The sequence below is a fragment of the Oncorhynchus tshawytscha genome, linkage group LG19 (assembly GCF_018296145.1).
Source record: "Oncorhynchus tshawytscha isolate Ot180627B linkage group LG19, Otsh_v2.0, whole genome shotgun sequence".
NCBI classification, from domain to species: domain Eukaryota; kingdom Metazoa; phylum Chordata; class Actinopteri; order Salmoniformes; family Salmonidae; genus Oncorhynchus; species Oncorhynchus tshawytscha.
In genome coordinates, this window is record NC_056447.1 from 13,426,891 (window position 1) to 13,683,731 (window position 256,841).

At 43.6% G+C, this 256,841-nt stretch overlaps 1 protein-coding gene across 3 annotated transcripts; it reads left to right on the plus strand.

The window, feature by feature from the left end:
* Nucleotides 1–13,055: 13,055 nt before the first annotated feature.
* On the plus strand, nucleotides 13,056–138,791 carry mrpl23 (mitochondrial ribosomal protein L23). 3 transcript variants are annotated; one of them, XM_042301365.1, is made up of 6 exons: nucleotides 13,056–13,175; nucleotides 33,358–33,480; nucleotides 49,981–50,063; nucleotides 55,619–55,692; nucleotides 67,799–67,867; nucleotides 68,213–68,249. In XM_042301365.1, the coding sequence occupies exons 1-6, from the start codon at nucleotides 13,159–13,161 to the stop codon at nucleotides 68,234–68,236; spliced, it is 390 nt and encodes a 129-aa protein (XP_042157299.1). In that variant the 5' UTR covers nucleotides 13,056–13,158; the 3' UTR covers nucleotides 68,237–68,249. The 3 variants fall into 3 exon arrangements, with proteins under 3 accessions (XP_042157299.1, XP_042157297.1, XP_042157298.1); XM_042301363.1 differs by lacking the exons at nucleotides 67,799–67,867; nucleotides 68,213–68,249 and adding an exon at nucleotides 137,949–138,791; XM_042301364.1 differs by lacking the exons at nucleotides 67,799–67,867; nucleotides 68,213–68,249 and adding an exon at nucleotides 65,329–65,513.
* The last annotated feature ends 118,050 nt before the right edge of the window (nucleotides 138,792–256,841 follow it).

Consider the following 256,841-nt stretch of genomic DNA (forward strand, 5'->3'; position numbering starts at 1 on the left):
GCACTGTTTTGTCGTCCTGAACGCAACCCTGTTCAGTTCAACGTTTGCTACGTTGCGTGACGGCTTGTTTTGAATGATACGCCCCCTATATGGAGGACTAAAGCTGACATTATTTTAAATAAATACACACAAGTTGATGAATTAATAAATACATCCATGCATAATTAAATAAATGAGCATGGAAATACAAAAATACTGACTAAAATTGATAAATGTTCTCTACATATCTGTATCTATTTCGTTATCTACAGTACCAGTCAAAAGTTTGGACACACCTACTCATTCAAGGGTTTTTCTTTATTTTTACTATTTTCTACATTGTAGAATAATAGTGAATGCATCAAAATGATGAAATAACACATGAAATCATGTAGTAACCAAAAATGTGTTACACAAATCAAAACATATTTTTGATTCTTCAAAGTAGCCACCCTTCGACTTGATTGTATCTTTGCACACGCTTGGCATTCTCTCAGCCAGCTTCATGAGGTAGTCACCTGGAATGCATTTCAATTAACGGGTGTGCCGCCTTAAAAGTTTATTTGTGGAATTTCTTTCCTTCTTCATTAAGGATCCGCCCCTTTTTTCCATTTTTGCCGAAAATGACATACCCAAATCTAACTGCCTGTAGCTCAGGACCTGAAGCAAAGAATTACATATTCTTCATACCATTTGAAAGGAACAACTTTGAAGTTTGTGGAAATGTGAAATTAATGTCGAAGAATACAACACATTAGATATGGTAAAAGATAACGTACCATCATCTTTGAAATGCAAGAGAAAGGCCACAATGTATTATTCCAGCCCAGGTGCAACTTAGATTTGCCACTAGATGGCAGCAGTGTATGTGCAAAGTTTTAGACTGATCCAATGAACTATTGCAATTCTGTTAAATTTTGTATCAAGACTGCCCAAATTGGTTGCCTAATTGGTTTATTAATACATTTTCAAGTTCTTAACTGTGCACGCACCTCAAACAATAGCATGGTCTTCTTACACTGTAATAGCTACTGGAAATTGGACAGTGCAGTTAAGTTAACAATAATTTAAGATTTCTGCCAATATCAGATATGTCTATGTCCTGGGAAATGTACTTGTACTTACAACCTCATGCTAATCACATTTGCCTATGTTAGCTCAACCGTCCTGTGGGGGACCGACAGATCCTGAAGAGGTTCGTTTGAGCCAATCAGTTGTGTTGTGACAAGTAGGGGTGGTATGCAGAAGATAGCCCTATTTGGTAAAAGACCAAGCCAATATTATGGCAAGAACAGCTCAAATAAGCAAAGAAAAATGACAGTCCATCATTACTTTAAGATATGAAGATCAGTCAATGTGAAACCTTTCAAGAACTTTGAACGTTTCTTCAAGTGCAGTGTTCAAAAACATCAAGGGCTATGATGAAACTGGCTCTCATGAGGACCGCCACAGGTAAGGACAACCCAGAGTTACTTCTGCTGCAGAGGTTAAGTTCATTAGAGTTACCAGCCTCAGAAATTGCAGCCCAAATAAATGCTTCACGGAGTTCAAGGAACAGACACCACAACGTCAACTGTTCAGAGGAGACTGCAGGAATCAGGCTTTCATTGTCGAATTGCTGCAAAGAAACCACTACAGAAGGACACCAATAATATAAGCCTTGCTTGGGCCAAGAAACACGGGCAATGGACATTAGACCGTTGGAAATATGTCCTTTGGTCTGATTTGAAAGATTTTTGGTTCCAGTTGCTGTGTCTTTGTGAGACACAGGGTAAGTGAACAGATGATTTCCGCATGTGTGGTTCCCACCGTGTAGCATGGAGGAGGAGGTGTGATGGTGTGTGATTGCTTTGCTGGTGTCACTGATTTATTTAGAATTCGGTAGGCTGACCAATGTTACAGTGCATTGTTAGATAGAGTACCACAGTATGAGTCATAATACCCATGAAATCATCAAATCTAGCGGTTAAACATGGAAATGGTTCACCTTGTCCTAGAGAGATGTACAGTTGAAGTCAGAAGTTTACATACTCTTAGGTTGGAGTCAATAAAACTCGTTGTTCAAACACTACAAATTTCTTAATAACAAACTATAGTTTTGGAAATTCTGTTATGACATCTACTTTGTGCGTGACAAGTAATTTTTCCAACCACTGTTTACAGACAGATTATTTCACTGTATCACAATTCCAGTGGGTCAGTAGTTTACATACACTAAGTTGACTGTGCTTTCAACAGCTTGGAAAATTCCAGAAAATTATGGCTTTAGAAGCTTCTGATAGGCTAATTGACATCTTTTGAGTCAATTGGAGGTGTACCTGTGGATGTATTTCATGGCCTACCTTAAAACTCAGTGCCTCTTTGCTTGACATCAGCCAAGAATCAGAAAAAAAATTGTAGACCTCCATAAGTTTGGTTCATCCTTGGGAGCAATTTCCAAACACCTGCAATGCTACCAAATTTAATGTATGTCAACTATTGACCCACTGGGAATGTGATGAAAGAAATACAATCTGAAATAAATCATTCTCTCTACTTGTATTCTGACATTTCACATTCTTAAAATAAAGTGTTGATCCTATCTGACCTAAAACAGGGAATTTTTTCTTGGATTAAATGTCAGGAATTGTGAAGAACTGAGTTGAAATGTATTTGGCTACGGTGTATGTAAATAACGTATCTATTTTTTGTAAAAATTGAAAAACCTGTTTTTGCTTTGTCATTTTATTGGGTATTGTGTGTAGATTGCTGTGGAATTTTCATTGTTTAATCCGTTGTAGAATAAGGCTGTAAATAACAAAACATAGAAAAAGTCAAGGGGTCTGAATACTGTCCAACGGCACTGTATGTACATAAATATGTATTTTTTTTTAAAGATTTCAACCCTAGACATGAATTTATATCTCTGTTAAAGTTTTAGAAACAGAAAAGTATATGTACTATACAGTGTTAGTTTCTTATTTTTCAGAGTAAATAACTCACTCAGTCAAAAGTTCTTCTGCGGCGACGGGGGCCTGGGATTAAAATAAATACAATATAAATAGGACAAAACACACATCACAACAAGAGAGACAACACAACACTACATAAAGAGAGACCTAAGACAACAACATAGCAAGGCAGCAACACATAACAACAACATGGTAGCAACGCAACATGGTAGCAGCACAAGTCATGGTACAAACATTATTGGGCACAGACAACAGCAAGAAGGTCAAGAAGGTAAAGACAACAATACATCATGCAAAGCATCCACAACTGTCAGTAAGAGTGTCCATGATGGAGTTTTGAATAAAGAGATAAAACTGTCCAGTCTGAGTGTTTGTTGCAGCTCATTCCAGTCGCTGGCTGCAACGAACTGAAAAGAGGAGCGACCCAGGGATGTGTGTGCTTTGGGGACCTTTAACAGAACGTGACTGGCAGAACAAGTGTTGTATGTGGAGGATGAGGGCTACAGTAGATATCTCAGATAGGGGGGAGTGAGGCCTAAGAGGGCTTTATAAACAAGCATCAACCAGTGGGTCTTGTGAAGGGTATACAGAGATGACCAGTTTACAGAGAAGTATAGAATGCTGTCCTAAATCTGATGGCCGAATGGTAAAGAACATCTAGTCACTCGAGTGCACCCTTACCTGCCGATCTATAAATTATGTCTCTATAATCTTGAATAGGTAGGATGGTCATCTGAATCAGAGTTAGTTTGGCAGCTGGGGAGAAAGAGGAGTGATTTTGACAGACGAAACCAAGTCTAGATTTAACTTTAGCCTGCAGCTTTGATATGTGCTGAGAGAAGGACAGTGCACCGTCTAGCCAATCTCCCAAGTACTTGTATGAGGTGACTACCTCAAGCGCTAAACCCTCAGAGGTAGTAATAACACCTGTGGGAAGAGGGGCATTCTTCTTACAAAACCACGAGCTTTGTTTTGTAGGTGTTCAGAACAAGGTTAAGGTTACAGAAAGCTTGTTGGACACTTGTGGGATTGGTGATAATCTGAGAAAGATTTAGGGAGTCCCATTGCTTTAGGACTTGGTCAGGTGGTTTAAGCATGTCCCAGTTTAGGTCACCTAGCAGGACAAATTCAGACTTAGTGTAAGGGGCCAGGTGAGAGCTTAAGGCAGGTAGGGTACAGGCCTGTGCTGATGGAGGACGATAACACCCAGCAACAGTTAATAAAGAGCTATTTGAAAGGTTAATGCTTAAAACCAGCAAATCAAATTGTTTGGGGACAGACTTGGTGGAGACAATCGAGCACTGAAGGTGATCCTTGGTAAAGATTGCCACTCCCTCACCTTTGGAAGATCTGTCTTGCCGAAAAAGGTTATAACCAGAAAGGTTAACATCAGTATTCAAAACACTCTTTCTTTACCACATCTCAGTAATGACCAACACATCTGGATTGGAGCTGTGAACCCACACTTTGAATTGATCCATTTTAGTTAATAAGCTTCTAGCGTTAACGTGCAGAAAACCCAGGCTTTTACGAGAGCAGAAATCAGTGAAGCAGATATCAGAGCACAAGTCAGAATTGGGGCTAGCAACAGTAGATGGGCCAGGATGTACATGCACATTTCCAGATATCATCAACAGTAAAACAATCAAGGCACAGCAGAGGACAGGGAGAGCTCTGCAGTGCTGATTTATGACATCTGAATGTCCATCAGATGGTAACATCATATTGCACAGCAATTTCATCAGGTAACATGAATACAAAGCCGGCAAAAGTTGTTAGAATAGGATGGGAGGCCAAAAATCTGTGTAACCAATAGAGAGTCAGAGTCCCGAGTGTGGGAACAAACATAGTCTGTCCCACGGATGGGTAAAGAAAGTTTGTAGTCAACAAAGTATGTAGGAGTCATGAGGCAAATAGCAAAATGCACAAGAAAACAGTAACATATATAATGACTTGAGACTAGCCATTGAAAGTTCAGTCCCTAGTCCCAACAGTTCATGAGTGCTGGAGGCGAGCGAAAGCTCGGGAGAGAGGGGGGAGTGTGGTGGAGGTACCTGTACCACACAGGAGGAGACAGGCCAGGGCAGACAGTGAAGAGATCGCCAGGTGGAAGCCAAGCAGCAGTGCAGCAGGCAATGGGAGTAGGTGTCACACCCACTTGGGAGACACATTTATTTCTGAAGGCAAAGTTCTTGTCGAAAATGCCAGTGAATGGTCTTTGAACAGCAGGAGGAGGCTTCAGAGGACGCTTCAAAGATGAGAGGGCTCAGTATCCGAGTGAGCATTTGCACACAGCAGGCCAGGTAAATGACTGTAATTAATACATGCATTAACAGATATTGATGTAATCAAATGACATGGGATTGCAAGCATATTTACTAGGCCTACTGGTGACATACAGTGGGACACAAAATTATTTAGTCAGCCACCAATTGTGCAAGTTCTCCCACTTAAAAAGATGAGAGAGGCCTGTAATTTTCATCATAGGTACACTTCAACTATGACAGACAAAATTAGGGAAGAAAATCCAGAAAATCACATTGTAGGATTTTTAATGAATTTATTTGCAAATTATGGTGGAAAATAAGTATTTGGTCAATAACAAAAGTTTATCTCAATACTTTGTTATATACCCTTTGTTGGCAATGACAAAGGTCAAACGTTTTCTGTAACTCTTCACAAGGTTTTCACACACTGTTGCTGGTATTTTGGCCCATTCCTCCATACAGATCTCCTCTAGAGCAGTGATGTTTTGGGGCTGTTGCTGGGCAACACAGACTTTCAACTCCCTCCAAAGATTTTCTATGGGGTTGAGATCTGGAGACTGGCTAGGCCACTCCAGGACCTTGAAATGCTTTTTACAACACCACTCCTTCGTTGCCCGGGCGGTGTGTTTGGGATCATTGTCATGCTGAAAGACCCAGCCACGTTTCATCTTCAATGCCCTTGCTGATGGAAGGAGGTTTTCACTCAAAATCTCACGATTCATTCTTTCCTTTACACGGATCAGTCGTCATGGTCCCTTTGCAGAAAAACAGCCCCAAATCATGATGTTTCCACCCCCATGCTTCACAGTAGGTATGGTGTTCTTTGGATGCAACTCAGCATTCTTTGTCCTCCAAACACGACGAGTTGAGTTTTTACCAAAAAGTTTTATTTTGGTTTCATCTGACCATATGACATTCTCCCAATCTTCTTCTGGATCATCCAAATGCTCTCTAGCAAACTTCAGACGGGCCTGGACATGTACTGGCTTAAGCAGGGGGACACGTCTGGCACTGCAGGATTTGAGTCCCTGGCGGTGTAGTGTGTTACTTACTGATGGTAGGCTTTGTTACTTTGGTCCCAGCTCTCTGCAGGTCATTCAATTGGTCCCCCCATGTGGTTCTGGGATTTTTGTTCACCGTTCTTGTGACCATTTTGACCCCACGGGGTGAGATCTTGCGTGGAGCCCCAGATCGAGGGAGATTATCAGTGGTCTTGTATGTCTTCCATTTCCTAATAATTGCTCCCACAGTTGATTTCTTCAAAGCAAGCTGCTTACCTATTGCAGATTCAGTCTTCCCAGCCTGGTGCAGGTCTACAATTTTGTTTCTGGTGTCCTTTGACAGCTCTTTGGTCTTGGCCATAGTGGAGTTTGGAGTGTGACTGTTTGAGGTTGTGGACAGTTGTCTTTTATTCTGATAACAAGTTTAAACAGGTGCCATTAATACAGGTAACGAGTGGAGGACAGAGGAGCCTCTTAAAGAAGTTACGGGTCAGTGAGAGACAGAAATCTTGCTTGTTTGTAGGTGACCAAATACTTATTTTCCACCATAATTTGCAAATAAATATAAATAAAAATCCTACAATGTGATTTTCTGGATTTTTTTTCCTTCTCATTTTGTCTGTCATAGTTGAAGTGTACCTATGATGAAAATTACAGGCCTCTTTCATCCTTTTAAGTGGGAGAACTTGCACAATTGGTGGCTGACTAAATACTTTTTTGCCCCACTGTATATAATGAGGAATTGATCAAAAATAAACTATCAAAAGGGCAAGCAATTCATAAAATGAAACAGCGGAGTGCATTCTGGAATGCTGAGGGCATGCATTCTGGAGAGAAACACACCATATCTTCCTCTATGGAAAGTCGTGCTCTCTGGTGAAGTATTTTGAATGTTTTATTTAGTCAGGAGTAATTATTTAATTTGGGCAAAACATCAATTTACTTTAGGGGAAGCCAGCATCCTAACAGTGCACTGTACGTTAAAAAAAAGTATGAAAATGCATGCACTCACTACTGCAAGTCGCTCTGTATAAGAGTGTCTGATAAATGACTAAAATGTAAATGCAATGTAAATCAGCGCCAACTTTCCTTTCCAATTCGCAAGAGGCTGAAACCAGATGAGATGAGCATGTCTCCATCCTAACAATAGGCGTCGTCCCAAAGGCGGGAAGGCAAGCGAGAAGGTTAGGTCTGCATATATGCACATAGAAACGAATTGGACTTATTATGGACAGATTTTGGCAAGAGTGAGCCCTCTCGCTTTGCCCCTTCTTCTCAGCTGAAACTCTCTCACCTAAGATAGCATCTGAGTGAGTGAAACTATATGTAGCCAATGTATCTGATGCTGTCTGGCCAGAAATACAGCAAGTATGACATGCCATACTATTTTGGTCCAGACAGCATCAGATACATGGTCTACACATACTGAGACTCGGATGCTTTATCTGAGATTGGTGCATCTTTCTGTGGGCGAGCGTCTTGGTCAAATAAATTATCAATTTTTCTATATTTTATTTGGACGGGCAAAGAGGTACAGTGAGGTGGGCCCCCTAATGTCCCCACATAATCGCCAGCCCTGCAACGAACCATGGCGGAGCTAGTGCCTACAAAAAGACTTCATTGCTTCATCTCCACCCGGCACGGCCAGAAGAGGACTGGCCACCCCTCATAGCCTAGTTCCTCTCTAGGTTTCTGCCTAGGTTTTGGCCTTTCGAGGGAGTTTTTCCTAGCCACCATGCTTCTCCACCTGCATTTCTTGCTGTTTGGGGTTTTAGGCTGGGTTTCTGTACAGCACTTTGAGATATCAGCTGATCTAAGAAGGGTTATATAAATAAAATGTGATTGATTACTACTCTCTCTATATCCATGATGAGTCCATGATCTCTTTGACAACAGGCACAACACTGAAATGTCACGTGCGTCCACTTATATCAGTACGTTCTTAACAATCTAACCATTAGGAAACTTCCATTCGATCAAATAAGTCTCAAGTAGGATTTTTGTGGACAGGTTGTGGGTGGAGTAAAACCTTGCGCTTCGCCTTTTCCTCTCTGACCACAGGCTTCTACAAGGTTTCCACTAGAGAGCACAACCACAAAGTTAATATTGGCTATATTGTAAAAATTCATGAAAACAAAAATTAGCTTTAATTCAAGGTTAAGAATAAGGTAAGCAATGTGTGGTTAAGGTTAGGTTTAACGTTAAGCACATGCGCATTGGCAGCTGTATCCCGGAAGTGTTCCACACGTGTGCTAGATGAAGGAGGGTCTGTGCTATTCTGAATCCTTGGGACTTCCCTGCTCCATTGAAGTTGAAATGTAAAAAATGGGTTATGTAAGGGTTAGGTTTAGACGTCCTACTCCACTGAAGTTTAAATGTAAAAATTGGTTTTGTAAGGGTTAAGTTAAGGTTGGGAACTGTCCCAAAGAGTCTGTCTAGCACTGACGGGAGCAAAAGCACGTGTCGATTAGCGTCACGGCAGAAACAATTGCGTCATGGTAGCAGCATTAAGACTTTCGGTTTTCCGAGTTTGCCTTCAAAATAAAAGTCTGCGGTAAAACGCTATGTATATGAAAATAAATAAAACATTTTTGCAGCTTAGCATAGTGCATAATGTAAAAAATTACGTAACTAAAGAAAATTACTACTTTAGTGGTAGATCAGTAGAGTCTGTAGAATATGGTATGTTTTTTAACATTAATTTACTTAAGCTCCAACCATTTCTCAATGTGGTCCACCATATATTACATAGAGTCTATATGTGGTGTTATTTCATGGGGTACTGTGGTCTAAATACCCAGCAGCACTTTGTAGTCCACCAACTCCATTGACTGCAATGCAATGCAATACTGGCCTATAAATTACATATTGGTTTATAGAGAAAACAATTTTCCATGTGTCAAAGTAAAAGCGGAGTTGGGATTAGCAGTGGTGGAAAAAGTACCCAATTGTCATACTTGAGGAAAAGTATAAACACTTTAATAGAAAGTTATTCAAGTAAAAGTGAAAGTCACCCAGTAAAATACTACTTGAGTAAAAGTATTTGGTTTGAAATATACAGTACTTAAGTATCAAAGTAAATGTAATTGCTAAAATATACTTAAGAATCAAGAGTAAAAGTATAAATCATTTTAAATTCCTTATATTAAGCAAACCAGATGGCCCCGTTTTATTTTTTTATTCGTGGATAGCCAGGGGCACACTCCAGACTCATAATTTACAAACGAAGCATTCGTGTTTTGTGAGTCTGCCAGATCAGGGGCAGTAGGGATGACCAGGGATGTTCTCTTGATGAGTGCATGAATTGGAATACTTTCCTGTCCTGCTAAGCATTCTAAAGGTAATGAGTACTTTTGGGTGTCAGGGAAAATGTATGGAGGAAACAGTGCATGCTTTTCTTTAGAAATGTAGTGAAGTAAAAGTTGTAAAAAAATATAAATTGTAATGTAAAGTACAGATACCCCAAAAAACTACTTAAGTACTTTAAAGTATTTTAACTGAAGTATTTTACACCACTGGGAATTACTCATTAGGGTCTGTAGACCTGGTTTAGTGGTAAACCTGAAGCCTCCAAAACTTGCCTCAACCTTACAAAACACACTTCAGTGTATCCTCGCTTATTTCGATGTCAACCTCTCCAGTTGCATGCTGCTGGTTTAGCTTTCATAGAGCTTACGATTTCCTCATCTGATAAACGTCTACCATAACTATCTGTCTCTAATTGGTAGTATTCATTCCCAATATCATTGGTGTCTCCGGCTTGATGGGGCTACACCACTGACACTGCATCATGTGAACTATTGGCTACATCAGGATGAAGAAAAGAAGCAGGTTCTTTATCCCCAAAAGTGTGTATATTTTGCATATTAAGTTGGCAGTCTGAGGGACTTCGAGCAGTTGACGTATAGGTTTTGTGCTCATTTACATATTTCTTCTACCATTTTGTTAAATTTCACCATGTTGTCACTAGCAATAGAATGTGTCACAGTCCCCTTTAAGACTAAATACATTGTGCAATGGCTGTACTTGAACTGGACATGATTCTGAGTTGCATAGAAACGTAGCAGATTCTACATCATTTTGACTATCTGGAGATAGGCCAACACAATCAAACTGACACCTATTTGCACAGATATCACATGCTAGCATTGCTGATTTACTGTTATTTGATGATTTACAGAAACAAGAGTGTTTTGGGTTTCTTGTGCTGTGTGACCCATTCTTCACCATACTTAAGTTTCACTGCATTTCTCCTCACCACTCTGTTTAATTGATTTATTAATTAGTTTATTGTTTTTGACTTTGTTGCACTGACTTAAGTTTATGATGTCCTTGCTTGACATCATGAGAAAATCAAAAGAAATCAGCCAAGACCTCAGAAAAAAAATGGTAGACCTTCACAAGTCTGGTTCATCCTTGGGAGCAATTTCCAAATGCCTGAAGGTACCACGTTCATCTTTACAAACAATAGTATGCAAGTATAAACACCATGGGACCACGCAGCCATCATACCGCTCAGGAAGGAGACGCGTTCTGTCCCCTAGAGATGAACGTACTTTGGTGTGAAAAGTGCAAATCAATCCCAGAACAACAGCAAAGGACCTTGTGAAGATGCTGGAGGAAACAGGTACAAAAGTATCTATATCCACAGTAAAACAAGTCCTATGTCAACATAACCTGAGAGGCCGCTCAGCAAGGAAGAAGCCGCTCAGCAAGGAAGAAGCCACTGCTCCTAACCACCATAAAAAAGCCAGACTACGGTTTGCAACTGCACATGGGGACAAAGATCGTACTTTTTGGAGAAATGTCCTCTGGTCTGAAGAAACAAAAATATAACTGTTTGGCAATAATAGCCATTGTTATGTTTGTAGGAAAAAGGGGATCAGCATTTGTAGGTTCGATTACAGGCTCAAAATAGCCAGAAACAAAAACCTTTCTTCTGAAACTCGTCAGTCTATTCTTGTTTTGAGACATGAAGGCTATTCCATGTGAGAAATTGCCAAGAAACTGAAGATCTGGTACAACTGGTTCTACTCCCTTCACAGAACAGCGCCAACTGATTCTAACCAGAATATAAAGAGGAGTGTGAGGCCCTGGTGCACAGCTGAGCAAGAGGACAAGTACATTAGAGTGTCTAGTTTGAAAAACAGATGCCTCACAAGTCCTCAACTGGTGACTCCGGGATGCTGGCCTTCTAGTCTGTTTTCTTTAAAAAATAAGGACATTTGTAAGTGACCCCAAACTTTTATAAATAAATAAATATATACAGTACCTGTCAAAAGTTTGGACACAGCTACTCATTCAAGGGTTTTTCTTTATTTGTACTATTTTCTTGTGAAGACATTAAAACTACAAAATAACACATGGAATCATGTAGTAACCAAAGAAATGTTCAACAAATCAAAATATATTTAATATTTGAAATTCTTCAAAGTAGCCACCCTTTGATGACATCATTGCACACACTTGGCACTCTCTCAACTAGCTTCACATGGATTTTCCAACAGTTTTGAAGGAATCTGTGGTCCAACTCATCCCAAACCATCTCTATCGGGTTGAGGTCAGGTGATTGTGGAGGCCAGGTCGTCTGATGCAGCACTCCATCACTCTGCTTCTTCTTCAAATAGCCCTTAGACAGCCTGGAGGTGTGTTGGGTCATTGTCCTGTTGAAAAACAAATGATAGTCACACTAAGTGCAAACCAGATGGGATGGCGTATCGCTGCAGAATGCTGTGGTAACCATGCTGGTTAAGTGTGCCTTGAATTCTAAAGAAATCACAGACAGTGTCACTAGCAAAGCACCCCCACACCATCACACCTCCTCCTCCGTGCTTCACGGTGGGAACCACACATGCAGAGATCATCCGTTCACCTACTCTGCATCTCACAAAGACACGGCGGTTGGACCCAAAAATCTCAAATCAGACCAAAGGGCAGATTAATACCAGTCTAATGTCCATTGCTTGTGTTTCTTGGCCCAAGAAAGTATCTTCTTTTTGGTGTCCTTTAGTAGTGGTTTCTTTGCAGCAGTTCGACCATGAAGACCAGATTCATGCAGTCTCCTCTGAACAGTTGATTTTAAGATGTGTCTGTTACTTGAACTCTATGAAGCATTTATTTGGGCTGCAATTTCTGAGGCTGGTAACTCGAATGAATTTATCCTCTGCGGCAGAGGTAACTCTGGGTCTTCCTTTCCTGTGACTGTCCTCATGAGAGCAAGTTTCATCCTAGTGCTTGATGGTTTTTGCGGCTGCACTTGAAGAAACTTTCAAAGTTTTAGACATTTTCTGCCATTGACTGACCTTCATGTCTTAAAGTAATGATGGACTGTTGTTTCTCTTTGCTTATTTGAGCTGTTCTTGCTATAATATGGACTTTTACCAAATAGTGCTATCTTATTTATACCACCCCTACCTTGTCACAACACAACTGATTGGCTTAAGCATATTAAGAAGGAAAGAAATTCCACACATTAACGTTTAACATGGCACACCTGTTAACTGAAATGCATTCCAGGTTACCACCTCATGAAGCTGGTTGATAGACTGCCATGCTTGTGCAAAGCTATCATCAATGTAAGAGTGGCTACTTTGAAGAATCTCAAATATAACATATATTTGGATTTGTTTAGCATTTTTCTGGTTACTACATGATTCCATATGTATTATTTCATAGTGTTGACTTCTTCACTATTAATCTTCAATGTAGAAAATAGTAAAATAAAGAAACTCTTGAATGAGTAGGTGTGTCGAAACTTTTGACAGGTACTGTATAGATCATGAATAAATACCGATTAATTAAACTTTTCTACTTTTAAATTGGTGACTTTTACTTTGAAAATTTTCGATATTACGTGACCCGGAAGTACTTCTTTATTGTCGCTGTGGAGAAGCTTTTAGGAAGTCCTTGAAAATATAACACACACAGCCAGTTTATTTATCAAAACACGGGGCTACAACCATGGCAAGAAGATTAATGTAAGTTGCAGTTATTATATATAATGGCACTGTTCTTCAAGTCGCCTTCAGAAAAATCAGTCTGCTCACGTAGCAAACGTTATCTTTAGATGTAGGCTAGTTAGTTAGCAGCCGTAACTGTAAAGGTATCTAATACCGTAGCTAGCCAAATCGCCAGTTATTGTTGTAAAAAATACCATAGACAGAGGCAAGTAACGTTAGCTTTCTTGATCTACAGAAAACTAAACTATCTTTAACTATTTATTTAGCTAGTTAGTTGCTTACTTGTCAAACTGTGTTGCTTTGCTGATTAACCTCAACTCCACGAGTTAAAGTGGAACTGACAGCGTTAACTGCTTTGAGTATATTAAGACACTCATGTCAGTCAATAGTATCAAATTCCCAGTTTATGCTACAAAACCAACTTTATAAGAGGTTTTAAAAATAAATAATATTTGACAAAAAAATCCATGATGTGCGGCAGGTGATTAGAGCGTTGGGCCAGTAACCGAAGTGTTGCTGGACCGGAATCCCCGAGCTGACAAGGTACAAATCTGTTCTTAGGCCATCATTGAAAATAAGAATTAGTTCTTAACTAACTTACCTAGGTAAAGAAAGGTTACATTTTAAATACAAATGTACAGTAAGGCGTTGTTGGCAGAATAGATGGATGCTGTTCAATGCATGATTCATATATTTCACCAATACATTTCTTGGCAGTCCAAAAAATATTGCTCTCAGGTTGTATCAGAGATGGCCTGATACATTGTTTGCAGCACCACCCATTCGTGATGCACTGTTTCAATGACTCAATATTCTGAAGAAAAACAAAGTCTGGGAATGTCAATACAATCAAACTAGCAAGTGCAATGATCACAAGTCTGTCATAACGTGGCTAATAGGCTAGCGCACGTGTTAAACTCAAGGCAAAGATTTGTATCACTAAACCAAGATAGACCACAGCCTCTCGTTTCCAATTGGAATAAATTAGTCAAAGTGGGCGGGACAAGCAAGGAGGTGGGCAGAGCCAAGCACGTGCTAGCGAGATCCTATTGGCCCGTTCTAGCAGATGTCTGCATATTTCCGTTATTTCTGCATATTTCCGTTCCGAACGGCTCTTCAGAAGTGCTCATGTGCAATGACTCAATTTGCCTCTGCAGCATAAACAACAGATTATATACACTTTTGCAAACGGTAAAGTCTACAAAACTTAGTCCACTCTGTTCATAACAGATTCTAGTTTTGGGAACAGAAAACTGTATTGACATCAAAAGTTTCATCTTTGAGAAAATGTCAGCCAAAATCCATCTCGTTCCATCTTCTCATGGTGCCTGCCAGTGGACTTCTTCTCGCTACAGTATTTGGTAGTGAGTGGAAACGCTAAGCGAATGCTTCACATTTATACATCCGGTGAAATGTCTGTCTCATTGTTCTGTCTGTGCTCAAGGCATGATGCTGTACTTTTCTATTTGGCCCGTGCAATGATTTGTGTTGTCCATTCATTTTGGCCAGCTACCATATCGCCCATGATGTGCTGCACTACAAGTCACAAGCAAGTATACAGTGCATTGGGAAAGTATTCAGAACTCATGAGTTTTTCCACATTTTATTATGTTACAGCCTTATTCTAAAATGGAATTAAATTGTTTCCCCCCCCTCAATCTACCCATAATGACAAAGCAGAAACAGGTTTTTAGAAACAACTAACTGAAATAACATTTACATAAGTATTCAGACCTTTTACTCTATGCTTTGTTGAAGTTCCATTGGCAGCGATTACAGCCTGGAGTCTTCTTTGGTATGATGCTACAAGCTTGGCACACCTGTATTTGAGGAGGTTCTCTGCAGATCCTCTCAATCTCTGTCAGGTTGGATGGGGAGCATTGCTGCACAGCTATTTTCAGGTCTCTCCAGAGATGTTCAATCGGGTTCAAGTCCGGGCTCTGGCTGGGCCACTCAAGGACATTCAAAGACTTGTCCCGAATCCACTCCCACGTTGTCTTGGCTGTGTGTTTTGGGCCGTTGTCCTGTTGGAAGGTGAACCTTCGCCTAAGTGTGAGGTTGTGAGCGCTCTGGAGCAGGTTTTCATCAAGGATCTCTCTGTACTTTGCTCCGTTCATCTTTCCTTCGATCCCAGTTTCTGCCGCTGAAAAACATCCCTTCAGCATCTGCCACTCTTGTGCTTCACTGTAGGGATGGTGCTGGGTTTCCTCCAGATGTGACCCTTGGCATTCAGGCCAAAGAGTTCAATCTTGGTCTCAAGCAAACTCCAAGCGGGCTGTCATGTGCCTTTTACTGGCCACTCTATCATATAGGCCTGATTGGTGGAGTGCTGCAGAGATGGTTGTCCTTCTGGAAGATTCTCCCATCTCCACAGAGGAACTTTGGAGCTCTGTCAGAGTAATCGGGTTCTTAGTCACCTTCCTGGCCAGGCGCTTCTCCCCCGATTGCTCAGTTTGGCTGGGCGGCCAATTCTATGAAGAGTCTTGGTGGTTCCAGACTTCTTCCATTTAAGAATGACGGTGGCCACTGTGTTTTTGTTGACCTTCAATGCTGTAGACATTTTTTTTTGTACCCTTTCCCAGATCTGTGCCTTGACACAATCCTGCCTCGGAGCTCTACGGACAATTGCTTTGACCATATGGCTTGTTTTTTTTTGCTCTGACATACACTGTCAACTGTGGGACCTTTATCTAGACAGGTGTGTGCCTTTCCAAATCATGTCGAATCAATTTAACTTACCACGGGTAGACTCCAACCAAGTTGTAGAAACATTTAAAGGATGATGAATGGAAAGGATGCGCCTGAGGATGCACCTGATCTCAGTTTCGAGTCTCATTGCAAAGGGTCTGAATACTTATGTAAATATGATATTTCTGTTTATTTGTAATAGTCAAGGGGTCTGAATACTCTCCAACTGCACTGTATCTCTTTTGTTTTAATATATTATATAGAGCATCCTATGTACATAAGTGGATATTATAAAGGGTAATCTTTTTCAAATAATACAATGGCAGTTTGTGTCGCAGCCTATGCCTTTTTACAAAAAAAGCATGCATCTATGTTTGGCCTGCAAATTTGTAATTTTTTTCAATGTGGCCCCTGTGCACTGATTTGAGTTTGACAACTTTGGGCTAACGTATCCTTTTTATGTAGCTATTTTTTTTTAGCAAGCTAGCGTTGGCTAGCTAGTTGCTGGGAGGATGTCATGTCATTGGTTTTGGTAGCTACAGGGAACATTTGTTTAGCTAGCGAGAAATGTGAATCACTTTGCTAGCTAGTGATTCTGAACTTGAATGGCTGTAGTCCATTTTGAGCATATGTCTTAGTGGTATTTACATTTTTGCAGAAATCAATTCAGGTGTATTTTTTGGCAAATGTGTTCTAATGATCTAACGTCGAGCTGTTGCTCCTACCTGTAAACACACAGTCCAGTTCAAAGTGAATAATGAGAAACAGATGGCTCACAAGTCCTCAACTGGCAGCTTCATTAAATTGTACCCGCAAAACACCAGTCTCAACATCAACAGTGTAGAGGCGACTCCGGGATGCTGGCCTTCTAGGCAGAGTTGCAAAGAAAAATCCATATCTCAGACTGGCCAATAAAAAATGAAAGATGAAGATGGACAAAAGAACACACACTGGACAGAGGAACTCTGCCCAGAAGACAAGTCGCCTCTTTATTGTTGATGTTGAGACTAGAGGTCGACCAATTAATCGGAATGGCCGATTTCATAACAGTCGGAAATCGGTATTTTTGGGCGCCGATGTGCCGATTTATAAAAAAAAACAAAAAAACTTTTTTTGTTTTACATTTATTTTATTTTTTATTTTTATTTTTTAAATAATTTTTTAAAATTGTTATTATTTTTTTTTAATACCTTTTATTTAACTAGGCAAGTCAGTTAAGAACACATTCTTATTTTCAATGACGGCCTAGGAACGGTGGGTTAACTGCCTCTTTCAGGGGCAGAACAACAGATTTTCACCTTGTCAGCTCGGGGGATCCAATCTTGCAACCTTACAGTTAACTAGTCCAACGCAATAACGACCTGCCTCTGTCTCGTTGCACTCCACAAGGAGACTGCCTGTTATGCGAATGCAGTAAGCCAAGGTAAGTTGCTAGCTAGCATTAAACTTATCTTATAAAAAGTAATCAATCATAATCACTAGTTAACTACACATGGTTGTTGATATTACTAGATATTATCTAGCGTGTCCTGCATTGCATATAATCTGACTTGGCATACAAGTATCTGACTGACCGGTGGTAGGCAGAAGCAGGCGCGTAAACATTAATTCAAACAGCACTTTAGTGCGTTTTGCCAGCAGCTCTTTGTTGTGTGTCAAGCATTGCGCTGTTTATGACTTCAAGCCTATCAACTCCCGAGATGAGGCTGGTGTATCCGAAGTGAAATGGCTAGTTTGTTAGCTCGCGCTAATAGTGTTTCAAACGTCACTCGCTCTGAGTCTTCTAGTAGTTGTTCCCCTTGCTCTGCATGGGTAACTCTGCTTCGGTGGTGGCTGTTGTTGTGTTGCTGGTTTGATCCCAGGGAGGAGTGAGGAGAGGGACGGAAGCTATACTGTTACACTGGCAATACTAAAGTGCCTATAAGAACATCCAATAGTCAAAGGTTAATGAAATACAAATGGTATAGAGAGAAATAGTCCTATAATTCCTATAACTACAACCTAAAACTTCTTACCTGGGAATATTGAAGACTCATGTTAAAAGGAACCACCAGCTTTCATATGTTCTCATGTTCTGAGCAAGGAACTGAAACGTTAGCTTTCTTACATAGCACATACTGCACTTTTACTTTCTTCTCCAACACTTTGTTTTTGCATTATTTAAACCAAATTGAACATGTTTCATTATTTATTTGAGGCTAAATTGATTTTATTAATGTATTATATTAAGTTAAAATAAGTGTTCATTCAGTATTGTTGTAATTGTCATTATTAGAAAAAAAATAAAGAATCGCCCGATTAATTGGTATTGGCTTTTTTGGTCCTCCAATAATCGGTATCGGTATCGGCGTTAAAATCAAAATCAGTCGACCTCTGGTTGAGACTGGTGTTTTGCGGGTGCTATTTAATGAAGCTGCCATTTGAGGACTTGTGAGGCATTTGTTTCTCAAACTAGACACTCTAATGTACTTGTCCTCTTGTTCAGTTGTGCACCATGGCCTCCCACTCCTCTTTCTATTCTGGTTAGTGCCCGTTTGCGCTGTTCTGTGAAGGGAATAGTACACAGCGTTGTACGAGATCTTCAGTTTCTTGGCAATTTCTCACATAGAATAGCCTTCATTTCTCAGAACAAGAATAGACTGACGCATTTCAGAGGAAAGTCTTTGTTTTTGGCCATTTCGCATTTTGAGCCTATAATCGAACCCAGAAATGCATATATTCAACTAGTCTAAAGAAGGCCAGTTTTATTGCTGCTTTAATCAGCAGAACAGTTTTCAGCTGTGCTAGCATAATTGCAAAAGGGTTTTCTAATGATCATTTAGCCTTAAAATTATAAACTTGGATTGTCTAACACAACGTGCCATTGAAAGCCAGGAGTGATGGTTGCTGATTATGGCCCTCTGTACGCCTATGTAGATATTCTCAAAAGAATCTGCCATTTCTAGCTACAATAGTCATGATAGAATGTTATAAACTCAGCAAAAAAATAAACGTCCTCTCACTGTCAACTGCGTTTATTTTCAGATAACTTAATGTGTAAATATTTGTCTGAACATAAAAAGATTCAACAACTGACACACAACCTGAAGAAGTTCCACAGACATGTGACTAACAGAAATGGAATAATGTGTCCCTGAACAAAGGGGGGGTCAAAATGAAAAGTAACAGTCTGTATCTGGTATGGCCACCAGCTGCATTAATTAAGTACTGCATGCATCTCCTCATGGACCTCACCAGATTTGCCAGTTCTTGCAGTGTGATGTTACCCCACTCTTCCACCAAGGCACTTGCAAGTTCCCAGACATTTCTGTGGGAAATAGCCCTAGCCCTCACCCTCTGATCCAAGAGGTCCCAGGCATGCTCAATGGGCTTGAGATCCGGGCTCTTTGCTGGCCATGGTAGAACACTGACATTCCTGTCTTGCAGGAAATCACGCACAGGACAAGCAGTATGGCTGGTGGCATTGTCATGCTGGAGGGTCATGTCAGGATTAGCCTGCAGGAAGGGTACAACATGAGGGAGGAGGATGTCTTCCCTGTAATGCACAGCGTTGAGATTGCCTGCAATGACAACAAGCTCAGTCAGATGATGCTGTGACACACCGCCACAGACCATGACTGACCGTCCACCTCCAAATCGATTCCCGCTCCAGAGTACATGCCTCGGTGTAACTCTCATTCCTTCGAAGATAAACGCTCATCTGACCATCACCCATGGTTAGAAAAAACCGCGACTGAATGAACACTTATTTTAACTTAATATAATACATCAATAAAAATCAAGTTAGCCTCAAATAAATAAAGCAACATTCAATTTGGTTTAAACAATGCAAAAACAAAGTGTTGGAAGTATGTGCCATGTAAAAAAGCTAATGTTTGAGTTCCTTGCTCAGAACATGAGAACATATGGAAGTTGGTGGTTCCTTTTAACACGAGATTTCAATATTCCAAGGTAAAAGGTTTTAGGTTCTAGTTAATATAGTATTTATAGGACTATTTCTCTCTATACCATTTGTATTTCATATACCTTTGACTATTGGGTGTTCTTATAGGCACTATAGTATTGCCAGTGTAACAGTATAGCTTCCATCCCTCTCCTCGCCCCTACCTGGGCTCGAACCAGGAACACATTGACAACAGCCACACTCGAAGCAGCGTTACCCATCGCTCCACAAAAGCCGCGGCCCTTGCAGAGCAAGGGGAATAACTACTCCAAGTCTCGGAGCGAGTGACGTTTGAAACGCTATTGGTGCGCACCCCGCTAACTAGCCATTTCACATCGGTTACACCAGCCATTAGGCTGATGGGCTTGAAGTCATAAACAGCGCTGTGCTTGCGAAGAGCTGCTGGCAAAACACACGAAAGGGCTGTTTGAATGAATGCTTACGAGCCTGTTGCTGCCTTCCATCGCTCAGTCAGACTGCTCTATCAAATCATAGACTTAATTATAACATAACACACAGAAATACGAGCCTTTGGTCATTAATATGGTAGAATCCGGAAACTATAATTTCGAAAACAAAACGTTTATTATTTCAGTGAAATACGGAACCGTTCGGTGTTTTATCTAACGGGCTGCATCCCTAAGTCTAAATATTGCTGTTACATTGCACTTCCTTCAATTTTATGTCATAATTATGTAAATTTTTGGCAAATTAGTTTGCAATGAGCCAGGCTGCCCAAACTGTTGCATATACCCTGACTCTGCGTGCAATGAACGCAAGAGAAATGACACAATTTCGCCTGGTTAATATTGCTTGCTAACCTGGATTTCTTTTAGCTAAATATGCAGGTTTAAAAATATATACTTCTGTGTATTGATTTTAAGAAAGGCATTGGTGTTTATGGTTAGGTACAGTCATCCAACGATTGTGTTTTTTTTCTCGCAAATGCACTTTTGTTAAATCATCCCCCAGCGTTGCATCGATTATATGCAACGCTAGATAATCTAGTAATATCATCAACCATGTGTAATTATAACTAGTGATTATGATTGATTGTTTTTATAAGAAGTTTAATTCTAGCTAGCAACTTACCTTTGTGTGTAATGAGAGGCAGGTGGTTAGTGTTGGACTAATTAACTGTAAGGTTGCAAGATTGGATCCCCCGAGCTGACAAGGTGAAAATCTGTCATTCTGCCCCTGAACAAGGCAGTTAACCCACCGTTCCTAGGCCGTCATTGAAAATAAGAATGTGTTCTTAACTGACTTGCCTAGTTAAATAAAGGTATAAAAAAAATAATAATAATTGTTGCCCAAAAATACCAAATTCCGATTGTTATGAAAACTTGAAACCGGCCCTAATTAATCGGCCATTCCGATTAATCGGTCGACCTCTAGTCTGAGCTCTGATGGAGGGATTGTTGGTTCCAGGTGTAGCTTGGGCAGTTGTTGTTGTTGCCGTCCTGTACCTGTCCCGGTTGTGTGATGTTTTGGATGTACCGATCCTGTGCAGGTGTTGTTACACGTGGTCTGCCACTGCGAGGACGGTCAGCTGTCCATCCTGTCTCCCTGTAGCGCTGTCTTAAATGGATAGTTAGCTATACTGAACAAAAATATAAATGCAAGTAAAATGTTGGTCTCATGAGCTGAAATAAAAGATCCCCAATTTTTTCCATATGTACAAAAACTGTGTCTCTCAAATGTTGTGCACAAATTGGTTTACATCCCTGTTGGTTTGCATTTCTCCTTTTCCAAGGTAATCCATCCACCTGACAGGTGTGGCATATAGGGTTGCACATTTTGGGGAATATTCAGAGGTAGAAACTTTCCATGGGAATATATGGGAATTAATATTAATACCATTTAAATGTGATGTTTTTTGCATTGGATATAAACTCATCAAAAAAATAAACGTTCTCTCACCGTCAACTGTGTTTATTTTCAGCAAACTTAACGTGGAAATATTTGTGTGACATAACAAGATTCAACAACAGACAAACTGAACAAGTTCCACAGACATGTGACTAACAGAAATGGAATAATGTGTCCCTGAACAAAGGGGGTGGAGTCAAAATCTAAAGTAACAGTCAGTATCTTGTGTGTCCACCAGCTGCATTAAGTACTGCAGTGAGATGTTACCCCACTCTTCCACCAAGGCACCTGCAAGTTCCCAGACATTTCTGGGGGGGAATGGCCCTAGCCCTCACTCTCCGATCCAATCCAACAGGTCCCAGACGTGCTCAATGGGATTGAGATCCGGGCTCTTTGCTGGCCATGACAGACAGAACACTGACATTCCTGTCTTGCAGGAAATCACGCACAGAACGAGCAGTATGGCTGGTGGTGTTGTCATACTGGAGGGTTATGTCAGGATGAACCTGCAGGAAGGGTACAACATGAGGGAGGAGGTTGTCTTCCCTGTAACGCACAGCGTTGAGATTGCCTGCAATGACAACAAGCTCAGTCCGATGATGCTATGACACACCGCCACAGACCATGACTGACCCTCCACCTCCAAATCAATCCCGCTCCAGAGTACAGGCCTCGGTGTAACGCTCATTCCTTCGACGATAAACGCTATTCACCCTTGGTGAGACAAAACCGCGACTCGTCAGTGAAGAGCACTTTTTGCCTGTCATGTCTGGTCCAGCGACGATGGGTTTGTGCCCATAGGCGATGTTGTTGCCGGTGATGTCTGGTGAGGACATGCCTTTACAACATACCTACAAACCCTCAGTACAGCCTCTCTCAGCCTATTGCGGACAGTCTGAGCACTGATGGAGGGATTGTGCTTTCCTCGTGTAACTCGGGCAGTTGTTGTTGCCATCCTGTACCTGTCCCGCAGGTGTGATGTTCGGATGTACTGATCCTGTGCATGTGTTGTTACACTTGGTCTGCCACTGTGAGGACGATCAGCTGTCCGTCCTGTCTCCATGTAGCGCTGTCTTCGAGGTCTCACAGTACGATCATTGCTATGTATTGCCCTGGTCACATCTGCAGTCCTCATGCCTCCTTGCAGCATGTCTAAGGCACGTTCACGCAGATGAGCAGGGACCCTGGGAATCTTTCTTTTGGTGTTTTTCAGAGTCAGTAGAAAGGCCTCTAGTGTCCTAACTTTTCATAACTGTGACCTTAATTGCCTGCCGTCTGTAAGCTGTTAGTGTCTTAACGACCGTTCCACATGTGTATGTTCATGAATTGTTTATGGTTCATTGAGCAAGCATGGGAAACGGTGTTTAAACCCTTTATAATAAAGATCTGTGAAGCTATTTGTATTTTTACGATTTATCTTTGAAGGACAGGGTCCTGAAAAAGGGACGTTTCTTTGTTTGCTGTGTTTTTTACCATATCATATGGACTTTAAACTATCAAATTAAAGAAAGTCACACACACCATGTATAAACTCCCAGCAATTGAATTGGTATTTACCAACTTTTCGGCATCACTGTGCCTTTCTCAGGTTAATGTAGACAAATAGTGCAACCAATGACAATAGTGAGGGGTGTGTCGTAATGATTTAAGTTAATAAAATGAATTAGTGAAACTGTTAGTATATGGCATTTTAAATATATTATGCTATTGCTATCATATAGAAACATAATGGAATATTGCACATCATATTAGCATCAACATATTATTGTTTCGTTCAATTTCACATAATTTCATACACTGCTCAAAAAAATAAAGGGAAGACTAAAATAACACATCCTAGATCTGAATGAATGAAATATTCTTATTAAATACTTTTTTCTTTACATAGTTGAATGTGCTGGCAACAAAATCACACACACATTGGAAATCAAATTTATCAACCCATGGAGGTCTAAGTTTGGAGTGACACTCAAAATTTAAAGTGGAAAACCACACTACAGGCTGATCCAACTTTGATGTAATGTCCTTAAAACAAGTCAACATGAGGCTCAGTAGTGTGTGTGGCCTCCAGGTGCCTGTATGACCTCCCTACAATGCCTGGGCATGCTCCTGACGAGGTGGCGGATGGTCTCCTGAGGGATATCCTCCCAGACCTGGACTAAAGCATCCGCCAACTCCTGGACAGTCTGTGGTGCAACGTGGCGTTAGTGGATGGAGCGAGACACGATGTACCAGATGTGCTCAATTGGATTCAGGTCTGGGGAACGGGCGGGCCAGTCCATAGCATCAATGCCTTCCTCTTGCAGGAACTGCTGACACACTCCAGCCACATGAGGTCTAGCATTGTCTTGCATTAGGAGGAACCCAGGGCCAACCGCACCAGCATATGGCCTCACAAGGGGTCTGAGGATCTCATCTCGGTACCTAATGGCAGTCAGGCTACGTCTGGCGAGCACATGGAGGGCTGTGCCACCCCACACCATGACTGACCCACCACCAAACCGGTCATGCTGGAGGATGTTGCAGGCAGCAGAACGTTCTCCACGGCGTCTCCAGACCTCTCACGTCTGTCACGTGTTCAGTGTGAACCTGCTTTCATCTGTGAAGAGTACAGGGTGCCAGTGGCGAATTTGCCAATCTTGGTGTTCTCTGGCAAATGCCAAACGTCCTGCATGGTGTGGGCTGTAAGCACAACCCCCACTTGTGGACGTCGGGCCCTCATACCACCCTCATGGAGTCTGTTTCTGACCGTTTGAGCAGACACATGCACATTTGTGGCCTGCTGGAGGTCATTTTGCAGGGCTCTGGCAGTGCTCCTCCTCCTTCTTGCACGAAGGCGGAGGTAGCGATCCTGCTGCTGGGTTGTTGCACTCCTACGGCCTCCTCCACGTCTCCTGATGTACTGGCCTGTCTCCTTTGTAGCGCCTCCATGCTCTGGACACTACGCTGACAGACAAAGCAAACCTTCTTGCCACAGCTTGCAGTGATGTGCCATCCTGGATGAGCTGCACTACCTGAGCCACTTGTGTGGGTTGTAGACTCCGTCTCATGCTACCACTAGAGTGATAACACCGCCAGCATTCAAAAGTGACCAAAACATCAGCCAGGAAGCATAGGAACTGAGAAGTGGTCTGTGGTTACCACCTGCAGAACCACTCCTTTTATTGGGGGTGTCTTGCTAATTGCCTATAATTTCGACCTGTTGTCTATTCCATTTGCACAACAGCATGTGAATTTTATTGTCAATCAGTGTTGCTTCCTAAGTGGACAGTTTGATTTCACAGAAGTGTGATTGACTTGGAGTTACATTGTGTTTAAGTGTTCCCTTTTATTTTTTTGAGCAGTGTATTTGTGAGGGAGGAGATAGTAGAATTTTAACCATTCCAACTTCTCCCTCAAATACACAGGCATTGAGCATGTTGCTCTACCAAAGAGAGGTGGTGACATCGAGATCCTACCACTCCAAAGGGAGGCTTACTGGATATCCTGTCTAAAAACATTGACCCCTAGTGGTCTGAATATTGACTTTGGTCTCAGGCCCTTATGAACAATTATTTATTTTATGAACAGGTCTTATAAATGTATATATTCTTTCTACAACTTATTAGCGTACACCTAATATGTTCCCCCTGTTGACGATGCTCATTATACATTAAGGTTGAACCAAAAGATTACATGTAACACATATGAAATGAAATACGAAATTATTATGTGAAATTGAATGAAACAATGTATGTTGATTGATGCTCATATGATGTACAATAGTCCATGATGTTTCTATATGATAACAATAGCCTAATATATTTAATATGCCATATACTATTTAAAAAAAAGTTTAACTCATTCATTTTAATTAACTTAAATCATTGACACACCCCTCACTATTGTCATTGGTAGCACTAATTGCACTGCTTGCTTTCATAACCTGGTTCAAGTATTCATGACATTACCCTGAGAAAGGCCCAGTGATGCCGAAGTGTTGGTACAAACACATTAAATTGATGGGAGTTTATACATGGAGTGTGTGACTTTATGTTGATAGTTTATTCGCCGTTAGTTAGCACCTCCACACAAACTTTTTTTTTTTCTGGCAGTGCGCCAGCTCTTGTTTTCTAATCTACCATATCATATGGAGACACAAACATAAACCTTTTACCTTATGATAGGTAGACATAATTGTAAATTATTAAATCCTTCCAATATAAATTTTAAACTATTTAGTTACGAATTGAACTTGAATTAAAGTAGTTGACTCTTCACGTGGGATGAATTCACTGAACATCAAAAGGGAGTATTGAATGATCCCCAATGATCCATCACATCTCCCAAAAATATTTTCAACATGCATAAAATGATAACCAAAGCTTCAGTTTCTAGGCTGTCTTCCTCTCAGGCTTCCATGTCTTCTCCCTGGACCTCCTCAATGTCCACCCCTTGAACATCTGACTCTCAGGCCTCCTCTTCACTGTCACTGTCAACTATGGCTCGTTGTCGGGCTCAAAAAGCCTAAAATTTGCCCGGATGGCCACCAATTTTTCAACCCTTGTATTGGTCAGCCTGTTGCATGCTTTGGTGTGTGTTCCCAAACAAGGACCAGTTGTGCTTTGAGGCGACTGATGTTGTTGGGATTTGGAGGATGATGTAGGCAACGGGGTAAAGAGCTTCAGATCCACAAAGTCCCTTCACCAGGTGGCTGATGAGATATGTTGGCACGACTGCCATATTGCATCTCCATCCCAAAGCCCTTACTTGGAAGTGTACTTTGCCAGACTGCCAAGAACCTTGCCCTCATCCAGGCCCATGGTGGTGAGACACAGTAGTGATGACACCATAGGCCTTGTTGAGCTCTGCACCAGACAGGATGCTCTTGCCAGCATACTTGGGGTCCAACATGTACGCTGCGGAGTGTATGGGCTTCAGGCAGAAGTCTTCATGCTTTTTGATGTATTTCAGAACTGCAGTTTCCTCTGCTTGGAGCAACAGTGAAGTGGGCAGGACAGTATGGATATCTTCTCTTACATCTGCAAGCAAAGTCTTAATATCAGACAGGATGGCATTGTCTCCCTCAATTCAGGCTGCTTACCACTCTCTCCCAAAATACATCATCCAGGAGGATCCTCTTGATGGGGCTGTCCATATTGGCAGACTGATATGGCCATTTCTTGGAGAGACTCCTTCCCCTCCAGGAGACTGTCAAACATGATGACAACACCACCTCAACGGGTGTTGCTGTGCAGCTTCAATGTCGTGGTCTTGTTCTTCTCACTTTGCTGCTATATGATGACCCTTCAAATAGCTAACAATTTCCTTGGCTCTCTTGTAGAGGGATTCCATTGTTTTCTGTGCCATGACGTCCTTGAGGAGCAGATTCAATGCCTGAGCAGCACAGCCAATGGATGTGATGTAAGGGTAGGACTCAACTTTAGACCAAGCAGCCTTCATGTTTGCATCATATTCGGTCACCAGTGCAAGTACCTTCTGTGGTCCAACGTCATTGATGACTGCCTTCAGCTCATCTGCAATGTAGAGACCGGTGTGTCTGTTGTCCCTTGTCTGTGCTCTTGTAGAATACTGGATGAGGTGTGTAGATGATGTAGTTAATTTTTCCTTGCCCACGAACATTTGACCACCCATCAGAGATGATTGCAATACAGTCTGCTTTCTCTATGATTTACTTGAACTCTGCATCCAGCAAATTAGTAGATAATGCATGTCTGGTGGAGGGGTGTATGCTGGGTGAAGAACATTCAGAAATCTCTTCCAATACACATTGCCTGTGAGCATCAGAGTTGAACCAGTTGCATACACAGCTCGAGCAAACATTCATCAGCATTTCTCTGACTACATTCCTCCATTGAGTAAAAAAAAATGTCTGATTCCAGTAGGACCATGAGCTGTCACTATCGATAAGGTGTCAGATTCATCATTTTCACCTCAAATAGAAGTAGAGGGACTTTTGTCAGAGGTTGCTTGTTGTGAGCGCTGAGGGGACTTTATGCACTTGGCCAGAAGATTCTGCATCTTTGTTGCATTCTTCACATATGATTTGGCACAGTATTTCCTTCTACATTAGCTGCAGTGAAATGTCTCCACACATCAAATAGTGCTCGTGGCATTTTCCTGTAAAGATTTTTTAAAAATGAGTTAAAATAAACCCAAATACAATTCCATGTACAGATAAATCGTTAAGCAGTTAGATTAAACAACTCCTTTGTTAGATAAATGTTTTAAAATGAAACATGTATGGAAACCGGTGAATGAACACTCCTCAGATAGTAGGCTCAAGCAAGCTAAACCCACAAGCTAAAACCCAACTTGCAGAAATGGTTAACTTGTTATGGCTGAGATCCCGTTACCGGGAGCGATATAACAACAACAACCAGTGATGGTACAGGGCGCCATATTCAAAAGAACAGAAATCTCATAATTAAAATTCCTCAAACATACATCTAATTTATATAGTTCTCAAGGTAGTCTTGTTGTTAATCTCACCACAGTGTCCGATTTCAAATAGGATTTACGGGGAAAGCACCACAAACGATTATGTTAGCTCACCAACAACTCACTAAAATACACAGCCAATTTTACCAGCCAAAGAGAGAGAGAAAAAACACACATAGAGATAAAATTAATCACTAACCTTTGATAATCTTCATCAGATGACACTCATAGGACTTCGTGTTACACAATACATGGATGTTTTTTTTGATAAAGTTCATATTTATATCACAAAATCTGAGTTTACATTGGCGCGTTACATTCACTAGTTCCAAAAACATCCAGTGATTTTTTTTTTTTTTTTTGCATAGCCACATCATTCAACAGAAATACTCATCATAAATGTAGATGATAATACAAGTTATACACATGGAATTATAGATATACCTCTCCTTAATGCAACCGCTGTGTCAGATTTTAAAAAAACTTTACGGAAAAAGAAGCCCATGCAATAATCTGAGACGGCGCTCAGAATAATAGTAAAATTAGCCGCCATGTTGGAGTCAACAGAAACCAGAAAATACATGATAAATCTTTCCTTACCTTTGATGAACTTCATCAGAATGAGGTCCTAGGAATCCCAGGTCCACAATAAATGCTTGATTTGTTCGAAAATGTCAGTTATTTATGTCCAATTAGCTACTTTGGTTAGCGCGTTTGGTAAACAATTCCAAAGTCACAAAGCGCGTCCACTATGGCGAAATGTCCAAAAGTTCCGTAACAGTCAGTAGAAACATGTCAAACGATGTATTGAATCAATCTTAAGAATGTTGTTAACATACATCTCGAATAACCTTCCAACTGGAGAATTACATCGACTTCAAATGAGCGATGGAACGGAGCTGCCTCTCACGTGAACGCGCATGGTCACCTCATGGTCACCTGATGGCAGTGGTTACTCATTCCTTTCTCCTTCGGACCCCCTTCACATTAGAGTCATCAAACAAAGTTCTATTGACTGTTGACATCTAGTGGAAGCTGTAGGAAGTGAAAACTCATCCATATCTCGCTGTAATTTCAATGGGAGCTTGTTTGAAAATCTACCAGCCTCAGAAAAAATCCAAACAGGAAGTTGAACTTCTCAGGTTTTTGCCTACCGTATGAGTTCTGTTATACTCACAGACATAATTCAAATAGTTTTAGAAACTTCAGAGTGTTTTCTATCCAATACTACTAAGAATATGCATATATTGGCAACTATGACTGAAAGGCAGGCAGTTTACTCTGGGCACCTTTCATCCAAGCTACTCAATACTGCCCCTGCAGCCATAAGAAGATAACAAGTTAGAAATGATTTGAACACACTTTTTTGTAGGCTAATATTTACTAGTTAAAAAAAATCATGTATGTCCTAGAAAAAATATTCACCCCAACTAGTATTGGTATTTTAGGGTTTTTCTTAACTGCATTTTGGTCAAGGGCTTGTAAGCATTTCACTGTAATGTCTCTTTGGCGCATTTTGATTTGATTGTAATCACAATTTACCAGAAAGCATGTAGTCCTTGGCTCAGACAGTGTAGTAGTGTGGGCTCTAGCATCTCATTAGTGTGCAAGATCTTGAGAATCATCTGTACATTTGATGGAAGATTGCACTGTGCATGCTGAGGGTTGCAATTCCATTGAATTGGGGATTGTTTAACCAAAATATGCCACAAGACCTAGAATGGCCTTATGTGTATCCCACAAAAAAGGTTCACTGTTATAAGCTATCTTTTTTGATGAATTTTAAGCGAAATTCCCCAAATTCCCAGGCTTAACTTCCCATGGAAAATTTCAGAGCTTTTGCAACCCTAGTTGCATATCAGTAAGCTGATTTTTAAACCGCATGATCATTACACAGGTGCAGCTTGTGTTGGGGACAATAAAATGCCACTCTAAAATGTGCACTTTTTTCACATAATACCACAGATGTCTCAGGTTTTGAGGGCGTGTGTAATCGGAATGCTGACTGCAGGAATGTCCACCAGAGCTGTTGCCAGAGAATTGAATGTTAATTTCTTTACAATAAGCCACCTCCAACATTGTTTTAGAGAATTTGGCAGTACGTCCAACCGGCCTCACAACCGCAGAACACATGTAACCATGCCAACCCAAGACCTCCACATCCGGCTTCTTCACCTGCAGGATTGTTTGAGAACAGTCACCCGGACAGCTGATGAAACTGGTTTGCACAACCAAAAAATTTCTGCCCAAACTGTCAACACCTGTCTCAGGGAAGCTCATCTGCATGATTGTCATCCTCACCAGAGTTTTGACCTGACTGCAGTTTGACGTCGTAATCGCTTTCAGTGGGCAAATGCTCATTTTATATGGCCACTGGCATGGTGGAGAAGTGTGATTTTCATGGATGAATTCTGGTTTCATCTGTACCGGGAAGATGGCAGAGCGCATGTACCGCGTCGTGTGGGCGAGCGGTTTGCTGATTTCAATATTATGAACATGTAGTGGTGGGGTTATGCTATGGGCAGCCATAAGCTACGGACAACGAACACAATTGTATTTTATTGATAGCAATTTGAATGCTCCCTTTGCTATGAGACTCAAAATTGAGCTTGTGTATCCTGTTTCCATGGATCATTCTTGAGCTTTTTCTACAACTTGATTGGAGTCCACCTGTGGTAAATACAATTGATTGGACATGGTTTGGAAAGACACACACCTGTCTATATAAGGTCCCACAAGGCACAGATCTGGGGAAGGGTACAAAAGAATGTCTGCATCATTGAAGTTCCCCAAGAACACAGAGACCTACATCATTCTTAAATGGAAGACATTTGGAACGACCAAGACTCTTCCTAAAGCTGGCCACCTGGCCAAACTGAGCAAACGGGGGAGAAGGGCTTTGGTCAGGGAGGTGACCCAGAACCCGATGGTCACTCTGACAGAGCTCCGGAGTTCCTCTGTGGAGTTGGGAGAACTTTCCAGAAGGACAACCATCTCTGCAGCACTCCACCAATCAGGCATTGATAGTGGAGTGGCCAGACGGTAGACACATCTCAGTAAAAGGCATGGTGGTAACAGCATCATGCTGTCGGGATGTCTTTCAGCGGCAGGGACTGGGAGACGAGTCGGGATCAAGGGAAAGATGAACTGACTAAAGTACAGAGATATCCTTGATGAAAACCTGCTCCAGAGAGCTCATGACCTCTGACTTGGGTGAAGGTTCACCTAAGCACACAGCCAAGACAACGCAGGAGTGGCTTTGGGACAAGTCTCTGAATGTCCTTGAGTGGCCCAGCCAGATCCTGGACTTGAACCAGATCGAACATCTCTGGAGAGACCTGAAAGTATCTGTGCTGTGACCCCCCCCATCCAACCTGACAGTGTTTGAGAGGATCTACAGAGAAGAAGGGGAGAAATTCCCCAGATACAGGTGTGCCAAGCATGTAGCATCATGCCAAATAAGACTTGAGGCTGCCAAAGGTGCTATTGTGAGTGCAATAAAAGGTCTTAACCTCACTAGGGTATGTGGGAATGTAGCGTCCCACCTGCCCAACATCCAGTCAAATTGCAGAACGCCAAATTAAAAAAACAGAAATACTCATAAAAAATGTATTAAACTTGCAAGTGTTATACATCGGTTTAAAGATGAACTTCTTGTTAATCCAACCACGGTGTCAGATTTCAAAAAGGCTTCACGGCGAAAGCATACCATACGATTATGTGAGAACAGCGCCCAGCAGACAAATCATTACAAATAGTTACCAGCCAAGTAGAGGAGTTACACAAGTCAGAAATAGAAATAAAATTAATCACTTACCTTTTGAAGATCTTCATATGGTTGAACTCACAAGACTCCCATTTACTCAATAAATGTTTGTTTTGTTCGATAAAGTCCCTGTTTATATCCAAAAACCTCTGTTTTGTTCAGTAATCCACAGGCTCAAACGCAGTCACAACAGGCAGACGAAGAATCTAAATAGTATCCGTAAAGTTCGTAGAAACATTTCGAACAATGTTTATAATCAATCCTCAGGTTGTTTTTAGCCTAAATAATCGATAATATTTCAACCGGACAATAACGTCCTCAATATAAAAGGTAACCAAGAAAGGTGCGTGTCCACTCATTCAGAGCGGTCTTAAACCCTCATTTTGCAGAATACAAGCCTGAAACAATTTCTAAAGACTGTTGACATCTAGTGGAAGCCATAGGAAGTGCAATTAGTGTCCTAAGTCAATGGATACTGTAATGGCATTCAATAGAAAACTACAAACATAAAAAAATCCCACTTCCTGGATGGATTTTTCTCAGGTTTTTGCCTGCAAAATCAGTTCTGTATAATACTCAGACATTATTTTAACAGTTTTGGAAACTTTATTTTCTATCCACATCTACCAATTATATTCATATCCTAGCATCTGGGCCTGAGTAGCATACAGTTTACTTTGGGCACACTTTTCATCCGGAAGTGAAAATAGTGCCCCCTACCCTAGTGAAGTTAGTCATAAATTCAACGTCCTGTAACCTGCTGATAGCATGAGGGAAAATCAATTAATCAAGTGTGTTTATGAAGCCCTTTTTACTTACATGAGCAGATGGCACAACGTTTATTTATGTTGACTGTAAGGTCGTAATCTTTAGGCTAGCCGCAATGAGTCCTGTAGCAGGATTGATATATGCTCAGAGGCTTCAGAGATGTGCTCCGAGCAGCAAACCCAGATTCATTGTGCAGAAGAAAAGCTAGTTTGATGTGGTACGGTAGTCGGGCTAAGGGACAGTTGGCTAGTTAAAATGACTTGTGATAAAAAAATATTTGTATTTGATATTGGCAAATTGATTGAACAGACTTTCATTAACTCGAAAGCTAGAGACTCCTTGACACATTTTCACCTGTCATGCACCTAGGACTGGAGAAGAGCGGAGGACCAGGACTATTGAAATGCACCCCATTGACATGGGTCTAATGACTTTAGTCTCCTTCCCTATAATTGTACTGACTGCACCTGCTCACGTTCTACTCTCACTGTTAATCTGTTATGTTCAGAAGACTGTGTTGGCCAAAAGCATTGCTATAGCCACAAAAAGTGTAAAATAAGCATTGATTGTAAACTGTTTGGCTCCAGTTTCCTGTAGCCAGATTATTAAAACTGTTCTTGGCCTAAAAACACTTTCCATTGATCATCTATATTTAGTCCATGAGTAGGGGTCTGGGAAAGTGTGCTTGGACTCTCCTTCAACCCAGTCTCCTGTTTTCCATACAGATACCCGCTGTACCAGATCGGGAACCCCCAACTGAGGATCTTCCGGCCGCCATTCTCCCTGACTCTGGTCCGACCAGGGAAGGAGCAGCCTCAGGACACAGTGCAGTTCAGAATCCCCATGGAGTAAGTCTGTTTTTTTTTTAATGACCTGTAACAGCACTGTGAGTTGTAAATTAAATGTGTGTCCAAACGAATGAGGGCACACTGAGGGGGAGAAGGGTTGATAATCAGACCCCAGCTCAGAACCTAATTCCCTTTCCCCTCCTTTTACTTAGTGTACATGTTCCCCGTCCCCTCATAGATTTCAAAGCATTAGACTGGTGTGTAGGAGTCTTCACTCTATTTCTTACACCAGTCCATTTCCATGAGGTGGAGTGATCAAGTGCTGGTCTGCATCCTGGCCACCAGATGGAGTGCTAACCTAAAGAAATGAATGGCAGCCATCGGCTTCAGGTTGTTCCTCTGACCCCAGTACTGAGCTGATTGACTAAGCATGAGATGAGAAGAACAGAACTGAGTAGGTAGTGGCTTCCCCAAACTATTGATTCAGGGTCAGATATATTTTCAAGGGGAACTTGTTCTTACTGTGAGTGTTTGCTTTATTGCTATGCTAGCTCAGTTCATCGACGTTCGCACAACTTAAACAGGACATCAAGCATGTATAGGGAACGACTATTACCATCCAGAGCTGTAGATACAAAGAGTTGAGAGATGTACTATCGTTTTATTGGGGTCTTGTTGGCATTACGTTTCTTGCCACAATGACATTGTCTTGGTCCAAGAAGTGGGTCACAAGTCATCTGCTGCTTCGACCATCACACAGTCCAATGACTCCACTGAATTTAAATTGATGCTTCAAGTGGAGCATCAATCCCAGTCTTTGCAGGGTCTTATTTCTAATCTATTCATTCATGTACTGGGTTCCCGCCCCAGACTCCAGGGTGCTTGTTTTAAAAGGCCGGCCTGTGTGTGGGTGAAATATTTTTTTATTTGTTTTTTTCCCCCCCTGGGGCCTTTGCCTGGGCCAGGGAGAGGCACATGATTGCTGTACCTCCACCAAAAAAAAGAAGTGTGTTCACTACACCTTGTTGATCCTCTGCAGACACACACACACACACACACACACACACACACACATCTATACCCTCTCCGGATCACCTAATGTCCATGATATTGATGGCTACTCAGGGTTTCCATTTGGAAAAGTGGCGCCGGACAATTGACCGGCAGCATCTTTTATTTACAGGACAATTCAGAAATTTACCAGACCCATATGCATTGGTTTCGTGACCTGATTAGGGCGTCCACCTACGGTTCTCAGAATGACAGAAATTACATTTAGTTTATGGTATTTCATCTTAACAGAACATGCAGCTCGAATGCAACAGCGTGCATAATTCTTACTGGAATTTGAAGATACATAGGCGGAGCATCCATAAGGCTAGGAAGCTTCCCTAAAGTAAATTGCATTAAAATGCCAAAATTGTATAGCCTAATTAGTGTACTCCTGTCTATACAGAAATAAATAAAATCATTCAAAATAGGCTACTATACCAGAAAGCATGATTTGACCACAGAGGATCAAAGAAGCTGTGGATTGTTTTAAATCGCATAGCCTACAGTTGGAAGTGGAAAAACAGTTTGGAAAACAAATGACTATTTCTGTAAAGAGGAGACAGACTGGAGTCTTTTCATTATCAAAATTCTCAACTTAATTGAGCAAAAAGTATTGGCACCAGCGGAGATCGGTCATATCCCCGGTGAGTGTGCATATTTTTTTTACTTTCCTGTTTTTTACTTTCCTAATCCTGTACTCCCTGTTCACTCATGACTGCATGCTCAGGCACGACTCCATCACCATCGCTGGGGCGGCAGGGTAGCCTAGTGGTTAGAGCGTTGGACTAGTAACCGGAAGGTTGCAAGTTCAAACCCCTGTCGTTCTGCCCCTGAACAGGCAGTTAACCCACTGTTCCTAGGCCGTCATTGAAAATAAGAATTTGTTCTTTACTGACTTGCCTAGTTAAATAAAGGTAACAAATTTTTTTTTTTAAGTTTGCCAATGACACAACAGTGGTAAGCTGTTGACAACGACGAGACAGCCTATAGGGACGAGATCAGAGATCTGGCCGTGTGGTGTCAGGACAACAACCTCTCCCTCAACGTGGTCAAGACTAAGGAGATGATTGTGGACTCCATGAAAAGGAGGACCGAGCATGCCCCATTCTCATTGATGGGGCTGTAGTGGAGCAGGTTGAGAACTTGAAGTTCCTTTGTGTCCACATCACCAACAAACTATAATGTTCCAAACCTCAGATCCTCAAAAGGTTCTACAGCTGCAACATCGAGGTATGGAAACTGCTCAGCCTCCGACTGCAAGGCACTACAGAGGGTAGTGTGTACGGCCCAGTAGATCACTGTGGCCAAGCTTTCTGCCATCCAGGACCTCTATACCAGGCGGTGTCAGTGAAATGACCCAAAAAATTGGCAAAGGCTCTCTCTGCTTCCGCATGGCAAGTGGTACCGGAGCGCCAAGTCTAGGTCCAAGAGGCTTCTAAACAGCTTCTACCCCCAAGCCATAAGACTGCTGAACATCTAATCAAATGGCTACCCAGACTGCTTGCATTGCCCTCTGCCCCCCCCTTTACACTGCTGATAATCTCTGTTATTATCTATGCATAAGTTACTTTAATAACTCTACCCACATATATTAACTCGACTAACCAGTACCTCCGCACATTGACTCTGTACCGCTACCACCTTTATATAGTCTCGCTATTGTTATTTTACTGCTGCTCTTTAATTATTTGTTATTTTGTTTTTCTTATTTTTTGTAGGTATTTTTCTTATCTGCATTGTTGATTAAGGGCTTGTAAGTAATCATTTCACTGTATGGTCTCTACACCTGTTGTATTTGTTGCATGTGACAAATAACATTTGATTTGATTCCGGGTTAGATTACTGTCGTTATATTTGTCTCCCCTTTTTTCCAAGGCCTAATAAATGATCACACAAAATAGTTTTTATTGATATGTTTGTCAGTGTCAGCAGAGTTGGCTACCCTGTCATTTTTGTTGTATTAAAAAAATATTCTGCTAAGGTTTCCAGTCATATAACGTGTCTATGTCAATCTACTTTCCCAATATAGAAAAGTTGACCTATTCTTTTGGTCAGCTTGTCGTTCTGTGCAAGAAAGAAGTAGCCTATTCCAAACAGACCCTGGGACAGTTGTGGGATGATGGATCCAAAATTCATACAACATGCCTACATCCAACATTTCATGTGTTTCATTTCATGGGTTTCATGTGACATGAAAATGTCCATTCAAAATTTTGAAAGAGGGGACATGTAAATATACAACAACTAGCATGGTGGGTTGCTAATATGACTAGGAATGTGCTTTTGGCTACTGGCCAATTAAAGAAAATGTATTTGAAAACCAATAGAACATGAGCGGAAACGGCTAATGGTTTCAATGGCATATGTACGTTTTTCCAAAATAAAAACCTGCACGTTTGATTGGATTTTGGCTAGGCTACTTTGAAGCAAGGTAAGACATGCAGTAAAATGTTTTGGATTCGAACAATTAAATGTTTCCTTTATAATTGTGGCCATTTGTTTTATTTTTTGTATTTTTTACATGCGATTTCTTTTAAAAATGTTGCACACTGTATGGGCTTATTAAAGCACGTTTCACTCCAGCAGAAACAAACACCTGTTTGAGCTGTTTTTGGCAGCTCTTGCACTACTTCAACTGGTATTTCATTATTAGGCTAAAATGCATTATTTCCCAATTTCAGCTTTTACTTTTATTTACCAGCTGAAAGCCGGCTATTACCTTCTAACGGAAACCCTGTGACTACTGTGCCGTCACTACAATAAAGTGTTGATTGTGATTGTGGCCGTAGGTAGTAGCGTTTTTGTAGTGAGCCTTTCTTGGGTGCTTTAATTTAGTTTTTCTCAGGACGAACACAAGGTTTGCTTTGTCTGCCAAGCACCTGGGGCCTGAAATCAACACACACCCATAGAGGTCCTATTTTATTCTGTGGACTCACAGGATGGAACTCAACTCGTTCTCTCTGCTCCTCGCTTTATTATTATACACTTCCCAAATGCTCTGCAAACGTTTCTCAAACTACACAGCCGTCTCCTAATCCTTCCTTGGCACTTTCACTGGCTCAAAACAACCGGGGAGTGTTTCTCTCTCGCTTCCTTAGTGCTGAGGTCGTTTGGTTTCTCTTGTCATTTTGAGTGTTCGTTGAGTCATTTTGTGGTCTTGAAGTATCTCTTCCTTTTCTCCAGCGCCATCGTTGGGTTTCTTGTGTAAGACAACAGTGACTGGCTTCAGATTTCAGGATACACACACACACACACACACACACACACACTTATCTTGTCTTGTGCAGTTCAATGTGAGTGTTTCTTTGGGGTGGGGTGGGGGGGTTGAGATAAATGTCTGTTGCTCACAACATAGACAATACAGTATGTGTTCTGTATAATTAGGAATTAGAATACTATAATGGACATGAACCTTCTTATGATAGGATGAAGGTCAGCAATTTTGGTCAGGGAGTTGGTCAACTATGGTCTGCCAGTGCTGTGATAAGATGTTGTGTAAAATAAGGAATTTGAAGTATGTATCTGCACCGTATGTCTGTTAGCCTAGCCAGCCAGCCAGTTTTAGAGGAATTATTCCATAAATGTTTCAAATTAACTGCCAATATGCCAGAATTCCATTCAAACAATGCAGTCAATCCACAGCCATACACTGGCTGAAATCAGTTGATGAAAGGACTTAGACAAGTTATACTGATATTGTATGTGATCATAGCATTCACAGCTTTCCACGAAAGCAACATTTTTAACATTTGTGGTCAGTTTACATATTCACTATTTTAGAGGTTTATACAGAACATCGGTATAAAACCTGTATAAACTGTATTTATAATTATGACTATTTTAAGTTGACTAATTTTACTGTACAATTTCTGATCGGAATATGCCTGCACTGCCATTCATGCCAATTACACTGGTTTCTCCCTGACCAATATGGCTGCCATTTTCACCTAATTCTGGAACTTTGAGGCCCCTCTAGTAATTTTATAAGATATCTACGATGTATTCTTGTGAACTTGGGATCATGTATTCTACCTGTTGAACAAAATAACAGTGTTGTTGTTTTGCCAGGAGGTTGCCATGGTTACATGCTCTGCTTATCTCTTGGTTCCACCATCCAGAGTCTCTCAGAAAGACATAAATCACATTTAGTTTATGGTATTTAATCTTAATAGAACTACCTGAGCATCAATCTAAATTACATAACAATCCCCATTCAAAATCTGTCAGTTTAAGCTAGAAATCTTTTTTTTTTTTTGTTGAATTGGAACGGTCTCATTGCACCAAAATCCTCAATCCGCGACATCCGCATCTATGGTGAAAGGTGGCAGAGCTAGAGCAGTGTTTGTCAGACCATGAGACATCCCGAAAAAACAGTATTCTCACAAAAACATCTGTAGCAACCGAACGGTTTGGCCTAGAAACTATTATGACCAGTCTATGAAATGAGGAGACTCTCACACACAATGGTGTTCTCCGTTTTGCTCTACGACCTCACAAGTGTCAGGAAACTTGTCTGAACTCAGTAACGTTGATGTGCCAACTTCTGTTTGGTAGCGTCCGAACCGTTTTGGCTACATACTAATGGGACGAACACGACGATAATGTGTAATCTCCTAGATTTAGGACAGACACTTATTTTTGGACTGTCCTTTTTGCCATTTACCATTTATGTGTTTTTCATGCGTTTCTATGGGCTTTAGTAGTAATGGGCAAAATCAATATTTTATCAAATAATAATTCAAAAATATTTTTGGATACCTAAAATGGTCCTAAAATTCTAAATCAAATAGCTAAATGATGTAGTAATATAGTGACAAACACTGAAAGTTAAACGATTGAGCGTAGTAGTTTATGTATATTAAACTAGAGATAATGCAGGTGGACGTCTTCATTAAATCCACCTCAATTGGCTGCTTTGCGCTCCCAAAAAATGGTTTTGTAGTGCCACTGCCTTTCATCTTGTCAGACTTCATGACTTCTCTCATAGCTTATTTGCAGTTTTCTCTGTAGGAAATGTCACTACAAATCATTTTGTGCCTCGCTTTCGCTGTTTCATGTATCCTCCTAAATGATGACTCCGCATAATATTTCAAACTGTTGAGTTTTCCACATCTCTGTGTGTGTGTGTGGAGACCTTGTTACCCTCTTACCTTTTATATAATAGCATGAAGTGTGAACTGCTGCCTTTCTCCTCAAGCAGGACATCCCTAATGCCATCTATCAACTGTTAACTTTCTCTCCTCAGCTCAGGTTTCATGTCTTCCCTCTGTACAAACCCTTCGTTAGTCTCTTGGTATTTCATGTTTTTGAGTTGTGCCCTGTTTATTGTGTTGGTCTTTGTCACGGTTAAGACTGTGTGTGTGTGTGTGTGTGTGTGCAGGGCACAAGGAGCACATTTACAAAAATACATTTTTGAGCACAATTAAAGCATTTTGAGTAATAGTGTTTTAATGATAAATAATGACAACGTTCATGAATAAAAGGTTTTTGGGGTGATCCATGCTTAGTCAAGCACAACGTACCCTCAGATATTTGATTCACTTAGTGAGACAAATGTTCAACTGCCCCTTTTAAAAAGAAACTTCTCCTATGAAGCAACTTCTCGTTTTGAAAATGGCCTACACATTTATTAGTGTCAAAATTGACTACAAAGTGTAAATAGGATCATTTTGGTCACAATGTCCATCTCGTCCAAAACGAAGATTTGCGAGATGATAGAAAAATGGTATCGCGGAATGAAGTGATACCGTAACAGTTTTCCTTGGGTTGGGTTTATTTTAATCCGACCCACATGCCCACATCTTGCAGCACCCAAGTAATCATTCAGATCTCAGCTGCACTTGACCCGATTGTAATGCCCGTGTTAAATTTGGTTTGATATTCAATATCCCTATGGGGCTAGTTAAGGACCATTAGTAAATTATACAATGTACAGTGCCTTTGGAAAGTATTCAGACTAGAGGGCGATCGATTATGATTGTTCAACGCTGATATCGATTTATTGGAGGACCAAAAAAAAGCAGATTAAAAAAAATATATATATTTTTTAATATATATTTTTTAAATAAATGTGTTTATTTGTAATAATGACATTTACAACAATACTGAATTGAACACTTTTTTATTTGAACTTAATCTAATACATAGATAAAATCAATTTGGTCTCAAATAAATAATGAAACATGTTCAATTTGGTTTAAATAATGCAAAAAACAGTGTTGGAGAAGAAAGTAAAAGCGTGCCATGTAAAAAAGCTAATGTTTAAGTTCCTTGCTTAGAACATTGGAACATATGAAAGCTGGTGGTTCCTTTTAGCATGAGTCTTCAATATTCCCAGGTAAGAAGTTTTAGATTGTAGTTATTATAGGCCTATTTCTCTCTATACCATTTGTATTTCATTTACCTTTGACTATTGGATGTTCTTATAGGCACTATAGTATTGCCAGCCTAATCTCGGGAGTTGATAGGCTTGAAGTCATAAACAGTGCTGTGCTTCAAGCATTGCGAAGAGCTGCTGGCAAACGCAGGAAAGTGCTGTTTGAATGAATGCTTATGAGCCTGCTTCTGCCTCCCACAGCTCAGTCAGAGCAGTCTATCAGATATCAAATCATAGACTTAATTATAATATAATAAACACAAAAATACAAGCCTTAGTTTGACCATATTAATGACCTATCATTTTGAAAACAAAACGTTTATTCATTTAGTGAAAAACGGGACCGGTCCGTATTTTATTGAACGAAATACTGCTGTTGCATTGCACAACCTTCAATGTTATGTCATAATAACGTAAACTTCTGGCAAATTAATTACGGTCTTCGTTAGGAAGAAATTGTCTTCACACTGTTCGCAACGAGCCAGGCGGCCCAAACTGCTGCATGTAACCTGACTCTGCTTGCACTGAACGCAAGAGAAGTGACACCATTTCCCTAGTTAATATTGCCTGCTAACGTTAATTTGTTTTAACTAAATATGCAGGTTTAAAAATATATAATTGTGTATTTATTTTAAGAAAGGCATTGATGTTTATGGTTAACTTGTGACGTTGGTGCTACAATTGTTATTTTTTCACGAATGCGCTTTTGTTAAATCATCACCCGTTTGGCGAAGTAGGCTGTGATTCAATGATGAATTAACTGGCACCGCATTGATTGTATGCAGCGCAGGACAAGCTAGTTAAACTAGTAATATCATCAACCATGTGTAGTTAACTAGTGATTATGTTAAGATTGATAGATTTTTTTTATAAGATAAGTTTAATGCTAGCTTGCAACTTACCCTGCTCCTTGCTGCACTCTCATAACAGGTGGTCAGCCTGCCACGCAGTCTCCTCGTGGATTGCAATATAATTGGCGTACAAAAATGCCGATTACTGAGTGTTATGAAAACTTGAAACAGACCCTAATTAATCGGTCAACCTCTCATTCAGACCGCTTTACTTTATCCACATTTTGTTAGTTTACAGCCTTATTCTAAAATGTATTAAAATTAGTTTTTTTCCTCTCATCAATCTACACACATGACCTTTTTAGCTAATTTATAAAATATCACATTTACATAAGTATTCAGACTAGAGGTCGGCCGATTTCAAGTTTTCATAACAATCGGAATCGATTTTTTTGGGCACCGATTTTTATTTATAATTTTTTCAAACATTTATTTTCATTATTATTATATATATTTTTTATACCTTTTATTTAACTAGGCAAGTCAGTTAACCTCATCCCGGGTCCGGGAGCGTAATCATCGACTGACACTAATTAGCATAACGCAACGGACATAAATATTCCTAGAAAATGTTCCTATTCATGAAAATCACAAGTGAAATATATTGAGACACAGCTTAGCCTTTTGACAATCACCCTGTCATCTCAGATTTTCAAAATATGCTTTACAGCCAAAGCTAGACAAGCATTTGTGTAAGTTTATCGATAGCCTAGCATAGCATTTTGTCCAGCTAGCAGCAGGTAACTTGGTCACGGAAATCAGAAAAGCAATCAAATTAAATCGTTTACCTTTGAGCTTCGGATGTTTTCACTCACGAGACTCCCAGTTAGATAGCCAATGTTCCTTTTTTTCCCAAAATATTATTTTTGTAGGCGAAGTAGCTCCGTTTGTTCTTCACGTTTGGCTGAGAAATCGCCCGGAAATTGCAGTCACGAAAACACCGAAAAATATTCCAAATTAGCTCCATAATATCGACAGAAACATGGCAAACGTTGTTTATAATCAATCCTCAAGGTGTTTTTCACATATCTATTCGATAATATATCCACCGGGACAATTGGTTTTTCAGTAGGACCGATTTGGAATAATGGCTACCTCTGTATTTTACGCGAGAATCACTCTGAGAGCCATCAAGTGACCACTTGCGCAATGTAGCCGCTTACGAGTATTCTTCAACATAAATGCGTAAAACTACGTCACAATGCTGTAGACACCTTGGGGAATACGGAGAAAAAGTAATCTGGTTGATAGCCCATTCACTGCTCAATAGGGACTCATTGGAACGCAGAGCTTTCAAAAGATGAGGCACTTCCGGATTGGATTTTTCTCAGGCTTTCGCCTGCAATATCAGTTCTGTTATACTCACAGACAATATTTTTACAGTTTTGGAAACTTTAGAGTTAACTGCCTTGTTCAGCGGCAAAACGACAGTTTTTCACCTTGTCAGCTTGGGGGATCCAATCTTGCAACCTTACAGTTAACTAGTCCAACGCAATAACCTGCCTCTCTCGTTGCACTCCACAAGGAGACTGCCTGTTACGCGAATGCAGTAAGCCAAGGTAAGTTGCTAGCTAGCATTAAACTTATCTTATAAAAAGTAATCAATCATAATCACTAGTTAACTACACATGGTTGATGATATTACTAGATATTATCTAGCGTGTCCTGCGTTGCATATAATCTGACTGAGCATACAAGTATCTGACTGAGCGATGGTAGGCAGAAGCAGGCGCGTAAACATTCATTCAAACAGCACTTTTGTGCGTTTTGCCAGAAGCTCTTTGTTGTGCGTCAAGTATTGCACTGTTTATGAATTCAAGCCTATCAACTCCCGAGATGAGGCTGGTGTAACCGAAGTGAAATGGCTAGCTAGTTAACGGGGTGCGTGCTAATAGCGTTTCAAACGTCACTCTCTGAGCCTTCTAGTAGTTGTTGTCGTTGTGTTGCTGGTTCGAGCCCAGGGAGGAGCGAGGAGAGGGACGGAAGCTATACTGTTACACTGGCAATACTAAAGTGCCTATAAGAACATCCAATAGTCAAAGGTTAATGAAATACAAATGGTATAGAGGGAAATAGTCCTATAATTCCTATAATAATTACAACCTAAAACTTCTTACCTGGGAATATTGAAGACTCATGTTGAAGGGAACCACCAGCTTTCATATGTTCTCATGTTCTGAGCAAGGAACTGAAACGTTAGCTTTCTGACATAGCACATATTGCACTTTTACTTTCTTCTCCAACACTCTGTTTTTGCATTATTTAAACCAAATTGAACATGTTTCATTATTTATTTGAGGCTAAATTGATTGTATTGATGTATTATATTAAGTTAAAATAAGTGGTCATTCAGTATTGTTGTAATAAAAATTGTCTTAATCGGTATCGGCCTTTTGGGTCCTCCAATAATTGGCATCGGCGTTGAAAAATCATAATTGGTCGATGTCTAATTCAGGCCCTTTAAACAGTACTTTGTTGAAGCACCTTTGGTAGCGATTACAGTATTGAGTCTTGTTGGGTATGATGCTACAAGCTTGGCACACCTGTATTTGGTGAGTTTCTCCCATTTCTTCTCTGCAGATCCTCTCAAGTTCTGTCACGTTCGATGGGGAGCGTTGCTACCGAAGCCAGTCTTGTCTTGGCTGTGTGCTTTATAGTCGTTGTCCCGTTGGAAGGTGAACCTTCGCCCCAGTCTGAGGTCCTGAGCGTTCTGGAGCAGGTTTTCATCAAAGATCTCTCTGTACTGTGCTCCGTTCATCTTTGCCTACATCCTGACTTATCTCCCAGTCCCTGCCGCTGAAAAACATCCCCACAGTAGTAACCAGTAGAAAACAAGAGAGAGATGGATAACTAGATAGATGGAGACAGAAAGAAAAGGTGTACAGTAGAAGTACTTGAGGGATGTAGTTTAGGGTTTAATACCTTAACCTGTAGCATTTTCACTTGGATGAAAAGCGTGCCCAGAGTAAACTGCCTGCTACTCAGTCCCAGATGCTAATATATGAATAGTATTAGTAGTATTGGACAGAAAACACTCTGAAGTTTCTAAAATAGTTTGAATGATATCTGTGAGTATAACAGAAATCATATGGTAGGGCGAAAACCTAAGAAAAATCCAACCAGGAAGTGGGAAATCTGAGGTTTGTAGTTTATCAACTCATTGCCATTCCAATATACAGTGTCTGTGGGGTCATTTTGCACCTCCTAAGAATTCCACTAGATGTCAACAGTCTTTTGAACCTTCTACTGTGAAGGGGGGCTGAATGAGAGGGGATTGAGCCAGATGTCTGGCAGATTGCTACGAGCTCACGACGCGTGGTGATGTGAGAGTTTTCTCGCGTTCCATTGTTTTTCTACAAAGAAATTCTCCGGTTGGAACATTATTGAAGATTTATGTTAAAAACATCCTAAAGATGGATTCTATACATCGTTTGACATGTTTCTATGACCTGTAATATAACTTTTTGAACTTTTCGTCCGACCTTTCGGCTGGACTTGCACACGTGTTTGGATTTGTTTACCAAACGCCCTAACAAAAGGAGTTATTTGTTCATAAATTATAAACTTTAGCGAACAAATCAAACATTTATTGTGGAACTGGGATTCCTGGGAGTGCATTCTGATGAAGATCATCAAAGGAATGGGAATATTTATAATGCTATTTCTGACTAATGTTGACTCCACAACATGGCGGATAGTTGCTTGGCTGTTTTGGTCTCTGAGTGCCGTACTCAGATTATTGCATGATATGCTTTTTCCGTAAAGTTTTTTTGAAATCTGACACAGCGGTTGCATCAAGGAGAAGTCTTATCTAAAGTTCCATGTATAATAGTTGTATCTTCATCAATGTTTATTATGAGTATTTCTGTAAATTGACATGGCTCTCTGCAAAATCACTGCATGTTTTGGAACTACTAAACATAACATGCCAATGTAAAATTAGATTTTTGGATATAAATATGCACTTTATCGAACAAAACACATGTATTGTGTAACATGTAGTCCTATCAGTGTCATTTGATGAAGATCATCAAAGGTTAGTGATTTAATTGCATCTCTTTTTCAGATTTTTGACTCCTCTCTTTGGCTGGAAAAATAGCTGTGTTTTCCTGTGACTTGGTGGTGACCTAACATAATCATTTGGTTTGCTTTCGCTGTAAAGCCTTTTTGAAATCGGACACTGTGGTTGGATTAACGAGAAGTTTATCTTTAAAATGTGCCTAATACTTGTATTTGAATTATTCGATTTCTGTTTGAATTTGGCGACCTGCAATTTCACTGGCTGTTATCGAGGGGTTCTGCTAGCGGAATCCCGTTCCCAGACAGGATAAAGGCCGGTACCGTGGACCAATTATATACAGTTGAAGTCGGAAGTTTACATACACCTTAGCCAAATACATTTAGACTCAGTTTTCACAATTCCTGACATTTAGTCCTAGTAAAATGTCCCTGTCCTAGGTCAGTTAGGATCACCACTTTTATTTTAAGAATGTGAAATGTCTGAATAATAGTGATTTATTTCAGCTTTTATTTCTTTCATTACATTCCCAGTGGAGCTGAAGTTTTTACATACACTTAATTAGTATTTCGTAGCATTGTCTTTTAAATTGTATAACTTTGGTCAAACGTTTCAGGGAGCCCTTCACAAGGTAAATAAAAAAAGGATATGGTAAACAAAAAAAGAGCCTATGTACAAGAAGTACCGGTACATAATCAATGTGCAGGGGTACAAGGTATTTGAGGTAATATGTACACTACCGTTCAAAAGTTTGGGGTCACTTAGAAATATCCTTGTTTTTTAAAGAACAGTACATTTTCTGTCCTTTTTAAAATAACATAAAAATTGTCAGAAATACGGTGTAGACAATGTTGTAAATGACTATTGTAGCTAGAATCTGCTGATGTCTATTGAGTGTCTACATAGGCGTACAGAGGCACATTATCAGCAACCATCACTCCTGTGTTCCAATGGCACGTTGTGTTAGCTAATCCAAGTTTATCATTTTAAAAGGCTATTTGATCATTAGAAACCCCTTTTGCAATTGTTAGCACAGCTGAAAACTGTCATGTTGATTAAAGAAGCAATAAAACTGGCCTTTAGACTAGTTGAGTATCTGGAGCATCAGCATTTGTTGGTTCGATTTACAGGCTCAAAATGGCCAGAAACAAAGACCTTTCTTCAGAAACTCATCAGTCTATTCTTGTTCTGAGAAATGAAGGCTATACAATGTGAGAAATTGCCAAGAAACTGACGATCTCGTACAATGCTGTGTAATACTCCCTTCACAGAACAGTGCAAACTGACTCTAACCAGAATAGAAGGAGGAGTGGGAGGCCCCGGTGCACAACTGAGCAAGAGGACAAGTACACTAGAGTGTCTAGTTTGAGAAACGGACACCTCACAAGTCCTCAACTGGCAGCTTCATTAAATAGTACCCGCAAAACACCAATGTCAACAGTGTCAACAGTGAAGAGGCGACTCCGGGATGCTGGACTTCTAGGTGTAGTTGTATGAAATGGACATATCCACTCTGGCTTCGTTAATAAATTAGACCAGTCATCACAATGCTAGCAGGTTATTTACTAAAAATAAAGTATCCAATAGAAAACATAACTTGCTTGTATAAATGTAATTGTTGAATTTCATGTGTAGGCAACACGTGACCTCTCGACGCAGTTACGGTAGACAATCTCCATCTCACATTCACATTTCTCCAAACTAAAGTCTCTGAACATTTTCTGAAAAGTTTGGGAAATTACCAGGAGTTTTGCATCCCTACCCCCCCCATCTAAGACTAATCCCCTAACTCAGTGGTTCCCAACCAGGGGTACTAGGCCTTTCCACAGGGGGTACTTGAAGACTCATGAGGTCATAGGCCTACCGATGAAATGCACATGAGGGGGTATTTCAGAGGTACTCAGGGCAGAGCAAAATTCCACTGCCATATTTGATATAGCTGAACTGTTATCTATCCACCAAAATATGTTACTCTAGTAGGAAACAAAGACCATGAGACAAAGACCCAAAGTTCACAATGTTCCCTTCTGTTCTCTCACAGGAAGCTGCATCGATTACACTCGCCTCCATTTCCCGTTGACTCAACTTTAATATCAGATTTATGGCCAAAACAATACGAAACAATACAACTTTTTTAATCCCCCCGAGGCCTAACACAGGGATTTTTAAAAAATCCTTGGGCGGGCAGCCTAAGCATTTTTTTGGGACGCCTAAGTCCAAACAGTGCCTAGAATTGCAGGAAATTAGCTTTAAAACTGCTTTCAGCTCCATGGCAGAGTATGTAGAATCTGAGAGAATTTGCTTTCAAATGGCAACATTTTCTCTCAGCTCTATGGAGAAATTTGTAGAATTGCAGTAAATAGGCTTAAACATGCAGAAATGTCTTTACACCACCAAGATGAGGGCCTCTAAAATAGTCTAATATTCAGCCGTGCTGCCGGGCCCACCGCGGCCATTGCCATGCCCCTGCCACTCCCCTTTTGCCACACCCACCTCCTCAGCCCTTTTTTTGATCCATTAAAAAGCCTAGCATGCCAATGTCCCCGACGTCTCCAACCTGCTCCACATACTCCGACCATCCCCGACGTTATCTGATGCCCTTCTCTTTTGTCTGGGTGGAAAGCTTCCGTCATCCGTGGGATAGTGTTACTGTGGGGGAATGCCGTGTGTTTGTGTATATATATAGCAGCATCTGAGGTGATGATGCATTCAGCCTTGACAGCTGCCAGGTATTTGTTCTTTCCTGGGAGTGGTGAAGAAAGGTGTGAAAGGCTCCTTCTGTTTCTGGAGTCTCCAGCGATGTTGTCGTGCGGACTGCATTACTTGAGCAGTAGGCTTGAGCTCTGATTCACTGCACCCTTTTGTCAGTTTGGTTTGTGGAGTGTTGACTCTTCCTATCGTCTACCTTTATTGCTGCACTCGTATGAGTTTGTTGTTTTATCTTGTCTATCAGAGGGGGCGCTGTTGCTTGAGTGAAATTCCTTGCCGCTCTGAGTGGGTGAGTGTGTGGCAGGAGGATAATTGGAGTGTGTGACAGCAGGGATTAAGAGAATGTTCCTCTCTTTAATCAGGATCAGTGTTCTCGCTCTAATGACCCTGAGAGGACTCTATTCCCCAACCCCCCCCCCCCTCCTCTCCACTCACACACTTTCTCTCCCTCTGCTTTCTAGGAAATCCTCTCGCTCACACAATCACACACTTTCTCTCCCTCGTCTTCTCAAGTGCCCTCTCTCCCACTCTCTAACCCACTATTTCTCTCTCTCCTTCTCTAACCCCTCTTTCTCTGCCTCGCTTCTCTTTCTCTCCTCTCCTAATTCCACTCTACTCTGCTTCACTAACCTCTGGCACACACACAGGATGGAGGGATTAGGGGAAGGAGGAATGGAAACGGAGGCGCATCTGTGTGTTGCATCTCGAAGGAGACTGTTCTGGGTCCCCATAAATAAATTATCCTAAATGTGTTTGTTCACACTTTTTTTTTTTTTTTTTTTTTTTCTGAATTGCCATTGTCCCTTGACTCGGACTGCTCTGCTATTCTAGCCCGAAGACATTTCAGTCCCTATGTCTTCCCCTCCCTGAAAGAGATCCATGTTGATTTGGAGATAAATACAATTGTATTTGTCACATGCGCCGAGTACAACAAGTGGAGACCTTACCGTGAAATGCTTACTTACAAGCCCATAACCAATACTGCAGTTCATGAAAGAGTGAAGAAAATATTTACAGAATAAAATAAAGTAAAAAATAAGAAGCTGGGGTTTTGGCGAACACTGACTGCACTGCACTGTAAGGACCATTGTGTTTCCACTTTGTTTGGACCACTACTGGTGAAATGGTGGCTTAATGTAGTGTATTCTAACTAGCCTATGCAAGGTCATAAACACCCAGGTTTTTATCATGTGAGACTATTAGCATTGTAATGTTAATGAGTGGGGCCAGTAGTTCCTTATGAGTGCGGGGTCTTGTTCAGTAGGCACAAAATGGAAGAAGACGGGACTGTTTGTTTTTCCTTAATGTACCCTAAGGAAGAATACACAGGTCTACATTAAGAGTTTGCTTTGTGTAGGCCTAAGCCATATGTCAAAAAAGAAGTCTGTCCTACATCTGTGGACCATATCGCTCTACTTGTTGTGAAACTGATGTTTGGTCTGTAGAAGTAGGCCACTTCACCTGGGCGTTATCTTCCATAGGCTAACGCTGTTGATTTATTTTCTCTCCCCCTCGGGCTCCTCTCTCTTTGCCTGTTCATGACCTGTGGACAGAATGACCAAATGTGACGTGAGGAACTACCTGGAGAAGATTTACAACGTTCCAGTGGGAGCTGTCCGCACAAGGATACAATACTGTGAGTACCATTTAAACATACCATATGTCAATTTAGGGAAAATACGTATTTAAATAATTGGTTGGTAGATTTATTTTTGTGCATTTTTTATGACCCTTTACAGTGCCTTGCGAAAGTATTCGGCCCCCTTGAACTTTGCGACCTTTGCCACACTTCAGGCTTAAAACATAAAGATATAAAACTGTATTTTTTTGTGAAGAATCAACAACAAGTGGGACACAATCATGAAGTGGAACGACATTTATTGGATATTTCAAACTTTTTTAACAAATCAAAAACTGAAAAATTGGGCGTGCAAAATTATTCAGCCCCTTTACTTTCAGTGCAGCAAACTCTCTCCAGAAGTTCAGTGAGGATCTCTGAATGATCCAATGTTGACCTAAATGACTAATGATGATAAATACAATCCACCTGTTCTTAGCAGTTAGCTGTAGAGGTATTATTTTTGTTTGTTAAGGTTGTTAGCATATTAACCTATTGCAGTGAGGGAAATTATTTTTTTGTGGTTAGCTATCTAGGTAATCTTTATATCCATTGACGAGCAGTGACAAAAGTGTTTTTGCGGTTGTTAGCATGTTTGGCTATCGAGTATCCATTGATAAGCAGGAGTTGTTTAGCAGTTAGCGGTGATTGCGGTTAGCGTGCCTGGCTGGACTTTCCACCACAGCTGCTTATCACAGAATCTGCTGCTGTAGCACTCCGGCCTACAGCTGTCCCAAGGTGCCCCTGCACTCGTCCTCCTGCTCGAAGGCGTAACACACGCACACAAGCACACACACACACGCACACACACTTTTCTCAAGGGCCTAAAAGTGGGCCAAGCAGGGTTACACAACCTTACCCCTCGCTCCATCCATCCCTCTCCCATTCTCCCCTTTTAAAGTTTAGATGATCACAAAGCCACAGAGAGGGGTTATATGATTTGACTAAATGATTCTCTTGGCATTTCATGGGGGAGGAAACATTTAGGGTTAGCATGGGCTGTTTAGAGGCTCTTTTACGGGGCTACGAATTTGCTAGCTCCTGGCAGGAAGGAGGGAGGGAGAGAGAAAAAGTGAGAGCAGCAGAAAGAGAGGCCTGGAGACCGGAGCGATTGTGGTGATGCAGGGAGGGCCAGCGAAGGAAGGCGTGCTGCTGGGCTTGGAGGGCCAAGAGGAGCCCCCTCTCTCTTTGGGGCAGAGAAAGACTGAGAGAGCGAGAACCCCAGAGAGAGAGAGCGGCAGAGGGAGACAGCGAGACGCCAAGCCTACGTAATATGGAAAAGAACCCATTAGACCTCTCTTTACGAGAGCTGCGTTAAAGGCAAGGGGGGGAAAGAAAGGGGAGAGCGAGAGAAGGAAAGAAAAAAATAACTGAGCTGGCGAGGGGGGCCCAGGCGATCCCGAGGTGCGTCAGAGAAGGTATCCCTGCCTGCGTCAGGGGTTCCATGCCATTGGCAGCCTAAAGAGGGGAACGAGAGAGAGAGAGAGGGACGCAAATGACCCCTTTCTTCTCTCTCTCCCTGGGCGGCAGGCGGGCTCGGGTATTTTGGAAGGCGTTGCCATGACTACCCCTCCGGCTTTGGGATTTGTAACGTGGTAGTCGGCTGCCAAACCACAATCCCCCTTCAAAAAAATAGTTTATGTGTGTGCATGCATGCGCCTTTGTGTGGTAGGATGGGGTGAATGTAGTGGTGCAACTTGGGGTAGGGGGGATATGACAAACAACACCATCATGGGGACTTAGCCTACCTAATCACCTGACTCTGAGTTGGGGGCGAAGGTCCCCCCCTACACTTACTCTCACCTGTCTTTCACACCCACACGGGGGGCCTCCACATAGGTAGGGGTTGTGATGGGGGTGTTTTACGACCCCGGTAAGGGCTTTCCCTGAGCTGTGGGCTGCCTGACTGGTGATCATTACACACACAGATACACACACACACAAATGACTCACTGCAGCGGAATGTTTCCCTCGTTTTTCATGTCATAAATTGTTCCCATGGTAACGGAAGTTATCAGTTGCCTGATGGCTGGAAGATCAGGCTAATGTTTAAACAGGAGTTCTAAATGTGCAAAAGCCCACAAATGGCTTGTCGGGTTGTTTAGTTGTTCTTTTGTGTTTGTGAGAACATGGGGATTTGCTTTGGTCAGCTTTTATAGATAAGAATTTTTTGAGAGCTGTTTTGTTAGATTTCAGTGCAGCCTTTGCTATCATTGATCATAACCTATTGCTGAAAAATGTAGGTGTTGTGGATTTACATCATCTGCCTTATTATGGATTGAGAGTTACCTATCTAATAGAACACAGAGGGTTCTCTTTAATAAAAGCCTCTCTAATGCAAATCCAGTTGAGTGTGGTGTCCCGCAGGGCAGCCTACTTGGGCCGTTTATTTTCATAAAGCCTGCGTGTCTATGTACGCTGACGACTCAATCGTATACACTTCAGCTACGACAAAAAGACAGGGTAAATGTACCTATTAGGCCCACTTCAATCTTTTGATCCAAAGAAATAAAAAAATTCTGCTGTTTTAATGTTTCAACCAATTCATCTGGTTGTTATCCATAAGTCAGATGTTTCATTATTAAGTTAGTGGCAGTTAAATGTGAGTTTTTCAATTTCAAAGCGGCAAAAAAAGTTGTGGCGATGCTGAGAAACATATTTTGTGTACCTTTTCAGATAAGTGATCATACTCTATGTAAAATGAAGCGATGAATGTACTGATATATGCACATGATAGCATATTTAATTGTCATTATTTACTATTTCTTGACAATTGGAATATGGGGTGTCCATGCTAGCAGTTGTGCCATCATTTCAGTCACACAGTAGTAATAACTTGGTTAACTATAACAAGATAATAGATTTCAGATTTATTTGACTGTTAAGTTAACCTTGCATTGTTTTAAATATATACGTATATATATTCGTATATATATTTTTGTTGTTAATTTGACATTTTTATCTCCGGAGGACATAAAGGGTAGGGTAGCACAAAAAGCACTCCTTCACCGAATGTAAATCTAGTTCCATATGATCATTATGAACTTAGCATAATATTGTATATAGTGTATTTTTATACCCCAAACCATTGGTGTCCAAATATGTTGTGATTCGATGTTGCTATTCTGTCTTTTTCACCCCAAATCACGGTGGTTCCAGTTAAGCCCAGTATGCTCCTGTTAAGCCCGGTTTGCATTGAAACACATGGGATAGTGTTTTGATATCCCTACTATTCAATGAACATTAGCATACATTGTTTATTTGTTCATAATTAGATTAAAACACGCACAAATGACAGTTGTGCATTTTATTCGTCTAGCCATGGTGCCTTTACCCAGATTAGCAACAATTAGAAACCTCCGTACCCACTCCAAACGTCTTGGAGTGGACAGCTAGTCGTTGATGCAGAGAGAGAAGAATAAGATCAGGGTTCAGTGATATCTGGAACAGAAGACTTACAAGTAGGTGACAAAAATGCAAACAAATGAAGGACAAGAATATGACTATTGGACGTGGTGGGGGCATTGTTTGGGTGGGGGCATTGTTGAACTAATTAACAAGAATAGCAGTACAGCAAATGTGAATCAGCTTCAGATAAGTCATTGAAAGTTGTGTTTTATGGTCTTTGTAAATGGCTTCTCATCCCACTTAGGGCCTTTTTGTTTTTAACCAAGCAATAACACACCTGATTCATCTATTCATGTCTTGATTGAAGTCTCTAGTTGAATCTGGTGTGTAATGGTTGGCAAGAACAAACGCCTAAGTTCACTCTGTGGATACGATTGGACCCCCCGTTATCAGTGATACTTTGATGATGAATAGTCATGATCAGTTTATAACTTTAGATTAATAGAATCACATTTCACATCAGAAATTTAAGTTTGCACATTTTTTTGAAGTTTAGAAATTATTTACGAGGTGGGTGTATTTAGAACACCCATGGGCTTAAATGGTGCATTCGGTACCCATGAAGCCCAGTTTGGACTTTACACATTTTATCAAATATTTGTGTATCTTTATAAAACAATGTTTTATGTAATGTCATAATACTTCACATGAGAGAGTCATCTTAAATTTTCTCTCCATGTTTCTTACAGAAATTATGGCAGTATATGTTTGAAAAGTCCAGACATTTTGGTGGGTTTAATAGGTACACTTCCTCTAACATCCTTAACTTAGAGCTCCAGTCAGTTTTAGAATGGTAAATTGCAATAGGCTGGTGATAAATATCTCAAACTAAAAACATTGTTTTTAGGACAAATCACTAACTCAACCCTAAACCTCATCTAGATCTATTACTGAATAATGTGGCAATTGAGCAAGTGTAGACTTAACTCTAGATAGCAAGCTGTCATAGTCAAAACATAAAGATTCAATGGTAAGAGGTCTGTCCGTGGTAGGGCGTTGCTCTGCGTTCATGACATGTAAATCAACCAGCCAGGTCCTACAGGCCCTAGTTTTGTCACTTCTGGACTACTGCCCAGATGTGTGGTCATGTGCGCCAAAGGACATAGGAAAATTGCAGTTGGCCCAGAACAGTGCAGCATTTAGATGTACACGGAGGACGAATGTCAGTGGTATGCATGTCAGTCTCTCCTGGGTCAAAGCTGAGGAGAGACTGACTGCATCACTGTTGGTCTTTGTGCGAAGGTGCTGATGGGTTAAGGTACTGAAATGTCTGTTCAAGCAGTTGGCTCACAGTTCGGACCCTCATCGGCACCATGCCAGACATGTAGCCAGAGGTGTCTTCAAAGTCCCCAGGTCCCAGAACAGAGGCTGGGAAACACACACTATATTAAATAGAGCCATGACTACATGGAACTCTCTGCCACCACAGGTAACTCAAGCTAGCATTTTCTTTTTTTAAAGAACACCTTACGGTATGACGGGGACTACGAAGAGAGACATTTTTATGTATTTTGTATTGTTTTTTTACATGGTATTATGTAGTGTTTTATATTTTATTTGTTGTGTTTTGTTTCCTGTTTGAGCCCCAGGAACAGTAGCCACTTAATTGGCGATCCTAATAAAAAAAACGAAATACTCTTCCATAGTTCTGCTAATAGTTTATAGGCCTACAGTTTAAACATTGACGCACTGCGTCCTCAACAGCAAGATGCAACATCCTTCCATAATAGATGAAGCTTACTCTAATCTACAGCAACAGTCCCTCTCTTTTGGTTGTGGTTGTTTTTCTCTCTCTGATAGGCATGAGGTCATTACCACCGACTGGGGAAGTAAGAGGTTCACCTGCATTCCTCAGTCAACAGGACCAGGGTCTGCTCTATTTTACAACCACACAGGCACCTTCTACATTTCTACTTTAGCCAAACCTCTAGTCGTTGGCATGTTTTGCCGTTACAAAAGACAACAATTAGCTTAAGTAGGGAACTATCTCCTCGATTCTACTTGGTTGATACTTTTTACCAACTTCAGCGCTCTCTCGCTCTTGTCTCTCTCTCGCTCTTGTCTCTCTCTCGCTCTTGTCTCTCTCTCGCTCTTGTCTCTCTCTCGCTCTTGTCTCTCTCTCGCTCTTGTCTCTCTCTCGCTCTGTCTCTCTCTTCATCTCACAGGTACGAATAAGAAGAGAAACCACCTCAACCAGAAAGTGAAGAGACCGGATTATAAAGTGGCCTACGTTCAGCTGGTGAGTTATGGCGCGCACACACTCTCTAGCTCACACACACTTTTTTATTGGGGTGGGGGGGGGGTATTAAAAGAGAACAGTCAGTAGGACAGGGTGCTTTTACCCCTCTAAGCCCTCTTTTGTCTTTTGTAGAGGCTAGTCTTTGGGAGGTAAGAGGGGTGAGGAGGGTGAGGGCTTTTTTTTCCCAAGAGTGCCCCAAGGCAGATAAGCTTTGAAGGGGAGAGCACTCAAACCCCTCACCTTATTGTGGCTCAGTACCTTAAGCCCCAGCCCTGTTTTCAGTGTGTCTATTCCCCCCCACCCCCACCCCTCCCATGCGCGCACACACACACACCTGGTGCTTCGACATAGACTCCTACACACAGACTAGCCCTGCTTCTCTCTCTCTCTCCCTGTCTGGCCGGCCGGCCCAGGGGTCAAAAAGTTGTCTCTAGTTACATGCCAGACTTATTACAGGAAGTATAGAGCCAGAGGTAAGGTTATCGTCTGGACTAACTGGCCCAGCGCTTTCTGCTCCTGTGTGCTGCTGGAGTGAAACATGATTTTATAAGCCCAATCATTGCGCAACAATTCTATATGCAATCAGTTTTTAAAACCGCTTTGATGGCCACGATTAAAAAGAGCAACTTTCTTTTCTCAGCTTGTTATTGATGACTACTTCCCATTCGTCATTCAAGTGCATAGGCAACGGTAGGCAGACTTAGCACTTCACACACCGCGTTGCAATGAGCTGGAGGCAGTAGGCATTTTAAAAACACGTCCTTAATTTTTTGAAACCTTGAAGTAAAACTTTGTTATGAGGCATTTCTTACCTTGCTTCAAAGTAGCCAAAATCCCACCATAGAAACGTGGAGGCAATTATTTTATAAAGACTTCCATATGCAATTGTTCTATTGGTTTTCACATCAGCTTTATTTCATAGTCCAGTAGCCAAAGGCCCTATCCTAGTCATTATCAACCCATGCCAGTTGTTGCATGTTTATCTCCCCTCTTTCTACATTTCAAACTGCTATTTTAATTTCTGTCACATGAAACGTCTGGTATGTACAGTGCCTAATTGCATTATGGAACGAACATTCGGACATGTAGTTTACTACCTTGTGTGCATTGCTGCGCTTATAATGTGAAGAAATAATAGTTTATCGAAACTTTATTATTATTATTTTTTTTATGTAGCCTATTCCTACGGATTGCACGGATTTGGGATCTATCGTCCTACAACTGTCTGTCTGTTTGGAATAGGCTATTTCTTTCTTGCACAGAATGAGAAGCTGACCAATGGAGGATTGTAGATTGACATTGCTTGATAGTATGGGGGATAGTAGATTGTAAATCAACAGTGGTGTAGATGCTGGTTTATCCCTCCCTCTGTCACAGGCAGCACAGAGAACCATCAATCTGGGAACCAACGAAGGGATGAATAATTTACGTTGTCTAAACAGGGCAATTTGAAAGGGGATACATAATTGAAGCACGCCCATGAATCTTTTAGAGGGGAGACTTCCTCTAGTCTGTCTGAAACAAGCAGAACTTCCTGAGAGAGAGTGTGTGTGTGTGTGTGTGTGTGTGTGTGTGTGTGTGTGTGTGTGTGTGTGTGTGTGTGTGTGTGGTGTGTGTGTGTGTGACAGCATGTGTGTCCAGTGACGCGTCTGCCTCGCAACCAGTCCCACAGCATAATCAGCCGTGTGAGTATGCATGACGGGGCAATAAAACATCCTTAATTCCCAGCGAACACACACACACATACACATATATACATACACACACATATACAGTGGGGCAAAAAAGTATTTAGTCAGCCACCAATTGTGCAAGTTCTACCACTTAAAAAGATGAGAGGCCTGTAATTTTCATCATAGTTACACTTCAACTATGACAGACAAAATGAGGGAAAAAAATCCAGAAAATCACATTGTAGGATTTTTAATGAATTTATTTGCAAATTATGGTGGAAAATAAGTATTTGGTCACCTACAAACAAGCAAGATTTCTGGCTCTCACAGACCTGTAACATCTTCTTTAAGAGGCTCCTCTGTCCTCCACTCGTTACCTGTATTAATGGCACCTGTTTGAACTTGTTATCAGTATAAAAGACACCTGTCCACAACCTCAAACAGTCACACTCCAAGCTCCACTATGGTCAAGACCAAAGAGCTGTCAAAGGACACCAGAAACAAAATTGTAGACCTGCACCAGGCTGGGAAGACTGAATCTGCAATAGGTAAGCAGCTTGGTTTGAAGAAATCAACTGTGGGAGCAATTATTAGGAAATGGAAGACATACAAGACCACTGATAATCTCCCTCGATCTGGGGCTCCACGCAAGATCTCACCCAGTGGGGTCAAAATGATCACAAGAACGGTGAGCAAAAATCCCAGAACCACACAGGGGGACCTAGTGAATGACCTGCAGAGAGCTGGGACCAAAGTAACAAAGCCTACCATCAGTAACACACTAAGCCGCCAGGGACTCATCCTGCAGTGCCAGACGTGTCCCCCTGCTTAAGCCAGTACATGTCCAGGCACGTCTGAAGTTTGCTAGAGAGCATTTGGATGATCCAGAAGAAGATTGGGAGAATGTCATATGGTCAGATGAAACCAAAATAAAACTTTTTTGGTAAAAACTCAACTCGTCGTGTTTGGAGGACAAAGAATGCTGAGTTGCATCCAAAGAACACCATACCTACTGTGAAGCATGGAGGTGGAAACATCATTCTTTGGGGCTGTTTTTCTGCAAAGGGACCAGGGCGACTGATCCGTGTAAAGGAAGGAAAGAATGAATGGGGCCATGTATCATAAGATTTTGAGTGAAAACCTCCTTCCATCAGCAAGGGCATTGAAGATGAAACGTGGCTGGGTCTTTCAGCATGACAATGATCCCAAACACACCGCCCGGGCAACGAAGGAGTGGCTTCGTAAGACGCATTTCAAGGTACTGGAGTGGCCTAGCCAGTCTCCAGATCTCAACCTCATAGAAAATCTTTGGAGGGAGTTGATAGTCTGTGTTGCCCAGCAACAGCTCCAAAACGTCACTGCTCTAGAGGAGATCTGCATGGAGGAATGGGCCAAAATACCAGCAAGTGTGTGAAAACCTTGTGATGACTTACAGAAACTTTTGACCTCTTGTCATTGCCAACGAAGGGTATATAACAAAGTATTGAGAAACTTTTGTTATTGACCAAATACTTATTTTCCACCATAATTTGCAAATAAATTCATTAAAAATCCTACAATGTCATTTTCTGTATTTTTTTTTTCTCATTTTGTCTGTCACAGTTGAAGTGTACCTATGATGAAAATTACAGGCCTCTCTCATCTTTTTAAGTGGGAGAACTTGCACAATTGGTGGCTGACTAAATACTTTTTTGCCCCACTACACACACACACACACACACACACACATACAGTTACACCAGAGTTTCACTAAGAAACATTTGGCACCGGACAGCTGATTTTCATTTGAAGATTTTCATTAATCAGACATTTTGTGACCTTAGGACTCTAAGGCTGTATCTGAAGCATACTGTAGTTCTGAGATATTGAACCTCCTAAATGTTCACATCCCAGATCTCAATAATTCTGTAGTGAATTCTTATTTCATAACCCATCAAGGTCCTCACCTTAAAGGTACCCAAAGTACCCACATTAAACTTCATGGCAATGAAATGTCAATCTAGGTTTAGCCATTCTATCTGACACTTCTGAATTATACAGAAAACTGTAGCTATTTGAATGCATGAATGATAGCACAGTTTTACCAAGATTGTCCGAACCCATCATCAAATACATTAAGAAATTATCTTCCGACAAATAGCTGTCGTCACTGAACAACAATGTGATCATTTACTTTAAGATTTCTGACAGTCTTGTTTTTTAGCTTGCGTGCCATTATTTCTGGCTAGACTAGTCTTAACCATACTTAGAGAGATGGCAAAGATGTGTTCTGATTATTCCGTCTATTTTTCAGGCTCGTGATTGGATTGCGGATAGAACCTTGTAATGCCAAGTTCAAATGGGTTTATGCAGATAGCACTGCAGATGTTTTCATTTGACACTTAACATGCACTTCTTCACAAATCTAACTGCACAAACATGAAGAGCCATCTCAAGTCCCAAGATCTCGATTTGAGAAATGTACTGGTCATCCATATGCATTGGGTGTGCAACCCGTTACGGCATCCACCCAGGCAGCCAGCACCATCATTAAACAAGAGTTATTGGCCATATGAGCCACATTTACATATCCCTAAGAATATAACAAATTACTAATACTATATTCGTTGTGTTTCGGTGTGTAGCATATGCAAAACTTTATAGCCTATTTTATTGGTTTTCACTTTCCAAAAGCAATTGTCCGTCTCGGTTCAGCTGTCGGAGAGTTGAGCACCGTAGGCATCCACTCTGATAGGCCTATGAATATTTTAACATATGTACTTTTACCCCCCCTTTTCTCCGCAATTTCGTGATATTGAGAATTGGTAGTTACAGACTTGTCCCAGCGCTGCAACTCCCCTACGGCCGAACCCTATCCCGGTCACGGCCGGCTGTGACGCAGCCTGTGATCGAACCCGAGGCTATAGTGATGCCTCAAGCACTGCGATGCAGCGCCTTAGTCCGCTGCGCCACTCGGGAGGCCTACTTTGTACGTTTTTTATAAAAATAGGCATTATATTGTTAGATTATAGGAGTAACTTAGGTAGGCCTGACACGTTCTTCTTCACCTCAAGTTGAACTGTCGGAGTCAGTTGAGGCGCCGGCGTGCACTGCATTCATATCATACGCCTGCTGTATAATAGGCTAATAGTCACACCACACCTTCACGAAAGTTTGTAAACATCGTTAGGGTAATATCGAAAATAAGTCAAGCCATTATTTATAGGGAAAATACGAGCAGGATCTCCTATTGAGGCAAACGCAACATTACAGTTGTAACTTAAATTGGCTCAACAGAATAAATAAATAAAAAAACACATAAGGACTGGTTTAAACCGTCACTCAAGTTTTGAACAGGCTATATTGCAGCAATTACCAAGAAAGGCTAGTGCTTACTTTACCTAACAAATGACAGCAATAAGACAATAATTATATTTATTTTACTACAGGCCTGCACAATTAAAAAGACAGATTGAACTCAACGAAAATTGAAACGGAATGAAATAAAACACAATTGACATTTTTAAAGAACTGGTTTAGATGAATTAATAAATAGGCCTGCAATAATAATCAAATTATATTAGTCACATGCACAGAATACAACCTCACAGTGAAATGCTTACTTACAAGCCCTTAACAGATGTAGACCTTACGGTGAAATGCTTACTTACAAGCCCTTAACAGGTGTAGACCTTGCAGTGAAATGCTTACTTACAAGCCCGTAACCAACAGTGGAGTTTCAAAAACAATGATAAACATTAATAATGACGATAAAATGAATGATTATAAATACGATGAAAATAAATCCATCTAAATGTAATAATTGCATCCTACTTGATTAGCGAGTTGCACAGTAGCCTGCATTTGGTCATGCCAAGGCTCCTCTCTTGCGCTCTCTACTCAGCAGCAGGCACATGCACGTAAGACGGTGTGCAAGGAGTGAGGGAATGGTGCTGAAACCGAAGCCCCGGCTACCATTTTATTTATCAGCTTAAGCAGCCAACATCCGGCAATTACCGGCTAACGGAATCCCTGATAAGGGCCTAAAATTAAAGTTTGTTCATCAGACACTGCAGGTAGATAAAAAAAACAGATGTTTTGATATGCATTATAATGTTTCTAAAACAGACCGCTATTAGTAAGAAGTAATGTGCTATATTGCTACATCTCATAAAAATGTTTGACCTGAGACTTTTGACAACATTTTTATGAGATGAGAAAATGTTCAGCTGACTCTTTAAGAAGGGGAGGTTACCGTGGTAACGGGCCACTCAAGTCATGTCACTTGTGATTTTGGATCTGACTAGTAGTAAACGGCATCTCTTCACTAGCAACCGAGCTTGTGAACAAAACAATGTAATAGCCAAGAAACACGAGGACAAAGTCTCACTTAGTAGACCTTCCAGTAAATTAGACCAACTTTTATGCACTTTAAAAATGATTCTATCAGCACTTAACTCTGTGCGCATTCACCTTTGTATGTACAGTCAGCAGCATGGTGAGCCCTTGAGCCGATGTGTGTCATCCACGCTTTTCTTCTGTCATATATTAGTGTGATTGTGCTCGTTTGAGGGCCTGCTTGTCTTCGTGTGAACAGCCGAAAAGCTGAGTCTACGTGTGCTTAAAGTTAAAGACATTGATATAAAAGGAATATCTAGCCTGTTTCTCTGGCAGGTCTGCAGACCAAAAAACACAAATGCACGTACACACACTACTCAAAAACCCTCCTTTCTCTGCAGTGGTGGGTAGAAAACAAGATTGTTCCTAATTGACACCACATGTGGGGGAGTGTTCAGAGGCCCGATGCTCACAGCGGTTCCCCTATCCCCCCCTCCTCTTCCTCCCTCCATCGGCTAATATTCCAGCAGAATTATGGAAGGGTTCTAGCTTTCCTTCTTGCTTCTTTCTTTCCCATTACAAGCTCACTCACTTCCCCCTTGTGTTCCCCCCCCGTCTGGCCTGTCTGTCTGTGGCTCTCTCTGTCTGTCTGTGGCTCTCTCTGTCTGTCTGTGGCTCTCTCTGTCTGTCTGTGGCTCTCTCTGTCTGTCTGTGGCTCTCTCTGTCTGTCTGTGGCTCTCTCTGTCTGTCTGTGGCTCTCTCTGTCTGTCTGTGGCTCTCTCTGTCTGTCTGTGGCTCGCTCTGTCTGTCTGTGGCTCTCTCTGTCTGTCTGTGGCTCTCTCTGTCTGTCTGTGGCTCTCTCTGTCTGTCTGTGGCTCTCTCTCTCTGTCTGTGGCTCTCTCTCTCTGTCTGTGGCTCTCTCTCTCTGTCTGTGGCTCTCTCTCTCTGTCTGTGGCTCTCTCTCTCTGTCTGTGGCTCTCTCTGTCTGTCTGTGGCTCTCTCTGTCTGTCTGTGGCTCTCTCTCTGTCTGTCTGTCTGTGGCTCTCTCTCTCTGTCTGTCTGGCTCTCTCTCTCTGTCTGTGGCTCTCTCTCTCTGTCTGTGGCTCTCTCTCTCTGTCTGTGGCTCTCTCTCTCTGTCTGTGGCTCTCTCTGTCTGGCTCTCTCTGTCTGTCTGTGGCGCTCTCTCTGTCTGTCTGTGGCTCTCTCTCTCTGTCTGTCTGTGGCTCTGTCTGTCTGTCTGTCTGTGGCTCTCTCTCTCTGTCTGTCTGTGGCTCTCTCTCTCTGTCTGTCTGTGGCTCTGTCTGTCTGTCTGCGGCTCTGTCTGTCTGTCTGCGGCTCTGTCTGTCTGTCTGTGGCTCTGTCTGTCTGTCTGTGGCTCTGTCTGTCTGTCTGTGGCTCTGTCTGTCTGTCTGTGGCTCTGTCTGTCTGTGGCTCTCTCTCTGTCTGGCTCTCTCTCTGTCTGTCTGTCTGGCTCTCTCTGTCTGTCTGTCTGTGGCTCTCTCTGTCTGTCTGTCTGTGGCTCTCGTCTCAATTTTATTAAATTAAATTTGCTTTATTAGTATTACTTAACAATGTACATGTTGCCAGATGCGTACTTTGGAAATATGAACATTGTCAAAAGGATAATCCGTAAAAATAGCCATACAATGGACAATAACAATACTATGGCATAGAGGACATGTGCAGGTTGGTCTGTCAGACACTGTCCCTCATCTTATTTCAGGCAGCAATGTAGTTCTCTGCCAACCCACAGATCTCTGCGTCCTCTCCAACAGGACGGGTAGAATTTCCTCATCAGAGAGGTATTTGAAACCTTGAATATTTTTTTTTTTTTTTTTTTTTTTTTTAAATGTGGGGAAATGATAATTGTTTTATATTTTTTTTTACATGTGGTCAAGGAATGTCTCTCTCTCTCTCCGTCTCTCGCTATCTCTCTCTCTGTCAAATTCAAATTCAGTTAGCTTTGTTGGAATGAAATACAATTAGTAGATATTCCGAAATCAGTGTAGTGGTACAGCATTTCAGTAAATACAGTACAAAGCAATGAGCATAATGAAATACAGTTTCAGTAATAATAACTATTAATAATAATAATAATAAACAGTACATACAGTATACAGGTACAACAATTAAATAAAAATACATTTATGAATAATTTTTTTTTTTTTTTAAATAAACAAAATTGACATGGATGACGGTTCCACTATGTATCACTTGTAAGTTACATAGCATGTAAATACTTCAGGGAGTTAATGCTCATTGGATGCCCCTCAGGCTATGGCAATCCTATACAGTCGTGGCCAAACATTTCGGCACACTTGCACTTTTTTCAAATAATGCGCCATTTATTCCAGAAAACTGTTGAAATTAAAACATATTTTGGTATCAACATATGCATGTTTTTTGGTTTGCAGTTTGCAAACATTCTGAATAATTTACTATGTGTTATCTTATTCCACAAAGAAATCCTAAAATGGCAAGGACAATATTATTGGCATCTTCTAGAAGTAGTTAGATATAATTAGATTTCATGCAGGTGATTCTCATTTACTTTGGAATTGAATTCACCTGTCTGTCGTAAATTGCAGGTGCCTGCAATATAAACATCACACATTCAACCTGTTTGAACAGAGAAAAGGACTCAATCTCCTGTTTTGTGTCACTGTGTGAGCATGGATGAACACGGAGAAAAGAAAGAAAGCCAGAGAATTATCTGAGGCGGTCACACAAGATTGTAGCTCAAGTATGGACAATATCAAGGCTACAAGTCCATCTCCAGAGACCTTGGTGTTCCTGTTTCCACCGTACGTAATGTTATCAAGACGTTTAAGGCCCATGCCACTGTAGCCAACCTCACTGGATGTGGCCTAAAGAGAGACCTTGGTGTTCCTGTTTCCACCATACGTAATGTTATCAAGATGTTTAAGGCCCATGCCACTGTATCCAATCTCACTGGATGTGGCCGCAAGAGAGAACTTGATGGAAGATTGCAGTGAAGGATTGTTCCAATGGTGGAGAAAGCACCTCAATCAACTGCCACAGATTCAAGCTGACACAAGGTACGGTAGTTTCAACTCGCACCATCCGTCTCCAACTTAATGAAAGGGAGATATATGGTAGGAGACCCAGGAGGACCCCACTGCTGACAGAGAGATATAAGAATGCCTGACTGCAATTAGCCTTCCTGACTGCAATTGGACTTCCTGACAGGCCGCCCCCAGGTGGTGAGGGTAGGAAACAACATTTCCACCCCGCTGAGCCTCAACACTGGGACCCCACAAGGGTGCGTTCTCAGCCCACTCCTGTACTCCCTGTTCACCCACGACTGCGTGGCCATGCACGCCTCCAACTCAATCATCAAGTTTGCAGATCACACTACAGTGGTAGGCTTGATTACCAACAACGACAAGACGGCCTACAGGGAGGAGGTGAGGGCACTCGGAGTGTGGTGTCAGGAAAATAACCTCACACGCAACATCAACAAAACAAAGGAGATGATCGTGGACTTCAGGAAACAGCAGAGGGAGCAGCCCCTATCTACATCGAAGGGACAGAAGTGGAGAAGGTGTAAAGTTGTAAGTTCCTCGGCGTACACATCACGGACAAACTGAAATGGTCCACCCACACAGACAGCATGGTGAAGAAGGTGCAGCAGCGCCTCTTCAACCTCAGGAGGCTGAAGAAATGTTGCTTTCACCAAATACACTCACATGCTTTTACAGATGCACAATCGAGAGCATCCTGTTGGGCTGTATCACCGCCTGGTACGGCAACTGCCGCACCCACAACCGTAAAACTCTCCAGAGGGTAGTGAGGTCTGCACAATGCATCACCGGGGGCAAACTACCTGCCCTCCAGGAAGACCTACACCACCCGATGTCACAGGAAGGTCAAAAAGATCATCAAGGACAACAACCACCCGAGCCACTGCCTGTTCACCCCGCTATCATCCAGAAGGCGAGGTCAGTACAGGTGCATCAAAGAAGGGACCGAGAGACTGAAAAACAGCTTCTATCTCAAGGCCATCAGACTGTTTACCTGTTGAGTTTAGGGGGCAGTATTTTGATGTTTGGATGAAAAACGTACCCAATTGAAACTGCCTTTTTCTCAGGCCCAGAATCTAGAATATGCATTTAATTGTCAGATTAGGATAGAAAACACTCTAAAGTTTCCAAAACGGTCAAAATATTGTCTGAGTATAACAGAACTGATAATGCAGGCGAAAACATGAGGAAAATCCAACCCGGAAGTGCTGTTTTTCCTGAAAGCTCTCTATTCCATTGCCTGACTTCCCTCCATTTAAAGGGATATCAACCAGATTCCTTTTCCTATGACTTCCCCATGGTGTGAACAGTCTTTAGACATAGTTTCAGGCTTTTATTTTGAAAAATGAGCGAGAAATATCACATTGCGTCATTGTATGGCTGGGTGCCAGCAGCGTTTTTGCATGCGCAACATCTTGGAGCAGACATTTCTCTCTCTCTCCTATTGAAGAAGCTACAGTCGCGGTTGAAATATTATCGATTATATATTGTAAAAACAACCTGAGGATTGATTATAAAAAAAACTTTTCACATGTTTCTACGAACTTTACGGATACTATTTGGAATTTTCGTCTGCGATGTCGTGACCGCTCGAGCCTGTGGATTTCTGAACATAACGCGCCAACCAAATGGAGGTATTTTGGATATAAAATAATCTTTATGGAACAAAAGGAACATTTATTGTGTAACTGGGAGTCTTGTGAGTGCAAACATCCGAAGATCATCAAAGGTTAGCGATTCATAAATGCTTGGTATTCTTTCGCCGAAAAGCTGTATTGAAATCTGACACGCCAGGTGGATTAACAACAAGCTAAACTGTGTTTTGCTATATTGCACGTGTGATTTCGTGAAATTTGAATATTTTTTAGGTAATTTAATTTGAATTTGGTGCTCTGCAATCAAAAGTGTTAAACAGCCATCACTGACATTGAGTGGCTGCTGCCAACATACTGACTCAACTCTCTAGCCACTTTATAAATACAAAATTGGATGTAATAAATGTGTCACTAGTCACTTTAAACAATGCCACTTTATATAATGTTTACATACCCTACATTACTGTACTCTATACCATCTACTGCATCTTGCCTATGCCGTTCGACCATCGCTCATCCATATATTTATATGTACATATTCTTATTAATTCCTTTACACTATTAGGTAGTTTGTATTAGGTAGTTGTTGTGAAATTGTTAGATTACTTGTTAGATATTACTGCATGGTCGGAACTAGAAGCACAAGCATTTCGCTACACTCGCATTAACATCTGCTAACCATGTGTATGTGACCAATTAAAATGTGATTTGATTTGATGTTTAGGGGTTGCTTTGCTGCCTCTGGCGCTGGGTGCCTTGAACGTGTGCATGGCATCATGAAATCAGGAGAATGCCAAGGCATTATGGAGCGCAATGTCAGACCCAGTGTCAGAAAGCTGGGTCTCTGTCAAAGGTCATGGGTCTGGACAATGACAAGGACAATGACCCTAAACACACTTCAAAAAGCACCCAGGAATGGTTCAAGACAAAACTCTGGACGGAATCCCATTGAAAACTTGTGGAGAGATCTGAAAACAGCAGTTGGGCGAAGGCACCCTTCAAATCTGGGAGAACTGTATCAGTTTGCACAAGAGGAGTGGGCCAGACTTCCAGTACAGAGGTGCAGGAAGCTCATCAATGGCTTTAGGAAGCACTTGATTGCAGTTATTTTGACCAAAGGCTGTGCTACAAAATATTAAGTTTAAGATGTCAATCATTTTGTCAATGCCATTTCTGTTTATTTTCTGATTTAAATTAATATATTAAGTTGTGAATCAAAAACAAATGTTCTGTAATATTAACAGTGAAAGAATGAATTGTGGAGACCAAATCCTTTGGTCAATTTCAATGTATTTTCAGGCAAAATGATGATTTACCAATATTTTTGTCCAGGACTGTACAGATCTGGCGGTAATATTAGCATTTTTTCTCACACCCAGAATAATTCCCAGCTTTATGTCGTTAGTAAATGCACAGAAGTTTAAGATGTTCTCTTGAAAAAAAAAAAGATCTTATTTATTTGTTTGTTTTTCTCAAGGTAGAGGAAAAAGCAAATCTCCGTTTCTACCTCCCCTGTCATGCAGTGACCACAGGCTCTATTCTTTGGGTAGCTATATATTTTTGTGTCTCCCTTTTTCTATAGCCACTTGATGGTCACTAAGCCTGTATTTGGTCAGGATCTGTCTCTGTTTTACAGATATTCTACCAATGTATATTCTCTTTTGAGGGCCAATTATCAATTTAGTTTATTCTGTGTTTTTGTTACCTTTTCCCAATTTGTCAAATAGGAGCTTTTCATTTCTACCAATTTGATTGATTTCCCTGTGTGTTTGGATAATGGGACAGTAGTTTTTTTGTGTGTTTTAACAGCTGACTGGGAGGGGGGGGCTCAGCTCTTGGGTTTCCAGTGCTATGTATTGGTAAAATTACACTATTCAATATTTTGAACCAGATTTGGGCCACCCCCAGGTGGTAAGAGTAGACAACAACACATCTGCCACGCTGATCCTCAACACTGACTGGGTGACCCGTCAGGAAGTCCAGGACCCAGTTGCACAGGGCGGGGTCAAGACCCAGGGTCTGGCCCCCAGGTGGTAAGGAGGTAGGTAACTACATCTCCACCTCGCTGATCATCAACACTGGGGTAGAGCTTAATGACGAGTTTGGAGGGTACTATGGTGTTTAAATGCTGAGCTGTAGTCGATGAACAGCATTCTTAAATAGGTATTCCTCTTGTCCAGATGGGTTAGGGCAGTGTGATTGCGTCGTCTGTGAACGTATTGGGGGGATAAGCCATTTGGATTGGGTCTATGGTGACCGGTAGGGTGGGGGTGATATGGTCCTTGACTACTCTCTCAAAGCACTTCATGATGACGGAAGTGAGTGCTTTGGGGCGATAGTCATTTAGCTCAGTAACCTTCGCTTTCTTGGGAACAGGAACCATGGTGGCCCTCTTGAAGCATGTGGGAACAGGAGACTGGGATAAGGATTGATTGAATATGTCCGTAAACTCACCAGCCAGCTGGTCTGAGGATGCGGCTGTGGATGCCGTCTGGGCCGGCAGCCCTGCGAGGGTTTAAATGTTTTACTCATGTTGGCTGCAGTGAAGGAGAGCCCGCAGGTTTTGGTAGCGGGCCGTGTCAGTTGCCCTGTATTGTCCTGAAAGCGAGCAAAGAAGTTGTTTTAGTTTGTCTGGGATCAAGACATCGTGGTCCTCTATTGGGCTGGTTTTCCTTTTGTTGTCCGTGATTGACTGTAGACCCTGCCACATACCTCTTGTGTCTGATCTGTTGAATTGCGACTCTACTTTGTCTCTGTACTGACACTTAGCTTGTTTGATTGCCTTGCGGAGGGAATAGCTACACTGTTTGTATTCGGTCATGTTTCCGGTCACCGTGCCCTGATTAAGAGCAGTGGTTTGCACTTTCAGTTTTGCGTAAATGCTGCCATCATTCCGAGGTTTCTGGTTGGGGAATGTTTTAATAGACGCTCTGGGTACAACATCACCAATGCACTTGCTAATAAACTCGCTCACCGAATCAGCGTATTCATCAATGTTATTGTCCGACGCTATGCGGAACATATCGCAGTCCACATGATCGAAGCAATCGTGGAATCCGGTTGGTCGGATGTCTATAGGCTGGGAGCAACAAAATGGAGTCGTGGTCAGATTTCCCAAAAGGAGGGTGGGGGAGGGCTTTATATGTGTCGCGGAAGTTAGAATAACAATGATCCAGGGTTTTGCCAGCCCGGGTCGCGCATTCGATATGCTGATAAAATCTAGTGAGCCTTGTTTTCAATTGAGTTCTGGTTGTTTTTAATCTTTCTTCTAGAGTCTTTTCTCTCTCTATCTCGCGCTCTACAAGTTATTTAAAACATGATGGTACAGAATTCAAGCGGCTATGCAGCCACTCTTCACGACTGTGTTGGTGTGTGTGGACCATGATGGATCCTTAGGGATGTGGACACAGAGGAACTTGAAGCTTTCGACCCACTCAACTACAGTCCAGTCTATGTGAATGGGGGCATGCTCTGACCTCTGTTTCCTGTAGTCCGCAATCAGCTTCTTTGTCTTGCTGACATTGAGGGAGAGGTTGTTGCTCTGGCACCACACTGCCAGGTCGTGCGCAGCCACACAGTTGTGGTTGAACAGGGCATACAGGAGGGGACTAAGCACCCACCCCTGAGGGGCCCCCATCTTGATGGATGTGTTGTTGCCTACCCTCATCACCTGGGGCCGGCCCGTCAGGAAGTCCAGGATCCAGTTGCAGAAGGAGGTAATCAGTCCGCGGAGCCTTAGCTTAGTGATGCGCTTGGAAGGTATTATGGTATTGAACGCTGTTGTCAATGAACCACATTCTCACATAGGTATTCCTCTTATCTAGGTGGGTGAGTGCAGTGTGGAGAGCAATTGAGATTGCGTCATCTTTGGATCTGTTGGGGCGGTATGCAAATTGAAGTGGGTCTAGGGTGTCTGGGATGCTGGGGTTAATGTGTGCTATAACCAGCCTCTCAAAGCACTTCATGATTACAGAAGTGAGTGCTACAGGGTGGTAGTCATTGTGGCATGAACCCTTAGAGTTCTTAGTAACAGGAATGATTGTGGTCATCTTAAAACATGTGGGGATTACAGACTGGGACAAGGAGAGGTTGAAAATGACTGTGAAAATGCCAGCCAGCTGTTCTGCACATTCTCTGAGAACGCGCCCTGGAATACCGTCAGGGCCCGCGGCTTTGCGGGTGTTGACCTGATTTAAAGACCCTTCTGACGTCGGCCTCGGAGAGCGAGATCACCTAATCCTCTGGGTGGCTGACTGCCCTCACACCCGGCAAGATGTTGTTGAGTTCGTCTGGTAGAGAGGCATTGTTTGGCAGATCACGTTCGGGTCTTCCTTTGTAATCCGTAATGGACTGTAGCCCCTGCCACATGCGGTGAGCGTTGAAGCCTGTGCAATATGATACCACCTTATTCCGATATTGTTCTGTTGCTCGTTTGATGACTCTGCGTTTGATGACAAGTTTGCTGACGACACGACGGTGGTAGGCCTGATCACCGGTGACGATGAGTTAGCCTACAAGGAAGAGGTCAGTGACCTGACAGTGTGGTGCTGGAGCAATGACCCCTCTCTCAACGTCAGCAAGACCAAGGAGCTGATCGTGGACTACAGGAAACGGGACAAGCACGCCCTCATCCACATCCCGAGTGGCACAGAGGTCTAAGGCACTGCATCTCTGTACCTGAGGTGTCACTACAGTCCCTGGTTTGAATCCAGGCTGTATCACATCCGGCCCTGGTTGGGAGTCCCATAGGGCGGCGCTCAATTGGCCATTGTAAATAAGAATTTGTTCTTAACTGACTTGCCTAGTTAAGTAAAGGTTAAATGAATAAAAACATTGACGGGGCGGCAGTGGAGCAGGTAGAAAGCTTCAAGATCCTCAGTGTCCAAATCACTAAAGACTTCAAATGGTCCAAACACACACACACAGTCGTGAAGAAGGAGCCTCTTCCACCTCAGGAGGTTGAAAAAGTTTGGCATGGGCCATACACACAGCCACTCCAACACACTCACACGGCCCTACACACACAGCCACTCCAACACACTCACACGGCCCTACACACAGCCACTCCAACACACTCACACGGCCCTACACACACAGCCACTCCAACACACTCACACGGCCCTACACACACAGCCACTCCAACACACTCACACGGCCCTACACACAGCCACTCCAACACACTCACACGGCCCTACACACACAGCCACTCCAACACACTCACACGGCCCTACACACAGCCACTCCAACACACTCACACGGCCCTACACACACAGCCACTCCAACACACTCACACGGCCCTACACACACAGCCACTCCAACACACTCACACGGCCCTACACACACAGCCACTCCAACACACTCACACGGCCCTACACACACAGCCACTCCAACACACTCACACGGCCCTACACACAGCCACTCCAACACACGGCCCTACACACAGCCCTAACACACTCACACGCCACACACAGCCACTCCAACACACTCACACGGCCCTACACACAGCCACTCCAACACACTCACACGGCCCTACACACAGCCACTCCAACACACTCACACGGCCCTACACACAGCCACTCCAACACACTCACACGGCCCTACACACAGCCACTCCAACACACTCACACGGCCCTACACACAGCCACTCCAACACACTCACACGGCCCTACACACAGCCACTCCAACACACTCACACGGCCCTACACACAGCCACTCCAACACACTCACACGGCCCTACACACAGCCACTCCAACACACTCACACGGCCCTACACACAGCCACTCCAACACACTCACACGGCCCTACACACAGCCACTCCAACACACTCACACGGCCCTACACACAGCCACTCCAACACACTCACACGGCCCTACACACACAGCCACTCCAACACACTCACACGGCCCTACACACACAGCCACTCCAACACACTCACACGGCCCTACACGCACAGCCACTCCAACACACTCACACGGCTCTACACGCACAGCCACTCCAACACACTCACACGGCTCTACACGCACAGCCACTCCAACACACTCACACGGCCCTACACGCACAGCCACTCCAACACACTCACACGGCCCTACACACACAGCCACTCGTTCACATGGCCCTAAACCCTAGTGGTAATGGTAGTAGTAGAGATATTAGAGGTGTAACTACTACGAGTGGTAATGGTGGTAGTAGTAGAGATATTAGAGGTATAACTGCTACTCATGGTAATGGTGGTAGTAGTAGAGATATTAGAGGTATAACTGCTACTCATGGTAATGGTGGTAGTAGTAGTAGAGATATTAGCGATATATATGCTACTCATGGTAATGATGGTGGTAGAGATATTAGAGGTATAACTGCTACTCATGGTAATGGTAGTAGTAGTAGAGATATTAGCGATATAAATCCTACTCATGGTAATGATGGTGGTGGTAGTAGTAGAGATATTAGTGGTATAAATGCTACTCATGGTAATGATGGTGGTAGGGATATTAGAGGTATAACTGCTACTCATGGTCATGGTGGCAGTAGTAGAGATATTAGCGATATAAATGCTACTCATGGTAATGATGGTGGTGGTAGTAGTAGAGATATTAGTGGTATAAATGCTACTCATGGTAATGATGGTCGTAGTAGAGATATTAGAGGTATAACTGCTACTCATGGTAATGGTGGTAGTAGTAGTACAGATATTAGAGGTATAACTATGACTAGTGGTAATGGTGGTGTAAATGCTACTCATGGTAATAGTGCTACTAGTAGAGATATTAAAGGTATAACTGCTACTCATGGTGGTTGTAGTAGTACAGATATTAGAGGTATAACTACTACTAGTGGTAATGGTGGTGGTAGTAGAGATATTAGAGGTATAACTGCTATTCATGGTAATGGTGGTAGTAGTAGAGATATTAGAGGTATAACTGCTACTCATGGTAATGGCAGTAGAATAGATATTAGGTATAAATGCTTCTCATGGTAATGGTGGTGGTAGTAGTAGAGATATTAGGTATAAATGCTACTCATGGTAATGGTGGTAGTAGAGATATTAGGTATAAATGATACTAGTGGTAATGGCGGTAGTAGAGATATTAGGTATAAATGATACTAGTGGTAATGGCAGTAGTAGAGATACAGGTACAAATGATACAGTGGTAGGCGAGAGAGACACGCACATAAATGATACTAGTGGTAATGGCAGAGTAGACACGCACACACAGAGAGCGAGAGAGACACGCACACACAGAGAGCGAGAGAGACACGCACACACAGAGAGCTAGAGAGACACGCACACAGAGAGCGAGAGAGACACGCACACACAGAGCGAGAGAGACACGCACACACAGAGCGAGAGAGACACGCACACACAGAGCGAGAGAGACACGCACACACAGAGCGAGAGAGACACGCACACACAGAGCGAGAGAGACACGCACACACAGAGAGCGAGAGAGACACGCACACACAGAGCGAGAGAGACACGCACACACAGAGCGAGAGAGACACGCACACACAGAGAGCGAGAGAGACACGCACACACAGAGCGAGAGAGACACGCACACACAGAGCGAGAGAGACACGCACACACAGAGCGAGAGAGACACGCACACACAGAGCGAGAGAGACACGCACACACAGAGCGAGAGAGACACGCACACAGAGAGCGAGAGAGACACGCACACAGAGAGCGAGAGAGACACGCGCACACAGAGAGCGAGAGAGACACGCGCACACAGAGAGCGAGAGAGACACGCGCACACAGAGAGCGAGAGAGACACGCGCACACAGAGAGCGAGAGAGACACGCGCACACAGAGAGCGAGAGAGACACGCGCACACAGAGAGCGAGAGAGACACGCGCACACAGAGAGCGAGAGAGACACGCGCACACAGAGAGCGAGAGAGACACGCGCACACAGAGAGCGAGAGAGACACGCGCACACAGAGAGCGAGAGAGACACGCGCACACAGAGAGCGAGAGAGACACGCGCACACAGAGAGCGAGAGAGACACGCGCACACAGAGAGCGAGAGAGACACGCGCACACAGAGAGCGAGAGAGACACGCGCACACAGAGAGCGAGAGAGACACGCGCACACAGAGAGCGAGAGAGAGACGCGCACACAGAGAGCGAGAGAGAGACGCGCACACAGAGAGCGAGAGAGAGACGCGCACACAGAGAGAGAGAGACGCGCACACAGAGAGCGAGAGAGACACGCGCACACAGAGAGCGAGAGAGACACGCGCACACAGAGAGCGAGACTTACACACTTACACACAGAGAAAGAAACCGAGACACAGAGAGACACACATACACATAGAGACATAAGAGACATATACACACACACACAGATACAAACACAAACATACAGAGAGAGAGAGAGACACACACACACAGGGACACAAACACACAGAGACACGCACAGAAAGAGAAAGAAACACACACACAGAGAGAGCGACACACACACACACAAACATACACATAGACAGAGACACATACACAGAGACACCTTCACACACGCACAGAAAGACAAACACAAACACACAGAGAGAGACACACACACACACAAACATACACATAGACAGAGACACATACAGAGACACCTTCACACACGCACAGAAAGAGAAAGAAACACACACACAGAGAGAGCGACACACACACACACAAACATACACATAGACAGAGACACATACACAGAGACACCTTCACACACGCACAGAAAGAGAAAGAAAGAGACACACACACACACAGAGACACACACAGGGAGAGAGAGAGACACACAGAGAGGGGGAGACACACAGACATGCACACAGAGAAACACACACACAGAGACACACACACAGGGAGAGAGAGAGACACACAGACATGCACACAGAGAAACACACACTGAGAGACACACACAGGGACACACACACAAACACACCTTCACACATGCACAGAAAAAGAAACACACACACAAACAGACAGACACACACACAGAGAGAGAGACACACAGCCATACACACACAAAGAGAGAGACACACAGAGAGAGACACACACACATACACACAGAGAGACAGACACACACAAACACACCTTGACACACACACAGAAAGAAACATACGCACAGACACACACACAGAGAAAGAAACACACACAGAGACACACAGAGAGAGACACATACAGAGATACAGACACACACACACAAGGTCACAGACACACACACACACAGAAACACACAGAGTGAGAGAGAGACACACATACACACACACACACACACACACACACAGGGTCACACAACAGAGATACAGAGAGGCACACAAACACACAGGGACACAGACACAGAGACACACACACAGAGAGACCCAGAGAGACACACACACACACACACACACACACACACACACACAGGGTCACAGACACACACACACACACAGAGAAAGAAACACACAGAGATACGGAGAGACACACACACACACACAAGGACACAGAAACACACACACACAGAGAAAGAAACACACACTCGGAGAGAAAGAAACACACACAGAGAGAAAGAAACACACACACACACAGAGAAAGAAACACACACTCTGAGAGAAAGAAACACACACACACAGAGAAAGAAACACACACTCGGAGAGAAAGAAACACACACACACACAGAGAAAGAAACACACACTCGGAGAGAAAGAAACACACACACACACAGAGAAAGAAACACACACACACAGAGACATACACAGACCGAGGGATACACGCTTACACACACAGAGAGAGGGAGACACGCTTACACACACAGAGAGAGGGAGACACGCTTACACACACAGAGAGAGGGAGACACACCGAGAGAGAAACACACACACAGAGAGAGAGAGACACTTACACACACAGACACACACACAGAGACACATACACAAAGAGAGCCACACAGATAGAGATACACACTTACACACAGAGAGAGAGGGACAGACACACAGACAGAGAGAGACATACACACACACACACACACACAGAGAGAGAGACACGCGAGCACACAGAGAGATGGAGACACACTTACACACACACAGAGAGAGAGAGAGACACACACACACTCAGCCACACACACACAGACACACACACACAAAGAGACAGACTCCTATCTGATCAACACTAGATGGCAACGTTTTGCTGTGCTGCTGGCCCTTCCTCCCTCTCTCTAGCTCTCGTCCAAGTTGCTGTAACTCTCTGGCTTATCCCCTCCAGTCCTGTTATTGACTGCCTGTTGCTCAACATGAGCCCCAGCTTCTCTACGTGTGTGTCTGTATGTGTGTGTGTGTGTCTGTGTGTGTGTCTGTACGTGTTTATGTGTGTGTGTGAGAGAGAGAGTGAGGGGTGCAGGAGGGGGCAGCATTTTCCCCATCTGTCCCTGGGAGAATCTCAATTGCATACTCCTCGCGTCCTCTCTCCTCACCTCCTTCTCAAAACCCATTGGATGAGAAAGCCAGAGGTCCCTCCCCTCTGAACTTTTCTTCTTTTTTTTAAAGGAGGTGAAGAGAGAGGACGCAAGGATTATGCAATTAAGATTCTCCCCTTGTCCAGCCCAAAGCAGGAAGAATCCCCCCCTTCATTCCTGCTCTCCACTGTGGACCAGGCACTGGCTCTCTGGATGAATCCCCCCCTTCATTCCTGCTCTCCACTGTGGGACCAGGCACTGACTCTCTGGATGAACCCTCCCCCTTCATTCCTGCTCTCCACTGTGGGACCAGGCACTGGCTCTCTGGATGAATCCCCCTTCATTCCTGCTCTCCACTGTGGGACCAGGCACTGGCTCTCTGGATGAAACCCCCTACATTCCTGCTCTCCACTGTGGGACCAGGCACTGGCTCTCTGGATGAATCCCCCCTTCATTCCTGCTCTCCACTGTGGGACCAGGCATTGGCTCTCTGGACAAATCCCCCCCTTCATTCCTGCTCTCCACTGTGGGACCAGGCACTGGCTCTCTGGAAGAATCCCTCCCCTTCATTCCTGCTCTCCACTGTGGGACCAGGCACTGGCTCTCTGGATGAACCCTCCCCCTTCATTCCTGCTCTCCACTGTGGGACCAGGCACTGGCTCTCTGGATGAACCCCCCTTCATTCCTGCTCTCCACTGTGGGACCAGGCACTGGCTCTCTGGATGAATCCATTCCTCCCCCTTCATTCCTGCTCTCCACTGTGGAACCAGGCACTGGCTCTCTGGACGAATCCCCCCCTTCATTCCTGCTCTCCACTGTGGGACCAGGCACTGGCTCTCTGGATGAACCCTCCCCCTTCATTCCTGCTCTCCACTGTGGCACCCAGGCACTGGCTCTCTGGACGAATCCCTCCCCCTTCATTCCTGCTCTACACTGTGGGACCAGGCACTGGCTCTCTGGAAGCGGAGGTGCTGATTCAGGGGTTCTGGGCGAAGGGGAAATCCTGCTTATCTTTGGAATTTTATTATGTTAGACTATTTGTATCCACTCCTCGCCAAGCCGCCCTCTCTTCCTCCATTTCACCTTGTCAGGCAAATGCAGGTTTTTGGCCTTCCTTCCTTCTGTCTCTCTCTCTCTGCCCTCTGCCCTCCTCTCTGCCTCCCTCTTTCTCTCCCCCAAATCAGCAATAATTCAGATTTTGAAGAATCTTTGTTTTTACCTCTTATTTTCTCTTATTTCTCTGCACCCCCATACACTCCATGCTCTAACTCCTTTAGGTGTATACTGTTTGCAGGTCTACATGTGTTGGTATGCATGGGCATGTTACTGGATGTGTACTGCTACTACTGTATTCTACATGTGTTGGTATGCATGGGCATGTTGCTGGGTGTGTTGGTATGCTAGATACAGGCTTCATACACATGTTTGTTTCTATATGAAATGGGCCTGGTAAAGGGAGAAACTTTCTGTGTGTGTCTATTTAGTCGAAATCCGTCTTCCTGCCAAGGCTATGAATGCGGGGCTGCGGGTTTCATATGAGCTCAGGAGAGCAGAACATGAATTATGGAGAACAGAACAGGGTCTCTGGCATCTGGTTTGAATCTCACATACTACACAGTAACACATACATGCACAAAAACCCTCAAACATCAGCACACACACACGTGCGCGCATTTGGGTAAACACACACACGCCAAGCGACACACACTCATGTACCATACAGCCCGATTGATCCTCCCTTCATGTCTCCTCAGATTCCCCTCTTTCTCCTCCCTCATTTCCTCCCCCATTTCCTCCACGTCCCCTTCGTTTAGATAACCATGGCAACGACTCCCTACCATAAACCCCTGATTGTGTCTGACCTCTTGACCCCCAATGACACTGCAGAGCCAATAACCAGCAGGCGCCACCCAGTGTGTGTGTGTGCGTGTGTCTGTTTACATTGGGACGGCAGTGTCCCTGATAAAGCTCTCTGATAGGACCACTGATGCATTTCCTGTTTTGGTGAAGCTTCCTTTTTTCCAAGCAGCTGGTCCCTGCATTCCTCTGTGAAGAGGTGGAGGGCAGAGGGGGGTTGGAGGAGTAAAAGGAGGAATGGGGAACTAGGTGTGCGGCTGGGGCTAGACAAGTGGGTTAAGTTTCCCTTAGACGCTGATCTTGGGTCAGTTTAGCATTTTCCCTAATAATCGGTAAGGTTAGATTGTGGGAGGGGAAGTCGAACGTACATCTCCACCTTGGTGAAATTTCACTCCCGATCAGTGCTAGACGGGGTGAAGGTTAGTTTCATGTTTCATTAGTCGTATGTATGGGATACACGTTGGTATGCATCGTCCAACCAAATGCTTACTTGCAGGTTCCTTCTCGACAATGCAACAACAATAAGAAATATTAAAAGATGAGAATAAGAAATGAAATGGCTCAGTAGAATGGAGTAGACATTTTAGCATAAGTATAATACAGGAAGACACTATTTATAGTCCAATATTTACACATGTTTTGGGGATGGGGGGGCAGTGTATAAACTGAGCAGTATAATAAGTGTAGCAGCACGTGTGTGATTGTGTGTGTGTGCAGCATGAGGGGGGTGTGTGCATGTGAGCTAAGGTGTGTAGAATCAGAGCAGGTGGTCAGTCCAGTTCAAGTGTTCAGCAGTCTGATGACTTGTAAATAGAAACTGCTTGTAGATAGAAACTCCTATTTGCATCAGACCTCATGCTCCGATACTGTCTGCTCAATAGTAAGTGAGAGAACAGCTCGTGGCTGGGGTGTGTGAGGTCCTTGATGATGCTGCAGGTCATCCTCAGACACAGCTTTCAAATGGAGGTCCTGGTTGTAGAGTGGCAGGGTGGCGTCATGTTTTGTTGGTTTTCTCCTCTACTGTGGTCCAGTCATATGGTAGGACATGATAGGCAGAGATTGTGTGTGTCTTTTATACTGTGATGAGCCTCTGTGTTCTCTGTTAACGGGTTCCAGTAGCAGTCTCCAGAAGTAGTCATATACAGCTCAGGCTTAGCCAGGGGCTTAGACATGCTCAGACATGCCCACAGCTCTGCCTGTCGTCTGTCACTAGGCAGAAAGACCAGGAAGTGATTGTACGTGAGTGTACGTAACGTGTGTGTATTTGTGTGTGCATGGGAGGGGGACAATTTATTTTTTACATTTTTATGTCACCTTTATTTAACCAGGTAGGCTAGTTGAGAACAAGTTCTCATTTACAATTGCGACCTTGCCAAGATAAAGCAAAGCAGTGCGACAGAAACAACAACACTGAGTTACATGGAATAAACAAGCGTACATTGAATAACACAATAGAAAAAAAAGAAAGTCTATATACAGTGTGTGCAAATGGCGTGAGGAGGTATGGCAATAAATAGGCCACAGTAGCAAGGTAATTACAATTTAGCAGATTAACACTGGAGTGATAGATGTGCAGATGATGGTGTGTAAGTAGTGATATTGGTGTGCAAAGAGCAGCAAAGTAAATAAAAACAATATGGGGATGAGGTAGGTAGATTGGGTGGGCTATTTACAGATTGACTATGTACAGCTGCAGCGATCGGTTAGCTGCTCAGATAGCTGATGTTTAAAGTTAGTGAGGGAAATGTAAGTCTCCAGCTTCAGCGATTTTTGCAATTCGTTCCAGTCTTTGGCAGCAGAGAACTGGAAGGAAAGGCGGCCAAAGGAGGTGTTGGCTTTGGGGATGACCAGTGAGACATACCTGCTGGAGCGCGTGCTACGGGTGGGTGTTGTTATCGTGACCAGTGAGCTGAGATAAGGCAGAGCTTTACCTAGCATAGACTTACAGAGGACCTGGAGCCAGTGGGTCTGGCGATGAATATGTAGCGAGGGCCAGCCGACTAGAGCATACAGGTCACAGTGGTGGGTGGTATAAGACGCTTTGGTAACAAAAAGGATGGCACTGTGATAGACTGCATCCAGTTTGCTGAGTAGAGTATTGGAAGCTATTTTGTAGATGACGTCGCCAAAGTCGAGGATCGGTAGGATAGGCAGTTTTACTAGGGTAAGTTTGGCGGCGAGTGAAGGAGGCTTTGTAGCAAAATAGAAAGCTGATTCTAGATTTAACTTTGGATTGGAGATGTTTGATATGAGTCTGGAAGGAGAGTTTACAGTCTAGCCAGACACCTAGGTATTTGTAGTTGTCGATGTATTCTAGGTCAGAACCGTCCAGAGTCGGGCGGGCGGGTGCGGGCAGCGAACGGTTGAAAAGCATGCATTTTGTTTTGCTAGCGTTTAAGAGCAGTTGGAGGCCACGAAGGAGTGTTGTATGGCATTGAAGCTCGTTTGGAGGTTAGTTAACAGTGTCCAAAGAAGGTCCAGAAGTATACAGAATGGTGTCGTCTGTGTAGAGGTGGATCAAAGAATCACCAGCAGCGAGAGTGACATCGTTGATATATACAGAGAAAAGAGTTGGCCTGAGAATTGAACCCTGTGGTACCCCAATAGAGACTGCCAGACGTCCGGACAACAGGCCCTCCGATTTTACACACTGAACTCTATCTGCGAAGTAGTTGAGGTTTGTGTTGGAGTGGGGTACTCTCTGTGTGTGTGTGTGTGACTATAGAATGATGTCAGATTGTCTGAGCCAGCAGATCTCCAGAACTGCTCCTGATCTTAGCTTTGTCTCAGGCAGTCAGTCACCCCATGACACTGATCTAAGGTTAGTTATTTTTCCCCTTCATGGTTAAGTTCAGGATTTGGTGAGGCTGAGCATTCCCTAAAGGTAACTTGACAACAGCTACTCTGTGTGAACTTGACCTGGGTCCTTTTCTTGCCCAGGAGGACCCCTCCCAGGCAAACCAACACCCAGGAACCCACATCATACATTAGCAAAAAAATATTAATTAACACGCCTTCTCTTATCATCAGGTGAATGATAATGGCAAAGTGAAGTAATCAACATTTTAAAATGAATTGGTTAGATAGTTCATTATTTTGACCTCACTTGTGATTAACACTAGTAACCAGGACCACTAACACTGTCCTGGGACCACTTCACATTTCCCCAAAAAATGTAATGCAAGACCTGGGAAACTACAACTTTTTCCACCAATGTCGCACTAATGCAATTCCACAGCAGATAAGCAAAAACTTAAATAGCACATTATCCAAACAGGTTGTCACATGGAAGCCTTTAGCCTAGCATATTTAATTCACACAAAGTCATCATAAATTCAAAGCACACGCATAATTGACACTGCCAGACTGCATATGAGACTCGAATGCAGCTTAGATTTCTCATCAGAACTGACAATCCTATCCCGGGCTGACCCGAGCTGAAGTGCGAGCCCAGGCCTGGTCTGACATCACATAAATTAAACCCCCATTTAAACATTTTTTTTTTTTACTGGTGTTGAGAACAACGCGGTATAGGTGAGCGGCAGCAGAGTAAGGAGATGAGTAAACAGTCATTGGGCCTATAAAAAGCGCAGAGACAAACTCACCTTTTAGTTATGATCAACTGAATGACAAGAATATTGGAATAAAGTAGGCTAATGCAAATTGTAGGCATGCATCAAATTCTTGCTTATACTGACTCTCCCATAGTTATATCGAACCGTTGTACTAAATGAAAGCAATAGTCTTGCCTGGTCACCTAGATTATCATTTCAGCACTGTTTTGAGAGCAAGCGTGGGGGACTTATCTAGATGAATCAATCAATGTCAGATTTTTGTTTACACTGAATCTCCATTTGGATATTTGGTAACAATTTAGACTGGGGAAATGTTAGTGAAATTGAGGTGAGTGCTAATTATCATATTTATTCTAGTTTCCTCATATATTCGCTGATCAGAACATTTTGCTAGGCTTATACAAGTCTGCTTGCACTTCACTCGCATAGTAGCCTGTCCGACTCACAACCAAAAGCCTGTCTGATAATCAATCAATTAAATTTTGTTTCACTGAATCGGTCTATATATTTGGCTAATCTCTGGCTGGACAGGTGGAAGTGGTAGCTCATTTATTAGTTTGCTCATCTATCACTGATCAGAAACACTTAGCGTGCAGTAATGTAGCCTAAATCAAGAGTATTATTTCTCTATTGACTCACGTAGTAGCCTTATATAGCCTTATATAGAGGCTTATTTCCCATTGTCCCAATCCCACTGAAACCCAAAACCCTGACTCCTGTCTCGCATGAAAAATCCACATTTTATTCTGTAATCCATAGGTTGCATTATCAAACCATGTCTTCTTGCCTATGCGTGTCGAAATACCACTAGAACATTTCCCCCACTGCGCTGTCTCATATTGCTGCACATATTAGCGATTCGGTAGAGAATGTGTGATCAACAAACAGTATGAGCGTAGATATAGATACATTTAAAACATATATAAAAATGTAACAATGGACCCTGTTAAGATGCCTTGATATTTAAATATTTCCTCTCCATCTCCCCGTTGTTCATGAGCTGATCTGCATAATCATCAATGTCATTTTGCCAAATAGGAGATATTCTGTCATTCATTGGAGGTTATCTAGCAAGTTTAACAACTTTGGTCATTTGACTTTTGTTTGACTGCCGTTACAAAGTCTGTATGATTCGACAACGTTATAGCTTTACTTGCAGTGCGCTCTCTGCATACAGAATGCGCTCTGTGTTGAGAAAGCCGAGCCCTGAATTAATTGAGGAACATGACAACGCTTGGAACTTATGAGCGGCCTGTTTCGCAATTCACCACGTCATTGCCGATAAAAGTTAGGCAATCATTACTAAATATCAGTTTCACTTACTGTGAAATCTTTACACAGTGGTGCTGGCAATGTGGAGGAAACTTTAAAACGTGTAACTTAAAATATGAATCCCTTCTCTCCACATTATAATTGGAAGAGGAAGTGTAAACTATAACAGCCTTTTAGCTAGAAAGGTAACTAAACATATTTATGCTAATAGCAACTGTTTAGCAGGTTAACTTCTTATGGACCGTCCCACCTGGCCAACATCCTGCAGAGCGCGAAAAAAACAAAAAACAAATTCAAATATTTAACATTCTTGAAAATATGTTATACATCAAATTAAAGCTGAACTTTTTCTTAATCCAGCCGCTGTGTCAGATTTCAAAAAGGCTTTACGGCAAAAGCAAACCATGCGATTATCTGAAGACAGCGGCCCGCATACAAACACATGAAAATCATATTTCAACCAGGTAGGTGCGCCACAAAAGTCAGAAATAGCAATATAAAAAATACCTTACCTTTTGAAGATCTTCTTCTGTTTGCACTCCAAAATGTCCCAGAAACATCACAAATAGTCCTTTTGTTCGATAATGTCCTTACTTATGTCCCAAAAATGTCAATTTATTTGGCGCGTTTGATTCAGAAATACCTGTTTCGCCCAACATGCCTACAAAGTATCTAATAAGTTACCTATAAACTTGGTCCAAACATTTCAAACAACGTTCCTAATCCAACCTCAGGTACCCTAAAACATAAATAATCAATAAAATTTACGATGGAATAAACTGTTTCTAATACCGGATAAAAACAACATGAAGCGCGCTCCAGTTCACGTGCACCAAAACAGTAGAGTCCACCTGAAGTGACACTTACAATGAATAGGACTAATTCTTCATTTCTCAAAAGAGAAACATCGAACAATTTCTAAAGACTGATGACATCTAGTGGAAGCCATAGAAACTGCAACCAGGTTCCTAATAATAAGGACATTCCATAGAAAACTATTGAAAAATCCTATGACCTCAATTTTTTTTTCTCCCCTGGATGGTTTGTCTTCGGGGTTTCGCCTGCCATATCAGTTCTGTTATACTCAGACATTATTTTAACAGTTTTAGCAACTTTTTAGAGTTTATTTCTATCCAAAACAACCATTTATATGCATATCCTAGCTTCTGGGCCTGAGTAACAGGCAGTTTACTTTGGGCACACTTTTCATCCGGGGGTGAAAATACTGCCCCCTACCCAAGAGAGGTTAAACAAAGGTTAGCCATGTTTAGGCAAATATTAATGTGCAAGTCAAAAAAGCTTACCAACAGGCAGCGCCACTTGTCGCAATGGTGACCTATTCACGGGTGCTATAGCAGATACTCCAATGACTGTAATTGGGTCGTTCCACCGATTCGGTGCCTTTTTAGATGTGTATCTACGTTTCATTTCACAAAACTTAAACATTCTGTCATAAACACATGATCAACTTATTAAAAAAACATGTTTTCCCATCTTAAGAGAGAAAAAAATGTGTAGTATTAAGTGCCAAATAAAATAAGATTGTTGACCATTTCATCTTAAATCAGCCATAAATCCCCTTTTGAATGAGGAAATGGAAGCTGGTTGTGTGTGTAACAGCGAGGGGCAATGCAGGTCCAATACACTACATAAAGAGAGACCTAAGACAACACAGCATGGTAGCAACACCACGTGTCAACAACATGGCAATAGCACATCATCATAGCAGCAAATAACATGGTACAAACATAATTGGACACAGTACAAAGGCAAGAAAGGGATCCTTTCCCACAAATGTTTTGTAAATGCCTTATCCCTTCGTTAATGATGCGAGTGTGTTCAGTCTTTGTTCTGTTGCGTGTAGAATATCCTAGCCTATTCATTGAAGATAGGCCCTGCTTTACTGAATTTGCAAGACTAATTACAAGATAACTAATGTAAAATGTACATAGGTTAAGAACTTTTGTGAAAGAGCACAGTTTGAAAGATATGGCAAATGTAAATCAAACTGGACGGACATCAGAAATAGATGGGAGAGGTTGAGGGTAGAGGAAGAACAGGAGTAAAAATGTATGTACTATGTATAAGCTGGAAATACAGGCCTAAGCGTTGTTGTTCACTGGTTTGCTCCAATTGGAAGAGGGGTGGAGGGTAATAAAGGGAAATATAACTTTAAAAAATATATATATGTGTGTGCACACGCACACTACCAGTCAAAAGTTTTAGAACACCTACTCATTCAAGGGTTTTTCTTTATTTTGACTATTTTCTACATTATAGAATAATAGTGAAGACATCAAAACTATGAAATAACACATATGGAATCGCGTAGTAACCAAAAAACTGTTAAACACATTCTTCAAATAGCCACCCTTTGCCTTGATGGCAGCTTTTCACACTCTTGGCATTCTCTCAACCAGCTTCACCTGGAATACTTTTCCCGTGATCTTGAAGGAGTTCCTACATATGTTGAACACTTGTTGGCTGCTTTTCCTTCACCTCTGCGGTCCGACTCATCTCAAACCATCTCAATTTGGTTGAGGTCGGGGTACTTGTACTTTTTACTGTTCTATTTTCTTTCTCTCTGCATTGTTGGGAAGGGCCTGTAAGTAAGCATTTCACTGTTAGTCTACACTTGTTTATGAAGCATGTGACCTAATATAATAGGATTGGATTTGTAGACCGGGCTGCCGGGGGAAACCATTAAAAAAAAGGGTTGTAACTCCAGTTCTGTATGTGATATTAAGATTCAAACAACGACAGTGTGTTATGTATCCCTGCTATTAATTAATTTACTACCTGGAGATGTCACTAAACAGGCCAAAACCTTTTTTTGCATTCAAAATATATTTTTGAGGACCCCCTGTGGTCCCGGATCCCCGGTTGAATACCCTCTGAATAAGCCAACTATTGGGACCCCACTAAGCAACTTGTGTCCACAAGCAAAAAGTTTGAGCTAACCTCCTAACTTTTGCAATGTTTTTTTTCTTCAATCATCTGGCAATCCTGTTATTTTTGCTGAGTCATCTGTAAGCCCAAGTTCAGTTGAAGTCCGTGCTACGGTTGTTTAGGGGCACCTCTGTTGTTTGTAGTTCGGCCAGCAAATGTTCCCTTTTTCTGGACTGCCTTATTTGGTGTCATGTCAAGATACACATATGCTCTTCACACACACACACACACATGCACCAATACACATGCATGCACATGCTGGCCAATGCAAACCAGATTTGTTTGGAGGCCGCAGTAGCGATTGGCAGCCAATCGAAGAAATTGAGCGTAATTTGTGTGTGTGTGGCAGCACAAGGTCATGACCTGAATAGGTCTACAGCACGCAGGATGCTAGTAGTCTGCTCTCAGGCGTGTGTCTTTCCCTCTCATTTTATGAAGTGATAGTTTTAGATTAGACCTGATTGAGGACCTTATGAATGTGTGTTTTTATGACTGACTTATTTTTGTAATTCAGGGCTCTTCTGTAATGGAGACTTTGGTGTCCGTATGACTCCCTCTCTTCTCACCTTTCACCATCCCCCTCTCCAGATAGTCAGTCTGTACTCTCTCCCATACTTGTTTTCTACCGCTTCCCTCTACCCCTGTATGACTGAGTTCATGCTATCTGACTCACACAGAGATCTGATATCATCAATCCAATTTTTATCACAATTTAGGGCCTATAAAATGTTTTATTTTTTGCCTGATTAAAATTAAAAATCCACAAATTAAATTCTGTTTCTGTTTTCCATTTTTCCCAGTTCGGGTTTTCGTTCTCAAAATCATTTTTTTTAAATAGAAAAACAACTGAATGTATATATATTTTTTTGGTGTAGTTACCCTTTAATTCAACTGCGCACCAGCCAGAGGCTGCTGTTTGGTTAGTGATGTTTCTGTCCCATGTGATTGCAGAGTTTCCAAAACAGAAGCCCACTGGATTGATGCAAATAATCATGATATTACTCTGCCAGCTAGGCATACAGTGCCATCAGAAAGTGTTCACACCCCTTGATCTATTTCCCATGTTGTTGTTACAGCCTGGATTCAAAATGGACGAAGTCGATTTTTTTTTCTCACCTTTTTTTCTGATAATTCATAGAAAATGAATTACAGAAGATGACATTTTTATATGGATTCACAGCCCTTTGCAATGACACTACAAATTGAGCTCAGGTGCATCCAATTTACTTTGATCATCCTTGGTGTCACTCCAACTTGATTGGAGTCCACCTGTTGCCAATTCAATTATTTGGACATGATTTAGAAAGAGACGTACCTTGTCTATGGATTTCACATGACTGGGAATACAGGTATGCATCTGTTGGTCATAGATACCTTAAGAATATGGTAGGGGAGTGGATCAGAAAACCAGTCAGTATCTGGTGTGACCACCATTTGGTTGAACAGTTGATCAGGCTGTTGATTGTGACCTGTGGAATGTTGTCCCACTTCTTCAATGGCTGGGTGAAGTTGCTGGATATTGGCGGGAACTGGAACACTCTGTCGTACACGTCGATCCAGATCATTCCAAACATGCTCAATGGGTGACATGTCTGGTGAGTATGCAGGCCATGGACGAGCTGGCATTTTCAGATCCTTGAGACATAAGGGCTGTGCATTATCATGCTGAAACATGAGGTGATGGCGGCGGATGAATAGCACGACAATAGACCTCAGGATCTTGTCACGGTATCTCTATGCATTCAAATCGTTAAAATGCACCACCATGGGACACTTCATAACGTTGGCATTTGCAAACTGCTCACACCCACACGATGCTGTCTGCCACCTGCCTGGTACAGTTGAAACCGGGATCCATCTGTGAAGAGCAGACTTTTCCAGCGTGCCAGTGGCCATTGAAAGCATAGCATTTGCCCACTGAAGCCTTTTACGTCACCAACTCAAGACCCTGGTGAGGATGACGAGTATGCTGATACTCTTCCCTGAGATAATCTCTGCACACACGGTCAGAAACTCTTCAGTTGTGCAAACCCACAATTTCATCAGCTGTCAGGTGATCCTGCAAGTGACTAAGCCGGATGTGGAGGTCCTGGGCTGGCGTGGTTACACGTGGTCTGCGGTTGTGAGGCCAGTTGGACGTACTGCCAAATTCTCAAAAATGACGATGGAGAGGTGGCTTATGGTAGAGAAATGAACATTAAATTATCTGACAAAAGCTCTGGTGGACATTCCTGCAGTCAGCATACCAATTGCACATGCCCTCAAAACTTCAGACATCTGTGGCGTGACAAAACTGCTCATTAGAGTAGACTCTTATTGTCCCCAGCACTAGGTGCACCTGTGTAATGACCATGTGTTTTAATCGGCTTCTTGATATGCCACACCTGTTAGGTGGACGGATTATCTTGGTAAAGGAGAATTGCTCACTAACATTTGTATTTTAGTCATGACATTTTAGTCATTTCGCAGACAATCTCATCCAGAGTGACTTACAGTAGTGCAGACATTTTGAATACTTTTTTATTACTGGTCCCCAGTGGGAAACGAACCCACAACCCTGCTGCTGTAAGCCTATACTCTACCAACTGAGCTACACGGGACTACAACAGGGAAGTAAACAAATTTGTGAACAAAATTTGAGAGAAATATATTTGTTTTGCGTATTGAACATTCCTGGGATCTTTTATTTCAGCTCATGAAATGTGGGACCAACACTTTACATGTTGCGTTTATATTTTTTGTTCAGTATATACATTTTCTTCCACTTAGACATTACAGAGGATTGTGTAAATCCATTTTAGTCCCACTTTGTAACAACAAAATGTGGAAAAAGGGGTGTGAGTACTTTCTGAAGACACTGTATGTTGACACTGGGTTTGTGCTGGTGATAATGAAACACGGTTGAAAAGTGGCCTTTAACATTCAATTGAGAAGGATTTTGGGAAAGCCATATATCCTTGTCATAAAATTAGCATAATCGCTAACGGCTACACAGCGGTTGACAAACGCACACACGCAGACGGGCATTCCTGTTGCGTTGCCTCTTCAGAAAGTTGAAGGAAAATATGAATCATGTCTTCATCATAATATAGAGCAAATGAATTACTTTTCTAATAAGTTCAGTGCCTTTAGTTGATTTCCTACTAAATTAAATACATTTTTGAATATTTTTATCGTCTGGATTCCGTCCACGTGCTCCACAACGCAGATGTTATAGGTCCCTAACAATGGTCTCCTCCTTAGAGCTTGTGAGAAAGGCAGTTCACTGTGCATGTGATATTAACTTGAAACTGACATTTTTGCTCTATTTTCTCGCTGTCTAACTGCTCCCTCCATCTCTGTTCCCTTATCTGGGACTCTCTTTCCAAGTCGGTCCTTTTCTTTTCTTACCATTCTTCTTTCTCTCCATTTCTATTCTGCCCCCCCTCCCTTTCTAAATTCTCTCTCTCTGCCTCGATTCTTTTTTTTCCTCGGTCCTTCCTAATTGTTTTTCCTTTACCCCTCACTTCTCCCCCACAACCCCTCAATTAATTTCTCACTTCTCTCACCCTCCCCCTCTCTTTCTCCTCCTTTCTCTCCTGGACTGTCTCTGCAATCGTTTGCGTCAGAAGCTCTGGTCAGGCATCTGAGGGAAGAGAAGTGTGTGTGAGGCCCACCCAGGGGGTTTGCAGCAAGAGCTGTTTACAATCAGTTGCCTGCATTTCCTCTCCTCTCATTCCCTCTGCCTCGCCTGTTAAAGAACTTGTTAATAGACTTCCAACGTTACGCAAACAGACCCCCCCCTACCATTTTCATTCTGTGTGAGAAAGAAAGAGCCTATTTCAAACAGACTTTGGGACATTTGTGGGACGATAGATCCCAAATTCATACAACCACTACATCAAAATAACTTTAAAAAGCATCAAGGCTGATGCAACAGATCAGAATGTTTAGCATAAATAACTATTATTTCTTTACATTATAGGCGCACAGCAATGCGCACTTGGCAGACAGTAATGCAATTAGGCACATGCGAGCGGTTTCATATGACAGATATGAAAATATCCATTAGAAATACAGAAAGATGGGAGATCTAAAGATGCAACAACTAGCATTGGTTGCTCATGTGATTAGTGGTGTGCCTTTAGCTACTGGACAATGAAAGAAAGTTGATTTGAAAACCAAAAAACCATGTTTCAATGGCCTATAGAAGTCTAAAATAATTGCCTCAATGTTTCTATAAATGTTTTTTGGCTTTGCTACTTTGAAGCAAGGTAAGACATGCCTCATCATATGAAGTAAAATGTGAAGGTTTCACACAATTAAGTATATGTTTTCAAAATGCATACTGCCGCCACCTCACATTGCAAAATGGTGTGTGATGCGCTGAAACCTGTACTTGAATGGGAAGCGCACTTCAATTACCAGTTGAGAAATACAAAAAGTAGCTATTTTTAATCGTGGCCATCTAAGCAGTCTAACACGTAATTGCATTTAGAATTGTTGCACAATTATTGGGCTTATGTTTCACTGCAGCAGCAACAGGCGCTGTAGTAGCTCTCGCATCATAATGACTAATGAAAATATTTTTTCATAAAATTATGCAAATGAACCTATAGACCGATAAGCATGACCGGTCAAATCTATTTACATTGACTGGTTTTTCCATCAGTGAATAGGCTAATAAGCATTATTTCGCAAAGGGATTCTTTATTTTTTTCAGACAATTGTCCGGTGCAAATTTAATTTATTGGCTTTTCATTTCTCAAAAAGCTGGGTGTTCTTGGTTAACGGAAACCCTGCTACACACATTGCAGAAACTATGCACATGTGTGCATCTGTGTCTGGGTGTGCGTCGTTGCCGCTAACTGTGGGGGTATTCAGCTACCCTCTGTACTAAATCCTTGGAACCTGCCTTTAAGTCTCTGCCAGTCTCTCTCACACACCGAAACTCACCGTCAAGTGGTGGGCAGAATGGGGTCGACCACACTGTGAAACACTGATCTCTCTTAACAAGCTCATGTTTGGTTTCACCACAGTGTCAATATCTTTAAAGGGCTCTCTTTTTCATGTCATCTGACCAAGGCACCGGTTTTACAATCCAAGTTCCAATGCCGTTTCTCAAACGCCAGGCGTTTACATTTGTTGCATGACATGAAAATAGAGCTCTTTGGCCACGCACACCTGTGGTGGTTTGGCGGCAAAATAAGGTTGCTTAAGCAGAAAATAACTCTGTCACTACTGTAAAATATGAATGAAGGTTTCAGTGAGGGCTATGGTGATGCCCGTCTACTGTGGGACTCCGACTAGAGAGCAGGCAGAGTCAGAGATGCAGTTCAGTTTAAGAGTCTTTATATATATTTTTTCATGGCATGGAAGGGTTGACAGACAGTGGACATGAAAGTGTCTTGAATGGGATGGATCAGCTGGGGGCTCTGTAGAGTATGTTCGTATGCAGTATGGTTTTCCTACAGAGGAGACAAAGGATCCAAATAAGAACAGGCAATAAAAGCAACCGTGCATCATTAATTGGCTGTTCATTTGTATAACAGAGTATGTTTACATGCACTGATTGGCAGTAGGCCGAGTATGGAAATAGTCATGTAAACACCTTACTCTGCGTATCTTAATCGGCGTAATGTCAGAAACACCAGATTTTCTGAGCAGTCTTTCAAATTATTAGGACATGTAAACTGCTTAATCGGCGTTCCAGCGATGTATTTGATCTGCACATGTGCCAGCACCGGTAACGCAAGCATCCCTCTTATTCAAGAGTGTGAGTTTGGAAAAACTGAAAGTATGCATCTTAGAAATATTTTTCACATAATGCTATGTATCCAAACCCCAAATCAAATTAGGCTTTTCAAAAATAACGGTTTCGTCTGGTGATTTTCGGCATTAAGTTCCATCAGGTAGCCTGATTTCAGATGTTTCCATGTAAACAGGATTATTAGGGAAATCTTTCTTCTTGCAAAGCATGTCAACTTTTTAAACTAACTATTATATTAATCTAATCTAGTATTAGTATTATTGTGTGCATGTAACCGTGCTCTTAGATGAGTACAAATGGCAATATCAATTTACAAATGCGATAAGCATGAATGGGTATAGCAGCAGTTGACAACTAATGTTAGAAGGAGGGGTTGCGATAGCATGCTGCATGGTAGGCCAAAGCTAGAGCAGGCTACATGAACAGTGTGTAGCATGGCATGTGGCAGCAAACAAATATACTATAAAAGTAGCAAGCATAGCCATAAAGCAGGCCTAATTAACATCATAGTGCAACTGCACAAAATGTGCAAACAACAAACATATATAACATATATAAGTCAGTTACCAACTACATGTAGCAAAGAAACAGATACATGACAATGGCTGCTTGGCTTGGCCATTAGCATGTAGAGGCCTTTAGTGGCCAAATTCTGACACAAACAAAACAGAGGTGAGGAAGACCTCTTTTTAATCCTCTTGTATGCAGTAAAGGAAGTTGGTACTCACATTCAATGACATACTGGTTGTTGTTGTGAGAGGTGTTGGCGTGCTCAACTCCTCAACTTTGTCTGAAGGGCATGGATTGAAAGGAGGCACCCTCCAACCTGCCCGTTTAAATACCTGGCTATAGAGTTTGACAGAGGGCATTGCCATGAGTGCCGTCTGTCATCACGTGACCATAGAGGTAGGTAGAAGGTGTCCACCGATCAAGAAATTCTGTTCAGCAGCCCCCGGCTTAGTAGGGCCAAAATGTACAACCCCATGAATTCCCAATGCTGTCTTGGCTGCTTTTGGCTGTTTTCATCCGGGATGGCTGACAGCTCTATGAGGCGGGCAACAGGTCAGTAAGTATTGTCAGGTAAGTATTGTTCTTGACCTTCAGCAGACTTGATGCATCCATCTGCACTGGGAATCAATTTAGACACTTGTCTGACTGGCCAGGGTGCCATGGCAACTGTGGATCTACAATTATCACCACGGTGTCTTGGGCTAGATCTTTAGTAGGTCTCTTCCACTGTCGACGTGCTTGCAGGGTCAGAAAGTAGTGACGAATTAACTGAGACCAGAAGTGATCTGTTAACACTTGGGTGTGGCGCCAACAACGTTTGGTGATTGTTTCAGAGGCTTAGGTAGCTTGTGGTAAAGAGGCATCCTCCCGCCCCATGAGGAGCATGTTCGGTCTTATGGGGTCTGGATCTGCCACATCTGATGAGAAATATCCCACAGACTGGAATCCTCGCTCTCAGATGCCAATAAAGTGGGGAACGTTCGGAGGCTTGAACTGATGGTCCTTCAGGTGATTCTGTAGCTGTGGCTCCTTCTTTCAAGGCGCCACGAAAGGTCGTCCCTTGGTCCGAGTGAAAATTTGGATGTCCTTCTGCGTGCGATATACCGTCTAAAGGCAAGGAGGAATGTGTCCGCATCCAAGCTATTCAGGAGATCCAAGTGGATGCATCTGGTCGTGAGACACTTGAATATGACTCTCCAGCGCTTCTCATGGTGATGGCCTATCTATAACAGGAAGGCTCGAAGCAAGGAATGGAGAAGAGAGGAGTCTGGTACAACTGTAGGTGGGGCAGGAGGTAAGTCAGCCATTATTGGCACTATAGGCTGCACTCTCCACTTCTGGCACTCAACACAAATTATTTGATGGTGTTTAACATCTCCCCTGCAAGACCCAGTGCTGGCTGCGGAATTCTACATAGACTCTGTCTGGTCCTTGGTGTAGGAGGCGCTCCTCAACATCCTTGATGAGGAGCTTCGACACTGCATGGTGAGGATCTAGGACGATTGGGTTGGCTTTAATAGGACACAGGCTGTCCAAATGGTGAAGACGTCTCCTGAACTGGGTGAGGCCTGATGTGGTATCAAGGGTTGGGGAAAGGGTGCTGAGATGACTGATGGTGAGCGCAGGTTTCTCTGCTTGTAGGGCCTAGACTTCATCTGGGAAGCTCGCCTCCTAACATGCTCTCAAGTGAAAGACCTCAGCATCTCGGTAGTGTGGTTTGGGAAGGCTGGTGTCGGCAGCGGTCACCCCATTTAGGGACAGATGGGTTTCTTCCACCAGTACTTTCCCGGGGTTGAACTTGCTGATGTCAGGCACTTGTGGACGGATGTTTACTGCCATGAGACGATGGCAGTAAACATGGATCTCTTCATTTCGGCTGGGTCATCTTGGTGTCTGGGACAAGGAAGGCCACTGATCTGGAATGCTGCAGAGGAACCGAGGGCCCCGGCTCCAACTACCTGGATTCAGACAGCTTTACCCCTGGTGATGTCATCTGCCGGGTTGTTGGAGTTTGCATATCCTCAAGCCTGTAGGGGGATCAGTTCTTGGATTTCAACGGCTCTGGTCCCAACAAAGACTTTATGCCTACATGATTCACACTGCAGCCATTCCGAGGAGTCAATAGTCCACACAAAGGCTTCTTGATTGTCAGCGTGAGCTCTCTTTGAAGGAGGGAAGCCAGTTGTGCCCCGGTCAGTGCAGTGCAGTGCAGAGTTCCAGGCATGGTATGCATAGCTGTCGTTTTGGTACCACTCTGGATCTGTCCATGACAAAGGAGGTGTGGACTTTGCCATCACTCTTCATGAAGAGGTCTGCCTCTGAGCCATACGTCAGCTCTGAAGCGTTGCAGAAGACATTAAGGTCATACACAGTCTCTTCTGTGGACAGCTCTATAGGTGCATAGCCTCGGGGCAAGCTGATGTTTGTGAGGTTGGTTAATTCTTCTTCCCACGTGTCAGGCTTCTAGGAGATCAGGTGGGAGGCTCGGGTAAACCCAAAGCCTCCTCTCCGCTCACAGCCTTTGAACGAGAACCTTGGCTTGTGTTGTGAAGGGAACGATCTAGCACAGCGGGTCATACTAGCTGGTCCGAACTTTGTATATGTTCCGCATGGTCGGGAAGTGGTCCTACACGGATCTGTGCTTGTAGCCTAGCATATCAGTTGGACAGTAACAGCATAGCGCCAAGGCTGGCTCTTGGGGGTCAGTACGGTTCTGTGTGAGCCATAGCTCTGTGCTGTCTGACCTGGAAGCTGAAGTGGGCAATGACGGAGGACTGGTTGCTGGCCCATTGTTGGCTCTCAAACCCTCCAGAGGCTAAGAGCCGGCACATCTTGTGTACCAGGAACTTGACAGGCGGCACTGATGGAAGGCCCTGAAGACAGCCGACATAGAAGCACTGCTGCAGGGATTGGAGGATGTTTTCGTTGCCTTCTTTATGGTTTCGTACATGTTTCTGTAAAGCAAAGGTGGCATAAGATGGACTTCACATTGTACCGAAAGGCAGGACCTGACACTCATAGATGAACTTCAGTACTGACTGGTTCTGATGGAACATGGCTCGGATGTCCCCGCTGATGGCAACAGCATGTTGGCGAAACCGGAGGAGTACAGCGTGTAGTGGTGGCCCAAGGGTTGGACCTGGAAGGAGCTGCTGGTTCATGGAGGGGCCTTTGTAGGCATACGAGCAGTTGAAGACCAGCCGGTCTTTGCCGTTGTGATGACTAGGTGGTGAGGTATTGATGGGTTTTGAGAATATGAAATATACAGTTTAAGTCGGAAGTTTACATACACCTTAGCCAAATACATTTAAACTCAGTTTTTCACAATTCCTGACATTTTAATCCTTGTAAAAATTCCCTGTCTTGAGATCAATTATTTTAAGAATGTGAAATGTCAGAATGATAGTAGAGAATGATTTATTTCAGCTTTTATTTCTTTCATCACATTCTCAGTGGGTCAGAAGTTTACATACACTCAATTAGTATTTGGTCAAAAGTTTTTGGTAGCCTTCCACAAGCTTCCCACAATAAGTTGGGTGAATTTTGGCCCATTCCTCCTGACAGAACTGGGGTAACTGAGTCAGGTTTGTAGTCCTCCTCGCTCACACACGCTTTTTCAGTTCTGCCCACAAATTTCCTATGGGATTGAGGTCAGGGTTTGTGATGGCCACTCCAATACCTTAACTTTGTTGTCCTAAAGCCATTTTGACACAACTTTGGAAGTATACTTGGGGTCATTGTCCATTTGGAAGACCCATTCACGACCAAGCTTTAACTTCCTGACTGATGTCTTGAGATGTTGCTTCAATATATCCACATAATTTTCCTGCCTCATGACGCCATCACTTTTGTGAAGTGCACCAGTCCCTCCTGCAGCAAAAGCACCCCCACAACAAGATGCTGCCACCCCCGTACTTCATGGTTGGGATGGTGTTCTTTGGCTTGAACCCTCCCCCTTTTTCCTCCAAATATAACGATGTTCATTATGGCCAAACAGTTCTATTTTTGTTTCATCAGACCAGAGGACATTTCTCCAAAAAGTATGATCTTTGTCCCCATGTGCAGTTGCAAACTGTAATCTGGCTTTTTTATGGCGGTTTTGGAGCAGTGGCTTCTTCCTGAAAGTGGCCTTTCAGGTTATGTCGATATAGGACTAGTTTTACTGTGGATTAGGATACTTTTGTACCCGTTTCCTCCAGCATCTTCACAAGGACCTTTTGAGGTTCTGGAATTAATTTGCAATTTTCGCACCAAAGTATGTTCATCTCTAGGAGACAGAACTGAGCAGTATGATGGCTGCGTGGTCCCATGGTGTTTATACTTGCATACTATTGTTTGTACAGATGAACTTGTTACCTTCAGGCTTTTGGAAATTGCTCACAAGGATGAACCAGACTTGTGGAGGTCTACAATTTTTTTCTGAGGGTCTTGGCTGATTTATTTTGATTTTCCCATGATGTCAAGCAAAGAGACACTGAGTTTGAAGGTAGGCCTTGAAATACATCCACATGTACACCTCCAATTGACTCAAATGATGTCAATTAGCCTATCAGAAGCTTCTAAAGCCATGACATGATTTTCTGGACTTTTTCAAGCTGTTTAAAGGGACAGTTAACTTAGTGTATGTGAACTTCTGACCAACTGGAGTTGTCAGTGAAATAATCTGTCTGTAAAAAATGGTTGGATAAATGTATTGTATCATGCACAAAGTAGATGTCCAAACCGACTTGCCAAGACTAAAGTTTGTTTTGAAGAAATTTGTGGAGTGGTTGAAAAACGAGTTTTAATGACTCTAACCTAAGTGTATTTAAACTTCCGCCTTTAACAAACACCAGCACCTCAATCAAGCTAGTCATTTTGAGTACTTTCTTATGTCATTATCTCTGGCACCAAAAGTCTAAAGAAGTTTTGATAGGGGACAGATTGCGGTCGGACCACCTGTTAATGTAAATGCATTCCAGGTGACTACCTCATGAAGCTGGTTGAGAGAATGCAAAGAGTGTGCAAAGCTGTCATCAAGGCAAAGGGTGGCTACTTTGAAGTATGTCAAATATAACATTTGATTTGTTTAACACTTTTTTATGATTACTACATGATTTCATGTGTTGTTTCATAGTTTTGATGTCTTCACTATTATTCTAAAATGTAGAAAATAGTAAAAAAGACTAGCAATGGAAGCCACATAGCTTCACACTTCACACAAACATACAGTAACAGTCAAAAGTTTGGACACATCTACTCATTCAAGAAAAACCCTTCATGTGTCCAAACTTTTGACTGTTACTGTATGTTTGTGTGAAGTATGTACAGAGGAAACACAAAGGATACACATAGTAACAGGCAAAAAAAGCACACATGCAAAACTAATTGCATGAGCTATGTGGCTTCCATTGCTTCTGGGGCATTGTTAAGGCAAATGGCGTCATGAACTTTACCCAGTACCAGGACATTTCAGCCATAAACCTGGTTGCCTTTGCCAGGAAGCTGAAACTTGGCTGCAAGTGGATCTTCCTGCAAGACAATAACCTCAAGCACATATCAAATATCAAAGAAAAAGTTAATTGACCACAAAATCAACATTTGTCTCCAGACTTGGAACACCATTGAAAACCTGTGGTTAGAATTGATGAGGGCAGTCCAAAAGGACAGACAAAGGATATCAAGAATCTGCAAGGATTATGTATGGAGGAATGATCTAATATCCCTTCCAATATGTTCTCCAATCTTATAAAACATTTTAGAAGAAGAATCAGTGCCATTATCATCGCAATGATGTGTATTGAAAGGTATTGAAAACGGGTGACGATCATTTTGATTCCGTCTTTTTTTTTTGAGGAAAAAGGTATATCTTGTTCATCAGAAATCTCTATCTGAGCAGTTGCATTAGTATAAAGTATTGTTTGGAGCATACAATATAGCTCAATATTTGTATTTATTTCATTACCTTTTTTTCTGATCTTTATCAAGGGTGCCAAATCCTTTGGAGAATATTAACTGGCTAGCTAGCTTTGAGCTTGTCTGTGGGAGTCAGATTGAAGTTTGGTTATTCTTGGGTGGGGCTGTCTGCTTGGCTAGCTAGCTAACTGCTTAGCTAAACACAGAACGTCAGTGCACTGTTATCTGATTGGCTACACAGATCTGTCTCATCGCAAGTCTTCAGCTAAGATTTTAGTTGTTGAAATTTGAGAACTCCAGCAGCCAACATGAAACATTCTAAAACTAGCCTGTTCCGATCAAGAAAACTTTGTTCTAAAACTACATTAAACTGTCTCGTCTGTTGTAGCTGTAACATTACCGGGGTTAACCTTTCACCCCTTGTACTCCGTGCCATTACCCAACATACTGGCCAATCTCATAATTTAATATGCAGCTGGATTTTTTGCGTGATCACTGATTTGTTGTTGAACATAGCATAAAAAAGTCCATAACAAAGTCAGAAAGAAATATTTAGTTATTAGCTAGGCAAGTTGTATTTTGATGTTTTGAAATCAAAGCTAAGACTTTTTGCCGTTGGAATTGCAGTGTGTATTTAGTTTGAGACGTTTTAAATGATCTAGCGACTTTTGATAGACTAGTTTCGTATGGACAAACAAAAAACAGACACCGACACTGAAAAAAAGTGACAGTTCAATATTTGTACAGTGGGGCAAAAAAGTATTTAGTCAGCCACCAATTGTGCAAGTTCTCCCACTTAAAAAGATGAGAGGCCTGTAATTTTCATGGCTCTCACAGACCTGTAACTTCTTCTTTAAGAGGCTCCTCTGTCCTCCACTCGTTACCTGTATTAATGGCACCTGTTTGAACTTGTTATCAGTATAAAAGACACCTGTCCACAACAGTCACACTCCAAACTCCACTATGGCCAAGACCAAAGGGCTATCAAAGGACATCAGAAACAAAATTGTAGACCTGCACCAGGCTGGGAAGACTGAATCTGCAATAGGTAAGCAGCTTGGTTTGAAGAAATCAACTGTGGGAGCAGTTATTAAGAAATGGAAGACATACAAGACCACTGATAATCTCCCTCGATCTGGGGCTCCACGCAAGATCTCACCCCGTGGGGTCAAAATGACCACATGGGGGGACCTAGTGAAAGACCAGCAGAGAGCTGGGACCAAAGTAACAAAGCCTACCATCAGTAACACACTAGAACACACTCAACCCCATAGAAAATCTTTGGAGGGAGTTGAAAGTCTGTGTTGCCCAGCAACAGCCCCAAAACATCACTGCTCTACAGGAGATCTGCATGGAGGAATGGGCCAAAATACCAGCAAGTGTGTGAGAACCTTGTGAAGACGTACAGAAAATGTTTGACCTCTGTCATTGCCAACAAATAACAATATAACAAAGTATTGAGAGAAACCTCTGTTCTTGACCAAATACTTATTTTCCACCATCATTTGCAAATTAATTAATTACAAATCCTACAATGTGATTTTCTGGATTTTTTTCTAATTTTGTCTGTCATAGTTGAAGTGTACCTATGATTAAAATTACAGGCCTCATCTTTTTAAGTGGGAGAACTTGCACAATTGGTGGCTGACTAAATACTTTTTTACCCCACTGTATAACCCTTGTGATAGTCGTAGTCGGTGTTAGATAGAATGTCGCGGCTCCGCCCGTCTGAGGAAAACAACTTGTGGTAACCTTTGTTACCCCATTGGCTCACAGATCATTTTTGATCTTTTTCAAATGCAATTTTCTTGTCTGCTAATTTTAGTCAATTGAAAAACTACATTGAAGAAAATTACAACATGTCTATAGGTTACGTTTCAACATTGCCTGCTCCCGAGCATTCTCACTACTTAGAAAAAACGTAATATTGTATGCCTTCCCTCATGCCCCATTTCCAATGCGAGTACTAGCTAGCTACCGACCGGAACATTAAGCTAGCCAAGAACAACAACACAAACAAATGGACTATACTAAACAAGTATAATGTCTTAGCCGTGATGAAATGTATGCACCTGGACACTTGGTCGCCACATTTCCTACGCCAAATTGCCTGAAGCCACAGTGCTCTTCTTCAGGCTCCATTTCCCTACATGGGAGCCTTGCGAACCGTGTGTCAGGATTTTTTTTTACCTGGTTGCATGTATATCGAATGACACAGCAGCTTTTCGGCATGTCTTGTTATTTCTCTATACCAAAAAAATCGACAACGAAGTTGGTCGAGGGGAATTCCTTATTATTACGCAAATATCATAAGCATTTTGTGACACCCGCAATTGTATCTGCTAATTGTGTTTATGCGACCAATAAAATGGGATTTGATATCGACTCGAGTATTGGATTATAGCTGTGAGGGTTATCAAATCAGGATCAAACCCTCTGATCTCCTCTCTCATTAATTATAGAATGTTAATATTTGAAGATTGCCAAAACGCCACTCTGTTTGGCAACTATACTGAGTAGAAGGACTGAATTATTAGCTGAGCAGACTGATAGCCAGGCAACTCCCACACTTTTCCAGTCAAGTAATGGTAGTCTTTTTATCCAACGCGGTGCTCCTGAAGGCCTCTGTGACATGTTGCTTAAAAATTTTTGGGGGGTCCACAGCATTTGTTTATGCGAGGCCATCATTGAAATATATGTACACTAACTTTACCACGACCTGAGGTAGAATCAGTCTTTTGTACCAATCTCATACTGCTACTATATGCTGTCACCTTATTCCCTATGTAGAGCACTCCTTTTGACCAGGGCCCAAATATTCTATCCTACAAAGGTCTTGTCCTAAAATTATTGAGGCTTTCAAATAATAACAAGAATGAAAGTCTCTAGCATAAGCTTAGTCACAGCAAAATGAGAGATATATTTATTTGTTCAATTTTATGAGGCAAATTAACCAATTATTATCCAGTTCTGAAGACTGCTTCTATCCAGCCCATGATGTAAACCTATAACCTTGCTCACTACGGTAAGGCAGCCCGTTCCTCATCAGACAGTCACTGCTCCATTAATGTGTGCACCACACAGACTGACGGACACACATACAAACCTGTTCTGCTCCTCCACAAGAATGGGATTGTAGAAAAGATTGACCAAATCCTGCACTTAGCCTCTGCCCAGGTTTTCAACAACATTCTCTTTCGTCACAATTCCTCCAGTTGCATTCCATTTTGCTCTATAGCCCAACTGTAATTTTAACAGCGTTTTTTGTTATTATATGAAAAAAAATAGGGGCGATAGCATCGCATCACAATGTTTTATGGATGCATAATCACGATAGGACAAAGGTTGACATCTCCCAAACCCACAGTGCAATAAGTACCTTTTCCTGTTTTCATCGAAGGAACTTTAACACATCACCCCAGAACAGCTATCTCTTTCATTTTGGGTACTTATTGATTTAACATGCATTCCAAGCCTGCTGGATACACATTCTTTTACAGTTCATAACGAGGAATTTGTTCCTTTTCTCCCCCCCCCATTCCCTTCCTGCTGCTGTTTTTGAAGACCGGCTGTCTGCATGTTCAGCATTTTTTCTCAGGGCAGAACCAAAGGTCAATCGGATACACTGGGTGTTTCTCAATATGTATTCTTCCATGCTCTGAGCACGCAAGTTGGAGCAATGAATCCAAATCAAAGTATGCAAAATGGAGCACGGAGGGCACTTCTCGGATGCGTACTCCACTTGTACACCTTTGGAGGTGTGCATCGATGCAAGCTTCAATGAAAGAATGGACAGAAATATAACGCAACTACGAAAAATGGCTTTAAATCAGTGGTGGCTATATGTTGCCTGACTAACATTTTATACGTTAATAAGTAGTCTGTTAATGTGGCATGTGTACCTGCCTACAATACCCACTGTAATGTGTGTAGATCGCAACTCTATAGTAAGTTATTAGGGCTAACTGGCTAGATAGCTAGCCACAAAGAATTGGTAGATTCTCGCCCTCTCACTTCAAAAAAGAAAATCTGAGGGCGTATACGGAGACCAGTGCTGACTGCGTGATAATATCAGCAAACCACAACTGATCACCTGTAGTCATTGGGAAGACCCACAAGACCCACTGAAAGAAGGTGCCACGACAGCAGCTCTCATTGCATCGTCCCGCTGTTGCAGTCTTGAATCAGGCCAGTTACATAATCATTTTCCCCGCTGACATGTTGATGACTCAATTTACTTTAAAAGGTCAAAAGTAATGTCGTAGCACAGGAGTGCGCAGTGCTTCTCAAATGTAAAATGTATGCGTTCTCCACACTCTGGTGCCAGGAAGAGCTTTCTCGAGAAAATGCACTCCGAGCAAGGTAGTATGCATACTGAGAAACACCCTCTGATTCTCACTTTCTCTCATTTGTTCCCTCTCTCTCTTGTCCTTAAATTCTTGCTTGCTCTCTCTTTCGACTTCATCGCATTGATTCATGGATGACTCGACTCCAACAGACTGCATATGTGCGTACACACACACACTGTCACTGAATGTACACTACTGGAACAGAACAATGCATTCTATGTGAGTTTAATAAAGACACATACACACACACACACACAAGTAAGGAAAGGGAGAAGGGTTGGGATTAACCCAATGTCAACGTTTGCGTTCCCTGCTTGACTTTCCTTTCTGCCTTCCATTGAGAAGGGAAGCCCAGTACTGTTGTAAGGTGTGTGTCTTTATTAAACTCTCATTGAATGCATTGTTCTGTTCCTTCCAATAGTGTGCATTCAGTGACAGTGTGCATGTGCACAATCGCACACAGTTTTTGAAGTCAAGTCATCCATGAATCAATACGATGAAGTTGAAAGAGAAAGAAAGCAAGAATTTAAGGAAAGTCTGTCAAATCAAATTTTATTTGTCAAATACTCTGTATACAACAGGTTAGGATTTACAGTGAAATGCTTATTCACTAGCCTTAACCAACAATGTAGTTTTAAGAAAAAATCCTAAAGAAATAAAGTAACAAATAATTAAAAAGCAGCAGTAAATAACAATAGCGAGGCTATATACAGGGGGTACCGGTACAGAGTCAATGTGCGGAGCACCGGTTAGTCAAGGTAATTTAGGTAATATATACATGTAGGTAGAGTTATTAAAGTGCATGCATAGATGATAATAACAGAGTATCAGCAGCGTAAAAGAGGGGGTGGAGGGCAATGTAAGTAGTCTGGGTAGCCGTTTGATTAGATGTTCAGTAGTCTTATGGCTTGGGGGTAGAAGCTTTTTAGAAGCCTCTTGGACCTAGACCTGGCGCTCCGGTACCTGCTTGCCGTGCGGTAGCAGAAAGAAAATTCTATGACTCGGGTGGCTGGAGTCTTTGACAATTTTTTGGGACTTCCTCTGACATCGCCTGGTATAGAGGTCCTGGATGGCAGGAAGCTTGGCCCCAGTAATGTACTGTTGTGACTTGCGTTTGGAGGCCGAGCAGTTGCCATACCAGGCATTGATGCAACCAACTGATCTAGGAATAGTCCTATACAATGCTTAAATCTGAGTAAGGGCCGAAATGTCAATCTACATGAAACAAGATGTCTTTCAGTTTTATTTCTTACATCAGAATAATTAACCAGGAAATCATAGTTTGTGCCTTTCCAAGTAAAATGTTTAAAGCTCAAGTAAGTGTCCTGCAATGACATGTTATCTGAAGTTATTCCAAATGTTGTCTCGCTGGTGCAGCTATAGAACCTTTTGGGGATCTGAGGACCCATGACAAATCTTTTCAGTCTCTTGAGGGGGAATAGGTTTTGTTGTGCCCCCTTCACGACTGTCTTGGTGTGCTGGACCATGTTAGTTTGTTGGTAATGTGGGGACACCAAGGAACTTGAAGCTCTCAACCTGCTCCATTACAGCCCCGTCGATGAGAATGGGGGCGTGCTCGGCCCTCCTTTTCCTGTAGTCCACAATCATCTCCTTAGTCTTGATCCCGTTGAGGGAGAGGTTGTTGCCCTGGCACCACACGGCAAGGTCTCTGACTTCCTCCCTATATGCTGTCTCGTTGTTGGTGATCAGGCCTACCACTTTGTGTCATCGGCAAACTTAATGATGGTTTTGGAGTCGTGCCTGGCCGTGCAGTCCTGAGTCATTTGCCTCTGTGTTTCTTGTCTCTCTGTGATAGACCGAGAGAGATTTTATTCTGTATCAACAATCACAGCAGGTTTTTGCATTCCTAGATGGCTGGCAGCGCCTCATTTGAAGTCAATTAGGAGTAGGCTTGGCCTGTATACCATTTACCATATACCGGGTATTTGTAAATAGCCACTGGATAGTTTTTCAATACTGTTGAAACTATTTATTTTAAGAATTTCCCATACATTTTATTTTTTGTTGCTACTTTTTAAGTAAATACCTGCAGTCCTCTTGTACAATACTTTAGGAAATTAAACAGATCGCGTTCATTTCACGTTTCAAATTATTATTATGGGGAAGTACACATTTTTGAAGCATACTGTAGTTCCCCAGAACAGTTGATTAATTCACGTGTTTGTATGTAAATAGCACAGCGGGAGAAATGGGAGGAAGTGAGTCCAGCTGTTTATTGACAGGGATTGCATTTTATATTGAAAGTCATTCTACTGTAGTTTTCCCTTACAGAAAAGACAATTGCTTCATTTTCATCAAATGACAACAGAAGTGCAACGCTGGCAGCCACACACATAAATTAAATCAATGTATTCTGCAAATTGGCCATCATATTTCTAATGTTTATCATAGGAAATGTTGCTGGCTACATTCTTTCTAATGTTTTTCTTTAAAGTTAATTTATTTTACCGGAGAAAATTAGGCTACACTGAAAAGTACCGGAGAAAAGTAAATACACATTAGTCTGAGGACTTTCTGCTGACAGAATGCCCTTTTTGTGAATTCTCATCCGAGTGGAGAAGTGCAACTTAGTAAAATGCCGAGCAGGAATTACAATAAGAAGCATTTTAGATTTGCGTTTACAAAACAAAGCAAGATATTTCTTACACGGAACCCAAACGCGATCACGACACGCAGGTTAAAATATCAAAACAAACTCTGAACCAATGACATTAATTTGGGGACAGGTCGAAAAGCATTAAACATGCATGGCAATTTAGCTAGTTAGCTTGCACCTGATAGCTAACGTTAATTTGTCCTATTTAGCTAGCTTGCTGTTGCTAGCTAATTTGTCCTGGGATATAAACATTGAGTTGTTATTTAACCTGAAATGCACAAGGACCTCAACTCCGACAATTAATCCACACATAAAACGGCCAACCGAATCGTTTCTAGTCATCTCTCCTCCATCCAGGCGTTTTCATCATATGGTGATCGCATCTAAACTTACATTGTATTACCATGACTACCGGCAAAACAGTTAGTCTTTCATTCACCCATATGTGGGTATAACCAATGAGGAGATGGCACGTGAGTACCTGCTTCTATAAACCAATGAGGAGATGGGAGAGGCAGGACTTTCAGCGCGATCTGCGTCAGAAATAGGAATGAGTTCTATTTTAGCCCTTGGTGTCGCAGACGCTCGTTTGTGCGCGTGAGCAGTGTGGGTGCAATAATTGAATAACAAGGATTTCAAAATTTATTTTGCGCCGTTCGCGCATGCAACTGTCCGGTCTGGTCAGCATGTTATGGCTTTAATATTTCATTTCTGTGTGAAAAACGCAGAATTCTGCATTAACGCCACTCTTAAGTTTCACTAGCTAGTTATCTAAGTAGGTGGCTGAATTAATAAGGAGACGGGGCATCATATAGTGTTAGCTTTCTGCCGTGTTTGAGAAATCTGCTATCTTTTTTTAAATTATTTTTTTAAGGGGTGGATCAGCTTTAATTTTGTGGGTAGATTGTTGCTTCCATCAAACTAATTGTCTGCATCATTTCCAATCCCCCATATATTTTTTGGGATAAATATATCAATATACAGTGGGGCAAAAAAGTATTTAGTCAGCCACCAATTGTGCAAGTTCTCCCACTTAAAAAGATGTAATTTTCTTCATAGTTACACTTCAACTATGACAGACAAAATGAGAAGAAAAAAAATCCAGAAAATCACATTGTAGGATTTTTAATGAATTTATTTGGTCAATAACAAACGTTTATCTCAATACTGATACTGATACAATACATTTGTTGGCAATGACAGAGGTCAAACGTTTTCTGTAAGTCTTCACAAGGTTTAATGAGACAGGTTTCAGATTTTTCAACGCCGATACCGATTTATTGGAGGACCAGAAAAGCCGATACCGATTAATCAGCCGATTTGTTTTGAATTTGTAATAATGACAGTTATAACAATACTGAATGAACACTTATTTGAACTTAATATAATACATCAATAAAATCAATTTAGCCTCAATTAAATAATGAATTCTGTTCAATTTGGTTTAAATAATGCAAAAACAAGGTATTGGAGAAGAAAGTAAAAGTGCAATGTGTGCTATGTAAGAAAGCTAAAGTTTCAGTTCCTTGCTCAGAACATGAGAACATATGAAAGCTGGTGGTTCCTTTTAACATGAGTCTTCAATATTCCCAGGTAAGAAGTTTTAGGTTGTAGTTATTATAGGACTATTTCCCTCTATACCATTTGTGTTTCATTAACCTTTGCCTATTGGATGTTCTTATAGGCACTTTAGTAATGCCAGTGTAACAGTATAGCTTCCGCACCTCTCCTCGCTCCTCCCTGGGCTCGAACCAGCAACACAACGACAACAGCCACCATCGAAGCAGCGTTACCCATGCAGAGCAAGGGGAACAACTACCAGAAGGCTCAGAGAGTGACGTTTGAAATGCTATTAGCGCGCGCTAACTAGCTAGCCATTTCACTTCAGTTATACCAGCCTCATCTTGGGAGTTGATAGGCTTGAAGTCATAAACAGCGCAATGCTTGATGCACAACGAAGAGCTGCTGGCAAAACACACGAAAGTGCTGTTTGAATGAATGTTTACGTACCTGCTTCATCAACCATAACTAGTGATTATGATTGATTGTTTATTTATAAGATAAGTTTAATGCTAGCTAGCAACTTACCTTGGCTTACTGCATTCGCATAACAGGCAGTCTCCTTGTGGAGTGCAACGAGAGAGAGGCAGGTCGTTATTGCATTGGACTAATTAACTGTAAGGTTGCAAGATTATATCCACCGAGCTGACAAGGTGAAAATCTGTCGTTCTGCCCCTGAACGAGGCAGTTAACCCACCGTTTGTAGGCCATCATTGAAAATAAGAACGTGTTCTTAACTGACTTGCCTGGTTAAATAAAGGTCTAAAAAAAATAATAATAAATTGGCAAATCGGCGCCCCAAAATACCCTAATTAATCGGCCATTCCGATTAATCGGTCGACCACCTAGTTTAAATTCTATTTACCAAAATATATGTTTGTAAACGTACCAGTAAAAAGTAACATGATGATTGAGTGTCTATATAGCTGTACCATGATATTTGCATTGCTATTAAGTAAACCTCCAATTGGTCCCCCCTATTCCACCCGCTTAAAGCCCTCCTCATCCCGAGTGTGGTTGTCATCCCAATGCCCGGCAGACCACCCATGACCACCCGGATCCCATAGCCCCAGAGAGACCAGGACCCATCCTTTGAAAATAGCACACAGTTCCACCCACAGAACAGAAGCAGATCAACCGCCAAATGCATTTCCATCGCCCTCACCTCAATTTGTATTATATATAATTAGCTATTAATATTTGTTGTAATGTAGGCAATTTATGCAAAGTATTTTTACCTCTCACCAGTCTTGCAGTTACCAAAATTACATTCTAGCAAGCAATTATTATATTAGCCAACAATTATTGTGAATCATCCTATATTGTCCCTAACATATTTTACTCCCTCGCAACAGTTGTGGGATACCCACACACATATACACACTCAACCCCTTTCCCCAACAACAACCATGGACTCAGATTCTCATCAGTTGCACCATCCCAGAGCCCAACTCAAGAAAGGCCTTGATTTACGAATGCACTACTATCCTGATTTCCTTTTAGTTTTTTTTCTCACCAGTCTCTGCATGTCTGCTCCCCCCTCTTCTCCGAGCAGAGCATCTATGCATGTACAAATGCAACTCTCGAGCCAGTGCTGTTGTTCCTTCAGACAAGCATACATCAAAGCGTCGTTTATTTGCACAATGTCTCTCATTCACATTCGATTGTAAATGTTCTAACTTACCAAAAATGACATTATATGAATAACTCAGTGTGCTGGTTTGCCTGTCTTGGTAATTTATTTTTGTTTGTGTTCGTAAGCATTTTTAGCTAGCAGCCTCCATGGAAATACGCTGTTGCTTGTGCAAATTTTGTTAGTGTTCTGGTAATAGATGCCTAGTGGGCTTTTTTGCGTTTTTGGTGCCCCCTTGTGTACAACGCTGGTAATATGTAAATCCCGGGATTAGTGAAGGGATGTTATGAAAATCTGGATACCATCCAATCCTAATTACAAGTCCAGTCCATATTAGCATAGTTACAAGAATGCAATGCGTAAAGGTTGTTGGCCGGAGCTTCAACCGATGTTTTTTGAAAGTTGATTTAAGGTAACACAGTTCCCCTCCAGTCATACTCATTGTTTTTTTAAGGTTGTGAATGATGTATGCTTGGTGCCTCTCATTGTTAGTTTGTGCTCTGTTTTCTAGCCTATTTGACGCTTGGTTTTCTGTCTGAAAGATATTACAATGGTTTTGTTATATTGTGAAGACCAGGGACATGTTGACACGCAACAAAAACAACAGATAAAAACAGAAAATATCCAGGTAGTCCCTCCCTTTTTCAGTCTGTTTTCTTCAATTTCTTGCCTAACAAACACAGCCCTGTGGACTGTGTTGATGTTTAGTAGTTAGTTAGATATTCAGGTCAGATATTTAGTCTGTTTGGTTGTTAACCAGCTCACTCACTGTTACATGAGTGAGAACTTCACCACACGAATGCCTTCCTGAATTTGCCTGTGTCCAGCCAGTCCTTGTTTCTCTCAGCCAATTGCCAGAAGCCATACCTTTTGCCCTGTTCTGGATGCTGTTTTTTGTGGTTGTTTGGTTAATGTTGCTGTTTTTTGTTGTCATATATTGTTATTGTGTTATGCTCTCATGAAGAACACACATACAGGGAGTTTTGGTGCAGGTCAATTCCCTTCCTGGACTACACGAGCGGTCAGTTGTCCTCCCGTTGGGAGTAAACCCCATACAATGTGGTGATGTATGCATTTTTCACACTATTTTGGGGTTGGAGACAGAGACCAACATTCTCAGAGAGGATGTACCAAACACACATACACACTGATCACCACCAACATACTTCACATGGGCTCCCGAGTGGTGCTGCAGTCTAACGCACTGCATCTCAGTGCAAGACCCGTCACTACAGTTCCTGGTTCGATTCCAGGCTGTATCACATCAGGACGTGATTGTGAGTCCCATAGGGTGGCGCGAAATTGGCCCAGCGTCGTCCGGGTTTGGCCGGGGTAGGCTGTCATTGTAAATAAGAATTTGTTCTTAACTGACTTGCCTAGTTAAATAAAGGTTAACTTAATACAAACATTAATAGCCAGACTATTCTGTGCTGTTGCCTTTCAGGAGGATATGTACAAGTACTGTTAATGTACTATGTAAATGCTCCATTTCCCCTCTGATGATAATGATAATACATTTCTTGAGTATTTCACAGCAGTCGTGTTCATAACAGGCCATTCTGTTTCTCTTTTCTAAATTAATACATGTCACTGGAAAATCTAGTAATTATTCAATCATTCGATTGCCATTGTTCTAGTAGTTTTTTTTCTGGTTCAAAAAGGGGTTTAGTTGGTTGGCTTGGCAATGGGCGAGGCAGTAGCCATGGCTGGCGCAATCAGCTCATCGACGCGGTCTACCCGTCTTCATAGCCACCTCCAATCCAACAACCTCTTTAATTAATTTATTAATGGCATCTTGAAAGACAACGTGCTAGTCAAGGGATGTCAAACTCAGGTTGCAGGGCTCTACGTTGACCTTTTTTACAAGGAGCACATGTTGGAAAATCTTTCCACACACAAAGAAAAATATTTGAAGTAATAAAGCTAGAATCCTTAATTCTTCTAGGCGCACTAGCACTCCTAAATAAAAATTCCAGGTCGCACAGCTAAATATTTAGGTGCATATGCAAATTAAATGGTCGCACTGTAGAGCCCTGGGTTGTTGGGTTCTGTGCACAAAGTGGAGCATGTATGTAAGTGTGTGTGTTTGTGCGTGCGTGTTTGTGTGTGGAAAGACTGGAATGTGTGTAGAGGATTGTACAGAGTGCCTCTAAAGAACCTCACAATTTAACCACATCCCCTCACTCTGCCTCACTATCAGTCCCAGGATACACATAATTGAGAGGAGTGTGTGTACAAGCGTGCGCATTTCTGTGCATGTGATACGCTGCATATCCTTGCCTCTTGACAGCACAATGAAAGCAGGTCTTTTCTTAATAGTACTTACTTTGCAGATAGTTGCTTTATTGAGGAAGTTGAAGAAGTTTTACTTACTGTGATTGATGTGGTTGTCTCAACTAGCTACCTTAAGATTGAGATGAATGCACTTACTGTAAGTCAATCTGGATAAGAGCATCTGTTAAATTACTGAAATGTTAAATGTAAAAGAATTGATAAAACAGGATGTCATTGTCTTCAATGAGACAAAGACTGCAGATTATGTGGGGGCTGAACCTTTGTGGGGCTAAACCTTTGATGGAATTATTGTAATCAAAAAGGGAGACTTTTAGATTTCTTCAAAACAATCCAACTTTAATATTTAACTACTGCAGTAATAGAGCTGGTCGGTAATCACCCCTGGAGGTGATCACTGAGAACGCAACGAGCTGGTTTATAGCAAAGTCCATCCTCCTTCAGTCTACATGACACACAACAGATGTATGGAATGGGTCACAAGGTTAAGATTTGCATGAAAGATACTAATTATTCACAGCAGACAATGTCTGCTGTAAAAACATGAGATCGCATTGTGTAGAAACCAGTGTCTGACCCCTTAACAACCCCTTATTCTGTTGCATGTAACAACCATTTGATGCAACAGCATTTTAACATAATCTTGAAATTTCCACCATAATCCCCCATTTTGAGAATTCTCTCAATTTAAAAGAAAATTACAAGATTGAAGAACATTAACTCACATAGAAAATGCATATATTCGTCATAAAACAAGAAGCATAAAAGCAATAACTCATTGCATGGGTTCCTCCACTTGACCGGCTGCTATAGCACTGGCTCATCCTCCTCCCAAGACATTTAGCACGGTCTCCCATTTAAACCTCCAACACATACTCTATGGAAAATGGTTTATTAAATAAATCTAGCAACTCGTGCTGGGAAGAACCAACTTTTGACCAAAAGGGGACACACTCCAATCAGTTTCTGTGACAATTTCTCAGACTTTGTAGACGGTTTAATAATGCTTAAACCTCATCTTTATCAAATGATCCATTAAAGATACCAACTCAACCTACGATGTTTACGAATTGGTTGTTTAAGTTGCATCTCATATTCCTAGTATTACTTTATCAAATCTCTAGTAATAGATTATACACCTATACAATTCATCATATTTTCATAACTTCACAGAATAAAATGTAAGAAATTGTTAGGTACTCACATCAACCATTCCATTTGCGTTTTCACGGACCCTCCAGAGCTACTAAGCAGCTCTCCAAACATACTACCAGCAGGACCAAAAAAAGTATCTTCTGTTTCCCGGACAATGACCGACCAGTCATGGGATCCTCAACAGTTCTCTAACCTCCCAGAAACCACGGCAAAGTCTAGGCTCCCAGAAACAATAGACTTGCTGCTAACATCTCGCTCTCAATACCACACCGAGATATTCTATGATGGCCAGTGATGGACGGAACCCCAAAATATAATTAAATCAATATTTATTAACCAAATTTCAATAATCTTATTATGCAAATGTTTATCTTATTTACACACTCACACAACTCTCATATCACATTCACACAGTACTGTTCCCAAACACACTTAATCAATATTTTTATAACCTGCAGGAGTATTTTCTTACTTCTATAGGTGGTTTTGATTTATAGCTTTCACATATGTACCTAACTATTTTAAACTATTGCATACCTCAGGCTCACAGAGCCTTCATGATCACCCACACAGGATTTCAAACCATGTCTATATGAACAGGGAAACCCATACCATTATCAAAATATTGCCTAATTCGTGGTCCCAAAACCGGTTGTTTTATCCACACTGGGATATCCAGTGCCTGTCTATCCAAATGTGCAAAACTACAGAGTACCCATGTCTCTTACCTAACTTTGTAACACGGCACCAAAAATCCTATTTTACCTCGTATTTTCTAAATACCAGGAATATTAAAAACATGCACAATTACACCTAACAATAGTAACCCAGGGCATACCTGTTTACCTCATTTAACATTTTTTATATCAATTATATACACTTTAAAATTTGAACTTCAAAGTCGGAGGCCCTCGCAAGGCGTCACCTGCACTGTAGTTCCTCTTTAAACACATTAACCTCACCAATCCTACTGTTGATCAAACCAGTACTATGGATTTGGACTTTTGGTAGTCCGCAACTGGCTAGTTATCAATCATGTCCAAAGATACCTCACTTAAGTACACTTATCAACTCAACTCAGTCCTGCTAGTTACCCCAGCTGTTGTGGCCCTCTTAAGGAAGACCTCGCTCTGAGTGTACCCTCAACAGGGGCTTTTTTGTTGTTTTTTATATTGTTTTTCTTTTTTCATTCCCTTAAATGTTCAGTTAATGTCTAATTAGTACTATGAATTCTGTGCACTTTCAAGTTCAATTATTGAAAGGAACCAGTCTCACCCTTAATCGAATTCTGTTTCAAATGATGTATCCATTCAGCTGATGGGGATCCGATCTGCTCCAAATAGTGGAGAGTGGCTTTCCCCTAGTTGCATCCAATGCAACCCCCCGTGCATGGTTAACCTGGATTTCACTGGGAACAAGCGGAAAAATGTTCATCATCCCATCCTCGTTGCCAAAATTGTGGTGGAATTATTGCAACCACCCCTGGAGATGATCACTGAGAACTCAACCAGCTGGTTTACTGGAGTAATGGAGCTGGTCAGTAATCCCCCCCTGGAGGTGCCCACTGAGAACTCAACCAGCTGGTTTACTGCAGTAATGGAGCTGGTCAGTAATCCCCCCCTGGAGGTGACCACTGAGAACTCAACCAGCTGGTTTACTGCAGTAATGGAGCTGGTCAGTAACCACCCCTGGAGGTGATCACTGAGATCTCAACCAGCTGGTGTGAGCCACAGCATTTTATAGCAAAGTCCATCCTCCTGGATGTTCATGACAAACAACAGATGTATGGAATGGGTCACAGGGTTAAGATTTGCATGAATGATACTGTCTGCTATGAATCATAAGTATCTGCTGTAAAAACATGAAAACTCATTGTGTAGAGACCAGTGTCTGTCCCCCCAACTTCATACCGGAGCCATCTCTCCCTGATACCGTAAAGAACAGAAACATTAACTCATGCTCTGTAATGCGGTATCCCAAAGATATCATCAATTTTCCAGATGCCCATCCTCAGTAGAACACACAGATAAACATTCTAACAACCCCTTATTCTGTTGTATAAAACAACCATTTGATGCAATTACAGCATTATAACATTCTTATCATTTCTGCCATACCTTCCATTTTGGACTTGATGTGTCAGTTTCTGGCTCATATATGCATAATACACTCTGTAATCCTGACATTTAGTGCTTAATATGTTTAGTGCATTTAAGCTGCGCTCTGATCCCTTTCATAGTGAAGGAGCACTTTGTAAGGCAACACGGATTGCCTGTAAATGCTTAGTTAAAGTGCATTCGGAAAGTTTTCAGACCCCTTTAATTTTTCCACATTTTGTTACATTGCCGCCTTATTCTGAAATGGATTAAATAGTTTTTTCTCATCAATTTAAACACAATACCCATTTTACCAATTTATAAAAATAAATAAACTGATCACATTTACATACGTATTCAGACCCTTTACTCAATACTTTTTTGAAGCACCTTTGACAAATATTACAGTCTCGTACACCTGTATTTGGGGAGTTTCTCAAATTTTTCTCTACAGATCCTCTCAAGCTCTGTCAGGTCTCTCCAGAGATGTTTGATCAGGTTCAAGTCTGGGCCACTCAAGGACATTGAGATTTGTCCCGAAGCCACTCCTGCATTGTCTTGGCTGTGTGCTTAGGGTTGTTGTCATGTTGGAAGGTGAACCTTTGCCCCAGTCTGAGGTCCTGAGCGCTCTGGAGCAGGTTTTCATCTTTCTGTACTTTGCTTCGTTCATCTTTGTCTCGATCCTGACTTGTCTCTCAGTCCCTGCTGCTGAAAAACATCCCCACAGCATGATGCTGCCACCACCATGCTTCACCGTAGGGATGGTGGCAGGTTTCCTCCAAACCTGAAGCTTGGCATTCAGGCCAAAGGGTTCAATCTTGGTTTCATCAAACCAGAGAATCTTGTTTCTCATGGTCAGAGTCATTTGTCACGTAGAGTAGGCCAGATGGCTAAACTGGATAACTGTGTGTGAAGAGGGGGACTGTGTGTGTGTGTGAAGAGGGAGACTGTGTGTGTGTGTGTGTGAGAGGGAGACTGTGTGTGTGTGTGAGAGGGAGACTGTGTGTGTGTGTGAGAGGGAGACTGTGTGTGTGTGAGAGGGAGACTGTGTGTGTGTGTGAGAGGGAGACTGTGTGTGTGTGTGAGAGGGAGACTGTGTGTGTGTGTGAGAGGGAGACTGTGTGTGTGTGTGAGAGGGGGACTGTGTGTGTGTGTGTGAGAGGGGGACTGTGTGTGTGTGTGTGAGGGGGGACTGTGTGTGTGTGTGAGAGGGGGACTGTGTGTGTGAGAGGGGGACTGTGTGTGTGTGTGAGAGGGGGACTGTGTGTGTGTGTGAGAGGGGGACTGTGTGTGTGTGAAGAGGGGGACTGTGTGTGTGTGTGTGAAGAGGGGACTGTGTGTGTGTGTGAAGAGGGGGACTGTGTGTGTGTGTGAAGAGGGGGACTGTGTGTGTGTGTGAGAGGGGGACTGTGTGTGTGTGAGAGGGGGACTGTGTGTGTGTGTGAGAGGGGGACTGTGTGTGTGTGTGAGGGGGGACTGTGTGTGTGTGTGAGAGGGGGACTGTGTGTGTGTGTGAGAGGGGGACTGTGTGTGTGTGTGTGTGAGGGGGACTGTGTGTGTGTGTGAGAGGGGGACTGTGTGTGTGAGAGGGGGACTGTGTGTGTGTGAGAGGGGGACTGTGTGTGTGTGAGAGGGAGACTGTGTGTGTGTGTGTGTGTGTGTGTGTGAGAGGGAGACTGTGTGTGTGTGAGAGGGAGACTGTGTGTGTGTGTGTGTTTGTGTGAGAGGGAGACTGTGTGTGTGTGAGAGGGAGACTGTGTGTGTGTGAGAGGGAGACTGTGTGTGTGTGTGTGAGAGGGAGACTGTGTGTGTGTGTGTGAGAGGGAGACTGTGTGTGTGTGTGTGAGAGGGAGACTGTGTGTGTGAGAGGGAGACTGTGTGTGTGAGAGGGAGACTGTGTGTGTGAGAGGGAGACTGTGTGTGTGAGAGGGAGACTGTGTGTGTGAGAGGGAGACTGTGTGTGTGAGAGGGTGACTGTGTGTGTGTGAGAGGGTGACTGTGTGTGTGTGAGAGGGTGACTGTGTGTGTGAGAGGGGTGACTGTGTGTGTGTGAGGGTGACTGTGTGTGTGGAGAGGGTGACTGTGTGTGTGAGAGGGTGACTGTGTGTGTGTGAGAGGGTGACTGTGTGTGTGTGAGAGGGTGACTGTGTGAGAGGGTGACTGTGTGTGTGTGAGAGGGTGACTGTGTGTGTGTGAGAGGGTGACTGTGTGTGTGTGTGAGAGGGTGACTGTGTGTGTGTGTGAGAGGGAGACTGTGTGTGTGTGTGAGAGGGGGACTGTGTGTGTGTGAGAGGGGGGACTGTGTGTGTGAGAGGGGGACTGTGTGTGTGTGTGAAGAGGGGGACTGTGTGTGTGTGTGTGAAGAGGGGGACTGTGTGTGTGTGTGAAGAGGGGGACTGTGTGTGTGTGTGAGGGGGACTGTGTGTGTGTGTGAGAGGGGGACTGTGTGTGTGTGTGTGAGAGGGGGACTGTGTGTGTGTGAGAGGGGGACTGTGTGTGTGTGTGAGAGGGGGACTGTGTGTGTGTGTGAGAGGGGGACTGTGTGTGTGTGTGAGAGGGGGACTGTGTGTGTGTGTGAGAGGGGGACTGTGTGTGTGTGTGAGAGGGGGACTGTGTGTGTGAGAGGGGACTGTGTGTGTGTGAGAGGGGGACTGTGTGTGTGTGAGGGGGGACTGTGTGTGTGAGAGGGAGACTGTGTGTGTGAGAGGGAGACTGTGTGTGTGTGTGTGAGAGGGAGACTGTGTCTGTGAGAGAGAGGCTGTGTGTGTGAGAGAGGCTGTGTGTGTGTGTGAGAGGGAGGCTGTGTGTGTGTGTGAGAGGGTGACTGTGTGTGTGTGAGAGGGTGACTGTGTGTGTGTGAGAGGGAGACTATGTGTGAGAGGGAGACTGTGTGTGTGTGTGAGAGGGAGACTGTGTGTGTGTGTGGGAGGGAGACTGTGTGTGTGTGTGGGAGGGAGACTGTGTGTGTGTGTGTGTGAGAGGGGAGACTGTGTGTGTGTGTGTGTGAGAGAGGGAGACTGTGTGTGTGTGTGTGTGTGTGAGAGAGGGAGACTGTGTGTGTGTGTGTGTGTGTGAGAGGGAGACTGTGTGTGTGTGTGTGTGTGTGTGTGTGTGTGTGTGAGAGGGAGACTGTGTGTGTGTGAGAGGGAGACTGTGTGTGTGTGAGAGGGAGACTGTGTGTGTGTGTGTGTGAGAGGGAGACTGTGTGTGTGTGTGTGTGAGAGGGAGACTGTGTGTGTGTGTGTGTGTGTGTGTGTGAGGGAGACTGTGTGTGTGTGTGTGTGTGTGTGTGTGTGAGAGGGAGACTGTGTGTGTGTGTGTGTGAGAGGGAGACTGTGTGTGTGTGAGGGAGACTGTGTGTGTGTGAGAGGGAGACTGTGTGTGTGTGTGTGAGAGGGAGACTGTGTGTGTGTGTGTGAGAGGGAGACTGTGTGTGTGTGTGAGAGAGGAGACTGTGTGTGTGAGAGGGTGACTGTGTGTGTGTGAGAGGGTGACTGTGTGTGTGAGAGGGGTGACTGTGTGTGTGTGAGAGGCTGACTGTGTGTGTGTGAGAGGGTGACTGTGTGTGTGTGTGAGAGGGAGACTGTGTGTGTGTGTGTGTGTGTGAGAGGGAGACTGTGTGTGTGTGAGAGGGGACTGTGTGTGTGTGTGAGAGGGGACTGTGTGTGTGTGTGTGTGAGAGGGGGACTGTGTGTGTGTGAGAGGGAGACTGTGTGTGTGTGTGTGTGAGAGGGAGACTGTGTGTGTGTGTGTGAGAGGGAGACTGTGTGTGTGTGTGTGTGTGTGTGTGAGAGGGAGAGACTGTGTGTGTGTGTGTGTGTGTGTGTGAGAGGGAGACTGTGTGTGTGTGTGTGAGGGGGAGACTGTGTGTGTGTGTGTGAGGGAGACTGTGTGTGTGTGTGAGAGGGAGACTGTGTGTGTGTGAGAGGGAGACTGTGTGTGTGTGTGTGAGAGGGAGACTGTGTGTGAGAGGGAGACTGTGTGTGTGAGAGGGTGACTGTGTGTGTGTGAGAGGGTGACTGTGTGTGTGTGAGAGGGTGACTGTGTGTGTGTGAGAGGGTGACTGTGTGTGTGTGAGAGGGTGACTGTGTGTGTGTGAGAGGGTGACTGTGTGTGTGTGAGAGGGTGACTGTGTGTGTGTGAGAGGGAGACTGTGTGTGTGTGTGTGTGTGTGTGAGAGGGAGACTGTGTGTGTGTGTGTGGGAGGGAGACTGTGTGTGTGTGTGTGTGAGAGAGGGAGACTGTGTGTGTGTGTGTGAGGGAGACTGTGTGTGTGAGAGGGAGACTGTGTGTGTGTGTGTGTGTGAGAGGGAGACTGTGTGTGTGTGAGAGGGAGACTGTGTGTGTGTGTGTGAGAGGGAGACTGTGTGTGTGTGTGTGTGAGAGGGAGACTGTGTGTGTGTGTGTGAGAGGGAGACTGTGTGTGTGTGTGTGTGAGAGGGAGACTGTGTGTGTGTGTGTGTGAGAGGGAGACTGTGTGTGAGAGGGAGACTGTGTGTGAGAGGGAGACTGTGTGTGAGAGGGAGACTGTGTGTGAGAGGGAGACTGTGTGTGAGAGGGAGACTGTGTGTGAGAGGGAGACTGTGTGTGTGAGGGGAGACTGTGTGTGTGAGAGGGAGACTGTGTGTGTGAGAGGGAGACTGTGTGTGTGAGAGGGAGACTGTGTGTGTGAGAGGGAGACTGTGTGTGTGAGAGGGAGACTGTGTGTGTGAGAGGGAGACTGTGTGTGTGAGAGGGAGACTGTGTGTGTGAGAGGGAGACTGTGTGTGTGAGAGGGAGACTGTGTGTGTGAGAGGGAGACTGTGTGTGTGAGAGGGAGACTGTGTGTGTGAGGGGAGACTGTGTGTGTGAGAGGGAGACTGTGTGTGTGAGAGGGAGGCTGTGTGTGTGTGTGAGAGGGTGACTGTGTGTGTGTGAGAGGGTGACTGTGTGTGTGTGAGAGGGTGACTGTGTGTGTGTGTGTGAGAGGGAGAGGCTGTGTGTGTGTGTGGGAGGGAGACTGTGTGTGTGTGTGTGGAGGGAGACTGTGTGTGTGGGAGGGAGACTGTGTGTGTGTGTGTGTGAGAGGGAGACTGTGTGTGTGTGTGTGTGAGAGGGAGACTGTGTGTGTGTGTGTGTGTGTGTGTGAGGGAGACTGTGTGTGTGTGTGTGTGTGAGAGGGAGACTGTGTGTGTGTGTGTGTGTGTGAGAGGGGAGACTGTGTGTGTGTGTGTGTGTGTGTGTGAGAGGGAGACTGTGTGTGTGTGAGAGGAGACTGTGTGTGTGTGTGTGAGAGGAGACTGTGTGTGTGTGTGTGTGTGTGTGTGTGTGAGAGGGAGACTGTGTGTGTGTGTGTGTGTGTGAGAGTGAGACTGTGTGTGTGTGTGAGAGTGAGGCTGTGTGTGTGTGTGAGAGGGAGGCTGTGTGTGTGTGTGAGGGAGGCTGTGTGTGTTTGTGTGAGAGGGAGGCTGTGTGTGTGTGTGTGTGTGGGAGGCTGTGTGTGTGTGAGAGAGAGAGGAGGCTGTGTGTGTGAGAGAGGGAGGCTGTGTGTGTGAGAGAGAGGGAGGCTGTGTGTGTGTGTGAGAGAGAGGGAGGCTGTGTGTGTGTGTGTGAGAGGGAGGCTGTGTGTGTGTGTGAGAGGGAGGCTGTGTGTGTGAGAGGGAGGCTGTGTGTGTGTGTGTGTGTGTGTGTGTGTGTGTGAGAGGGAGGCTGTGTGTGTGAGAGGGAGGCTGTGTGTGTGTGTGAGAGGGAGGCTGTGTGTGTGTGTGAGAGGGAGGCTGTGTGTGTGTGTGTGTGAGAGGGAGGCTGTGTGTGTGTGTGTGTGTAGAGGAGGCTGTGTGTGTGTGAGAGGGAGGCTGTGTGTGTGTGTGTGTGTGTGTGTGAGAGGGAGGCTGTGTGTGTGTGTGAGAGGGAGGCTGTGTGTGTGTGTGTGAGAGGGAGGCTGTGTGTGTGTGTGTGTGAGAGGGAGGCTGTGTGTGTGAGAGGGAGGCTGTGTGTGTGTGTGTGTGTGAGAGGGAGGCTGTGTGTGTGTGTGAAGGGAGGCTGTGTGTGTGTGTGTGAGAGGGAGGCTGTGTGTGTGTGTGAGAGAGGGAGGCTGTGTGTGTGTGAGAGAGGGAGGCTGTGTGTGTGTGTGAGAGAGAGGGGAGGCTGTGTGTGTGTGAGAGAGAGGGAGGCTGTGTGTGTGTGAGAGAGGGAGGCTGTGTGTGTGTGTGTGAGAGGGAGGCTGTGTGTGTGTGTGAGAGGGAGGCTGTGTGTGAGAGGGAGGCTGTGTGTGTGTGTGTGTGTGTGTGTGAGGGAGGCTGTGTGTGTGTGAGAGGGAGGCTGTGTGTGTGTGAGAGGGAGGCTGTGTGTGTGTGTGTGAGAGAGGGAGACTGTGTGTGTGTGTGTGTGTGTGTGTGTGTGAGAGGGAGACTGTGTGTGTGTGTGAGAGAGGGAGACTGTGTGTGTGTGAGAGGGAGACTGTGTGTGTGTGTGTGTGAGAGAGGGAGACTGTGTGTGTGTGTGAGAGAGGGAGACTGTGTGTGTGTGTGTGAGAGAGGGTGTGTGTGTGTGTGAGAGAGGGAGTGTGTGTGTGTGTGTGTGTGAGAGAGGGAGTGTGTGTGTGTGTGTGAGAGGGAGACTGTGTGTGTGTGTGAGAGGGAGACTGTGTGTGTGTGTGAGGGGAGACTGTGTGTGTGTGAGAGAGGGAGACTGTGTGTGTGTGAGAGGGAGACTGTGTGTGTGAGAGGGAGACTGTGTGTGTGTGAGAGAGGGAGACTGTGTGTGTGTGTGTGTGAGGGGAGGCAGTGTGTGAGAGAGGGAGGCTGTGTGTGTGTGTGTGTGAGGAGGCTGTGTGTGTGTGTGTGTGTGAGAGGAGGCTGTGTGTGTGTGTGTGTGAGAGGAGGCTGTGTGTGTGAGAGGGAGGCTGTGTGTGTGTGTGTGTGAGAGAGAAGGGAGGCTGTGTGTGTGTGAGAGAGAGGGAGGCTGTGTGTGTGAGAGAGGAGGCTGTGTGTGTGTGTGAGAGGGAGGCTGTGTGTGTGTGTGAGAGGGAGGCTGTGTGTGAGAGGGAGGCTGTGTGTGTGTGTGTGTGTGTGAGGGAGGCTGTGTGTGTGTGAGAGGGAGGCTGTGTGTGTGTGAGAGGGAGGCTGTGTGTGTGTGTGTGAGAGAGGAGACTGTGTGTGTGTGTGTGTGTGTGTGTGTGTGAGAGAGGGAGACTGTGTGTGTGTGAGAGAGGGAGACTGTGTGTGTGTGAGAGAGGGAGACTGTGTGTGTGTGTGAGAGAGGGAGACTGTGTGTGTGTGTGAGAGAGGGAGACTGTGTGTGTGTGTGTGAGAGAGGGAGTGTGTGTGTGTGTGTGTGTGAGAGAGGGAGTGTGTGTGTGTGTGTGTGTGTGTGTGTGTGTGTGTGAGAGAGGGAGACTGTGTGTGTGTGAGAGAGGGAGACTGTGTGTGTGTGTGAGAGGGAGACTGTGTGTGTGTGTGAGAGGGAGACTGTGTGTGTGTGTGAGAGAGGGAGACTGTGTGTGTGTGAGAGGGAGACTGTGTGTGTGAGAGGGAGACTGTGTGTGTGAGAGGGAGACTGTGTGTGTGAGAGGGAGACTGTGTGTGTGTGAGAGAGGGAGACTGTGTGTGTGTGTGTGTGTGAGAGGGAGGCAGTGTGTGAGAGAGGGAGGCTGTGTGTGTGTGTGTGTGAGAGGGAGGCTGTGTGTGTGAGAGGGAGGCTGTGTGTGTGAGAGGGAGGCTGTGTGTGTGTGAGAGAGGGAGGCTGTGTGTGTGTGAGAGAGGGACTGTGTGGGTGTGTATGTGTGAGTGAGACAGACTGTCAGAGAGAGAGAGAGACTGTCAGAGAGAGAGAGACTGTCAGAGAGAGAGAGAGACTGTCAGAGAGAGAGAGAGACTGTCAGAGAGAGAGAGACTGTCAGAGAGAGAGAGACTGTCAGAGAGAGAGAGACTGTCAGAGAGAGAGAGACTGTCAGAGAGAGAGAGACTGTCAGAGAGAGAGAGAGACTGTCAGAGAGAGAGAGAGACTGTCTGAAGCAATACAAACACACCCTAAGGACAAAAAAGGAACAGCACATTAGATATCAGCTGGATGGAATTGAGGAATCCATAGAATCAAAACACTTCTGGGAGAATTGGAATAAATGAAACAAACCTCATGAGGAACTGGCTATCCAAAATGGGGATATGTGGAGAAATCACTTTGCAAACCTCTACAGCAATACAACAAAGATCCCAGAACAAAAAGATATACAAGAAGAATTACAAATCCTTGAATCAGAAGTCAAAGACTATCAGAATGCTGTGGATACACCAATTACAGAAGAGGTATTATTGGGAAAACTATGCACTCTCTAACCCAAAAAGGCCTGTGGTGCTGATGGTATTTTAAATGAAATGATCAAATATACAGACCACAAATTCATATAGGCAATACTCAACCTCTTCAACATTATCCTCACTGCAGGTATTTTCCCCGATATTTGGAACCAGGGATTGATCACACCAATCTATAAAAATGGAGACAAATTTGACCCAAATAATTACAGAGGAATTTGCTTTAACTCGGGGGAAATTCTCTGCAGTATTATAAATAGCAGACTACATCATTTTCTTGACGAACACAACGTCCTGAGCAGAAGGCAGATTGGATTTCTAAAAAATGATTGTACAACAGACCACATTTACACCCTCCACACTCTAATTGATCAACAAGTAAACCAAAACAAAGGCAAAATCTACTTGTGTTTTGTAGATTTCAAGAAAGTATTTGATTTAATTTGGCACAAAGGTCTTTTTTTATAAACTAATAGAAAGTGGTATAGGGGGGAAAACAACATGATTTTATTAAATCAATGTACACTAAAAACAAATGTGAGGTTAAAATTGGCAACAAGCAAACAGACTTCTTCTCTCAGGGACGGGGAGTGAAACCGGGCTGCCCAATAAGTCCAACACTATTTAACATCTACATTAATCAATTGGCAAAAAAACAGAAGAATCGGCAGCACCTGGTATCACCCTACACAACACTGAAATCAAGTGTCTGCTGTACGCAGATGACCTGGTGCTGCTGTCTCCCACTAAAGAGGGGTTACAGCAGCATCTAGATCATCTTCACAGGTTCTGTCAGACCTGGGCTCTGACCGTTAACCCCAAAATAAATATATATAATGATATTCCAAAAAAGGTCCGGAAATAAGGATGACAAATATAAATTCTATTTGCACACAGTTCAATTAGAACACACCAAAAACTACACATATCTAGGACTAAATATCAGCAACACAGGTAGCTTTCACATTGGTGTTGAATGACCTGAGAGACAAAGCACGTAGAGCATTCTATGCCATTAAAAGGAACATCAAAATCGAAATTCCAATTAGAATCTGGCTCAATTTTTTTTAAATCAGTTATAGAACCAATTGCTCTATATGGCAGTGTAGTATGGGGTCCAATCTCTAATAATGAATTTACCAAATGGGACAAACATCCAATCGAAATACTGCATGCTGAGTTTTGCAAGACTGTATTGCAAGTGCAAAGAAAAACTCCAAATAACGCATGTAGAGCAGAATTGGGCCAATACCCCCTCCTCATTCGAATAGAAAAAAGACAACCATCTAAAAACAAGTGACCCCAAAACATTCCATCACACAGCTCTACAATGTCAAGAGATGAAACAAGAGAAGATTCCCCTCAGCCAGCTGGTTCTGAGGCTCAGTTCACCAACCCAAACCCACCCCATAGAGCCTCAGGACAGCACTCAGAAAATCTGGCCCAACCAAATCATCACAAAACAAAAATATATCACCTATTGGAAAGACACAACAAAAAATCAAAGTGAACTTCAATGCTATTTGGCTCTAAACAGACAGTACATGGTGGCAGACTATTTGACCACTGTGACTGATAGAAAACTGAGGAAAACATTGACTAGGTACAGACTCAGTGAGCACAGTCTTCATTAATATTGTTGTTGTTAATGGTAATCCCATGTCCACTACTACTATTATTATTGCTGTTGGTCCCACCATGTATTTATATAATATATCTTTTTTTTTTTTTTTATGTATACTTTGACAATGTAAGTAATAATTAACTTGGACATGTCAATAAAGTCAATTGAATTGACTGTCTGTGAGAGAGAGAGACTGTCTGTGAGAGAGAGACTGTCTGTGTGTGTGTGAGAGAGAGAGAGAGAGAGACTGTCTGTGAAAGAGAGAGAGACTGTCTGTGAAAGAGAGAGAGACTGTCTGTGAGAGAGAGAGAGACTGTCTGAGAGAGAGGGAGAGAGACTGTCTGAGAGAGCGAGAGACTGTCTGTGAGAGCGAGAGACTGTCTGTGTGAGAGCGAGAGACTGTCTGTGTGAGAGCGAGAGACTGTCTGTGTGAGAGCGAGAGACTGTCTGTGTGAGAGCGAGAGACTGTCTGTGTGAGAGCGAGAGACTGTCTGTGTGAGAGCGAGAGACTGTCTGTGTGAGAGCGAGAGACTGTCTGTGTGAGAGCGAGAGAGGGGATGTGTCTGTGAGAGAGGGAGAGAGGGGATGTGTCTGTGTGTGAGAGAGAGACTGTCTGTGTGAGAGAGAGACTGTCTGTGTGAGAGAGAGACTGTGTGTGAGAGACAGACTGTCTGTGTGGGAGAGAGACAGACTGTCTGTGTGGGAGAGAGAGAGACTGTCTGTGTGAGAGAAGACTGTCTGTGTGAGAGAGAGACTGTCTGTGTGAGAGCGAGAGACTGTCTGTGTGAGCGAGATACTGTCTGTGTGAGAGCGAGATACTGTCTGTGTGAGAGCGAGAGACTGTCTGTGTGAGAGCGAGAGACTGTCTGTGAGAGCGAGAGACTGTCTGTGTGTGAGAGAGAGAGGGGGTGTGTCTGTGAGAGAGGGAGAGACTGTGTGAGAGACTGTCTGTGTGTGAGAGACTGTCTGTGTGTGAGAGACTGTCTGTGTGAGAGAGACTGTCTGTGTGAGAGAGACTGTCTGTGTGAGAGAGACTGTCTGTGTGAGAGAGACTGTCTGTGTGTGTGAGAGAGACTGTCTGTGTGAGAGAGACTGTCTGTGTGTGTGAGAGAGAGACTGTCTGTGTGTGAGAGAGAGACTGTCTGTGTGTGAGAGAGAGACTGTCTGTGTGTGAGAGAGAGACTGTCTGTGTGTGAGAGAGAGACTGTCTGTGTGTGAGAGAGAGACTGTCTGTGTGTGAGAGAGAGACTGTCGGTGTGTGAGAGAGAGACTGTCGGAGAGCAAGAGACTGTCTGTGTGAGAGCGAGACTGTCGGAGAGCAAGAGACTGTCTGTGTGAGAGCGAGAGAGGCTGTCTTTGTGTGAGAGAGACTGTGAGAGAGGATGTCTGTGAGAGAGAGACTGTCTGTGTGAGAGAGAGAATGTCTGTGAGAGAGGGAGAGAGAGACTGAACGAGAGAGAGACTCAACGAGAGAGAGACTGTGTTTGAGTGAGAGAGACTGTGTTTGAGTGAGAGAGACTGTGTGTGAGTGAGAGAGACTGTGTGTGAGTGAGAGAGACTGTGTGTGTGAGTGAGAGAGAGACTGTGTGTGTGAGAGAGAGACTGTCTTTGTGTGTGAGAGAGAGACTGTCTGTGTGTGAGAGAGAGACTGTCTGTGTGTGAGAGAGAGACTGTCTGTGTGTGAGAGAGAGACTGTCTGTGTGTGAGAGAGAGACTGTCTGTGTGTGAGAGAGAGACTGTCTGTGTGTGAGAGAGACTGTCTGTGTGTGTGAGAGAGACTGTCTGTGTGTGAGAGAGAGACTGTCTGTGTGTGAGAGAGAGACTGTCTGTGTGTGAGAGAGAGACTGTCGGTGTGTGAGAGAGAGACTGTCGGAGAGCAAGAGACTGTCTGTGAGAGCGAGAGAGGCTGTCTTTGTGTGAGAGAGACTGTGAGAGAGAGGATGTCTGTGAGAGAGAGACTGTCTGTGAGAGAGGGAGAGAGAGACTCAACGAGAGAGAGACTGTGTTTGAGTGAGAGAGACTGTGTGTGAGTGAGAGAGACTGTGTGTGAGTGAGAGAGACTGTGTGTGTGAGTGAGAGAGAGACTGTGTGTGTGAGAGAGAGACTGTCTTTGTGTGTGAGAGAGATTGTGAGAGAGAGAGGATGTCTGTGAGAGAGCGAGGATGTCTGTGAGAGAGAGAGGATGTCTGTGAGAGAGAGATAGGATGTCTGTGAGAGAGAGATAGGATGTCTGTGAGAGAGAGAGACTGTCTGTGGGAGAGAGAGAGACTGTCGTGGGAGAGAGAGAGAGAGAGACTGGAGAGAGAGAGAGAGAGAGAGAGAGACTGTCTGACTTATTGGGAAACACAAGCATAAAGCAAAATGCAGTGCTATCTGGCCCTAAATCGACAGTACACCGTGGCTAACTATTTGACCATGGTTACTGATCAAAACCTTGACAAAGTACAGACTCAGTGAGCACAGCCTTGCCATTGAAAAGGGTAGACACAGGAAAACCTGGCTCCCTGTAGAGGAAAGGCTGTGCAACCACAGCAGAACCTGAGACAGAGCTGCATTTCCTGACAAAATATAAAAAATATAAAACAATTAGAGGGTGTCATTTCCCCGAATTTGAAACCCTTATTCAAGGTTTCAAATACCTCTCTGATGAGGATAGGCTTACCCGTCCTGTTGGGGGAGGACGCAGAGAGCCGTGGGTTGGCAGCGCACTACATTGCTGCCTGCCATAAGATGAGGGACAGTGTCTGACAGACCAATCAACCTTCACCTACTGTATGCTTATTGTTACTGTTCAATGTATGGTTATTTTGACCCTTGGTTATTGTTGTTACTGTTGTCCCGTTGACAATTTTGAATATTGAATAATATTGTAAATATCCAAAGTAAGCTGTGGCAATATGTACATTGTTACGTCATGCCAATAAAGCAAATTGAATTGACTGTCTGTATCTGTGAGAGAGACTGTCTGTATCTGTGAGAGAGACTGTCTGTATCTGTGAGAGAGACTGTCTGTATCTGTGAGAGAGACTGTCTGTATCTGTGAGAGAGACTGTCTGTATCTGTGAGAGAGACTGTCTGTATCTGTGAGAGAGACTGTCTGTATCTGTGAGAGAGACTGTCTGTATCTGTGAGAGAGACTGTCTGTATCTGTGAGAGACTGTCTGTCTGAGAGAGAGACTGTCTGTCTGAGAGAGAGACTGTCTGTCTGAGAGAGAGACTGTCTGTCTGAGAGAGAGACTGTCTGTCTGAGAGAGAGAGACTGTCTGTCTGAGAGAGAGAGACTGTCTGTGTCTGAGAGAGAGAGACTGTCTGTGAGAGAGAGACTGTCTGTGTCTGAGAGAGAGAGACTGTCTGTGTCTGAGAGAGAGAGACAGAGAGTGTGTCTGTGTCTGAGAGAGACTGTCTGTGTCTGGGAGAGAGAGAGACTGTCTGTGTCTGAGAGAGAGAGACTGTCTGTGTCTGAGAGAGAGAGACTGTCTGTGTCTGAGAGAGAGAGACTGTCTGTCTGTGAGAGAGAGACTGTCTGTCTGTGAGAGAGAGACTGTCTGTGTCTGGGGAGAGAGAGAGAGAGAGACTGTCTGTGTGTGGGAGAGAGAGACTGTCTGTGTGGGAGAGAAACTGTCTGTCTGAGTGAGAGAGAGAGTGTGTCTGTGTCTGAGAGAGACTGTCTGTGTCTGGGAGAGAGAGAGACTGTCTGTGTCTGGGAGAGAGAGAGACTGTCTGTGTCTGGGAGAGAGAGAGACTGTCTGTGTCTGGGAGAGAGAGAGACTGTCTGTGTCTGGGAGAGAGAGAGACTGTCTGTGTCTGGGAGACAGAGAGACTGTCTGTGTCTGGGAGAGAGTGAGACTGTCTGTATGTGGGAGAGAGAGAAACGGTCCGTGTGTGGGAGAGAGAGAAACGGTCTGTGTGTGGGAGAGAGAGACGGTCTGTGTGTGGGAGAGAGAGAGACTGTCTGTGGGAGAGAGAGAGACTGTCTGTGTGTGAGAGAGAGACTGTCTGTGTGTGAGAGAGAGACTGTCTGTGTGTGAGAGAGACTGTCTGTGTGTGAGAGAGACTGTCTGTCTGTGTGAGAGAGACTGTCTGTCTGTGAGAGAGAGACTGTCTGTCTGTGAGAGAGAGACTGTCTGTCTGTGAGAGAGAAACTGTCTGTCTGTGAGAGAGAGACTGTCTGTGAGAGAGAGACTGTCTGTCTGTGAGAGAGAGACTGTCTGTCTGTGAGAGAGAGACTGTCTGTCTGTGAGAGAGAGACTGTCTGTCTGTGAGAGAGAGACTGTCTGTGTCTGTGAGAGAGAGACTGTCTGTGTCTGTGAGAGAGAGACTGTCTGTGTCTGGGAGAGAGAGAGTGTCTGTGTCTGGGAGAGAGAGAGAGAGAGTGTGTCTGTGTCTGGGAGAGAGAGAGAGACTGTCTGTGTCTGGGAGAGAGAGAGACTGTCTGTGTCTGGGAGAGAGAGAGACTGTCTGTGTCTGGGAGAGAGAGAGACTGTCTGTGTCTGGGAGAGAGAGAGACTGTCTGTGTCTGGGAGAGAGAGAGAGACTGTCTGTGTCTGGGAGAGAGAGAGACTGTCTGTGTCTGGGAGAGAGAGAGACTGTCTGTGTCTGGGAGAGAGAGAGACTGTCTGTGTCTGGGAGAGAGAGACTGTCTGTGTCTGGGAGAGAGAGAGACGGTCTGTGTGTGGGAGAGAGAGAAACGGTCTGTGTGTGGGAGAGAGAGAAACAGTCTGTGTGGGAGAGAGAGACGGTCTGTGTGTGAGAGAGAGACTGTCTGTGTGAGAGAGAGAGAGAGACTGTCTGTGTGGGTGAGAGAGAGAGAGAGAGACTGTCTGTGTGGGAGAGAGAGAGAGAGAGACTGTCTGTGTGTGGGAGAGAGAGAGAGACTGTCTGTGTGGGAGAGAGAGAGAGACTGTCTGTGTGTGGGAGAGAGAGAGAGACTGTCTGTGTGGGAGAGAGAGAGAGAGAGACTGTCTGTGTGGGAGAGAGAGAGAGAGAGACTGTCTGTGTGTGGGAGAGAGAGAGAGAGACTGTCTGTGTGTGGGAGAGAGAGAGAGACTGTATGTGTGTGGGAGAGAGAGAGACTGTCTGTGTGTGGGAGAGAGAGAGACTGTATGTCTGTGTCTGGGAGAGAGAGACTGTGTGTCTGGGAGAGAGAGACTGTATGTCTGTGAGAGACTCTGTCTGTGAGAGAGAGAGTCTGTCTGTCTGTGAGAGAGAGAGTCTGTCTGTCTGTGAGAGAGAGTCTGTCTGTGAGAGAGAGACTGTCTGTCTGGGAGAGAGAGAGACTCTGTCTGGGAGAGAGAGAGACTCTGTCTGGGAGAGAGAGAGACTCTGTCTGGGAGAGAGAGAGAGACTGTCTGTGTGTGGGAGAGAGAGAGGGAGACTGTCTGTGTGTGGGAGAGAGAGAGGGAGACTGTCTGTGTGTGGGAGAGAGAGAGAGAGAGAGACTGTCTGTGTGTGGGAGAGAGAGAGAGAGAGACTGTCTGTGTGGGAGAGAGAGAGACTGTGTGTGTGGGAGAGAGAGAGACTGTCTGTGTCTGGGAGAGAGAGACTGTATGTCTGTGTCTGGGAGAGAGAGACTGTATGTCTGTGTCTGGGAGAGAGAGACTGTATGTCTGTGAGAGAGACTCTGTCTGTGAGAGAGAGAGAGTCTGTCTGTCTGTGAGAGAGAGAGTCTGTCTGTGAGAGAGAGAGTCTGTCTGTCTGTGAGAGAGAGACTGTCTGTCTGGGAGAGAGAGAGAGACTATGTCTGTGTCTGGGAGAGAGAGACTATGTCTTTGTCTGGGAGAGAGAGACTGTATGTCTGTGTCTGGGAGAGAGAGACTGTATGTCTGTGTCTGGGAGAGAGAGACTGTATGTCTGTGTCTGGGAGAGAGAGACTGTATGTCTGTGTCTGGGAGAGAGAGACTGTATGTCTGTGTCTGGGAGAGAGAGACTGTCTGTGTGGGAGAGAGAAACTGTCTGTGTCTGGGAGAGAGAAACTGTCTGTGTCTGAGTGAGAGAGAGAGTGTGTCTGTGTCTGAGAGAGACTGTCTGTGTCTGGGAGAGAGAGAGACTGTCTGTGTCTGGGAGAGAGAGAGACTGTCTGTGTCTGGGAGAGAGAGAGACTGTCTGTGTCTGGGAGAGAGAGAGACTGTCTGTGTCTGGGAGACAGAGAGACTGTCTGTGTGTGGGAGAGAGTGAGACTGTCTGTATGTGGGAGAGAGAGAAACGGTCTGTGTGTGGGAGAGAGAGAAACGGTCTGTGTGTGGGAGAGAGAGAGACGGTCTGTGTGTGGGAGAGAGAGAGACTGTCTGTGGGAGAGAGAGAGACTGTCTGTGTGTGAGAGAGACTGTCTGTGTGTGAGAGAGACTGGCTGTGTGTGAGAGAGACTGTCTGTGTGTGAGAGAGACTCTCTGTCTGTGAGAGAGAGACTGTCTGTCTGTGAGAGAGAGACTGTCTGTCTGGGAGAGAGAGAGATACTGTCTGTGTCTGGGGGAGAGAGAGAGAGAGAGACTGTCTGTGTGTGGGAGAGAGAGACTGTCTGTGTGGGAGAGAGAAACTGTCTGTGTCTGGGAGAGAGAAACTGTCTGTGTCTGATAGAGAGAGACTGTCTGTGTCTGAGTGAGAGAGAGAGTGTGTCTGTGTCTGAGAGAGACTGTCTGTGTCTGGGAGAGAGAGAGACTGTCTGTGTCTGGGAGAGAGAGAGACTGTCTGTGTCTGGGAGAGAGAGAGACTGTCTGTGTCTGGGAGAGAGAGAGACTGTCTGTGTCTGGGAGAGAGAGAGACTGTCTGTGTCTGGGAGAGAGAGAGACTGTCTGTGTCTGGGAGAGAGAGAGACTGTCTGTGAGAGAGAGACTGTCTGTCTGGGAGAGACTGTCTGTCTGTGAGAGAGAGACTGTCTGTCTGTGAGAGAGAGACTGTCTGTGAGAGAGAGACTGTCTGTCTGTGAGAGAGAGACTGTCTGTGTCTGTGAGAGAGAGACTGTCTGTGTCTGGGAGAGAGAGAGACTGTCTGTGTCTGGGAGACAGAGAGACTGTCTGTGTGTGGGAGAGAGAGAGACTGTCTGTGTCTGGGAGAGAGAGAGACTGTCTGTGTCTGGGAGAGAGAGAGACTGTCTGTGTCTGGGAGAGAGAGAGACTGTCTGTGTCTGGGAGAGAGAGAGACTGTCTGTGTCTGGGAGAGAGAGAGACTGTCTGTGTCTGGGAGACAGAGAGACTGTCTGTGTGTGGGAGAGAGTGAGACTGTCCGTGTGTGGGAGAGAGAGAAACGGTCTGTGTGTGGGAGAGAGAGAGACTGTCTGTGTGTGAGAGAGAGACTGTCTGTGTGTGAGAGAGAGAGACTGTCTGTGTGTGGGTGAGAGAGAGAGAGAGAGAGACTGTCTGTGTGTGGGAGAGAGAGAGACTGTCTGTGTGTGGGAGAGAGAGAGAGAGAGACTGTCTGTGTGTGGGGAGAGAGAGACTGTCTGTGTGTGGGAGAGAGAGAGAGAGAGAGAGGGAGAGAGAGAAAGACTGTGTGTGTGGGAGAGAGAGAAAGACTGTCTGTGTGTGGGAGAGAGAGAAAGACTGTCTGTGTGTGGGAGAGAGAGAGACTGTCTGTGTGTGGGAGAGAGAGAGACTGTCTGTGTGTGGGAGAGAGAGAGACTGTATGTCTGTGTGTGGGAGAGAGAGAGACTGTATGTCTGTGTCTGGGAGAGAGAGACTATGTCTGTGTCTGGGAGAGAGAGACTGTATGTCTGTGTCTGGGAGAGAGAGACTGTATGTCTGTGAGAGAGACTCTGTCTGTGAGAGAGAGAGTGTCTGTCTGTGAGAGAGAGAGTCTGTCTATGAGAGAGAGAGTCTGTCTGTCTGTGAGAGAGAGACTGTCTGTCTGGGAGAGAGAGAGACTGTCTGTCTGGGAGAGAGAGAGACTGTCTGGGAGAGAGAGAGAGACTGTCTGTGTGTGGGAGAGAGAGAGAGAGAGAGAGAGAGACTGTCTGTGTGGGAGAGAGAGAGAGACTGTCTGTGTGTGGGAGAGAGACTGTCTGTGTGTGCGAGAGAGAGAGAGACTGTCTGTGTGTGCGAGAGAGAGAGACTGTCTGTGTGTGGGAGAGAGAGAAGAGAGAGAGAGACTGTCTGTGTGTGGGAGAGAGAGAGACTGTCTGTGTGTGGGAGAGAGAGAGACTGTCTGTGTCTGGGAGAGAGAGACTGTATGTCTGTGTCTGGGAGAGAGAGACTGTATGTCTGTGTCTGGGAGAGAGAGACTGTATGTCTGTGAGAGAGACTCTGTCTGTGAGAGAGAGAGTCTGTCTGTGAGAGAGAGAGTCTGTCTGTGAGAGAGAGAGTCTGTCTGTCTGTGAGAGAGAGACTGTCTGTCTGGGAGAGAGAGAGACTCTGTCTGGGAGAGAGAGAGAGACTATGTCTGTGTCTGGGAGAGAGAGACTGTATGTCTTTGTCTGGGAGAGAGAGACTGTATGTCTGTGTCTGGGAGAGAGAGACTGTATGTCTGTGTCTGGGAGAGAGAGACTGTATGTCTGTGTCTGGGAGAGAGAGACTGTATGTCTGTGTCTGGGAGAGAGAGACTGTATGTCTGTGTCTGGGAGAGAGAGACTGTGTGTCTGTGAGAGAGAGAGACTGTGTGTCTGTGAGAGAGAGAGACTGTCTGTCTGGGAGAGAGAGAGACTGTCTGTCTGGGAGAGAGAGAGACTGTCTGTCTGGGAGAGAGAGAGACTGTCTGTCTGGGAGAGAGAGAGACTGTCTGTGTCTGGGAGAGAGAGACTGTATGTCTGTGTCTGGGAGAGAGAGACTGTATGTCTGTGTCTGGGAGAGAGAGACTGTATGTCTGTGAGAGAGACTGTATGTCTGTGAGAGAGACTCTGTCTGTGAGAGAGAGAGTCTGTCTGTCTGTGAGAGAGAGAGACTCTGTCTGTCTGTGAGAGAGAGAGTCTGTCTGTCTGGGAGAGAGAGAGACTGTCTGTCTGTGAGAGAGAGACTGTCTGTCTGGGAGAGAGAGAGAGACTATGTCTGTGTCTGGGAGAGAGAGACTATGTCTGTGTCTGGGAGAGAGAGACTGTATGTCTGTGTCTGGGAGAGAGAGACTGTATGTCTGTGTCTGGGAGAGAGAGACTGTCTGTGTGGGAGAGAGAAACTGTCTGTGTCTGGGAGAGAGAAACTGTCTGTGTCTGAGTGAGAGAGAGAGTGTGTCTGTGTCTGAGAGAGACTGTCTGTGTCTGAGAGATACTGTCTGTGTCTGGGAGAGAGAGAGACTGTCTGTGTCTGGGAGAGAGAGAGACTGTCTGTGTCTGGGAGAGAGAGAGACTGTCTGTGTCTGGGAGACAGAGAGACTGTCTGTGTGTGGGAGAGAGTGAGACTGTCTGTATGTGGGAGAGAGAGAAACGGTCCGTGTGTGGGAGAGAGAGAAACGGTCTGTGTGTGGGAGAGAGAGAGACGGTCTGTGTGTGGGAGAGAGAGAGACTGTCTGTGGGAGAGAGAGAGACTGTCTGTGTGTGAGAGAGAGACTGTCTGTGTGTGAGAGAGAGACTGTCTGTGTGTGAGAGAGACTGGCTGTGTGTGAGAGAGACTGTCTGTGTGTGAGAGAGACTCTCTGTCTGTGAGAGAGAGACTGTCTGTCTGTGAGAGAGAGACTGTCTGTCTGGGAGAGAGAGAGAGACTGTCTGTGTCTGGGGGAGAGAGAGAGAGAGAGAGACTGTCTGTGTGTGGGAGAGAGAGACTGTCTGTGTGGGAGAGAGAAACTGTCTGTGTCTGGGAGAGAGAAACTGTCTGTGTCTGATAGAGAGAGACTGTCTGTGTCTGAGTGAGAGAGAGAGTGTGTCTGTGTCTGAGAGAGACTGTCTGTGTCTGGGAGAGAGAGAGACTGTCTGTGTCTGGGAGAGAGAGAGACTGTCTGTGTCTGGGAGAGAGAGAGACTGTCTGTGTCTGGGAGAGAGAGAGACTGTCTGTGTCTGGGAGAGAGAGAGACTGTCTGTGTCTGGGAGAGAGAGACTGTCTGTGTCTGGGAGAGACTGTCTGGGAGAGAGAGAGACTGTCTGTCTGGGAGAGACTGTCTGTCTGGGAGAGACTGTCTGTCTGTGAGAGAGAGACTGTCTGTCTGTGAGAGAGAGACTGTCTGTGAGAGAGAGACTGTCTGTGTCTGTGAGAGAGAGACTGTCTGTGTCTGTGAGAGAGAGACTGTCTGTGTCTGGGAGAGAGAGAGACTGTCTGTGTCTGGGAGAGAGAGAGACTGTCTGTGTGTGGGAGAGAGAGAGACTGTCTGTGTCTGGGAGAGAGAGAGACTGTCTGTGTCTGGGAGAGAGAGAGACTGTCTGTGTCTGGGAGAGAGAGAGACTGTCTGTGTCTGGGAGAGAGAGAGACTGTCTGTGTGTGGGAGAGAGAGAAACTGTCTGTGTGTGGGAGAGAGAGAAACGGTCTGTGTGTGGGAGAGAGACTGTCTGTGTGTGAGAGAGACTGTCTGTGTGTGAGAGAGAGACTGTCTGTCTGTGAGAGAGAGAGAGAGACTGTCTGTGTGTGGGTGAGAGAGAGAGAGAGAGACTGTCTGTGTGTGGGAGAGAGAGAGACTGTCTGTGTGTGGGAGAGAGAGAGAGAGAGAGAGACTGTCTGTGTGTGGGAGAGAGAGAGACTGTCTGTGTGTGGGAGAGAGAGAGAGAGAGAGAGACTGTGTGTGTGGGAGAGAGAGAAAGACTGTCTGTGTGTGGGAGAGAGAGAGAGACTGTCTGTGTGTGGGAGAGAGAGAGACTGTCTGTGTGTGGGAGAGAGAGAGAGAGAGAGAGACTGTCTGTGTGTGGGAGAGAGACTGTCTGTGTGTGGGAGAGAGAGAGACTGTCTGTGTGTGGGAGAGAGAGAGACTGTATGTCTGTGTCTGGGAGAGAGAGACTGTATGTCTGTGTCTGGGAGAGAGAGACTGTATGTCTGTGAGAGAGACTCTGTCTGTGAGAGAGAGAGTGTCTGTCTGTGAGAGAGAGAGTCTGTCTATGAGAGAGAGAGTCTGTCTGTCTGTGAGAGAGAGACTGTCTGTCTGGGAGAGAGAGAGACTGTCTGGGAGAGAGAGAGAGACTGTCTGTGTGTGGGAGAGAGAGAGAGAGGAGAGACTGTCTGTGTGGGAGAGAGAGAGAGACTGTCTGTGTGTGGGAGAGAGACTGTCTGTGTGTGCGAGAGAGAGAGAGACTGTCTGTGTGTGCGAGAGAGAGAGAGAGAGAGAGACTGTCTGTGTGTGGGAGAGAGAGAGACTGTCTGTGTGTGGGAGAGAGAGACTGTCTGTGTCTGGGAGAGAGAGACTGTATGTCTGTGTCTGGGAGAGAGAGACTGTATGTCTGTGTCTGGGAGAGAGAGACTGTATGTCTGTGAGAGACTCTGTCTGTGAGAGAGAGAGTCTGTCTGTGAGAGAGAGAGTCTGTCTGTGAGAGAGAGAGTCTGTCTGTCTGTGAGAGAGAGACTGTCTGTCTGGGAGAGAGAGAGAGACTCTGTCTGGGAGAGAGAGAGAGACTATGTCTGTGTCTGGGAGAGAGAGACTGTATGTCTTTGTCTGGGAGAGAGAGACTGTATGTCTGTGTCTGGGAGAGAGAGACTGTATGTCTGTGTCTGGGAGAGAGAGACTGTATGTCTGTGTCTGGGAGAGAGAGACTGTATGTCTGTCTGGGAGAGAGAGACTATGTCTGTGTCTGGGAGAGAGAGACTGTGTGTCTGTGAGAGAGAGAGAGTGTCTGTGAGAGAGAGAGACTGTCTGTCTGGGAGAGAGAGAGACTGTCTGTCTGGGAGAGAGAGAGACTGTCTGTCTGGGAGAGAGAGAGACTGTCTGTCTGGGAGAGAGAGAGACTGTCTGTCTGGGAGAGAGAGAGACTGTCTGTCTGGGAGAGAGAGAGACTGTCTGTCTGGGAGAGAGAGAGACTGTCTGTCTGGGAGAGAGAGAGACTGTCTGTCTGGGAGAGAGAGAGACTGTCTGTCTGGGAGAGAGAGAGACTGTCTGTCTGTCTGGGAGAGAGAGAGAGTGTCTGTCTGTCTGGGAGAGAGAGAGATTGTCTGTCTGTCTGGGAGAGAGAGAGACTGTCTGTCTGTCTGGGAGAGAGAGAGACTGTCTGTCTGTCTGGGGAGAGAGAGACTCTGTCTGTCTGGGAGAGAGAGAGACTGTCTGTCTGGGAGAGAGAGAGACTGTCTGTCTGGGAGGGAGAGAGAGAGACTGTCTGTCTGTCTGGGAGAGAGAGAGACTGTCTGTCTGTCTGGGAGGGAGAGAGAGAGACTGTCTGTCTGTCTGTCTGGGAGGGAGAGAGAGAGACTGTGTCTGTCTGTCTGGGAGAGAGAGAGACAGACAGACTGTCTGTGAGAGAGAGAGTCTGTCTGTCTGTGAGAGAGAGACTGTCTGTCTGGGAGAGAGAGAGACTGTCTGTCTGTCTGGGAGAGAGAGAGACTGTCTGTCTGTCTGGGAGAGAGAGAGACTGTCTGTCTGTCTGGGAGAGAGAGAGACTCTGTCTGTCTGGGAGAGAGAGAGACTGTCTGTCTGTCTGGGAGAGAGAGAGACTGTCTGTCTGTCTGGGAGAGAGAGAGACTGTCTGTCTGTCTGGGAGAGAGAGAGACTGTCTGTCTCTCTGGGAGAGAGAGAGACTGTCTGTCTGTCTGGGAGAGAGAGAGACTCTGTCTGTCTGGGAGAGAGAGAGACTCTGTCTGTCTGGGAGAGAGAGAGACTGTCTGTCTGTCTGGGAGAGAGAGAGACTGTCTGTCTGTCTGGGAGAGAGAGAGACTGTCTGTGTCTGGGAGACAGAGAGACTGTCTGTGTGTGGGAGAGAGTGAGACGGTCTGTGTGTGGGAGAGAGAGGAACGGTCTGTGTGTGGGAGAGAGAGAAACGGTCTGTGTGTGGGAGAGAGAGAGAAACGGTCTGTGTGTGGGAGAGAGAGAGACGGTCTGTGTGTGGGAGAGAGAGAGACTGTCTGTGTGTGAGAGAGAGAGACTGTCTGTGTGTGAGAGAGAGAGACTGTCTGTGTGTGAGAGAGAGAGACTGTCTGTGTGTGAGAGAGAGAGACTGTCTGTGTGTGAGAGAGAGAGACTGTCTGTGTGTGAGAGAGAGACTGTCTGTCTGTGTGTGAGAGAGACTGCCTGTCTGTGAGAGAGAGACTGCCTGTCTGTGAGAGAGAGAGAGACTGCCTGTCTGTGAGAGAGAGAGAGACTGCCTGTCTGTGAGAGAGAGAGAGACTGCCTGTCTGTGAGAGAGAGAGAGACTGCCTGTCTGTGAGAGAGAGAGAGACTGCCTCTCTGTGAGAGAGAGAGAGACTGCCTCTCTGTGAGAGAGAGAGAGACTGCCTCTCTGTGAGAGAGAGAGACTGCCTCTCTGTGAGAGAGAGAGAGACTGCCTGTCTGTGTGAGAGAGAGAGACTGCCTGTCTGTGAGAGAGAGAGAGACTGCCTGTCTGTGAGAGAGAGAGACTGCCTGTCTGTGAGAGAGAGAGAGACTGCCTGTCTGTGAGAGAGAGAGAGACTGCCTGTCTGTGAGAGAGAGAGAGACTGCCTGTCTGTGAGAGAGAGAGAGACTGCCTGTCTGTGAGAGAGAGAGAGACTGCCTGTATGTCTGTGAGAGAGAGAGAGACTGCCTGTCTGTCTGTGAGAGAGAGAGAGACTGCCTGTCTGTCTGGGAGAGATAAGCGATAGCTTTGGTGATAGAGAAAGGAGTTGGAGAAAGTCTGTCTACAGTCTATAGCACGCAAACATTTGTGTGTTACACCTCATGGGCCCTGTCTTGTCGGTCAAGTGAGTAGAGACCAAGGGCTTAAGGGAAAAGGGGTTGGTGGCGAGTTGCCATTTCAGATTCACCCTAGGTAAATAACCCTCTCCCTCTGTGTCTCCAGGTGCAGCAGCAGACATTTGAGTTCCCTGACATCTTCACCGAGAAGGATGTGAAGTCAGCCGAGGGCTCGGTGGAGGAGATGCAGGAGAAGTTCATGGAGGATGAGAAACAGAGGCAGAAACCGGACCTTCGCAGGGGAGGGGTCACAGAGTGGTTCGGCCTCTAGAGAGAGAGTTTGTGTGTTAGGAGATATGCACTGCTGGTGTGTGGGTTTGTTTGTGAGAGAGTGTTAATATTGTGTGTCATCATGTACAGATTTTTATCTGCAACAAGTGCGTTTGGTGGAAACACCACAGATGGGAAAATTTGCATATTTCTTTATGCAGATTTTAGAATATTCGTATGAAAATCTGTCGCCAATTGGATGGAAACCTAGCTACTGTCATTGTAAGAATGGAACATGTGACCAATAGCTGTTCAGACATAATATTAATTGGTGAAATACAACGGAAAATAATTCAAATACAGTTTTTCAACATTTGAGACGTTCTCTCTTGTCAGGTAACACCACTTATACCAGTGTTGACCGACCCTCGTCCTGGAGAACTAATGGGTATCCAGGATTTTGCTCTGAACCTGCTCTAACACACCCGATTCAACAAGCCACTCTTTTGATGAGAGTAGCTGAATCCTGCTGATTAACTGTCAAATCAGATGTGTTAGAGCAGAGCTAGAACAAAACCCTGCACCCCCAGTAGTTTTCAAACAGGAGAGTCGTCCACCTCTCCCTGACGGAGAAGGCTACTGTGTGGGAATGTGTTTTCAGTTCACCGCAATATGTCTGTGTGAGTGTTTTACTGTGAACTACTGTACAAGGAAAAGCTAATAAAAAGTAACTTGTCAACCCTCTGCTTACTGTTACATTTACTCTCTTTAGTCTACCACTGCTGTGTTTTTCCTTGGACTGGGCACTTCCAGTACCACGCTCCACACACACACAGTCCCATACAGCACGGTGGTGCCAAAGTGGTCCAGTTATTGTGATAAAGTAATGAGCTGTGCTACGAGCTGGCAACGGACCAGAAGGATGAAAGCCGACTTACGGTAATAGGGCCTTAATAGGGTCCTTAAGGGAGGGTCAGAGTTGTGTCCCAAATGGTACCCTATTTTCCATGTAGTGCACCCATAAGGCTCTGGTCAAGATGAGTGCACTATATACGGAGGTGGATGCCGTTTGGGACAGAGCCGGGGTATACTCTCCCAAGGCTGTCTAAGAACTGCCATTGTGGGATAAACCCAGGACCTTACTGAAACTGTCCTCCAGCCGTGACCACAAAATGGCAGCGTGTCCATGTGGGTTCCAGTCCTTCATACCTCAGTCCTCTGACCACACCGAGCCAACCGGACTATCGCCAGGGAGAATGTCAATATTGATCCTGTTGGCCATTGTGTTGTGCCTGGAACCACACACCCCCTGCGTAGCTATAAAACTATTTGATTTAGAACAAAACAAGCCCCCACAAAACTTTCTCCATCTCTTTCTCTGTCACGCTTTTTCTTCCACCTCATCCCTCCCTGGTCGTCCAGAGAAGCAGCTGGAGAGGGAAAGAGAGAGCAAGCCCAAATTCCCCTCTGCTCTCCTCACCTCCTGAAGAGACCCCACATGAAAGTTGGGAAATCTAGCTCTGGTGTTTGCCAAGCAACTATGTCTCCCTCCTCCCCTCCCTCCCCATACCCAATAAAACACTGGGAGCACAATGCATTTCCCCCAGCAGTGCAGCAGTGTCTGCAGCAATACTACTTTCCCTGTTCACATAGTGTTCTCCCTGCCTGTCAGGAGGCTACAGGGCTTGGTGTGAGGGGGGTGGGGGGAGTAGTGGATAGGGGGAGATGGGGCCATGTAGAGGGTTTGATGTTCTCTTCCCTGCCCTTCACATACGATGTGGTAGTCCTGATACTGAGTGAGAGAGAGAACAGTGTGAATGAGATAGGACGGAGTAGAGAGAAAGAGAGATGGAGTATAGTGGAAGAGGAAGCCAGAGGAATGAGGATAGTGTTTGAGAAAGAGAGAGAGGAGGATACTGAGGCTTTTTCAGTTTACTCAACTTTTTGAGTTAAACTTTTGTTGCGTTTTGCAACTAAACATGATTAGTTGTTTCTCTGAAATGGAACCAAGTGATATATTTCAAATTAATACATGTCTTTGTACAACCCCATTTCATGATTAGATGGTAAAAAAGTTCATAATCATATTCTTTCATAAGTTCTTTAAACAATAAAAGCTCATTTACCAACATTTCTCAAAATCTATTTATAGCATTTTGGAATGATACTTTATTTAATCTACACAATACATTATATCTGAACATTTTGTAAATGTCCATTCTGAATGTCCATTGCCCCAGGTGTACATAATCAAGTCAAATAAATTAACCAATTATATTTTGTACAGATAAGTTGTGACGCTCAGCTACTGTATGACTCTTTCGACATGCCACTGGAATGGTTGAAAACCGCAATTCATTTTGTGATACCTGAAAATACTGCAGAGTAATTGAAAGCAACCTTGCAAACAGCAAGTTGGATGCTTAGTAAACACAACTTCAAACCTCTTTGTTCATCTTGAGTGTGTGTTCTTGTTTCAAACACACACAATAGCATCTTTAAAGGGATAGCTTGCTCAGAAAACAAACTAACATGATTTTCAACCTACCTTGGCTGTATTTGATTCAATAAGGCAGGTTTGAGATATTTCGTTTCCTTTCGACACTTACTAGTCATATGTTGTTACTGTTAGCATTCTCAGTGACACTTACCATGAAACTGTTCTTATGCCTTTCTAAGAAAACTATAATTGCTTTTGGAGCCATTTGTTTTTGTCCTATTAAGTTACGACTTTGAAGAGGCTTGTAATGACGTGTCAAAAACACGCTGTTAATGGCTGGAATGGGCTCCATGGAATACATTGGTTTTACGTTGCATCTATAACCAAGCCCACTCTTGGTCAGGAATTTAACGCACCATCTCGACACTTACATCACCAAAACATAGAACTTTATTTTGGTGAGTGTTCTTTTTTTTAATATATATATATATATAAAGAAGTTATAATTTAATACAGTAGAAATGTTTACAAATTAGATGCGCTGTAATGAAAGCCTCTTCCAAAAATGATTTTGCAAAAAATGTAAAGTTTGTATCGATAGGTGTAATCTAGAGCAAGGTGTGTTGATTTTAAATCGGTTGGGTATCCTTCGCATGACACACTTGTTGAATTATGCAAGAGAACCTGACAACAATAGCAGTTAATTAAAGCTAAAAGCTGCGTTGCAGAGGTTTAAAACCTCTTCGGGCTAGGGGCAGCATCCTGAATTTTCGGATGACTGATGTGCCCAATGTAAACTGCCTTTTACCCAGGCCTAGAAGCTAGGATACGCATATAATTGGTAGCATTGGATAAAAAAACACTCTGACGTTTCTAAACCTGTTAAAATAATGTATGTGAGTATAACAGAACTGATATGGCAGGCAAAAACCTGAGGAAGATCCATCCGGAATTATTTTTTTGAGGTTCACAGGCCTTTTCAATGCTAGCCTATGGGATATACAAAAAAAAGGACCCAGTTTGCAGTTCCTATGGCTTCCACTAGATGTCAACAGTCTTTATAAAGGGTTTCAGGCTTGTTTCTTGAAAAACGAACAAGTAGCTGTAGTTTTTCCAAGGTGTCCCTCATTAGAAATGTAGTCTAGTTGGCGTGTGAATGAGGTGTACGCGCTTTGTTATTTATCTTCCCTATTGAACATACTATTCTCCGTCTTAAATATTATCGTTTATTTAGATATTAGAGTACCTGAGGATAAATTAGGAACATCGTTTGACTTGTTTGGACGAACTGTACTGGTAACGTTTTGGATTCGTTTGTATGCATGTTCAACGAGTGGATTACTGAAATCAATGACTTTTTTGGATATAAAGAAGGACTTTATCGAACAAAATGTCCATTCATTGTGTAGCTAGGACTCTTGGGATTGCAAACAGAGGAAGATCTTCAAAGGTAAGTGATTTATTTTATTGCCATTTGTGATTTTGTGACGCCTGTGGTTTGAAAAAGTATTTTGTGTGGTGCACTGTCCTCAGATAATCGCATCAAATCAAATCAAATTTTATTTGTCACATACACATGGTTAGCAGATGTTAATGCGAGTGTAGCGAAATGCTTGTGCTTCTAGTTCCGACAATGCAGTAATAACGAGCAAGTAATCTAACTAACAATTCCAAAAAAACTACTGTCATACACAGTGTAAGGGGATAAAGAATATGTACATAAGGATATATGAATGAGTGATGGTACAGAGCAGCATAGGCAAGATACAGTAGATGATATCGAGTACAGTATATACATATGAGATAAGTATGTAAACCAAGTGGCATAGTTAAAGTGGCTAGTGATACATGTATTACATAAGGATGCAGTCGATGATATAGAGTACAGTATCAACGTATGCATATGAGATGAACAATGTAGGGTAAGTAACATTATATAAGGTAGCATTGTTTAAAGTGGCTAGTGATATATTTACATCATTTCCCATCAATTCCCATGATTAAAGTGGCTGGAGTAGAGTCAGTGTCATTGACAGTGTGTTGGCAGTAGCCACTCAATGTTAGTGGTGGCTGTTTAACAGTCTGATGGCCTTGAGATAGAAGCTGTTTTTCAGTCTCTCGGTCCCAGCTTTGATGCACCTGTACTGACCTCGCCTTCTGGATGGCAGCGGGGTGAACAGGCAGTGGCTCGGGTGGTTGGTGTCCTTGATGATCTTTATGGCCTTCCTGTAGCATCGGGTGGTGTAGGTGTCCTGGAGGGCAGGTAGTTTGCCCCCGGTGATGCGTTGTGCAGACCTCACTACCCTCTGGAGAGCCTTACGGTTGAGGGCGGTGCAGTTGCCATACCAGGCGGTGATACAGCCCGCCAGGATGCTCTCGATTGTGCATCTGTAGAAGTTTGTGAGTGCTTTTGGTGACAAGCCGAATTTCTTCAGCCTCCTGAGGTTGAAGAGGCGCTGCTGCGCCTTCCTCACGATGCTGTCTGTGTGAGTGGACCAATTCAGTTTGTCTGTGATGTGTATGCCGAGGAACTTAAAACTTGCTACCCTCTCCACTACTGTTCCATCGATGTGGATGGGGGTGTTCCCTCTGCTGTTTCCTGAAGTCCACAATCATCTCCTTAGTTTTGTTGACGTTGAGTGTGAGGTTATTTTCCTGACACCACACTCCGAGGGCCCTCACCTCCTCCCTGTAGGCCGTCTCGTCGTTGTTGGTAATCAAGCCTACCACTGTTGTGTCGTCCGCAAACTTGATGATTGAGTTGGAGGCGTGCATGGCCACGCAGTCGTGGGTGAACAGGGAGTACAGGAGAGGGCTCAGAACGCACCCTTGTGGGGCCCCAGTGTTGAGGATCAGCGGGGAGGAGATGTTGTTGCCTACCCTCACCACCTGGGGGCGGCCCGTCAGGAAGTCCAGTACCCAGTTGCACAGGGCGGGGTCGAGACCCAGGGTCTCGAGCTTGATGACGAGCTTGGAGGGTACTATGGTGTTGAATGCCGAGCTGTAGTCGATGAACAGCATTCTCACATAGGTATTCCTCTTGTCCAGATGGGTTAGGGCAGTGTGCAGTGTGGTTGAGATTGCATCGTCTGTGGACCTATTTGGGCGGTAAGCAAATTGGAGTGGGTCAAGGGTGTCAGGTAGGGTGGAGGTGATATGGTCCTTGACTAGTCTCTCAAAGCACTTCATGATGACGGATGTGAGTGCTACGGGCGGTAGTCGTTTAGCTCAGTTACCTTAGCTTTCTTGGGAACAGGAACAATGGTGGCCCTCTTGAAGCATGTGGGAACAGCAGACTGGTATAGGGATTGATTGAATATGTCCGTAAACACACCGGCCAGCTGGACTGCGCATGCTCTGAGGGCGCGGCTGGGGATGCCGTCTGGGCCTGCAGCCTTGCGAGGGTTAACACGTTTAAATGTCTTACTCACTTCGGCTGCAGTGAAGGAGAGACCGCATGTTTCCGTTGCAGGCCGTGTCAGTGGCACTGTATTGTCCTCAAAGCGGGCAAAAAGTTATTTAGTCTGCCTGGGAGCAAGACATCCTGGTCCGTGACTGGGCTGGGTTTCTTCCTGTAGTCCGTGATTGACTGTAGACCCTGCCACATACCTCTTGTGTCTGAGCCGTTGAATTGAGATTCTACTTTGTCTCTGTACTGGCGCTTAGCTTGTTTGATAGCCTTGCGGAGGGAATAGCTGCACTGTTTGTATTCAGTCATGTTACCAGACACCTTGCCCTGATTAAAAGCAGTGGTTCGTGCCTTCAGTTTCACACGAATGCTGCCATCAATCCACGGTTTCTGGTTAGGGAATGTTTTAATCGTTGCTATGGGAACGACATCTTCAACGCACGTTCTAATGAACTCGCACACCGTATCAGCGTATTCGTCAATGTTGTTGTCTGACGCAATACGAAACATCTCCCAGTCCACGTGATGGAAGCAGTCTTGGAGTGTGGAGTCAGCTTGGTCGGACCAGCGTTGGACAGACCTCAGCGTGGGAGCTTCTTGTTTTAGTTTCTGTCTGTAGGCAGGGATCAACAAAATGGAGTCGTGGTCAGCTTTTCCGAAAGGGGGCGGGGCAGGGCCTTATATGCGTCGCGGAAGTTAGAGTAACAATGATCCAGGGTCTTTCCACCCCTGGTTGCGCAATCGATATGCTGATAAAATTTAGGGAGTCTTGTTTTCAGATTAGCCTTGTTAAAATCCCCAGCTACAATGAATGCAGCCTCCGGATAAATCGTTTCCAGTTTGCAGAGAGTTAAATAAAGTTCGTTCAGAGCCATCGATGTGTCTGCTTGGGGGATATATACGGCTGTGATTATAATCGAAGAGAATTCTCTTGGTAGATAATGCGGTCTACATTTGATTGTGAGGAATTCTAAATCAGGTGAACAGAAGGATTTGAGTTCCTGTATGTTTCTTTCATCACACCATGTCACGTTGGCCATAAGACATACGCCCCCGCCCCTCTTCTTACCAGAAAGATGTTTGTTTCTGTCGGCGCGATGCGTGGAGAAACCCGCTGGCTGCACCGCTTCGGATTGCGTCTCTCCAGTTAGCCATGTTTCCGTGAAGCAAAGAACGTTACAGTCTCTGATGTCCCTCTGGAATGCTACCCTTGCTCGGATTTCATCAACCTTGTTGTCAAGAGACTGGACATTGGCAAGAAGAATGCTAGGGAGTGGTGCACGATGTGCCCGTCTCCGGAGTCTGACCAGAAGACCGCTTCGTTTCCCTCTTTTTCTGAGTCGTTTTTTTTTTTTTTTTGTCGCTGCATGTGATCCACTCGGTTACACTGGTTGTGAGGCAGAACCTCCGGATCCGCATCGCGAAAAACATATTCTTGGTCGTACTGATGGTGAGTTGACGCTGATCTTATATTCAGTAGTTCTTCTCGGCTGTATGTAAAGAAACCTAAGATGACCTGGGGTACTAGTGTAAGAAATAACACGTAAAAAACAAAAAACTGCATAGTTTCCTAGGAACGCGAAGCGAGGCGGCCATCTCTGTCGGCGCCGGAAGTAGTACAATCTAAAGACTGGCATGGTATGCTTTCGCCGTGAAGCCTTTTTGAAATGTGACAACGCGGTTGGATTAATAACAAGTTAAGCTTTTAAATAATGTAAGACACTTGTATGTTCATGAATGTTTAATACTCCGATTTTGTCATTTTAATTTGGCGCACTCCAACTTCACCGAATGTTGTCGATTTTGATCCCGCTAGTGGGATCCGAGCCCTTAGAGTTAGCTGTGTACCCTCTGTGCCACCACCAGGACAAATTGGACAGATCGGCCTTGGATGAGCTACTATCTCACCACGTTTTGAAAATATCAGAATTGAAAATCAACTAGATCATACATTATGTTTATGATGTGCTTTGGACTGTTTTTAATGATATTGACTACTTTAAAAGTCTTCTTCTCCTGAACCGCTGGAATGATCGGCACCATATTTGGTTCATAACATCTACAGTTGAAGTCGGAAGTTTACATACATCTTAGCCAAATACATTTACCGTAATTTCCGGACTATAAGCCGCTACTTTATTCCCACGCTTTGAACCTCGCGGCTTATACATTGACGCGGCTAATTTATGGATTTTTCCCGCTTTCACAAGATTCATGCCGCCAAAAAGCATAATGTGACGTAAATCGAGCGAGCTCAAACTTCCCATCATTCTGATTACGGTAGTCATTTTGTCACCCTCATCATGGCAAAGACACGGAGAAATGCATATGATGCAGCTTTCAAGTTGAAGGCGATCGATCTGGCTGTTGGAAAAGGAAATAGAGCTGCTGTACGGGAGTTTGGCCTTAATGAGTCGATGATAAGACATTGGAAACAGCAGCGTGAGGAACTGACTCAGTGCATAAAGACAAAAAAAGCTTTCAGAGGGAAGAAAAGCAGATGGCCCGAACTAGAAAATGAGCTTGAAGACTGGGTCAACACAGAGAGCAGACGGCCTGTCCATCAGGGTACGGACGAGTCTGTGTCCGCAGCTCCCTCCCGACTATGAGGAAAAAGTTTCAAACTTCCGCAAATTCACTTGATGCAAAGATAGCGGAGCATTCCATCGTCCAGCACGACATCATAAATATGGATGAGGTTCCTCTGACGTTTGACCTGCCTCTCACTCGGACTGTCAACAGGAAAGGCGAATCATCCGTCACGCTGAAAACAACTGGGCATGAAAAAACGCACTTCACCTGTGTTCTGGGCTGCACGGCATCGGGAGAAAAGCTTCCACCGATGCTGATTTTCAAACGCATGGCGATGCCAAAAGAAAAATTCCAGAGAGGAATTGTTGTGAAAGTCAACAAGAAAGGATGGCTGACGGAAGGCCTAATGCATGAATGGCATACGGAGTGTTACGGCAAGGTTACTGCCAAAGAAGTCATGTTTTAAGTGTTTTTCACAAAATTCTAAATATTAGAAACACCAGGCTGTGTCACAGCAGACCGTGACCGGGAGACCGATGAGGCGGCGCAGAATTGGTCCAGCATCACCCGGGTTAGGAGGGTTTGGCCGGCCGGGATTTCCTTGTCCCATCGGGCTCTAGCGACTCCTTGTTGCTGGCCCGGCGCCTGCAAGCTGACTTCGGTTGCCAGCAGGCTGGTGTTTCCTCCGACACATTGATGCGGCTTGGCTTTTGGTTTAAGCAAGCAGTGTGTCAAGAAGCAGTGCGGCTTGACAAGGTCGTGTTTCGGAGGACGCATGGCACTCGACCTTTGCCTGTCCCGAGTCCGTAGTGGAGTTGCAGCGAAGGACAAGACTGTAACTACCAATTTGATATCACGGGGAGAAAAATGGGTCAAAATAATGATATTTTACTTCTGAAGAGAGACAACAAAACAAAACTACAGGTTAAACTCAAATAAAGCATACTACTTAATGGCAAACAAACCAGGTAAATATCTCACAGCTCTCACAAAACGAACACACGCCAAGTCAATTATAATTTTAAAAGATAAAGATACAAATGCGGTAATTAGAAACAACAATGTGATTAATGACTATTTTAAAAGCTATGAAAATGTATATAAATCAGAATTAAACAGTTGGACGGATCATATAGCCTTCTTAGACCCAACAACCCTGAAGAAATTATCAGCAGACAAAAAATGATCACTAAAAATAGAGATCCCACGAAAATAAATATGCAATACACGCCCCTATTTACACAAAAGCCGTGCTATAAATTCTCAGACAACCCAAAGATTCCTAAATGCCCTTCCAGACTCCCTCCACCTACCCAAGGATGTCAGAGTACAAAAATCAGTTAACCACCTAACTGAGGAACTCAATTTAACCTTGCACAATACCCTAGATGCAGTTGCACCCCTAAAAACTAAAAACATTTGTCATAAGAAACTTGCTCCCTGGTATACAGAACATACCCGAGCTCTGAAGCAAACAGAAAATTGGAACGGAAATGGCGCTACACCAAACTGAAAGTCTTCTGACTAGCTAGGAAAGACAGTACCGTGCAGTATCGAAGAGCCCTCGCTGCTGCTCGATCATCCTATTTTTCCAACTTAATTGAGGAAAATAAGAACAATCCCCAAAAAACAGCTAACTAAAAAGCAGCATTCCCCAAGAGAGGATGGCTTTCACTTCAGCAGTGATATATTCATGAACTTCTTTGAGGAAAATATCATGATCATTAGAAAGCAAATTATGGACTCCTCTTGAAATATGCGTAGTCCTCCAAAGCTCAGTTGTCCTGAGGCTGCACAACTCTGCCAGGACCTTGGATCAAAGGAGAGACTCAAGTTTTTTAACACTATATCTCTTGACACATTGATGAAAATAATCATGGCCTCTAAACCTTCAAGCTGCATACTGGACCCCTATTCCAACTAAACTACTGAAAGAGCTGCTTCCTGTGCTTGGCCCTCCTATGTTGACCATAATAAATGTCTCTCTATCCACCAGATGTGTACCAAACTCACTAAAAGTGGCGGTAATAAAGCCTCTCTCGAAAAAGCCAAACCGTGACCCAGAAACTATAGAAAACTATCGGCCTATATCGAATCTCCCATTCCTCTCAAAATGTTTTGAAAAAGCTGTTGCGCAGCAACTCACTGCCTTCCTGAAGACAAACAATGTATACGAAATGCTTCAGTCTGGTTTTAGACCCCATCATAGCACTGAGACTACACTTGTGAAGGCGGTATCGTGCACCACTCCCTAGCATTCTTCTTGCCAATGTCCAGTCTCTTGACAACAAGGTTAATGAAATCCGAGCAAGGGTAGCATTCCAGAGGGACATCAGAGACTGTAACGTTCTCTGCTTCACGGAAACATGGCTAACTGGAGAGACGCAATCCGAAGCGGTGCAGCCAGCGGGTTTCTCCACGCATCGCGCCGACAGAAACAAACATCTTTCTGGTAAGAAGACGGGCGGGGGCGTATGCCTTATGGCCAACGTGACATGGTGTGATGAAAGAAACATACAGGAACTCAAATCCTTCTGTTCACCTGATTTAGAATTCCTCACAATCAAATGTAGACCGCATTATCTACCAAGAGAATTCTCTTCGATTATAATCACAGCCGTATATATCCCCCAAGCAGACACATCGATGGCTCTGAACGAACTTTATTTAACTCTCTGCAAACTGGAAACGATTTATCCGGAGGCTGCATTCATTGTAGCTGGGGATTTTAACAAGGCTAATCTGAAAACAAGACTCCCTAAATTTTATCAGCATATCGATTGCGCAACCAGGGGTGGAAAGACCCTGGATCATTGTTACTCTAACTTCCGCGACGCATATAAGGCCCTGCCCCGCCCCCTTTCGGAAAAGCTGACCACGACTCCATTTTGTTGATCCCTGCCTACAGACAGAAACTAAAACAAGAAGCTCCCACGCTGAGGTCTGTCCAACGCTGGTCCGACCAAGCTGACTCCACACTCCAAGACTGCTTCCATCACGTGGACTGGGAGATGTTTCGTATTGCGTCAGACAACAACATTGACGAATACGCTGATACGGTGTGCGAGTTCATTAGAACGTGCGTTGAAGATGTCGTTCCCATAGCAACGATTAAAACATTCCCTAACCAGAAACCGTGGATTGATGGCAGCATTCGTGTGAAACTGAAGGCACGAACCACTGCTTTTAATCAGGGCAAGGTGTCTGGTAACATGACTGAATACAAACAGTGCAGCTATTCCCTCCGCAAGGCTATCAAACAAGCTAAGCGCCAGTACAGAGACAAAGTAGAATCTCAATTCAACGGCTCAGACACAAGAGGCATGTGGCAGGGTCTACAGTCAATCACGGACTGCAGGAAGAAACCCAGCCCAGTCACGGACCAGGATGTCTTGCTCCCAGGCAGACTAAATAACTTTTTGCCCGCTTTGAGGACAATACAGTGCCACTGACACGGCCTGCAACGGAAACATGCGGTCTCTCCTTCACTGCAGCCGAAGTGAGTAAGACATTTAAACGTGTTAACCCTCGCAAGGCTGCAGGCCCAGACGGCATCCCCAGCCGCGCCTCAGAGCATGCGCAGACCAGCTGGCCGGTGTGTTTACGGACATATTCAATCAATCCCTATACCAGTCTGCTGTTCCCACATGCTTCAAGAGGGCCACCATTGTTCCTGTTCCCAAGAAAGCTAAGGTAACTGAGCTAAACGACTACCGCCCCGTAGCACTCACATCCGTCATCATGAAGTGCTTTGAGAGACTAGTCAAGGACCATATCACCTCCACCCTACCTGACACCCTTGACCCACTCCAATTTGCTTACCGCCCAAATAGGTCCACAGACGATGCAATCTCAACCACACTGCACACTGCCCTAACCCATCTGGACAAGAGGAATACCTATGTGAGAATGCTGTTCATCGACTACAGCTCGGCATTCAACACCATAGTACCCTCCAAGCTCGTCATCAAGCTCGAGACCCTGGGTCTCGACCCCGCCCTGTGCAACTGGGTACTGGACTTCCTGACGGGCCGCCCCCAGGTGGTGAGGGTAGGCAACAACATCTCCTCCCCGCTGATCCTCAACACTGGGGCCCCACAAGGGTGCGTTCTGAGCCCTCTCCTGTACTCCCTGTTCACCCACGACTGCGTGGCCATGCACGCCTCCAACTCAATCATCAAGTTTGCGGACGACACAACAGTGGTAGGCTTGATTACCAACAACGACGAGACGGCCTACAGGGAGGAGGTGAGGGCCCTCGGAGTGTGGTGTCAGGAAAATAACCTCACACTCAACATCAACAAAACTAAGGAGATGATTGTGGACTTCAGGAAACAGCAGAGGGAACACCCCCATCCACATCGATGGAACAGTAGTGGAGAGGGTAGCAAGTTTTAAGTTCCTCGGCATACACATCACAGACAAACTGAATTGGTCCACTCACACAGACAGCATCGTGAGGAAGGCGCAGCAGCGCCTCTTCAACCTCAGGAGGCTGAAGAAATTCGGCTTGTCACCAAAAGCACTCACAAACTTCTACAGATGCACAATCGAGAGCATCCTGGCGGGCTGTATCACCGCCTGGTATGGCAACTGCACCGCCCTCAACCGTAAGGCTCTCCAGAGGGTAGTGAGGTCTGCACAACGCATCACCGGGGGCAAACTACCTGCCCTCCAGGACACCTACACCACCCGATGCTACAGGAAGGCCATAAAGATCATCAAGGACATCAACCACCCGAGCCACTGCCTGTTCACCCCGCTGTCATCCAGAAGGCGAGGTCAGTACAGGTGCATCAAAGCTGGGACCGAGAGACAGAAAAACAGCTTCTATCTCAAGGCCATCAGACTGTTAAACAGCCACCACTAACATTGAGTGGCTACTGCCAACACACTGTCAATGACACTGACTCTACTCCAGCCACTTTAATCATGGGAATTGATGGGAAATGATGTAAATATATCACTAGCCACTTTAAACAATGCTACCTTATATAATGTTACTTACCCTACATTGTTCATCTCATATGCATACGTTGATACTGTACTCTATATCATCGACTGCATCCTTATGTAATACATGTATCACTAGCCACTTTAACTATGCCACTTGGTTTACATACTTATCTCATATGTATATACTGTACTCGATATCATCTACTGTATCTTGCCTATGCTGCTCTGTACCATCACTCATTCATATATCCTTATGTACATATTCTTTATCCCCTTACACTGTGTATAAGACAGTAGTTTTTTTGGAATTGTTAGTTAGATTACTTGCTCGTTATTACTGCATTGTCGGAACTAGAAGCACAAGCATTTCGCTACACTCGCATTAACATCTGCGAACATTAACAAGTTCTAGCCTGGTTTAGATCTTATCTCTGTGGATGGTTTGTCCTCTGACAAATCAACTGTAAACTTCAGTGTTCCTCAAGGCTCCGTTTTAGGACCACTATTGTTTTCACTATATATTTTACCTCTTGTTGATGTCATTCGGAAACATAATGTTGACTTTCACTGCTATGCGGATGACACACAGCTGTACATTTCAATGAAATGTGGTGAAGCCCCAAAATCGACCTCCCTGAAAGCCTGTGTTTCAGATATAAGGAAGTGGATTGCTGCAAATGTTCTACTTTCAAACTCGGACAAAACAGAGATGCTAGTTCTAGGTCCCAAGAAACAAAGCGATTTTCTGTTGAATCTGACAATTAATCTGATGGTTGTACAGTCGTCTCAAATAAAACTGTGAAGGACTTCGGCATTACTCTGGACCCTGATCTCTCTTTTGACAAACATGTCAACATGTCATTTCAAGGGCAGCTTTTTTCCATCTACGTAACATTGCAAAATTCTGAAACTTTCTGTCCAAAAATTATGCAGAAAAAGGAATCCATGCTTTTGTCACTTCTAGGTTAGACTGCTGCAATGCTCTACTTTCCGGCTACCCTGATAAAGCACTAAATAAACCTCAGTTAGTGCTAAATACGGCTGCTAGAATCCTGACTAGAACCAAAAAATGTGATCATATTACTCCAGTGCTAGCCTCTCTACACTGGCTTCTTGTTAAGGCTAGGGCTGATTTCAAGGTTTTACTGCTAACCTACAAAGCATTACATGGGCTTGCGCCTACCTATCTTTCCGATTTGGTCCTGCCGTACATACCTACACGTACGCTACGTTCACAAGACGCAGGTCTCCTAACTGTCCCTAGAATTTCTAAGCAAACAGCTGGAGGCAGGGCTTTCTCCTATAGAGCTCCATTTTTATTGAATGGTCTGCCTATCCATGTGAGAGACGCAGACTCGGTCTCAACCTTTAAGTCTTTATTGAAGACTCATCTCTTCAGTAGGTCCTATGATTGAGTGTAGTCTGTCCCAGGAGTGGGAATGTGAACGGAAAGGCACTGGAGCAACGAATCACCCTTGCTGTCTCTGCCTGGCTGGTTCCCTTTTCTCCACTGGGATTCTCTGTCTCTAACCCTATTACAGGGGCTGAGTCACTGGCCTACTGGTGCTCTTCCATGCCGTCCCTAGGAGGGGTGCGTCACTTGAGCGGGTTGAGTCACTGACGTGGTCTACCTGTCCGGCTTGGTGCCCCCCCTTGGGTTGTGCCGTGGGGGAGATCTTTGTGGGCTATACTCGGCCTTGTCTAATAATTGTAAGTTGGTGGTTGAAGATATCCCTCTAGTGGTGTGGGGGCTGTGCTTTGGCAAAGTGGGTGGGGTAATATCTTTCCTGTTTGGCCCTGTCCAGGGGTATCGTCGGGCGGGGTCACAGTGTCTCCTGACCCCTCCTGTCTCAGCCTCCAGTATTTATGCTGCAGTAGTTTGTGTCGGGGGCTAGGGTCAGTCTGTTACGTCTGGAGTATTTCTCCTGTCTTATCCGGTGTCCTGTGGGAATTTAAGTATGCTCTCTCTGATTCTCTCTCTTTTTTCTCTCTCTGAGTCCTAGGACCATGCCTCAGGACTACCTGGTCTGATGACCAGGTAGTTGCTGTCCCCAGTCCTTGCTGTCCCCAGTCCATCTGGTCATGCTGTTGCTCCAGTTTCAACTGTTCTGCCTGCGGCTATGGAACCCTGACCTGTTCACCGGACATGCTACCTTTCCCAGGCCTGCTGTTTTCAACTCTCTAGAGACGGTAGAGATACTCTGAATGATTGGCTATGAAAAGCCAACTGACATTTACTTCTGAGGTGCTGACCTGTTGCACCCTCTACAACCACTGTGATTATTATTATTTGACCCTGCTGGTCATCTATGAACATTTGAACATCTTGGCTATGTTCTGTTATAATCTCCACCCGGCATAGCCAGAGGAGGACTGGCCACCCCTCATAGCCTACTTCCTCTCTAAGTTTCTTCCTAGGTTCTGACCTTTCTAGGAAGTTTTTCCTAGCCACCGAGCTTCTACACCTGCATTGCTTGCTGTTTGGGGTTTAAGGCTGTGTTTCTGTACAGCACTTTGTGACATCAGATGTTGCAAGAAGGGCTTTAGAAATTAATTTGATTGATTGATTGATTGGTTAATGAATCTGTGCTTCCAAATTTGTGGTAACAGTTTCCTGTTTCAGCATGACAATGCCCCCGTGCACAAAGTGAGGTCCATACAGAAATTGTTGAGATTGGTGTGGAATAACTTGACTGGCCCGCACAGAGCCCTGACCTCAACCCCATCAAACATCTTTGGGATGAATTTGACCACTGACTGCTAGCCAGGACTAATCACCCAACATCAGTGCCCGACCTCACTAATGCTCTTGTGGCTGAATGGAAGCATGTCCCTGCAGCAATGTTCCAACATCTAATGGAAAACCTTCCCAGAGTGGAGTGGAGGCTATTACAGAAGCAAAGGGGGACCAACTCCATATTAATGCCCATGATTTTTGGAATGAGACGTTTCGAACAAGCATGTGTCCACATACTTTTGGTCATGTAGTGTAGCATAAGGTTTCGGCAGCTTCGCTGCTTGAACCCCTAATAATGACCAGCAACATCAACATATACAGTAGGGTTTCGCCAGGTTTGCTGCTTGAACCCCTAATAATGACCATCAACATATACAGTAGGGTTTCGCCAGCTTCACTGCTTGAACCCCTAATAATGGCCAGCGACATCAACATATACAGTAGGGTTTCGCCAGCTTCGCTACTTGAACCTCTAATAATGACCAGCAACATCAACATATACAGTAGGGTTTTGCCAGCTTCGCTACTTGAACCTCTAATAATGACCAGCAACATCAACATATACAGTAGGGTTTCGCCAGCTTCGCTGCTTGAACCTCTAATAATGACCAGCAACATCAACATATACAGTAGGGTTTCGTCAGGTTTGCTTTATCATCTATTCATTAATGAGGCAGTCTAGACAGCACATGATTAGAGGTAGCCTAGACAGAGAAAGTTTAGACAAAACAATCATTAGTCCCTATTAAGAATGACTGCGGTCATCACTCAACTTTTGGGAGTCAATGTGGCTGAGAAGTCACAAGAATGTTCATAAGAAGGGCGTGACGTGACTGCGTGACAGATGTGTAAACCCGTGATTCAGATGGATTTGATACAATTAAAGCTCTTTGGAGTATGTTCATCCACTGTCCAACTGTTACTTTTGATGACTATTGGTAGTGTGTGTGTGTGTGTGGGGGGGTGTGGGTGTGTACAGTGAGTGTACAAAACATTAGGAACACCTTCCTAATGTTGAGTTGCACCCCATTTTCCCATCAGAACCGCCTCAATTCGTCAGGGCACGGGCATGGACTCTACATATTTATCTTGGCCTGGTCGCAATTGTAAATGAGAACTTGTTCTCAACTTGCCTACCTGGTTAAATAAAGGTGAAATAAAAAATAAATAAAACATGGTGTCAAATGCATTCTACAGGGATGCTGGCCCATGTTGACTCCAATGCTTCCCACAGCAGAGTTGCAGTTCTTGACACATTCAAACCGATGTGCCTGGCACCTACTATCATACCCCGTTCAAAGGCACTTAAATATTTTGTCTTGCCCATTCACACTTTGAAAGGCACAAATACACAATCCCATGTTTTAATTGTTTCAAAGCTTAAAAATACTTATTTCAAATTTCTACAATGATTGAAGTGGATTTAATAAGGGATCATAGCTTTCTTCTGGTCAGTCTATGCCATGGAAAGAGCAGGTGTTCCTAATTTTTTTTACACTCGGTGTATGTGGGTGTAGCAATGGTCATGCCCCAAATTGCTGCACACAAGCATGAGCCCAGGGTCCTATTCATTTGGCACCAAATGTTAGAAAATGGACTGGAAAATGGAGGGACTACGTCCATGTTCCGTTGCAAAACATATACAACATTGCATTCCCTAATGAACATGACCCAGGTAAAGGCCATCGGAAAACCCTCCTGGCCCTAGTACTGGCTATGGGGTGTTTGTGTTCGAGACAAGGCGGTGTGGGATCCTGGCAGTAAGAGGAGACCCAGCCTGTTGGGTGTTGGCCAGCCACGGAGGACTACCCCACTATTAATAGCTATTAGCTGCATGGCGAATCTTAAGAAAGACCATGGGCCTCCCACACACAATCGTCTACTCAGACTCTCACAAACACACACATGCACACAAACACACACACTCACTTGCAGATGCAGACTTATACAATTGCACTCGCTGACACACAGTCAAGGGAAACTCGCACACTCAAACACTGACACGCAGACTATTGTGCATAAGCCTACTGAAGGAGCATGCACATTCTGTTACAATTCCTCTCCCTCTCCCCCTAGCCCTCTTTCTTTATCTCTCGATCGCTCTCTCTCACACACACACACACATACAGACACACACACACAGACTGGGTTAGAGTGTGTCAGTAGTGTTCACTAAGACAACGGCGGTGGCCTGCTGTGGATTCCGCTGGCCTCTCTTGGACCAGGGCCATACACATTCCTGCTTCCCCCAGGTTGCCATTGGTTCAGCTCAGCCAGTGCACTCTGTCACCCCGCAAGTTTGTGTGTGTGTGTGCATATGTTCCTTTACACAAGCGTGTGTGTGTGCACGTTCCTTCATTCATGCATGTTTGTGTGCGTGCGTGCAGTTCTTTCGTTCGTGCATGTTGGTTCATGTTTGTGTGCGTGCAGTTCTTTCGTTCGTGCAGTTCTTTCATTCGTGCATGTTGGCTCATGTTTGTGTGCGTGCAGTTCTTTCGTTCGTGCATGTTGGTTCATGTTTGTGTGCGTGCAGTTCTTTCGTTCGTGCAGTTCTTTCATTCGTGCATGTTGGCTCATGTTTGTGTGCGTGCAGTTCTTTCGTTCGTGCATGTTGGTTCATGTTTGTGTGCGTGCAGTTCTTTCGTTCGTGCATGTTGGTTCATGTTTGTGTGCGTGCAGTTCTTTCGTTCGTGCAGTTCTTTCATTCGTGCATGTTGGCTCATGTTTGTGTGCGTGCAGTTCTTTCGTTCGTGCATGTTGGTTCATGTTTGTGTGCGTGCAGTTCTTTCGTTCGTGCATGTTGGTTCATGTTTGTGTGCGTGCAGTTCTTTCGTTCGTGCATGTTGGTTCATGTTTGTGTGCGTGCAGTTCTTTCGTTCGTGCAGTTCTTTCATTCGTGCATGTTGGCTCATGTTTGTGTGCGTGCAGTTCTTTCGTTCGTGCATGTTGGTTCATGTTTGTGTGCGTGCAGTTCTTTCGTTCGTGCATGTTGGTTCATGTTTGTGTGCGTGCAGTTCTTTCGTTCGTGCATGTTGGTTCATGTTTGTGTGCGTGCAGTTCTTTCGTTCGTGGATGTTGGTTCATGTTTGTGTGCGTGCAGTTCTTTCATTCGTGCATGTTGGTTCACGTTTGTGTGTGTAACCTACACCTGCATGGCCCCACAGGACACAAGCATGCTTCTACTGTACATATACTATCGCACTGTCTCCAAATTCTTTCTCTGCATCCTGTTTTCTGTACCGTCAGTTCCCCACCCACCCACCCACCCACCCACCCACCCTCTCTCTCTCTCTCTCTTTCTCTCTCTCTCTCTCTCTCTCTCTCTCTCTCTCTTGCTCTCTCTCTCTCTCTCACATGCGCACACACACACACCACAGAGTTGTCTTTGGGACTGTGAGGAGGCTCAAGGAGCGTTACTAGAGAGTGGGCCACCCCTAGTCCCCCGTATCCTGATGCTAACCTAATCAGCCTCACACTGAATCTGAAGGCACGCTCTGGACCACACTGTAAGACAAATCAATTAAACATTTAACATAGTATTTTTCTATTGTAAAGTTTCCACTCCTCTCTCCTGGGTAGTTCCATTTTATTTCAATCACTTTTTGTCCTCCACCCTTTAGATTTGAACAAAACTTTCCATATGTATTTGCCTATGGCAGAAGTGGTCTGAAAGTGACTTTTAGACCAGAATGCCAGAACATTTAGGGAATAAAGGTGCTCAAAGTTGACCCATTTTGCATACAGCACCCCACCCACCCTACCATGAGACATCCATGTCTTCATCACTGGAAAATGGGTTGAGTTTGACATCACTTAAAAGCTTACAAACAGGATTAATCAAAGTATTTTATAATTTCTTGAACTATTATATATATTTTTTATATATACGTCCTTTAACCTTTAACGTAAAATAATACAAATATTTTAGCATCTGTTTAGACTCTATTTTACATAATCTGAGGCGTTTGTGTTGTGCCATTCATTGATTAAGACACAGCATATGTTTGAATACAGGATGGGTGTCATTTCAATCATAAAAATACAATTCATAGAATGGACATATCCCTTCAGACCAGGGGTTGTAACCGGTTCAGGGAACAGAACCGCAAACCGGAAAATAACAAAACCTTTCCCAGAACAGAACTAGAACTGAGGAAGAAAGTGATCTATACTGTTCCGGAACAGAAACATTATTTTAAAAGCAGTAGAACCACAAAAAAAACGCAACAAAGCGCCAATGCAAAGCACTCACTGTCACTCAGAAACGTATTCCAGTGTCTGACTGCCTGCCAGCTGAAAATCTTTGCCAGTGTGTGTGTGTAGGCTACATGTCCCTCCCTCCGTTGTATGTATAGTCTGCTGTAGATACTGACATTACAGGCGTGATTCATAAATTAGGAAGAGATATTTTTTTATTAGAGAACAATGGATTAACTTGTCCTATAGTTATCACATTTCACGTTGGATTTATTAACTACAAAAAGGTAGTAATTCTGGTGCAGCTCTGCACACTCAAGCTTGTTGGCTAGCTAGCGTGTTAGCTAGCTCTGGCCTAGCACTTGAAAACTCTAGGCGGCATTATGTGTAATGTAATGGAACTGAGAGTCATGATCAAGGCCTAACTCTGGTCCAACGTTAGTTAAGTCAACTTTGAAGTTCAAAGACACTCAAAGTTCCTTGATATCAGTTGCTCCTCCATAGGTATAGTTCTTTGGGCCTAATTCAGATAATGCATGTCATAACAACAAGATGCCCAGCGCTTTCCTTACCTGCAAAATTTCAGCCACATGTCGCACCCTACACCAATGCATGTACATAGCTTGACCGCTCAATAGCAAGCTGCTTTAACCATTGGTGAAGTCATTTAATGTCGAGCTAAATGTAAGAAAAAATGATTTCAGAGGTTTAAAAAGGAATAGAAAGGAACGGCATAAACCGTTAAATTTTTTTGTTCGAACCGTTTCAGAACTTTATTTTGCTGGTCGGAGCAGTGGAATGGAAATGTTAAAAAAAGTATGGTTCTGTTCAGAGTGAAGTGATTGGGAATTTTCTGGGGTTCCAACCCATGCTTCAGACCACTGCAATTTAGCTAGTACATCATTGGAATGTAATTGAATTTAAATGTTTACTTCCAATTACTACCACAAAGATGTTCATTGGTCCACCCACTGTCGAATGCCTACTTAAATGGGAAAGTCTATTCTATTATCTGCATCTATATTTCTATGATTTCAATAAGTTTCCTATGATGGATTGACAGTATCATTTAAAACAACTGATATTCCCATTCAAGCCAACATTCTCTGATGTGTGGACCTCCAACCATCTTTGTGCTGCAGTTTGAAAATATACATTTGAATTTGATCCACATATTAGTACATTTATCAGCCAAAACATGTCTAAACGGATGGCGGGCACAACACAAACACCTCCCACACATTGACTCGGTACCGGTACCCCCTGTATATAGCCTCGTTATTGTTATTTTATTTTTGCTCTTTTATTTTTTACTGTAGCTAATTTAGTACATATTTTTCTTAACTCTTATTTTTCATTAAATGTTGTTGTTGGTTAAGGGCCTGTAAGTAAGCATTTCACGGTAAGGTCTACCTGTTGTATTCGGTGCATGTGACAAATACAATTTGATTTGATTCAGATGATGTCAAATATGGTCAAAGCCACAACCTATGCGAAATTGAACATAATCAGAGTTTTTATATAAGGATCTTAAGGATCAAACCCTTTTTTTCCCATTTCTGCCTAAAATGACATACATCTTACTGCCTGTAGCTCAGGACCTGAAGCAAGGATATGCATATTCTTGATACCATTTGAATTTTGTGGAAATGTGAAATTAAGAAGGATAATATAACACATTAGATCTGTTAAAAGATAATACAAGCTCTGCAGATGTTGTTGTGAGGATACAGAATCAATAGACCATATATTTTGGTATTGCCCTCAGGTAGCCTGTTTCTGGTCTCAGGTTCAGGAATGGCTGAAATTGCAGAACATTGATCTAAAATGAACCCTTGAAGTAGTACTGTTGGGAGATCTGGAGAGACCGGGTCAGTCAATTCCTAATATACTAATACTCTTAGTGAAAGTATTTTTCTTCATCTCGCCATCTGTGGATTCTATTAGATTAGATAGATTAAAATGTCATGTTAAACATCACAGCACAGTTGAAAGACAGATGGTGTGTAGAAACTCGAAGAAGGTGGAAGTGGAGAGGTGGGAGTGGAGTTGCTGGGGCGCGGGATAGAATGAGGGTCAAAGATAGAAGTTACAAAAATAAAACCTAACAAATAGTAAGTTTGAAAGACACTGAGGGGCAGTGTTGTTACAGCTAATGCCGGTTTGCCTGAGGCTGATGCCGTGCCGGTGTTTGTACACATGCATACACACACACTCTCATTCAAATGCACAGATGTGCATATACACGGACACACACGTGTAAATAGTTATGATTTTTGTTGTCCCTGATGTCTTTTTTGTTTTTTGCATTGTTCTTTTCTGTTTTCCTTTGTCTTTCTCTCTTTTCTCTTTTGTGCATTTCGTTGGTTGTTGGTGGGGTTCTTGGGGGTGGGGAATGGATTTTTAAAATGTATTTAATGGTTGAGGGGTAGCTCTTGTGGAACTGTGGGGGGAATCTTGGAGGGCTGGTGGTCTGATGGTTGTAAGCTTGGGCCAATGGCTGATTGATTTCTGGTTCGGATCCCCATTTTTGACATTGTGGGAGATCTGTCGACGTGCCCTTGAGCAGGATGTTGACCCTGGTTGCTTCTGTGTGTCGCTCTGGATGTTAGATGACTGGTGTGATGTGGTTGTTGAGCGGCTTTCATGCAAGTATATTGTATGTTTTAAATATTTAAAAAATAAAATAAGATAATACAACCAAAAAAACATGCGTTTTCTATTTTTGGGTTCCATCTTTGAAATGCAAGAAAAAGGCCATACATTGAGATAGGATTCTAGGTGTAATTTAGATGTTGTCCACAAGATGGCATCAGTGTGTGTGCAAAGTTTCAGACTGATCCAGTAAATAATTAGATCACTACACAATATGTTCTATCAAGTCTGCCCAAATGTACCAATTTATACAATTTCAAGTAAACTTTTTTATTCAACCTTTAGGCAAGTCAGTTAAGAACAAATTCTTATTTACAATGATGGTCTACCAGGGAACATTGGGTTAACTGCCTTGTTCAGGGGCAGAACAACATATTTATACCTTGTAAGCTCTGGGATTCGATCCAGCAACCTTTTGGTTACTGGCTCAATGCTCTAACTACTAGGCTACCTGCTGCCTCTATACATAACTATAGAGAGCATACAAAAATGCTACGGTAATAAAAAATATAAGTTTACACACTCCCAGGAATGTCATACATGATGGATCATTAGCTTCCCTACAGAAAGTACACTAACCTTCACACATCTAGATGGCTGAGCAGGGTGGGTGTGGAGCCAGAGACAGCAGTGGAGTCAAACTGTAGAATCCAGTTCCTACATTTGAATATAAAAATGTATTTTATCAAACAAAACTATGCTACATTTTATCTCTAGGACTCTCAGGATGACAAACAGCGCAAGATTACTGAATGTAACTACATTATTTACCTTCAGAGGTGAATGTGTGATTTTTTTGTTGTTGCTGTAATAGCTACTGTAAATTCGACAGTGCAGTTAGATTAATACGAATTTAAGCTTTCTGCCCATATAAGACATGTCTATGTCCCGTAAAGTTGGCTGTTGTTTACAACTTCAATCTAGTCACATTATCACATATATTGAGCAACAACTGTCTTGGTTTAGGGACACCAATCCCGTAGATTTTAATTATTAAAAATGCTTGTTTCAAGAAATTATTAAATAGTTAGACTACTTTTTTTTAAGCTTTTAAATTGTATAACGTCAATCATTCATATTTTCCATGGTAGGTTGGGGTATGCAAACTTGAGCACTTCCATCTCCTAAATGTTTTGGCATTCAAGTTCAAAAAGTTACTTTCTGACCACTTTTGCCATGGGCAAATATGTGACTCATTCGGTCTTATGTAGCAACATTTTAATTTCTGTTTTTTACATTGGATAAAAGTAGAGACTCAAAATGGGATATCATACACTGCATTTGAGGAAACAATGGGAAATTAATTCTGCTTTGAAAGTTGATCAATTTGTAAACTCACTTTGAGAAAAACGTCTTTCAATGTGTTGGTTCTACTATTGGAGAGCCCTTCTTTGTTTACACCCATTCAGGGTTGTTCACAACCTCTTAAGCCTTAGCCCCACCCATCTCTGTAAGGGTTGATCTGTGCATTTTGTACTAACTTGCCAGCTACTTCCAGAACTCTAACAGTTCACTGAACATTTCTCTCCCAGCAGAGCTGGTTAGGCTGTTATGTTATCCAGAGCGTTGGTGACTGCAACTGTGCTGTCAGATTGTCAGTTTGTAAATTCAGACGCTCTGGCCAATAAGTGGGGTTGTTCCGAAAGCTCTGACCTCACAACAACAGTCAAGCACCCAAGCTAACTGGCTAACATTGGCTAGCTACTTCCAGACACATAATGAGAGAACACCCCACTCTGACCATTTTACTCACCATAGCAGAGCTGATTAGGCTGTTTCCATGTTATCCAGAGTGTTGGTGACTGTAACAGTGCTGCTGGCAACAATTGAATTACGCTTTGTTGCCGACGTTTACTGACACCAGACATATTCAACGAGTGTTGAGCGTTCAAAAATTCTTCAGTTATTCTGCGCTCTGGCACCCTAAGACGAGAGTATTTTGTTAAGAAATGTAGCTAGCTAGGTAAACAATGAATCCCAACACATGACGTAACGTTAGTTAGCTAGCTAAGAGTACACTAACTTGAAAGGAAAATACTTTGTCAAAATTTGAGTGCAGTCTGTTGTTAAGACATGTAGCTAGCTAGCTAAACAATAAACTATAATCACAATGAATGATGTTACTACCCTGCATGAATCTGCAGGTAGATAACCAACCATGTTCTATGGCTATAACTAACGTTAGTCAAGCAAATGTCTCTGAGATACGGAGAGTAAGATCATAACATTAGCTAGCGACCCAGCCAGCTAACGTTAGCTAGCTAACAGTACGCTTGAAATGAAACCACTTTCTGTCAAAATTAGAAATGTGAAATATCTGAAAAGGTAGCTAGCTAGACTATCTTACCAGTATACATTATAGTTGGACACGTCTCCTGTCTGATGCCATGCATGGTTGCCTTAGTTTGACGATGTAATCTAGACTGGTGTTTTCTCCATCTCCTTAGCTGTCATACTCGAATTCCACTGATTTCAAAACTCGATCCTCCAGAAAGTGGAGAGCATACACATAATGTTAGCTAGCGAGCCAGCCAGCTAACGTTAGCTCGCTAACAGTACACTTTAAATTGACATTCGGTTTATGCCGTTTTACTACATGATACATAGTTCAAAAAGTCGCGTTTGATACGATTACCTTGACATACTGACCAGCTCCAATAGACAGACACGTGCTATATGGTAGACCAATTCAAACTCATCTCTTGGTATGTCCAGCCCATTATCTCAGCCAATCATGGCTAGCGGGAAGGTTGCTTCCTTTTTCTGTGGCTAAACCAACTAGGCTCGTAATTTAACAATTGTATTCGTATTTACAGATGGCATACAAGTTTGATATTAAGGCACATGAAAGTTCACGAGTTCGAGAAGGCATTTCTGCCAAAAACTGTTATTTCACAGTTTTAGTATCTTTACAATTATTCTACAATGTAGAAAATAGTCAAAACAAAGAAAAACCCTTGAATGAGTAGGTGTGTCCAAACTTTTGAATGGTACTGTATGTGGAGAATATGCATTCTGAGTATCTATCTGCATAAGCTCCCCAGTGTGTAGATATAGCTCTATAGTACAAGCTAATAGAAGTAACATGATATGCCTCTTATTGCATGCACTTCCTTTAAGTCCTTGTGGAAAGGAACATCTAATGAATTATTGAAGCTTAATGCAATATTGGATATAACGTCCCGTGATCTGGGCTGAACTCACTTCAGTACTGTACTGTGCAGTCAAAGTGGAGTTGTATTTCATCCCTGCATACATTGGAGATGTCCCGCGTTAAACATATGTTCTACTCCGTTAACCCTATGCCCTCCATGAGTCGTGACGTCACTTAAGTAGGATGAATTACCACGGTCAACGTGAGGTAGAGAGTTTCCCCCACCACCACCACTATATTACTACCACTAGTTATCTGCCATCAACAATGCTTTTTACACACTGGGTGATCTCCACCCCTGCCAGCTGCTCAACACATACATTTGCAGGGTAAACATGCTAATACTAATCATTATGCTTAAGAAGAGCAGGATGGAGAGAGAGAGGAAAGGATGGATGGATGGAGGGAGAGAGGAACTTATGGAGTATGGGGTTGTTTTGATGTGCAGGAGAATAACCAACGGACTGGCTGGTTAAACAGGCTGGTTAAATTCATTTAAATGAGTTCAACTGCTATAACAGAAATCAACTAGAGACTGGCCACCCATCTGGCCCAAGGGATACTGTATGCAAATGGTTACAGTGTGATGCTGGTCTGGATAGAATATGAGGCACACAAAAATACACACACACTGGTCTGTGGAAACAGAGGCTGGTTTGAGGCTGTGCCAAGTCAATAACTTGCTGATCCCTGTTGCTGTGTGTGTGTGTGTGTGTGTGCACCCGTGTGCCTGCATGTGTCTGTGTGTGGTTGTGGTTGTGTGTCTCTGTGTGTAGTCTGTGTACCTGCTGCCGCTCACCTCACACGGCACTGCTTCACGGCTCCACAGTGAGGTCGTCATGGTAACAGTCAGCTATTGGAGGGGAGAGTTCTCTCTCTCCTTTCTGGGCTGCATCCCAATTCACACCCAATTATGTAGGGAATAGGGTGTACTTTGTGACGCAACCTCTGTCTGCCTCCGCGGTCACCCTGACCTCAACACAGTTCAGCAATACAGTGAAGGTGCACAATAAGAGCACATTAAATCACCAATGTGGCTCAAGGGATGGATGATTTAATTTCCTCTCACTGTGTGTACCGTACATGTTTAAGTGTGTATGTGTCTCAGCATGTTTGTGACTTGAGACCTGGGTGAGAGCTCTACATTTTCAAGAGATGGATGAAAATATATGAAAAAATGCATCTGCATGCGTCACTATGCATTTTATATCCATTTAGAATGTGGGATGGGTTGCTTTGGGAAGCTATACAACACAAAATGATTTGTTTGTCCATATTGGGAAAATGGCAAGGAACGTGTTCACCATTTATAATTGGCTATTGGACAGCTAACGGATGATTGGTATACTAAGGATATTTAAAAGTTCAACACCTGTCAACATAAAAATGGCGGACAAAGCTGCAAATGCTCTCCATCCTCATCCGATTTTGACGGATCTGGGGCAGGTCTAAGGCTTGGAGGTCCATTGACTTACATCCAAGACAGAAAGGCAGACAGACAGACACAGTTAAGCTAACAGAACTGGACCAATTTGACCTGATTTCAACTAATGGGGCCCAACTAGTATGGCCAGAGCTCATTTAGCCTATCGGGGCTCGAGTAGTAGAGAGACTATTATTTTCAGCATGCATTTTTTTTATTACTATGACTAAAGAATCCATATGTTCCACTGACATTAAATAATGTACATTAAGACGGAAATACTGTACATTTTGAGCTCTCATTATCGTGGTGATCTGACACAATACCATATGGGGCACAACTAGTGTGGCCTGGGAGGGCAGATAGGGCCTCAGATGTGTTTAAGAAAGTTTTGGTTTCCCAGAGAGGCAGGCGAGGGGGCAGCAGAGCCTCTCCACAGCCCTTACGTTAGGGGGGGTGAAGTGGTTGGAGGGCCAAAACAAACCTCTTTGATTACATGGGATCTGGCCTTCTGACCCCCAGTCTTTCTAATGTCGGGGGAGAGGGAAGGTAAAGGAGGTGAAGGAAGAGGCGAGGGGCTGGGAGTAGAAGGGATGTGGTTGGAATAGGGGGGATAAGGGGGATGGTTGGGGTTCACTTGAGTTCTTACGTAAAGGCTGGCTCATGAACCTGATTAAGCTGTGAGTGTGTGTGTGTGTGTGTGTGAGAGAGAGAGAGTTAGAGAGAGGAAGTATACATAGGTGTGCATCTATGCATGTGTGTATGGGTATATATGTGTGTGTGTGGTGTGTGTGTGTGTGTGTGTGTGTGTGTGTGTGTGTGTGCGTGTGTGTGTGTGTGTGCGTGTGTGTGTGTGTGTGCGTGTGTGCGTGTGCGTGTGTGTGTGTGTGTGTGTGTGTGTGTGTGTGCGTGCGTGTGTGTGTGTGTGTGTGCGTGTGTGTGTGTGTGTGTGTGTGTGTGTGTGTGTGTGCGTGCGTGCATATCTACATTTGAGAGTGAGTGTGTTTATGTGTGTGTACATCAGCTACTGCCCCTGTAGCTCAGTGCTGGGTGGGCATGGGTGGCAGACACAGAGTCAGCTATTCCAATCACTCTCTCTCTCTCATCAGCAGCCTCCCTCTCTCTCATTGTAATGTGCTGCTTTAATATCCCATTGTTAAAGACACAATCAGTGCAGTTGATAGTAACCAAGAGAAAGAAGGAGAGAGAGAGAGGAGAGTGTCATCTGAATGGTGCTATGGTATGGTTCGGGTTGTGGTTGGTGCCTGGAGAGAGAGAGAGGAGAGTGTGAGAGAAGGAGAGTTTCTGAAAGGTGCTGTGGTATGGTTCGGATTGCGGTTGGTGCCTGGTGAGAGAGAGAGAGGTGCAGGGGGCGAGCAAGGCAGCCCATACCCGCAGCATTTAAATGTAGCTCCCATTGGGAGGTTTTACGCTTCAGAATGGTTTCCTGTGACGTGGATTGTATGTTTGATTTGCGCTTTGAGGGGTTAGTGTTTTTCTCAGGAGGGGAGAATCTAGCACGCTCTCATTTCCGCACTACCAAAGAAAGTTGGCAGACACAAGCAGAGGGATTTTGCTCTCCCTCCCTGTTAGAACCACATTTCTTTCTTCCTTTATTTCCTTCTTTCTTTCTTTTCAGTTTTTTATTTTCTTCTTCTGCTGAGGTTTGCTCCAAGACTTACTCTGCATCTTGACAGATTGTTCTTAATATTTGGTGCTGTTTGAAACGGGTCTGTTTTCATGGTTCCCTGGTCTGCCATGGGTTTGTGCTGATGCTCTACACTCAAGAAAGAGAAAGAAAGATAAAATGAAGTACTGTGTTTGAAAAGGGGGGAATTCACAAAAACATGCACACACACGTGTACAGCAGTGGAGGCTGCTGAGTGGAGGAAAGCTCAAAATAATGTCTGGAACGGAGCAAATGGAATGGCATCAAACATATTGAAACCATGTGTTTGATGTATTTGATACCATTCCACCAATTCCACTCCAGCCATTACCACGAGCCCATCCTCACCAATTACGGTGCCACGAACCTCCTGTGCCATACAGACATACACGCACACACCTATACACATGTACAGTGTCTCCACACTATACCCCATAATGTCAAACTGAAATGTTTTACAAATTAATAAAAAATGAAAAGCGGAAATGTCTTGAGTCAATAAGCATTCAACCCCTTTGTAAAGCATGCCTAAATAAGTTCAGGAGTAAAAATGTGCTTAACAAGTCACATAATAAGTTGCATGGATTCACTCTATGTGCAATAATAGTGTTTAATATGATTTTTGAATGACTACCTCATCTCTGTACCCCACACATACAATTATGTATAAGTTCCCTCAGTCGAGCAGTGAATTTCAAACTCAGAATCAACCACAAAGACCATGGAGGTTTTCCAATGCCTCAGAGATCAGATGAGTAAAAATACAAATAAACAGACATTAAATATCCCTTTGAGCATGATGAAGTTATTTTTTACACTTTTAATTGATACATCCAGTCACTACAAACTCAGTTGTCAGAAACCGCTCAGGGATTTTACCGTGAGGTCAATGGTGACTTTAAACAGTTATAGAGTTTCATGGCTGTGATAGGACAAAACTGAGGATGGATCAACAACATTGTAGTTACTCCACAATACTAACCTAAATGATGGAGTGAAAAGAAGGAAGCCTGCACAGAACAAAAATATTACAAAACATGCATCCTGTTTACAATAAGGCACTGAAACAATACTGCCAAAGATGTGGCAAAGCAATTCATTTTTTGGTCCTAAATACAAAGTGCTATGTATTGGGGCAACTCCAACACATTACTGAGTACCACTTTCCATATTTTCAAGTATAGTGGTGGCTGCATCATGTTATGAGTATGCTTGTAATCATTAAGGATTGGGGAGTTTTTCAGGATCAAAAAATTAACGGAATGGAGCTAAGCACAGGCAAAATCCTAGAGGAAAACCTGGTTCAGTCTGCTTTCCACCAGACACTGGGAGATGAATTCACCTTTCAGCAGGACAATAACCTCAAACTTAAGAAACCGGTGTTTGGAGGATACAGTATATTGGCACGGGTGTCAAACTGTGCCAATATATCCTCCAAACACTGTCTTCGAGGGCATTTTTACTTTTATACAACGGGTAACCAACATGTTCAAATAATGATTGACATATTTTCATAGAAAATTTGATTTAGATTAATTTATTCATACTATTTCATCCTTCCACGAGATATAGTCCCAACACAAATCTAGGGTCGCTACCCAAGTTGGCTGGTTTGGTTGCCAGAGATGGATACGAACCAGTCATTAAGTCTTTTTGTTCTGCATCTATGGATGTGACCCAGTCGTTTTAATCCCACGTTGTCACACAACAAAATGTCCAGGGGTGTGAATACTTTCTGAAGGCACTGAACACACACACACACACACACACACACACACACACACACACACACACACACACACACACACACACACACACACACACACACACATATATATATACACACAGTATATATGCTGTTTCACAATATTCTATAGTGGAATGAAAAGCCTTAGTACTAATTGCAGACAATGGATACCGGATGGGCAGTAGGTGCAGCAGGATTGGGCCCAGGTTGTTCTGTTGGTTCAGCTGGTAGAGCACAGTGCGGGAAGCCTGCTGCTGTGGCCACACCTCATGGAGATCAGAAACATTAGGCCGTTCTGGTGTGCATCCCAAATGTCACCCCATTGTAGGGAATAGGGTGCCATTAGCTCTGGAGCTGATGTTGTTCAGGAACAGAGAATGCACTATTACAGCTACAGTTGTTGTAGAATTTGATGGGCCAGTTTTACAGACATAGTTTAGTCCGGGAAACTGGTCTTAAGACCACATACACAAATGGATCCTCTGCAGTTGTTGTAGAACATACACAGACACATTTTTGAACAGCATTTCTTCTGGAACTACACACACACATACATACACACAAAAAACATGTTTTCATCTCCCTCTCTCCTTCCCTTCTTTCCTCACTTTCTTGCAGTAAATGCGTACTGTATTTGCACTCGGCTCGTGTAAAAGGAGGATTAGTACCGGTTGTATATTAGTACTGGTTGTATATCAGTTGGGCTGGGAGGGACTCTACTAGTACCCCCATTTCATCATATATTCTATTCCACAACAGAAAATCCATAGTTAGCCCTTTGAGGGGTGGTGTTTTTTTTTTTTTACAGTTAAACTGTAGTCTGTACACTAAACAATTTATCTTTGCATTACTGTTCACCTAAACTTTTCTAATGTCAAAGTCGCTAGATATTTGCCATTTAACGACTTTAATAGAGAATGTTGGGCATTTACAGAAAGCGCATTGAAGAAATATCAAGTGTGTTTTGACCATTGGGAGCCCATAGATCGCATTCACAGAACCTATCCCATTACAGGAATGATGCCTCATATTCCCAAAACCTCCCTAACTTCATGACAAACATCTGCACATTGTACAAACTGAGTAATAGATTTGGGATTGAGGCCACTACACAACAGTAAACAGAGAAGTGGTTCTTGTTGTTGTTGGGGGGAGGGGGTTTGGGTGTTGAATAGTGTTAAATAGATAGCAAGGCGACATGGTTCCACTACCTGTCTATACGCCCCCAACTATTAGGCCATCAAATGATCTAGAACCCTGGCTGTTCCGTTCAGCCATAGCGGAGGAGATGAGGGAGAAGAAGTGATGAGATGTACAGACGTGGTACGAAAGGCAGAAGTTCAGAGCCAAGGATAGATTAAGGAAAAGAACAGTGTCTGGCTGAGCTCCCATCCCGCCCATTAGCAAATTGGTTGTTGATTGTCTACAGACGTTTGTTGTTGGTGCTCCCCTGTACCAATAAAGACTGCACAGCAAATTGGCCAACATTGATTTTTAAGTGTGAAATGTATAGTGCTGATTCAGGAGTTAAATTCACTCTGTAAGAGAGAAATGAACATTTAATGGTGTAAAGGAACCTCCAGTTGTTAGTGTTAATAACCAGAGTTATTGTTTTACACTGTGGAGAGCAAAAAAGTCCCATCAGGTTACTTAACCCTGACAGCCATTCTGAATGCAGATTGCGGTTGAATAAAAAATCCAACTGTATCCTAAATCTGTCTGGATTCCAATTGGAATTACAAATAACTTTGCAAGTATTTATTCAAATCAAATCAAAGTTATTTATATAGCCCTTCTTAGATCAGCTGATATCTCAAAGTGCTGTACAGAAACCCAGCCTAAAACCCCAAACAGCAAGTAATGCAGGTGTAGAAGCACGGTGGCTAGGAAAAACTCCCTAGAAAGGTCAAAACCTAGGAAGAAGCCTAGAGAGGAACCAGGCTATAAGGGGTGGCCAGTCCTCTTCTGGCTGTGCCGGGTGGAGATTTATAACAGAACATGGCCAAGATGTTCATAAATGACCAGCATGGTCAAATAATAATAATCACAGTAGTTGTCGAGGGTGCAACAGGTCAGCACCTCAGGAGTAAATGTCAGTTGGCTTTTCATAGCCGATCATTGAGAGTATCTCTACCGCTCCTGCTGTCTCTAGAGAGTTGAAAGCAGCAGGTCTCGGACAGGTAGCATGTCAGGTCAGGGTTCCATAGCCGCAGGCAGAACAGTTGATCACAACATTTTTGAACCTAAATGCATTTTACAGACCCCGTATGTTTTACATTTGTTACCTTGTTGTTATTAGTCCCACCCTTCAGCTCCATTCAACCCCTCCCATCTATCTCTCAACATCATACATTTTGGATTTCTATTTGCCATATATTTTTCAACTGTGCTGTGATGCTTCACAAAAGTACTGAACCTTTCTATTCTCATAGCTTCTACAGATTGTAAATTAAAGATACACATTTTTTCTAAAATAATTATCATATCATTATCATTATCATATCATTGACTATGGCTTTTCAAATCACCCAATATTGCTATCTGCAGTGCTAGTTCTAGGTAAATCTTGCAATTCTTCAGCCATTCCTGGACCTGTGACCAAAAACGAGCCACATATGGACAGTACCAAAATAAATGATCTAATGACTCTTCCTCCTCGCAGCAAAATCTGCAGAGCTGGGAAGATTGTATCCCCCATATATATAACATTCTATTGGTTGCAAGAATTTTGTATAATAATTTAAATTGAAAAGTTCGAAGATTTGAATACGGCGTTGTTTTGCGTGTCAATTCATAAACCATGTGCCATGGAATCGGTTCGTCGAAAATCTCTTCCCAACTATTTTGCAATTTATATGGCACAGCTGTCAATTTTTTGGTCCTCATATGAATTTGGTATATATATTTATTTATCACAATTGTCTTTAACTATTTTTGGTCTTTAATACAGGGCCGAAAGACAATTTCCTTACTTTTTCCCCCTTCCACTTGCCTCTTCCATTTTTGTGGTAATGCCGCAATTAGTTGGTTGTAATTTGGGTAGAGCTGACATTTCCATATGTTTGTGTTAGCTGCATGTGTGACATAACTTCACCAGTCCTATCTATGATATAATTTACAAAGATTATACTTTTTATTTTATTTTTTATTATCGAAAAATATGTTTTTTTGAATCCATTTGTTTATTTGAGCTTAACCACAATATTAGTTGTATTATTTGTTCTGTCTTTTCAGGTGGATTAAACTGAAATTGCAACCAACTTTCTAAGGCTTGTATAAAAAATAATTATATTTTGGAGATGATTTTGTTTTCAAATAACTGAAAGTGAGCAGTTCGAATAAAGGGAAAAAGGCCATTCTTGAACATGGGGTTAGTACTTTACGAGAGAACCATTTCAGATTTATGTTTAACTTTTGTATGCCTGATGCCTTTAGTGAGAGGTCTATAATGATTTGATATTTAATCATTTCTGCCCTCCAAATTCATATTTGTTATGTAAATAGGCCCTTTTAATTTTGTGGTGCGTTTGCAGTCGTCGGCTGAGGTGGACAGGGCTTTTAGTCACCTGAGGGCTCTGTTTACCTCGGGTCCTGTGTTGGCCCATCCGGATCCCTCTTTGGAGTTCATAGTGGAGGTGGATGCGTCCGAGGCTGGGATAGGAGTTGTGCTCTCTCTGCGCTCGGGTACACCACTGAAGCTCCGCCCCTGTGCCTTCTTCTCAAAGAAGCTCAGCCCGGCGGAGCGAAACTATGATGTGGGGGACCGGGAGCTGTTGGCTGTCATCAAAGCATTGAAGGCGTGGAGACATTGGCTTGAGGGGGCTAGACACCCTTTTCCCATCTGGACTGACCACCTCAATCTGGAGTACATCCGGGAGGCGAGGAGACTGAACACCTCGCCAGGCAAGGTGGGTCATGTTTTTCACCCGTTTTGTGTTGACCCTTTCTTACAGACCAGGCTCCCAGAACGTTAAGGCAGACGCATAGTCCCGGCTGTATGACAAAGAGGAGCAGTCCATGGATCCCACTCCCATACTCCCCGCCTCTTGCCTGGTGGCGCTGGTAGTGTGGGAGCCTGACGCGAACATCGAGCGGGCGTCACTCGCAGAGCCCGCTCCCCTCCAGTGTCCAGCTGGGCGCCTGTACGTTCCGTCCCCTGTCCGCGACCGGCTGATCTATTGGGCACACACGTCACCCTCCTCTGGTCATCCTGGGATCGGTCGTAGTCTTAGTGGGAAGTACTGGTGGCCCACTTTGGCTAAGGACGTGAGGGTTTATGTGTCCTCCTGTGCGGTGTACGCCCAATGTAAGGCTCCTAGGCACCTGCCCAGAGGTAAGTTATACAACCCTTACCCATTCCACAACCGACGTGGTCACACCTGTCGGTGGATTTCCTAACGGAGCAGGGTAACACTACGATCCTGGTCTTTGTGGATCGTTTTTCTAAGTCCTGTCGTCTCCTCCCTTTGCCCGGTCTCCCTACAGCCCTACAGACTGCGGAGGCCCTGTTTACTCACGTCTTCCGGCACTACAGGTTGACTGAGGATATAGTGTCTGATCGGGCTCCCCAGTTCACGTCGAGGTTCTAGAGGGCGTTCATGGAACGTCTGGGGGTCTCGGTCAGCCTTACCTCAGGTTTTCACCCCGAGAGTAACAGGCAGGTGGAGAGAGTTAACCAGGATGTGGGCAGGTTTCTGAAGTCTTATTGCCAGGACCAGCCGGGGGAGTGGGCAGCATTTGTGCCCTGGGAAGAGATGGCCCAGAACTTGCTCCGCCACTCCTCCACTAACCTCATCCCCTTCCAGTCCGTACTGGGGTACCAGCCGGTCCTGGCGCCTTTGCATCAGAGCCAGATCGAGGCTCCTGCGGTGGATGACTGGTTTATGAGTGCTGAGGAGATCTGGGATGCCACACATGTCCACCTTCAGCGAACTGTGCTGCGCCAGAAAGTTGGCGCAGACCGTCACAGCAGTGAGACCCCGGTGTTCGCACCGGGGGACCGGGTCTGGCTCTCGACCCGAAACCTGCCCCTCCGCCTGCCCTGTCGGAAGCTGGGTCCGCGATTTGTGGGGCCATTTAAAGTCCTGAGGAGAGTGAACGAGGTATGTTATAGGTTATAGCTTTCCCCAATTACCGTATTAACCCCTCGTTCCATGTGTCTCTCCTCAGGCCGGTGGTGGCTGGCCCGCTCCAGGAGTCTGAGGTGCGGGAGGTTCCTCCGCCCCCTCTGGACATCAAGGGGGCCCCGGCGTACTCTGTTCGTTCCATACTGGATTCGAGATGTTGGGCAAGGGACCTTCAGTACCTCGTGTACTGAGAGGGGTATGGTCTGGAGGAGAGATGCTGGGTTCCGGTGGAGGACATGTTGGATCCTTCGATGTTACGAGACTTCCACCTTCTCCATCCGGATCGCCCTGCGCCTCGCGGCTGGAGCTGTCACGGAACTGTCACGACTTGTCCCTCTCCTTGTTCGGGCGGTGGTCGATGTCACCGAACTTCTAGCCATCGCTGATCCATTTTTAATTTTCCATTGGTTTTATCTTGTCTCACATCAATCAATCAATCAATCCCATCATTGCATGTTGTGTATTTAACCCTCTGTTTTACCTCATGTCTTTGTCGGTGATTGTTCTTTGTATGTATAGGTGCTATGTCGGTTATGGTGTGCGACGGGTTTTATTTACCCACTTTTCTTTATTTTGCATACGTTGGTTTTTGGAGTTTGTGAGTTTTCATTAAATACTCCATTTATACCAAGTTCGTTCTCCTGCGCCTGACTTCCCTGCCACCAGCACGCACCAGATTACAAAAAGGCACATGACAGCCCGCTTGGAGTTTGCCAAAAGGCACCTAAAGACTCTAACCATGAGTTTCTTTGGTCTGATGAAACCAATATTGAACTTTTTGGCCTGAATGCCAAGCATTACGTCTGGAGGAAACCTGGCACTCTCCCTACAGTGAAGCATGGTGGTGGGAAAATCATGCTGTGGGGATGTTTTTCAGTGGGAGGGACTGGAAGATTAGTCAAGATCAAGGCAAAGATGAACAGAACAAAGATATAGAGAGATCCTTTATGAAAACCTGCTCCATAGCACTCAGGACCGCAGACTTGGGAGAAGGTTTGCCTTCCAACAGGACAACAACCCTAAGCACACAGCCAAGACAACGCAGGAGTGGCTTCGGGACAAGTCTCTGATTGTCCTTGAGTGGCCCAGCCAGATCCCGGACTTGCACCGGATCGAACATCTCTGGAGATGCTCCCCATCCAACCTGACAGAGCTTGAGAGGATCTGCAGAGAAGAATGGGAGAAACTCCCCAAATACAGGTGTAAGGACCAACACTGAAGTCGAGAAGCAGGTATGGGGAGTCAAACATTTAACGTGGAACAGACAAAGGAACAAGACAGAAACAGAGTCAGCACACGGGTAACAAAACAACACACGAAAATGAATGCGGAAGCGGGGAACAGAGGTGGGGGAGACAGATATAGGGAAAGAAATAACAGGTGATTGATTCCAGGTGAGTCCAAATGATCGCTGATGTGCGTGACGAGGGAAGCAGGTGTGCGTAACGATGGTGTCAGGAGCGCGTAATGATGGGGAGCCCGGCGCCCTCAAGCGCCAGGGGGGAAGAGCGGGAGCAGGTGTGACAGTGCCCCACCCCCCTAGGGGCGCCACCCGGCATCCCACCTGGGCGAGCCTGATGGGCCGGCCCAGGAACGGGCGCAGGACAAGCCGTTTGGGGGTAAAATCCCGACGAACCGGCAGAGGTGTGGGAACCTGGCGAGCCTGTTGAGGCATAGGAGCCTGACAATCCAGCTGAGGAGTGAAAGCCTGGTGATCCCACCGGAACATGGGAACCTGATGAGCCGGCTGCCATCTTGTCTACTTCAGGTCTTCTCTCATTGATCGAGACACTTCTCTGTCCTAACATTCTGCACTTTGGGGTGGACACCCACATGTCTCGATCAATGAGAGAAGACTTAGACAAAATATCACCAAAAGTCATTGGGGAGATCACATTATCTGGTGTATCAATCTGTAGCTACAGTTCTCTGCACTTGTGTGTTTCTACACCTCAAACACACTCAGACACTGAACTGTACTACACTGTTCATACACATTGTTTTGTATGTTACTTTTACCATATGTAAGTTTTCACTCCAACCCTAATTTAGCACTCCTGATTCTAATAATTAGCTGGTTGATAAACTGAACCAGATTAGTTACAACTATGGTTGGCGCAAAAAAACAGCACTCCAGGAACAGGGTTGGAGACTGTTGAGCCACACTAGCTGCGTTTACACAGGCAGCCCAATTCTGATATTTCCCCCACTAATTGGTCTTAATCACATCACATATTTTTCAGAACTGATATGATTAGTCAAAAGAATATCAGAATTGGGCTGCCAGTGAAAACGCAGCCTTAGTCTTTTATCCAGCTTCAATACACTGGCAATGGTGTTCGGCATGGTGGGCTGGGAAAGCTGAGACTCTTGTCCTGACTGCGGTGAACGGCCAGCTGGATAAGACACTGCCGAAAGTGATGCAGGGCTTCTTAACCACCAACTGTTTGGTCCTCTTGCAAAAGATTTTCTGGTACTGTAAGTCTCCTGGAAAGACATGGTTGTGGTGTTAGCGTTTTACAGGAGCGTCTGTCACACCCTGGATCTGTTTCACCTGTTCCTGTTATTTTCTCCACCCCCTCCTGATGTCGCTTATTTTCCCCAGTTTATTTATCCCTCTGTTCCCTGTCTCTCTGTGTCAGTTTGTCTTGTATGTTTCTAAGTCAACCAGTGGTTTTCCCGTTCTCCTGCTTTTTGCATTCTCCTTTTTTTAGTCCTCCTGGTTTTGACCCTTGACTATTTCTAGACTTTGTACCTGCCTGCCTGACCATTCTGCCTGCCTTGACCACGAGCCGGTCTGCCCCTCTGTACCTCCTGGACTCTGATCTGATTTGGACCTTTTTGCCTGTCCACGACCATTCTCTTGCCTACCCCTTTGGATTATTAAACATTGTAAGACTCCAACCATCTGCCTCCTGTGTCTGCATCTGGGTCTCACCTTGTGCCCTGATAGTAGGAACTGGCCATGACAGACCCAGCAGACTTGGACCAGCTCTGCCACGGTGTCTCCCTGCAGGGAGCCACCATTAGGAGACATGGGGAGTTGGTACAGGACCTTTTCGAAGGGTTCCTTGATGGAACGCCATGACCATGGGTTAAAGGCTATTATGGAGCAAATCAGGGAGTTAGCTCAGAGGCTGCCTGCCACCTCTGAAAAACCCCAATCACCCAGTACTTTTCCCCCTATGTGTGTTGAGTTTGTACAGCCTATCCCGGCTCCTCCGGATTGATATTCGGGGAATCCTAGTACCTGCCGGGGGTTTTCTTTTTCAGTGCTCGCTTATTTTTGAGCTACAGCCGTCTTCGTTTCCTTCAGGCAGATCGGAGATTAGTATATTATTATGCTAATGTCGGGAAGGGCATTCTCCTGGGCTATGGCAGTTTGGGAGCAACAATCTGCCATTTGTGGTCATCTGGAGGAATTCATGGCAGAAGTGAGAAAGGTATTTGAGTCTCCGGTTTCAGGGAGAAAGGCTGCCAGTAAACGTTTGGATTTCAAATCAAATTTTATTTGTCACATAAACATGGTTAGCAGATGTTAATGCGAGTGTAGCGAAATGCTTGTTGGAAGACAAATCTCCATCCCAGTCTCAGGTCTTTTGCAGACTCCATCAGGTTTTCTTCCAGAATGGTCCTGTATTTGGCTCCATCCATCTTCCCATCAATTTTAACCATCTTCCCTGTCCCTGCTGAAGAAAAGCAAGCCCAAACCATGATGCTGCCACCACCATGTTTGACAGTGGGGATGGTGTGTTCAGGGTGATGAGCTGTGTTGCTTTTACGCCAAACATAACGTTTTGCATTGTTGCCAAAAAGTTCAATTTTGGTTTCATCTGACCAGAGCACCTTCTTCCACGACTGATTGTTGTCCTATGGACAGAGTCTCCCACCTCAGCTGTAGATCTCTGCAGTTCATCCAGAGTGATCATGGGCCTCTTGGCTGCATCTCTGATCAGTCTTCTCCTTGTATGAGCTGAAATTTTAGAGGGAAGGCCAGGTCTTGGTAGATTTGCAGTGGTCTGATACTCCTTCCATTTCAATATTATCGCTTGTACAGTGCTCCTTGGGATGTTTAAAGCTTGGGAAATCTTTTTGTATCCAAATCCGGCTTTAAACTTCTTCACAACAGTATCTCGGACCTGCCTGGTGTGTTCCTTTTTCTTCATGATGCTCTCTGCGCTTCTAACGGACCTCTGAGACTATCACAGTGCAGGTGCATTTATACGGAGACTTGATTACACACAGGTGGATTGTATTTATCATCATTAGTCATTTAGGTCAACATTGGATCATTCAGAGATCCTCACTGAACTTCTGGAGAGAGTTTGCTGCACTGAAAGTAAAGGGGCTGAATAATTCTGCACGCCCAATTTTTCAGTTTTTGATTTGTTAAAAAAGTTTGAAATATCCAATAAATGTCGTTCCACTTCAAGATTGTGTCCCACTTGTTGTTGATTCTTCACAAAAAAATACAGTTTTATATCTTTATGTTTGAAGCCTGAAATGTGGCAAAAGGTCGCAAAGTTCAAAGGGGCTGAATACTTTCGCAAGGCACTGTATATATATGAATGAGTGATGGTATAGAACGGCATAGGCAAGATGCAGTGGATGGTATAGAGTACAGTATATACATATGAGATAAGTAATGTAGGGTATGTAAACATGATATGAAGTGGCATTGTTTAAAGTGGCTAGTGATTATTTATTACATCAATTTATTTATTACATCAATCTTTCCATTATTAAAGTGGCTGGAGTTGAGTCTGTATGTTGGCAGCAGCCACTCAATGTTAGGGATGGCTGTTTAACAATCCGATGGCCTTGAGATAGAAGCTGTTTTTCAGTCTCTCGGTCCCTGCTTTGATGAACCTGTACTGACCTCGCCTTCTGGATGATAGCGGGGTGAACAGGCAGTGGCTCGGGTGGTTGTTGTCCTTGATGATCTTTTTGACCTTCCTGTGACATCGGGTGGTGTAGGTCTTCCTGGAGGACAGGCGGTACCAGGCGGTGATACAGCCCGACAGGATGCTCTCGATTGTGCATCTGTAAAAGTTTGTGAGTGTTTTTGGTGACAAGCCAAATTTCTTCAGCCTCCTGAGGTTGAAGAGGCGCTGCTGCGCCTTCTTCACCATGCTGTCTGTGTGGTTGGACCAATTCAGTTTGTCCGAGATGTGTACGCCGAGGAACTTAAAACTTTCTACCCTCTCCACTACTGTCCCGTCGATGTGGATAGGTGGTTCCTGAAGTCCATGATCATGTCCTTTGTTTTGTTGACGTTGAGTGTGAGGTTATTTATTATTTATTATTATTTTTTATATGTCAAAACTCCCGTAGTGTGGCAGACTACGAGGTTGATTTTTGCATGTTGGCCGCCGAGTGTGCCTGGAATCCGGAGTCTCTTTTCAACACTTTTTTTGCACGGTTTATCTGAGGAGGTGAAGGATGCGCTAGTTGCTCTGGAATTGCCGACTGATCTCGACTCCCTTATTGCCCTTGCCATTAAAATTGATGGATGCCTAAAGGAACGCAAGAGTGAGCGGAGGTCTGGTCTTGGGCACACTCGTGCACCCGCTATGGCGCGTTCACCTCCAAGGGAATCCGGAAGTTTCCAAAGGTAGTTCTTCCGAGAGGATTCGAAGCCACCCTAGCCCTCTCGGAAATCTACGACGGGTGAGTTGGATACTTCTGAACCTATGCAATTGGGAAGAACTACGCTATCAGTTGGGGAACTCTCACGAAGGATGAATAATAACTGTTGTCTTTACTGTGGAGGGGCAGGACATTTTATAGCTACCTGCCCTATTAGGAAACCCTTGTCTCTAGTGGGTACCAGTACTACGGTGAGTCAGACTGGGAGTTCCCTAATTCCCATCACCCGCATACCCCTTTTTGCTCCTGTGCTATGGGGAGACCAATCTAAGTTTCTCAGAGTGCTCACTGACTCTGGGGCTGATGAAAGTTTTATGGATGCCACGATAGCTTCGGAGCTTGGAATTCCCACTTAGTCTCTCTCTGTGCCCATGGATACTAGGGCACTGGATGGCCGCTCTATAAGGGATGTCACCCATAGTAATGTGTCCGTTCAATTACGGGTTTCTGGTAACCAGAGTGAGACAATACAGTTCCTCCTCATTGCATCTCCTCATGTTCCGGTTGTTTTGGGATTTTCCTGGCTTCAAAAGCACAATCCGATGATTGATTGGACCACAAGCTCCATCCTGGGTTGGAGCCCTTTTTGCCATTCCCACTGCCTTAAAGCAGCACAGCCTTCCTCAAGTCGTCTTCCTCAGGATGTTAGCAAGACTGTGGATGTCTCTAATATCCGCACAGAATAACATGACCTCCTGGAAGTGTTCACTAAGGCACGTGCTGCTTCCCTTCCCCCGCACCGTCCTTATGATTGTGCCATTGATCTTCTCCCAGGTACTACGGGTCAGTTGTATTCTCTGTCTGGACCAGAGACCAAAACTATGGAGGAGGTACATAGAGGGGCTGTCCGTCTGTCTGCATTTCCTGGCAGCACAGGGTTTTTCTTTGTGAAGAAGAACAAGATCCTGCGTCCGTGTATTGACTACTGGGGACTTAATGACATTACTGTCAAGAATCATTACCCCCTGCCTCTCATCTCCTCGCCGTTTGAACCTCTCCAGGGGGCCACCATATTTTCCAAGTTGGACTTTTGAAATGCCTACCACCTGGTTCGGATACGCGAGGGGGATGAGTGGAAGACAGCCTTCAACACAGCCAGTGGACATGAGTACTAGGTCATGCCATTTGGACTCACCAACGCCTCTGCTGTTTTTCAGGCTTTGGTCAATGATGTGCTTTGGGACATGCTAAACCGGTTTGTGTTCATGTACCTTGGCGACATCCTGTTTTTTTCCCGATCTGCACAATAACATGTTCTTCATGTCAGACAGGTCCTTCAGCGCCTCCTGGAGAACCAACTGTTTGTGAAAGCCAAGAAGTGTGAGTTCCACCACTCTACAATCTCCTTTCTGGGATATGTCATTGCTGAGGGCAATGTTCAGATGGATCCTGGAAAGGTGAAAGCAGTGGTGGATTAGCCTCAACCAACGTCCAGGGTGTAGTTGCAATGGTTTCTTGGGTTTGCAAACTTCTACCGCCGGTTCATTTGGGACTACAGCACCCTGGGGGTCGCCCTCTCGGTACTCGCCTCTCCCAAGATACCGTTCAAAAGGGCTATTTGACCAAGAAATAGGCTGATGGAGTGCTGAATCAGATGACCTTGCCTCCATAATCACCCGACCTCAACCCAATTGTGATGGTTTGGGATGAGTTGGACCTCAGAGTGAAGGAAAAGCAGCCAACAAATAATCAGCATTTGTGGGAATTCCTTCAAGACTGTTGGAAAAGAATTCCAGGTGAAGCCGGTTGAGAGAATGCCAAGAGTGTGCAAAGCTGTCATCAAGACAAAGGGTGGCTACTTTGAATAATCTAAAAACAAAATATATTTTGATTTGTTTAACACTTTTCTCATTAATACACGATTCCATATGTGTCATTCAATAGTTTTGATGTCTTCACTATTATTCTACAAAAAAAATAAAGAAGAACCCTTGAATGAGTAGGTGTGTCCAAGCTTTTGACTGGTACTGTATATCCAATCAATGGAAGATGGATTTAAATGATGGAATTAAAAGGATGACCAATGACCAAGAGTCAACAGGTAGGCTGCTACTTAATATTCTGAATGGAGTTGTTGTTACTTGTCACTGTAGGATGAAAAGGTGGCTGCATGTGTTGCAGCCCCAATTAGCCTAGCTTAACTAGATTCTCCCGGTTTGATGCAGTCAAGACAGACAGTACATAATCATATTGGATAATAAATAACCTAGCTATGGCAGCTATCAGTCCACTGTAGAGCGAGTCAGCTTGGTTGGTTGTGTCTCTGTCTCTCTCTCCCTCCTCCCTGTGTCACTCGCTCAGAGTACAGCCCCTCTCCTCCTGCTAGGGCAGCACCTCTTTCTGCTCTTCTGATTTATCAGCTCTGGTTATTAAAGTAGCTTAAAAAATAGGCTTATTGTGGCCATTTGGTTTGAGCAAGTCTTGGAAAATATTGCATTTGAAGATGTGCATCCATGAATGCAATATGCCAAATTTGTTGCTGATCGGTCTAGCAGTTCTGGAGAACAATATGTTTAAAGTAGTCAAGGGGCTGCCTTAATCGACATCCACAGTGGGTCAACTGCCTTGCTCAGGGGCAGAATGATAGATCTTTACCTTGTCAGCTCAGGGATTCGATCCAGCAACCTTTCGGTTACTTGCCCAACGCTCCTACCCGCCAGGCTACCTGCCATTAGTGACCTGACATACGTTAGCGAGTTGGGGACTACCAACATATCAGCGCATTGAGGAGATTACCGTGAGTCAACTGCGTTCATGACTCATGACTGCCGGTGTGCTGGCAATATGGCCACTGCAACAGCCCTACAATTGACCGGGGTCTGTCACCTGGGCCGTTTTCCAGTCCTGTGGGTGCGCTCCACCTCAATCTTATTATGATCCATCTGCAGCTTATCATCAATAATTTTCCTCATTTTCTCCTCAGACTCAGATCAGGTTTCATGTGGAGACTCTGGAATTCCATCCACAGTGATGTTATTGTGCCTTGATTTACTTTTTTAGATAATCCTGTTTCCTTTTCATTGTTAAATACATTCACAGACAGTGCTGATGTCGTTTCTCATGGATTTACAGTTGTCATGTTGCTTCAGTCCTTTTTCAACTAGAGAAGAAATGCAGACTGTTCTTCAAGTCCTGGACATCTCTAGTCAGATTGTCCATTCTTTGATATTTGAATCTACCAGTATTTGGACAAAGCTTTTGAAGCTATTCTCCTGCAGTTGTAACAGCTCCTTGTAGAATTATTTTTTTTGGCTTCAAATATCTTTCAGTTCCAGACGGATTCAGTCTGTTGCCTGTCTTTTTCTCTCATTTTTTTTTCATTCTGTCTTTCCCTCCTAACAGTGCCTAAATATCCACACCGTGTCACTATTTATAAACATTCGGTGTGCCATTATAAATCGTAAAGTAGCATAGTAAGTAATGTGTAAAGTTTGTCCGTTTGTTCAAGTTGGCGAGAAGGCTCTGGAATGTGACCTCTCTCCTCTCTCTCCTGGTTAAGCCAGCATGATATGACTTGCAGGCCTGATGTGGCCTGTAAACCATGTGTTTCCTAACACCACTGTAAGGACTATATTATGTCATGTGTTGTCATAAAGTAACATTTTTACGATAATTTTCACCTAGGTACTCATTTGGTGAAAGCCACATGCTTTTAAAAGGAAATAATTCAACAACCAAGTTTATGTCATTAATGAATACAGTAATGGCTGGTAACAATTCAGTCAAAAGAAAAGACACCATTGGAAATGTGCAAATTGGGCTTTACACCATACAGTGTTAAAAGAACACCCAAAATGACAGTAAAACTGTTTTTGTTTAACACTAAAAGGAGTTAACTCTAGATCAACAATATTGCGAAATAAAATTAACAATGTGACACTCAAGTATAATGCAGTGGTATTTCTTTCACTAAGGTGTGTTACATCTCAAAATGTAACACTATAATCAGAGTACTTTTTACACTCTGTGTAAAAAGTGGGACCACATGGGACCATATGTATTCTGAGATTTAAAAACAAATGAAATTAAGTGTTGATTTAACATTGCAAAATATATTGTGTGGTGAGAGAGAGAGAGAAAGTGTTGGGCTTGTAATGCTTAGGCACGACAGTGCAGTAAGACTGATAATTGTTTATGACAATACTTAACGAATACAGCACCTCATGGTGGATCCCTAGTCCCACAGTTCGTGGTAGTCAGTCAACCACTGAAAGTGTGTGTGTGAATGTGTGTGTGTGAGCCATGAAATGCTTCTAGATAAACGACCATCAACTCGATCTGTCTGGACATTATTTTACTTTTCAAATTGAACATAGAGAATATTACAGTGGCGACGAGGATTACAAACTAGATTAAAGCAAGAAAATGACCATTTGACAAATTTTTCTTCAAGTCAAGGAAAGGATTGCCACTCGTGAGTAGAAAGCTACCGCTAGCAAGCTAACAAGCTGGAAGCTAGCTAAAAGGACATTGAAATGGCGTCAGTTGGCAATGTAGCAATCGCACCGTTTTGATACTGAGAGTGACCCTAGCTAAGGCTTAAAGCACTGTTGTTGCACCTAGCATGAAAACAAGTGCACAACATTTATAACAAGCTCAAGGTAGAGGCAGAAAATCATGCAGACACAAAACAAAAACTTGCTTTATTTTTCACAGAAAAATAACATTCATTACCAAGTATACAGTTGAAGTCGGAAGTTTACATACACCTTAGCCAAATACATTTAAACTAGTTTTTTCACAATTCCTGACATTTAATTCTAGTAAAAATTAGGATTTAGGGTCACCACTTTATTTTAAGATGGTGAATTGTCAGAATAATAGTAGAGAGAATGATTTATTTCAGCTTTTATTTCTTTCATCACATTCCCAGTGGGTCAGAAGTTTACACACACTCAATTAGTATTTGGTAGCTTTGTCTTTAAAATTAGGGTAGCCTTCCACAAGCTTCCCATAATAAGTTGGGTGAATTTTGGCCCATTCCTCTTGACAGAGCTGGTGTAACTGAGTCAGGTTTGTAGGCCTCCTTGCTCCCACACACTTGATCAGTTCTGCCCACAAATGTTCTATAGGATTGAGGTCAGGGCTTTGTGATGGCCACTCCAATACCTTGACTTTGTTGTCCCTAAGCCATTTTGCCGCAACTTTGGAAGTATGCTTTGCGTCATTGTCCATTTGGAAGACCCATTTGCGACCAAGCTTTAACTTCCTGACTGATGCCCTGTGATGTTGCTTCAATATATCCACATAATGTTCCTACCTCATGATGCCATCTATTTTGTGAAGTGCACCAGTCCCTCGTGCAGCAAAGCACCCCCACAACATGATGCTGCCACCCACGTGCTTCACGGTTGGGATGGTGTTCTTCGGCTTGCAAGACTCCCCCTTTTTCCTCCAAACATAGCGATGGTCATTATGGCCAAACAGTTCTATATTTGTTTCATCAGACAAGAGGACATTTCTCCAAAAAGTATGATCTTTGTCCCCATGTGCAGTTGCAAACCATAGCCTGGCTTTTTTATGGTGGTTTTGCAGCAGTGGCTTCTTCCTTGCTGAGCGACCTTTCAGGTTATGTCAATATAGGACTCGTTTTACTGTGGATAGAGATACTTTTGTACCTGTTTCCTCTAGTATCTTCACAAGGTCCTTTGCTGTTGTTCTGGGATTGATTTACACTTTTCACACCAAAGTATGTTCATCTCTAGGAGACAGAACGCATCTCCTTCCTGAGCGGTATGACGGCTGCGTGGTCCCATGGTGTTTATACTTGCATACTATTGTTTGTACAGATGAATGTGGTACCTTCAGGGGTTTGGAAATTGCTCCCAAGGATGAACCAGACTTGTGGAGGTCTACATTTTTTTCCTGAGGTCTTGGCTTACTTCTTTTGATTTTCCCATGATGTCAAGCAAAGAGGAACTGAGTTTGAAGGTAGGCCTTGAAATACATCCACAGGCACACCTCCAAATTACTCAAAATATATCAATTAGCCTATCAGAAGCTTCTAAAGCCATGACATCTTTTTCTGGAATTTTCCAAGCTGTTTAAAGGCACAGTCAACTTAGTGTATGTAAACTTCTGACCCACTGGAATTGTGATACAGTGAATTATAAGTGAAATAATCTCTCTGTAAACAATTGTTGGAAAAGGTACTTGTGTCATGCACACAGTAGATGTCCTAACCAACTTGCCAAAACTATAGTTTGTTAACAAGAAATTTGTGGAGTGGTTGAAAAACTGTTTTTTATGACTCCAACCAAAGTGTATGTAAACTTCCGACTTCAATTGTATATATTCAGAAAAGCCACTCAGAACCTAGATACTTACCACCCCAGACTTCGCATGTTGGGAAAGAACTGTGAGTTTGCAGATATTGACATGGAGATCAAAGCACAATTGATACAAAGCTGTACCTCATGCAGGCTGCGCAGGAGAGCACTGAGACAACCTGACATGACTTTAACCGCCCTTCTTGATCATGGAAGATCACTGGAGTTATCTGAAATCCAAGCAACAGGCATATTTCTAGCTAAAACTACACAAGTCCAGCCAACATGCCAACCACACAGGCGGGTACCCTTCCACATCTGAAAGAAAGTCGAAAAGGAGTTACAGTCACTGGAGACAGTGACGCTGACCATCAACTCGATCTGTGTATGGACATTATTTTATTATTCATATTGAACATATAGAATATTATAGGGTTGCCTCATTCCAGAGAGTGGCTTCCTTCCCTCTCCTCTTTTTTTTAACCTGACTTGGATCCACTTGATAGAAATAGCATCACTATTACAGTAAATGTGGTAAAACTTAACAATATAGTATATGGTTCTTTTAGTTGTGTACATATCTTTTTGTGTCGTCACACAAAAGCTGGTCAACATGGGCATGAGACGCAGCCCAAGTTTCTCGCTCTCTACTCCCCCGGTCCTGTCCTGAGTAGTCTACCGCTCTCTGTTTCTCAGTCCAAACATTGGCCAGCGCTCTGAGAGAGAGAGTCAGCCCCACGTCTTCTGGAAGACAAACAAAAAGAGGACATCCACACAAATTTCTAAACAAATCTTGGGAAAGTTTATAGAGACCACACAACAACATCACAAAAGGCTTAATCTATTTGTAATTAAAAAGTTTCTCCAACATGTCATCCCTCAGAAGACAACGTATCCGTCTTCTTGCTTTTCTCTCTGCTTGTTATCCAACCCTTCTTTTCTCTCCACTTGTTATCCAACCCTGGTTTTCTCTCCGCTTGTTATCCAACCCTGGTTTTCTCTCCACTTGTTATCCAACCCTGTTTTTCTCTACGCTTGTTATCCAACCCTGGTTTTCTCTCCGATTGCTCTCCAACCCTGGTGTTCTCTCCGCTTGTTCTCCAACCCTGGTTTTCTCTCCACTTGTTCTCCAACCCTGGTTTTTTCTCCGCTTGTTATCCAACCCTGCTTTTCTCTCCGCTTGTTATCCAACCCTGGTTTTCTCTCCGCTTGTTCTCCAACCCTGGTTTTCTCTCCACTTGTTCTCTAACCCTGGTTTTCTCTCTGCTTGTTATCCAACCCTGGTTTTCTCTCCGCTTTTTATCCAACCCTGGTTTTCTCTCCGCTTGTTATCCAACCCTGGTTTTCTCTCCACTCGTTATCCAACCCTGATTTTCTCTCCACTCGTTATACAACCCTGGTTTTCTCTCTGCTTGTTATCCAACCCTGGTTTTCTCTCCACTCGTTATCCAACCCTGATTTTCTCTCCACTCGTTATACAACCCTGGTTTTCTCTCTGCTTGTTATCCAACCCTGGTTTTCTCTCCACTCGTTATCCAACCCTGGTTTTCTCTCCGCTTTTTATCCAACCCTGGTTTTCTCTCCGCTTGTTATCCAACCCTGGTTTTCTCTCCACTCGTTATCCAACCCTGGTTTTCTCTCCGCTTGTTATCCAACCCTGGTTTTCTCTCCACTCGTTATCCAACCCTGGTTTTCTCTCCGCTTGTTATCCAACCCTATTTTTCTCTCCACTTGTTATCCAAACCTGCTTTTCTCTCCTCTTGTTATCCAACCCTGCTTTCTCTCCGCTTGTTATCCAACCCTGGTTTTCTCTCCGGTTGTTATCCAACAATGCTTTTCTCTCCACTTGTTTATCCAACCCTGTTTTTCTCTCTGCTCGTAATCCAACCCTGCTTTTTTCTCTGCTCGTTATCCAACCCTGGTTTTCTCTCCGCTTGTTATCCAACCCTGGTTTTCTCTCCGCTTGTTATCCAACCCTGGTTTTCTCTCCGCTCGTTATCCAACCCTGGTTTTCTCTCCGCTCGTTATCCAACCCTGGTTTTCTCTCCGCTCGTTATACAAGCCTGGTTTTCTCTCCGCTTGTTATCCAACCCTGGTTTTCTCTTCGCTTGTTATCCAACCCTGGTTTTCTCTCCGCTTGTTATCCAACCCTGCTTTTCTCTCCGCTTGTTATCCAACCCTGCTTTTCTCTCTGCTTGTTAACCAACAATGCTTTTCTCTCCGTTTGTTATCCAACCCTGGTTTTCTCTCCGTTTGTTATCCATCCCTGGTTTTCTCTCTGCTTGTTAACCAACAATGTGTGTGTGTGTGCGTGCGTGTGTGTGTGCGTGTGTTGAAGTCCAAGGCAGGCTTTGTGTCCTGAATAAGCATCCCCCCCCCCTCAAATGAAGTTTTACTAGAACACAGGCTCTTTACCAGGGGGGGAAAAACAACGTTGTAGCTGCTTCCTGTAACCATGCTTTTACCACCATGCTTAAACCCACCAATAAATGTAAACGAGCACAGTCATAATATTATGGTCTGGCATCAGGTGAATACGATGACTTCTCTGCCTTTTCCAGTGGAGGAACGGGCTCTGGTGTTCGAGAAATATCAATCATCAACGCATGTTATTACACACTCACTCACTCCATCTGTTCTCTGTGTCTCTGACACACACTCTTTGTCAGAGTGAGTGGGCACACTCTCAGTGCCTGCAATTAAATGTCACTTGTTCTTTCCTTACATGTGGGGTGGGTGAATGGGCACAGCCTGCGTGCGTGTGTGTTTGTGTGTTCATTCACATGTGTGTGTTCTCTGATGTAAAGGAAAACTGTGGGGTTTAGCAATATATATATGTGCTCTCCCTTGCTGAACATGTGGCAGATCCAGTGAAAATAAATAGTAGTTCTCCCCTAAGTAAAAGGCTGGAAAAAGCTTAGCTACATTATTAAAATAGCAACTATGGTGATGTAGGAGCTGAGCTTGTTGATTTTCCTCTCTCTCGTACATTGGACCAAGAAGGAATGAATGGGGAGAGAGAGAGACTTAGGGGTAGTGGTATGACTGAGTGCGTCTTTGTGTGTGTACTTTTGTGCCTGAATAATCATGTGTGAAAAGTGTAATTCTAGGTGTACAGCACTGAGAGGTAGGAATCGAACCCAGGACTCCACTACTCCAAGAATGCTTGCTACCTTGGGGGAGTGGTAATAAACATTTATAAAAAATAAAAAATCTCAATTGAACAGTCAGAAGGTGACAGTAGATGGGGGAACTAGGCAATAAAGGGGACGCAGAGATAAACTTTTAAGAGCTTAGACAGGAGAGACCGAGTCGGCACTCGTACAGTATCCCCGTTAACCTGTTGCGTCGAGCCATCCCGGATCCGGGATCGTGAATACAGCCTCAAGCTCATTACCATAACGCAACGTTAACTATTCATGAAAATCGCAAATGAAATGAAATTAATATGCTAGCTCTCAAGCTTAGCCTTTTGTTAACAACACTGTCATCTCAGATTTTCAAAATATGCTTCTCAACCATTGCAAAATAAGCATTTGTGTAACAGCTAGCGCAGCTAGCGTAGCATTTAGCGTTAGCATTAGCAGGCAACATTTTTACAAACCAGAAAATCATTCAAATAAAATCATTACCTTTGAAGAACTTCAGATGTTTTCAATGAGGAGACTCTCAGTTAGATAGCAAATGCTCCGTTTTTCCTGAAAGATGATTTGTTTAGGAGAAATTGCTCCGTTTGGTGCGTCACGTTTGGCTACCAAAAAAAAACGAAAATTCAGTCTTCAAAACGTCAAACTTTTTTCCAAATTAACTCCATAATATCGACTGAAACAAGGCAAACATTGTTTAGGACCAATCCTCAAGGTGTTTTTCACATATCTCTTCGATGATATATCATTCGTGGAAGTGTGCTTTCCCCTCTGAATCCCAGGATAAAATGCCTGTGGCTGAAGATTACGCACCAATTTACACAAAGGACACTGGGCGGACCCGTGGTAAATGTAGTCTCTTATGGCCAACCTTCCAATGATATGCCTACAAATACGTCACAATGCTGCAGACACCTTGGAGAAACGATAGGAAGGGCAGGCTCATTCCCGGCGCATTCACAGCCATATAAGGAGACAATAGAAAACAGAGCTTCGAAAATTCTGCCCATTTCCTGGTTAAAGTATCATCTTGGTTTCGCCTGTAGCATGAGTTCTGTGGCACTCACAGATAATATCTTTGCAGTTTTGGAAACCTTAGAGTGTTTTCTTTCCAAAGCTGCCAATTATATGCATAGTCGAGCATCTTGTCGTGACAAAATATTGCGCTTAAAACGGGCACGTTTTTTAATCCATAAATTAAAACAGTGCCCCCTATATCCAAGAAGTTAACAGGGGATATCTGTTAGTCCAGAGTCATCAACGTTCGCCGCGTGCACATAGCAAAGCAACGCAGTATTTCGTTCCACTGGAAGTAATTCATTTTAATGGTGACTCTGTGGGACATCTTCCGGACAAGGTTGCGTTGCGAAAGTCATCCTGCATGCATTTCATTTTTCAAACATTTCAGCAGTAGAAAAGGAAGTTACAAAACTATGGATAATGAGGGCATTATCTCTTTTATACACCGCTTACTAAATATTTCAAATAAGATTTATTACAAATTTTTAATGAAATGCAGAACCAGTCAAAAGTTTGGACACATCTACTCATTCAAGTTTGTAAAATGATTTTCTACATTGTATTCAAATAGTGAAGACTATTAAATAACACATATGGTATCATATATTAACCAAAAAAGTGTTAAACCAATCTAAATTCTTCAATGTAGCCAGCCTTCGACTTAATGACAGCTTTGCACACTCTTGGCATTCTCTCAACCAGCTTCATCTGGAATGCTTTTCCAACAGTCTTGAGGGAGTTCCCACATTTGCTGAGCACTTGTTGGCTGCTTTTCCTTCACTCTGTGGTCCAACTCATCCCAACCCATCTCAATTGGTTTGAGGTCGGGTGATTGTGGATGCCAGGTCATCTGATGCAGCACTCCATCACTCTCCTTCTTGGTAAAATAGCCTTTACACAGCCTGGAGGTGTGTTGGACCATTTTCCTGTTGAAAAACAATTGATAGTCCCACTAAGCGCAAACCAGATGGGATGGTGTATCGCTGCAGAATGCTGTGGTAGCCATGCTGGTTAAGTGTCCCTTGAACCCTAAATAAATCACAGACAATGTCACCAGCAAAGCACAGCATCACACCTCATTTTTTCATATTGGTATCCTTTCGTAGTGTTTTTTTTTGCAGCAATTTGACCACGAAGGCCTGATTCACGCAGTCTCCTCTGAACAGTTGATGTTGAGATGTGTCTGTTACTTGAACTTTACGAAGCATTTATTTGGGCTGAAATTTCTGAGGCTGGTAACTCTAATGAACTTATTCTCTGTAGCAGAGGTAACTCTAATGAACTTGTCCTCTACAGCAGAGGTAACTCTGGATCTTCCTTTCCTGTGGCGATCCTCATGAAAACCAGTTTCATCATAGCACTTGAAGAAACTTTAAAAATTCCTGAAAAACTTATTGTCTTAAAGTATATGTGGACTGCCATTGCTCTTTGCTTATTTGAGCTGTTCATGCCATAATATGGACTTTGTCTTTTACCAAATAGGGCTTTCTTCTGTATACCAACCCTACCTTGTCACAACACCACTGATTGGCTAAAATGCATTAAGAAGGAAAGAAATTCCTCAAATTTCACACCTGTTAATTGAAATGCATTCCAGGTGACTACCTCATGAAGCTGGTTGAGAGAATGCCAAGAGTATGCAAATCTGTCATGAAGGCAAAGGGTGGCTACTTTGAAGATTTTCAAATAGAAAATATATTTGATTAACCTTTTCACGCATACCAACAAACAGGTGTGATCATTCTACAGTGGTCCCTGCAGCTTACGCTCAAACCAGTTTGATTAGACCATTATGTAGAGTGTCCAGGTTCGATTGACGCAACTGTCAGCTTTGAGCTATCCACACTGATTATTCACAGGAACATTTTTCACAAACACAGTTGTCATGTCTTTGGCATCATTAAACTGAAGACTTATTTGATCAAATCAATTCTCTGTAATTATTATTATGTGATTATTCTAATCATGTAAATGTAATTAACTAGGAAGTCGGGGCACCAAGGAAAATATTCAGATTACAAAGTTATAATTTTCCTATTACAACTTTTCAGATATTTTAATATCTGATCATTTAGTATTCTAATTCATTAATTATTCTTTACCTCACGTTAGTCTCATTCCAAATGTCGTAAATTGTTGGTTATCTGCACAAACCCAGTCTTCACTCTGAATCATCCTTACATCAACTGTCTCAATCATTTATTTATTAACTAACTAAATAATCACAAAAATGCACATACAAAAAAAGTAGATATGGTTACAAGGAAATGATAGGGGATGTGCCCTATTGGGCTAAACCGGTATTACGGTTGATGGACAAAATGGAAGTGGGTGTAGACTGAGAAAGGCGGGAATTACGCAAATGAGTCACTACACACTAGATAATCATATTCATTGAAATGCTAATCCTTTGCTCATGAACGCTCACTCATTCGGGAATAAGGAATAAATGCAATCAATATATTTACGCTCAGCGTGTCACCGTGATCTCTGTTGGAATTGTCCGCCTTTCTGTTGGAGAGTTTTCTGCCCTCTCTCTCTTCCATGGTTAGAATGGATAGGTCAGAGTCCCATTCAGAAATGCTGTTATAGGATAGATGTTTTGGCGTTTGTTGGCCATCGCATTCAATGGTATAGAATTCCTAGCTGCAGACTAGTAATTAGTATCAAAGATTTGCTCTTATTCTGTTGGTACGATAGTCTCAGAGTTTAACCAGGTGGTATGGTTAAAAGATTCAGCAATCTACCTAAATCTCAGCTCCCTCTGTGATGAGGTACTGGTCTGGTCTCAAACCTCAGCCCTCTCGAGGTAATCGAGGTAAGCTGGTCTAAAGGGAATTCCTCCAGGTGGGGGTTATATTTGTAACAGTAGAAAGGGGCTGTCCCATGACACCAGCTCAATGTCTGTACTCATGGGGCGGGCCAATGATTTAGTTCAACTTTAAAGGGAATTGGATTCTCTTTCATTAAACAGTTTAAAATCACATTACATAATTTCACAAATAGTTTCCATCTTTACTCATTCATTTTATACAACAATTAGATGCAAGCCTCAAAATGGAGACTCTTGTATAAACAGAGTTATGGTAATGTGACTGTATTGTCTCACAAAATTGTACAAAATGGACCAGTTCGTAGCTGGATTCTCCCCTGACCGTGTACACATTCTCCAAAACACAGATATGGTTATTTTCTCAAGTTCTGTGATGTGGAAGAGGTTCATTTGTTCTCCTGTGAAACTCACTCTCTCTATATTGTCTGGCCATGAGGAGAGAAACTCCTCTAGGAATTTATTACCTGCCTAACAGAGCCTGGGTGTAGGGGGAAGAGAGAAAGGTGGTGAGAGAGGGAGGGGGATGGTGCTCGCTGTACCCAAAGAGGGCCACGTCATGACACAGTCCTTACAAAGTTATGTCCTGATTGTGACAAGTTTAGTTTTGGATGCAATGTTCAGACATTCAAATCAAATCTAATTTTATTTGTCACATACACACGTTTAGCAGATGTTATTGGAGGTGTAGCAAAATGCTTGTGTTTCTAGCTCCAACTGTGCAGTAATATCTAACAATTCATAACAATACACATAATACACACAACCTAAAAGTAAAATAATGGAATTAAGGAATGTATAAATATTAGAATGAGCAATGTCAGATGGCATAGACTAAATACAGTAGAATAGAATACAGTATATATATATATTGCGCCTTCTTCAATGCTCTGTTGCGCCTTCTTCACCACACTGTCTGTGTGGGTGGACCATTTCAGATCGTCAGTGTTGTGTATACTGAGGAACTTGAAGCTTCCCACCTGTTCCACTGCAGCCCGTCGATGTGGATAGGGGTGTGCTCCCCCTGCTGTTACCTGAGGTCCACCAGCAGTTCCTTTGTTTTGTCAACATTGAGTTATAGGCCCTCACCTCCTCTCTGTAGGCTGTCTCGTCATTGTTGGTAATATGGCCTACTACTGTTGTGTTGTCTGCAAACTTGATGATTTAGTTGGAGGTGTATGTGGCCACACAGTCATGGATGAACAGGGAGTACAGGAGGGGGCTGAGCACGCACCCTTGTGGGGCCCCTGTGTTGAGGATCAGCGTAGTGGAGGTGTTGCCTACCTTCACCACCTGGGGGCGGCCCATCAGGAAGTCCACTATGGTGTTAAATGCTGAGCTATAGTAAATGAACAGCATTCTTACATAGGTATTTCTCTCATGCAGATGGGATAGGGCAGTGTACAGTGCAATGGCGATTGCATCATCTGTGGATCTATTGGGGTGGTAAGCAAATTGAAGTGGGTCTAGGGTGTCAGGTAAGGTAGAAGTGATATGATCCTAAACTAGCTTCTCAAAGCACACTAACGTCAGCCACAGAGGAGAGCCCACAGTCCTTGGTGGTGGGCTGCATCGGTGGCACTGTGTTATCCTGAAAGCAGGCGAAGAAGGTATTTAGCTTGTTCTGAAGCAAGACGTCGGTGTCTGCGACGTAGCTTTGTAGTCCGTGATTGTTTGTAGATCCTGCCACATCCGTCTCGTGTCTGAGCCGTTGAATTGCGACTCCACTTTGTCTCTATACTGATGTTTTTCCTCTTTGATTGCCTTACGGATGGAATTACTCCACTGTGCTATCTGCCTGCTACATTGAAACTGGAATTCATGGGTGAGAGCACACTTTTCCAGCATGCCAGTGGCCATCAAAGGTGATCATTTGCCAACTGAAGTTGGTTACTACAATGAACTGTAGTCAGCTCAAGACCCTGGTGAGGACAACAAGCACACAGATGAGCTTCCCTGAGTGGTTTCTGACAGTTTGTGCAGATATTCTTCTGTTATGCAAACCCACAGTTTCATCAGCTGTCTGGTGGCTTTTCTCAGACAATCCCGCAGGTAAAAACGCCGGATGTGGAGGTCCTGGCTGGCGTGGTTGCACATGGTTTGCAGATGTGAGGCCGGTTAGACGTACTGCCAATTTTTCTAAAACAATGTTGGAGGTGGCTTATGGTAGAGAAATCGATGTTAAATTATCTGGCAACAGCTCTGGTGGACATTCTTGAGGTCATCATTCCAATTGCTCACTCCCGCCAAGCTTGAGACATATGTGGCATTGTGTTGTGTGACAAACGACACATTTTAGAGTGGCCTTTTATTGTCGCCAGCACAAGGTGCACCTGTGTAATGATCATGTTTTTTTTAAATCAGCTTCTTGATATGCCATACCTGTTAGGTGGATGGATTATCTTGGCAAATGAGAAATGCTCACCAACAGGGATGTAAACAAATTTGTGCACAACATTTGACAGAAATAAGGATTTTGTGCGTATGGAAATGTCTGTGATATTTTATTGCAGCTCATGAAACATGGGACCAACACTTTACATGTTGCGTTTTTCAGTATCAGTTCTCTGTTTTACAAGTAGTATGCAGCTGTTGCTTTGAGTATTTTTTTTATCCTATAATGTATTCTCAGTGAGTTTGGTGATGTTTTTTTCCCCCCTTTTCAGATAAATTAGTCATTGAAGTTGTTGAGATTATGTCCCATTCTACATCCTGATATTACCAGATTCTGACCACAAGATGGTAATGTTCCTGCTATTAGGTGATTGCACTGTTAAAGGGATAGTTCACCCAAATTACAAATTTACATATTTGTTTTCTGCTCTATGGAGCAGGTAGGACCACAACCCATGCTTTGGTTTTGTTTATCTTCTTGCTTAATATCCAGTAGTCAGAACCTGGTAATATCAGGATGTAGAAAGGGACCCAACAACTTCAATAACTAACTTCTCTGAACAGGGGGAAAAAAACATCACAAAATTCACTGAGCCACAGATCCATACTACTAAACATGGAGAACTGATAATATACGTGTTGTTGGGTTTGGATTGGTGTGGGGTGTGGTGTGGTGAGGTCCCTGGGTGGCTTTTGACATTTTCTTTGGATTCCTCATGTGTAACTGATTGTTCTGAAATCATTTTCTGTTTTTTCCAACAATCTCAGATGGTGGGTGTTAATCTCTTCTTGTGAACTTTTAGGTGGAACGACCCATACTGGTAGTTTTCAGATTTTCATCAGCATGCCAGGCCAGCTAATGCTATAGCAGCCAATTGGATTCTATGAAAATGCAACACATGCGTTAGTGTGAGAAGCTACCAGAAGTGTCGAATCCAATGGGTTGCTTTAGCATTAGCATTCCTAGCATTCTGACGGAAATGGCAGTTTAATTAAAAACAAGAATAATTTTGGATAATGTAATAATTAGGAGCGTGTGTTTAAGAAGTGCGGTTAGGCGGATCATGTTTCAGAGGACGCATGACTCGACTTTCGCCTCCCAAGCCCATTGGGGAGTTGCAGCAATGAGACAAGATTGAAATTGGGGAGAAAAAGGGGGTAAATTAAAAAAAGAAAAAAAAAGAAAATGAGCATCAAATAATACTCAATGCACTCGTTCAAGAGAGCTATCCAACCACATAGGCACATCTGTGTGCACATCATGTGCGTGTGCCAGTGCTTGTTAGGCAGTTGAGGAGAAAGAGGAGAGCAGGCTAATAAGCATATACAATTTGATAGACAACACTAACTATAGCTGGGATGATAAACCAAAAATGTACAACTGCCCTCTTACCAAAACAATTTTTGCTAATGTCGGTAATTTTGCAGATTAGGATACACAACGTTCCTGCAGATGTTTTGGTTCTAAAACCATTATTTGGTTAAAAGTAATGTGCATTAACCTGCTTCCTGCAATGAAAGTATATTCCCTTTCCCAGTTTCATGTCTGACTCACTCCCACTCCCCATAGGTGGGTATTAAAGTGCTACTGTGGGCTGTATTCTTACCCAAGTAATTTCTGAAGAAAGTAACTTACATTTGACCAAATCACTTCAGTTACATAGATTTATATTATTATACTGTCGCAGTTGGATGAAATGGTGGCAACTCCAAATTTTGTGATTTTCATTTTTTTTCCCAGTAACTAATACTATTAGGTCTTTATGAATGTTTAGGCGAATTTACAGCGGATTTACATACTTCGTATGTTGATATTAACTTTGTTATTATTGTGTGTAGCTACTTTTTGCTAGCTAGCTACCAGCCCATAGAGAGAGCATTGCATTGTGGTTTTTGTAGTCAACTTAAGCTGCAACAGATTTCCACAGCAATTTTTACATTTTTCTAACCAACCTTACGATAATGACAAAACGAAACGTTTGTTCACAAAAAATATTGTTCTCCCATATTAGTAATATTTAACATTGTAAATTATAGGAATTCATTGGTTTTGGTTGGATATTTACGGTAACTTTTGTTATTTCTGGAGTAATACTATAAGTATTTCTCAGATACCCTGAGTATTTAAAACATAAGGAACCTGCTCTTTTTATGACAGACTGACCAGGTGAAAGATATGATCCCTTATTGATGTCACTTATTAAATCCACTTCAATCAGCGTAGATGAAGGGGAGGAGACAGGTTAAAGAAGGAATTTTAAGCCTTGAGACAATTGAGAAATGGATTGTGTATTTGTACCATTCAAAGGGTGAATGGGCAAGACAGAAGATTTAAGGGCTTTTGAACAGGGCGCACCGGTTTGTGTCAAGAACTGCAACGCTGCTGGGATTTTCACTCTCAACAGTTTCCTGTGTGTTTCATGAATGTCCACCACCCCAAAAAACAATTCAATATTTGGAAGGTATTTGGAAGGTTCCTAATGTTTGGTATACTCAGTGTAAGTGTGATGCATGTGACGTCACGGCAACTTTGAGAAAAAACACTTGATATTGGAGTTGTCCCTTTTTGGTCAATGCATATTCATGAGGCTAGCATAGCATCTCACTCTCCAATGAATACAGGCGGTTGACATCAGCATCCCTTATCAAATATTCAAGAAGTATTCAAATACCTACATGTATCCACCAATCCAAAGAGAAGAATACGTAGGAGCTCAACAGCCTGCCGTTCCGCTCCGCGGGCAACAAATCCCATTGGTAGGTCGGAAACACACACATCGTGTCATTAAGTCCAGTTTTTTTGTTATCACTAGCTAACAGGGAAAGAAATCGCTAGGTAGCTGACTTGATTCTTCCTACATGTCCTACTGAGGTGAAAAGGCATTGGATTGGTGTAAACTTAGGCAAGAGAGTTTCCTTCCACCATATTTCTTGCACCAGTCTCAGCGCTATTCCTTTTAAATCTAAGTCACATTGAGGTCAGCAGTTGAAACAATAACAAAGTGTCTCCCCCCACTGTTTTGGTAGAAACAAAATAGTTTTAACCATGTTTTGAGGCTTTACAGTGTCTCTTTACGTTTACTTTGTTCAGAAACATTGGAGTAAAACAAGCTTATATTTTGTCTTCTGAAGGGGGACGACAGTTGAACTAAGCTCATGAGGAATTTCTAAGTTACAGTAGGCTCAAAGCATTAATACCCCTTGACTTATTACACATTTTGTTGTATTACAGCCTGAATTCAAATTGATTAAACATTCTAATAGATATTTTTTATCAACTATCTTACACAATACCCCATAATGACAAAGTGAAAATATGTTTTTAGATATTTTTGATACATTTATAGAAAACTAAATACAGAAATGTCTAATTTGCATAAGTATTCAGAGCACTGAGTCAATACATGTTCCCATGGCAGTGATTACAGCTGTGAGTCTTTCTGGATACGTCTTTAAGCCTTTAAGAGCTTTACACACCTGGATTGAACAGTATTTGTACATTATTCTCTTAAAGATTCTTCAAGCTCTGTCAAGTTCAAAATCAAATCAAATGTTATTTGTCACATGCACCAAATACAACAGGTGTAGACCTTACAGTGAAATGCTTACTTACAAGCCCTTAACCAACAATGCAGTTTTAAGAAAAATACGTATAAAGAAAAAAATAAGAAATAAAAGTAACAAATAATTAAAGAGCAGCTGTAAAATAACAATAGTGAGGCTATATACAGGGAATACGGGGTACAGAGTCAATGTGCGGGGGCACCGGTTTGTCGAGGTAGGTAGAGTTAAAGTTGGTTGTTGATCATTGCTAGACAGCCCTTTTGATGTCTTACCATAGATTTTCAAGCCAATTTAAGTCAAAACTGTAATTAGAACGTTCAATGTCATCTTGGTAAGCAACTCCAGTGAATATTTGGCCTTGTGTTTTAGGTTATTGTCCTGCTGAAAGGTGAATTTGTCTCACAGTGTCTGTTAGAAAGCAAACTGAACCAGAATTTCCTCTAGGATTTTGCCTGTGCTTAGCTCTATTCTGTTTATTTTTATCCCCCCAAATACTCTCCAGTCCTTTAAGATGACAAGCATACTCATAACATGATGCAGCCACCACCATGATTGAAAATATGAAGAGTGGTACTCAGTCGTGTGTTGGGTTGGATTTGCTCCAAACACAACATTTTATATTCCAGACATGAAGTTAATTTCTTTCCCACATTTTTGCAGTTTTACTTTAGTGCCTTATTGCAAACAGGATGCATGTTTTGGAATATTTTTTATTCTTCTTTTTAAAATTTTTTTTTTTTTAAATCCCATCTACCAATAGGTTCCCTTCTTTGTAAGGCACTGGAAACATCCATTGCGAATGACAATAGTTTCTCACTGTATCTGAAAAAATCTTTCCCACACTCTCCTTCTCGATAGGTGTATGTAACCACTGAGCCTTGGTGTGAAATAGCAACATATTGCTGCTCCCATATCTCCAGGGGAAACATAATCAAATAGGCTACCTGATCACACAAATACAGCTGTATCTCTTCATTGGCACGGGAATCAGTGAGGGCCCAGTTGAAAAAATGTTGCAAGTTAGCTATAGAGAGAGAGCTCAAGCTCAGAGAGAGAGAGAGGCAGACAGGCGGAGAAGAGAGATTAATGCTTTTGACTGAACCAACTGCCATGTGTAGCAAATGTGATTCATAGAGGATATTTATTTTCATCAGAATATTTATTCTTCAAATATAATTTCCTATCTGGTCAGTACTTCACGTATTTTCAGACCACAGAGCATGATCCAATCTGGAATCCGAGGGTTAACTACAGAATTTTGGATACGACCTGTTCGGATACCGGGTCGGATCTCAAGTGGTTATCCGTGAAGACTTCTTCTTGACGCAGAGTAAAACTTTTGTAAAATATTTTATCAATAGGAGTGGGAAGTAAGGTGCTTCTGCATTGAGAAGCACACCATAGCACACCAAAAACAGCACTAACAATTAGTAATAAAATAAAGTTACCATAGCCTGCTAAATTTGCAAGATAACTTTTGTTTAATTTTAATATCGGCACAAATGAAAATGTGGCACTGACTCACCGATGGGTTGATGTTTCAGCATTGTCTCAATGAAGAATTTGGTGTTTGACTAGACATGTCTGACATGCACAGTTACAAGCCTGGTAGAGTTAGCTGCAGGCGGACGGGCAATATCCACTATTGCAATACTGATGAAGCCTGAGCTGGAATGTGAAGCTAACTGAAGCTGAATACCCAGCTCATAGGTTAGGTTAGGTTAGGTTAGGTTTAAAGGAAGTCAGCATTTGCTACATTCATTTTTGGACTTGGAAATTCATTATATGGACCCATTGATTCCTTAAGAATATACAGTGTCTTCAGAAAGTATTCTCACCCCTTAACTTGTTTACACATTTTGTTGTGTTACATCCTGAATTTAAAATGGATTACATTGAGATGTTGTGTCACTGGCCTCCACACAATACCCCATAATGTCAATGGAATTATGCTGAAATGTCTTGAGTCAATAAGTATTCAATCCCTTTGTTACAATTATCTGTAAGGCCCCTTTGAGAGCAGTGAATTTCAAGAGTCAACCACCCAAGACCAGGGAGGTTTTCGATGTAAGACACTATGTTGACTTTCTGTGTTAGGGGATTTAAAAATACTCAGAGAATCTCTGCAGTTTATAAGTGGTTAACTTCTTTGGGATCGGTGTCCTTTCCACTGGACAGTTGAGCTAACGTAGGCTAATGCGATTAGCATGAGGTTGTAAGTAACAAGAACATGTCCCAGGACATAGACATACATGTATCTGATATTGGCAGAAAGCTTAAATTCTTGTTAATCTAATTGCACTGTCCAATTTACAGTAGCTATTTCAGTGAAAGAATACCATGCTATTGTTGGAGGAGTGTGCACAATTTTGAACATGAAAAGTTATTAATAAACATATTAGGCACATTTGAGCAGTCTTGATACAACATTTTGAACATAAGTGCAATGGTTCATTGGATCAGTCTAAAACTTTGCACAAACACTGCTTCAATCTAGTGGCCAAATTCTAAATTGCACCTGTGCTGGAATAATACATTATGGCCTTTCGCTTGCATTTCAAAGATGATGGTATTTTTTTTTACAAAAGAACGGTTGGTTTTCTCTTTGTATTATCTTTTACCAGATCTATTGTATTATATTCTCCTACATTCCTTTCATATTTCCACAAACTTCAAAGTATTGGAAAAGCATTAACAGGTGAAGCTGGTTGACAGAATGCCAAGAGTGTGCAGAGCTGTCAGCAAGGCAAAGGGTGGCTATAATATAAAATATATTTTAACACTCTTTGGTTACTTCATGATTCCATATGTGTTATATCACAGTTTTAATGTCTTCACTATTATTCTACAATGTAGAAAATAGTACAAATAAAGAAAAACCCTTGAATGTGTAGGTGTGTCCAAACTTTTGACTGGTACTGTATGTACATTTTGGTATTTAAGATTTGGGGTATTGTGTGTAGATTGATGAGTGAATTTTTGTTTTTTAATCAATTTTAGAATAAGGCTGAAGCATAACAAAACATGGAAAAAGTCAAAGCGTCTGAATTCTTTCCGAACAAACTGTAAGGTATCATGCACATAAAACGGCACTATATATACAAAAGTGAACACCCCTTTGAGAGTGGATTTGGCTATTTCAGCAACACCCATTGCTGACAGGTGTATATAATCGAGCACACAGCCGTGTAATCTCCATAGACAAACACTGGCAGTAGAATGGCCTCACTGACAAGCTCAGTGACTTTCAACGTGGCACCGTCATAGGATGCCACCTTTCCAATAAATTTTTTACACCTTTAGTTACAGTTTTGTCTCATCGCTGCAATGCCTACACGGATACCTCTCCAGATCCAAACCTCCTCTGGAAGCAACGTCAGCACAAGGATTGTTAGTCGGAAGCTTCATGAAATGGGTTTCCATGGCCGAACAGCCGCACACAAGCTTAAGATCCCCATGAGCAATGCCAAGTTCCTGGCTGGAGTGGTGTAAAGCTCAACGCCATTGGACTCTGGAGCAGAGGAAACATGTTCTCTGGAGTAATTTCTCACGCTTCACTGCCAGGAGAACGCTACCTGCCAGAATGCATAGTGCCAACTGTAAAGTTTGTTGGAGGACGAATAATGGTCTGGGGCTGTTTTCATGGTTCGGGCTAGACCCCTTAGTTCCAGTGAAGGGAAATCTTAACGCTACAGCATACAATGACATTCTAGACAATTCTGTGTCCTCCAACTTTGTGGCAAGTTTGGGGAAGGCCCTTTCCTTTTTCAGCATGATATTGCCCCCATGCACAAAGCGAGATCCATACAGAAATAGTTTCTTGACATCGGTGTGGAAGAACTTGACTGCCATGCCCAGAGCCCTGACCTCAACCCCATCAAACACCTTTGGGATGAATTGGAACGCCGACTGCGAGCCAGGCCTAATCGCCCAACATCAGTGTCCAATCTCACTAATGCTCTTGTGGCTGAATGGAAGCAAGACCCGTAGCAATGTTCCAACATCTAGTGGAAAGCCTTCCCAAAAGAGTGGAGGCTGTTATAGCAGTGTCCACATACTTTTGGTCATCTATTGTTTATTGTTATTGTAAAAGATTTTTCTTGATAATGTACAAGGTTGAATAAATAGTAAATCCGCTAATATATTATAAGAAAATCTGTGATGGTACAGGTATGCTACTGATCTGGCATTTGGTTCAAGAGTACGCTGCTACAGTGGCTCGAGTAAGACAGAGTTTAACATGTGTAAGAGTATTGATATGTGGGGTATTCCAGTAACTGTGATACACAGACACACACGCACACTATGAGTCAGCACTTTGGATTGTGTGTTGCCTGCTTATGTCTCAGCTGGAAGCTCCAGACATGAGATAAGATGGATAACATGATGACTGTTTGCCTGGCTGCAGGAAAATTACCCCCAAACTGTCATAGCCCTGTCACTCTGGCCCCAGCACACACCAAGGTTATTATAGTAAACCATAGCAGAAACCTTTTTTTTTAACTAATTATGAAAAAATGATTGAGTAAAAGTAAATTAAATATTTGACCAACCCATTTTGAAAAATAAAACTATACAGAAACAATTATCTTTGACTCCAAAACGAACAAAAAAAATCTATAAACCATGTTCAGTTATCATTTTTGTTATGAATTTAGGGCAAAAATGTATGGGATTTTCAAGCTTTTTGCTGAGTTTCACGCTACTTAATCTGGCAAAAGGAAAAGGAAAAATGGATCGGTGATGGCTAGTAGGCCGGCGACGCCGACCGCCGAGCACCGCCTGAACAGGGAGTGGAACCACCTTCGGTGGAAGTCGTGACACTGGCAGGTAAATGCTGCCAGGAGATGGCGGTGTTTTAAATAGGACTAGTTTGTGCATCACTATTAGTCTCTCTCTTCTAGATAGATGGTTTGCTTGCCTAGCTTACGATGCTCCAAGGTCTGGGATGTCCGAGACTACATCACGATCAAGATAAAAATGGATTGCTATTTAGATACATCAGGCTTAGTAGAAGTTTCGTAATGCTTGGTTGTTATGAGTGTACTGATATGCACTGATTGTACAAAACTTTTGCTCTTTCCATGACATAGACTGACCAAGCCTTGAGACAATTGAGACATGGATTGTGTATGTGTGCCATTCAGAGGGTGAATGGGAAAGACAAAAGATTTAAGTGGCTTTGAACTGGGTGTGTCAAGAAGTACCTGGCCTGTAAAAGTTACAATTTGGGGATGTCAGATAGTATTTCAGATTTTTTTCAACTCGTTTTAAGTGTGCCTTGAATTCTAATAAATTGCTGATAGTGTCACCAGCACAGCACAGCACCACCACACCTCCTCCTCCGTGCTTCACGGTGGGAACGACACATGCGGAGATCATCCGTTCACCTACTCTGCGTCTCACACAGACATGGTGGTTGGAACCAAAAATCTCAAATTTGGACTCATCAGACCAAAGGACAGATTTCCACCTGTCTAATGTCCAATGCTCGTGTTTCCATGTCCATTGCTCGTGTTTACATGTCCATTGCTCGTGTTTCCATGTCCAATGCTCGTGTTTCCATGTCCATTGCTCGTGTTTACATGTCCATTGCTCGTGTTTCCATGTCCATTGCTCGTGTTTCCATGTCCATTGCTCGTGTTTACATGTCCATTGCTCGTGTTTCCATGTCCAATGCTCGTGTTTCCATGTCCATTGCTCGTGTTTACATGTCCATTGCTCATGTTACTTGAACTCTGTAAAGCATTTATTTAGCCTGCAATTTCTGAGGCTGGCAACTCCAAAGAACTTATCCTCTGCAGCAGAGATAACTCTGGGTCTTCCTTTCCTGTGGCGGTCCTCATGAGAGCCAGTTTCATTATAGTTTGATCAACCACTTGATGGTTTTGTGGCTGCACTTGAAGAAACTTCCAAAGTTTTCCTAATTGACTGACTGTCTTTTCTCTTTCCTTATTTTAGCTGTTATTGCCATAATATGGACTTTGACTTTTACCAAATAGGGCAATCTTTTGTATACCACCACTACCTTGTCACAACAAATGCAATAAGGAACAAAAATGAACTTTTATTAACAAGGCACACCCGTTAATTGAAATGCATTCCACGTGACTACCCCATGAAGTTGGTTGAGAGAATGCAGAGGGTGCAAAGCTGTAATCGGGCAAAGGTTAGGTACTTTGAAGAATCTCAAATCTCAAATATATTTTGATTTGTTTAACACTTTTTTGGTTACTACATGATTCCGTATGTGTTATTTCATAGTTTTGATGTCTTCACTATTATTCTAAAATGTAGAAAAACTCTAGAATGAGAGGGTATGTCCAAGCTTTTGACTGGAACTTTAAGTTTTCATATGATTTACTCAGTACTCTGTTGATGTAACGGTCTTCTTCCTCCTCTGACGAGGTGTAATAGGAAGGATCGGAGGACAAAAGTGCAGCGTGGTACTTGTTCATGTTATTTATTTTAACTGAACAACATCAAACAAAGAAACAAAAAAACACAACCGAAACAGCTCCGTCAGGTGCAAAACACACTAAACTGAAAGTATAATCACCCACAAATCAAGTGTGAAAACAGGCTGCCTAAGTATGGTTCTCAATCAGGGACAACGATTGACAGCTGCCTCTGATTGAGAACCATACCAGGCCAAACACAGAAATAGCAAATCATAGAAAAAAGAACATAGTCTGCCCACCCAACTCATGCCCTGACCATACTAAAACAAAGACATCACAAAGGAACTAAGGTCTGAACGTGACAGTTGAAGAACCTTTGGCAGCTATTACAGCCTCAAGTCTTTTTTTGCGTATGACGCTACAAGCTTGGCACACCTGTATTTGGGGAGTTTCTTCCATTCTTCTCTGCAGCTCTCCTCAAGCTCTGTCATGTTGAATACATAACTTCGATGCACATCTATTTTCTGGTCTCTCTAGAGATGTTAGATTGGGTTTAAGTCTGGGCTCTGGCTGGGCCACTCAAGCACTTTCAGAGACTTGTCCCAAAGCCACTCCTTCATTTCTTGGCTGTGTGCTTAGGGTCGTTGTCCTATTGGAAGATGAACCTTCGCACCAGTCTAAGATCTTGAGTGCTCTGGAGCAGGTTTTCATCAAGGATCTCTCTGTGCTTTGCACCGTTCATCTTTCCCTCAATCTTGACTAGTCTCCCAGTCCCTGCTGCTGAAAAATATCCCCGCAGTATGATGCTGCCATGCTTCACTGTAGGGATGGTGCCAGGTTTGCTCCAGATGTGATGCTTGGCATTCAAGAAAAATAGTTCAATCTTGGTTTCATCAAACCAGAGAATCTTGTTCCTCATGGTCTGAGAGTCCTTTAGGTGCCCTTTGGCAAACTCAGAGTGGGCCTACATGTGCTTTTTACTGAGGAGTAGCTTCCGTCTGACCACTCTACCATAAAGGCCTGATTTATGGAATGCTGCAGAGATGGTTGTCCTTCTGGAAGGTTCTCCCATCTCCCCAGAGGAACTCTGGAGCTCTCTCAGAGTGACCATCGGGTCCTTGGTCACCCCCCTGACCAAGGCCCTTCTCCCCAGATTGCTCAGTTAGGCCGGGCAGCCAGCTCTAGGAAGAGTCTTGGTGGTTCCAAACTTCTTCCATGATGGAGGCTTGACGGAGGCCACTGTGTTCCTGAGGACCTTCAATGCTGCAGAAATGTTTAGGTACCCTTCCCCAGTTCTGTGCCTCGACCATATCTTGGAGCTTGGTTTTTGCTCTGACATGCACTGTCAACTGTGGGACCTTATATAAACAGGAGTGTGCCTTTCTGAATCATGTCCAATCAATTTAATTTACAACAGGTGGACTCCAATCAAGTTGTAGAAACATCTCAAGGATGATCAATGGATACAGGATCTGATCTCAATTTTGAGTCTCATTGCAAAGGGTTTGAGTATTTATGTAAATAAGATATTTCTGTTTTTTATAAATGTGCAGAAATGTCTAAATACCTGTTTTTGTTTTTCATTATGTGTTATTGTTTGAAGATTGAAGAGGAAATATCTATTTTAGAATTAGGCTGTTATGTAACAAAATGTGGAAAAAGTCAAGGGGTCTGAATACTTTCCGAATGCACTGTATACCCAACAGTATAATAATACTAAGCTCAAGATTTAAATTGCACATTAATTATTGATGGTACAAGCGGGGAGCCTAGCCAACAGTGAGTTGCAGTAGTCCAGACGGGAGAGGACAAGTCCGTGGATTAGTACCTGTGCCACTTCCTGTGTGTGGTAGGGTTGTACTCTACGGATGTTGTAGAGCACGAACCTGAAGGAGCGAGTCACTGCTTTGATGTTTGCAGAGAACGACAGGGTGTTGTCCAGTTTCAAGCCAAGGTTCTTTGCACTCTGGGCGGGCGACCACAGTGGACTTGTCAACAGTGATTGAGATGTCTTTGAGCGGGCAGGCCTTCCCCGGGAGGAAAATCAGTTCTGTCTTGTCGAGGTTGAACTTGTGGTGGTGGGCCGACATCCAAGTTGAGATATCTGTCAGATACTGTACGTGTTGCCACCTGTGTGTCAGAAGGGGGGGAAGGAGAAAAGTAGAGTATCGTCCACATAGCAATGATAGGAGAGAGCATGTAATGAGGCTGAGTGACTTAGTTGATATAGACAGAAGAGGAGAGGGCCTAGAACTGAGCCCTGAGGGGCACCAGTCGTGAGAGTGCATGGTGCAGACACAGATCCTCTCCACGTCACCTGGTAGGAGCGGCCTGCCAGCTAGGATGCAATCCAAGAGTGTGCATAGCCTGAGACTCCCAGCCCTGAGAGGTTTAGAGACCGGTGTGAGACGATGTACACCTTTCAGGAACCACACAACAAAGAGGTGGGCGCCCAGTGAGGCTCTGTTAAGTCACACATGACCCGCTGAGATAGCAGCCATGTACACTTTTAATGTGGAGAATGCCGAGTCCTGCTCGAAAAGCTCCTGTAGGAACATAAGTATGTCCCTCACAGAGCACTGAAAAGGAATAAGTCTTCTATCTTGGCACGAGAGCACAAATGCTTGCCATTTATAAGCATACATCCCTTTCATGGAGGGCGACCTTGCAGACTGAATGGTATTAGTAACATTCTGAGGTAAACCTCTAGGCATCAGATTGGGCCTCTCAGGGGCCAGGCCCTCGTTTGCCAAACCAGCCTGTGCACCTGAGAGAACAGGTCCCTGGACAATAGGGGTTGCCACGGGTCCCAGACTAAAAGGCGAATGATTTTTGCCACCAAGGCTGCCTGGGCCAACACGGAGCTACAAGAATGAATGACAACATGGGATGAATCAGAACCAATGGTGGAAACATGTAAAGGAGGGTTAGAGGCCACTGGTGCGCCAGGGTGTCCGTTCCCAATGGGGCACTCGGGTCCCTCATCACAAAAAAATAGATGACACTGCTCGTTTTACATCGCCACTGCGATCTACGTCGGCCCTGACGAAAATGTCCCATACCTAGGAGACCACACAGTGGTGAAACCTACGCTCCTGAGAGGGTCCCACCTGGATAAAAGATCTGCACCCGAGTTGAGGCAAAACCAGGGACTTATCGCCCAAAGCGAGAGAATGTGCGCACTGCTCCCCAGCAATAGGGAGCGAGCCAATGTTAGAAGGGAGAGAGACAAATTCTTTCCCCATCTGTTGATGCATGCCACCACGGATATATATTGTCATTTCTTACTAGCACAAGCTGGCCCGACAAAAGTAGGGCGAAGCGCCTGAGCGCCTGGTTTCCTATGAAGCCTAGAGACTGAATGAGGGACAGTAGCATGGATGTGTGCAACACCACTTGCCCCCTCGACTTCACCGCCACCAGCCAATCAGCTGTAATAGCCGGCTGCTCGTGAGTATTCTGAGTTTGTAGGCTCTGGGGTGCTTGCTGCAACATACATGCACTATATATACAAAAGTATGTTGACACCCATTCAAATTAGTGGATTCAGCTATTTCAGCCACACCCGTTGCTGACAGGTGTATAAAATCGAGCGCAAGGACATGCAATCACTATAGAGAAAAAATTGGCAGTAGAATGGCCTTACTGAACATTGCACCATCATAGGATGCCTCTTTTACAACAAGTCAGTTTGTCAACTTTTTGCCCTGCTAGAGCTGCCCCGGTCAACTGTAAGTACTGTCATTGTGAAGTGGAAACATCTAGCCGTGAAGTGGTAGGCCACATAAAATCACAGAACGCGACCACGAATGCTGAAGCGCATCTTGCTTAAAAATCATCTATACTCGGTTGCAACACTCACTATGAAGTTCGAAACGGAGTTGAGCTCCATGTCCTTTCCAACCGCTCTGCTAAAAATGGCTCCGCAAAAAAAATGACGCTCCAAATTCGGTCCATTTGTTAAAATCACAATGGGCCTGCCATTTGGTTTGGAAGTATTGAAAACAAACACCAAACCAAACCATATGGATTTGAATGAAAAGTATATTTGAATAAACTTGATAAGGTGAAAGTGCACATCCTTTCAGGTCATATTAAACAGCTAATTAACACTCAAAATAGGTCAGGAGCCAGACAAGGAGCCTAAGAAGGAATGAAAATAACTTATTTAGGCTAATCAAACAACATTTTGTTGTATTAAATCATTATGGTCTCTAAATTGAGCATATAGGCTGTGACTTACTTAGAATTAAATTTAAATTAAACAAAAAATTACTTATTAGTGACTTTGAATTCATTTTTTTTTTCATTTTTAGAGTTTGGCCAGTCTGTGGCTTCAGGCTCATGTGATGGTACCTGGAGAGCAGGCCAGCAGAGGAGAATATTCTATCCACACTTGTAGTGCAACTGGAGATGATACACACCCCTTTTGGCCACTCTTGCCAGGCTGGGCAGAGAGGCAGAGTTGTTTTTTAAATTTCTCAATAGGTAGGCCTGAAGGTTTTTAGGCAAAACAACCCAATCAAAATGGAAAGCTCCTTGAACGTGGGAATATGCCAGGCCTATTGGGCCAAAATCAATTATGGCCTATTGTATTAATAATAGAACAAAAATGATTCAAACTGTTAAGATATCAGGTTTTTTGTTTATAAATAATTTGCTACAATGACACACTTAGTTATCTACCCACCTTGTTCATTTCTTTTAACATGTGCACGTAGTAAGAACAACATCATGCTTTTGGGATAAGTATCTTTTCAGATTCCACAATGATTCTTTAGTTGTGGACACTACATCACCGCACTCCATCTCTTGATCTTGGTCCTCATCTTTGTAAGTCACCTTGATTTAGCACCTGTGTGGTCTATCAGTTTCTTTGTGAGATGTGTTTACAAACTCCATGACAGTAGCTGAAGTAGCGGGCTATAGCAACACACAAGTAAACTACAAATGTATGCTGGGCCAAGCATGCCCTGAGTTTGTGAAGTGAGAGCTACTGTAGCGGCCAAGAAGGCCAATGCTCCTGCCTTTGGGAATCTCGCTACATGCTCCAGTCAAATTGGCCAGCTCCGCTCCTATCTCCGCTACAGCTCCAATCCACTCAAATACTCTGCTCTAGATGCAACGTAAGCACAAGAACTGTTCTTCAGGAGTTTCATGAAATGGGTTTTCCATGGCCGAGCAGCTGTACACTAGCCTAAGATCGCCATGTGCAATGCCACATGTAAGCTGGAGTGGTGTAAAGCTCACCGCCATTGGACTCCGGAGCAGTGGAAACGCGCTCTCTGGAGTGATGAATCACATTTCACCAACTGGCAGTCTGACGGACGAATCTGGTTTTGGTGGATGCCAGGAGAACTCTACCTGCCCAAATGCATAGTGCCAACTGTAAAGTTGGTTGGAGGAGGAATAATGGTCTGGGACTGTTTTTCATGGCTCGGGCCCCTTATTTCCAGTGAAGGGAAATCTTAACGCTACAGCATACAATGACGTTCTAGATGATTCTGTGCTTCTATACTTTGTGTCAACAGTTTGGGGAAGGACCTTTCCTGTTTAAGCATGACAATGCCACCGTGCACAAAGTGAGGTCCATACAGAAATGGTTTGGAAAAATGTGACTGGCAAGCACAGAGACCTGACCTCAACCCCATCGAAGACCTTTGGGATGAATTGGAACACCGACTGCGAGCCAGGCCTAATCACCCAACATCCGTGCCTGACCTCAGTAATGATTTTGTAGATGAATGGAAGCAAGAAAATACTGGCTGTACCAGCTTCAACATTTTTATTTAGTTATTTTATTTCACCTTCATTTAACCAGGTAGGCTAGTTGAGAACAAGTTCTCATTTGCAACTGCGACTTGGCCAAGATAAAGTAAACCATTTAGACACATACAACAACACAGAGTTACACATGGAATAAACAAACATACAATCAATAATACATATATATCTATATACAGTATGTGCAATTGAGGTAGGATAAGAGAGGTAAGGCAATACATAGGCCTTGGTGGCTAAGTAATTACAATATAGCAATTAAACACGGTAATGGTAGGATGTGCAGAAGATGAAAGTGCAAGTAGAGATACTGGGGTGCAAAGGAGCAAGATAAATAAAGTATGGGGATGAGGTAGATTGGATGGGCTATTTACAGATGAGCTATGTACAGGTGCAGTGATCTGTGAGCTGCTCTGACAGCTGGTGCTTAAAGCTAGTGAGGGAGGTAAGAGTCTCCAGCTTCAGTGATTTTTGCAGTTCGTTCCAGTCATTGGCAGCAGAGAACTGGAAGGAGAGGCGGCTAAAGGAAGGATTGGCTTTGGGGGTGAACAGTGAGATATACCTGCTCGAGCGTGTGCTACGGGTGGGTGCTGCTATGGTGACCAGTAAGCTGAGATAAGGCGGGGCTTTACCTAGCAGAGACTTGTAGATGACCTGGAGCCAGTGGGTTTGGCGACGAGTATGAAGCTAGGGCTAGCCAACGAGAACATACAGGTCGCAGTGGTGGGTAGTATCCTGGGCTTTGGTGACAAAACGGATGGCACTGTGATAGACTGCATCCAATTTGTTGAGTAGAGTGTTGGAGGCTATTTTGTAAATGACATCACCGAAGTCGAGGATCGGTAGGATGGTCAGTTTGATTGGCAGTATGAGTGAAGGATGCTTTGTTGCAAAATAGGAAGCCGATTCTAGATTTTATTTTGGATTGGACATGTTTAATGTGAGTCTGGAAGGAGAGTTTACAGTCTAACCAGACACCTAGGTATTTGTAGTTGTCCACATATTGTAAGTCAGAACCGTCCAGAGTAGTGACGCTGGATGGGCGGGCAGCTGCGGGCAGAGATCGGTTGAAGATCATGCATTTAGTGTTACTTGCATTTAAGAGCACTTGGAGGCCACGGAAGGAGTGTTGTATGGCATTGTAGCTAATCTGGAGGTTAGTTAACACAGTGTACAAAGAAGGGCCAGAGGTATACAGAATGGTGTCGTCTGCGTAGAGGTGGATCAAAGAATCACCAGCAGCGAGAGTGTCACACCCTGACCATAGTTTGCTTTGTATGTTTCTATCTTTTGGTTGGTCAGGGTGTGAGCTGGGTGGGCATTCTATGTTACATGTCTAGTTTGTCTAGTTCTATGTTTGGCCTGATATGGTTCTCAATCAGAGGCAGGTGTTCGTCATTGTCTCTGATTGGGAACCATATTTAGGTAGCCTGTTTGGTGTTGGTTTTTGTGGGTGATTGTCCTTGTAACTGTCTAGTGTTAGTTTGCACCAGTTTAGGCTGTTTCGGTTTTCACATTACGTTTATTGTTTTTATATTGATTCGTGTTTACTTTGTTTTTATTAAACATGAATCTCAATAGCCACGCCGCATTTTGGTCCGACTCTCCTTCACACCTAGAAAACCGTTACAGAGAGCGACATCATTGATGTATACAGAGAAGAGAGTCGGCCCGTGAATTGAACCCTGTGGCACCCCCATATACTGCCAGAGGTCCGGACAACAGGCCTTCCGATTTTACATACTGAACTCTATCGGAGAAGTAGTTGGTGAACCAGGCAAGGCAATCATTTGAGAAACCAAAGCTGTTTAGTCTGCCAATAAGAATGTTGTTATTGACAGAGTCGAAAGCCTTAGCCAGGTCGATGAATACGGCTGCACAGTAATGTCTCTTATTGATGGTGGTTATGATATCGTTTAGGACCTTGAGCATGGTTGAGGTGCACCCATGACCAGCTCTGAAACCAGATTGCATAGCGGAGAAGGTACGGTGAGATTCGAAATGGTTGGTAATCTGTTTGTCAACATGTCTTTCAAAGTCCTTAGAAAATCAGGGTAGAATAGACATAGACATAGGAACCACTCGGATTGCCTGTTACTGGAGACGAGAGACAATTTCCTTCGTCAAAACAGGTGCTGAGGCCTCTGGAACAGTCAACGGAATGACGCTGCAGAAGTGTGGAGGACGCACAAAAAATTGTAGCCTGCACCGTGACGTCACTGTTTGCATGATCCAGGGCTACACTGTGCATGCCCGCCATTGGTAGGAGAAGACAGCGAGACTCCCGTGAAGTGCTATATGAAGGGGCGGGATGCCACCTTGTGGACTGGGAGATATTGGTTCTTCTTCGATTTCCACCACTCTTGACAACCGTGTGTCTGAACATGGGAAAGGGACACTTTCATCAAACTCACGTGCAGAAGACACAACACACAGTTTGCGTTTAAAAAGACTCTGTTTGTGCCAAAGTCTGCCTAAAGCCCGGCCCCCTCCGGGTACAAGGGCTCCGGCGATCAGTGATGTTCTCCAAGTGGCAGTACCACCCGCTACCAACCACCAATCGTCTAAAGGGCCTATAACCTGTATCACTACACACCTCATAGTGACCAGTGTCTCTAGTATTTCTAAGCAAACAGCTGGAGGCAGGGTTTTTTCCTATAGAGCTGTTCAAGGGTATCATCGGACGGGGCCACAGTACCCCCGACCCCCCCGACTCTAGTATCTATGCTGCGATAGTCTATGTGTCGTGGGGCTAGGGTCAGTCTATTATATCTGGTGTAATTCTCCTGTCTTATCTGGTGTCCTGTGTGAATGTAAGTATGCTCCCTTTAATTCTCTCTCCCTCTCTCCCTCCCCTCCTGGAGGACCTCAGCCCGAGGACCCTGCCTCAGGACCTCCTGGCCTGATGACTCCTGGCTGTCCCCAGTCCATCTGGGCGTGCTGCTGCTCCAGTTTCAACTGTTCTCCCTGCGGCTATGGAATCCTGACCTGTTCACCGTATGTGCTACCTTGTCCAAGACCTGCCGTTTTCTACTCTCTCTCTTTCCACTAAGGGACAGTTTGGTTGGTGTAACGTAAGACAGACAGTCTCGTGTTCCAATTGTTTTTTTTAGTAGCGTGAATTGTTCCAAGGTGAAGACGCAATAATTTAAGGAATGAAACCAAGCATCGCGTTATCTGCTGTGGAAGGCGGGGCGTCCAGCGAGACGCGGATTTCATTGGCCTTGTCAGACGTGATTGTAGGTCCTTCAACCAAAGTCGCGAGAGTGCGACTCCCCATGGTATGTTGTACCAAAGTTGACTGGGAACCACTGTTCTAAACCACACACACAGGCTGGCTCCAAATACTGGCTGACCTGAACAGGAAAAACTCGGGGCCCAATTATAGTCTTTGATTCGGGCACACAGTTTTTTCCTTGTGAGGTCATTGGGGAATAGGGTGTCATTTGAGACAGATCCTATGGCAGAGCAGACCATTTATAGAACACTGTGGTCCACAATAGGTCTGCCTTATAGCTTCCAGTCCATACTGTGTTTGTGCGAGTGTGTGAGTGTGTGTCTCTCTGAGTGTGTGTGTTTAAGGAGGATGTGAGGAAAACATTCCAATGTTTGGGAAGTTGCCATTGAGACAGAAAGCAGAGCCAGCTGAGGTGGGTTAATGACCTTACATGGATTGAGCAGAACTATCCAAAAATATAGGGTACGCACGCGCACACAGACACGCACACACGCATGTTCGACCAGGCCCCTATGTGTCCTCAGCCTAACTCTATAACAGCCTGGAGGGCCTATCCAGAGAGAGGGGTGGGAGTAGGGAGAGGAGTGAAGTTGGAGAGAGAAAGAGAAGTGTGTGTGTATGCGTGTATATGTGTTTGCTTGTTTGTGTTTCCATGTACTGTATCTGCATGTGCACCATATACAGTATGTTTATCTGCCAGATGTGTGTGTGTGCATAATTATATTTGTGCTTTTGTGTCTGTCTCACTTTCCATGTATCGTTTCTGTTGTGTCTGCATGTGTAACAGTATAACTTTAGTCCATCCCCTCGCCCATACCCAGGCTCGAACCAGGGACCCTCTGCACACATCAACAAATCAAATCAAATCAAATCAAATCAAATTTTATTTGTCACATACACATGGTTAGCAGATGTTAATGCGAGTGTAGCGAAATGCTTGTGCTTCTAGTTCCGACAATGCAGTAATAACGAGCAAGTAATCTAACTAACAATTCCCCAAAAAAACTACTGTCTTATACACAGTGTAAGGGGATAAAGAATATGTACATAAGGATATATGAATGAGTGATGGTACAGAGCAGCATAGGCAAGATACAGTAGATGATATCGAGTACAGTATATACATATGAGATAAGTATGTAAACCAAGTGGCATAGTTAAAGTGGCTAGTGATACATGTATTACATAAGGATGCAGTCGATGATATAGAGTACAGTATCAACGTATGCATATGAGATGAACAATGTAGGGTAAGTAACATTATATAAGGTAGCATTGTTTAAAGTGGCTAGTGATATATTTACATAATTTCCCATCAATTCCCATGATTAAAGTGGCTGGAGTAGAGTCAGTGTCATTGACAGTGTGTTGGCAGTAGCCACTCAATGTTAGTGGTGGCTGTTTAACAGTCTGATGGCCTTGAGATAGAAGCTGTTTTTCAGTCTCTCGGTCCCAGCTTTGATGCACCTGTACTGACCTCGCCTTCTGGATGACAGCGGGGTGAACAGGCAGTGGCTCGGGTGGTTGATGTCCTTGATGATCTTTATGGCCTTCCTGTAGCATCGGGTGGTGTAGGTGTCCTGGAGGGCAGGTAGTTTGCCCCCGGTGATGCGTTGTGCAGACCTCACTACCCTCTGGAGAGCCTTACGGTTGAGGGCGGTGCAGTTGCCATACCAGGCGGTGATACAGCCCGCCAGGATGCTCTCGATTGTGCATCTGTAGAAGTTTGTGAGTGCTTTTGGTGACAAGCCGAATTTCTTCAGCCTCCTGAGGTTGAAGAGGCGCTGCTGCGCCTTCCTCACGATGCTGTCTGTGTGAGTGGACCAATTCAGTTTGTCTGTGATGTGTATGCCGAGGAACTTAAAACTTGCTACCCTCTCCACTACTGTTCCATCGATGTGGATGGGGGGTGTTCCCTCTGCTGTTTCCTGAAGTCCACAATCATCTCCTTAGTTTTGTTGACGTTGAGTGTGAGGTTATTTTCCTGACACCACACTCCGAGGGCCCTCACCTCCTCCCTGTAGGCCGTCTCGTCGTTGTTGGTAATCAAGCCTACCACTGTTGTGTCGTCCGCAAACTTGATGATTGAGTTGGAGGCGTGCATGGCCACGCAGTCGTGGGTGAACAGGGAGTACAGGAGGGGGCTCAGAACGCACCCTTGTGGGGCCCCAGTGTTGAGGATCAGCGGGGAGGAGATGTTGTTGCCTACCCTCACCACCTGGGGCGGCCCGTCAGGAAGTCCAGTACCCAGTTGCACAGGGCGGGGTCGAGACCCAGGGTCTCGAGCTTGATGACGAGCTTGGAGGGTACTATGGTGTTGAATGCCGAGCTGTAGTCGATGAACAGCATTCTCACATAGGTATTCCTCTTGTCCAGATGGGTTAGGGCAGTGTGCAGTGTGGTTGAGATTGCATCGTCTGTGGACCTATTTGGGCGGTAAGCAAATTGGAGTGGGTCAAGGGTGTCAGGTAGGGTGGAGGTGATATGGTCCTTGACTAGTCTCTCAAAGCACTTCATGATGACGGATGTGAGTGCTACGGGGCGGTAGTCGTTTAGCTCAGTTACCTTAGCTTTCTTGGGAACAGGAACAATGGTGGCCCTCTTGAAGCATGTGGGAACAGCAGACTGGTATAGGGATTGGTTGAATATGTCCGTAAACACACCGGCCAGCTGGTCTGCGCATGCTCTGAGGGCGCGGCTGGGGATGCCGTCTGGGCCTGCAGCCTTGCGAGGGTTAACACGTTTAAATGTCTTACTCACTTCGGCTGCAGTGAAGGAGAGACCGCATGATTCCGTTGCAGGCCGTGTCAGTGGCACTGTATTGTCCTCAAAGCGGGCAAAAAGTTATTTAGTCTGCCTGGGAGCAAGACATCCTGGTCCGTGACTGGGCTGGGTTTCTTCCTGTAGTCCGTGATTGATTGTAGACCCTGCCACATACCTCTTGTGTCTGAGCCGTTGAATTGAGATTCTACTTTGTCTCTGTACTGGCGCTTAGCTTGTTTGATAGCCTTGCGGAGGGAATAGCTGCACTGTTTGTATTCAGTCATGTTACCAGACACCTTGCCCTGATTAAAAGCAGTGGTTCGTGCCTTCAGTTTCACACGAATGCTGCCATCAATCCACGGTTTCTGGTTAGGGAATGTTTTAATCGTTGCTATGGGAACGACATCTTCAACGCACGTTCTAATGAACTCGCACACCGTATCAGCGTATTCGTCAATGTTGTTGTCTGACGCAATACGAAACATCTCCCAGTCCACGTGATGGAAGCAGTCTTGGAGTGTGGAGTCAGCTTGGTCGGACCAGCGTTGGACAGACCTCAGCGTGGGAGCTTCTTGTTTTAGTTTCTGTCTGTAGGCAGGGATCAACAAAATGGAGTCGTGGTCAGCTTTTCCGAAAGGGGGCGGGGCAGGGCCTTATATGCGTCGCGGAAGTTAGAGTAACAATGATCCAGGGTCTTTCCACCCCTGGTTGCGCAATCAATATGCTGATAAAATTTAGGGAGTCTTGTTTTCAGATTAGCCTTGTTAAAATCCCCAGCTACAATGAATGCAGCCTCCGGATAAATCGTTTCCAGTTTGCAGAGAGTTAAATAAAGTTCGTTCAGAGCCATCGATGTGTCTGCTTGGGGGATATATACGGCTGTGATTATAATCGAAGAGAATTCTCTTGGTAGATAATGCGGTCTACATTTGATTGTGAGGAATTCTAAATCAGGTGAACAGAAGGATTTGAGTTCCTGTATGTTTCCTTCATCACACCATGTCACGTTGGCCATAAGGCATACGCCCCCGCCCGTCTTCTTACCAGAGAGATGTTTGTTTCTGTCGGCGCGATGCGTGGAGAAACCCGCTGGCTGCACCGCTTCGGATTGCGTCTCTCCAGTGAGCCATGTTTCCGTGAAGCAGAGAACGTTACAGTCTCTGATGTCCCTCTGGAATGCTACCCTTGCTCGGATTTCATCAACCTTGTTGTCAAGAGACTGGACATTGGCAAGAAGAATGCTGGGGAGTGGTGCACGATGTGCCCGTCTCCGGAGTCTGACCAGAAGACCGCTTCGTTTCCCTCTTTTTCTGAGTCGTTTTTTTTTTTTGGTCGCTGCATGTGATCCACTCGGTTACACTGGTTGTAAGGCAGAACTCAGGATCCGCATCGCGAAAAACATATTCTTGGTCGTACTGATGGTGAGTTGACGCTGATCTTATATTCAGTAGTTCTTGTCGGCTGTATGTAATAAGACCTAAGATGACCTGGGGTACTAGTGTAAGAAATAACACGTAAAAAAACAAAAAACTGCATAGTTTCCTAGGAACGCGAAGCGAGGCGGCCATCTCTGTCGGCGCCGGAAGCTCATGACTGACACCCACGAAGCATCGTTACCCATCGCTCCACAAAAGCCACGGCCCTTGCTGAGCAAGGGGACCACTACTTCAAAGTCTCAGAGCAAGTGACGTCACCGAGTGAAACACTATTAGCACGCACCACTGCTAACCATTTCACATCTGTTACACTCACCCCCCTTTTGACCTCCTCCTGTTCCGCAGCAACCAGTGATCCGGGTCAACAGCATCAACCGTAACAGTATAACTTTAATCCGTCCCCTCGCCCCTACCTGGGCGCGAACCAGGGACCCCCTGCACACACAGACAACAGTCACCCACTAAGCATCGTTACCCAACGCTATTAGCACGCACCACCACTAACTAGCTAGCCATTTCACATTGGTGTGTGTGTGTGTGTGTGGTGTGTGTGTGGTGTGTGGTGTGTGTGTGTGTGGTGTGTGTGTGGTGTGTGTGTGGTGTGTGTGGTGTGTGTGGTGTGTGTGTAAACTGACTGTATCCTCATATTTTTACCCAGACTGTCTGATTTCCTGTGAGTATTAAAGAGCATTTCCACTCAACAGACATCTCTCTCTGGCTGGGGGAGCCTGCAGGGGCAGAAGCCCACCTTTGGTCCAGCTGTGTCCGTTTGCCCACCATCCACACTTTAACCTTTTATTAAACTAGGCAAGTCAGTTAAGAACAAATTCGTATTTACAACAATGACTCACAGTTATTTTTTCAGGTTCAGGGTACAAAAAGTAAAGTAATGAAAGAAACTGTTGAACACTCTCACATTTCATTAAGTGCAACTTTTTTGAAGGTGCCGCACCCTAGCCTGACTGCTGCACTCTATAAACCTTAGGAGCATTCAAAAGTGTCAGAGAATACATGTTTTATTTTTCAGCCCTGACATTGTCCATCTGTTTTTCGCAGGATGTTCATTTTCCTTTGGAAAAGGATGTGTTTTTATCCTGTTGGTCAGTTAGTTTTTCATGAAATTTGTGTTTGGCCAATAGATTGTTTGGTTTTGAAAGATTTTGGTATGAGATGTACAATCAGATCAGTGTTAAACCGCGGTAACCGACAACCACATAGCATATAATTGTTTTTGTTTAGGCAATGTCAGAGGTGTTACTGTGACTGCTCTTGTGGTCATTGTCACAAAGCTACGTCTGTCCCACACGCGTTAGAAGTTCAGAACGATAACATTATAGATATAATGACATTCAAATTGAAAATCATTCAACAAAATAATAAGGATTTATATCAGTCTAATCGAGGTGTAGATTACATCGCACATGCCAGTGTTCGAACTTGTAACACGGCTGCATGGGATTTCTACTAATGCGACATCCAAAGTAAATGTCAGTGATTGGTATAATGCCGGGCGTCGCTTGTGGATTTGACAGATACAACACAAGTTTCACCTCTGACAGCGCCTAAACAAAAACAATTATATGCTATGCGATTTTCAGTTACCGCGGGTTTCACTGATTTGATTGAATCAAATAACATTTGCGCAATTTGAACGACAGCTAACAGACAGCAAAACACACTATAATTAAAACGGCAACACACACCATAATCTACAGACTGCCCCACACTTCCTGATTAAAAGGACAACACACTCCATAATCTACAGACGGCACCACACTTCCTAATTAAAAGGACAACACACTCCATAATCTACAGATGGCACTACACTTCCTAATTAAAAGGACAACACACTCCATAATCTACAGACGGCACCACACTTCCTAATTAAAAGGACAACACACTCCATAATCTACAGATGGCACCACACTTCCTAATTAAAAGGACAACACACTCCATAATCTACAGACGGCACCACACTTCCTAATTAAAAGGACAACACACTCCATAATCTACAGACTGCACCACACTTCCTAATTAAAAGGACAACACACTCCATAATCTACAGACGGCACCCCACTTCCTAATTAAAAGGACAACACACTCCATAATCTACAGACGGCACCCCACTTCCTAATTAAAAGGACAACACACTCCATAATCTCTGTTGCCTGCAATTATGGCAAATGCCTCCATTTGCCTTGGATGCTGTGTTAAAAGACATACATAAGTAAGGTAGTAGATAACGCACGCACGCACACGCACGCACGCACGCACGCACGCACGCACGCACGCACACACACACACACACACACACACACACACACTGTTCTCTATCATGTACATCATGTACATGAATCAAATAGATTTTTGGGTCATGAAAACCGTAATGCCCATTTAGTACAGTAGGGCAGTGGTTCTCAAGCATCTCCTCAGGGACTCCTAGCCGTTCCGTGTATTTGAACTATTGTAGAGCTATAACCCCAGATTCAACTTGTCAACTAATTATCAAGCCCTTGAATAGGTGAATCAGGTGAGTTGGTGCAGGGCTACAACAAAATGGTGAAATGTCTGAGGGGTCTCCGAGGAGAGGTTAGAGAATCCCACTGCAGTAGGGATTGCATGAATGCACATGCATGAACAAATGTGCACACACACACCAATTACAATGAAGGGCAGGAACACTCACTCACGCATGCACGCACACACACATACACAGAGGAAACCTTCAGGAAAAAACATATCCTTCTCTGTGATGAGGCAGAGAGACAGGCCGAGAGGGTTGGGTGGGTGGGGGGTGGGGGGGTAGGAGAGAGAGTTATTTTTAAAGGACCCACATGTTTGGGGTAATTACTGGTGAATGCAGAGTATCTGTTAACATGGAGAAGTTCTGACGGGTGACTCTGAGTTTCCTCAATAAACCTTTTCACTCTAAGGCTCCACTTCACTTAAACTTGTTTCTCAGTAGAAGGCTTCATTTCATTTTGAGGAATTGAGGCCTTTCCCAGCTCAGCTGTACATCCAAGCCTACACTTTATGTAAGGTGCCCATAACCCATAAAAATTTTCATGAGGCCCCATAAGCCATTTATTAAAAGCACATTTTACACAACGGTGTAAGTGTGCGTGAACTGGACTGAGCCGGAAAGCCACTGTTCTCCTCGTTACAGACCTCTATTGTGCTTTATGTGATAAAGAAAAGACAATACTGCGATTCCAAGGTATCGTTCCAATACATTTGTAGTCTTTGTTACTGTATATACTTTTTGCCTTCTATTTTAAATACATACTTGGACAACAAAATTATAGTATCCTCAACTTTGCCACAATTGATTAAATATACACAGTTGAAGTCGGAAGTTTACATACACTTAGGTCGGAGTCATTAAAACTCGTTTTTCAACCACTCCACAAATTTCTTGTTGACAAACTATAGTTTTGGCAAGTTGGTTAGGACATCTACTTTGTTTATGACACAAGTAATTTTTCCAACATTGTTTACAGACAGATTATTTCACTTATAATTCACTGTATCACAATTCCAGTGGGTCAGAAGTTTACATACACTAAGTTGACTGTGCCTTTAAACAGCTTGGAAAATTCCAGAAAATTATGTCATGGCTTTAGAAGCTTCTGATAGGCTAATTGACATCATTTGAGTACCTGTGGATGTATTTCAAGGACAATCTTCAAATTCAGTGCCTCTTTGCTTGACATTATGGGAAAATCAAAAGAAATCAGCCAAGACCTCAGAAAAACATTATATACCTCCACAAGTCTGGTTCATCCTTGGGAATATGTCCCATGTTAAAGCCCATCAGTTCTCCCTTCCATGTCATAACTAAGGCCCAGAGTTTTTCCTGGTCAGGTTACATAGTCTCGAAAAACTGCGCCCTCCTCCTAGATTGTTTATTCTATTCAGACAATCCCTATAAACAGTTGTTTAAAGAAAAGAGGAAAGTTTGACACATTTCTCCCTGTCTGTCTGCCTGTTGCATGTAGGGCAGTATGTTTCCAATTCATTGTGTTTCCAGACAGACATGCACTGGTGTCGTTATTAGAGTAGGGAGCACGTGCTAGAGCCCTCCCTTCGGCTTACTCGTATCACCCCGTACCCTCCGTCCCTTCCTCACCTGTTAGGCTTCCCACCCTTCCCCCGAGGCTTCCCACAAGGCATCACTGGGCTACTGTTGGTGGATAAAGTATCTATGGCTGTCACAGACTGGAAAACAGTTCTGAGTGAGACTGATGGGGAGTAGATAATGAGAAAGAAAGTGAGAGAGGGGGAGAGAGAGAGATATTAAGAGAGTGAATGAGACAGAGAGTAAGAAAAATGAGAGAGAACTAGAGGTAGATAGTTTTTTAAAAATGTTCCAACTCTTGTTTTTGACAGGACAGTTTTTATTTTCTCTTTCCTTTTTTTTTTTACACAGGCAGTGGTTGGATCACCCGAGTGAAACCACCTGGTGTGTGCCCCCACCTCCACACTCCCCATATGCACTCAGTGACCATCTCTGTCATTGGCTGCTCGCCAGTTATCCAACTTTTCCTATTCTTGTCTTTTTTTTCTTACCTCCCATTTTGTGTTATTGTACTGCATATTCCACATCTCGGGATAGAGGGTAGGAGGGAAAGGGAGGGACTGGGGTAGAAGGTAATGAGAGGGGGATAGAGAGGGATGGAGGGAGTGGCTTGCAGAGGGAGAGAGAGGGTAGACGAAGAGAGAGAAAATTTGCAGCCTGTTTTTTAACCCAAACTTTGCGAGTCCCACAACATGCAGCTGGTCTTTATTACTTCCCCTTTGGTTCATTGAAGCATAATTACACGCTGACTTCATCCCAACCTTAGCCTGACCTCTGCTCTCCTGCTCTGCTGTCAGACTGCCACAAACACACACACATACTTTTTAACGCAGGTACGCATAAACATACACACACATAGACTGTCAAACACACATGGACTGGCAAAAACAGACACAAACAAAAACAGACACGTAAGCACGCTCAAACACTCAGGTCTCGCTGTCTGAGCTGAGATCATACTGGACCAATATTGTGCTGTAAGTGTACACTGACACAAATTAGGCTACTCCTGGAAAACTCTACTCAGTGTGTGTGTGTGTGGTTTAACTGCCCTCCGTTGCTCTAATTGGAAACGGTTGCTAATCAGTCACAACATAAAAAATATATATATACTGTCTCCCCCTCCTTCCTCTCTCTCTCGCCCTTTCTCTCACACACTTTCTCTCTCTCCCTCCATCCCAAGCTCTCTTTTGGAATGATGATGTCATGGGTTTTCCAGCCTAACCTTAAGGAGGCCCTTTTCCTTTTCTGCCATTAACTAACAGGGTTTCCCCACATCAAACCAGCAGCAGGGCGGTTTCCCGCAGTAGGCTGAATCTACACAGCCCGCCACAGGGCTCCTTAGCCTGGGCTACATGCACCACACCAGCCCCCTACCCCGGTGGGGTCTGTTGGGGGTGTGGGGAGAGTGAATTAAAGTTGAGTGTGTTCAGGGCTGCTGGGTTAGAGGGAGTAGGGGGAACCTAGTTTGATGAGCGTGGCAGTTAAACATTGTTTGGTTCACTTCCATCACAAGCCTAATGTTTGGATGTGAAGTTAGTTATCGGGATTCGTCTTGTCAATGTGACTCAACACTCAGCAAATATTTATCCAGGCACAGCTTTTTAATTGGCACCAATTCATCAAATTAAGCCCAAGATCACACACAAATATGGTTATAGCTTTTGATTATTGCCATGGGTTTTTTCCAGAACGGCTCTCGCAAGGACACATTTCAGCTACAGAGAACCTTTATTTATTTTTGACAGGGAAGTCGTATTGAGACTAGGGTCTCTTTTTCAGATGAGACATGCATAATACTGTCACACCCTGATCTGTTTCACCTGTCTTGTGCTTGTCTCCACCCCCCACCAGGTGTCTCCCATTTGTTCCCGTCATTCCCTGTGTTATCAGGTTTGAAGGTAAGATCTAGATGCAGAATGTGTCAAAGTAACAATGTTTCTTACAGCAACAGGGGCAGACAAACGACAGTTCAAGGCAGGCAGGGGTCGACAATCCAGAGTAGTGGGGCAAAGGTACAGGACGTCAGGCAGTCTCAGGTCAGGCAGAGGTCAGTAAATCAGAGGTGGGGCAAAGGTACAGGACGGCAGGCAGGCTCAGGGTCAGGAGCAGGCAGAGTGGTCAGGCAGGCGGGCTCAGAGACAGGACACGCATGGGTCAAAACCAGGAGGGCAAGTAAAAGAGAGACTGTGGAAAAGCATGAGCTGAGAAAAAAACGCTGTTTGACTTGACAAACTGCCAACAGACAAACAGAGAGCACAGGTATAAATACACAGGGGATAATGGGGAAGATGGGCGACACCTGGAGGGGGGTGGAGACAATCACAAAGACAGGTGAAACAAATCAGGATGTGACATACTGTTGAATTTGGAAGTTTACATACACTTAGGTTGGAGTCATTAAAACTAGGTTTTCAACCACTCCACAAATTTCTTGTTAACAATCAAACTATAGTTGTGCATGACACAAGTATTTTTTTAAACAATTGTTTACCGACAGATTATTTCACTTATAATTCACTGTATCACAATTCCACTGGGTCTGAAGTTTACATACACGAAGTTGACTGTGCTTTTAAGCAGCTTGGAAAATTACAGAAATGTATGTAATGGCTTTAGAAGCATCTGATAGGCTAATTGACATCATTTGAGTCAATTGGAGATGTACCTGTGGATGTATTTCAAGGCCTACCTTCAAACTCAGTGCCTCTTTGCTTGACATCATGGGAAAATCAAAATAAATCAGCCAAGACCTCAGAAAAACATTGTAGACCTCCACAAGTCTGGTTCATCCTTGGGAGCAATTTCCAAATGCCTGAAGGTACCATGTTCATCTGTACAAACAATAGTACGCAAGTATAAACACCATGGGACCACGCGGCCGTCATATCGCTCAGGAAGGAGACGCATTCTGTCTCCTAGAAATGAACGTACTTTGGTGCGAAAAGTGCAAATCAATCCCAGAACAACAGCAAAGGACCTTGTGAAGATGCTGGAGGAAACAGGTACAAAATATCTATATCCACAGTAAAACGAGTCCTATATTGACATAACCTGAAAGGCCGCTCAGCAAGGAAGAAGCCACTGCTCCAAAACCGCCATAAAAAAGACAGACTACGGTTTGCAACTGCACAAGGAGACAAAGATCGTACTTTTTGGAGAAAAGTCCTCTGGTCTGATGAAACAAAAATAGAACTGTTTGGCCACGATGACCATCGTTATGTTTAAAGGAAAAAGGGGGAGGCTTGCAAGCCGAAGAACACCACCCCAACTGTGGCGCACGCTGGTGGCAGCATTGTGTTGTGAGGGTGCTTTGCTGCAGGAGGGTCTGGTGCACTTCACAAAATAGATGACATCATGCGGTATGAAAATTATGGGGATATATTGAATCTTAATCTCAAGACATCAGTCAGGAAGTTAAAGCTTGGACGCAAATGGGTCTTCCAAATGAACAATGACCCCAAGCATACTTCCAAGGTTGTGGCAAAATGGCTTAAGGACAACAAAGTCAAGGTATTGGAGTGACCATCACAAAGCCCTGACCTCAATCCTATAAAAGAATTTGTGGGCAGAACTGAGAAAGCTTGTGCGAGCAAGGAGGCCTACAAAACTGATTCAGTTACACTGATTCAGTTACAGCTCTGTCAGTTGGAATGGGCCAAAATTCACCAAACTTATTGTGGGAAGCTTTTGGAAGGCTACCCGAAACGTTTGACCCAAGTTAAAACTTGTTAGGGCTAGGCAGAATACTGCCCCCTTTGGATGAATTGCGTGCCCATAGTAAACTGAAAAAGAATCTGTCCAAAATGGCTAATATATGCATATAATAATTATTATTGTATAGAAAACACTCTAAAGCATCTAAAAGCCTTTGAATTATGTCTGTAAGTATAGCAGAACTCACAGGGCAGGCAATCTCCCAAACTATTTTTGGGAGCCTGAAACTTGGGGCAACTTTGACATCATCGCCCCCACCCTTCCCAACCAGCTATGGATCTGGAGACACTTTCTATGTCTTCCACTAGATGTCCTCATTCAGTACAGCGTTTAATTGTGCAAATCCCGCGAGTTTTGACCCTTTGGTAGGCAAAAGACTGAGTGTCGCGAGAAAATACAAGGTGATCAGAGCGCGCTTTTGGAGCAGACCTTCCTTTGTTCCAGAATGCCTGAGAAGAAGCAAGAATGTCCGATATATTTGAGAATGGTTTTGTACGTTTAGAACATCCTAAAGCTTGATTCTGCACTTAGTTTGACCAGTTTAGTCGACATATAATATGTAATTTTGAAGTTTTGATGTGCAACTGTTCGGGACCAGAAGTAATTTTGGATGCATTTCAGCTGGAACTCATAGCATATGCTACTATAAAGGCACACGAAGTGAAACAAAACGATGTATTGGGTAAGTATGACTCCTTCCACTACATTCTGATCGAAGACCATCAAAGGTAAGGGAATATTTATGTTGTAATTTTGTATTTCTGTTGACTCCAACATAGCGGAGAAATATTGCTTACGTCGGAGCGCCGTCTCAGATTATTACATAGTGAACTAATTCTGTAACGTTAAAAATAAATGTAACACAGCGGTTGCATTAAGAAGCAGTGTATGTTTCTAACTATATGTAGAACATGTATATTTAGTCAAAGTTTATGATGTCTATTTATGTTATTTGGCGGCACTATCTATAATTTCTCCGGGCATTTTTGAGTATTTTCTGAACATGAAGTCAATGTAAATGGAGATTTATGGATATAAATGGCATATTATTTGAAAAAACATAAATGTACTGTGTAACATGTCCTATTACTGTCATCTGATGAAGATTTTCAAAAGGTTAGTGAATGATTTATTTTTTAATCCTGCTTTTATAATTTTATATTTTCTGGGACAAAATGGCTGCCTCTTGTCTTTGTTTCGGTGGTGGTCTATTATAAATATGTGGTGTGTTTTCGCCGTAAAACATTTAAAAAATCTGACATGCTGGGTAGATGAACAAGGTGTTTATCTTTCATTTGAGGTATTGGACTTGTTAATGTGTGGAGGTTAAATATTTCTAAGAATATGTTTGCATTGCCTGCGCCACGGTTTCAGCTGAACGGGGGGGGTGGCGGACACTGAGAGGGACGCCTCGCTTTAAAGGCAATGCTACCAAATACTAATTGAGTGTATGTAAACTTCTGATCCACTGGGAATGTGATGAAATAAATCATTCTCTCCACTATTATTCTGTAACGATTGTCCTCTTCTTCTGACGAGGAGTAAGAGATGTCAGACCAATGTGCAGCGTGGTAAGTGTCCATTTTAATATATAAAACTGAACACTACAAAAATACAAAATAACAACGTGAATGAACAAACGAAAATTGAAACAGTCCCATATGGTACAGACACAGGAAACAATCACCCACAACTCAAAAGTGAAACCAGGCTACCTAAGTATGGTTCTCATCAGGGACAACGATTGACAGCTGCCTCTGATTGAGAACCATACCAGTCCAAACACAGAAATCCCAAAACATAGATAGAGGAACACAGACAACCCACCCAACTCACACCCTGACCATACAAAAACAAAGACATACTGTAACAACAGAACTAAGGTCAGAACGTGACATATTCTGACATTTCATATTCTTAAAATAACGTGATGATCCTAACTGACCGAAAAGAGGCCATTTTTATTAGGATTAAATGTCAGGAAATTTGAAAAACTGAGGTGAGGTGTATGTAGACTTCCAACTTCAACTGTATGTATTTATACCGGTGTAATCTGTCTGTTTTTTGCCAGTTCGTCTTGTCCTGTCAAGTCAACCAGCATGTCTTTCCGTGCTCCTGTTTTTCCTAGTCTCTGTTTTCTAGTCCTCCTGGTTCTGAACCTTAGCCTGCCCCGACATTGTACCCACCTGCCTGACCATTCAGCCTCTCCTTAATCTTGAGCCTGCCTGCTGCCCTGTACCTTCTGGACTCTGACCTGGTTTATGAACTGTGGCCTGTCCTCGACCTGCCTCTTGCCTGCCCCTTGTTTTTCAATACATATAAGAGACTCGTTCCATCTGCCTCCGGTGTCTGCATCTGGGTCTCACCCTGTGTTGTTATAGAACGAACTGGCCATGACTGACCTAGCAGACTCAAACCGGCTCCATCACGCTGTCTCCCAGCAGGGAGCCACCATTGGAAACCATGAGGAGCTACTTCAGAACCTAATGGAAGGGCTCCATTCGCTGGTGGAACGCCACGATCGGGGTTTCAAGACGTTACTGGAGCAATTCTGTGGACTTTCTCACAGGCAGCAGGCCACAACAGAGACCTCCCAGATGCTCAGTAATCCCCCTATCAGTGGTGGTTTTGTACAGCCTACCCCGGCTTCCAAAGAACAGCGCTTAAACTCCTCCGGAGCATTATGCTGGGAATCCTGGAACCTCCCGGGATTACATCTCCCCTCGTCCCTGTTGTTTTGGGATTTTCATGTCTCCAGATGCACAACCCCATTATTGACTGGATCACTGGTTCCATCCTGGGTTGGAGCCCGTTCTGCCACTCACATAGCTTGAAAGAGGCGCAGCCTCCCCCAGGACGTCCTCCTACTGGTCTAGGTAAAGCCTCTGATTTCTCTGCCGTTCCCGCAGAGTACCCAGACCTCCTGGAGGTTTTCAGCAAGGCTACCTCCCTTCCTCCACATCGTCGAGACGATTGTGCTATTGACCTCCTCCCGGGCATCACAGCGCCTAGAGGCCGGCTATATTCCCTGTCTGGCCCTGAGACCAAGGCCATGGAGGAGTACAATGAGGACTCTCTGGCTGCTGGGAGCATTCACCCTTTTGCCTCCCCTGCCGGCGCAGGGTTCTTCTTTTTGGAAAAGAAGGACAATACCCTGCATCCATGTATCCACTACCGAGGCCTCAATGACATTAATGTTAAGAATCATGACCCCCTACCACTCCTCTCCTCGGCTTTTGAACCTCTCCAGGGGGAACCATATTTTCCAATTTGAGAATGCCTACCTTGTTCGAGGAGACGAGTGGTGGATGGCCTTCAACACTGCCAGTGGACACTTTGAGTATCTGGTCATGCCGTTTGGGCTCACCAACAATCCTGCTGTTTTCCAGGCCCTGGTCAACGATGTGCTAAATGACATGTTGAATCAATTTGTGTTTGTCTACCTCGACGGCATCCTTGTTTCCTCCCGTTCTGCCCCAGAACACGTCATTCATGTCCGACAAGTCTTTCAGCACATCTTGGAGTGCCAGTTGTTTGTGAATGCAGAGAAGTGCGCGTTTCACTGCTCTACTATGTCCTTTCTGAGATACGTCATCACTGAACATGTGAGAGCTGTGGTGGATTGGCCCCAACCCACATCCAGGGTGCAACGTTTCCTGGGGTTCGCTAATTTATACCGCCATTTAATTTGGGGCTACATCACCCTGGCGGCTCCTCTCTCTGCACTTACTTCTCCCAAGGTACTGTTCACATGGTCCCCAGCTGTTGGCAGGGCATTTATGGACCTCAAGCATCGGTTCACTACAGCCACCATCCTCATCCATCCGGATCTGTTCCGTCAGTTTGTGGTTGAGTTTAGCGCTTCTGACATTGCAGTGGGAGCAACCCTGTTCCAGCGGTCTGTCCAGGACCAAAAGCTTCATCCCTGTGCCTTCCTGTCCCATCGTCTCAACTCCTCAGAGAGAAAATATGATGTAGGGAACCGGGAACTTCTGGTGGTCAAGATGACGGTATTGGATTGAAGGCCATAAAAATGTTGAACATCTCCGCACAGCTAAGTGCCTTAACTCTAGGCAGGCCCGTTGGGCTCTGTTATTCACCAGGTTCAACTTCATCATCCCCTACCGCCCAGGGTCCAAGAATGTGATGCTGGACGCCCTCTCTCGCCTGTACAGTTCTGCTGCCACACCCTCTGACTCTAAGAACATCCTCCCTACCTCATGTCTTGCGGTGTCAGTTTTCTGGGGTATTGAGACCCTGGTCCACAAGGCACAACACTCCCGGATGTTTGTCCCTGATTCGGCCCGGTCTCAGGTCCTGGAATGGGCTCATTTATCCAGGTTTACCTGTCACCCAGGCTCCCGTCGAACCCTGGTCTTCCTCCGACAACGCTTCTGGTGGCCCAATATCGTTCCTGACATCTTGGCCTTCGTCGCCGCATGCACAGTGTGTGCTCAGAATAAGACTGTGCAGTAAGCCCCGTCTGGCCTCCTTCAGCCACTCCCTGTTGCTCATCATCCCTGGTACCATGTTTCCCTAGATTATGTCACTGGGCTTCCACCGGTCAGTCAGAGTGCGCCAATCAAGACCTGAAAACGACACTTTGGTGCCTCGTCTCGACAAACCCCACCACCTGGAGCCAGCAACTGGTCTGGGTGGAGAATGCTTGGAACACTCTTCTCTGCTCGGCCACTGGGCTCTCTCCTTTCAAGTGCTACATGGGGTGTCAGCCTCTGCTCTTCCCGAAGCAAGAAGAAGACGGAAACATATCCTCTGCCCAGATGTCCGTCCGCCGCTGTCGGCGTACCTTGAAAAGACCTTGGTCTGCTCTTCTCAAGACCACCTCAAGGTATCAGTGACAAGCAGACCGCCAGCGGACTCTGGCTCCCCGATATCGTCTCGGGCAGAGGTTATGGCTGTCAGGACCTGCACAGGACCTGTCCCTCTGGGTGTAGTCCTGTAAATTTCCCCCCGTTTTATTGGTCCTTTCCTTAGTCCCGCTGCTGTTTGTCTTCTGTTACACCGTACTCTCCGTATACATCCCACTTTTCATGTGTCCAGGATTAAGCCCTTGTCTCACAGCCCTCTGTCTTCTGTTTCCAGGCCCACGACTCCTTCCTGTGTCATAGATGGCCATCCGGTGGGCAACGTGAGAGGCCTCCTGAGTGTTTATCCACAGGGCAGGGGTTTCCAGTATCTGGTTGACTGGGAGGGTTATGGCTCGGAGGAGAGGTGCTGGGTCCCCGATAAAGACATCCTGGACCCGGCCCTCATTGCCGACTTTCACCACCGACACACCACCAACACGGTCAGCCAGTTACGACACCAGGTGGCGTCCTGTCCTCGACCTGCCCCTTTTTGTTCAATAAATATCAGAGACTCGAACCATCTGCCTCCGGTGTCTGCATCTGGGTCTTGCCCTGTGTCGTTATAAGTACATCGAACATATATACAAAATTACAAAACATTAAGAGAAATAGACACATTTATCAACATAGAGGTCTTTGATCATTTCTCTGAACTGACCAAGGGGGACCAGCACATCTAATTTCAGAGATCTCTGGGAGTTTGGCCATTTGGAAGTCTAAATTGAATTAATGATGATAGACACATAGGAAGTTTCTTTGTAAATTAGTACAAGAGAGTGCTGCTCTTTCCTTACATAGAAAGAGGCACAACCAACTTTTTGATACAAAACACAATGGCGAGTTCTACATCCATCACCAGTAATAAACCTAAGGGCACAATGGAAAACAGCATCTAGTGGTTTAAGTGTAGATGCTGCTGAATGCATATATATATATATATATATATATATATATATATATATATATATCATTGCCCCATAATCTAAAATAGATCAAATCGGCCTGGACACTTTTCTTCCTACTAACAAAATCCAGACATGCTTTGTTTCTGTAAAATAAACCAACCTCCAACCAGTGACATGTATTTTAAATGACAGTTTGTCATCAAGCAAAATACCAAGATATTTGTAGGAAGGAACTCAATCAATTTGTGTACTGTCCAAATAAGTCCTTACAAATGAATTTAATGATGCAGGAGTCTAAAACAACTTGCTTAGGCATGGAAGTAGAAGAATTACCCCCACTTCAGTGTATTAACAGTTTCCCAGAATTTAGAGGGATCACTAAGAGTGTCTGCCATAGCGCTAAGGAAGTAGTTGGATTTGGCCTGTTTAAAGGAGACAGTGCACCTATTTCTCAATTGGCTAAATAGCTGCCAATCAGCTAACGAGCCAGATTGTCTAGCCTTGGCCCAGGATTGATTTGTTATCAAAAGGAGGTCTGAGAGTACATGGATGAGTTTGTTTTTGGACTATGAGTTGCTTGTAAGGGGCATGTTTATCAACCAGAGAGGTTAAAATGTATGAGAAAAATACAAGTGCCAAAGCAGGGACTGGCATGCAGCTAGTAGAAACAAATCCCTGATAATGTAGATTATGAAATGTTTTCTTACATTTTTTTGCAATTGTACGAGGATGAGATGTTTTTTAAATTTGATGTCTCTAATGCAAGCAATAGGGCAGTAGTCGGTGATATAATTTGCAGAAACACCACTAGCGAAATACTTATGGGGACAGTTAGTCAGGATAAGACTTGTTTTTTCAAATTCATCCGAGTGGGTTACGTGATCAGCTGAGAATTTTCCAGTACTCGAGCCCCGGAGTAGCACAGGGTTTTCACATAACCAACAAAGCCTCATTCACCATAGAAGCCACCGCAGAGGGAGACAGAACAGGAGATGAAGGCACAGGTACCTCAGGATCCAATCTCGAAGCGGAAGCCCCCAGGGATGAAGGTTCTGGAACCTCTGGATCCAGAGCGGCAAAGCTGTTTGAAGTCTGTATCCGGTCCAGGCATCCCAACGCCAAAGAGCCCTCTATGGCCAAAGGCCGCTGATTTCGACTTCCACAATGAATGATGTACTACCATGGCTGGATGATAGGGTCAAGGATAGGAACATCCACTAAGGTATCCTGAGGCATTCTGCTAACTCCATTCTCCAGGGATGGGGAAGAGGGAGGGATCCTCCCTGCAGAGCACCAGCCAGTCGGCTGTAGAGAGACAACATGGCGGTGACAATCCCACCAAGCCAGAGTGGTGTCCAGCTACTGGCTGTCATTCTGACCTAGAACAGTGTTTCTCATCCAATCCCAGGTGATCCCCCCCCAGGGTGCACATTTTTGTTGTAGCCCAGCACTAACCGATTTAACTAACAAAGGGCTCGGTGTATCATTGATATATGAATCAGGTGTTACATACGATAAATATCCAACAGAATAAATAATATCATTTAGAATTGATATGACAGACTCTAATTGGTCATCTTTAGACATGCCAACAGGAACATGACAAGGAACTATGGCCGTAACAACTGTAACAATAAAAATATATATTTTGTATACAATATAGAACATCAATTATGTGTCAACATCTAAATATTCCCACCTTGCTATTTTCAAATGAGTGGAATCATGAACCGTTGTTTGTTTATGTTCGCTTGCATCCCCTGAATTTGCTAAATAGTCGCTTATAGATATGTCAGTACCAGCTAGAAGGACGATGTAAGAAGCTAATGTTAAACGGAGCCTATCTCAAGAAGAGCAAAAAATACGCTACTAAGTTCTCATAACTTTGCTTTAAAGAGAGTAGGCTACAGAGTAGACAGAAAGTAATGTGATGCTCAGTGTATGCAGGAGGAAGCAGAGACAGAGAGAGAGAGAGGAAGCAAGCAGATACAGCGGTTAGTACAGTGGTTCCCAAACTTGGGGTTGGAGGCGTCTCCTGAGAAAATCTGTACTAATCTTACTCAACAAGATAGGAACCTATAGGCCTACATTAAAATGCAATTAAAATGCAAAAAGTACAGTTCTAAAAATGTCACAGGTTTTTCATTTTGTCGCTGATGCTACGTGTCAGTGTGAATAGTTTATCATACAGTGCATTCAGAAAGTATTCAGTATTCACCCCTTGACTTTTTCCACATTTTGTTACGTTACAGCTTTATTCTTAAACAAGTTTAATTAAACAAGTTTTTTGAAATGTTTGCAAATGTATTAAAAATAAAGAACAGAAATACCTTATTTATATATGTATTCAGACCCTTTACGATGAGACTCAAGTGCATCCCTTGCATCCTGTGCATACAGGTGCATCCTGTTTCCATTGATCATCCTTGAGATGTTTCTGCAATTTGATTGTAGTCCACCTGTGGTGAATTCAATTGATTGGACATGATTTGGAAAGGCACACACCTGTCTATATAAGATCCCATAGTTTACAGTGCATGTCAGATCAAAAATCAAGCCATGAGGTTGAAGGAATAATCTGTAGAGCTCAGAGACAGGAGTGTCGAGGCACAGATATGGGGAAGCATACCAAAAAATTATGCAGCATTGAAGGTCCCCAAGAACACAGTGGCCTCCATCATTCTTAAATGGAAGGAGTTTAGAACCAACAAGACTCTTCCTAGAGCTGGCCGCCCAACCAAACTGAGCAATCTGGGGAGAAGGGCCTTGGTCAGGTAGGTGACCAAGAAGAACCCGATGGTCACTCTGATGGAGATCCAGAGTTCCTCTGTGGAGAACCTTCCAGAAGGACAACCATCTCTGCAGCACTCCACCAATCAGGCCTTTATGGTAGTGTGGCCAGACGGAAGCCACTCCTCAGTCAAAGGCAAACGACAGCCCCCCTTGGACGGGAGAAATGGGAAAGGATAGCGCAGCCGAGTGCAGAGCATTTAATTTTTTTTAAGCTCTATGTTTGGTAGGTAGCTAGCTAGTTAAAATGCACAAAAAACATAGATAAACTTTTAAATAAGATAGCCTAGGTCTCTACATGGTAGCCAGAGTAGTATGTTTTGCATTCCAATATTAAATATGCCAGCATTTCTTTTAACTTCCTCCCTCCAATAACTTGCTGCACAACATTTTTTTCTATGCCCGCACCAACAGACAGCACCAGTACTGATAACTTTACTAATACTACCTTTTGTAACTAGGGGGCAGTATTTTCATTTTTGGATAAAAAACGTTCCCGTTTTAAACGGGATATTTTGTCACGACAAGATGCTCGACTATGCATATAATTGACAGCTTTGGATAGAAAACACTCTGACGTTTCCAAAACTGCAAAGATATTGTCTGTGAGTGCAACAGAACTGATGTTACAGGCGAAACCCAGATAAAAATCCAACCAGGAAGTGCCCCATATTTTGAAAGTCCTGCATGCCAGTGACTCCTTGGCTGTGAATGGGCTACGAATGAGCTTATGCTTTCTATGTATTCCCCAAGGTGTCTACAGCATTGTGACGTCTTTTTACGCATTTATGTTGAAGAATAGCCGTAAGGGACCACATTGAGCAGGTGGTCACATGATGGCTCCCGCAGAAAATCTTAAAGTACTGAGGTAGCCATTATTCCAATTTTTATTTTATTTATTTTTTATTTCACCTTTATTTAACTAGGTAGGCTAGTTGAGAACAAGTTCTCATTTACAACTGCGACCTGGCCAAGATAAAGCATAGCAGTGTGAGCAGACAACACAGAGTTACACATGGAATAAACAATTAACAAGTCAATAACACAGTAGAAAACAAAGGGGGAGTCCATATACAATGTGTGCAAAAGGCATGAGGAGGTAGACGAATAGTTACAATTTTGCAGATTAACACTGGAGGGATAAATGATCAGATGGTCATGTACAGGTAGAGATATTGGTGTGCAAAAGAGCAGAAAAGTAAATAAATAAAAACAGTATGGGGATGAGGTAGGTGAAAATGGGTGGGCTATTTACCAATAGACTATGTACAGCTGCAGCGATCGGTTAGCTGCTCAGATAGCTGATGTTTGAAGTTGGTGAGGGAGATAAAAGTCTCCAACTTCAGCGATTTTTGCAATTCGTTCCAGTCACAGGCAGCAGAGTACTGGAACGAAAGGCGGCCAAATGAGGTGTTGGCTTTAGGGATGATCAGTGAGATACACCTGCTGGAGCGCGTGCTACGGATGGGTGTTGCCATCGTGACCAGTGAACTGAGATAAGGCGGAGCTTTACCTAGCATGGACTTGTAGATGACCTGGAGCCAGTGGGTCTGGCGACGAATATGTAGCGAGGGCCAGCCGACTAGAGCATACAAGTCGCAGTGGTGGGTGGTATAAGGTGCTTTAGTGACAAAACGGATGGCACTGTGATATACTGCATCCAGTTTGCTGAGTAGAGTGTTGGAAGCCATTTTGTAGATGACATCGCCGAAGTCGAGGATTGGTAGGATAGTCAGTTTTACTAGGGTAAGCTTGGCGGCGTGAGTGAAGGAGGCTTTGTTGCGGAATAGAAAGCCGACTCTTGATTTGATTTTTGATTGGAGATGTTTGATATGAGTCTGGAAGGAGAGTTTGCAGTCTAGCCAGACACCTAGGTACTTATAGATGTCCACATATTCAAGGTCGGAACCATCCAGGGTGGTGATGCTAGTCGGGCATGCGGGTGCAGGCAGCGATCGGTTGAAAAGCATGCATTTGATTTTACTAGCGTTTAAGAGCAGTTGGAGGCCACGGAAGGAGTGTTGTATGGCATTGAAGCTTGTTTGGAGGTTAGATAGCACAGTGTCCAATGACGGGCCGAAAGTATATAGACGGTTATGATATCGTTTAGTACCTTGAGTGTGGCTGAGGTGCACCCGTGACCGGCTCGGAAGCCAGATTGCACAGCGGAGAAGGTACGGTGGGATTCGAGATGGTCAGTGACCTGTTTGTTGACTTGGCTTTCGAAGACCTTAGATAGGCAGGGCAGGATGGATATAGGTCTGTAACAGTTTGGGTCCAGGGTGTCTCCCCTTTGAAGAGGGGGATGACTGCGGCAGCTTTCAATCCTTGGGGATCTCAGACGATATGAAAGAGAGGTTGAACAGGCTGGTAATAGGGGTTGTGACAATGGCGGCGGATAGTTTCAGAAATAGGGGGTCCAGATTGTCAAGCCCAGCTGATTTGTACGGGTCCAGGTTTTGCAGCTCTTTCAGAACATCTGCTATCTGGATTTGGGTAAAGGAGAACTTGGAGAGGCTTGGGCGAGGAGCTGCCGGGGGGGAGGAGCTGTTGGCCGAGGTTGGAGTAGCCAGGCGGAAGGCATGGCCAGCCGTTGAGAAATGCTTATTGAAGTTTTCGATAATCATGGATTTATCGGTGGTGACCGTTCTTATGAGAAACCAATTGTCCCGGTGGATATTTTATTGAATAGATATGTGGAAAAACACCTTGAGGATTGATTCTAAACAATGTTTGCCATGTTTCTGTCGATATTATGGAGCTAATATAGAAAAAAGTTTGGCGTTGTAGTGACCGCATTTTCCGGTCGATTTCTCAGCCAAACGTGAAGAACAAACGGAGCTATTTCGCCTACAAAAATAATATTTTTGGAAAAAAGGAACATTTGCTATCTAACTGGGAGTCTCCTGAGTGAAAACATCCAAAGTTCTTCAAAGGTAAATGATTTAATTTGATTGCTTTTCTTATTTTCGTGACAATGTTGCCTGCTGCGAGCAGAGCCTAGCATAGCATTATGCCATGATAAACTTACACAAATGCTTGTCTAGCGTTGGCTGTAAAGCATATTTTGAAAATCTGAGATGACAGTGTGATTAACAAAAGGCTAAGCTGTGTCTCAATATATTTTATTTGTGATTTTCAGGAATAGGAACATTTTCTAGGGATATTTATGTCCGCTGCGTTATGCTAAATCATTTGAGGCGATGATTACGCTCCCGCATGCGGGGTGGTAGTATCAAGAATTAATGGCTCAAATGCAAAAGTGTGTTTAAAAATGATTTGATACCACTGTCAAAATGTTACCATTTTTTATAAAGGATCATTTTGATGAGAGTCAGTATTAGGCCAGAGTTGGCCCAGCTAACAACAAAAGTTCCCACAACTTTAGAGAATGTTCCCGCAAGAGTCTCATTAGGTCATTAACTAACTTTGTCATAGGAATGTTCCCGTGATTTGCAGGGAATGTTTCCTACAGACCAGTCCCTTAATGTCAAATAGAACTTTCCCAGGACGTGCTTACCATATTCTCCGAACTTAAGATATTAATGTTGTAGACACGTTTCAAGGGAACGTTGCAAGAACATTCATGTGTCCAGTTTTCTGTCGGTTAGGAGAATATTCCATTGAAGTCCCTTTAAACATACATAGAACCATGTTCTCAGAACCTAAGATATTAATGTTTTAGGCAGGTTACATGAGAATGTTCCAATCTATAGCCAGAGGACTCCTGATTTCTCCAGGAGTGAGAAGTATAATGTTGTCTTCATCTGTTGTTGTCTAGTGCTGTCTTTTTGCTAGATAGGGTCATCTACTTTACGTACTGCCTGTCTTCCCAGTAGCCTACTTGGTGTGTGAACTGCTGAATTAGCTTGCAGATGATTGTTGACGCATCAACCAGGATTAAGGGGCAGGGCAGTTTGTGACTGTCTTAATTAGTGTCTGTACAGCATTGGAGGGGGAGTGGTTTCTCCTATTCTAGGCAATCAGGAATTAGCACCTTTGCAAGGCAAGTAGTCTTAGTCCTTTAGTCTCCCCTATTTTCTCAGCGGCAGCTGTTAGCGACAGTCTAGTCGCAAAACTAAGATGGTTCTGCCGAGTTGTTCAAGGAAGGCTCCACACCACTCTCTCACTTTAATATCTTACCTAGTTATTTTCAGATGATCTCATTTTGCTCTTTTGTAGATTTGGCAACTATGTGTACAGTGCCTTGCGAAAGTATTCGGCCCCCTTGAACTTTGCGACCTTTTGCCACATTTCAGGCTTCAAACATAAAGATATAAAACTGTATTTTTTTGTGAAGAATCAACAACAAGTGGGACACAATCATGAAGTGGAACGACATTTATTGGATATTTCAAACTTTTTTAACAAATCTAAAACTGAAAAATTGGGCGTGCAAAATTATTCAGCCCCCTTAAGTTAATACTTTGTAGCGCCACCTTTTGCTGCGATTACAGCTGTAAGTCGCTTGGGGTATGTCTCTATCAGTTTTGCACATCGAGAGACTGACATTTTTTCCCATTCCTCCTTGCAAAACAGCTCGAGCTCAGTGAGGTTGGATGGAGAGCATTTGTGAACAGCAGTTTTCAGTTCTTTCTACAGATTCTCGATTGGATTCAGGTCTGGACTTTGACTTGGCCATTCTAACACCTGGATATGTTTATTTTTGAACCATTCCATTGTAGATTTTACTTTATGTTTTGGATCATTGTCTTGTTGGAAGACAAATCTCCGTCCCAGTCTCAGGTCTTTTGCAGACTCCATCAGGTTTTCTTCCAGAATGGTCCTGTATTTGGCTCCATCCATCTTCCCATCAATTTTAACCATCTTCCCTGTCCCTGCTGAAGAAAAGCAGGCCCAAACCATGATGCTGCCACCACCATGTTTGACAGTGGGGATGGTGTGTTCAGGGTGATGAGCTGTGTTGCTTTTACGCCAAACATAACGTTTTGCATTGTTGCCAAAAAGTTCAATTTTGGTTTCATCTGACCAGAGCACCTTCTTCCACATGTTTGGTGTGTCTCCCAGGTGGCTTTTGGCAAACTTTAAACAACACTTTTTATGGATATCTTTAAGAAATGGCTTTCTTCTTGCCACTCTTCCATAAAGGCCAGATTTGTGCAATATACGACTGATTGTTGTCCTATGGACAGAGTCTCCCACCTCAGCTGTAGATCTCTGCAGTTCATCCAGAGTGATCATGGGCCTCTTGGCTGCATCTCTGATCAGTCTTCTCCTTGTATGAGCTGAAAGTTTAGAGGGACGGCCAGGTCTTGGTAGATTTGCAGTGGTCTGATACTCCTTCCATTTCAATATTATCGCTTGCACAGTGCTCCTTGGGATGTTTAAAGCTTGGGAAATCTTTTTGTATCCAAATCCGGCTTTAAACTTCTTCACAACAGTATCTCGGACCTGCCTGGTGTGTTCCTTGTTCTTCATGATGCTCTCTGCGCTTTTAACGGACCTCTGAGACTATCACAGTGCAGGTGCATTTATACGGAGACTTGATTACACACAGGTGGATTGTATTTATCATCATTAGTCATTTAGGTCAACATTGGATCATTCAGAGATCCTCACTGAACTTCTGGAGAGAGTTTGCTGCACTGAAAGTAAAGGGGCTGAATAATTCTGCACGCCCAATTTTTCAGTTTTTGATTTGTTACTTTTGCAAGGCACCGTATGTTTTCTATACCTGAAAATACTTATTTTCCACCATAATTTGCAAATAAATTCATAAAAAATCCTACGATGTGATTTTCTGGATTATTTTTCTCATTTTGTCTGTCATAGTTGAAGTGTACCTATGATGAAAATTACAGGTCTCATCTTTTTAAGTGGGAGAACTTGCACAATTGGTGGCTGACTAAATACTTTTTTGGCCACTGTATGAACAATGGAGCGGCGATGGCTAGAAGGCCGGTGACGTCGATCGCCGAACGCCGCCCGAACAAGGAGAGGAGCCGACTTCGATGGAAGTCGTGACAAAGCTTGAAGGCTTTTGAAAAGAATAACGGGTCAAATGTTGCAAAATGCAGGTGTATAAAGCTCTTAGAGACTTACCCTGAAAGACTAACAGCGGTAATCGCTGCCAAATGTGCTTCTACAAAGTATTGACTCAGGGGTGTGAATTCTTACGTAAATTAGATATTTATATTTAATTTTCAATAAATGAGCAAACATTTCTAAAAACATGTTTTCACTTTGTCATAATGGGGTACGTGTGTAGATAGGTGAGACACAACTAAATGTTGAGTAAGACAAGGGGTATGAATACTTTCTGATGGCCCAAGCATGTCCAAGCATCCCTGACCATCTCATTACATTTCACTACACCCGCAATAACATCTGCTAAACATGTGTATGTGACAAATAAAATTTGATTTGATTTGTTCTTTTTTTTAACCTCTTATACATTAAGTCCTCTATTTAGGGGACTTTTGTTATAATTGAATTGTTATATTAAGTTAAACAAAGGTAAATTGCTTATGATTCAATTTATGTTAGGCAAATTCACTCCACCTTTGTTCAGGCTAACTTACAGTAACATAGCAGGTGTAAAAGAAGAGTTTATTTATTTCTGATCCTGCCGAGAAGTAAAACTGTCTTTTCCGCACTGATGAACCATTCAAGTAAATGTGGAGGAGTTGCCTTGTTACGTCCAGAAGCGGAAGTCACAGGCTCTCTTTCTATTTCCCTTGAAAACCGGATGCATTCGGTTGTTTTCGACCCCTCAGGTGGTGGTTCTGGCTGACAGCTCGACTTCCCTTGTTCAATTCAGTTGGCCTAGGTTGACTCTGGGGGTACCGGTAAAGAGTCAATGTGCAGGGGCACTGGTTGGTCCAGGTAATATGTATATAAAAAAGAGGGGGGTGCAAATAGTCTGGGTAGCAATTTGATTAGGTGTTCAGGAGTCTTATAGCTTGGGGTTAGAAGCTGTTTAGAAGCATCTTGGACCTAGACTTGGCGCTTCGGTATCGCTTGCTGTGCGGTAGTAGAGAGAACAGTTTAGGTCCTTCCTCTGACACCGCCTGGTATAGAGGTCCTGGATGGCAGGGAGCTTGGCCCCAGTGATATACTGGGCCATTCGCACTACCCTCTGTAGTGTCTTGCGGTTCGGGGCCAAGCAGTTGTCATACAAGACAGTGATGTAACCAGTCAAGATGCTCTCAATGGCGCAGCTGTAGAACCGTTTGAGGATCTGAGGACCCATGCCAAATCTTTTCAGTCTCCTGAGGGGAATAGGTTTAGTTGTGCCCTCTTCGCGACTGTCTTGGTGTGTTTGCACCATGTTAGTTTGTTGGTGATGTGGACACGAAGGAACTGGAAGCTCTCAACCTGCTCCACTGCAGCCCCGTCGATGAGAATGGGCACGTGCTCGGTCCTCTTTTTCCTGTAGTCCACAATCATCTCCTTAGTCTTGATCACGTTGAGGGGGAGATTGTTGTCCTGGCACCACACGGCCAGGTCTCTGACCTCCTCCCTATAGGCTGTCTCGTTGTTGGCGGTGATCAGGCCTATCACTGTTGTGTCATCGGCAAAGTTAATGATGGTGTTGGAGTCGTGCCTGGCCATGCAGCCATGAGTGAACAGTGAGTGCAGGAGGCACTGAGCACGCACCCCTGAGGGGCCCCTGTGTTGAGGATCAGCGTGGCAGATGTGTTGTTACCTACCCTTACCACCTGGGGACGGCCCGTCAGGAAGTCCAGGATCCAGTTGCAGAGGGAGGTGTTTAGTCCCAGAGTCCTTAGCCTAGTGATGAGCTTTGAGGGCGCTATGGTGTTAAATGCTAAGCTGTAGTCAATGAATGGCATTCTCACATAGGTGTTCCTTTTGTCCAGGTGTGAAAGGACAGTGTGGAGTGCAATAGAGATTGCATCATCTGTGGATCTGTTGGGGCGGTATTTAAATTGGAGTGGGTCTAGTGTTTCTGGGATAATGGTGTTGATGTGATTAATGACCAGCCATTCAAAGCACTTCATGGCTACAGATGTGAGTGCTATGTGTCGGTTGTTATTTGGGCAGGTTACATTAGTGTTCTTGGGCACAGGCACTATGGTATTCTGCTTCGCGTTCCTAGGAAACTATGCAGTTTTTTTGTTTTTTTACGTGTTATTTCTTACACTAGTACCCCAGGTCATCTTAGGTTTCATTACATACAGCCGAGAAGAACTACTGAATATAAGATCAGCGTCAACTCACCATCAGTACAACCAAGAATATGTTTTTCGCGATGCGGATCCTGTGTTCTGCCTTACAACCAGTGTAACGGAGTGGATTACATGCAGCGACCCGAAAAAACGACTCAGAAAAAGAGGGAAACGAAGCGGTCTTCTGGTCAGACTCCGGAGACGGGCACATCGTGCACCACTCCCTAGCATTCTTCTCGCCAATGTCCAGTCTCTTGACAACAAGGTTGATGAAATCCGAGCAAGGGTAGCATTCCAGAGGGACATCAGAGACTGCAACGTTCTCTGCTTCACGGAAACATGGCTAACTGGAGAGACGCAATCCGAAGCGGTGCAGCCAGCGGGTTTCTCCACGCATCGCGCGGACAGAAACGAACATCTTTCTGGTAAGAAGAGGGGCGGGGGCGTATGCCTTATGACTAACGTGACATGGTGTGATGACAGAAACATACAGGAACTCAAATCCTTCTGTTCACCTGATTTAGAATTCCTCACAATCAAATGTAGACCGCATTATCTACCAAGAGAATTCTCTTCGATTATAATCACAGCCGTATATATCCCCCAAGCAGACACATCGATGGCTCTGAACGAACTTTATTTAACTCTCTGCAAACTGGAAACGATTTATCCGGAGGCTGCATTCATTGTAGCTGGGGATTTTAACAAGGCTAATCTGAAAACAAGACTCCCTAAATTTTATCAGCATATCGATTGCGCAACCAGGGGTGGAAAGACCCTGGATCATTGTTACTCTAACTTCCGCGACGCATATAAGGCCCTGCCCCGCCCCCCTTTCGGAAAAGCTGACCACGACTCCATTTTGTTGATCCCTGCCTACAGACAGAAACTAAAACAAGAGGCTCCCACGCTGAGGTCTGTCCAACGCTGGTGTTACGTTCCCCAGATTATGTGTTGTAGTTTGTGTATTTACATGTGTTTATTTCAGGAAATGGCTTCCTGAAATCCCTCAAGCAGCTGATTGGTCGACTCCAGGGCTAATTGGAGAGCTGACCCCGCCCCCTCGTCAAGACGCAGCTGTCTCCAATTACCCATTCCTTCTGACACTATATAAAAGCCAGTGTTCTGTTCAGGGGGGAGATCTCTTCTTTTTGGAGGTAGAGATTTTGCTGGAGGTAGGGATTGCTGAGATTGATTGTGATAGAGGTTGATTTTGTTGGAAAGTGGTATGTTCTGTGAGTTTGTTGCTCAGATAGAGCTTATTTGACATCCTTTTGTTTCTTAGTTTGTTTAAAATTGTTTAATATTCTGTTTCATTTGTTCCCAGGGGGGGAAGGGGAAGGCACCTAGGGAGTGCTTAGGCAAGAGGCCCGCGGGCATACATATACCCATAGCATATTCGCTGTCTAGACACACTAGGTAAGACCTGGGCGGACCACCCCTTGTATTTTGGTTACGGCACCAGGTGGTGCTAAATATAGGTAAGTAGTGGGTAGGCAGGTAAGATAGGAGAGGGGGGCTTTGAGATTTACTTTCTTTGCTTTGGTTCCGTCCAGCCCCTTTTCCCCATATTACCGTGTAAAGGAATAAAGTCCTAGTAAACGGTACCACATTCTGCCTGTTGTCATTCTTACTTGCACCTACAGTCCATACCTTTTTCGCTTCACGGAGAGTTTAGTTGTAGCAGGGTGTTGCGTTCCCTCTTCATAGAGGCGTGCGTAACAGCTGGTCCGACCAAGCTGACTCCACACTCCAAGACTGCTTCCATCACGTGGACTGGGAGATGTTTCGTATTGCGTCAGACAACAACATTGACGAATACGCTGATTCGGTGTGCGAGTTCATTAGAACGTGCGTTGAAGATGTCGTTCCCATAGCAACGATTAAAACATTCCCTAACCAGAAACCTTGGATTGATGGCAGCATTCGTGTGAAACTGAAGGCACGAACCACTGCTTTTAATCAGGGCAAGGTGTCTGGTAACATGGCTGAATACAAACAGTGCAGCTATTCCCTCCGCAAGGCTATCAAACAAGCTAAGCGCCAGTACAGAGACAAAGTAGAATCTCAATTCAACGGCTCAGACACAAGAGGCATGTGGCAGGGTCTACAGTCAATCACGGACTACAGGAAGAAACCCAGCCCAGTCACGGACCAGGATGTCTTGCTCCCAGGCAGACTAAATAACTTTTTTGCCCGCTTTGAGGACAATACAGTGCCACTGACACGGCCTGCAACGAAAACATGCGGTCTCTCCTTCACTGCAGCCGAAGTAAGACATTTAAACGTGTTAACCCTCGCAAGGCTGCAGGCCCAGACGGCATCCCCAGCCGCGCCCTCAGAGCATGCGCAGACCAGCTGGCCGGTGTGTTTACGGACATATTCAATCAATCCCTATACCAGTCTGCTGTTCCCACATGCTTCAAGAGGGCCACCATTGTTCCTGTTCCCAAGAAAGCTAAGGTAACTGAGCTAAATGACTACCGCCCGTAGCACTCACATCCGTCATCATGAAGTGCTTTGAGAGACTAGTCAAGGACCATATCACCTCCACCCTACCTGACACCCTAGACCCACTCCAATTTGCTTACCGCCCAAATAGGTCCACAGACGATGCAATCTCAACCACACTGCACACTGCCCTAACCCATCTGGACAAGAGGAATACCTATGTGAGAATGCTGTTCATCGACTACAGCTCGGCATTCAACACCATAGTACCCTCCAAGCTCGTCATCAAGCTCGAGACCCTGGGTCTCGACCCCGCCCTGTGCAACTGGGTTCTGGACTTCCTGAGGGGCCGCCCCCAGGTGGTGAGGGTAGGCAACAACATCTCCTCCCCGCTGATCCTCAACACTGGGGCCCCACAAGGGTGCGTTCTGAGCCCTCTCCTGTACTCCCTGTTCACCCACGACTGCGTGGCCATGCACGCCTCCAACTCAATCATCAAGTTTGCGGACGACACAACAGTGGTAGGCTTGATTACCAACAACGACGAGACGGCCTACAGGGAGGAGGTGAGGGCCCTCGGAGTGTGGTGTCAGGAAAATAACCTCACACTCAACGTCAACAAAACTAAGGAGATGATTGTGGACTTCAGGAAACAGCAGAGGGAACACCCCCCCCATCCACATCGATGGAACAGTAGTGGAGAAGGTAGCAAGTTTTAAGTTCCTCTGCATACACATCACAGACAAACTGAATTGGTCCACTCACACAGACAGCATCGTGAGGAAGACGCAGCAGCGCCTCTTCAACCTCAGGAGGCTGAAGAAATTCGTCTTGTCACCAAAAGCACTCACAAACTTCTACAGATGCACAATCGAGAGCATCCTGGCGGGCTGTATCACCGCCTGGTATGGCAACTGCACCGCCCTCAACCGTAAGGCTCTCCAGAGGGTAGTGAGGTCTGCACAACGCATCACCGGGGGCAAACTACCTGCCCTCCAGGACACCTACACCACCCGATGCTACAGGAAGGCCATAAAGATCATCAAGGACATCAACCACCCGAGCCACTGCCTGTTCACCCCGCTGTCATCCAGAAGGCAAGGTCAGTACAGGTGCATCAAAGCTGGGACCGAGAGACTGAAAAACAGCTTCTATCTCAAGGCCATCAGACTGTTAAACAGCCACCACTAACATTGAGTGGCTACTGCCAACACACTGTCAATGACACTGACTCTACTCCAGCCACTTTAATAATGGGAATTGATGGGAAATGATGTAAATATATCACTAGCCACTTTAAACAATGCTACCTTATATAATGTTACTTACCCTACATTATTCATCTCATATGCATACGTAGATACTGTACTCTATATCATCGACTGCATCCTTATGTAATACATGTATCACTAGCCACTTTAACTATGCCACTTGGTTTACATACTCATCTCATATGTATATACTGTACTCGATATCATCTACTGTATCTTGCCTATGCTGCTCTGTACCATCACTCATTCATATATCCTTATGTACATATTCTTTATCCCCTTACACTGTGTATAAGACAGTTTTTTTTTTGGAATTGTTAGTTAGATTACTTGTTCGTTATTACTGCATTGTCGGAACTAGAAGCACAAGCATTTCGCTACACTCGCATTAACATCTGCTAACAATGTGTATGTGACAAATAAAATTTGATTTGATTGAAAACATGTTGGACTCGGACAGGGAGAGGTTGAAAATGTCGGTGAAGACACTTGCCAGTTGGTTTGCACATGCTTGCAGTACACGTCCTGGAAATACGTCTGGCCCTGCGGCCTTGTGAATGTTTACCTGTTTAAAAGTCTTCCGGAACAGCTGATGTTATCATGCATGTTTCAGTGCCATTTGACTCGAAGCGAGCATAGAAGTAGTTTAGCTTGTCTGGTAGGCTCGTGTCACTGGGCAGCTCTCGGCTGTGCTTCCCTTTGTAGTCTGTAATGGTTTGCAAACCCTGCCACATCCGACGAGCATCAGACTCACATTAAGCATCTCCAATCCAAAATTAAATCTATAATCGGCTTCCCATTTCGGAACAAAGCTTCCTTCACTCAAGCTGCCAAACATACCCTCGTAAAACTGACTATCCTACCTATCCTTTACTTTGGCGATGTCATTTACAAAATAGCCTCCAGCACTCTACTCAGCAAACTGGATGTAGTCCATCACAGTGCCATCCGTTTTGTCACCAAAGCCCCTTATACTACCCACCACTGCGACCTGTATGCTCTCGTTGGCTGGCCCTCGCTACTTATTCGTCGCCAAACACACCGGATCCAGGTCATCTATAAGTCTTTGCTAGGTAAAGCCCCGCTTTATCTCAGCTCACTGGTCACCATAGCAACACCCACCCTTAGCACTCTCTCCAGCTGGTATATTTCACTGGTCATCTCCAAAGCCAACACCTTCTTTGGCCGCCTTTCCTTCCAGTTCTCTGCTGCCAATGACCGGAACGAATTGCAAAAATCACTGAAGCGGGAGACTTATCTCCCTCTCTAACTTTACGCATCAGCTGTCAGAGCAGCTTACCAATCACTGTACCTGTACACAGCCAATCTGTAAATAGCACACTCAACTACCTCATCCCCATATTGTTTTTTATCTTTTTGCTCTTTTGCACTCCAGTATCTCTACTTGCCCATCATCATCTGCACATCTATCACTCCAGTGTTAATGCTAAATTGTAATTATTTTGCCTCTATGGCCTATTTATTGCCTTACCTCCTTAATCTTCTACATCTTCTGCACACACTGTACATAGATTTTTCTGTTGTGTTATTGACTGTACGTTTGTTTATGCGTAACTCTGTGTATTTGTTTTTGTTGCACTGCTTGGCTTTATCTTGGCCAGGTCGCAGTTGTAATTGAGAACTTGTTCTCAACTGGCCTACCTGGTTAAATAAAGTTGAAAAAAATAAATAATAATAAATAAATAAAAGAGCCGGTGTAGTACGATTTGATTTTAGTCCTGTATTGACGATTTGCCAGTTTGATGGTTCGTCAAAGGGCATAGCGGGATTTCTTACAAGCTTCTGGGTTAGAGTCCCACTCCTAGAAAGTGGCAGCTTTGGCCTTTAGCTCAGTGCGTATGTTGCCTGCAATCCATGGCTTCTGGTTGGGGTATGTACGTACAGTCACTGTGGGGATGACATCATCGATGCACTTATTGATGAAGCCAATGACTGATGTGGTGTACTCCTCATCTCATCTGCTTCATCTGACCACTTTTTTCTTGATCTAGTCACTGCTGCTTCCTGCTTAAATTTTTGCTTGTAAGCAGGAATCAGGAGGATAGAATTATGGTCAGATTTGCCAAATGGAGGGTGAAGGAGAGCTTTGTATGTGTCTCTGTGTGTGGAGTAAAGGTGGTCCAGAGTTTTTTTCCCCTCTGGTTGCACATTTAACATGTTGATAGAAATTTGGTAAAATGGATTTAAAAGTTTCCTTGCATTAAAGTCCCCAGCTATTAGGAACGCCGCCTCTGGGTGAATGTTTTCTTGTATGCTTATGGCGGAATACAGCTCATTCAATGCTGTCTTAGTGCCAGCCTCTAACTGTGGTGGTATGTAAACAGCTACGAAAAATTCTAGGTAGACTCTAGGTAGATACTGTGGTCTACATCTTATCATGAGATACTCTACCTCAGGCGAGCAATAGCTTGAGACTTCCTTAGATATCGTGCACCAGCTATTATTTACAAAAATACATAGTCCGCAGCCCCTTGTCTTACCAGATGCCGCTGTTCTATCCTGCCGGTACAGAGTATAACCAGCCAGCTGTATGTTGATAGTGTCGTCATTCAGCCACGACTGCGTGAAGCATAAGACATTACAGTTTTGAATGTCCCGTTGGTAGTTTAATCTTGCGCGTAGGTATTCTATTTTATTCTCCTAAGATTGCACGTTTGTTAGCAGAATGGAAGGAAGTGGGGGTTTATTCAATCGCCTACGAATTCTCAGAAGGCAGCCCACCCTTTGGCCCCTTTTTTTATTGGCTATGGTAGTGTTTGCATATTCAATATTTTATAATTTTTGTTTTTGATGCATAAAGGTGTCCTAAAATTCAAAATCAAATAGCTCCATGGTATGACCATCTTAAAACAATTTCATATGGCTTATACGTTGAGGTTTTAACTACAAAAAGGTAAGACGTGTTTTTATGTATTGTGCAGTTCTGCACACTCAAGCTTGTTAGCTAGCTAGCTAACGTTTCTAACGTTTGCTCTGGTCCAAACGTTAAACCAACTCAGAAGTTCAAAAACATTCAAAGTTCCTTCATAGAGAATTATTCCGTAGGTATAATTCTGTGGGCCTAATTTAGATAATGCATGCCATAAAAACATGCCCAGTGCTTTAAGGCATGCTTCCTCCATCCTCTCTCGCTCTCTCCTCACCCTCACAATTTGAGTTGCATCTCATGCACACACAGTGTGTGTTTGTCTTTCGTTATGATTAAACCATGTTGTTACAGCAAAACACAATTTGTTCTTAATGACTTTCCTATACAGATTACATCGCTTAAATCCATAGCAAGCTGCTCTATCTGCACTGATTGGTGAAGTAATTTAATGTCAAGCTGAATGTAAAAGAAATGTAGATTTCAGAGGTTTAAAAAGGAACGGAAGGGAACGCTATAAATCTGTACTTTTTTTGTTTTCGAACAGGTTCAGAACTTTATTTTGCTGGTCGGAACAGTGGACTGGAATGAAAAAAATATTGGTTACAAACCTTTTCTGCTCCTGAATATAACATTTTTGAATGGTTCTTTATGGAAAGCTTATGGTGCTGTAAGAAACCTTTCTTTTGACGATTGCAGCAAAAAAAATACACTGGGGTTGATATGCTGGACCTGTATTTCTACTGCAGCATTCCGCCCCCATGATTGCTGAATCTTCAACACATATTTTAATCTGACGATTATATCTGGTACTATCCCCAGGTTTTGGAATGTGGCGCATGTGCTCCCTCTCCACAACGGTGGTGACCCTAGTGACCTAAATAATTATCACCCTCTTTCTACATTTTCTTGCCTAGCAAAAATATTAGAACCTTTAATAAATTCTCAGCTAATATCTTTCTTATCTACGAAATGTGTTCATCAATCTGGCTTCAGGTCGAGTCATAGCACTATCTCTGCTGCTTTACTCGTTAAAAATGATATAGTTAACTGTATGGACAAAAGTCAACATTGTGCTACCCTTTTCATTGACCTGTCAAAAGCTTTTGACACTGTTGACCATTCATTATTAATTAAAGGTTGTCCGAAAGTGGCCTCGATCAGGCTGCAAGTAATTGGTTTAAAAACTACCTGACAAACAGAACACAATGTGTATTTTCTGATGGTGTTAAAGTGCAGGTTGCACAATATATTTCCACAAATCTAACAATTTACTGAGCAAAAATATAAACACAACATGTAAAGTGTTGGTCCCAGGTTTCATGAGCTGAAATAAAAATATCTCCAAAATTTTCCAACACGCACAAAAGTTTATTTCTCTCAAATTTTGTGCACCAATTTGTTTACATCCCTGTTAGTGAGCATTTCTCATTTCCAAGATAATCCATCCCCCTGACAAGTGTGGCATATCAAGAAGCTGATTAAGCAGCATGATAATTACACAGGTGCACATTGTGCTGGGGACAATAAATGGCCCCCAAATGTGCAGTTTTGTCACACAACACAATGCCACAGATGTCGCAAGTTTTGTGGGAGTGTGCAATTGACATGTTGACTGCAGGAATATGCACCAGAGCTATTGCCAGAGAATTTAATGTTAATTTCTCTTCCATAAGCAAGCACCAACGTTGTTTTAATAATTTGACATAACGCCAAACCAGCCTTACAACATCAGACCATGTTCATGGCGTCATGTGGGTCAGCAGTTTGCTGATGTCAACGTTGTGAACAGAGTGCTCCCGAGTGGCGCAGCGGTCTGAGGCACTGCATCTCAGTGCTAGAGGCATCACTACAGACACCCTGGTTTGAATCAAGGCTATATCACAACTGGCCATGATTGGGAGTCCCATAGGGCGGCGCACAATTGGCCCAGCATCGTCTGGGTTTGGCCGGTGTTGGCCATCATTGTAAATAAGAATTTGTTCTTAACTGAATTGCCTAGTTAAATAAAAGGTTTAAAAAATAATGGCGTGGGCTTATGGTATGGGCAGGCATAAGCTATGGACAACAAACACAATTACATTTTATCGATCACATTTTGAATGCAAAAAAATTATCATGTTTAGATCCTATTGCTCAATGTGAGGCCCATTTTCTTAAGGTATCTGTGAGCAACAGATGCATGTCTGTATTACCAGTCGTGAAATCCATTGATTAGTACCTAATGAATTTGATTCAATTGACTGATTTCCTCAAATGAACTGTAACTCAGTAAAAAAATTGAAATTGTTGCATTTATATTTTTGTTGATGATATTCCATCTAAACAGTCTTTATGCAGAAGTTTATAGATATTTTTTTTAATTTTACACCTTTCACGATTTGAATTGTGGTGAGTGTACTTGTGGTTAAGAAAATGATTTTCAAAGCAATTTTGCCAGGAGAGATCATGGATCTTCTTGGCTAACTATAAGCCACAACTGGTCTAAGAATCTAAAATCTAAAATTTATTTTGATTTGTTTAACAATTATTTGGTTGCTACATGATTCCTTATGTGTTATTTCATAGTTTTGATGTCTTCACTTTTATTCTACAATGTAGAAAATAGTCAAAAATAAAGAAAAACCCTTGGGTGTGTCCAAACTTTTGACTGGTACTATACGTGTTCGTGAGAATCTCACCATTTCACAGAGGGGTCATATTAGTATGTAGCCCAAACACTACAGACAGACGTTGGCAGATTGACTGTACTGACTTCAGACAAGGCCCAAGGTGCTTGTGGGGGTCTTAGAGCAAAACGGAAAACACAATCGTGTTCGTGAGAGTCTCATCTTTAGTCTGTAGACCACACCGTTCGGAAGCTACAGATACTTTTATCTTTAGGTCTGACAAATACCGTTCCAGCTCTGTCACCTTTCACCGCAGATGGGAGAGTGCGACATAGGCGGAAATATCTCGAGCTTAAACTGACTGATATTTATGCTAATTAGATTTCTGTGGGGCACGGACATCGAATTTAGGGGGTTAAGTGTTATAGTTTATATGGAGACCTTTGCCTGTCACCTTTAATTGACACAAGACCTTACGTGAGCCTGCAACAAGACACTGTTAATGGCCATAGTCATGTTCAACATTTAATGGCATAACTCAACAGATAAACTGGAATGACAAACTGGAATGACACACATTCACTATTGCACAAAAACAGCTGTGAGCAAACCACACGCACCCCAAATAATATAATGAGCTGCTGCGTCAAATTTTTACTATCACTAAAAGAGGAAAGAACCCTTTTCTGAAATGCCAAAAACCATTGCAGGGCAATAGAACCTTCCCCCTTACCAAATATCCCTTGAAGAAATTTTTTTTCTAATTATGTAGTCATAAACTGACATCATCAGTTTGTGGAATCTGTTATTATTATCACAGAATTACCGTATAGTGCCGGAGTTTGGTCTAGCCATTTCTGGGCTACACATGCCCAGTGAGAGAACTGAATACAATCCCTGTTTCGACCTCTTCAAATCTAAATAGGGAACATAGCTATACTGTAAGTACTCTGTTTCCTCCTCTCACAATAAATATGAAAGGAGAGAGGAATTCTGTTCCCCTTTAAAAAATAAAGATTATGTACTGTAGACCTTTTCCGGACCATATGATCTGACCAGATAAAACTCCAGAACCTAGTTATATAAAATAATTTGGGTCCAGATATTTTCCTGATCAGGCCACGCAGTCAGGAAAACCCCCTAGCCCTAGACATAAGCTGACGGCACCAGTCTTGACTGTTAATCAGTCCTTCAGGATTTCTTTGGATTTTTGTGATTTTTGCAGGCAAATATGATTGATTTTTCTGTTGCAATTCTGATATTTTATGTGGCAATGTGCAATGATTTTGTCCAATTTGTTGCAAAAATGTGCTGAAAAAAGGAAAACGTTTCTTGACATGTGGCTTGACTGAACCATATGCAGTAAATTGGTTGAAATTGTGAGCCCTCTTTTTGTACTACAGCGATGAGTCCACTTTATGCAATAATGATTTTACTGTTTTATGAGGAAATAGTGCAGTGATTGGTCAAATTGGCAAGCCCTCGCATAATAAACAGGTAATTATTGATTTTCCTAATCATTTTGCGATCGCAGAATTGCTGAACCCTGGAGGGACTGGTTAGTGACTTTAACGTACAATAGCTTATTGCATGCCGGCCCCATGACAGAGGGGTCAAGTTAGAGTGATATGACTGGAAATTGGATTGCGTTACAATGTATCTACCAGTGTTTTTCTAAACTTGAGGTTGACGTCATTCTTATATGACATGATTCTAATTTTATATCAGCCTTGGTCCAGTCCACTCCACCCTGAAACCACAGAGCAGGAATACTCTTCTCACTCTGTCTGAGAGACACGTTTTTATTGTATTTTTTTGTTTGTGTCTGTGTGCCTGCATGTGTGTTGTGTGTATGTGTGTGTGGCTATAACAGTCTCCAAATAAAACAGTGTTCATGTCGTGGGATGAAAAAGCATCAATGATGGCAGATCGCTTTTAAACAGAACTCAAGCAATAATGAGGTCAATGATGCAATTATGGGACAGGAAAAATCTAAAGATTTGATTTAAATTATTAAGGATTTTTATGAGGAACATACAGTACCAGTCAAAAGTTTGGACACACCTACTCATTCAATGGGTTTTCTTTATTTTTTAAACTATTTTCTACATTTTGGAATAATAGTGAAGACATCAAAATCATGAATCATGAACAAAGAAAGTGTTCAACAAGTCAAAATATATTTTACATTTGAGATTATTCAAAAACTCTTGGCATTCTCTCAACCAGCTGCATGATGTAGTCACCTGGAACACATTTCAATTAACAGGTGAATCTTAAAAGTACATTTTGGGGATTTCTTTCCTTCTTAATGCATTGAGCCAATCAATTGTGTTGTGACAAGGTAGGGGTGGTATACAGAAGATAGCCCTATTTGGTTAAAGTCCATATTATGGCATGAACAGCTCTATAACGGCTTTCTTCCGCTGAAGGAGAGGAGGACCAAAATGCAGTGTGGTTAAAGTTCAACATCTTTAATATCGACAATAAACGAGAACACTACAAAATACAAAACAACAAAAGTGAAACCCAAAACAGTCCTATCTGGTGCAATGACACAAAGACAGAAGACAATCACCCACAAAATACCCAAAGAACATGGCTGCCTAAATATGGTTCCCAATCAGAGACAATGACAGACAGCTGCCTCTAATTGAGAACCAATCTAGGCAACCATAGACATACAAAACTAACTAGAAAGGAAACAGCCCCATAAACATACAAAACCCCTAGACCAGATGAAACACATAAATCCCCCATGTCACACCCTGACCTAACCAAAATAATAAAGAAAACACAGATAACTAAGGCCAGGGCGTGACAAGCTCAAATAAGCAAAGAGAAACGAAGGTCCATCATTACTTTAAGACATGAAGGACAGACAATCCAGAAAATATCAAGAACTTTGAATGTTTCTTCAAGTGCTGTCACAAAAACCATCAGGCGCTATAATGAAACTGGCTCTCATGAGGTCCGCCACAGGAAATGAAGACCCAGAGTTACCTCTGCTGCAGAGGACACGTTCATTAGAGTTACCAGCCTCAGAAATTGCAGGCCGAGTAAATGCTTCACAGAGTTCTAGCAACAGACACATCTCAACATCAACTGTTCAGAGGAGACCGCGTGAATCAGGCCTTCATGGTCAAATTGCTGCAAAGAAACCACTACTGAAGGACACCAATAAGAAGAATAGACTTGGGCCAAGAAACACGAGTAATGGACATTAGACCGGTGGAAATCTGTCCTTTGATCTGATTAGTCAAAATTTGAGATTTTTAGGGTCCAACCTCTGTGTCTTTGTGAGACGCAGAGTAGGTGAACGGTTGATCTCGGCATGTGTGGTTCCCACCGTGAAGCATGGAGGAGGAGTTGTGATGCTGTCGGGGTGCCTCTGCCATAGAAACAAGCGCAGCATAGCTTTGTGTCTGTGGTTGCACCTTTACAATGCATAAAACTGCTCGTCTTTAGACCAAACAGTTCAAAACTAAAGACCTGCTAGTATTTTACCGGAGCTATAAAAAAAAAACTTTCTGGTACAGATTCGTTGGACGCTATTAAAAGGGTGAACACAAATGAACCATCGTGATTAAGGAATTACTTCAAATAAACCCTATATAATCTTTCTTTTTTTATCTGACAGAAAATAGTTGATTTGCAGTATGGATCAGATGAGATGGAGGTAATTACCACCAAATAAAACAATTGGAACATTATAGGTGTGCTGCAAAATGTTATATCCCATCGAGGTGCGCAACTGTTCAAAATTGTTTGGGAACCACTGCTTTACACTTTTGTTTAAACATATACTCAGTTGTAAGTCCCACACAAGAATTAAGCTGCCCCAACCATCTGCACAATCTGCACCATCTGGGTCACAATATTTCCTCAATTGTTTATTCCAACGTGTCTATTACTTATTTCTGTCTGACTCATTTATTTGTCAGTCTGTTGATTTGTGAATCCCTGGTGCGTTCTGGGGGATCCAACTTCCAGTAAACCTAGTGCTTTCATAGTGAAGAACATCTTCTCTGTGTGTGTACAGTGTGCGTGTGTGTGTCCTGCAGTGTCTCCGGACCCAGGGGCCATGCAGGGAGCTGCAGTTCAATCCAGATGAATGGGTCGTTATGCAAGGCCTTACGCGATTGCAAAATTATGTAAATGGTTCCGTTGCTACACAACAATACTTGTCCTGTCAAAACATAAACAAAAGCCTACAAATGGCCAACTGTTCACAACGCTGGACGATGTTGAAATCTACACCAGAGGTGGTGTACACATGTGATTCCTATATGTACACATGAGGTTTCACTGGGGAGAGTTTAGGAAAGAGATGTGTTCTCCCGAAAAGCAATTAAACTATTTATCTATGAAACAAGAAATCTGTACATTTTAGGGTTTGAAGGGATATTTCACTCAAAAACTATATTTGGAGTATTTTGGTCATTTGTCTACTGTTAATACAATCTCCAAAAACGGTGCATGTCAGCAGTCAAGTTATGAAGATAGAGCTCTGACGCAGTCCGACAT

Coding starts and splice junctions, on each gene's coding strand:
- mrpl23 (XM_042301363.1), top strand. Junction 33,481..49,980: donor CAGTTCAGAATCCCCATGGA/GTAAGTCTGTTT, acceptor ACCTGTGGACAG/AATGACCAAATGTGACGTGA. Junction 50,064..55,618: donor CCGCACAAGGATACAATACT/GTGAGTACCATT, acceptor TTCATCTCACAG/GTACGAATAAGAAGAGAAAC.